The 286,180-nt window shown below is 49.6% G+C and overlaps 4 protein-coding genes and 1 non-coding gene across 9 annotated transcripts; 3 read left to right on the top strand and 2 right to left on the bottom strand.

The window, feature by feature from the left end:
- The first annotated feature begins 41,225 nt into the window (after positions 1–41,225).
- SCNN1G (sodium channel epithelial 1 subunit gamma) lies at positions 41,226–61,716 on the top strand. Its single transcript, XM_036279908.1, has 12 exons — positions 41,226–41,551; positions 43,205–43,514; positions 44,931–45,121; positions 45,892–45,995; positions 48,370–48,533; positions 56,383–56,481; positions 57,837–57,954; positions 58,472–58,550; positions 58,630–58,687; positions 58,862–58,923; positions 60,833–60,908; positions 61,193–61,716. Exons 1-12 carry the CDS (start codon positions 41,235–41,237, stop codon positions 61,571–61,573), a joined length of 1,959 nt encoding a protein of 652 aa, XP_036135801.1. The 5' UTR covers positions 41,226–41,234; the 3' UTR covers positions 61,574–61,716.
- Positions 61,717–120,875: 59,159 nt separating this feature from the next.
- On the top strand, positions 120,876–174,602 carry SCNN1B (sodium channel epithelial 1 subunit beta). Its single transcript, XM_036279332.1, has 15 exons — positions 120,876–121,032; positions 137,505–137,643; positions 152,117–152,323; positions 154,592–154,910; positions 157,120–157,396; positions 160,277–160,467; positions 166,716–166,819; positions 168,331–168,494; positions 168,761–168,868; positions 169,689–169,806; positions 170,788–170,863; positions 170,969–171,026; positions 171,672–171,733; positions 173,492–173,567; positions 173,800–174,602. The coding sequence occupies exons 4-15, from the start codon at positions 154,600–154,602 to the stop codon at positions 174,178–174,180; spliced, it is 1,926 nt and encodes a 641-aa protein (XP_036135225.1). The 5' UTR covers positions 120,876–121,032; positions 137,505–137,643; positions 152,117–152,323; positions 154,592–154,599; the 3' UTR covers positions 174,181–174,602.
- Positions 174,603–178,875: 4,273 nt separating this feature from the next.
- COG7 (component of oligomeric golgi complex 7) lies at positions 178,876–239,981 on the bottom strand. Of its 4 annotated transcripts, none has more exons than XM_036279522.1 (17): positions 239,776–239,981; positions 236,169–236,317; positions 235,751–235,867; positions 233,679–233,847; positions 228,501–228,583; positions 227,636–227,758; positions 217,368–217,566; positions 214,430–214,557; positions 213,186–213,340; positions 207,858–207,974; positions 204,869–204,934; positions 197,423–197,609; positions 195,915–196,055; positions 189,481–189,564; positions 186,013–186,127; positions 181,729–181,872; positions 178,876–179,306 (listed from the first exon to the last, which is right to left on the bottom strand). In XM_036279522.1, the coding sequence occupies exons 1-17, from the start codon at positions 239,942–239,944 to the stop codon at positions 179,140–179,142; spliced, it is 2,313 nt and encodes a 770-aa protein (XP_036135415.1). In that variant the 5' UTR covers positions 239,945–239,981; the 3' UTR covers positions 178,876–179,139. The 4 variants fall into 4 exon arrangements, with proteins under 4 accessions (XP_036135415.1, XP_036135417.1, XP_036135416.1 ...); XM_036279524.1 differs by lacking the exon at positions 239,776–239,981 and adding an exon at positions 237,350–237,462; XM_036279523.1 differs by lacking the exons at positions 204,869–204,934; positions 207,858–207,974.
- Positions 229,570–229,688, top strand: LOC118643036. Its single transcript, XR_004961924.1, has one exon. It is a non-coding gene; the product is annotated as a small nucleolar RNA SNORA76 (small nucleolar RNA).
- Positions 239,982–247,609: 7,628 nt separating the features above from the next.
- GGA2 (golgi associated, gamma adaptin ear containing, ARF binding protein 2) lies at positions 247,610–284,826 on the bottom strand. Of its 2 annotated transcripts, XR_004961653.1 has the most exons (18): positions 284,706–284,826; positions 276,020–276,104; positions 275,246–275,321; positions 274,302–274,400; positions 272,341–272,464; positions 271,272–271,375; positions 269,495–269,575; positions 268,813–268,950; positions 265,761–265,842; positions 262,352–262,477; positions 261,330–261,449; positions 261,032–261,057; positions 260,555–260,685; positions 258,829–258,986; positions 254,305–254,474; positions 252,141–252,251; positions 250,353–251,612; positions 247,610–247,734 (listed from the first exon to the last, which is right to left on the bottom strand). XR_004961653.1 is itself a non-coding variant. In XM_036279169.1 (17 exons), exons 1-17 carry the CDS (start codon positions 284,797–284,799, stop codon positions 251,502–251,504), a joined length of 1,836 nt encoding a protein of 611 aa, XP_036135062.1. In that variant the 5' UTR covers positions 284,800–284,826; the 3' UTR covers positions 249,986–251,501. The 2 variants fall into 2 exon arrangements, 1 of the variants encoding a protein (XP_036135062.1); XM_036279169.1 differs by lacking the exon at positions 247,610–247,734 and having other exon boundaries at positions 249,986–251,612.
- Positions 284,827–286,180: the final 1,354 nt, after the last annotated feature.

Below are 286,180 nucleotides of genomic sequence, written 5' to 3'. Positions count from 1 at the left end.
CCACACCAGCTGGGCTTTTTGTTGTTGCTGTTGTTGTTAGTGCGTCTCCATTTTAGACTCAGATTGTTACTGGAAGGGGACCTGGCCCCGGGCAGTCTGCCTAGGCCAGCCAGCAGTGTGTGGGTTCTTGACTTTGTGCAGGGAAGTTGCACAGCACGAGTCCAGGTGAACTTTAGAGGATGTGTATTAAAGCAGTGAAATGAGGAAGGGCTGGGACATGAGCCTAGGCTGGTCCGCTTTGGCTCACTAAGTCAGAGAAAAGGGGGCCTTGCGGACAGGTTCAGGGGTTTGCATCGATGAACTGTCACTGCCCATTGCTACCCTGGTTGCAAGCCTCAGGGGTCCCTTAGAGTCTAGGAGATGCTGCCTGTGGGGGAAGAAGGGGGACACATGCTCCTGGGAAGGAGAGAGAGCGCTGGGTCCTTTGTCTTGAGGCTTTTATTTCTCTCCTGCAGGCGGGAATCTTAGGGGGGGCCTCAGGGGAGGGTTTCAGCAGAATAGTCATCAGTTTTCTGGGTGTGCTCCCTCAGGGTCGGGGTCCTCACTGATTGGTCAGATCAGAGCAGGGGATCATTAGTCACTGCAGCTGGTCCTGGTGTCGCCCCCCTGGTTTTGCTCCTTTTCTGGGCCTGGAGCTGAAACACAACTGAGGCCTGGATGTTATCTCCAGGGAGGGACCTTCTGTGTCTGCTGCAAATTGCTCTGCCAGTTTGTTTAGCTCTGTCTCAGTTTCCCTGTTCCACCTTTCCTGGCTCACTCGCCTGTCTCAAGATGTTGATTGATAGCACACCCATCACGTTTGCTGAAAATCTGCAAAAAAGCGGAAACTAGATCTGTTTTGCTGACCATAGATGCCTAGTACCGACCATGGTTCTAATGAATGTTCGGTTGAATAAATAAACTGCTTTAGAAAGAAAATGAGCGTAGCCAAAAGCTTTCATTCACCATGTCTCATGCCAGGAGCCCATCCCTAATTTCAGCCACAACTATAAACTGTGAAAGCCATTGCATTGTGACAGCCCCCACCCCCACCCCAACACCTGCTGTTTATATTTGTCTCAGGCTCTGATTTAAGGAGAACCCAAACTCAGATGCTGAGCTACTTTAATTAGGGCTGGTAATTCAGGCCCCAGACAGATCTGGAGTTGGTGGAGATGGGATTTTCTCCTGGCTGCTTTGAGCAATCCTCCGCCTCCTCCAACAGGCTTTGTCCATGTGACTGTCCTGCAGGCTGCTTTTCAGAACACTTTTTCGGTACTGGCATACATGCCTGGTATGCATATGCTAACAGTAGGTGCTAACAAATGTTCTTTTTTAAGTTTGTTAAACTGGGAGTCAAAGACCGGGGAAGGTTAGCACCCTGCTTCTCCTCTTTATGTGGGAGCCACAGCCTGTTTATGATCCTGTTGCTGGGCCCTACTCTCCAGTCCAAGCTAGCCACTTGGAATCCCACTGTTGGCATGTGCTTCAAAGAAATTAGAGCCCTGGCCGGTTTGGCTCAGCGGTGAGAGCGTCAGCCTGCGGTCCAGAGAGACCCGGGTTCAGTTCCCACTAAGGGCATGTACCTCGGTTGCAGTTTGTCCCCGGCCCTGGTTGGTCGTGCCGGTGGCAGCCACTCGATGTGTCCCTTTCACATCGATGTTTCTCTCTGTTCCTCTCTCTCCCTCCCATTCTATCTGAACAAAAAAAAGTGAAAAAATGTCCTCAGTTGAGGATAAAAAAAAAAAAAAAAAGAAAAGAAATTAGAGCTGAGCCCATCCGATCTGATTCCCTTGATTTACAATGAGCAGACAGGGAAGCTAGAGTTCACCACACCCCTTAGAGCCCTTCCCCCGCCCCTAGCCCAGTACTGTCTAGTGGCCACATCACCTTTTCCCACCAGCATGTAGCAGAAACCAAAATGTAATTGGTTTAGTTCAGCAGTAATCTGGAGGGTGGTTTCCTCTGTCACTGGAGTCCAGTAAAATATGATTCTCTCTGATCTCCCCATGTCAAACTCGTCCAGATCCCACCTAAACCCGGCACGAGGAACGTCTGTTCTTCCCTCCGCACCTCAGGCAGTTCGGTCCAGACAAAAGGGCCTGTGCTCAAGCTGCCCCCTCTGTCCCCAAAACATTTCCTTGAGGCGCTTCACTTAGCTAACCTTTCCTCGACCTCAAGGTCTCACCTTAGGCATCACCTGCTCCAGGAATGTCCCTTCTGCCAGCTCTCCTGGCACCTCTTAGTCATAACACTGACATTACCATATTGGAATCAGTTTACATTATGTCACCTGCCCTCAAGTATAGGCTTCAACACAGCAGCAGATTGCTCGTGATTGCGTACCTAGTAAGGTAACCTTCATAGAGCATATTGATTATTTGGCAACAATGTATCTAAACAACTCCTTCGTGGGACACGTGAACCCCCTTCCCAATCTGCCACCTCAGGCTTATTGGCCCCCATGGGGCCCCAAAGTTGTCCTATCCCAGCTGGCCCAGAACAGGCTTGGAAAAGAATTCTTAGTAGGAGTCCTCAGATGGCCATTCTTTAAGACCCGCCCAAACAACAGTCTGTGGGGAATCTCCCACCATCCCTGTCTGTACCCACCCCTACCCCTGAGCTAGGGAAACACAAGTTAGGAACAACAGTGCAGTTAGTGTCATGATCTAAACCTGGTCCATCCCTGCAACTGTGTCCCGGAGCGGACACCTCGGATGGAAGGGGGTACACGTTTCCCACTTTGACACCTATGTTCAGAATGACCTCCAGAAAGATTTGATCCTGCCAGCAATGAATAATGGGAAGCACGTTTCCCCAAACCCAGACGGTGTTGAGTTTTTCATTTTTCACGCTGGCAAATTTGATGAACACAACATGGCGTATCGATGTGTTTATATTTGCAGGAGTGAAGTCAAACTTCATGGGCAAGGCTTTGGCTATTCAACATCTAAACAGACGTCCTATTTGGAGGGGACACCAAATTAGGTAAAACAACTCAAGCTCCCATTGAGAAGACTGGGAAGAGGTGGGGAGCAGGTGTTCCCCTTCCCTCCCCTGAGAGCTGGGAACCTGGGAAAGACCAGTCAGATGTTCCCACCTGGACCCTGGCTCTGGAGGTATTGATACCAGGTTAGCTGGGGACAGTGCGATGAATTAGTGAATCTAGTGGCTCTGTATTCAGCAGTGTGGCAGTGAAGGGACAGTGGTGGCAGAGCCAGGAATGGTGGTAGCCAGTGTCCAGCTGGCTGCTCCATGGCAGGTTCTCACTGGTGTCTCCCTGGGTTACAGTCCAGCCCTGCTTCTCCGGCTCTGTTTATTCTGTGAGCTAACCGGTCAGGCTTCCTATAAACCCCTTTATTGCTGAAACTCATGAGTGTCCGTTTCTGTTGTATGCAATCAAGAAAATTACTAGTAATCCCTTTTTATTAGCAACTTGTATTTTTCACTGGTGTGACATACCTGCACACATTCTTGGCCTGGTTTTGTTTTGGCACGTTCTTTTACAAATGTTGGCTAATGAGAGTTCTTGGTATATAAATTATGTTATTCTTTAGTCTATACCATTCCGTTTGATTATTTACCTTATCTCATTTTTACAGTGTTTTCATATCAAATAGAGAATGTAATTATTTTATATACTCAGATGGATCAGCTTTTCCATAAAGGTTTCTGATTTTTTAAATATGATTTTATTGATTTTTTTAGAGAGAGAGAGAGAGAGAGAATCATCAATGTGAGAGAGAAACATCGATCAGCTGCCTCCTGCACGTCCCCCACTGGGGACTGAGCCCAAAACCCGGGCATGTGCCCTCACTGGGAATTGAACCAGGACCCCTCAGTCCATGGGACGACAACGCTCAATCCACTGAGCCACACCGGCTGGGCAGGATTCTGACTTTTTTAATGAGTAGGCAAATAACTTTCCCCTCACTCCAAAATAAGGGTAGTCATGTGTTTTCATTTAATGTTTTTATGGTTGTTTTTTTCTTACTTTTAATGTTAGCTCCATCTGGACATGGCTAACTAGTTGTCTCAGCACCACTTTTTAAAAAATAATCTAACCTTTTCCCTCTACTTAATATGTCACTTTTTAATCACATATAAAACTCCACATATATTTAGCATTTTTAAAAATTCTGTTGTGTGTCATTGCTGGGTGTCTATATTCCATGATAACACAGATTTCGAATATATTGAAATGTTTGGTAGGGCAACACCACCTAGTATTTTACTCACTTTGGTTATTGTCTAGGAAGACTTTAATCCTTTGGGGGATTAATTTATATAGATTAATTTAGGGGAAATTGACATCATTATAATATCTATCTTCCCTGAAAATAAAGTCTGTCTTTTAAAAATTGTACACATTTTTCATGTCCCTCCGAGCACTATAGTGGCCTTGCATAGGTCTGTGTCACATTAATAAACTGATTCCTGCCCTGGCCAGTTTGGCCTGCGGACCAGAGAGTCCCGGGTTCGGTTCCCACTAGGGGCATGTACCAAAAAAAAAAAAATTTGATTTCTATTTGTTGCTGTGATGAATAGGATATTTTTATGCCATTATATTTTCTGTTGTTTGTCTCTAGGACAAAATTAGTTTTTAAGCAGCCGCCTGGTGTACTGTAGTTCTTTCTCCTAATTTCCGGTTGGTTCTTGGGTTTTTTCCAGAATTCATGTCAGTGCCTGAGATAATAACCTGGCCTCTTCCTTCATAATATTTGCACCTCATCTGTTTCTCTCTCTCTTGTCTAATTGCCCTTCCAGAATTCGGTTAAGTAGTGGTGATGAGAGTGAGACGCTCGCATTGTCCCTGACATAATAGCGGTGCTTCCAGCCCCTCACTGAAGCCTGATGCCTGCTCAGGCTGGAGATATATATTATTTATTGCGCTGAAGTGGCATCCACTTATTCCTACTTCAAAGAGCTATTATCAGAAATGGATCTTGAATTTTATCGTACGGGCATCAACAGAGATGAGCATCTGCTTCTTTCTTTCCTATGACTTGCATGCCCCTCGTAGGTTCTTGGTAGCCAGAAACATGGACTCCTTCTAACTGCCTGAAGCAGAAAGTGAGTTTATCGCAAGTATGGATATCGAGCCGCTCACAGAACTGCTTCAGGATCAGACTTAGAAAACCAGGGAAGGCAGTACCTTGTCAGGCCCCTGCTCTAGAAGATGATGCTTAAGGTGTCATCGTTGGCACCACCTGTGAAGCTGGACACTTGCTGCTGCCACCAATGCTGGCACTACCACTGGACAGGGGCAGCCACACTGCTGGAACCTCGGTTCTGCTATAGTTGCGGTGAATAATCTCCAATGCTCCTGACTGTCCTGAATGCCTGCTACCATACCTTCCAAAGTCTACGCCTGAGCCCTGGCCAGTTTGGCTCAGCGGTTAGAGCATCGGCCTTTAGTCCCGAGAGACCCGGGTTCGGTTCTCGCTAAGGGCATGTACTTCGGTTGCAGTTTGTCCCCGGCCCTTGTTGGGTTGTGCAGGTGGCAGCCACTCGATGTGTCCCTTTCATGTCGATGTTTCTCTCTCTCTTCCTCTCTTTCCCTCCCACTCTATCTGAACAAAAAAATGGAAAAATGTCCTCAGGTGAAGATAAAAAAAGAAAACAAAAAACAAAGTCTACGCCTGAAGTGGAAGTGTGTATTTGGTTGGGCTAGATCCTTGGTCTAGTTCCTGGCTGCTGGAAGGAAGAGAAGGGACCATGTCTCCTACAGTTTCCTTAGTGAGGACAGAGTGCCTCCCATCTATCTTGAGATTCCCTAAAAAAAAAAAAAAAAAAGACTATATTTCATACTGGGCAGCCAAAAATGACAAATATCCACTGCAAACTATTCATGTGGTGTATGTCATGTTGAAAGCATTATATATTGCTTTATCTACTTGCTAACTATCATGCAGAGATTTATATGTATTTTTATAAGAAAGTCAGGTTGCATGCTTACAGTCCTGGTGAGGTTTCAGTTCACCAGCTTTTTTTTTAACCTATCTTTATTGTTGAATGTATTATAGATATCCCCCCCTTTTTTTCTCCATTGACCCCCTCCTCCCCAATCCCGCCCCCCTCCTGCCTTCTCCACTCTATTGTTGGTGTCCATTGGTTATGCATAGATACATAAAAGTTCTTTAGTTTATCTCATCCCTCCCGCCCTCCCCCTTCCCTTTGAGGTTCATCAATCTATCAACCAATTTGTACTTCTTAATTCCTTCATCTTTCCCCCCACACACCCCCAACCCCCTCCCATCTAGCAAGCAACAAAAAGTTCTCTGTATCTATGAGTCTGTTTCTGTTCTGCTTGCTCATTTTGTTTGTAGGTTCGATTGTTGATAAATATGTATGTATTGCCATTTTATTGTTCATATTTTTGTACTTCTCCATCAAGAAGACCCTTCAACATTTCAGATAATACTGGTTTGATGGGGATGAACTCCTTTAGCTTTATCTTGTCTGGGAAGCTCTTTATATGTCCATTGATTCTAAATGATAGCTTTGCAAGAGAGTAATCTTGGTTGTAGGTTGCTGCTTTTCATCACTTTAAATATCTCTTGCCACTCCTTTCCGGCTTGCAAAGTTTCTTTTGAGAAATCAGCTCACAGTCTTATGGGAACTCCTTTGTAGGTAACAAACTGCTTTTCTCTTGCTGTTTTTAAGATTCTCTCTTTGTCTTAACCATTTGCATTTTGATGACGTGTCTTGGTGTGGGCCTTTTCAGGTTCATCTTATTTGGGACTTTTGGTGCTTCCTGGACTTGTATGTCTGTTTCCTTCACCAAGTTAGGAAAATTTTCTGTCATTATTTTTTCAAATAGGTTTTCTATTTCTTGCTTTCTCTCTTCTCCTTCTAGTACCCCCATGATGCAAATGTTGGCACACTTTAAGTTGTCCAGAGGCTCCTTACCCTATCCTCATTTTTTTGGATTCTTTTTTCTTTTTGCTGTTCTGATTGGGTGGTTTTTGCTTCCTTATAATCCAAATCGATGGTTTGCTTCTTGGCTTCACCTACTCTACTAATGATTCCCTGTAAATTATTCTTTATTTCAATTAGTGCATCCTTCATATCTGACTGGTCCTTTTTCATGTTGTTGATGTTCTCACTAAGTTCCTTGGAGTTCTCCTTAAGTTCCTCGAAGTTCTCACTAAGGTCCTTGAGCATCCTTATAACCAGTGTTTTGAACTCTGCATCTGATTAATTGCTTATTTCCATTTTGTTTAGTTCTTTTCCTGGAGTTTTGTTATCTTCTTTCATTTGGGACATGCTTCTTTGTCTCCTCATTTTTGGCTGCTTCCTTGTGTTTGTTTTTATGTATTAGGTAGAGTTGCTATGTCTCCTAGGCTTCCTAGGGTGGCCTATTGTTGTCGGTGTCCTGTAGGACCCAGTGGCACAGCCTCCCTGATCACCCCAGCTGGGCCCTCCAGGTGCACCCCGAGTGTGGACTTTATATCCTTCTGTTGTAATTGAATCTTGATTGCTGTTGACACATCACTGGGAGGGATTTACTCTGGCTGATCAGATGCAAGGACTGGCTGTGCCCACTGACCACTGGCCTCTGACTCCCTTGGAGGATCAGCTGTGTAAGGACCCACCACACAGAGAAAGACTTACTTCAGCAGGGTTCTAGTACCCACTGAATCCACTCATTGAGTGTGTCACTTGTGGAGGTAGTTGGGTGGTGGTGCTTCAATGTGGTCTGAAGCTGTTCACTGGGTGTGCTGGCTCTGGGGCAAGGTCAGCCACTACCTGTGTTCTATCCAGGGCCACCCAGCAAAGTGATCTGCCGATGGCTGCTTCTTGTGCCAGGCCTGGGGCCTCTTAACGAGAGGTATGGGGCTCACTGAGACCAGATGCTGCTTGTTTGAGAGATTTTTGGAAACTCTGAAGCAGGAGCTAAGACAGGCCAATCCTATGGTAAAACCACTGGAAACTGCTTGTGTGGGCCTGAAAGTTGGGTGGGGCGGGGCCTCAGGGAATCACCAGGGCGGGGCAAACAGTGTGAGCCAGTTTGCTGGAGTCCCAGATATGGTTTCCATCTGCTGGCCCCTTGGGAGAAGGGCTCACCAAAGGAACAAAGACCTCCACCAGCACGTCTGTCTGAGAGAAAGCTGCCTCTCCAGCCCTCGTCCTGATTCCAAATAACTCAGTTCTTCCCCGTATGTTCTGATGCCTTTCAAGCTGCCTCCCCAACGCTGGAATCTGGAGGGTGCAAGTCCGAGTAAGTTCATGCTCGGGCCCTTTAAGAGGAGCTGCCTGGGGCTCCAGAAGCCTCAGCCTCCCTCAGCCTCAGTTCCTGCTGGTTTTTGTTTTTTAATCCTCACCGAAAACATTTTTTTTTTTAATCTTCAGCGAGAGCAAGAGGGAGAGAGGGGTGAAGAGAGAGAGAGAGACATCTATGTGAGAAAGATACATCGACTGGTTGCCACCCACACGACCCCAACGGGGGCCAAGGCCAAACTGCAACCAAGGTATGTGCCCTTAGAGGGAACCAAACCCTGGTCTCTCTGGTCTGCGGGCTGATGCTCTAACCACTGAGCAACACCAGCTATGGCTCCCACTGGTTTTCCAGCCAGAAATGATGGGGATTCTCTTCCTGGCACTGGAATCCTGAGCTGGGTGCCTGGTGTGGGACGGGGACCCCTCAGTCCTCAGGGAGGACCTTCCCAGCTGAGGTGTCCTCCTGATTTTTATCTGCCACACATGGGTGTGGGACCAGCCCATCCCCTCTGCCCTCCTACTAGTCTCCATGTGGTGGCTGCTTTAATTCTGTAGTTGTAGGACTTCCCTTCAGCTCGGTGTCAGGTGGTTCTGAAGGATGATTGTGCTGTAGTTTAGTTGTACTTTTGATGTGGTTGTGGGAGCAGGTGAGATCGTGTTTACCTGTGTGGCCATCTTGACTGGAAGTCCAGTTTGTCTGCTTTTTAAATACAACTGTGACCCTGGCCGGCTTGGCTCAGCGGTTAGAGCGTTGGCCAGCAGACCAATGAGTCATGGGTTCAATTCTGGTCAAGGGCATGTACCTTGGTTGCAGTTTGTCCCCAGCCCTGGTTGGGGTCCTGCAGGAGGCAACCAGTTGATGTGTCTCTCTCACATCGATGTTTCTCTCTCTCTCCCTCCTTCCCACTCTATCTCAAGATAAATAGAAAAATGTCCTATGGTGAGGATTAAAAAATATATACAACTGTGAAGAGTCCCTATTGTCTTTAGGCTCTGCAACAACTTAAGTGTGTTTTCAGCCCTAGCCAGGTGGCTCAGTTGTCATAGCATCGTCCCATACACCAAGGTTGCAGGTTCAATCCCTATTCAGGGCCCATACGGGAGGCAATTGATCGATGTTTCTCTCACATAAATCTCTCTCTCTCTCTCTCTCTCTCTCTCTCTCTCTCTCTCTTCCCCTCTTTCCCTCCCTCTCTCGCTTCCTCTCTCTGTAAAATCAATAAAAGCATATCCTTAGGTAAGGATAAATAATGTGTTTTCAAAGGCTCTAAGAATTCACGCAGTGTCCTCTCTGGACCGAGTAGAGCAGGCCATTCTTTGAAATTTTGCTAACTTTCACACATTAACACTGGTCTGTCTAAATTTTCCTCCTCTTCTGAAATTAATTTTAGTCATCTTATTTTGCTAGAAGATCATTTATGTTTTTCAGTTTACTAGCAAAATCTTACAACGAATGATCTTAAGATTCCATTTCCTTTCCAGTTCAGGGCCACAGAAATGCATGAAATATATTTCTTAATTTGTGACTCTATTATCCCTGGTGATGTCCACCAGTCATTTCTTCTTTTCTCGGACATTCACTGAAGTCCAGAATACTGCTGGTGCCCCGCCCAGATCCTGTGTGCTTCGCTCTGAATGGCTTTACCTGTGATGTCCTCTGGTGGCTGCTTTGGGCCACGGCACTGCCTCACCTGCACACACAGAGCTGGGCGCGCCTGGCGTTTATGTCCCTGAGCAGTGACTGTTGGGTGCAGGAGTGTGAAACCCAGCTTCTCTGCCTCCAGTCATGACAGCTTCTGAGGCATCACTTACATCCCAGAGCTCCCTGCAGCAGGAGGCCAAAGGCACTTTCCAGGACTTCACTCCGAGTGCCATCCTTTCTTCCTTTCCTGTGGTCTGCTCTCCTCATCCCTTAAGGGTTTCTTCTAAGAGTTATTCCTTAATAAATCACTTACACATGAATTCTCAACTCAGGGTCTGGTTCCGGGGAACTGGTCTCAGCCAAAGATGATTTATCTCAATCCCTGCCCTTAAAGCTGGCATAACATCTAATGAATTACACCCTAACACCGGGCATTGTCACATCCTAGGAGAATCTGAAGTTAATAACTCAGTTGGGAAGAGATAGCAAACACTCACTTAGAAAGTGTTAGCCAATCTGGGTTTTTAAGGATGAATAGGAGTTGGCCAGAAATATAGTGGAGGTGGGTGTCACAAGCAGAAATAAAATGGGGGGGGTGGTATAATTATAAATAACATGTGGTTCTTATGTTTTAAGAATTCTAACTGTGATGAGTAAACTTGGAAAGCCAACGGGTCTCAGAGAAACTACAACACAGGGATAAATAAGGGCTAGAATTAACAAGATGCTGTTCTTGCCTTGGAGTGCAGAGCTGGGTCTGGAGGAGTGAAAATGAAAATGAGTTTTCTTATGAGGGCACCTTAAGAATAGAAAATAATGTGTAATGACACAGGGACATGAAAAGGCTTCATATGTTCAGGAAACTCAATTTCAAGGTCGCTCTGCAAACTCAGAAATACATGGTGATGAGAGGTCATCCTTTCTGTTCATTTCCTGTTAAGAAGTCTGATGCGTGTTGTACACCTTTCCTCTGCCTGCTCGTGTCTCTCTCTGGAACCACGGTGGAGCTGCTCCAGCCCAGAGCCTTCAGCAGGCACACTGCTGGGGCAGCTCGTGGTTCCCACTCCACGTGCTCTTGGAGAAACTTGCCACTCACTCCCCATCAAGAGGTCAAATCTGGCCCCTTCCCTTTTGAAACGTGGCGAGTCTTAGGACTGCCTTGACGGATAGAATCAGCAGAAGTGACACCATGTGCCTGCTGAAGCCAGATCATAAGAGGCAATATACCTACTTCCATTTGGCTCTCTCTCAGGATGTTCACCCTGGGAACCCAGCCACACTCTGTGACAAAGCCCAGGCCACACTGAGAGTCCCTTGGAAAGGAACCAAGCTGGAGGGCCTGAGCCCTAGATCCTGGCTGAGCTCCGGTGACAACCAGCACCAACTTGCCAGCCACGTGAGTGGGCAATCCTGGAAGTGGGTCCCCAGCCCTCTTCCACCCTGGTGGTGCCCCATAGAGCAGGGACAAGCCTTCCTTACCAAGCTCCATCCAGATCGAAAAATAAATTATTGTGTTGTCTCAAATCATGTTGTGGGGTAATGCGTTACTTACCATTAGATAACCAAACAAGTATCTAGATAGATCGCAAATGTTTTTGTTTTCCTCTATTCATTTTTACATTTGCCCTCTATAGCTACACTGATTTTCTGCTCATAGTAGTGATATGAAGTTGTCTTTTAAAATACATTTACCCCTTGAGTATGGGCAGATTTAGTGACTCATTTCCAAAGAACAAAGTGTGGAAAGAGACAAATAATAACATTTCAGTGAAAAGACTTTACAGACATCACCTCCACCAAGTGATCAAGGTCAACATTACCCAATGACAGGGCGTGTTGACGTTGTGAGCCCTGCGTTAGCCAGGGTCCTCCAGGAAAACAGAACGAACAGTGTGTGTGTGTGCACGCGCGCACAAAAAGAGATTTATTATAAGGAATTGACTCACATGATGTTTATGGAGACTGACAAGTCCCAAGACCTACAGTCAGCAAGCTGGAGAACCCAGGAGAGCCAAAGGTGTACTTCTAGTCCGAAGGCTGGCAGACTTGAGACCCAGGAAAGCTGATGTTTCCGTTTGAGTCCACAGGCAGGAGAAGACTAATGGCCCAGCTCCTGAGGTCAGGCAGGAGGAAGTCAGAAGAGGGTCAACTTTTTTGCTCTATTTGGGCCTTCAACTAACTGGATGAGACCCACCCAAATTGAGGAGAGCAGTCAATCAGTTCACTCAGTCTATCATTTAAATGATAATCTCATCCAGAACCAACCAGGGGCTTCCGGTCAAGATGGTGGCAGAGGTAAACGCGGTCTCGCCTCCTCCCACATCACAATTACAACTAAACTACAGAATCACCACCATTCAGAGCCACCAGAAATCTAGCCGAACAGAAGTCCTACAGCTATGAAATTTAGCAAGAAGCCACATTGAGACTGGCAGGAGAGGCAGAAGCTGAAATGGGCTAGTCCCAGTGCCTGGACAGGGGCCTGGCCCGGAGCGGGTCTGCCCCGGGCCCGCCGTGTGTGTGGGCGCGGACTTCGTGCAGGACAGAGCTGACCAGCAAGGCCAGGTGACTGCAGGGAACGTTCACCAAGGCGGAGTGCAGTGAGACAAGGTAGGGCTCAGCACAGCAGTAACCCGAGAGCCCAGCTGGGCTGCCTTCGCTCTGGAAAGGCAGAGAAAAGGAGGTCTTGAGGGACAGGTTCAGGGCAGGAGCTTAGGCAAGTTGCTGCTGCCCGCTGCTCCCCTGGCGGCAAGTCTCCTGGGGACTCTCGGAGTCCAGGGGATGCTGCCTGTGGGGGAGGGGAGGGGACTGGGAATGGCACCAACTGCTCCCCGAGGCACGAGGCACGCTGGGTCCTTTGTCTTGAGGCTTTTATTTCTCTCCTGCAGGCGGGAATCTTAGGGGAGGTCTCAGGGGAGGGTTTCAGCAGAACAGGCCTCAGTTCTCTGGGTGTGCTCCTTCGGGGTCAGGGTCCTCACTGATTGGTCAGTGTCAGGGCAGGGGGTCATTAGTCATTGCAGCTGGTCCTGGTGTCGCCCGCCTGGTTTGGCTGCTTTTCTGGGCCTGGAGCTGAAATACATCTGAGACCTAGATGTTGTCTCTAGGGAGGGACCTTCTGTGTCTGCTGCAAATTGCTCTGCCAGTCCGTTCGGCTCTGTCTCAGCTTTCTTGTTCCGCCTGTCCTGGCTCACGGACCTGTCTCACCACAGGCACATGTGGCAGATAAAACTGGGAGGGAAGTCTTGACTGCAGAGGTCCCCCCAAGGAACAAGGGGGTGCCGGCCCCACACCAGGTGTCCCAGCCTAGGGTTCCAGCGCTAGGAGGAGAAGGCCCCGTACCCTCTGGCTGCAAAAAGAAGCAGGGAGTGTGCCTGAGTGAGACAGAGGGCTTCTGAGTCCCAAGCAGTCCCTCTAAGGGCCCACGCGCAGGCTTACTGGGGCTCACGCCCTCGGAGCGCCGGTGCTGGGCAGCGGCTCCAAGGGCACCAGAGGCACGTGGAGAGGAGCGGAACTGTCTGGCGGCAGAGTGGGAACGGAGGGGCCGCTTCCGCCCAGACAGAAGTGCTGGCAGAGGCCACTGTTGCTTTTCTGGGTCCTGCTCCCACAGAGCCAGCAGGCGGGCACCATATCTGAGACTCCATCATCCTCGTTCACACTGTGCTTTGCCTGAGACCCTGCCCCACCCAACGTGGGCCCACCCGAGCTGCTTCCAGGGGCTTGTCTTGGCTCCTGCTGCAGACCTCCCTAAAATCTCTCAAGCAAGCGGCACCAGGCCTCGGCCTGCCCCAGGCCTCTCATTAAGTGGCCCCAGGCCCAACACAAATGGCAGCCAGCCTTGGTTTGCAGCTTGGTCTATCCTGGGCACCTCCAAGCCCAGCACAAGCAGTAACATCTGCAGATCACTTTGTAGTTTATGCTGGGTGGCCCTGCACCGGGCACAGGCAGTGACTGACCTTGACCTGCATCTCCCCGGAGGCCCCAGAGCCAGTGCACCCAGTGGACAACTTCAGACCATGTCAGAGCACCACCACCCACCACCTCCACAAGCGACACACAGGGCAGACTCAGCAGACACCAGAGCCCCACTGAAGTAAGTTCTGCTCCATGGGGTGGGCACCTACACAGCTGATCCTCCATGGTGGTCCCAGCCAGTCCTTGCAACCAATTAGCATGGGGGAAAACCCCTCCCAAAGATGTGCCAACAGCAATTAAGACTCAACTACAACAGGAGGGTACACGCGGCCCACACAGGGGGTGGGGTGCAACTAGAGTGCCCAGCAGGTGACTGGGGAGGCTGAGCCACTGCACCCTACAGAACACCCACTACACAAGGCCACTCTACGAAGCCCAGGGGACATAGCAGCTCTACCTAATACATGGACACAAACACAGGGAGGCAGCCAAAATGAGGAGACAAAGAAACATGTCCCAAATGAAAGAAAAGACCCAAACAAAATGGAGACAAGCAATCTACTAGGGGCAGAGTTCAAACGGTGGTTATAAGGAAGCTCAATGAACTTAGGGGAAGAGTAGATGAACTTAGTGAGAACTTTAACAGCATAAAAAAGGACATAAAAGCCCTAAAAATGAGTCAGTCAAAAATGAAGGTACACTAACTGAAATGAAGAGTAAATTACATAAAATTAACAGTAGAGTGGATGAAGCAGAAGCAGAGAATCAAATCGATGATTTGGACTATAAGGAAGCAGAACACAATCAAAACAGCAAAGAGAAAAAAATAATCCAAAAATATAAGGATAGTGAAAGGAGCTTCTGGGACAACAACATTCTAATAACCATTTATGGTGTCCGATGGGTACGAGATTTATCAGAATGATTACTTAGTAAGTTATACAATATCTATTCACTGGGGTTTATACCTGTCAACCGGAATTGAAAAGTTAAAAAATGATTTAAAGTAAAAAAGAAGGCCAAGGCAAAGACTCAAAGACAGAAACAGAGAAGGAAAACACAGTTCCACAGCGCAGTTCTTCCTGCAATCAGACAAGGTACACAAAGACATCTTGCCGTCCGATTTCTAGCCACCTCCTCTGAAAAGTAGAAAACCCGCTCTAGTTTTATGAGACTATTTTACCACTATCATTCAAGCATTAGAACCACAAAAATATTTTTGTGCTTTTCCCGGAGGATTAATTTGCTATTAGAATAAAAAATATAAAGTTCTTCAGAGCTCCTTTCTATCTGCTAGATAGGATGCTGCCTGATTCATGAATCATTAAATTAAGCCAATTAGATCTTCAAAAACACCCAGAATAATGTTTGACCAAATATCTAGGCTCCCTGTCAAGTAGATACTTAAAATTTGACATTAAACCCTAATACAACGTGATGAAGAAGTCACTTTATCTCTATGGTATTCTTTGCAAAACCATAACCCCTGTCTAATCATGAAGAAAAACATCATATAACCAATTCTACAAAGTGAGCGGCCAGTACTCTTCAAACCTGCCATGGTCAGGAAAAGCAAAGAAACACGGGGAACTGAAAGCGTTAATAATGCTGTGAAGGGTAAAGGCAGAAGCTTGCAAAAGGCGGCAACTGTAAAAAATACATTGCTTGCATGACCTTGGCTCAGCCTTCTGTTGAGTACAGACTATCTGGATCATCCGCAAGAGAATGAATCACCCAGCAGATGCAGGACGAGATACCAGACCAGTCCAACTGCAAAGTGGACAGTGGGCCGGGCAGAGTGTCAGCAGGAACTGCCGGAAGCTGGAAGTAGAGTATGCAACCTACACCCCAACTGTTATTCGAGGCTGCCCCCTTTTCGGCTCAGCCCACCTGCACCCAGGCACATGCAATAAAGCCGTTTTGCTCTACACTGGCCGTGTGTTGTGGGCGTGATCTCCCGCCGCTCAGACCTTTAAAGAACTGTCAGAGACCAGAGATGACTGAGAAGACACGACGACTAAACGCAGGGTGGCACTCGGGGTTGGGTTCTGGCACAGAAAAGGATGTTAGTAGAAAATCTGATAAAATACAGATAAAACCAAGACAGTGGTAGTGTTACAATAACGTTCGTTTCTTGGCTGTGACAAGCGTACCGCAGCCGTGCGAGACGTTAACCTTGGGGAAGCAGTGAGGGTCACGGAGGAACTCTGCGCTATCTTTACAGGGTCTGCGAACCTGAAACTCCACCACTGCAACGTCGATTTTAAATGTACTTCAGTTAAAAGGAGGGGTGGATTTTTAAAATAATATTGAGTAATTATTAAGTCCAATTTTGTACAAATGACTGCAGAATGACTGAGGAAATAATGATTTCTTACAGAAAGCGTTCACAGTGGGCACCTTCAGCAGAAACTGATACACTTGTCTGATTCAAGGGGCACATGCCGGGGGCCTCAGCTTCTGGGTGTCTGAGGTCAGGCAAGCCAAAAGGGAGGCGGGTTCTGGTGGCCCTCACTCACATGACAAAGGGCAGAGGGCAGTGTGCTCCTGGGTATCCTGAGAGGTCTCAGACGGGAGTTAGGAACCATGGAACAGAGAAACCTGGGTCCTGCCCAAGAAGTCTTCCAAAGACCCAGGGGAAGTGCGGACACCCGAGTGATATCAGAACTCAATAGAAAGAGAAAAATAAAACCTCTAACTTTTTTGCCAAAATAAAAGAATTTTGAGATTCATTCCAGTGTAAACATTCAAAAAACACTAGAGTGCTCACTACCCGCCTGGCGCCTGCTCCCGTGTCCGGGGATGAGAATTCTCAGCAGTGAGAATGCAGAGTGTTCACCCTCCTAGAGGAAGGTGACAGAAAATAAGCAAATGAACAGGTGTACAGTATCATTTCAGCAACTAACAATTGCTCTGAAGAAAGCAATTTGGCCCAGCTGGTGTGGCTCAGTGGTTGAGCATCAACCCATGCACAAGAGGCCACTGGTTCCATTCCCGGTCAGGGCACATGCCCAGGTTGTGGCCCAAATCCCCAGTGGGGGGCATGCAGGAGGCGGCCAATCGATGTTCTCTCTCATCAATGTTTCTGTCTCTCTCTCCCTCTCCCTCCCTCCCTGTCTAGAGTCAATAAAGAAAAAGGAAGCATTTTGAAGAGAGAACTGAATGAAACAAGGGAATGAGCAGCTATGGAAATCTGGAAAAGACCTTCCAGGCGGAGGGAGAGGCAGTGCCAAAGCCAGAGCTGGCAACGGGCTTGGTGCGTCCACGGAAGCACACACAGGCCAGGTGGCTGCAGTCAAGCAAGCAAAGCGGAAATTGGCCGGAGCTGAGGTTGAGGAGAGGGACCAGAGGGCAGATGATGTGGGACCTTGTGGCTGTGCTGAGGAGCACTGAAGATTAAAATCTGCACAAAAATGCAGAAGATGCCGCCAGTCACCACGTGGGTGCGATGCAATGGGTGGTGTGTAACTGTCCCAACGAGTCGAGACTGGAAATGTGAGGGTGCGGGACTTCCAGAAAAAGGTGCAGATTAAACAGGTCAATGTTCCTCTGCTCCATACCAAGCCATTACTAAGATGAGAGTAAAAGAATAAAATGACATAAATCCATCGAAAAGAGCATAAAAAGGGAATGCCGTTGGTGAGAGATTGTACAAGTGAAGGTTCCGCTGGGAAAACAGAAACCACTCTGTCAAGTAGGAAGGGTTTTATCGCGGGAAGTTGGGGTCTTCCCACCATTGGAAGGCTGGGGACGGAGGGGCAGGCACGCCACCGTCACCAAGCTCCACCTGTAGCACCAAAGTGAAGCCATCCAGGAGCAACCCAGAAGTTCGGCTACAACCCAAGGGCAGGGCCAGGTATAAGGTGAGGCTAGTGAGGCAGTCGCCTTGGATACCAGTTTTAAGTGGGCACCATAAGAGTCATGCATGAGGTCCTCCAGAGAAATAGAGCCCATAGGAGACACGTGTATGTATGGAGGCTCATCACAGGAATCGGCTCACACAGTTATGGAGACCCACTGTCCACTGCATGAGAGTTGAAGAGCCAGCAAAGCTGGTGGTACAAGTCTTAGTCTCCGAGTCCAAAGGCCGGACAACCAGAGACACCCATGTCTAAGGGCAGGAGATGGTGGATGTCTCTGCTCCAGCACACAAAAATTAAATTTGCCCTTCCTCCACCTGTTTGCTCTATCCAGGCCTTCAGTGGATTGGCTGACGCCCACCCACATTGGTGAGGGGATCTTCTCTGCTCAGCCTACTGATTCAGATGCTCTTCCAGAAATAGTCCCAAAGACACACCCAGCAACAGTGTTCGACCAGCTTTCTGTGCATCCCTTTGCCCAACCAAGTTGACACGTAAAATAAAGCATCACAATTCACTTATCAAAATAAAGAATATTTGAATGCAATATTTTTTAAAAATAAACTTAATGTAAAAAAAAATCCATGATGAACAAAATGTCAAAGTTTTCAGTGAAAACAGAATCGGACTCTGCACTTGCAATCACCTCGCCCCAGCCGCAGCCCTGCTCCCGGGCTCGAGGACTCACGGCCAGTCTGCTGCCCCAGCACGAAGGGGCTGATCCGTCAGAGCCCGCACGCTGAGGGGACCTTCAGGTGGGATCTTCAGGTCTACTGTCTTCTGCAGAAGAAACTCCTCTTTTATCTTCCAAATTCATGAGAGAGAGCCAATCCTTACCTAAGGACAATTTTCCATTGATTTTTAGATAGAGTGGAAGGGAGGGAAGGGGGGAGAGAGAGAGAAACATTGATGTAAGAGAGACACATTGATTAGTTGCCTCCCGCATGCACTGCGACCAGGGCCAGAGATCGAATCTGCAACGCAGGTACATGCCCTTGACCAGGAATAGAACTTGTGAAACTTCCATCCACAAGCCAACTCTCTAACTGCTGAGCCAAACCCACCAGGGCTATCTTCCAAATTCTTTGTGAGTACCTCTCATTAGCACACTCCAAGAAGTGATTCCTGGAAACGTAATTCTAGGCTGCTTCCCCGAAGCCGAGGACACTGTGGAAGGGGGAGGCGGCACTGTCAAGTGAACAACAAATAAGCCTGCACAGATGTCAAGAAGGTTCAAAAGCTGGAAACCAGGTAAAGGTACTAGCAGAACTGAGAAGTGCGCATATCAGATACTTGCAGAGGAAGAAAATAACAAGCAAGCCTAGCTGTAGAATGTCTAAATGGTCGGTGTGGGCTGAATTGTGTCCTTCCCAAATTCATAGGTTGAATCCCTAATACTTAACCTCAGAATGTGAATCTATTTTCATTTTTATTTTATTAAATATGTATTTATTGATTTTTTAGAGAGAGAGGAAGGGAGAGAAAGATAGAAACATCGATGTGAGAGAGAAACATCCTTTGGCTGCCTCCTGCACGCCCCACACTGGGGATCGAGCCCACAACCCAGGCATGTGCCCTGACCGGGAATCGAACTGGCACCTCTCACTCTATGGGACGACTCTCAATCCACTGAGCCACACTGGGCAGACCTGAACCTATTTTTAGAGACAGTCTTTTCAAAGGTAATTAAGTTAAAACGAGGTCATCAGAGTGGGCCCGTACAGTAAGGCCGACGACTTTGTACGAAGGGGCGATCGGGACAGCAGCGTGCTGAGCGAAGACCTGTGAAGACGCAGGCCACGAAGGAGAGGCCTCCAAAGAAAACCTCCCTGCTGACACCCGATCTCAGCCTTCTGCCTCCAGAACTGTGAGGAAACGAACTTCTGTGGTTTAACCCCGGCTGTGGCGGTTCCTCTGGCAGCCCCAGAGGGCTCGCAGTCGGGGGCAGGGCAGCAGGCGCAGCAGAAGACGGTGAGTCGTAGCACTTAGAACAGGTGGCCTCCTTGAAGTCTACATACTTAGACCCTTAGGGACCTCCACCCGCCACACACATGCAAGAATACTTCTAGCCCTCACTTCTAGCATGAAGTACAGTCTGCAAAAACACGGAATTCAGAGGAACAAGACCTGGGAAGGCCAGGGAAGAGGAACCACTCTGAAAACCTGGGCACCAAGGAAAGACACCGACTAGAGACTGCGGCACCGTCCCTGACCCAACCCACTTGGTAATGTGGCCCCAGATTGATGTAGCTGACAGCGGAAAAGTGGCCTTCTTTTTCTGGAGAAGGAGACAGGGCTGTCATAAAGGTCTGCGCACAGTGGCATCGGGGTCTGACACGAATGGCTGGACTCCCCTGGACACCTTCCAGGAAAGCCCGTGGGATGGAAAGCCTGCCACACGGCTCCTTGGTCCCTCACGTGAGACAGGACCGTCAGCTCCGGGCCAGCACACACGAGAAAGCCTCACCTGGACGCCCTCACCTGGACGCCCTCACCTGGACGCCCTCACCTGGACGCCCTCACCTGGACGCCCTCACCTGGACAGCCAGGCAAAGCAGCAGCAGAGAAACCTGGGAGGAAATTGAGACAATGCAGAGAAAATATTAAAAACCATACTTACACTCAAAGAGATGAGAAAAGATATTGCATCTATAAAACAATAACATGATTTTAAAAAATAAGAATATAAATGGCTTTGGAAAATAACATTTCGATAGAAGAAATTTAAAATTGAACAAAAGCGTTGAAAGATACAGTTTCAGAAATCTCCTAGAAGGTAGAATTTAAAAGCAGACAGATGGGAAAGAGAAAAGAAAAGATAATGAAATTAGAGAATTCACGTATTGAAGTTCAGTGATCGACTTGCAGGAGTTCTGCAGAAAGAGCAGTGATTTCCACCAGGGAAACAATAGAAGAAAACGTCTGAGACTGGAGAACGTGAGCATCTAGATTAAAAGTACCCACCACAGTGTATTTGAAAGAGGTCCCCATTAACACATGTAACTGGGAAAATTTTATAACAGCAAGAACCTGTGTTTAAATGTTTGCTTACTTTTGTTATATTTTAATGAACACTTACTGGCTGAGTGAGGGAAGGAGAAATAGCTATAGACCAAGAGGTGCAGGAAATACTATGCAGCTATTATAAAGCATTACATACCCGTTTATGGATTCACCTGGAAAGATGATCATAATTTGTATTTAAGTGAAAAAAATATTGCAGAAAAAATGTAAATCTACATAGGTAATATAGTTTTCTATATTTGTATAACAGCTTTTGAGTCTGAAAGAATACATGAAATTGTTAATAATGAGGTAGGATTTGTGCCTGAGGTAAGTGGTTATTAAGCAAGATTTTCATTTTTTTCTGTAACACAAGATTTTTACAATGATTAATCTTATCAAACAAAATTTAAGTACATTTTATTTTTTTAAAGGGATAACTGAGAAAATATTAATAGCTATTGAAATAGCAAACTCCCTCTTAATCATCTAAATTAATGATTTGCTAAGAGATGCTTAAAAACATTGTGGAGCCTGGCTGGTGTGGCTCTGTGGTTGAGCGTCAACCCTGCACCAAGAGGTCACAGGTTCCATTCCTGGTCAGGGCACATGCCCAGGTTGTGGGCCAAATCCCCTATGGGGGGACATGCAGGAGGCGGCCAATCGATGTTCTCACTCATCAATGTTACTGTGTCTTTCTCCCTCTCTCTCCCTCTCTCTCTAAAATCAATACAAAAGAAAAAAATTAAAAAAAAAAAAAAACATTGTGGAGATCAATTGTTGAGTAAGCTATCAATCAAATTATAAAGCAAGAGATCATTAACTTTATCAGTAATGAATAAAAAAAACTAGAAATGCACATTATCTCAATGAACCCATATTGCTAATGATTTGCTTCTTATTTTCTAAATTTTTTATTATGAAATTTAAAAAATTTATTTTAGCCCTGGCCGGTTTGGCTCAGCGGTTAGAGCGTCGGCCTGCGGTCCAGAGAGACCCAGGTTCGGTTCCCACTAAGGGCACGTACTTTGGTTGCAGTTTGTCCCCGGCCCTGGTTGGGTTGTACAGATGGTAACCACTCGATGTGTCCCTTTCACTTCGATGTTTCTCTCTCTCTCTTCCTCCCACTCTATCTGAACAAAAATGGAAAAATGTCCTTGGGTGATGATTAAAAAAAATTGATTTTAAAGAGAAAGGAAGAGATGGAGGGAGAGTTGGGAGGGAGGGAGGGAAGGAGAGAGAGAGAGAGACAGAAACGCTAATTTGTTGTTCCATTTATTTATGTATTTACTGGTTGATTCTTGTATATGCCCTGATCAGGGATTGAACATGCAACCTGGGCATATCAAGACCATGCTCTAACCAACTGAGCTACCCAGCCAGGGCATGAAATTTTTCAAACAGAGAAAAGCTGAAAGACTAGTACATTAAACATCCACTCCTTTTTTCTCCAATACAGACCAAATTCCTGCCCTCGTAGAGCTTAATATTACATGAATACTAGCTTACCTTCATTTCCCTTCCAGAACCTGAAGGTTCTGGTCCCCAGCCTCAGGCAGCCTGCCTCCTGTCCTGTTCGCAAAGCTCCAAGTCCAGCTGCGTCCTGTCCTGTTCGTATCAGCTACAGCAGTTCCCCCTTCGTCACTCACAATGTTCCTAAATCCGAGACTATGTAACTTGTTCTGCATATCTAGAGCTGGTTACTTAAATTGTGGGACCCGGTGACAATGAAAATGAGAACTCCTTGTTCATAAATCCTTATAAATTTCAAGATAATGACAGCAGAGCATAAACATAGCACAAGGCCCTTCCAAGTGTAGGGCCTATTGCAACCACACCAGTCGTGCTCCCATGAAACTGGCCCTCTGCGCAGCATCGGTAAGGAGCTCAAGCCCTTTTGGAATACAACATTGTAGCATGACTGTCTCTTCACAGCCCCTTCGACCCTCCAGCCTGCAGTCAGCTGGGCATTTCCCTTGTGTGAGGTAACCTGTTTCTTCCCAGGTATGACCTGTAGGAGCTAGAGAAGCCAACCATAACCTCAACTGGAACTGGCTCTGTTATTGTACTCACTCATTTATTCATAAAACATACATCGAGCCCCTTTGTGTGCCAGGCACTGTTCTATCTGCCCTGGGGATAAAGCAATGAACTAAATATGCAAAAATGCCTGCTCTCAAGAGCATACATCCTAATGGGGAAAGACAGATGAGAAGCCAGTATATACACAATGTTAAAAATTGGTGCTATAAAAAAATAAAGCAGGAAAGGGTAACAGAAAATTTCTCTTGAGGTTGCAACTTTAAATAGAGTGGTCATGAAAGGCCGTGGTGTGCCTTCCAGAAAAGGTATGTGTTAGACAAGCTTTGTCTAGGTACGAGTTACAGTGCCGTTGGATGTGAGCTCATTGTTAATGAGTCAATAATATTTATTAAATAAGGTGTCTTTAAACAGAAGCACATCTTTAAAAGTTATGCATTGAGACTTCCAGTCAAGGTGGCGGGTAGGTAACCGCAGTATTGTGTCCTCCCACAACCATGTCAAAGTTACAACTAAATTCTAGAAAAACCATTATTCAAATCTGCCTGGAATCGGGCTGAATTGAAGTCCTACAACTACGGAATTAAAGCAGCAGCCACACCGAGACTGGTAGGAGGCCGAAGGCAGATGGGCTGGTCCCACACCCACGTGTGGCAGATAAAAACCAGGAGAAACACCTCAGCTGGAAAGGTCCTCCCTGAGGAATGAGGGGGTCCCCATCCTACAGGAGGTGCCCAGCTCAAGGTTCCAGGGCCAGGAAGAGAATCCCCATCACATCCGGCTGGAAAAACCAGTGGGAACTGAGGCTCAGGGAGGCTGAGGCAGCTGGAGCCCCAGGCAGCTCCTCTTAAAGGGCTGGCACACGGACTTACTCAGACTCGCACCCTCCAGCGTGGGGAAGGCAGCTTGAAAGGCATACAGGGAATACAGAGACATACAGGGAAGAACTGAGCTGAGCGGGGCTGGAGAGGGGGGCTTTCTCCGGGACAGACGTGCTGTCAGAGCCCTTTGTTCCTTTGGTGAGCCCTTCCCTGGGGCGGCAGACTGTTGCCATATCTGGGACTCCAGCAACCTGGCTCACACCGGTTGCCCCACCCTGGTGATTCCCTGAGGCCCCGCCCCACCCAACTTTCAGGCCCACCCAAGCTGTTGCCAGTTGCTTTACCATAGAATTGGCCTGTCTTGGATGCTGCTTCAGGTTTTTCCTAAATTCTTTCAAACAAGCAGCATCTGGTCTCAGCTAGCCCCATACCTCTCATTAAGTAATACACAGAAGCAAACACAGGGATGCAGCCAAAACAAGGAGACAAAGAAACAGGTGCCAAATGAAAGAACAGAACAAAACTCCAGGAAAACAACTAAGCGAAATGGAGATAAGCAACCTGAGTTCAAAACACTGCTTATAAGGATGCTCAATGAACTTAGTGAGTAATCTTGGTTGTAGGTTCTTGCTTTTCATCACTCTGAATATTTCTTGCCACTCCCTTCTGGCCTGCAAAGTTTCTTTTGAGAAATCAGCTGACAGCCTTATGGGAACTCCCTTGTAGGTAACTGACTGCTTTTCTCTTGCTGCTTTTAAGATTCTCTCTTTGTCTTGAACCTTTGCATTTTGATGATGATGTATCTTGGTGTGGGCCTCTTGGGGTTCATCTTGTTTGGGACTCTCTGTGCTTCCTGGACTTGTATGTCTGTTTCCTTCACCAAGTTAGGAAAGTTTTCTGCCATTATTGTTTCAAACAGGTTTTCAATTTCTTGTTCTCTCTCTTCTCCTTCTGGCACCCCCAAGATGCGAATGTTGGCACGCTTGAAGTTGTCCCAGAGGTTCCTTACGCTATCCTCATTTTTGTGGATTCTTTTTTCTTTTTCCTGTTCTGATTGGATGTTTTTTGCTTCCTTATATTCCAAATTAATGGTTTGCCTTTTGGCTTTACCTACTCTACTACTAAATCTGTGTAATTTATTCTTTTTTTCAGTTAATGCCTCCTTCATTTCTGACTGTGTATCCATCATTTCTGACTGGTCCTTTTTTATGCTCTTGAGGCCCTCACTAAGTTCACTGAGGTTCTCACTAAGTTCATTGAGCATCCTTATAAGCAGTATTTTGAACTCAACATCTGTTAGGTTGTTTATCTCCATTTCGCTTAGTTCTTTTCTTGGGGATTTGTTCTGTTCTTTCATTTGGCACCTGTTTCTTTGTCTCCTTGTTTTGGCTGCATCCCTGTGTTTGCTTCTGTGTATTACTTAATGAGAGGTATGGGGCTAGCTGAGACCAGATGCTGCTTGTTTGAAAGAATTTAGGAAAAACCTGAAGCAGCATCCAAGACAGGCCAATCCTATGGTTAAGCAACTGGCAACAGCTTGGGTGGGCCTGAAAGTTGGGTGGGGCGGGGCCTCAGGGAATCACCAGGGTGGGGCAACCAGTGTGAGCCAGGTTGCTGGAGTCCCAGATATGGCAACAGTCTGCCGCCCCAGGGAAGGGCTCACCAAAGGAACAAAGGGCTCTGACAGCACGTTTGTCCTGGAGAAAGCCCCCTCTCCAGCCCTCACTTCAATGCCAAACAGCTCAGTTCTTCCCTGTGTGTCTCTGGCACCCCTCGAGCTGCCTCCCCTCCGAGCTTAGAGGGAGAGAGTCCGATAAGTCCGTGCGCGGGCCCTTTAAGGAGCTGCCTGGGGCTCCAGCTGCCTCAGCCTCCCTGAGCCTCAGTTCCCGCTGGTTTTCCAGCCAGAAGTGATGGGGACTCTCTTCCTGGCACTGGAACCCTGAGTGGGGCACCTGGTGTGGGACAGGGACCCCTCAGTCCTCAGGAAGGACCTTCCCAGCCGAGGTGTCCTCCTGATTTTTATCCGCCACACGTGGGTGTGGGACCAGCCCGTCCCCTCCGCCCCTCCTACCAGTCTGGATGTGGCTGCTGCTTTAATTCTGTAGTTGTAGGATTCCATTCAGCTTGATTTCAGATGGTTTTGAATGATGGTTGTTTTGTAGTTTAGTTGTAACTTTGATGTGGTTGTGGGAGGACAGATACTGCGTTTACCTACCCACCATCTTGACTGGCAGCCTTGCAAAGCTGTCATTTAGAATCGATGGCCATATAAAGACTTTCCAGACAAGGAAAAGTTAAAGGAGTTCATAACCACCAAAAAATTATTATATGAAATGTTCAAGGGTCTTCTTGAAGAAAAAGATAAAGATAAAAAACAAACAAAATGGCAATGAATACATATCTATCGACAATTGAATCTACAAACAAAATGAAGAAGCAGAACAGAAACATTCTCATAGGTACAGAGAACATTTTGTTGGTTGCCAGATGGGAGGGGGGGGTGGGGGGATGGGTGAAAAAGGTGAAGGGATTAAGAAGTACAAATTGGTTGTTAGACTGACAAACCTCAAAGGGAAGGGGAGTTGGGGGATGGGAAGAAATAAAACAAAGAACTTATATGTATATATGCATAACCAATGGACACAGACAACAGTGTGGGGAAAGACAGGAGGGGGGTGTAGGGAAGAGGGGGGAAAATGAGAAACATCTGTAATACATTCAACAATAAAGATAAGTTTTTTAAAAAGGTGATGAGATAACTACCAAAAAAAAAGTTATACATTGAGCCCTACTTAGGGCTCCATTAGTTGGGCATTGTCCTGTGCTCCGAAAGGTTGCCAGTTCGATTCCTAGTCACGGCACATGTCCAGGTTGCGGGCTCAGTCCCCATAGGGGGTGTGCAGGAGGCAGCTGATCAATGTTTCACTCTCACATCAATGTTTCTCTCTCCCTCTCTCTCGAAAAAAGTCAATAAAAAATAAAATAAATAAATAGAAGTTACACATTGATCAGTTAATGAATGTTGTGACCAGATGCTCACAGGAACCTAAGTCTATATTTCACCTTGGAGCAATGATTCAGTATTCACAAACTCAATGTTTATGGTGACTTTATAGAACGTAACCACTGCAAACACAAATATCAAGCATCAACTGTACATTTCTAGTTCTAAAGGCAATCTGATGGTCACATCTCTCTTCTGTGCCAACTGAATAACCTGGCTGTTGGAGGTCACTTTCACTACCTCATCCTTCTTTCTGTATCCATCTCCAAGCTGCAAGTGGCATTTTGTGGGAGACGAGCATCCCATTAGAAACCTCCTGCAGAAAGGGAGAACCCATAAACACATCCATGGCTGCTGTCCGCGGTGCTGACCACCAAAAGCCAGCTTCCTGCAACAGAAGAAGCATTGGGAAAATGGTAAGTGAATCTAAGGATCTTGCTCTCTATTCCCTAGTAGGAGAGTAGGGTTTTAAAAAGACTGGATTAATGAGCATGCATGAAAAGAGAGCCTTGATCTCATGCTCATGGGGTAAGGTAACATCCACAAGAAAGGAAGGACATCATTCTAAAGCCAAAGGAATCCTGGACAGAGCCAAATTTGGGAGAAGCTTACTCACTGGGTTCCCACACTTGGTCAATCCCATGCTACAGAGGCCTAAGCCCTCATGTCAGTTTAATCAAGTCTTTTAAGCCACTCGAGATCTCCTTTGACTCTCCAGAAAATTTAAGATCTTTTGCTACATCTCATGACTGGGTTCCTGAGACCATGATCCCTGACACTGATCTCTAAAACACAGAAATTCTACCAAGGTATTACACAAAGTTCCAAGGAGTAAAAATAAATTTTAGAAAAGTGATACATCAAAGAAACCAAAACAAGAGAACAACTATCAACTGCAAGTGCCAAAGAAGGCAACAAGAGGGAAATTGTAGAAGACTAGATGTTTTGAAAACCAAAACTGATTCTGATTTAGCTTTGGGAGAACCACTCCTTCTTCACTTTTGGCACCTGTGTTTTGGGTGAAGCTGATTTGACTCAAAGGTGGAGCGTGTAATCCAAACCTGAGCCACTCAGTGCATTCCATTATTCTAATAATGGCATTCAATTAGGGGTGGAAACATACTTCAGGCAAAGTAATTAGGCCCCATCAGATCATTCATAACTAATCCTACAATCTATGCTTAACTTCCAGTCCTGCTGGACTTAGTTATAGACATGTGAGGGCTGGAGCTAATGCAGTCGTCTGGTGACTGCACTGGACAGAGAATGGCATGAACTGAAAAAGCAGACCCAAGACTTAAAAGCAGAGAAACCAGGTCCTGGTGAAACCTTTTGAATCCAGGTTTAAGCTGTGCCTAAAGCCAGACTCCTCAGTACATTAAATAATGTCTCCCATTCTTTTTTTAGCCTTACCCAGGAACATTTTTCCATTTTTTGTTCAGATAGAGTGGAAAGAAGAGAGAGGAAGAGAGAGAGAGAGAGAGAGAGAGACATCGACATGAAAGGGACACATCGAGTGGCTGCCACCCTCACGACCCAACTCGAGCTGGGGACAAACCGCAACCGAGGTATGAGCCCTTAGTGGGAACCGAACCTGGGTCTCTCTGGACCACAGGCCAATGTTCTAACTGCTGAGCCAAACTGGCCAGAGCAGTGTCTTCCATTCTTAAACCTAAGCTAGATCAGAGTTGTTTGTTTCGGATACTTGCAGTATACATAGTCCTGCCTGAGTTACAAATAAGTACTCGAAGTGGAGTGTTTCAGAGGATGCAGGCTAAAACGTAGAATTGGCAAGGGCCAAGTAGGTGGCATAGAAGGCAGTGAAAACCCTTCAGAAATAACTGGAGTGTTGGCAAGAATTTTTATCATTAGAAAAAATACTGGTTAAACTCTCTCCAAGGGAAGGTTTTCATTGGCTGACTTCAGAAACATGCCCTTTCTGGAGTCAACTATGGCCATAAAGAGAAATGTTATGATTGGTGCTAAGAATGGGGTCCTACAAGAATCCCATGGACAAAGGGTAGGGGAAGATGATTCCTCAAAGGAAAAAGGAGGCTCTGTTTCCAGAGAAAGTAGAATGGATTTCATGCAGGCAAGGAAAACAGATTCCATCAAGAACTTCCGTGATAGTCATCTTGTATGTACTTTCAATAAGCCCCCATCATCATTGGGGCTTTGCATGTCTCTTGATCGTTAAAGAATCTGATTGATTTTTTAAATGTTTCTTACATCAGGAAAATGATGCTACTTTTGTCAGAAGCACGTATGCCCATTTGGAGAAAGAAAGTGTCCTAGAAAATAGATATAACCAATAACCAAAGACTTATAGAGGAGGCCCCACTGAGGCTGGTAGGAGGTGCAGAGGCTCGAGAGGGCTGGCCGGGCACTCATGGGCAGCAGCTGAAGTTGTGGAGAGTTATATCAGCTGTGGGGGGGGTTCCCCCTGAGAAATGTGGATTCTACACCCCAAGCCAGGCTCCCCTGCCCAGAGCACCAGAACTGGAAAAGGCACCCACATAACACCAGCTGTGAAAAGCTGTGGGGTTTCTGTCCACCAGAGAGAGAAGACTAGAAATGCAAATAACCTCTTACAGGGCCAAAGCACAAAATTTCATTCACATCCACTCACCCTGGGCTCCAGTGAAAGATGGCAGAGTGGACTAGAGCTGCGTGAGGAGTCTGGGGTTGGTGCTCTGGGAGACAGCGGAGAGGCCAGCTGCCAGGACCCCTGTGCTGAGTCATCCCCCACACTGCAGAAGCCATCTTGCTCAGGCAGAACACCCCCTCCATGCAGCATCAGCCTAGGGGTAGGCAGCAGTCACACCCGCTGGAATCCCTCTTGCCCCAACCTGTGGCACTTACACCCTGCTGAGGACTATAGCTGAGGCTCATTAAGTGACTGAGACTAGCAGACAGCCTGCAGGCAGAGGCGGATATCTGGGTACTTTGAGACTTTTGCTGACCTGTCCCTGGGCCCTGTGCTAGTAAAAGCAGACCTTGGTATGCAGCTTGGTCCTTTCCACAGGCACCCAGGCCCAGCAGAGGGAGCCACAGGCTGTGGATCACTAATAACTCCAAACGGGTTGCCCAGGGCCAGTGACAGACAGTGGCCTGCTCCAGAGTCCTGATGAGGCCCAGAACCAATATATCCAGTGGCCAGCTTCAGACAGCAACAGAGCAGATCCAATAAGCTTCATAAGCAGCATATCCACAGGGAGATACTGCCAGGCGCCAAACCCTGCTGAGGCGAACCCTGCTCTGTGTGGTCAGCATCTGCGCAGCAGATTGCACGCTGTGTCGGGGGCCGAGCCTCACTGCCAGCCAGCCTGAGGGTGCATCCCATGCACAAACAAGCCAATGGCAATCAAGACTCAGTTACAACAGGGGGGTTCACGTAACACACACAAATGTCATTCATGGAAAATAGATGTAACCAAATTTGCATTTCTCTAATACTACAACAATTGATGTTATTACTCCAAGGGAAGATTATACATAGAAATAGTATTCAGGTCATTGGAACTGATTAATAAATAATAAAGAGCCCTGGCCTGGTGGCTCAGTTGATTGGAGTGCCAGCCCATACTCCAAAAGGTTACAGGTTCAATTCCCAGTCAGGGCACATACCTAGGTTGCTGGTTTGATCTCTAGTCAAGGTACACACAGGAGGCAACCTATTGATGTTTCTCTCTCACATCGATGTTTCTGTTTATCTCTCCCTCTCTCTAATATCAATAAAAACATATCCTCAGGTGAGGATTAAAATTAATAAATAGAGCCCTGGCCAGTTTGGCTCAGCGGTTGGAGTGTCAGCCTGTGGACCAGAGTCCCAGCTTCGGTTCCCGCTAAGGGCACGTACCAAAATAAATAAATAAATAAATAAAATAAAATAAATAGAGGGAATACAGACTGGTGCAGCCACTATGGAAAACAATATGGAGTTACCTCAAAAAATTAAAAATTGAATTGCCATTTGACCCAGTGATCCCACTTCTAGGAATATACCCTAAGAAGCCTGAAACACCAATCAGAAAGAATATATGTACCCCCATGTTCATAGCAGCACTATTTACAATAGCTAAGATCTGGAAACAGCCCAAGTGTCCATCAGTAGACGAATGGATAAAAACGCTGTGGTAGCCCTGGCCAGTTTGGCTCAGCGGTTAGAGCGTCGGCCTGCGGTCCGGAGAGACGCGGGTTCGGTTCCCGCTGAGGACACGTACCTTGGTTGCAGTTTGTCCCCGGCCCTGGTTGGGTCGTGTGGGTGGCAACCACTCGATGTGTCGCTTTCACGTCGATGTTTCTCTCTCTCTCTCTCCCACTCACTCTATCTGAACAAAATATCGAAAAATGTCCTCGGGTGAGGAAAAAAAAAAAAAAGCTGTGGTATATATACACAATGGAATACTATGCAGCTGTAAGAAAGAAAGATCTCTTATCCTTTGAGATGATATGGCAGGACCTGGAAAATATTATCCTAAGTGAAACAAGCCAAACAGAGAAAGACAGACATCTTATGATCTCACTTATTTGTTGAATATAATGAACATAACAGTCTGAAGAACAGGGTAGTCCCACAGACGTGGAAGTAGGGTACAGACTGACAATCCCAAGAAGAGGGTGTGAGGGGGAGAGATAAACCACAGAACTTATATGCATGTGTGCATGAACAGTGGACATGGACAACAAAGCTGGGGACAGGGCAGGGAGGGAGGGGGAGGAGGGTGTCAATGGGTGAAAATGGAGAAACATCTGTAACAAAAATAAATAAATAAGACCTTTTATCATGCCATCACCCCTCATGAGGCCAGCAAGTCATAGAAGACCTTGTTGATAACTTTTGGAATCTCACTACCAACATTAACATGGGCCTGAAAATTTGATTCTCATTGAGCCTACACCAAGATTTACAACAACCTGTGGAGATAATTTGGTAAACTTCAGGTCTTACTGAGATAGCTAAAGTGGTCCAGGATCAAAGACAGTCACAGTTCAAATTCCTCTCTTCCCTTTTAGTAGTTCAGGGTCCTCACTGGAGTCATCTGACATAGAAAAAACATTTACAGAAAATGTATCAATCCTTCATCTGGGACTAGATATGGGATACACTCACTTCAAGGAACAGAAGGTAGCATCACCCCACTTTTGTGGGAAGATAGGATTTTTATCCTCCGTCTCTATTCATTGGAACTCTTGGTTTCTAACGAGAAAGACTGAATTCAACATGTCTTAAGCACTACAGCAAATTTTTGGCTCATGTGACTAAAACATTCAGGAAGTAGGCTCAGCTCTAGGTAGCACTGGGTGCAAAGACATGCATTTCATCACCAGAGCTGGACCCTCTTCATCTCAGCTCTGTTTTTCTTGGTGTTGGCTTCACTCCCTAAGCCCATGTGATAACCCCCCACCCCCCATCCAGCTCTTGAATAAAACAGTTCTTTCTGCTTGCAGCCCAAACAGAAAGAAAAGTTCTCCTTCGTAATCTTCCAGAAAAAGTTCTGAAAGCACACGACTCTCATTGGATTGGATTGGGGCCCATGCCCACTCCTGAACAAAGCCTCGTCACTTGAATGATAAGATACAGTAAGCTGATTGGCTCGACCTAGAGCTGGAGGTGGAATCAACCCAACTTGGGCCATAGTTCGAGGGCCGAGGAAGGGGAATGAATGGTACTTGAAAAGAAATCCACAGATGCCTCTGGAATAAGAGGAAATAGATGTTAGTAGGGCGAGAAAAAAAAGGTATATGACCACTACACTATTGCTTTTGGCAAGCAAATTTATGAAGGCTGTGCATTTAGGGGACAGTGTAAGTCTCATTCAATATTGACTTTTCCTAAGTGTCCTAGAAGCAATAGTATTGACAACAAAGGAGCTGTTGGTTCACTTCCTTTAAGGTTCCTTCCTTGCTTACAGCCATGTTCACCGAGAATTGCCCATCCACCCATAGTGGTGGACCCCTACTGCCATCTTCATACTGTGTGTTCTCATCCTCATGGCACCAGCTGATTAGACCAGGGATGAGGACACCTGACCCATACAACCTAGCTCATTGGCAGGGCATTGGCCACTCAAATTCTTCCAAGGGACCTCTGAGATCGAGAGGTGGATTGGGAACTCAAGAAAGCCCACAAAATCCTCCTCCTGAGAGATCAAGAACTTTCCCAAGGCCTTGTTTGTGTTTCTCTGGATTCTGTAAAAGACGTCTACTTGCATCCACTTAATCATTTCTTGGTTTTGCTTACACTGACTTGAGTCTGTCTCTGTTACTTGAAATCAAATGACTTTACAAAGACTAATTCCAGTCCAAGGGTTCCAGTAGCATTCAGAAAGGAGCTGATGTTGAATGTAAATGATTTTAGTGTTCTCAGAATGTGGGCCCTGCTGGGTGTACTTCATAGGCTGTGAGCCCTTCTATCCACGGCTTACTGAGCTTGTCACGGGTCCCAATAGTCCTGAAATGCTTGGGTCTTTCCAGGCTTCTGTCTGAGTGAAGTTGCATCAGTCACCAATTGGTACAGCAATGTTGCATGGCTGGTGCCACTGGGAGGTGGGTTAAGCAATTCTGCTTATCTTGATTGGACTTGATTTACAGAAAAACAACATAGGAGGAATTGTAGAGTTAGGAAGTATTGGAAAAATGGTAAACACTACAATTTTAAATAGGGTAGACTTGAAGGAGGCAAGTGGATGATCCATGTAATTATCTGAGTTTGTGTGTGTGTGTGTGTGAGAGAGAGAGAAGAGAGAGAGAGAGAGAGAGAGAGAGAGAGAGAACAAACTTCAAAGAGACTGAGCACCAGTAAAAAGCCCTCAGGCAAGAATATGTCAGACATAGTCAAGGAACAACATGAGGCCAATGAGAAAGAAGCAGAATGAGTCAAAATAAGAGTAGTAGGAAATAGTAGGGGTCAGGTCACAGAGGGCCATGTCAATAACCATAAGGACTTTGGCTTTTACTCTGAATGAAAGAATCATTAAACAGGTTTAAACAGAGTGACGTGATCTGACTCTAATTTGATCCCTTTGGCTGGTATAATTGACAATAGGGTGTAGAGGGAAACTAGTTAGGAAGCTACGGCAATTATCTGGGTAAGAGATGGTGATGGATCGATAGTGGCACTGGAGGTGATGAGAAGTAGAGTGTAGATATATTTTATAAATATGGGCACTGATGCTTCTAGAGGGATGGAGCTGCCTATGGTCTAATGATGACAGAAGTGATTCATTCTTGTGAATGGTGTAAGTTGGTGGTCTAGCTTCATTTTTTACAAGTAGCTGTCCAATTTTCCCAACACCATTTATTAAAGAGACTGTCTTAGACAGCCTCTCTGGTGTTGGGAAAATTGGACAGCTACCTGCAAAAAAATGAAACTAGACCATCAACTTACACCATACACAAGAATAATCTCAAAATGAATAAAAGACTTAAATGTGACTCATGAATCCATAAAAATCCTAGAAGAAAACGTAGGCAACAAAATTTCAGACATCATACACAGCAGAATTGTCACTGATACATCACCTAACGCAACAGAAACAAAGGAGAAAATGAACACATGGGACTACATCAAACTCAAAAGCTTCTGCACAGCAAAAGAAACAACCATCAAAATGGAAAGGCGACCCACTCTATGGGAGAGCATAATTGCCAATGATACATCAGATAAGGGGTCAATTTCCAATATATATATAGAGTACTCATACAACTCTACTAAAGGAAGACAAAGAACCCAATTAAAAAATGGGCAGAGGAACTAAATAGACACCTCTCCAAACAGGACATACAAATGGCCAAGAGACATATGAAGAAATGCTCAACATCACTAATCATCAGAGAGATGCAAATTAAAACAACAATGAGGTATCACCTCACACCTGTCAGAATGGCTGCCATCAACAAATCATCAAACAACAAGTGCTGGTGAGGGTGTGTAGAAAAGGGGACTCTAGTACACTGCTGGTGGGAATGCAGACTGGTGCAGCCACTATGGAAAACACTATGTTGTTACCTCAAAAAGTTAAAAATTGGACTGCCATTTGACCCAGGGATTCCACTTCTAGGAATATACCCTAAGAAGCCTGAAACACTAATCAAAAAAAAATATATGTACCCCTATGTTTATAGCAGCACTATTTACAATAGCTAAGATCTGGAAACAACCCAAGTGTCCATTAGTAAATGAGTTGAATACACAATGGAACACTATGCAGCTGTAAGAAAGAAAGATCTCTTATCCTTTGAGATGACATGGAAGGACCTGGAGAGTATTATGCTAAGTGAAACAAGCCAAGCAGAGAAAGACAAATATCACATGATCTCACTTATTTGTGGAATATAATGAACTAAACAAACTGATGAACAAAATTGACCCAGAGACATAGAGGTAGGGTACAGACTGACAAACCTCAGAAGAGGGGGTATTGTAGAGGGAGAGATAAACCACAGAACTTATATGCATGTATGCATGACCAATGGACATAGACAACAAAGCTGGGGGTGGGGCGGAGGGGATTGGGAGGAGGGTATCAATGGGGAAAAAAGGAGAAACATCTGTAACAAAAACAAATTAATGAAAACAATTTATAAATAAATAAATACAACTGCAAAAAAGAGAGAAGTGGTTCACAGACAACACCACTCTGCATCCAAGATAGTTTTGTTCAATTTAACTGACCATGCCTTGTGCAGACACTTTGATAGAAGGCTTGCTGCCTTGTGGCCCAGGAAGTGAGGGGTGTCTCTCCATCTCAGCCATTCCAAGGACATGTTGTCATCCCTTGTGTGGGACCTGGGAGGATGAGGGTTGGTCCCACTCACGCAAGGTCCTCACCCAGCTTTGTGGATAAGTGTGCAGGCTTTGTAGAACGTCAGACTGGGATGTAAATCTTGGCCCTCCCACTTACTGGTAAACAAATGGTAAACTTAACCTCTGACATCCAGTCCCTCATCTGTGAAAGTGGGCAACTCAGTAACCAGAGACACTGATAGCATAGTGGAAAAACAGAAGTCAGAACTGAATTCATGAAAGAAACCAGACAGAAAAGAGTATACACTGCGTGAGCCATTCATATGAAATGTAAGACCAAGAAAGCCAGTCTATTGTGATGTAAATTTGAACCATGGTGGCCTATGTGGGAATGAGCAGAAGGGGCCTAGGGACCTTTCTGGGGCAATGTGCTATGTGTTGATTAGGGTGATGGTTACATGAGTGTATATGTTTACCGAAGTTTATTGAATTGTACCCTTAAGATCTGTGCATTTCATGGTATATAAATTTTAACTTGATTTTAAAAAAGAAAACAATCCAACCTAAATCCACTCTATCCAATAGTGACTGGATCTGAAGTCACATCTTATGCCTGACTTCAGCTAGCCTGCCACCTTCTAAAAGCATTCTTACTTTTATGGCACAGGTAATTTTATATATATACTTATCTCCACTAGAGAGAGAAAACACATATAAGTAAAAATCACTTGTAAGCCTACCCCAAGAGATAACCTCTTTTTAAAAACATTTTGATATATAGTCTATATGCTGTTCTTGTAGCCTTCTCGTTTAACTGTTTAATTTGTTGTGTCAATTAAACTGGGTAAGTAAACTGATAGTTTAAAAAAAATCCCACTAGTAGGAATTTATCTCAAGGAAATAATCAGAGACATATTTGAAGATATTATATAGAGAATAATTTATATTGATGCAAAATGGGAGGCAACCTAAAATATATCAATAGATTGATTAAGTAAGTTATGTGAGTAGAATGCTTAGGTAAATATATATATATATATATATATATATATATATGTATGTATACACAAGAACAGTTACACATAATATATCACAGAGTGAAAAAGATGGCTTTATTTATTTACAATAATAATATAACTGTGGCCCTTGCCAGTTTGGCTCAGCGGTTGGAGCGTCGGCCTGTGGATCAGAGAGTTCCGGGTTCGGTTTCCACTAGGGGCACATACCAAAAAAAAAAAAAAGAAAAAGAATATAACTGCATTGTCATTAAAACAAACTTAAATGAAAGAACAGTGTGTATTTCACAATCCCATTACAATATGAATATATAAATAATAACCATGCTTGGGGGTTGAAAATTACAAAAACTTCCATTTTCTCTTTATTAATTTATTTATTAATTAAATTCTTTACAATGTGCATGTATTGTTAGAATAAACCATTGAGATTTTTATGGGCTTTTCTTTAAATTGTCCCCCAAATTCTGAACCAGTTTCCACTCACCCGGGCAAGTAGCCTTGCTACTCAAAGTGGGGTCCTCGGACCAGCAACAGACCCATCACCTGGGAAGTCAGAATTGCAGGCTTCCAAGCCCCAAGCCCACTGAATTAGAATCTGCATTTTAACACGATGTAGGTGATAGTGTGCACAGGTAAGTCTGAGAAAACAGTCACCTTCCCTTCTCCGCACCTATTTGTTCTCTGCTCAAAGGGTCTGAGCCCAAGGTGTCTCTATGGTCGTTCCCAGTAGCAATTTCTGAGCTTCTTTCTTTCTTTCTTTCTTTCTTTCTTTCTTTCTTTCTTTCTTTCTTTCTTTCTTTCTTTCTTTCTTATCTTTATTGCTTTTTAGAGAGAGGAAGGGAGAGGGAGAGAGAGATAGAAACATCAACGAGAGAGAACATCGATTGGCCGCCTCCTGCATGCCCCCCACTGGGGATCAGGCCCACAACCTGGGCATGTGCCCTGACGGGGAATCGAACCAGCGACCTCTTGGTGCATGGGTGGATGCTCAACCACTGACCACACCGGCCGGGCTAAGCTTGTTTCTTGTAAGTATCTGCCCAGTCCCTATAAATAGGCAGCTGATGAGATCAAAGGATGAGCCTGACTGAACACGCAGCTGGACTGGGGCAGCCTCATGCTCCAAGTCAGGAGGAAGCCGTGGGCAAGACCGTTGGGGTTTCTCCCGGTGCTGGGACGGCCCGGCAGCCAACTGGACCAGTCACTGCGCTGGGACGTAACAGGGCGGCAGGAGGCGCTGCGAGGAGCTGAAGACTGCGGCACAGACCCAGGGGGAGAGCAGGGCGCCGCGCGGCCTCCGGGAGGCAGCAGGCGCCGTGCGGTGCCGCCAGGGGGCGCACGCGGGGTGGCAGGCGGTGCACGGCGTCACGGCGGGCTCCCCACGGCCGGCCGCACGGCCTCTGCAGCCTATGGAATACACCTGGGCAGGGGGGCGGGCCCGGGGCGGGCTGGGGGCGGGGCCCGGGGCGGGCTGGGGGCGGGGCCCGGCGAGGCTCACAAGAGCGCCCCGCCGCCGCGGCCGGAGATGCTCGCGCGGTACCGCGGAGCAGAAGGAGCGTTCCCGATCGCGCACGCGCTAGCCCCGGAGCCTTCGGACCGAGCGAGGTGAGCCCGGCCGGGTCAGGCGGCACCAGCTAGGGGGAGTCGGGCGCCGGGGCGGCCGCGGGGTCCCGTGGCTTCCCGGGCATCAGCTCGGGGCTGCCTGCCGCTGGCGGAGATGCTGAGGCGCCGTCGGTCCGTCGGGGTCCAGCCCCCTGACGTCTGCCCGAGCCGTGGCCAGGACGCACAGCCAGCGAGGGGGCGTCCGGGCCGCTCGGACGCGGGGTCCGGCTCGGGCGCTCCTCGCGTCTCTGCCCAGCCCCGGTGAGACGCGTCTACTTGACCGCGGTTGCTCCGTGCGCCCTCGAGTGTTTTCTCCGGGGTGACTGGCTGCGGAAAGAAGCAAACACTTGACGCCAGTTGTTAAGATTCTCTCCGGGGGCTTCAGCCCGGGCTGTCCACGGGCCGCAGGACAACGCTTGGTGGCTCTGCGCAGGGCGGGCAGGGGCTGCACCCCCCCCCCCCGGAGAGCTGGGGTCCCCTGAGGCTCAGGTCCCTCATTCGTGTAAGGGATAGGCGAGGTCAGGGATGGGCGAGAAGGCTGCAGTAGAGTCACTGTCTTGAGCCAGGACACTGGAATTTTAAAGAATTCCTACCTGTGTGACCTTGGGCAAGTTACCTAACCTCTCTGCACCTCAGTTTCCTCCTCTGTGAAATGGGGATAGTACTAGTACCTTATATAATTATAGTGAGGATTCAACCGTGTAATGTGTAAAAAGAGCTGTGTAGGATGCTTGGGGGAAGACTAAGGGATCGATGAATGATAGCTGTTGTTGTTGTTACTATTTGAAGACTCTTGGGTTCAAATCCCAGCTCAGCCATTTTCTAGGGTGACCTTGGCCACGCTACTTAACCTTTCAGTGTCGGCTTTATTTGTATAACGGGGGAAATCGTGGCACCTGTCTCAAAAGACTGTTGTGGAAATTAAATGTGTTAATACCTGTAAAGTGCTGAGCAGAGTTGATGCTGTGTGTCAGGTACGAACTCTCCCACAAAGGCACCCTATCCAGTTAAGCAGTCCGAGCTAATAGTAGCTACCACCTGGCTTTGCTTTGAAGTTGAGATACTATTTGTGTGAACATCTGTCTGTTTTGTGATGGGCACAGTGGGTATCCTTCTTTCCCCTGCAGTTTCACTGACATTGCAGGTGATCCACTGGGCCCAAGGTCAGTTCTGGGGAGGGGGCTAATGGCGCGGAGGGACCCCAGGAGTGGTCTTCAGTCAGAAGAAGTGTTGGAGACAGAAGCTTTCAGAATCACAGTTTCTGTTGAACATTCGCAGAGCAGAAAACCTTTGATGTGGCGGGAAATTTAACCTGTACCTGAGTTTTTTTCTAGTTTTATACATGAGTTTTTAAAACAAACTCTTACTAACATTTTTGCCTTTGGATTGTAGTGAGAGAAGAGGTGGGATAGGCAATATTTTAAATTACAAAATAGACTGGCCAGTGTGGCTCAGTGGATTGAGTGTCATCCCATGGACTGAGAGGTCCTGGTTCAATTCCTGGTCAGGGCACATGCCCAGGTTGCAGGCTCGATCCCCAGTGAGGGGCGTGCATGAGGCAGCTGATTAATGTATCTCTCTCACATCAATATTTCTCTCTAAAAATCAATAAAAGCCAAATAAATAAATAAATAAATGACAAAATAAATTGTATTCCTCTTGCTAAGGGAGGGTCAGAGACTGTTTTCCTCCTCCCGGAGGATCATGTACCTCTGTGCAGGGTTCAGTGTGGCCTGGCTGCCTCTGAGCCTCCCACCCGCACCTGCAGCACTCCGAGTCCTTTACATCATAACCTGAAGCCCCCTAGCGTCATAAGTGTGAATTCCTGCCAGTTTTGCCCTGGCTCCAAACTTGGGACAATATCCCATGGGTTTAGTGGGGAGAAAAAATATCTCAAGTCCAGAATCCTGCCTGAAGAACTTGATGGGGAAACTAAAGCCCTTGTCCAGGACACAGGCCCTTGGTTGCATGGGACTACCCTGTATGTCCTAAAGTATGTCCCCTACTCTAGAGTATGGCGGGCATGGGGACATAATTCCCATACACCCTCCTCCTCCATGCAGTGGGAAGCGATCACGTTCCCTGTCCAGCATTTGGAAGTCAAATAGCTCAGGATCCCTTCTCCTTCTTTCTCACTTCAGTCCCAGGAGCTGCCAATTCACTGCCTTGGGTGGAGGAAGCACCCAACGCGGTCCTGGCCCTTCACAGGCGTGTACCATGGTTCTAATCCAGCCCCTCCGCTCAGCTAGCTGTGATCTGGTACAAGCTACTCCACCTCTCTGAGCTCATTTTCCTCCTCTGCAACATGGAGATATTAATAGTGTCCATAAACCTACCTTGTGGGAGTGTTAAAACATGAAATGAAATGTGTAGATATTATTTGTGTATATAGAGACTGCATATATGTGTGAGACTAATGACACTATATATATTATATATATTATAGTCATGAGATGACCCTAGAGATACATACACACACATATATTATATGAATTTGTTTCTAAAAGGAATGTTTTTTCACACTGTAAAGTTTATGTAATTGAAACGCATCCTTACACTGATGAATGGGGTAAATTGCTTTCCAAAACTCTCCCCCAAAGCTGTTATTAAATCAAAGTGTATTCTATCTTAGAATCAAGGAAATATGGCACAGCCCTTGGCAAATATTAAGTGTCCAATAGTTGTAGGCTATTGTTATATTAGGTGCCCTAGAAACACTAAGAGCTTGAATGTCACGAGAAGAAATGAAGCAGAAACGAAACAGAAACTCCGCTTTCGGTAAAGCAGCAGGGGGCTGGGGAGATGTAGCGGGAAGGACTGAACTCGATCTGAGAGGGCTGGCAGGAAATTCTCATGGTAGATTTTATCTGCCGGAATCAGTGTGCAGGGTGCCTGCTCTGTGCCAGTCCTGAGCTGGGCACCAGGGGGCAGGGCGAGCTAGGACTGCTGCCCTCCCAGGGGGCAATACTAGAATCAGAGGTGCAGAGGCTGGCCCCGTGGCTCAGCGGGCTCCTGCCGCAAGCACTTCGTGAAAGGTTCTTCAAACCTGTCCTGTGATTCACAGGTTAACCCCCCCAACACACACACACACACACACACACACACACACGCACGCGCGCGCGAGCGCACACACGCTGGGCCTGGAGGCCGCAGGTGGAGGAGGCAACTCTCTGGCAGCTGTGGCCGCCAAAAACCAAATATCCTGGAGAAGGGGCCAAGGCCTCAGAATGCAGACTGTCCAGCCCAGAGGGAAAAAGGAAGGTGGCCTGAGGGCACACGGGCACCTGGCCTCCAGGGACCTGCCAGCAGGCCAGGGTGTGTGAGCTCACCTGCTTTTCTTCTCTGCCCCTCCAGCCTGCCTTCCCAGTGCCATCCTCGTCATGGCTCCTGGAGAGAAGATCAAAGCCAAAATCAAGAAGAATCTGCCTGTGAAGGGACCTCAGGCGCCTACCATTAAGGAGCTGATGAGGTGGTACTGTCTCAACACCAACACGCACGGCTGCCGGCGCATCGTGGTGTCCCGTGGCCGCCTGCGCCGCCTGCTCTGGATCCTGTTCACGCTGACCGCCGTGGCCCTGATCTTCTGGCAGTGTGCCCTCCTCGTGCTCTCCTTCTACACCGTCTCTGTCTCCATCAAAGTCCACTTCCAGAAGCTGGATTTCCCTGCGGTCACCATCTGCAACATCAACCCTTACAAGTAAGAGGCAGGTGCAGGGGCCTGGCGTGGGTCCTGCCCTCTCCAGGTGCCAAATGCCCTCCCGAAGGTGACACACTCCAGTCTGCAGACATGCTTTTTAGAAGTTTGAGTTCATTGCCAACACTGGTATTGTCCTCTACCAGCCTCTAAGCCTGTACCAGGTTTTTGGTCCATCAGCTGCTTCTGAGGGTGGGCTGGCTCAGGGAAGGAGGGGGAGACCGCAGGGAAGGAGGGGGAGACTGCAGGATTAGCTTTGCTTGGAGGCTGGATCTGGGATGAGCTGTCACACCCCACCCCTGGGCGCGCACACGGCCCAGCTTAGCCACTTCCCCTGAGCTCTCCAAGCTCACACCCTCACTCTCCCCAGATGTGAGCTCACGCCTGACTCAAAAGTGGCCCCAAGGTGACTTCCCTCATCTCAGCTGCCCCAAATCCTCACCTGAGTGAACCCAGCCCCACTAATTGAGATCACTGGTCTGTGGGCAGAATCAGCCCTTGGTACTGCTCCGTCGTCTGCCACAGGAGTCACCGCATCCTTCTCAGGATTATTGAACACTGATCTGTGAGGCAGATCGGGACCTGGCAGAATTTGTCAGAGCAGGTGTGGGGCTGGAGAGAAGGGGGAGAAGGAAGGAAGGCTGTCAAAGGGACCAACGACCAGAGTCACCAGTGAGCGATGGCAAAGCTCAAAACCAGAATCTGGTCTAAGACTCCTCCTCCTCCTCAGAGTCTTTCTTTTCTTTCTCCACCCCCTTTCTTTCTTTTGTTCTACCCCCCTCCCTTCCTTCTTTTACTTTCTGTTCATTATTTGTCCCCCAATCATCTACAGATTGTCACACATTGAGCTAGGGCCAGGGCATGGAACGGAACGATGCTAGCGGAGCTGATGTTCGGCTCGGAGAGTGAAATCCTGACCAACACAATCAACACTGATAGAGCCAGTAACAGTGACCTCTTATTGAACAGGTGGCATAATAACCCCAGTTTACAGGTGGGGAAATGAGACACAGAAAGGCTAAATGGCTTGTCCAAGATGACACAGCGGGAACCCGGAGGGGACCTGGCACCCCGGTAGACTGGCTGAATGGCTATGCACAGAGCGAGGAGTAGAGAGAGGGGAGAGCTCAGAAGGAGGCCAGGAGCACTTGGTATCATGAAAGATGGTATCATTATGCTGCAGTCAGTCGACTCCCGTGTCCTCCTTCTCTGTTCTTGGGGTTGTCAAGGTAACGTTGCACTTCTTCCCTCCCAGCACTGACTGAGGAGAATCTGAGGGGCACGAGCAAGCTGGGCGGAGACAGAGCCTGCCCCTGGGTAGACTCCCACTTCCCAGTGGCTGGTTCGTGGGAGGCATCTAGTCGCCACTCCAGAAATGCTGGTTGGGGCAAACTCATCAACACACCCCGAGAGCAAGCAGAGAGTGATGGCAGAGGTGAAGCCACAGGAAGTCACACACGGTACACAGGAGCTGTCCCCATCCACTCGAGCCAACGGTCATGTGGGACAGGGCAAACTGTAAAAGGCCTGGTCTCCTTGGCCAAGGGCACAGGAGCAGCGGGCATAAGGCTGGCACCCGTGCACGGAGAGCAGCATGGAGCAGTGCCGGATGTGCCAGAGGGGCTGTGCTCTCCCTGACCCCCTCCACCTTGGCAGGTACAGCGCCGTGAGACCCCTTCTGGCCGACTTGGAACAGGAGACCAGAGCAGCCTTGAAGACCCTGTACGGCTTCTCAGAGACTGAGTCTCGGAAGCGCCGACAGGCAGAGCCCTGGGGTTCGGCGTCGGGGGGCACCCGGCCCAAATTCCTCAACCTGATCCCACTAATGATCTTCAGCGAGGGTGAGACCAGCAAGGCCACAGACTTTCTCACAGGGCGGAAGCGTAAAGTCAGCGGGAGCATCATTCATAAGACAGCAGACGTCATGCATGTCCAGGAGTCCAAGGAAGTGGTGGGGTTCCAGCTGGTGAGTACACGTGCTCATGGTTTGGAGCGTGGCGTGGGCTGGACATAGTGGGTCCAGGGAGGTTCCCTTTGCCGTTAGCCCCGTGGCCCCACCAGAGGAAACACCCCCAGTCAGGGTGAATGGGTCACAGCAGCTGAAATGGAAGCAGGTCACCTTAAGCAGAAAGCAAATGTCTTAGGTGACCGGTAGCTCATGGAGGCCTCTCCAAGGACAGAAATTAGGGAAGATCCAGGGCTCTTGGTGACAAGAAGTGATGGAACATCATTTTAGATACTGCTGCTGGATTGACTAAGCTTTGAATATGTTTCGTCGTCTTGTTAATTCATTCACAAAGATGGTTTCACATCCCATCTTGGGATGCTTGACTGGCCAAGCTTGGGTCACCTGCTGGCTCACAGAGGATGGGAATCTTGATGGACAGTCTCACCAGACAGCATCCATAGGGGAATGAAATTCCACCAAAGCAAAACGGGCACAGACACCAGAAGGAAGAAAATAAATAATAAACAGTGTTCCCTGCACCTCCTGCCTTCATGAGGGGCTCTCACCTGACTTCCCATCTCTCCTTAGTCCCATTCGAGGGGCTCAGAAGAAGTCCATTCACCAAAAAGGAGTCCCATTACCCACCTTCCGGGCAAACTCAGTCACCGCCGCCCTCGTGCCCCAGCCGCCGCTCAGGGCGCGAGCTGCGTCTGCACTTTCTAGCCTTGAGTGCCGACTGGGAGCCCTCATGACTCCAGTCCCAGATCCTGAAACAACAGCCCTCTCTCCTAATCACAGACCTCAAAGTCTTCTGGGTCCTTTCATAAGATACCCATGAGGTTCTCTTTGATACCAAAATCAGCCCTTTGATGTCTGTCTTTTAAGAGAGATTTTGAGCCCTTCATGATGAGGGCACCTGGGATGTGCCACAATTTCCCTATAAAGCTCTCATTGTATATTTAAATGCTGCTCTTCCAAACTACATACGAGGTGGGGAAGGACGGCATTTCCGCCAACGTTTTGTAGGCGAAGTGATGGATAGATACAGTGCCTCGTCCGAGCTCCCGCAGAGAAGCACTGTCAGAGTCTGGGCTACAGTTCAGAAATGTAAACTGTGGATCCAGGGGGAGCAGGTGAGGGTCACATAGGACAATAGTGATAATCAGCCAAAGCCTGGATGTGTGTGGACCCTGAAGAAGCTGGCTTTGCTCGTGGCCTGGCAGGGAGTCAGTCCTTCCTCACTGACCCCTTTCCTGGTCCTTGAGGCTTGAGGATGATGTCCCTCTCAACCCCCAGATAGGGGAAGAAGCCCATCCTTGCCCAGGGCCCCTCCTGGTCCCCTGAGCATCTGGTCTGCAGCCTCAGCTCCTCCTCCTAACAACCCTGAAGGCCGTGATAGGGCCGACTCAGCCTCCTGTCTCCTCCTGCTCACAGTGCTCCAATGACACGCTCAGCTGTGCCGTCTACACCTTCAGCTCGGGAGTCAATGCCATCCAGGAGTGGTACAAGCTCCACTACATGAACATCATGGCGCAGGTGCCTCTGGAGAAGAAAATCAATATGAGCTACTCTGCCGAGGAGCTGCTCATCACCTGCTTCTTCGACGGGGTGTCCTGCGATGCCAGGTCAGGAGAGGAAGCTGCTCTCTCGAGCTCCGGGGCGGCGGCTCCGAGCGTCGGGCCCTTCGCACGCACCTGCAGCTCAGCTATAGATCTTGGGGGGCAATGCTGACCTTCTCGCTGACCCTGCCTTTGGAAAACAGCTTACACAGGAGCTCTAGAGTCAGTGAGGAAGTTAAAGACGGTCTAGAGTCAAACTATCCTTAGCCTCATTAAACCACTGAGAAACAGAAATAGAGGGTATTTCAACCTTGCCTGTTACCATCATGCATACCAATGATGGGGAACCACTGGCCTAGCATAGGGGAAGGGAGGGGGAGGAGGGGGAGGCCCGCGATGTGACCCCTTCTCTGAGGATCGTGTCCTCGGACTGGGGATCGGAATGGGAGAATGTCAAGCGTTGGCTGAGCACTTTGAGAATAGAGGAATGGCCCTGGCCAGTTTGGCTCAGCGGTTAGAGCGTCGGCCTGCGGTCTGGAGAATAGAGGAATGTGGGGCGGACATATGGTACAAGAAACAGCAAGTCAGGATGCGAAGGAGGCGGAGGATGGAGGAGAACAGAAAGCGAGAGCAGTTCTACATCAGCAGGTGTCAGCCTGGGCCAGGGGCCTTGACTGTCATTCGTGAGAGGAAACTTGGGGAAAGAGAGTCCTGTCCGTCATCCATTGTTCACAAAAGAGAGCTGGTGACGTCAGCGCTGCCCATTCAGACGTCAGCTCTGAAGCATGAGGGGGTCCCCAGCACAGCCCCCTCTGAGTCATGTTCTTCCTCCATAGGAACTTCACACTTTTCCACCACCCAATGTATGGGAATTGCTACACGTTCAACAATAAAGAAAATGAGACTATCCACAGCACCTCCATGGGGGGCAGTGAATACGGTAAGGAGACCCGCTGCGGGGAGTCCTGGGCAGCTGGGGGCCAGCCCAGGGACAGCACGCGCCCTGTTGCAGTGTTTCCATCGGCATCTGTGCTGGTTCCTTCTTTATTGGTGTCCTTTCCCATTTTGACGTCTCCTCTTACTTCTGAGAGAGCAGTAGCGACATGGCTGGGATCCTCTCTCGGGGTCCACTCCGGGTTAGGCTTGTAGCTGGCGTGCGCGGTGCTCGGCAGGCTGCTTCCGGATGGACCAAGCCCCGCCGTGGGAGCAGGGATTAGGCCGGCAAACACTGGCCCTGATCTTGGCAAGGACGACAGATTCCGGAGCCAAGACCCAGCCCTGCCGCTCGCCATGTGCTCCTGCACAAGTCACCGTGCTCGGCTACAAGTGGGGACAAAATAGCAGCTCTGCTAGAGGGTCACGGGGAGATTGAAACTGTGTAAAGCACTTAGGAGACCTGACGCAGGTGTTGTCAGCTGCCATGACGGAATCTCACAGATCGGGGTTTGAACAACAGACATTTGTGTCCTTGCGGTTCTGGGTTGGAAGTCCGTGGTTAAGGTGCTGACATATTTGGTTTTTGGTGAGGCCTCTCTTCCTGGCTTGTGTCCTCAATGGCCTGTCCTTTGTGGCATGAAGAGAGAGCTTGCTGGTGTCTCTTGCTCTTTTTTTTAAACAGGAGAAAATACAAATGTTAATACATGCACACAGGGAATTCACATCATCGTGAAAATCCCAGACAGTGAAGCGGCACTGGGTATTCTTCCTCTTCTGCAAGGACACCAGTCCTGTGGGATTAGGGCCCCACCCTTACGGCTTCATTGAACCTTAAGTACCTTCCTGAAGGCCCTACCTCCGCGTACAGTCATACTGGGGGCGAAGGGGACACAGTTCAGTTCATAGTACACATGAAGCACCCAATAACTGCTCGTTGAGGCTGTCACTGCTAACTGCTGGCCAGTGGTGTCACGACCCCCAGGGCACCGCGTCCACTGCTCTGTGCCGAGAGCTGCAGGGACGGCAGGGGCTCAGCCCGTGGCTGGGCTCAGCCGCAGCAGGAGCTCTCCGCAGGCCCTCAGCCAGGTGAGCACGACCAGTACACGGCGGTACACAGTGGTACACAGCGTGCTTTCACAGGGAGGAGAGGTCGTGGTGGAGGAAGACCTCCTGGGCTCCTCGCCTTTATTCCTCTGGGTCCTCACCACGCCTGCAGGAGTCTGCAGGAAGCTGTGCCTCGGCACGACCTCATGGGAACCGAGCAAAGACTGGCGGGTCCTGGCTCTGCCCCATGTGGGCTGTGACGCGAGCAGATCATGTCCCCACTCTGGGCTTTGCGTCCTTTATCTCGAGTGGAAACGTTAGAGTAACTCTGAAAGTTCTCCTCTTCCAACCCTTGCAGGCCCTGCTCATTCGCCCATTCATTTACCAAACACTTACTGAGTACCGACTGCTTGGGCGAGGCCCTCTTCCCGGTGTCAGGGAGGCAGCGGGAACGAGACAGACACCGTGTCTGCTTCCGGGGAATTTGCATTTTCGTAGAGAGACAGCGAGTGAGCGGACGGGCACAGACATTTAGACATTTTCCGGCTGCAGACCCTGATGATGGAACCAAAGCAGCCTAGGGGAAGAGAGCGCGGGGCTCAGGATGGGAATGTGTCTCATGAGCACGCCCAGGAAGGTGGGCTGTTCAAGGACGAGGAGACCACCTGGAGGTCCACAGAAGCGCGTTCCGGGCACTAGCAAGTGCACGGCCCTGGGAAGGAAGTGAATTAGATGTCTCTAGAAACAGGAAGGCGATGGGCTTGGAGCTTCCCGAGGGAGAGGACTGGCTGCGGGGAGGGAGGGAGGGCTGTGACCACGAAGCCCTGACAGGGGCAGCCAGGCTGGTGCAGCTGATTCTATGGCCTTCCTTCTGGTGAGGGGCCACTGAGGGGCCCTGACAAGGAAGGGGCCTGACCTGATCTCCCATGGAAAAGGGAGGGCCCGGCGCTGCTGGGCGCAGAGCAGGCGGGGAGGAGCTAGGCCAGCCACCAGATCCCACCCAGGCCCACCTCCCCCGAGGCTTTCCCGCTACAGCGTGCTTGGGTCTTCGGCTGCTCCGCAGACTCCCATCCAAAGGGCCACGTGGAGATGCATGTCTCGGGCAGGGTGGCAGTTCCCCTACACTCAGCAGAACTGCGGAGAGACACTGATTTGGGGCCCCTGTTTTGAGGGAGTCATGCACAGCGCCTCCCTGTGGACATAGCCGCGCCCACCTTCCCCTGCGTGGACATGCCTGGGCCTCGGTGTTGAGGCTCCCCAAGCAGTGACAGCGTGGGCTACCCAGGGCATGTTCTCCCAGCCTTTGACCACAGTGAGCTGCCTTGTCCTCCCAGGGCTGCAGGTCATCTTGTACATCAACGAAGAGGAATATAACCCCTTTCTGGTGTCCTCCACCGGGGCTAAGGTGATTGTCCACCGGCAGGACGAATACCCCTTCATCGAGGACGTGGGCACAGAGATTGAGACGGCAGTGGCCACCTCTATCGGGATGCATCTGGTAAGAGCACATTCTGATTCCGTAGACTTGGCGAGCAGCACCGTTCCCCGAGGACAGCCAGCGCAGTGCAGCTCCGGGAGGGTTGGTTTCAAAAGGCAGCGCAGCCCTGTACCTTCCAGGGGTCACCCCGCCGGTTGTCAAAGGCTGACCGCATCTCTGCGTGGGTGAACGAGGACAGGGTGCCAGGGGGGAAAGAGCTGTAGGAACCTTCCTCGTCCCAAAGACAGACCCCAGCATTTGTGGAACCCATGCTGGAAGCAAGGTGTCAACAGTACCTGTCATACTAGACAGGTCACACACCTGTCATAATAGACGTAGAGCTGGTTAACACCTCTTCCTGGGCCACCTAGAGGCCTATGAGGCACGTAAACCACTATGTCGGGGCTAAGTCTTTGACCTTCTCTGACTTCTTTGGGTGCTACGAACACTCCTACCTGTGAACAGGAGCACACCTGGGCCGCAGACGCCCATGCCTAGCCGGCGTGCCCAGTGGGAGCAGAGGGGCAGAGGGAGAAGTGCGCCTCCTGTCTGCAGGCCTGGCCTTCAGTGCCAGCGCCCCTCCCCCCGCCTCACGCGCGCTCCGTCACTTCCCAGTACAATGCCTCTTTTTCAAGAAATATTTTTTAGCCCTGGCCGGTTTATCTCAGTGGTTAGAGCATCGGCCTGCGGTCCAGAGAGACCCAGGTTCGGTTCCCGCTAAGGACATGTACCTCGGTTGCAGTTTGTCCCCGGCCCTGGTTGGTCATGTGGGTGGCAGCCACTCGATGTTTCTCTCTCTCTCTCTCTCTTCCTGTCTCTCCTTCCCACTCTATCTGAATAAAAAATGGAAAAATGTCCTCGGGTGAGGATTAAAAATATATATATATATATTTTATTACTGTTTACATTCAATATTATTTTATATTAGTTTCAGGTGGTCAGGCCATCTAGAAGGACTCTTAAGAACTTATTTAAAGGGAGTAGATACACAAAGTTAGAACCAAACCACAGCCGGGAACACACCGTGTAGCTGCCTCCCCTCCGTCCCTGCCCCGCAGTCCCGCTTCCTCCCCTGCGGCGGGGGCGCACGGTCTTCACGTGTGTGCACACAGGCACACGCATTTCTCCCTCTATGGGACACAGAACATTGTGAGGCCCCATTTTTCACTTGGCCCTATAGCTTGGCAATGGTTCCTTATCAATACACAGACCTGCCACATTCTTCCTAAAGACCCAAATGATCCATTGAGCACTTTTTAGTAGACATTAGGTCCTTTCCAGGCAAGACTAGAAGTAATGGTGTGATGTGATGGGATGTGATGTGTATTTGTCTGATCATTTCCCAGAAGTGTGTCAAAGACGCTGTCTCCCACCCTCTCACCAACACAGGTATTAATCAACTTTGTATTTCTGCTAATCTGTCCAGACAAAAACGGTATCTGTTATCTTTGAATTAACAGTCCTGAGTGGCATTGTTTTACCCTGTTTGTGGGGGTGAATCTCCTTGTGGCCTATGAGGCACATTCTCCTTGTGAGCTGTCTGTTTATACTTTTGTTTGTATCCAACCTTAATGTCCCAATTAAACTTCTTAGCTTTCACCCCTCATTCGCATCCTCCAGAGCAGTGGTTCCCAGACCTGGCTCATCATCAGCCTCAGATCTACTGAGTCGGAGTCTCTGAGAGACAGGCCCAAGGACCGTATGTTTACAAACCCCGGTGTTTATTCCAAGAGGCAGCCAACCCAGGAACCTCAGTTAGGAACCTGGGTAGCTGTGCATGAGAGGAGAAGCCAAGTGTGTTTCCCCAAACAAAAGTAAAGCTGGGGTGACACAAACAGCTTCGCACAGCCACGCCGGTGGCTTCATGCTGGGTTGGGAAGGGGTGTGTGGGCGCCGAGGCTGGTCTATGGTCCACGATCCACCCAGCAGGCGTCCTGAGCCCTCCGTGTGCTAGACATTGGGACCACACCAGGGCGGAAGACACTGTCCTGTTGGTGCTTAGGGTCCAGGGGAGAGGACCAGTAACAAAGAAACACGACACAGATGGTTCATTATCATCGTCACAAGTGCTAAGAAGGAGAAAGGCAGGCGCACAGGATCATATCACAGGGCTGCCTGACCAAGGGCTTTTTCTTTTTTAATTTTTATTTACTTATTTTTCTTATTGACTTTAGAGAGAGAGAAAGGGAGAGGGAAAGAGAGAGAGAAACGTCCATGAGAGAGAACATCAGTTGGCCGCCTCCTGCTTGCTCCCACTGGGGATCAGGCCCACAACCTGGGCCTGTGTCCTGACTAGGAATTGAACCGGCGACCTCTTGGTGCAGGGTCGATGCTCAACCAGTGAGCCACACAGGCCGGGCCCAAGTGCTTTTCTAATGGGGGATTTGAATGCTTTGCTGAGGAGGCACCGTTGAAGTAGAGGCAGCAGAGATGATGAGCCGGAGGTGACGTCCCAGAGGAAGCAGATGGCGTCTGTGCCCCCTGCTGTTTCTTCCAGGGCAGCCCCGGACAGGAGCCGCCATCGGCGTGGCGGCCTGGGAGCCCTGCCGCTCTGAGCACACGTGTTGTTCAGGGGCTGCGTCCAGTGTGGAGATACGTTCTGACAAGAGGAGTGTGGTACACCAATTTGGCTGTGCGAATGCTGGTTGCCCGAGAAGAGTCTCGAGCCCGACCTGCTCAGACTATAGCCTGAAAGACTGACACCACTCGGGGAGCTGAGTCATTGACTCCCGCTCACCCGCCAGGCGCGAGCTCCCAGATCAGCACAGTGAACGTGCGGCCGATCTGCCCCGTGCAGCTGTATGTGAACGCTGAAGGGGGCCTTGCAGCGCGTCCTCACCGCACCCCTCGCCTTCTGCCTCTCACAGGATCTGCAGACTTGGGGGCAGTTACAGGAGCTTGGAAAAGTTTAAGAACCAAGGGGTTCTGCCCTCTGGTTGTCTGCTCTGAGCTTAGAAATACCCACCACATTGTTAAGCAAATATTCTCTTTGCCAACGATGGGTAAACAAAGACATGGGTGGGTTTCCTGCTACGCCTAATTTAAGACCCATAAAAAGCAAAGCCACAGAGCAGGGTCAGTCAGCTCTAGTTCTGATTTATGAGCATTCACAACAACAAAAAAACAGGGATTACGAAGAGGTCAGTAGGGGGTCACTAAGAATAAGTCCAAACAAACTAGACTTCCTTTCTCATTTATGTTTTATTTGTTTGTTTGTTTGACAGGCATGTTAAGCTCATAGACTCAGTAGTTGGTTAGACAGTGAGTTAATGAAATGTCCTTCATTCACCGAGGGACCGTGTGTCCAAGCACAGGGTATTCAGAGATGAATAATCAGAACACCTACCTCAAAGATCTTACCTTACGAGGCAAAGACAACACACCATTGCAATGCAGCCCTCCGCTCTGTGGGAACAGGGGCCTTCTCTGTCTTGTTCCCAGTTCAGTTCTTGGAAGACAGCAGATCCTTAGTAAATATTGATGGATGGATGGATGGAAGGATGGATGGAAGGAAGGAAGGATGGATGGAAGGAAGAAAGCCCAGACAGAAGCTGTTGGTAAAGGCCTTCTAGACGATGGGTTTTTGAAGGACAAGTGTCCGTCAGACACTGTCAGGAAAGGGTAGTCCAGGCAGAGGGATTAGCAGTTACAAAGTGGTCACAGGAAGGATTTCAAACCGTGTGGTGAAACTTTTGAAAAACCACCTTGGCTGAGTGTAACCAGGAAACGAGGCAGCACATTTACAGTGATTCTAGGAAGAAATGATAAGCATCTTGGCTGAGGCAGTGGCTGGGGACAAGCACATGTGAGTGGACTTGAGAACGAGTATGGCCATTATCGTGGCAGCAACAGAGCTTGATGGCGAAGGTGAGCGGGAAGGGCCAGGGGAAGCTGGACTGATATTCAGGTTCTGACTTGGGCAGTGGGGTGGGTGGAGGTACCAGGCTCAGAGTTAGGGACTAGAAGAGGAGGGGTAGGTTTGGGGGGAGGTGACCAGTTCCTCTTGGGAAATACCCAAGTTCTTGTGCCTTTGGGAAATCAGGGGGAAATGTCCCCTAAGCAGATGCTGGGAACCTGGAGCTCAGGATAAAGTCCGCGGGGGAAGTGGTGTAGTGCCCTTGTAGACCTGGAAGTGAATGTCATCACCAGGGCCTGAGGCAGAATGCAACTGTGTAAGGTCTGAGCAGAAAGAAAATGGGGAAATAGAGGCACAGGAGCAGAAGCCAGAAAGAGTTGGTATCAGATAAATCAAGGAACAGAGTTTTAAGGAAGGCGTGAGCCGAGAGGTCAATGCAGCGGAGAGGTCAAGCAGGATAAAGGGCAAACGGTGTTGTTCTGTGGGTTTGGCAGCCAACAGGTCACCAGTGTTCTTCGCCAGTTTTTAGTGGAAGGAGCGGAACAGAAACCTGAATACAATGGGTTGAATCATGAATGGGAGACGAGGAAGCAGGCAAGGGTGGACTACACCCCCGGGGATGTGGGGCCAGCCCTGGAGGGAGGACATTTCACTGGCACTGTAAACCCTATACTTTTTTTCTTTGTTGATTTTAGAGAAAGAGGAAGGGAGAGGGGGAGAGAGAGAAACATGGATGAGAGAGAACACTGATTGGCCACCTCCCACATGCCCCCCACTGGGGATCGGGCCCACAACCTGGGCATGCGCCCTGACCAGAAATCAAACTGGAGACTTCTTGGCGCAGGGTTGATGCTCAACCACTGAGCCACACCGGCCGGACTACATTTTTACCTTAAAGCGCATACACACTTCTTTTCACAACCATGTGTACAATAGGGATTAAGTGCTCTGGAGCCAGACAAGGGTTCAGACCCCAGCCTTGCACTCTGGTTGTGCAATCTCAGTTTCTTTATCTGTGAAATGGGGATGAAATAATGTTACTTCAGAGGCTGGTGAGAATTCGTTGAGTTGATTCATGTGAAGCCCTCAAAACAGTGCTTGGCCAGTAGTAAGTGCTCCTTAAATATTGACTCACTGCGTTTCTTACAGAGAAGAGAGGTGAGGAGAGACGTAAAGGAGAGCGGGGCTAGGGAAGTTTGCTCCCGCCCTTGGTGGTACCCCGGCCGCTGAGGCGGACATCGCTCTCTCGGGCGAAGAGCTCTAAGGGCCCTCCCTGCGGGCTGCAGGCACCTGCCCCGTCTGCTTTCCTTCCTTTCTCCAGCGCTTTCCACACACAAACACCAGTGTTTACACACGCAAGTCTTGGTTTTCGTCATGTTCACTGAAGATTTTCCCTCCTCGAGATCAGATACTGAGCTGAGTTTCCTTCCAGTTATTTTATTATTTCTTTCGTACTTTAACCCACTAGAATTTTTCTGCAGGAGGTAGAGTGGAGATAGAATTTACTTCCTCCAAATAGTTACTAGTCCTCACTTCAGGTATTGAGTAATTCTTTTGTTCTCCATTGATTAGAAGCGTAAACTTGATCATATGCAAATAGCTTTATGATGTATTGCAATATAAGAGAAGGACACGAGAAAGGAGAGTTAAGGCACCGTGATTCCATCCCAGGCCTCCTGCTGCCGCCGGGTTCCCCCCACACAGCTCGTACCTTCAAAGCTGTGCGCCAAGGGCGCCCCCCTCCCCTGGGACGCCCAGAAGGAAGCAGATAGGGCCTGGTTTCCTGTTACTCACATACACTTAACCACACCTGCACACACTTGTGCATGCACATAACGTGCTCACACACATACACATGCATGCACAGACGTGTGCATACACACACATATATGCACATAGCTTGCACACATCCACACACACACATACCCAGTCTATTGTTGTGTCTCTCCCTAGGACACAAGCCACAGTGTTTGCCCACCCCACGCAGATCAGCAGTTCTGTAAAGTGTGGGAAAGGGGGAACGTGGGGGGGATGAAGGGGGTGGAGAGCCGGAGCCCCATGTCCAAGTGCACCCATCTGAGGCTTTGAGAAGCTAAATACCTCTATGCCCCTCTAATAAGTCCACCTGCCCTGGTTGCTGCGGATCAACCAGAATCACCCAGGCACTCTGAGTTTAATAAGCATCATTACAGAGTAAAGGACCATCGCGCACTCAAAAAGCATAAAGATCTGAAGATGGTATCTCACAGTCAGTTTCCTGGAGTGGCGCGTGGGCTGGTTCTCCAAGGAGAAGGAGCCACAGCCACCTTTGCTGGTTCCACATGGCTTACCTGAGTGGACACACCCTGTCGCCTCGATGCCAGGGCGGTATACTTGCCCCCAGCCTGGCAGAGCTCGTAGCTGTCACTCTGAGCTCTCAGGACAGCTAACACAGCTCCTCAGGACTTGGAGGACCCAAGGACGTCTGCTCAAGGGGCCTGCTGCTGGGAAAAGCTTAGAGGGGGCATGGAATTGAGGCACCCTCGAAGGAAGGCATTGCTCGGCATCTCTGTCCCAGTGCCCAGCCCGGCCCTGGCATGTACTATTAGAGGCCCAGCTATTAGAGGAATGAAGTAAGTCTGTTTGCTGTGTACTGACCCGGAGAGACGCTCACCTTTTATTGTCAGTGAGAAGGGGAGACTGCAGGGCAAAGGGAATGGGTGAGAACACGTCGGCCCGCCCGCCCGCCCGCCCGAAATCGGATCTGACCTGTCGGAGTAGACTCCCGTAGGGAGACCGACGGCCACTTCGCCCTGTTTGCTTCTGCTGTTGAAATGTTTTAAAATGGATACTGTAGGTTGTCCCTGAGGTACTTGCCATTGACTGAGGGAGACCACCAGGCTAGCCGATGGACTGCAACACAAATGCAGAGCGTCCAGCTCGAACTTCTTGATTCCCTTGCCCCCGCCCCAATCATCTTTTTCTCTATCCAGCACTCTTCAAAGAAAAAAGACTTTTCTTCCCTCCCACAAATCTGTCATCCACTTTCCCTTTATCCCCACTCTCAGGGAAAAAACAACTTTGCACATGCGCGCGCACTCCCTGACCGAGCAGTGAGGACGTTACCATTTATGCTCCACTGTTGTCCCCTTGGGGGGCCGTACCCTCTTTTTCCCTTGGTTGGCTTGTCTGGATTGTGTGTTTGCAGTGACAAGTATTAAGCTGGAGATGGATTTAGTAAACCACAGCACACTGACGTGATAAGTCTTTGGAACTGTGAGCGACAACGTCCTTACCTCCTCTGATCAGGGTACCTTCCTGCTCTCGGGCATCCCTTGGCTCTAAGTAAGGCCGGTTCTGGGGCCAGAAGACCAGAGGGTGGGAAACGGGTCCCTCACAGAGACGGATCCCGTGCAGCGGACAGTGGCTGTTCGTTCTTCTCACCCCCCCCCCCCGGGACTCCCAGGGACTGACTACTTTCTGAAAGGCAGCCCGGCCCCTCAGTGCGGCGCAGGAGGCAGCATGATTCAGCCTTGGCCTCCCTCTCTAACTTCATCTCCAGGGACTTCGCTGCCTTTGGCCACGCTCCAGCCACCCCGACCCTCTCTCGTCCTTGCTGCGTCCTCTGCCTAACCCTCCTCCTCCATTTCTTGGCTCGTCCAACTCTTTCTTCCATTCCATGTGAAGCCAACAGGTCCCTTTCTCAGAGACCTCTTCCCTGAGCCCTCCAACCTCTGCAGTCTCTCCACCCACCCTCACTGATCACTACCCCAAATTATCTTGTTTATCGATTTGCTTTTTTGCCCATCTGTCCATCCCATTGAATGTAAGCGCCATGAGAACAGGGAACTCCTCTGCTTTGATCATTGTTGCTTCCACAGTGCCTAGAATAGCGGGTGCTCGATAAGTAGTTGTTGAGTGAATGACTAAATGCCTTTTCAGCTCCAGCGGCTGTTAGCAATGCCCACCCCCCGCACCCCTACCCTGCTCTGGTCCTGAGGGAGCAGGGCTGACCGTGTGCTGCTGTATTTGTAGACGGAGTCCTTCAAGCTGGGCGACCCCTACAGCCAGTGCACGGAGGACGGCAGTGACGTGCCCATCAAGAACATCTACAATGCTGCCTACTCGCTCCAGGTACAAACTGGAGGGGACACTCAGCCCTGGGTTGTGGCCTGGACCCAGAAGGCAAAGTTATATATAGGCTGGGGTGTGTCTGGGACCAGGAACTCTGGTGAGAATCCTTGGGGTTCATCCAAACACCTCAAGAACAAACGATGCTGGCTGGTTCCAGTCCCCTCAGTCTGTCTGTAACCAGAGCTCCACTGATTGTCTGAGGTTTGCATGGAACACGATGTACAGCCAAGACGGCCCGCTTCCTAAAGGGCCCTGGCGAGTGCGGACAGCGGCGGGGCAGCCTGGGGGCACTGGCCGAGGGGTCCTGAGCTTGGCTTCCTGGCCCACTTGTGCCCCTCACTGGTTGGTGGCCTTGGGCAAGTTGTGTCAACCCCAGAGGAGGTTGGATGGATCCCTGCTGCTAATCGGCAGCCCCAGACCCCTTTCAGGCTGTACCCCTGGTTTTTCTAGCCTGGATGGTGTTTAAAAGTCAGGGAATTTCACAAGAAAAGTGCAACCATCTCTTATGCCTTGTCTCACACTCTCGGAGTCTGCAGTTTACTGCTCACGGGGTTCCTGAGAGTCGATGGGACTCATGCCAGCAGAATAAAAGGACCAGGCGCCCCGCTGCTTACCAGGCGCCCTCCTGCCTACACTGGAGCTGAGCTGAGAGGTGGTGGGGACACGAGATGAAAGAGACTGTTAGTCAGGAGTGTCTGCTTGTAAGAAATAGAAATGCAATCAAACTGACTTCAAGACCAAAGAAAATAAAAGATCAGCTCATTGGAAAGACACTCCTGGATAGTATCTAGTGAGAGGCTACCATATACAAACAGTTTACATGTATCGATTCATTCCATGCTCAAAGGTGGAGAAAACAAAGCACCAGAGAGGGTAGGTGACTTGCCTGAGGTCACACAGCTGGGAGGTGGCAAGCTGGGATTTGAACTCCTGCCTTCAGAGCCCCTGCCATTAGCTTCTGTGCTGTAAGCTTGGTGGACATTGTGGTAGCTTACGATCCCCAAGGACCCAGCATGGAGGGCTTGGACCTGCGATGGGAAAGTTGGGGACTGTGCTCCTCTCTGTGTCTGGGCATCTGATCCGATGTTCCCACGTATCCCTGGGTCAGCGCTCACGTGAGGGAAAGTGGCCACCCCAGCCCCAGCTCCAGCCCAACCTGATCGCCACCCCTGTTAGTCTAAATTCTCAATAAATGTTCTAGCTGGGTCTCTTTGGAGTCAGGGACCACCCCTGGCCCAGCAGCTGTGACCTGGGGGGCACCTTGATGCCGCTGGCCCTCTGGGCGGGGCCCTGGGGCCCGGATCCGCCTCCGCCTCCGTGCAGGGAGGCTAAGGGCTCCTCGGCTCCTCTTTCAGATCTGCCTCCACTCGTGCTTCCAGATGAAGATGGTGGAGAGGTGTGGGTGTGCCCAGTACAGCCAGCCTCTGCCTCCAGCTGCCAGCTACTGCAACTACCAGCAGCACCCCAACTGGAGTGAGTGAGCCCCCAGCCTTGCACACCCCAAAAGCTGGGCCAGCCTGGTCCCAGCACCAGCGGTGCTCAGGCGCCCCTGGCCCTACCTCCATGGCCTTTCCCGAGGGAGGTGTTGGTAGAGAGATGTTAACTAGAGTGTTACTCCTGCCGGCCTGGCTTGAATGATACTTTCCAATTAAGGACCAAATGCTACAGTCTGGCCGGTGCTAAGAGCTTGAGCACCTCCGTCAACTCCAAGAGGCAAGAACTATTGATAATACCCTTTCATAGAACAGGTAACTGAGGCTCAGAAAGGTTAAGCAACTTGCCCAAGGTCACACAGCCAGGGAGTAACAGAGCCCAGACCAAGGGCTGCTGAGCCTGTGCTAACCCCCGCAACATCACAGAGCAGTTTGTGTCCAGGGAAGCAGGGTGTTGAGAGTAGCAGGAGAAATTACGAGAAGACCATGGGGGTGCCCGGGAGACCCCCAGGAAGGGCCTGGCCCCAGCGCTCACACTGCCCTCTGCTGTCCCTCAGTGTACTGCTACTACGAACTGCACCAGGCCTTTGTCCGGGAACAGCTGGGCTGCCAGTCCGTGTGCCGGGAAGCCTGCAGGTGAGTGGCCCTGGGAGGATGGGGCAGCAGGGCCGGGCCAGCCAGGCCAGCCCCACTCACCCTGTGCCCTCCCCCCCAGCTTCAAGGAGTGGACGCTGACCACCAGCCTGGCGCAGTGGCCGTCTGTGGTTTCTGAGGTGAGTTCTCTCCCTCCCTGCCTCCCTGAGCTCCTCAGCCTGAAGCTGATGGGCTGTGCCCTCTGGCCTCAGGGTGAGACCAGGGGAGGCAGGGTGGGCGGGGGCGGGGCCTGCAGAGGGCTGGCCCCACCTCTCTGGACTTTCCCCCAGCCACACCTTCTTTCTCCGTCACAGAAATGGCTGCTGCGTGTTCTCACTTGGGACCAAGGCCAGCAAATAAAGAAAAAGCTCAACAAGTAAGTTGACCTCCACCCTGTTTCCTTTGCCCCCACCGGGCCTCCTCACTTGCTTCCTCATCACCAGACCTTCTCCTTTCATTCACTCGTTTCTTTATTCAACAAGTATTTACTGAGCCTGTCTCATGAGCCAGGCCCTGCCCTCGGCCTGGGGCTCTCGAATGCTCTGATCACAATGCACAGTATGGAAACGCTTCTCCACAGTGGCCCGTTGACTAATAACTGAAATATAAGTCTCATGAAACAGCACCTCTTCTTTTTTTTAAATTGTTTTTCTTTATTGAGTTTAGAGAGAGAGGAAGGAAGAGGGAGAGAGAGAGAGAGAAACATTGATGAGAGAGAACATCAATTGGCCACCTCCTGCATGCCCCACACTGGGGATCAGGCCCACAGCCTGGGCAGGTGCCCTGACCCGGAATCGAACCAGCGACCTCTTGGTGCAGGGTCGACGCCGACCCCTGAGCCATGCCAGTCGGGCCAGTACCTCCTCTGTACATGCCTTCAGGCAGCTTCCCGATGGCGCATGCTAGCAGAGCCAAACCATCGCTTGTGCCCAGTCCAACTCCCAGAGCACAGTTCTGAACAATTAGTGCTCATAGCAGTCCATACAAATCGTGACTCTGTCTGTGATGCAGTCCGATACTTCCTCGTTTCAGTTGGTGAAGGGCCTGGGCCTGGCCCAGTACATTTATTTCATGGCTCCCTGATATATCTTCACCTAGTTGGAAAAATACTCCACTGAGCCTCGCACGTCTAATCCCACTTGAATTTTCCACATTGAAATTCACTTCCAAGGTACCTTTAGCAAAAATCAGCCCTGCCACTATTCAGGGAGCTCAGCAGTTGGAGACGAAGGTGGGAGGCAGGTGCGGGGCTCGTGTGAACGCTCACCTCGGGGGGCAGTGCTGTCTCCGCAGTGCCCAGCACCAGGCCTGCCCAGCGGGAACCAGTGCGGCCTCCAACATGTGCTAAATGCTCTGTGCCAGCTGCTTTGTGCGTGCTGGGGTACCATGACGACCGAGCAGACATAAGCCCTGCCCCCAGGGTGCTTACAGTCTAGTGACAGAGATAGGCTTGACCAAGCGAGTGCACACTATTAAACCAGCACTGCCAATCAGTGACTCCCGAGGCTAAATTAGTTCCACCAAAGTAACCCACTATCTCCGGCTTTTCCTGAAAAGTCAAAAGTTCTGGCAACAGCAAAGAGTTTAGGAATAACTGCCTTTTGGAAATACGTGTGAACCTTCCAGCCATGGTCCTATCAGGAGGCAACTCAGGACAGCAGTTAAGAGCAAGACTTCGAAGTCAGATCGCTCTAGGTTTGAACATCGGCTCTGCCGATTATGAGCTGTGTCGTCAAGGGCAAGTTGCTTACTGATTCGTGTCTTGGTTTCCACATCTGCAAAATGGGGATGATTAAAGCGTCCTACTTCATAGGGTTGTGGAAATTAAATGAATTAATTCACACTAGGTTCTTGGAACAGTGCTTGACAACACAGGAAGTGTCCAATAAATATTAGCTGCTACAATGGTTATTATCATGATCACCTTATACCCAGCCTGCCGCACTCATTTCCATTACCTGCCTGTCTCCTGAGATTGCAATCAAACCATCACAAATGTCAGGGCTAATGGAGAACAGCTGTGGGAGTACAGCTGGGCAGACTGACTGAGTCAGGAGGTGGAAAGTGGTTTCTGAGAGATGAATGGCCTGAGCAACCAGGCCCAGGCTGGAGGTCGCTCTGGGTACTGGAGCACTGTGGGTCGGCTCTGCGGCCCTTGTGGAGCTCAGGGCCTGGACCACGCTGGGGTCGGGGCAGGAGGGAGGCAGCCATGCTGAAGAGCTAGTCACCTGGTAGAATGCAAAGCACCCGACTCACCATGGCCCTGCCTGTTGGAATTTCTGCAGGACAGACTTGGCCAAACTCTTGATATTTTACAAAGACCTGAACCAGAGATCCATCATGGAAAGCCCTGCCAACAGCGTGAGTAGCTCCCTTCCAGGACCTGTCCTGGTCTGCACACGTGCCCATCTGCCTGGCCTCGGGGAGCAGAGTCCGGTCTCGGGAGTCTGGTACCGACAATGTCGGCCAGTCAGGCCTCGGATCAGGGCGGACAGAGGAAGGGGGGACAGGAAGCCTGCCTACTTCTTCCTTCAAATCTGTCCAGGGCCAGGGCAAGCCAGTGGCTCTCCTGGGAATCAGGGTCCCTGCATGAGGACAGTCTGTGTGGGCTCTATCTTGATGGTGTGGCTTGGCCTCTCCTGCAGGTCGAGATGCTTCTGTCCAACTTTGGTGGCCAGTTGGGCCTGTGGATGAGCTGCTCCATAGTCTGCGTCATCGAGATCATCGAGGTCTTCTTCATTGACTCCCTCTCCATCATTGCCCGCCGACAGTGGCAGAAAACCAAGAGGTGGTGGGCCCAGAGGCAGGCGCCCTCCTGCCCTGAGGCTCACCCCAGCCATCGGGGCCAGGACAATCCGGTTCTGGATATAGATGATGACCTGCCCACTTTCACCTCTGCTTTGCGCTTGCCTCCAGCCCCAGGGGCTCAGGTGCCTGGCACACCGCCCCCCAGATACAATACCCTGCGCTTGGAAAGGGCCTTCTCCAACCAGCTCACAGACACCCAGGTGCCAGCTGAGTCCTGAGGAGGGTGAGGAAGAGAGATGGAGCCCGGACCACCAGCCATGGTCTGGGAACTCAGACCCTGTCTCCTGCACACAGAGGGGCCCGCTGCACCCGCTCTGGGCTTTGCAGAGACACTGACTGCAGGTCTGCTTTGAACAACAAGATGGGGTCTGGGCGTGTGCAGGGGGCCTGGCAGGCCCTGCCCGGCTGCGCTCCGCCAGGGACCCCCTGCAGCACGACCCGCAGCGCGTTGCTCCCGAGAGAGCTGGGCGCGGAAGGCGTGCCTGACCCAGCCCCGTGCCAGACCCTGGGAAAGACTGCAAAGCCACCAGCCCGCGGGGTCCCCACCGTGTCACCTTGGGTCTGAGGCCTGACAACGCTGGCTGGTGCCGGGTGGGAGGGAGCTCCTGCCCCGGGCGGGGCTGTTTGTGCATGAACTGCTCTTGGTCACTGACGGGGGCATGCCTCCCCTGGGCCCTCAGGCCGGAGCGGGCCCAAGGCCCTCAGAGTGTGTAGGAGGGAACCGTGGGCAGGAGGCCCTCGCTCTGGGGCAGCGGTGGGGCCACGCTCTGGGCAGCGAAGCCAGTGCCTGGGGCCCCTTCGCCAAGCACAGGAGCCAGTTAAAGGACATTGCTGGCCACGCCGTCCAATGCAGCCCAAGGCATAAAGGGTTATATCTTGATAAGCTGCTCTCCCCAGGGCAGACCCCTCCACGCCCTCCAACGTGACAGTAGCTGATGGACGAAGCGCAGAGTAGGTGTTCAAGGTCAGCACCAGAACAGTGCTGCAAACTGGGGCCCAAGGCCGAATCCTGGTTTTGCCTGTGACCTAAGAATGGGTTTTTTATCCTCCACTTCTCAGTGGTTAAAAAATATCCAAAGAAGACTATTTTGTGACTCGTGAATTCTATGAGATTCAAATGTCAGCGCCGTGAATAAATGTCGGAACAGAGCCTCGCCTGCCATGTGCGTGTCTACCGCCCTCCTGCTGCAGAGTGCGGGCTGAGTCCTGGGGTCTCTCCAGCCTAAGGCATCGACTCTCTGGCCCTTGGCAGAAAAATCCTCCAGCCCCGGGATTAGCACATTATGGAAGTATGATGATCCCATTTTATAGATGAAGAAACAGAGGCACAGCAAGGTGAAGTTACTCAGGGTGACACAGCTAGGAAGTTGCAGAGCCTGGGCGCCTGGTCACTGCATCATTGTGCATGCAATCCGTGTCTGTGCCTTTTAAGGGTGAGGCTCGAGTTACATGTGGTGGGTGGAGGGGAAGGCTGGACACCTGGTGAGGGGCAGAAGGAACTCCAGCACCCATGGCCTGCATTTCAGGTCTGCCTCCCAAACAAGGTTGCCTGCTAATGGAGGCAGGCGTGTCAGTGAGCGAGCAGGGGCTGTGGGACCCTGCCTGACCCAGGCCTGCGGCGGCCACAACCATCCGCGTGGATGCAGTGGTCCCACAGGACCTCCGGGGTGGGCACTGCAAGGAGGCATGGCAGCCGGCAGGGAAGAGGTCGCTGTGACCCCAGGCGGTCTGGAGCTCCGTGAGGAGTGGGCTCAGAAGCCAGGGCTGATGCAGACAAGCATCGGGTTACAGAGGGCACCAGCCTGGCTGCCGTCCATGCCAGGCCGGGGTGGCTGCAGCCAGTGCAGACCGGGCACTTGCCGTGGATGCTTGCCTGGACATTGCCCAGAGGACCTTCCTCCTCCTCCCCCACGGCAGATTCCTGGAACCAGCATGATGTCACCAGGAGGAATGTTCTCTGCAAGGACGGGTCGCTTGGCTTTGTCCAAGGTGAGGTCAGGAGCATCTGGAGCCTACAGCTGCCCATTTGCCCCCGACAGCGCGTGCAGACCCCATGGCCCCAGCCACCTTCCCGCCTGGCGCCCACTCGGGGCTCATGCTCCTGTACAGCCGAGCGCCGCGCTCTGTCCTTCCACACTCACTCTTCCTGGCCGGGTACCGTCCCCCGTCTGGAAGTCCACCCATCCCTCCCTTCCCCAAGCAGCTGGAGCTCCCTCCATTGTGGAGTTTTCCCCTGATGGAAATTTGTTGTCCGTTCAGCTGTCTTGCACTAAATGGTGAACTCTCAGAGCAGGGAGTGTGTCTCATCGCGTTGTCCTCAGACTGGGGCAGGACTCAGTACAGTGACGGCATTTAGGAAAAGCTTATGGAGCCAATCAAAACAACAGCAATCCTAACAGTAGCTAATATCTACTGAGCACTCGCTGCTGGCCAGGGCCTCTGCTAGGCACTCCGCACTCATCGGCTCGGGACTGTCACGGTGCAGGTGTCCTTGCAAATAAGGAAACTGAGGCCCAGAGAGTTCTCACGACCCCATCACCTGTGTGCTTACCCACCGTGCGGAACGGATGGCAGTGTCCGGCTTCAGGTCCAGCCTGCCCAGCCCAAGGCCCTCTTGTGCCAAGACAGAGGCGGGGCAGGGAGAAGCTCTTCATTCCCAGACCCCTTGGCCAGGAGCTACTGTCTCCAAGGGACAATGACTCCACTGTAGGTCGAGGTTGTGTTTGTTCTTGAAGCATCTTTGTTCTCAAACTCTCCAAGCTCCGTGCTCACTACTCCTCTGACTCCCTTTCCGGGCTGAGTCCCGGACCCAAGTGTCCCCACATTCTACACGTCCCTGATGACAGAGACACCTCAAACTCGACATGTCCGCTGTGAGCCTGATAAAGACACTGACCCCTCCTGGGGTGAAACTCGGGAGGGAGCCTGGGCTGGACGGAGCCAGGTGAGTGGTCGAGGGTGCAGGTGAGTCACCACAGAGGACACGCAGGCCAGAGAAGAGGAGCGAGCAGGAGGCCCTGAGACCTTGCTCAGCTGGAGCCTGAGGAAGAGCCTGGACAAGAGATGGAGCAGCACCTGCGAGGCTCCCTCCTCCTCGTGGGTCTCCCTGTCCCCAGCTCTGACCCTCCCATCACCACTCAGCCATGATGCTGTGTGGCAGAGGCTGCACACTGATTCTGCCGATATGAACGCTCCCAATAAGCAAAGCCATGAGCACAGGAAGTAGACCAGTAGTGCCCGGGGCTGGGGAGAGGGCAGGATGGGGAGTGGCTGCTTACTGAGCATGGGGTCTCCTCCGGGGATGATGACCCTGTTCCGGAACTAGACAGAGGTGAACGCGCTAAATGCCACTGAACTGGACACTTTATAATGGCCAATTTTATGGTACATGCATTTTACCTCAATAAAAAAAGTAAAAAATAAATAAATTTGTTTAAATAAAAAGGGTGAGTTGACCAAGAAAAACGAGAGCTGAAACTAAAACACGAGCAAGATGCATGATGGTGGGAGTGAGGAGACCTCCGGGCGGGAGTGACAGCTCGCAGCGCACCCCGCGGCCACGGGCGCGTCTAGGTGGGCACTCACCTGGGCTTCGCTCTCCTGGGTGTGTAAACCACACACGCGTTTTATGCGCTCCTCTAAAGAGCACGGTTTTGCACAATTTAAAAAATCTCAGGAAAGAACATGCTGAGTCATCGGTAACATGAGGATCTAATTCCAGTGGATGTTACCAGTATCCTGAAAGCAACGTGGTGTTTCAGAAAGTGCACCCAAGGGGCACATCTCTCTCTGGCTCTGTCCCCTCCCCCATTCACTGAGGCGGCCCTGGAGATGGTGCCCTGGGAAGGGCCTGGCCAGGCTCAGCTCTGGCCCACGCAGCCGGCACCAGCCGAGGAACAGGTCCAGCTCCTCTCCCGAGGCAGGACCAGCCCAAGGTGGAGAAGGGCCTGGATCAGCAGGATTCCTGAGACACGTGCTTTAATTGCAGGCTGCAGACTGAAGGCGCCTCATTGTGCCCAGCTGGAAGCTGGAAGGGCAGGAGAAGGTGAACAGAGCTGATTGTTAAAACCCTCCCCCCCCCTCCCCAGGAACCCTCCGGAGCAACCCTCCCAGCCCTGCGCCCACGCCTGCCCCACCTGCAGGTGTCCCTGTGACAGCTGTTTGTTCACTAGCCGCATGGACTCGGGACTCTGACAGTTGCCTTTTGTTCTTTTTTAATAACAGTTTTAAAAATACACATTTGTTTTTATACAAAAGTAATAAAGATTGTGTTAGGAATCTTGTCTGCAAATGCCAAAAACCTAACTCACATGGACAGCCCTAGACATGTGTGCCATCTCTTCGCACCCAAAGAAAGCAAGCTTCTCTCACAACTATTCTCAAACCAAAATGGCCTGATGGGCTTGCGCGGACATGCTGGGGCCATGGGTCTCTTCTTGAACTGACCACACTGTCCGCGGGATGAGCACTGTGGCGGCCGGGCCTGCTCGTGTGCTGGTCCCTGCACGGGGAGGGGTCCTGCCTGCAGAAAGTCCGCGTGGAAAGAGAGGGCCCTGAGGAGCCATTGCCACGGGCCACTATCTTGCTACGGTCATAAGGAGGAAGAAGGTAGGCTGGTTCCGCACAAACCATAGAAACCTGCTACAGAAAATTGCAGAAAGCAAGAGAGAAAAATAGAGACCAGCCACTACTCCATCATGACAGGCTTCCTCGCTAGAGCCCCTGGGCTAGCTTTGCATACATGCGGGAACTCCCTCAGCACAGAGGACGCCCCAACCAGCACCACAACAGTGACTCAAGTAAGAACACGAGAAAGAGAAGAAAGCAGAGGGAATTTTGACGTGACAGGGAGGCTGGCTGTCCATGGTTCCCTGCCCACCATCGCCAGGTCCCTACCAACCCCAGGACAAATTTCTGCCTCCTTCAATACCACCAGTCACCCATCCATCCATCATCAATGTGTCTACCCGTCCATGTGGCCATTCACATATTCATCCATCCACCCTTGCACCCTTGTATCCAATAATTATCTCTTAAACTCTGAAGTCAGACTACCTGGTCCTGGGACCTCGTTTAAAACCAGATTCCAACACTTTTCAGCTGTGTGACTTTGGTCAAGTTACTTAACCAATCTGTACCTCAGTTTTCTCATCTGGAAAAAGGGGCTAATAACAATTTCTACTGCATAAGATTGGTTTTGAGGATAAAATGAGATCAGGCAAACACTAAAGGTTTTGTGAAGGGTCTGACTCACAAAAGATCCTTAGTAAAGTTTTTGGGTTTTTCCCATCATTTTGTTAAACTGCATTTATTTGCATTTGAGGGTGTGTACAATTCTATGAAGCTGTATCCCATGTACAGCTTCATGTAACCACATCTCAATCAAGGTACCAACTGTCCCATCACCATGAAAACCTCTTTGTATTTACGTCCCCCTGCTCCCCACGCTGTCTCTGACTCTGGCAGCCACTCATCAGTTCTCTGTCTCTACAGTTCTGTCATTCTGAGAATGTTGTATAAACAGGGTCATACAGTATACAAACTTTGAGATTTTCCTTAATTGTGGTAAAATACACATAAAATGTATCATCTTAACAATTTTTAACTGTACAATTTTAAGTCTATTCACAATGTTGTGCATCCAATCTCCAGGACTTTTTCTTGTAAACTGAAACTCTATATCTATTAAACAACAACTTCCCATTTCCCCCTCCTTCCAGCCCCTGGCAACCGCCATTTCACTTTCTCTGCATGTGACAAGAAATATTGCATATAAATGGAATCAGACAGTATTTGTCTTTTCATAACTGGCTTATTTCACTTAGCATAATGTCCTCAAGATTCATGCATGTTGTAACATATGCCAGAATTTCCTTCCTCTTTAAGGCTGAATACTATTCCATTACATGTATATTCCACATTTTGTCTATCATTGATCTGCTGATGGACATCTGGGTTGCTTCCACCTCTTGACTATTGTGAATAATGTTGCTATGAATATGGGTGAACAAATATCTCTTCGAGACCCTGTTTTCAATTCTTTTGTATGTATATCCAGAAGTGCAACTGTTGGATCATATGGTAATTCTATTTTTAATTTTTTGAGGAATGAAACTGTTTTCCATCAGAGCAATTCTTTTGAGATTTATCCAAGTTGTTGTAAGGATGGTCCATTTCTTTTCATTGTTGAGCAGTATTTCATTGTATGAATTTGTTGAAAAGACTCTTCTTGCTCCATTGAATTGCTTTTGCTCCCTTGTTAAAAGTCAGTTGGGTATATTGTGAAGATCAGTTTCTGGATTCTCTATTCCATTCCATCAATCTGTCTTTTCTGTCCCTCCGCTAATACCACACTGCGTTGATCAAGGAAGTTCCGTTGAAGACTTAATAGTAGGTAGAATGATTCTTCCCACTTTCTTCTTTTGTTAGCGTTGTTTTCGCTACTCCAGCTCCATCCATTCTGCTCATTTTGCTTTATTCACTGCTTGTCCTAGCTCGTGAGGTCCCCCCTGCACCCTGGGGAGGTGCACTGGCCTGGCTGCGGTGGCAGAGAGTGCTGGGTCCCCGCCCGCTCCCCCACCTGCACGGCACGTTGCTGAGCCCGCCGCTCCGTGGGCAGGGGAGGCTTGGCAAGGACATGGGACAGCCCACGATCTCTGCCTCTGACACCACTTGGTTCGAGTAGGCTGGGGACTTGGAAGACTGACCCCGCCAGGAGCCCACCAAGATGGTGCGGAGGGACGGAGACCACCCCGGCGGCCAGGGGTCCCGAGGCCCAGAGATAAGGGAGAAGCTGCGGCAGGCTCCTAGTTGACTGGGGGTGTCAGGGACTGGGGGTGTGAGGAACTTGCAGGGGCTCCAAGCGGCCCCTCCTGGCCCTCAGAGGCGCGTGGGTCCTTGGAACTGTGACCAGAAACGCACGTGAACGCAGCTCCGTCCAGGTGGACAACTGCCCAGCTCGGCACTGCCCACGGCCGCCGGGGTAGGAGCCACCCGAAAGCTAAGTGGGGGCGGGGCGCCAACTCAGAGCAGGTTGGGGCCTCCCGTGGTCGTTTGGTAGCATTTAGGTTTTTGTTGTTTTTATAACATTGGGTATTTTTTTATTATCAGACATCAACCAGCTAACCGAATGGCCAAGATTGAGCCGGCACCGCCGACTACACTTCCCTTCTTTGCTGCCCTTGAGGCAAATTCTGGCTGCGAAGAACTGTGAGGACCACAGGGAGATGTCCTCCAGGACCTACTCATAAAACAAATGAACCAACAAAAATCTGCTGTATCTGCATTTTTTTGGTACACGCCCCTAGCGGGAACCAAACCCAGGTCTCTCCGGTCCGCAGGCCGACACTCCAACCGCTGAGCCAAACCGGCCAGGGCTGTAGCTGCATTTTTCAAAAAGGCAGCTGAGGCTTTGCAACTCCTGAAGGTTTTCAAGGCCTGGCCCCGAGCTCTGCTTGGCTGTCAACTTCCTGGCTGAGGGCTGGTGGGTGCGAAGTAGCTGAACTGGACCCCTGGGAGGTCTGGGGAGTAGACAGAGAAGTACCAGCCTGCCCTCGTGTCCTTGACAGATTATCCATGGAAACTGGAAGCTTACAGCAAACTTCGGGCCCTGAAGGGTGTCCTCACCCCTTCTCCCCGCTGGGCAGAGATGTCAGAGAAGAGGACCTGGGAGCTCAGTAACTGGCTCTCCAGGTGGAAAATTGGATTAGAGTTTCTGAAGCAAGGCTCAAGATCTTGAACAATGTTCTAGGCCCTCACCAGTGATGACACATGAAATAAGGGGGGACCATTGTGGGCAAAAAGGGGTTCTACAGAAAGTCACCTCACAGGGTGATCTGATCATAAATTCCTATGGTCATGGTGGGTAGTCACGCCCGACATATACTTTCTTTAGTGAAAGGTTTGTCTTTGCCTTAAGCAAACCCTGTTCGTTGCTCTTGTGCGACCAGGTGAACACACCTTTGCAATACCGGAGTGATCCCCTTTTTCAGACCCGCAGAGACAAACCACCCTCAGGGGAGCGCAGCAGCCTGTAACCCGACCCCACCTCGCTTTCTCCCCTCCGTACACTCTCCCCAGCTCCCTCCATCCCAAATGCACAAAGGCAGCTGCACACTGACTTCCGGGAAGCATTTCTCCGTTGTCGGGATGGCGCTCCCAGGCAGAGCCTCTGCTTGGCTCCAGTGAATTCTCATGAAACCTCTCTGCGGGTTTGGACATTCTTGTTGACACTGTCGTTGCCCTGAGCAGGCCAGCTTGCTCCGAGTCTGAGAAGAGAAAAAGAACAGGATCAGGGCTTGGCATGGGGCCTAAATCAAGGGTCACTCTATGGCCAGAGGAGGGCCCAGCCCATAGTCAGGTCAGGGGTCAGTGTGTGGTCAGGATCAGGGTTCAACCCAGATTAGGGCCGGGCCCAGTCCATGAGCAAGTCCCTGGTCCTGATAACCTTCCTTGTCATTGGTGGAGGCTGTGTCCTCACCCACAGGTGTTTTTCAAGGTGCACTTAACTTTCTCCTGCTGCTCGATCTTTTCTATCACTTCCACGTCATTTCTCACAGTCCCCTCCCTCTGCCGGCCCGACGTGCCATCCCCGTTAACTCTCGCCCACCTCACACACGATCATCCCATCACCCAGGGCCCTTGTTCACGTCCCCTGAGGACTTCAGCCCGACGCTCTGTTTTCCTCCTGTATTTGTGCTTTTCCCTGCGGCAGACACCCAGTCCCTCTGGCTCTGGCAAAGGAGAGGAAGGGAGAATCCTTTGACTCACGTAAACGAAGCATGCAGATGCATCTAGCTTTAGGCAGCCTGCACCCAGGTGTGCCGTCAGGTGTCGGGGCTCCACCCGTCCTCGCCTCGTTTCCCTGACAGCCTTGCCTTTGTGCTTAGACCACTTCTCTCCCGCAGTGGGAGATGGTCTTCCCCCGAGACGCCCCCTTCCCCCCAGCTTCCATAAATCAAACTCGCCAGGGGAGTCGACTGGACCTGCTTGGGTCACATGCCCAACCCTGAACCAATCCCAGTGGCTGGAGGATGAAGTATTCCAGATGGACATGTCCGGCACATACTCATCCCTGTTGAGGGTGAGTTCTGCCCAAATCACACAAATCCCCGAAGAATGGTGGCTGAGCAAATAAGCATAGGTCCTCACCTTGAGCCGACTGAACTTGAACAGTCAGGAGACGTCACAATTGCTCGAGTTCCTTCATTCCAGTAGCCTTCCTCTCCATTCCTCTGTCGCCGCCCACTCCCAAGGCTACCTTTGGACGTAGACATACCTGCCCACCTCCACCTTTCCTACTCTGTCCTCCCTCCACCCTGCTTCTTGACCCAACCCACACCTCGGGACCATCGCAGTCTTCCCTAGATTCCCGACTAGCCAGCCCTCGTCCTTATTTTCTTCCCACCCTAGTCCTCATGGTCAAGCATTTGACCCCCCTCCCGCCACCGACATCCTTCCACCTTCACAACCCTGGCCAGTCCAAACGGGGGTTCCTCTCTTCCTGCCAGTGCCATGAACCCCGTTCACCAGCGCGACGACCGTGGCTTTGTGCCCTGCACACATTTATGGTAATGGAGGTGACTTCACATAACATTCCTCAAACTTTTTTGTTGTTGTTAATCCTCACCCAAGGATATTTTTCTGTCGAATTTTAGATAGAGTGGAAGGGATGGAGGGGGAGAGAGAGAGCGAACATCGATGTGAGAGAGACATAGATTGTTGCCTCCCACACCGGGGACCAAACCTGCAACCCAGGCACGTGCCCTTGTTCGGGAATCAAACCCGAGACCCTGTGGTCTGTGGGCCAATGCTCCAACTGCTGAGCCAACCGGCCGGGGCACGCGTCTCAAACTTGAATGTGCACCTAATCCCCTTGGGGATCCCATTTAAGTGGCAGATGCTGATGTCCTAGGTCTGGAGTGAAGTGTGTGGTTCTAGAGCTCCCGGTGAGGCAAGAGCCGCTGAACAGCCAAGTCTGAGTAACCCTCCACTCCCGGGTTGCTGAACCATCGGCCGCACAGAAAGACGATCAAGTCTCTTCCTGGAACTTCTCATTAGGCAGGTATGAGCCAGAGGCCTGGGCGCTCTACGACTCTAACACATTCCGAGTGACTCTTCCTCCTGGGGTCATTGGAAACACTTCTGTCTCGCGGGGGTTGGTTGTGTGACTCATCTGGGCTTCCAGGGCCTCTGTCATCCAGGAGCTCCCCATGCGCTCCGCCTTCAGCAGGTGCAGTGGTCTCCCGGAGAAACCCAGGCAGGGTGGTGTCAACTCTCCTGTCGAGAAACTTTCCTTCGTTTGCTCTCCTCTGGGTTCTTTTCCATCCAGTCTGAGCCAGTGGTACCTCCTCACCTTGGCCCGCAGCTCGCCTTCCTCAGCCACCTGTTCAAAGCCAGCTCCTCCGTGCCTGCCGTGGCCTCTGCCACCCCAGCCCCTGTCTGCCTCCAACCCCTCCAACCCCTCCACTCACCCCCACGCTCCTCCTCTCTTCACCACCACGCTGTTTCGGTTTTTTCGTCACCTCTATCTACAGTCTACAACCCTATCATTTAAAAAGTGATATTTTAACCCGGCTGGTGCGGCTCAGTGGATCGAATGTCGTCCTATGGACTGAGAGGTCCTGGTTCGATTCCCGGTCAGGGCACAGGCCCAGGTTGCAGGCTCGATCCCCAGTAGGGGGCGTGCAGGAGGCAGCCGATCGATGCTTCTCTCTCACACGGATGTTTCTATCTTCGTCTCCCTTCCTCTCTCTATAAAATAAAATCAATAAAAACGGTTTTTAAAGTGATATTTTAAAAACAAGTGAACTTATTTTTTAAACTTTTAAAAATTCCTTTTTATTTTGAAATAATTTTAGATTTACAAATGAGTTGCAAAAACAGTGCAGAGTTCTCATGCCCCCTTCATGCAGCTTCCCCGAGGTTAACATGTTCCAGGACCGCGCACGTGGGTCCAGTGGAGAAGCTGGCACCTCTGTGCCATGAACCAAACTGCAGGCCGTATTCCGTTTCACCGGTTTCCACTCTGTCCTAAGAGTGTACATTTTTAATTATACAAGGCCTATCGACCATTCCTTTAAAAGTACAAAGCATATCAATCGTTCCTTTAAAAATTAGAAAGTATTAATATAAAAAGAGAAAAAAATCTTGGTCACCGAAACCTCCACCCAGACACAACCACAGCTAACATTTTGTTGTTTCTCTTGTAATGCCTTACCCATAAAAATCTAGAGTTTACGAAAATATGCTCACCCTGCCCTGCAATTTGCCTTCCCCACTAAATACTATATTATATATGGCATTCCATTTTTAGTAATTATAACTCTAGATCATAATTTTTATTTTCTTGGAATTTTTATTTTAATCTTTTTATTGAAATGGTTTATTGTTGATAGTGTTTCAGATGTCCCCCATTTACCTCTCTTTCCCCACTTCCACCCAGCCCCCAGCCCCCACCCTTGTCCCTCACCACACTACTGTCTGTTAGGGAGAGGGAGAGAGAGATAGAAACATTGGTGAGAAAGAACATCGATTGATGGCCGCCTCCTGCATGCCCCCCATTGGGGATTGGGCCCACAACCTGGGCATGTGCCCTGACTAGGAATCGAACCAGTGACCTCTTGGTGCAGGGGTCGATGCTCAACCACTGAGCCACACCAGCCAGGCGATGTTTGAAATTTTGCTGCCTACATTTTCTTCTAGGATTTTTATGGTTTCACAACTTACAATGAAGTTTTTATCCATTTTTAGTCTATTCTTGTGTATGGTGTAAGTTAGTGGGCTAGTTGCATTTTTTGCATGTACTTCCCCAATTTGCCCAACACCATTTTTTAAATTTATTTTAGTTACAGATGTTTCTCCTTTTCCCCCCATTAACACTCTCCTTCCTCTCCCTCTGTGCCCTGTCCCCAGCTTTGTTGACAATGTCCATCGGTTATGCATACATGCATATAAGTTCTGTGGTTTATCTCTCCGCCCCCCCCCCCACCTCCTCTTCTAGGAACTGTCAGTCTGTACCTACTTCCACATCTCTGGGTTTACCCTGTTCCTCAGACTGTTATGTTCATTATATTCTACAAATAAGTGAAATCATATGACATTTGTCTTTTTCTGCTTGGCTTGTTTTGCTTAGGATAATACTTTCCAGGTCCTTCCATGTCGTCTCAAAGGATAAGAAATCTTTCTTTCTTACAGCTGCATAGTACTCCATTGTGTATATGTACCACTGCTTGTTTATCCATTCGTCTACTGATTGACATTTGGGCTGTTCACAGTTCTTAGCTAATGTAAATAGTGCTGCTATGAACATGGGGATACATATATTCTTTCTAATTGGTGTTTCAGGCTTCTTAGGGTATATTCCTAGAAGTGGGATCACTGGGTCAAATGGCAGTCCAATTTTTAACTTTCTGAGGTAACACCGATGCGAGTGGCTGCACCAGTCTGCATTCCCACCAGCAGTGTACTAGCAGTGTACTTTTCTCCACATCCTCACCAGCACTTATTGTCTGATGAGTTGTTGATGACGGCCATTCTGACAGGTGTGAGGTGATACCTCATTGTTGTTTTAATTTGCATCTCTCTGATGATTAGTGATGTTGAGCATTTCTTCATATGTCTCTTAGCCGTTTGTATGTCCTGTTTGGAGAGGTGTCTATTTAACTCCTCTGCCCATTTTTATTTATTTTTTTTATCCTCACCCGAGGACATTTTTTTCATTTTTTGATCAGCTAGAGCAGGAGGGAGAGAGAGGAAGAGAGAGAAACATCGACATGAAAGGTACACATCGAGTGGCTGCCACCCATACGACCCAACCAGGGCCAGGGACAAACTGCAACCAAGGTACACGCTCTTAGCGGGAACTGAACCTGGGTCTCTCTGGACCACAGACCGCTCTAACCGCTGAGCCAAACCGGCCAGGGCCCTCTGCCCATTTTTTAATTGGGTTCTTTGTCTTCCTTTTGTTGAGTTGTATGAGCACTCTATATATTTTGGAAATTAATCCCTTATCTGATGTATCATTGGCAATGATGTTCTCCCATCCAGTGGGTTGCCTTTCCATTTTGATGGTTGTTTCTTTTGCTGTGTAGAAGCTTTTAAGTTTGATGTAGTCCCATGTGTTCATTTTTTCCTCTGTTTCTGTTGCCTTAGGTGTTGTATCAGTGAAAATTCTGCTGCGTATGATGTCTGAAATTTTGTTGCCTACATTTTCTTCTAGAATGTTTATGGATTCATGAATCACATTTAAGTCTTTTATCCATTTTGAGTTTATTCTTGTGTATGGTGTAAGTTGATGATCTGGTTTCATTTTTTTGCATGTAGCTGTCCAAGTTTCCCAACACCATTTATTAAAGAAGCTGTCTTTACTCCACTGTATGCTCTTGCCACCTTTGTCGAATATTAATTGAGCACGTTTTGGGTCAATTTCTGGGTTCTCTGTTCTGTTCCATTGATCTGTCTGCCTGTTCTTGTGCCAGTACCAGGCTGTTTTGATTACAATGGCTTTGTAGTATAACCTGATATCCAGTATTGTGATCCCACCTACTTTGTTCTTCTTTCTCAAGATTGTTGTGGCTATTTGGGATCTTTTATGGTTCTATTTTATTTTATTTTATTATTATTATTATTTTTATCCTTACCTGAGGACATTTTTGCATATATCTTCAGATAGAGCAGGAGGGAGAGAGGGTGGAAAAGAGAGAGAGAAACATCAATGTGAGAGAGATGCACCAATTGGTTGGCCCCTCACAACCCCATTTGGGGCCGGGGACAAACTGCAATGGAGGCACATGCCCTTAGTGGGACCCGGCCTGCGGGCCGATGCTCCAACTGCTGAGCCAAACTGGCCAGGGCTAAATCATTATTTTATTCAGTCAATTCCTTGTTACTGGATACTTATGATGTTTTCACTGGTTTACATTATAAATGAAACTTTGATTTACTAACCCATGCCTTTGCCCAGCTGTTTCCTCAGGATGAATTCCTAGTGGAGTGGCCAGGTCAACAAATTGGTAATTTGTGTGGGAGAGGGATCTTTTGACTTCAAATTCCTTTCTGCAAAGATTATACACCACTTCCTTACACTCAGGCCCAGCCAGGCTAACAGACTGTACCAATGAGATGGACCACAGTGGTGATGTTTTAGTTTGCATTTCTTTTGTAACCAGAAATGTTGGGTCAAGTTTATTCAATATCTGTGTTCAGATGAATTTCTTGGAAGATGACCTCAGGTCACTGCCTCCACTTCTTCACTCCCCATCCACCCTTCAGCTCCTTACAGTGTGGGACTCCACCCCTCCCCCACCAAGGTGCTGCGGCAAAGTCCACCACACAAGAACCCAACCACATGGTCCCTTCCCTTCCTCATCTGTTTAATTCCTCTTTGTCACTGAACATCATAGATAAGGCCATCGTTTTTAAAAATTCTGTGGTTGTTAAACTAAGCCTGTTTTTTAAATCCAGCTTTGTTTATAGAATTCACAGTTTTCGGTATCTAATTCAAGTTTGGGCAAACATATTTATTCCTGTAACCATCAGTGCCGTGATCAGAATCTAGAATATTTCCATCACTCCAAAAAAGTCCCCTGTGCCTCTCGGCAGGTAATCCCATTCCATCCCACTCCCTGGCAACCAGTAATCTGCCTTTTATCACTACAGTTTTGCCTTTTCTCCAGTTTTATGTAAGTGGAATCACACGGCACCTGGGTTTTGCCTCTGGCGTCTTTCTCCTCACGTATGCTTGTAAGCGTCATCACTGTTGCTGTGAGTATCCCTGGTTCCTCTGTACTCCAGTCCTTTACTCCACTGGACGTTTCAGTGTGTTTACTGACCCCAGGTCGATGGACTTTTGGGTTGTTTCCAGTTTGGGGCTATTTTGAAACAGCTGTTAAGAACATTTAAGTACAAGCCTTCCTGTGAACATAACTTTCTAAATTTCTCTTGGATACATTTTTGGGAGTGGAATTGCTGGGGCACTGTGGAGGTGTGTGTTTAACTTTACAAGAAACTGCCAACCTGTTTCCCACAATGGCTCTACCACTTTATGTTCCCACCAGCGATGAATGGGAGTTCCAGCTGCCCCGCATCTTCTCCAGCATCGCAGCGATTGGCTCAGAGCTGGACATGTGACCCATGCAGGGCCCATTAGAATCCCCTGGTGTTTGATCTCTGAATGCTGGGGGAAGAAGGATCTCATTTTCTCTGATATGAATGAGCTGTCAAAGCAATATAGGCTTGGTGCACTTGGTACTATTAGTCCTTCTCATTCCGGCCATACTAATAGATCAGAGGTGGTATCACAGCTTTGTGATTTTAGAATGCATTCCCTAATGACAAATGAACTGGAACAACTTTCCGTGTGTTTATTTGCTACTCATAGATCTTATTTGGATAAACTTTTAATTTAAAAAATTAGGCTAACACACACTCATGGTTTTAAACTAATTCAAAAAGTACAAAAGGGAGTTTGGGCCAGGTGCTCAGTTGGTTGGAGCATTGTCTGGTACATCAAAAGGGGGCAGTTTGTTCCTGATCAAGGCACATGTGTAGGTTTTGGTTCAATTGCTGGTGGGGGCACATGGGGGAGGCAACTGATCAATGTTTCTCTCTCACATCGATGTTCTCTCTCTCATCGATGTTCTCTCTCTCTCTCTCTCTCTCTCTCTCTCTCTCCTGGCCCCTGGTTTTGCCCTCATTTCTCTAATTTTTTCCTTCTCCATCTTCGCTGGTTTTCCTTCACCAGTGGCAAGTGTCCATGGTTTCTCCACTGCCCTCTGCTCACCCTACTTCACACTCTGGGCTATCCTGTTGTTGCTTTCAGCTGCTCTTGTCCCCTCTTTCTATATAATCCCAATCTCTGGGAACTCCAAATCCACAATGTCAAAAGCCTTCTAGACATTTCTACCTCAACACCCTTCAAACAACTAAGTCTCTACGTTCAAACTGGACTTGGTCTCTTCCCCCTTTGAACCTGCTCATTTTCCCAAAATGTCAACTGGTGGCACCTCCATCTACCCAGGTAGTCAGGCAAAAACCTGGAGGGCATGCCACCCTCGCCCCCAGTCCAGTGGTGGTGGGGCCAGGTGTGGAGGGTTACCACGACGGAGCCCCAAGTGCCTAGCCACAGGCAAACTGCAAGGCCCTGCAGTCCACGCCATTAACGCTCAACTCCTGGAGATGAGTTGTAGGCCTCAGCTGTGTTTCAGCTCCGGCCCAGAGAAACAGGAACACCAGGTGAGGGACACCATGGTTGATATCAGGACCAGCTGTGATGAATGAGACCCTCCCCTGGCGCTGACCAATCAGTGGAGACCACAGCCCTAAGTAGGCATATTGGGAAAGCTGATGAATATTCTATTGAGACTCTCCCCTGGGACTGCCCCTAAAATTCCCACCCTTAAAAGCCCCTAGGCAGAGGACCCGGGGGCTCTCCCCCGTGGAGGTGCCTGAGCCTTTCCCCACCCTTCCCCAGGGCATTTTCCTTGCCTCTCTCTCCCTCTCCCTCTCCCTCTTTCTTTCTCCCCTTAGCTCCAAGGGCTCTTCTTTTGCTATAACTTGTTTCCTGAGCCCATTTCTTCTATGGCTCACTTCTCCGTCTGTGACTTTCTAAATAAACTTTCTCTCCTATTTTGAGTCTTGGCTCTGAGTTCTTTCTTAGCCAGAACCCAAGGACTGAGGTTGCTGAACTGAGGTTGACACCTGGTGCCTTTTTCCTGCCATGAACGCCATCGGTCACCAAGCCCTTCACTGTCGGGCAGCCTTCAAGAGAGAGCGCTCCAGTGCCTCGGACCAGAGCCATGCAGCTCAATTTGGGCGGAGTCTCCATCGGGGCCCCTTCAGACCTCTGCCCGCACTCCTCCCTGTGGTCCCACAGGAGCTCTTCCACCAGCTGTTCCCATGACACTCAGTCCGTCCTCTGACCTCAGGACGTTTTCCTGTGATTGGGAAGGTTATTAAACGCTGTGTGTTCTTTCTGGGCAATGGCGGCCGCAGGGCTCCATCTGCAGGCGCAGCCATGGGGAGTTTGGGCCTTTCCGCTGCCGTTGGCTCTAAGGGATGCTGATGGTAAACCTCCAAACTGGGGCAAAGGCTTGCTCCTCTCTCCCCCAGGGGCACAGCAAGTGGTGATCACAATTCACACTGACCACACTCTTACCAAATACAGGACACTGCACTGACGGCTGCCCACGTGACCTCATCTCGTCCACACGGTGGCCTCCTCGTCTGCGATGCCGTAGTTTTAGTTATCCTTGGTCAACCGTGGTCTGAAATATTAAATGGAAAACTCTAGAAGTAAACAATTTGTAAGTTTTAAATTGTGTGCTGAGTAAAGGGATAAAATCCCCTGCCGTCCCATGCCTGGGATGCGTGTCCTCTCTGCCCAGTGTATTGGTCAGTAGTTATCAGTTACCAGACCAGTTATCGGAGACAGAGCCCACCTTCCCATAACCGTTGGTACGGTAGACTGTTACAGCTATTCTATTTTGTTATTCGTTCTTGCTCACCCCTTACTGTGCCCAATCTATAAACTAAGTTTCATCGCAGGTGTGTGTGTTTGGGAAAAAACACAATACACAGTGCAGTGCTCTCTGGGGCTTTCGGCATTTACTGGGGCTCCTGGAACACAACCCTCTGTTGATGAGGGGGACGAGAGGACTAGTCTTACCCTATTTCATAGGAAAGAAAATAAGGTTCTGAGAATTTAAGTAACTTTTTCTTACTGCAAAGTCCACAGGCTTGAACACTCCAGCAGAGGCTCACCGGGGCGTGGAGAAATCGGCCACAGACACGCCGGTTTGCTTAGCACAGCGTCAGAGGGCCCGCGGGGCCCAGCCCGGTCGCTCCCTGCCCGCGCCCTGCAGACAAGTTCCTGATGACCGCCGTTACTGTCCCACTGCAGGCGACTCAGGACGCCCGCCCGGGCCAGGAGGGCTCGGTCCCCGCTGCCCGGACTTCTCCTGTCCCCTGGAGCTGCGGCAGAGCCCAGCCGCTGGCCTCCATCACAGGCCTGGTCCCCTGGAGCTGGCCAGTAATTCTTTCAGTGAATATTCCCTGAACAATCTGTGAGAGGCCCGGGCAGGAGGCAAAACCGGTGCCTAGCTCTGTGCTTCATATATACTTGGCTCTCCATAACTTTTCTTTTCTTAATCCTCACCCGAGAACATTTTTGCATCTATCTTCAGATAGAGCGGGAGGGAGAAAGGGGGGAAGAGAGAGAGAGAGACATCGACTGGTTGCCCCCCACACGACAAACTGCAACCGAGGTACATGCCCTTAGCGGGAACCGAACCCAGGGACAAGAGTCCATGGGCCGACGCTCTCACTGCTGAGCCAAACTGGCCAGGGCTCCATAACTATTTTTTGAACAACTGAAGAGGCCCTGCCTGTGCTCTGTAGACCACAGGGAAGACAGCTCCTCAAACAGAGTTAGAAGCCCAGGTGATGGGCACAAGGCAAGAGTTTCTAGGAGCACAGCGTGGGTGTCCGCTGAGGGGCCTTCCCGGAACCCTTCCCGGGAGAGGCCTGAGGCATGGCTCGGTTGGCCAGGTGAAGGAGGAGGAGGCAGAGGGAGAAGGAGGGTTATCAGGAGAGGAAATCCTCACCCCACCGGTGGGAAACGGAGAGGCTGCCACTGCGGGAGGCCGAATGCAGCAAGGAATTCCTGCAGCGCACGGCTGCACCCAGGCTGAGGGAGGTGTGCCGAGCCATGATTCATTCCAGGTTCCGGAGAGAAGCCCACTCGAGGAGGAGAGGGAAGGGACGAACAGATCCCCGTGACTCCTGCCGACCCCAAGGACACCAGCTGGGACAGTATGATACAGAGTTTGGGGATGAGAACAAAACTCAATTCTGCTAAAGCCTCCACCAGGGTCTGCCCAACCCGAGAGATGTGCTAGTTCAGCAGGTCGCCCAAGCGTGGCCCCCAGTGAACCCGATGGGCTTGTTAAATCTAACTACAGCCACAAACTTGACTTAAATGGAGGCCTCTGGCACAAAGGTGAAATCCGCTAGAACATCTGCCGACAGCTGATGCCCCTCCCTGTCGCCACAGGTTGCTGACTCTTTAACAGGACAAAGTAAAAGTACAGTAAATATACACTCTTCCCTCCTCTCTTTGTCTGGGCCCAAAATGTTTAACCAGACTGTTTAACCCATCTTAACACTCAGGGTTGAACAAACACGGCCTCCTTCTATAAGAATGAGCAAACAGAGTGACGCGGGCACAGGCGGGCAGCTCAGAGCGGTGATGTGAGCAGAGGGAACAAGTGTCCAAGCATAAGTCACACCTACAGCCCAGAGGACAAAGTTAAGTGGAAAGGTTTCTGATTTATAGCTTTGAGATTTAGAGGCTACTGACTCTCTCAAATAAATTCTTTTTCTTTATTGATTATAGAGAGACAGCGATAGAAACATTGATGAGAGAATACACTGATTGGCCGCCTCCTGCACGCCCCCCACTGGGGATCGGGCCCACAACCTGGGCATGTGTCCTGACCAGGAATCGAACTGGCGACCTCTGTGCATGGGTCGATGCTCAACCACTGAGCCACACCAGCTGGGCATCAAACAATTCTTAATAAGAAATTATTCCCAGAACACACAGGCTTCAAGCATGTCTTGATCCAGAGGCTGATAATCTCACCGGGCTGTCTCTCTCCCCTTCAGTCCTTCAGAAAGGCCCTCTCGATTCTAGTGGACACAGTGAGCTCAAGCGGTCCAAGAGTCGGATCCTAACAGCTTAGCAACCTCAGAACAAAGAGGGGACCTCTGCTACCCCGGTGCTGGGGAACTTCTGATTGGCCTACGTCGTGCACATGGGTCCCTGAAGCAATCACCACAGCCGAGGTAGGAAGCTCTGATTGGCCGAGCCTATGTGTGTGATGTATCATTTTAAACTACATGAGTGGTATCAAACCATACAGATGCCAGTGTTAAAATATGACCGCAAATTGGTTGACACTTCTTCCTCTGAAGCATGGAGCCTAATTTGTATCCCTTTAAATGTAGCCAAACTTGATGAATAGGCCGTTCTAAGGAGCAGAATACGGCAGAATTGATGGTGTGTGTCTGCCAAAGCTGACACAAGACGTGGCAGCTTCCTCCTCCCCCCTCTTGTATTGCTCCCTCTGGGGGCAGTCAGCTGCCGCGTTGCCAGGATACTCAAGCAGCCCCCCCCCCCCCAGAGGGAGAGGCCCACACCGGGAGGGACTCCTGCCTCTGGTGAGCGGCACCAACCCGATAGCCGTATGAGCGAGGCGCCTTAGAAACGTCCTCCAGCCTCAGGCAAGGCTTTGGATGACCACAGCCCCAGCTGATGTCTGATCGTGACTTTACTACGAGAGACCCCGAAGCAGACCTCCTTGCTAAGCTACACTTAAATTCATGACTCCCAGGGTCAGGAGGCATACTTGGGCCGAAGTCCTCAGCAACACTGGGCATGAACCTCATCAGATGACTCCCAGGGACTTTCATCCCACGGGACCTCCCATGATCTGCCGTTCCCTGTGCAAATCCTGCGCAGGTGACTGGCCTGACGGGATACCTAGAAGCTCCTCAACCCACCAGCCCTTCCAGGAAGGATGTCGGCTTCCGGCTGAGGTCTGGACTCGCTCAGTTCCGGTGCCGGTGCCGGGGGCCGGCCCGCTCCTTTCCCCTACGGCGAGGGGCCGCAGCCAGCCAGGCGCTGAGCCAGGGTACAGAGTCTTCCCAAAAAAGGGCCCAACAACTCTGTCCTCTGGAGGGTGGCCCAATGGGGCAAAGGGGAGGGGGGAGCAGGAGACATCAGCAAGCTTCCCAGGGTGAGCTTAAGGCACCTGGCCAGTCTCACATGTGCCTCTTATGCCCTGAGGCCCTGCCTCCAGCAGGGCTGGTCTGTCTGACCACACAGCACGAGCTGCCAGCGTGCCAGCGTGCCAACGTGCCAGCCACCACGCTGGGCCTCTTCCTCCAGCTCAGAAACACTGCCTCCGGTCTTCAGGATGGCATGTGTTAGAGGTCCCTTGTTTGCAAAGCACATTCACCATTTCTGTCACATCCACAATTAGTTAACAGTTTAAAACATCTGCCAGCTGTTTCCAATATAAACACACTAATTTATAGTTCTACCCAACAGCAGTTGCCAAAAGAGAAGGCAACTGTAGAATGTCATCAAAATAAACACGGTTAGTAAGTTCTGTGAACACTGTCGTCTGCTCTTTGGAGAGAGAGAGAGACCAGCAAAATCAAAGGGTCAGGCCGTCACCAAGCTGATTTTCTCTGTGATAGTATACCTTTGATGTCTGTAAGCCGCTTTGTGAGAGAGACCAGGAGCTTGGTCTCCAGCTCATTTCCGCCTTGCGCAGTGAGAGGGTAGTGGCTGCCCTGCATGGTTCAGTGTGTCTGCGCTCTTCTGAGTAGAACGTGAGTGGATGCCACTCTCCAGGCCCTCTGAGGTGGCAGGGGCCTCTGTCATGCTCTTGCCAATGACATCTTAGAAGCCACATGTTGAAGGTGACAGACTCGCCACTCAGGACTGCATGGGAGAGGTGCTCCCACCCCCGACAGCCACCAGACTATTAAATGATCAAGAGATGCATTTTTATTTTGTTTGTGCCATTACACGCTCGGTCTATTTGTTACGGCTGCTGAGCCTACTATAACATCATACCTGCAAGCTTTGCTCTCAGCGATGTTCCTTCCACAACGGGGAGCAAGGCACTGCACGGAGCACGAGCGTGGCGCTGGGTGCGGGCAGGCTGCTGGAGCCCCTGTCCTGTCGCTCGTTAGATCTATGAACCTGGGAGGGCTGATCAACCTCCCCGAGCCTCACACAGAAGGCGGCCTTGACAACCATACCTACCGCACAATGATTTAGTGAGACTTGGATGAGAAAATGTCCTGTATTACTTCATTGCTCAGGCATTCCTTTGTTTTGTCTCTGTTTGCTTACATTTTAATGTTTCTGAACTCGAGGTGTCTTTTGATAAACGCATTTCATATGGTAGTGTTTTTCTTTTCCTTCTTTTTTCCCTCTTTTCCTGGAAGGCTCTTGTTAAATAACTGGTGTGGCTGACAACTCAGAACCCAGAAAATAGGGTAGGTCAGTGTCCCCGCAGGTCAGGGTCCCCGTAGGCCAGTGTCCCCACAGGTCAGGGTGCCCGCAGGTCAGGGTCCCCTCAGATCAGGGTGCCCACAGGTCAGGGTGCCCGCAGATCAGGGTCCCCTCAGATCAGGGTGCCCGCAGGCCAGTGTCCCCACAGGTCAGGGTGCCCGCAGGTCAGGGTGCCCGCAGGTCAAGGTGCCCTCAGGCCAGGGTGCCCGCAGGCCAGGGTGCCCGCAGGTCAGGGTGCTCACAGGTCAGGGTCCTCACAGGTCAGGGTGCCCTCAGGTCAGGGTCCCCGCAGGTCAGGGTCCCCCGCAGGCCAGTGTCCCTGCAGGTCAGGGTGCTCACAGGTCAGGGTCCCCACAGGTCAGGGTGCCCTCAGGTCAGGGTCCCCGCAGGCCAGGGTGCTCGCAGGTCAGGGTCCCCGCAGGCCAGGGTGCCCACAGGTCAGGGTGCCCTCAGGTCAGGGTCCCCGCAGGCCAGGGTGCCCTCAGGTCAGGGTCCCCGCAGGCCAGTGTCCCCGCAGGCCAGGGTGCCCGCAGGTCAGGGTCCCCGCAGGTCAGGGTCCCCGCAGGCCAGGGTGCCCGCAGGTGCTTGGCAAAGCGTGACCACTCCTGTTTGCAGGCCGCTGAGCAGGCTCTCGCAGTCATCCAGGCACCCAGCAGCCCGGGTGGCAAAGGGAGGCCGAGGGGCTCCATCTGGCCCACAGGCATGTTCTGATTGGCCCGTTTCATCGGAAAGAATTGCCAAAATGTAAACACTGAGAGTCTTCCTAGAGCACTCTGGATTTCTGAATGGGTTTTGTTTTGTTCTTTTTAAAGATGTTTTTACTGATTTTTACACAGAGAGGAAGGGAGAGAGAAACATCAAGGGAGGGAAACACCGACCAGCTGCCTCCTGCACTCCCCCACCTTCCCCACAGTCCCTGGCGTGTGCCCCCGGAATCCAAGCAGCAACCCTCAGTGCAGGGGCGACTCCAACCAGCTGAGCCGCACTGGCCAGGGCAGGAGTGCTGGCTTTTCAAAAGCACTTTGGAAAACCTGACTTCCCTGGCCTGCATCTCTGCACGGCATTCGTCTGCCGGAGCTACAGGTGCTGACATCCTTTGGAGGCCGGTTTACCACAGTCCCTGTCCTTGAGAACCGGCCATCTCACTCACTCATGTCCCCCGGCCCCTGTGGGCACTGGATGGGGGGTGGGGTGCGGCAGGAACTAGACTTGTAGGTCTGCCCCTGTGAGCTAGCAGGCTGCCCGGTGAGAGGGGGCAGGGCGGGTGGCTGCTGGACCTGCCCCGGGATGACACACCCAAGACCAGGTCGGGGGCAGAGATGAGCAAGAGGCCTCTTTTCCCAATCTCATCCCTGGTGTAGCAGTGACTTTTTTTAAATCTTCATTTTCTTCATGAAGTGTAACCTACACCCAGAAGAGCGTTCATAGCATAAATCTGCAGTGTGATGAGTTGTCGCGGACAGAGCACAAAGGTGTGCCCAACACCCGGATCAAGACAGAGAACATCACCAGCACGCCCAGAGTCTGCCTCACGCCCTTCCGTCTCTGCGCCTTCCCTGCCACCCCGTCCCGCCAGGGCAGCCCACCCTGGCTGTTGACAGCCCGCGCTGCCTTCTCCTTCTGTGTCTGACATAAACGAAAAAATACACCACATACCGCGTGGATTCTTTCGCTCATCGGTAGGTTTACAATTCACATATGTTGTTGCTTGTACTATAGGGATTCATTCTCCTTGTTGACAGTGTCACATGTGAGAATAGACCACACTTGACTCGTCTGTTCTGCCACAATGGGCTGTTGGTAGCCTGTAGTTTGGGGTTGTCACAAATACCATTACTGTGAATATTCTACCCCAAGACTCCTGTTAAATACAGACATAAACACACACGTGTATTTCATATGTACATTCTCTCCTTTACTGGCTGCTTGTGCGGAAAACAAATTGCTGGGTCAGAGTCTGCCCTTGTCCAGCCTCGGGAGGTGAAGTGATTTGCAGAGTGTTCGCCAAGCTTCCGTCTGGCCAGCAGAGTGTGGGCTCCAGGCGCCCAGGTCCTCACCGGCCCTTCGTGTCCACCTTCCACCAGCGGCGTGTATCCGGTGCTGACTGTTGGTTTTAATGGCGATGTCTCTAAAAACCAATGAGTGAGTACATTTCCAGAGGTTTACCATCTGGATGCTGTCTTTTGTGAAGGGATAGAAGATAGATAGGTAGATTGACAGACAAATAATTTTTTTTAACTGGGTTGTTTGTCTTCTTCTTACTGATTTATAGAACGTTGTATAGTCTGCACACAATTCCTTTGTCAGCATCTTTTCCCCCCAGTGCTATTTGCCTTTTCACTCTTTTTATGAAGTTATTTTATGGACAAACAATTCTTACTTTTCATATAGTCTTCTGATTTATTTATCTATTTATTTGTGTGGCGGTGGTGGCACTTTCTGGGTTCTGGCTGACACTTCCCGTCTTCCCCCTGAAATGTGCCCAGAGAAACGACTCGCCTTCCCAGCCTCCGTCGCGGACAGACTGGCCACGGACAAGCTGGCCACGCACAGCTCTGGCTGCCGCCAAGGCCGCGGGTCGGGCCGAGCTCTGGGAGCGTCCCTGGTAGGAGGCGCCATCCTCGTCCTCCCTGCACCCTGTGCCTCCCGAATAAAGCTGCAATTTTAAAATGTTCTTAATATGCTGACTACAATCCCCAGCTTTTCTGGATAGCAGAACGTGTAGTTTCCACCCCTGCTGGCTCTCCAAGGAATGCGCAGAAGTCTCATTCGTGCCCCTCCCCCAGCCCCAGCCCGCCTCGCTCCAACTTGCAGAAGCGGAGGCCTTGGCAGCTCCTCTGGGCCCTTCTCACCTCGGGGCTCCCCAGCCGTCCTCCACCTCCAAGCCTCTCCCTTGAGCATTTCGTTCCCTACAGAGCAGGTCTCCAAATGTTTGCATTTTTACACCAATAATGTTTTGCTTTATAATCAGAAAACTATACACACACAGATATAACTATGTGAGGAGAAAAGCTTTCCAGGAATTCGATGTGGATCCAGCTAATAAATATAGTCATGGTTCTGGCGGCCAGAACAGGCGGTTCCGTGCAGGACCAGCCCTCCGGGAGAACACCGTGTTACTGTCTGGGCGTGCCACGTTACAAGGCACAAAATCAATGTTTGTTGAATGAATAAATTAATGTTCACTGCCCCCATCACCTGATCAGATAAAGTCCAAACTCATTTGAACGGATCCACGTCTTCAAGTCCTGGCCTTAAATCTCGTCATTCGCCCTTGTCACGTGGCCGGGCCCTTGGGAGACCTCACAGGGGAGGACCGAGCCTGCCAAGCCTGACCAGCCTCTGACATCTCCCGTGTCCCGCTGACCCCTCCTTCCTTGAGCCGTGTGCCTTATTCTGCATCGCATTTCCCTATACTTTAGCTCTCCTGCTATGTGTAAATCTTGCCTCCTTAGGAAGATACATCCCAGAAGGGGTCCATTCCCGTGCCTGTCTCTCCCACGCAGCTGTGGTCAATGAGCTGTTACTGGTTTCAGAATTCATTATCCTTCTTCTGCCCACTGAGTGGTCGCTGTCTTAGGCTGGGTCTCCCAGAAGCAGGGCTGAGTGCTGAGACCAGGATTTGTGTGAAAGTGATTGAGAGGAGCGGGCGTGAGGGGGAGGGGAAGGGGCCAAATCAGGGTGTGTGACCAGGTTAAGTCACACAGAGGGTAACGGCGCAGCCCTCCAGGGAGCTCTGAGGACTGTCACACTTAGCGGTGTCCCATTCAGACAAAGGAGCGAGAGTCCCCACCCCACCTGTGAGTCATTGATCAGAGGATGGAGACTGGGCATTTCTGGCTCCTGAGCAGGGGGCGCAGGTCCTGGCGGCCTGGAGATGACCCTTACCACACAGATGGAGGCACTGGCTGTGGGGACTGAAAATGTATAGGAGCCTAGAGGGAAAGAGGGCGAAGTGGTCACAGGGGTATGGGAACGGCCTCACGTGCTCTCTGCCGACACTGCCTGAAGCCTGTGGGGCCCGGCCGTGGCTCTCGGGGCCCTGAGGTCCCCATGTCACACGTGGCAGTCCTGCCCAGGAGAGGTGGGGAGAGGTGGGCACAGGGCAGGGGTGACAAACTGTCTGGTGATCCCCACGTGACTAAGGAGCGTAAAGAATGAGTAAGGGGCCCTAGCTGGTGTGGCTCAGTGGTGAGAGGGTCGTGGGTTCGATTACCGGTCAAGGGCACATACCTGGGTGGCAGGTTCGATCCCAGCCCGTGTGCAGTGTGTGCAGGAAGCAACCAATCGATGTGTCTCTTTCCCATCGATGTTTCTCTCTCTCTCCCCCTCCCTCCCTCCCTTCCACTCTATCTAAAAATCAATAGAAAAAATACCCTCCATGAGGATTAACAGAAAACAAGCATGAGTAAGGGGAAGAGGGTATTCCTAACCAATGGAACAGCATGTACAGAGGCAGCAAAACAAAGTACATGTTTGTTTGGAAATGGGGAGCAGTTTGCTGTGCTGGAACACAGGGTGTGGGAGAAAGGACGCAAGCTGGGAGCTGACGCTGCAAGAGCCGAGGTGAGTGGGGAGAGCTTCTCTGTCCTGCTAAGGAGACAGTAAAATTTCCAGATGAGTCCAGCCATGACTCGAGAGGTGTTTTAGGAAGAGGGCAGCCATATAAACCATATACTGGACACCAGGTGTTCCATCCATGACCCCGCCCACAGCACTCGGTCAGGGAGAGGCCCTGGCCAAGCAGATGGAGTCAGGTCTGGGGCCGCAGAGAGAGGAGGGAGGCCTGGGCAGCCGGCGGCCGGCCCGCGGAAGAGTCAGGAGATGCAGGCAGAGCCGGTTTCTGAGGACATCGGCACCTGAGTATCAATATTCTCCACGAGCATGAATATTGATTAGTTCCAGGAAATTCCCTTTCGTGGCTTAGGCCAGTTTGAGTTGAATCGAGAGTCTCCACTAACACAGAATGTACGCTTCAAGACCGAAATACAAACAAAAACTCTTCCCAGTACACCACAAAAAGAACTTTGCAATAGAGAAAAACACTACCGTCTGTGTTGAACTTGAAAAAGGCCTCAACATCATAGCACAAGACTCTAGAAAAGATTGAACAGTTTGGACCAAGTTAAAAGGCACGCCAAGCACTACCCCTACGCCCCACTCCAGAGCGTCACGTAACCTGGGAGAGTCCCCAGAGGGCCCAGTCGCTTCCGTGTGCTTCTTGGGGACAAGGTGGACACAGCTGGTCTTTGGGAAGGACGGGGAACATACCATTTGGTCCTGTTCCATGTGACACCCATCAGAGGGGTGTGGCTCAGAGGAGGACGTTGCAGAGAAGCTGCTCCACGTCCCCTCCCCTCCCTCCTGGAGGAGGGCAGACCCGCACACTAGAGACTTCAGGGGCATGGCTCAGCCTGCAGGGCACAGAGAGAGAGTGGACAGTTGTCCCTGGATTCGAGTGAGTGGCACTGCTGACTTTGTCCATGAAGCCATCCACAGCTTTGGAGGACGCTGCCAAGCTGGTGCTCAGAGAAAAACGCCCAGCCTTCGATGCCTTTATTAATAAATAAGCAAGTCTAAATGAGTGACCTGTGCCTTTGACTCAAGAAATTAGGAAAAGTAAAACAAATAAATCTAAAGAAAGCAGAAGGAGAAAATGGATGCAACGACAAACATATTGGGGAAGGAATAAAGGGTGGAGTTGGTAAAACCAAGAGATGTTCATTGGAAAAGACTAGTCAATAAACTGTCTGTGTGTGTGTGTGTGTGTGTGTGTGTGTGTGTGTGTGTGATTATGTTCACAAACTCCCTCTTTCTTTTTCATTTTTTTCAAAGCCTGTATTTGTTTCCCATTTAACTTCTTCTCCCCAATATAAACATTATACTAATATGATAGTTAATATAATGATTAAAACTGATCCAATAATGAGATGCCAAGAGAAAAGAAAGGGGTGAGGATGGGGTGACAAGTGGATAGGAGTGGGTCGAGGCCAGAAGGGCCTTGGGAGCCCCTCGAGGTAGTGATGGACCCTAGGACCTCGCAGACAGTTCCTGCCTCCTCAGGGTGCCTCTCGGGGCTGGGGAAGAAAGAGGCGTAGTCTTTATGCGAGGGCCCTGCATACCCCAGACAGCCACGGGCCCCCCGAAGGAAGGCAGGCCGGGAGTCCGGGCAGTGACAGGGAGGTTGACAAAAACTATTGTGATCACTTGTTTTATGACATCACTTTGAAGATATCGATGAAAGAGATTAGAATCAATTAAATCTACAAAATATCTCAATGAAGTTGGAAGGAACAGACAGCTTGTGCCTGAGCCTGAGCCTCCAGGAACACGCCTTACGCACCCAAGTCTTTCTGCGGGTCCTTCCGTGCAGGTCTGCATTTTCTTCGAGCCTCGACACAGTGTTTCTAGGTTTGTTCTTGGGACAACTTTGAATTTGTCGCTCGGATCACTGAATGTTGGAGGAGTTACTCGAGAGAGCAGCCCACACCGACACACCTCGTGCCGTGGGACAGCCGAGATGTGGAGGAGAAGGGAGCGTGCTGGTGGGCAGCACTGAACTTACCGCCGTGGATCAACCCTGCAGCTGTGCGTGGCAGCTGTGTGGGCACGGCCATCCGAAGCCACAGACGCAGAAACAGTGGGAAGCACACGGTGGACACCGGCAGCTGAGCTGCGTCTCCGAGACACTGCTGAGCGGTGAGCAGTCTCGCAAGGTCACGAACCAAGTGACTCCACCTGTGACATTCTGGAAAAGACAGAACTATGTTGATGGAGAACAGTGATGGTCACTTGACAGGTGGGGGGGCGATGACAGGGCATGCAGAAGTGAGTTTCTCAGGTGACGGAAATGTTTCCTGTCCCAGTGGTGGTGACAGTTACACGTGTACATACAGATGATAGAACTCATAGAACTGCAGACCCAAAAACAGGGCAATTTTACTGTATAATAGTCTAAAATAAGCAAAGCAGTGTGGTGGGTAGGGTGGCTCTAAACAGAAAGTTCAGTGACAGTGTAGATATTTAAGGCTATTAGGATATAAAACTAGCTTTTCAGGAGATCGGCAGCACAACAGTGTGAACGTTCTTAACACTACTGCCCTGTTCACTTAAAATGGTCAAGATGGTGGCCCAGTCGGTGTGGCTCAGTGGTTGGGTGTCGACCCCTGCACCAAGAGGTCACAGGTCCGATTCCCGGTCAGGGCACATGACCAGGTTGTGGGCCCGATCCCCAGTGGGGGGCATGTGGGAAGCGGCCAATCGATGTTCTCTCTCATCGATGTTTCTGTCTCTCTCTCCCTTTCCCTTCCTCTCTCTCTAAAATCAATAAAGAAAAATTTTAAATAGTTAAAATGGTCAATTTTATGGTATGTGTATTTTACAACAATTTTTTAATTAGTCAGTGTTTTTGTACATTGTACTTCTTTTTTTACATTGATTAGTGTTTCAGTTGAGAGACAGGTATTTGGGGGAATCATAATACCACTATACTATTTTTGTATAATTTGACATTTTCCATAATAAAAATGTTTGCTTTTTTAAGCTTTTAATTTGAGGGGAAAATTCAGGGTAAGTAGAGATGAAAGACCCAGATGTAACATACAGACAGGGACACACTCCGCTGCCTATTCACGACAGTGGACATGGACCCAGAAGGGCTAAATGTGTAAACTGGGCTCTCCACTCAACCTCCCTGAGCTTCGATTTCTCCATCTATCAGAGGGGTTTGTGATGGAAACTCCATCTTTGAGAGCTTGGCTGGGTGCCTGGCAACCTGGCAAGAACAAAAGAGTCATTAATTATGATGGGTGACAGGTTTACTCCTGCTGCTGGTGGTCTGGGTGGGAGTGTGTCTTCTGTGGAGATTTCTGTGTCCCCCATGTACTAGACAATGATTAGGCATTACTATTATAATCACAAAAAGGTTGTTTACATTTTGTCTTTTTTTTTTTTTTTTTTAATCCTCACCCGAGGACATTTTTTTGATATTTTGTTCAGACAGAGTGGGAGGGAGAGAGAGAGAGAAAGAAACATCGACGTGAAAGGGACACATTGAGTAGTTGCCACTCGCACAACCCAACCAGGGCCGGGGACAAACTGCAACTGAGGTACGTGCCCTTAGCGGGAACCGAACCAGGGTCTTTGGGGACCGCAGGCTGATGCTCTAACCGCTGAGCCAAACCGGCCAGGGCCATTTTGTCTTTTTTTTTAAAGAGGTGACTCAGTGGTTTAACTAATTCTCTAGAGGAGAGATCAAAGAGGGAAAAACTCAAATGCTTGGGGCTAGTCCTTCATCTTTGGGAGTGATGTCTCCTCCCCAAATTTGTTATCCCAAGGGTACGCAAGGTTGGATCCGGTGAGTGGATCCACGTGGTCCTAGAGATGGGCAGGTGATCAATGTCGGGGTGCAGGTGAGCACACCTACCGTGGGTGCTAGTTATGATCTGAGTCTTACTAAGGTTCTCAACCTTCCTAATGCCACGACCCTTTAGTACAGTTCCTCATGTTGTGGTGACCTCCCAATCATAAAATTATTTTCGTTGCCACTTCATAACTGTAATTTTGCTACTGTTGTGTCTTAGGCAACCACTGTGAAAGGGTCATTCGACCCCCAAAGGGGTCGCGACCCATAGGTTGAGAACCACTGGTCTAGAGAAAGTCTTCCCGAGGTGATGTGTGAGCTGAGTCTCAGGTGGGAAGCTGTTCGCCAAGTGTGGAAGGTGGGTCCCGGAAGAGAGGAGCACAGGGAATTGCACGCAGCACAGACGCATGGCCAGGTCGCGGTGAGGCAAGATGTCCAAGTGGGTTCTCCATTAGCGGGGGAGCCGATGAGGCTAGAATGGTGGCCTGAGGGTGGTGAGAGTCTTGAAGGAGCCTGGACTCACCCTTAGCCACAGGGAGACATTTAAAGGCACATGAGCATGAGATCATTATGTCAGAAATTAGGTCCACCAGCCCTGGCTGGTTTGGCTCAGCGGCTAGGGCGTCAGCTCACAGTCCGAAGAGTCACAGGTTCAATTCCCGTCAAGGACACATACCTCGGTCCCAGCGAGGCAACCAATCAATGTGTCTCTCTCACATCGATTTCTTACTCTCTCTCTCTCTCCCTTCCTCCCACCCTATCTGAAGATAAAATGGAAAAAAATATATCCTCGGATGAGATTTATTTTTTATTTTTTTAAATCCTCACCTGAGGATATTTTTTCCATTTATCTTCAGACGGGGGGGGGGGGGGGGGCATTGACACAAGAGAGACACATCGATTGGTTGCCTCCCACACAACCCCAACTAGGGCCAGAGACTGAACCACAACGGAGGTATGTGCCCTTGACCGGAATTGAATCTGCGACTCTTTGGTCTGCAGCCTGACATTCTAACCACTGAGCCAAACCGGCCAGGGCTCCTGGGATGAGGATTTAAAAAAAAAAAGAAAGAAATTAGGTCTACCAAATAATCCGGAATAATGTCTCCACCTCAAGGTCTATGATTAGAAAACTTAGTATCATCCCCTTTGCCACGTAAGGTCCCATACTCACTGGTCCTGGGGGTTGGGACATGGACATCATCAGGGGGCCTTTCTCCTACCTACCACACCCTGTATATTCCAAACACGGTGGTAGGGTGCGGGGGACCCAGGCAAGGAAGGTCCCTGAGCTCATGGAGCTTGTTCTACTGAAGACAACTTACAAATAAACAAGTAAGTGGGGTTTTTTTGTTTTGTTTTTTATGCTCACCTGAGGACATTTTTACATTTATCTTCAGATAGAGTGAGAGGGAGAGAGGGAGGAAGAGAGAGAGAGAGAAACATCAATGTGAGAGAGACACCGACTGGTTGCCACCCACACGACCCCAACCGGGGCTTGGGACAAACTGCAACCGAGGTACATGCCCTTAGTGGGAACCGAACCCGGGACTCTCTGGTCCACGGGCCGATGCTCTAACCACGGAGCAAAACCAGCCAGGGCAACAAGTGTTTCTTAAGGCAATTTCAGAATGCGTTGTATGCTCCATGTGAAATAAAACAGAAAAATGAAACAGGATGCTCAGAGAAAGCTTCTGCAAGTGACATTTCATGTAAGACCTGATGAGAAGGTGCCAGCTATGGCAAGATCCAACTGACTGTCCCTAGCAGTGGGGACAGCAGGTGTAGAGGTCTCGAGGCACTGGGGACATCGCAGTAGTGCCACAGAGCAAGGGGACAGCTGCAGGGATCCTCAGAACAGAGACACTAGGACGTGGCACATGATGACACGTTACATGAAGGTCAGGGGGAAGGTTGGAATCGTCCTGTGTTGGTTATCTAGTGTGCATAACAAATGACCCCACCCACAGAGGCCTAGAGCCACAGGCAATCATTATCTCAACGTTTCTGAGCATCAAGAATCCGGGAGCAGCTCGGCTGGGAGGTCCAGGTGGGCCCACAGAGGCTGCAGTGCGTGGCCGGGCCACGGTCCCAGGCCTGATGGGGTTGGAGGACTCGCTTCGGCTCCTCTCCACGCGGCCTCTCCTGAGGGCCGCTCACAGCGTGGCTCTCCCCAGCCCCGAGGTGGGAGCAGGTGAGGGAGGAGAGCTCAGAGGCCCCCATCCTTCAGGCCGTCTCCGAGGTGACCTGCTAGCACATGATGTCCATGCTGTTCGCCACACCACCGCCAGCTTCCTGTCGCTGCCGTAACAAACGACCACAAACTTAGTGGCTTTAAATGTGTTCTCTTCAAGTTCTGAAGGCCGAGTCGGAAAGGGTCTCACTGGGCTGTACCAGGCACGCAGGCTGCATCCCCTCTGGAAACCCGGGGAAATCCCTTTCCTCGCCTTTCCAGTTTGCAGGCTGCTGTGCTCCTGGGCCATGCCCCCTTCCGCCCTCACCGCCAGCAATGCCCCATTTCGGTGCAGCCATTCCTCAGCTCTGACCCTGTGCCTCCCTCTGCCCGCTTCAGGGTGCCCACCTGGACCTTCCAGGCTGACCCTCCCACGCCCATCTCCAGGTCAGGTCATCAACCTTTATTCCGCTGGCAACCGCAATTCCCTTCTGCCTTGTAACATAGCACATCCCCAGGTCCCAGGCATTAGCACCTGGATATCTCTGAAGTCACGATTCTGCCGACCACCCACATCAATCACGGTACAATGTGGGAGGCGACTTTCCAGCAACGTGATGACCAGGTGGTGGGTCACTGGGAGCCTTTCACAGTCCCCTTAGAGTTCCAGCTTGAGCAGCTCGGTTGCACAAGAGACGAGAAACACTACAATCAACTTGGTTTTCTAGTCATTTCTATGATCAGGTCACAATAATCTGTCCCCGTCCTCTTGCTCACCAGCTGGGTCAAGATCCCCCCCAGAAGAAGGTCCTCACGGTCCTGAGGGCAGGGGTGGGGAGCTGGGTGTCATCAAGCTACACCACCACCACCTGGTGCTTTCTCATTACACCTGGCTTCTGAAAACCAAGGACAACGGGGAAAGTCCTAAAATGACATTGCTGTTCCCATCCTACTCCCTCCCCACAGAGCGGGTAAATCCATCCTTTGTTCCGAACAGTGGACAAAACAGAATATGACACAGAAACAGGTGCGAATTTAAGGAACATCCAATGTTTGGGGCAAATAAGCTGTGAGGGTTAAGGGGCCTCTTTCAGGGTGACAGGTGTAAGTATCTGATTTTCAGCCTCAGTGTGACATGTGCCCTCACGCTGAGAGACAAAAGAGGTGTTTCCCACAAGTCCCCTCCATACAACTGTGTCACTCAGCTGTATTTTCAACAGGAGGTTGTTGGTTATGCAATAAGCATCTAGGATGTGGAAACAGGTCAGGCAGCAGGCAGGGTCATCTCAAGGTCATTTTCAGGATCAAACTGGTACAGGCAACTTCTAGCTGTGTGATCCACATGGGCCCCAGCTATCCATAAATAGTCTGATTATAAATCCAAGGCGTGGGGCTGGCTTCAGTACCCTCCTCTACCCCACTGCCAATGTCCCGATGGGTAACAGACCTGCCAGTTTCCTGAACGGCCCTGGAGTCTGTCTTCTCTCGTCCTCACTGTTACCACTCTGCTCCCGGAGGCTGCCCGCTGGGCTCCAGCAAGATCTTCCCAGTTGGTGCCCTTTCCAATATATGTTCTTCATTGCAGCCTAAAGATCTGTTGAAAACACCAATCTATCTTTATACCCCGCCCAATAATACCTTTCCACTGTCCTCAATGTGGAGACTTAATCCTTATGGCGGACAAGACGCTCTGCCCAGGCCTTTCCGCTTCGCCCTCTGCACTGCACCCACGGAGGCCTCTGCGGCCGCTGGGCCCCCCTCACCCTAACCCTTCCCAGAGGCCTCTGCAGCCGCTGTGACCCCCCTCAGCCTAACCCTTCCCAGAGGCCTCTGCAGCCGCTGTGCCCCCCTCACCCTAACCCTTGCCAGAGGCCTCTGCAGCCGCTGTGCCCCCCTCACCCTAACCTTTCCCAGAGGCCTCTGCAGCCGCTGTGACCCCCCTCACCCTAACCCTTCCCAGAGGCCTCTGCAGCCGCTGTGACCCCCCTCACCCTAACCCTTCCCAGAGGCCTCTGCAGCCGCTGTGACCCCCCTCAGCCTAACCCTTCCCAGAGGCCTCTGCAGCCGCTGTGCCCCCCCCCCTAACCCTTCCCAGAGGCCTCTGCAGCCGCTGTGCCCCCCCACCCTAACCCTTCCCAGAGGCCTCTGCAGCCGCTGTGCCCCCCCACCCTAACCCTTGCCAGAGGCCTCTGCAGCCGCTGTGCCCCCCAACCCTTCCTAGAGGTCTCTGCAGCCGCTGGCCTCGCCCCCAACCCCTTCGCCCGATCTCTGCCCTCCCCACCAGCTGTTTGGCCGAGAGCTTCCTGCAGTCTCTGCAGCTGCCTACCTACCCGCCTCCTGAAGAAAGTGGCTGGTGAGCGTGGGGTGCAGATACCCAAGGCCCCCACCTGGGTGGTCATTCTGGGGTGTGTTCCGCACCGTCTCCCAGTGTGCCCCAGCAGGGTCCAGCCCCGGGACCACAGTGGGCACTCGCGTGAGCGCTGTGACGGTTGATTTCGCGTGTCACTTGGTGAAGCCATAGTGGCCAGTTAGTTGCCGATCAGCACGAAGGAAACGGCTGTGCGGTACGAGGTCAACATCCAATCAGCGGACTCTGAGGAAAGGCGATTACTCTCCATACTAAGAAGGGGCTTCAATCAGGTCAAAGCCGCAAACAAAAACCGAGGTTTCCCAAAGAAGAAAGTCTGCCTCAAGACTGCACCAACTTGGCCTGGCGGGCGACACACCGGTTCCGCCGCCAGGGCTCTGCGCGCATGCTGCTCCTCCCGGGAACTCCCCTCCTCCGGCTGATTTCCAGCACCGTCCTTGCAGAACTCACGCAGGGGGCATGATCCCCGTGCCTCAAACTTCCCTAAGTCAGACTTGAGCTTCGTGAACTTCTCCATGGAATTTCTGCAGTTATAATAGACATGTATGGGTCTATCTGATCAATGTTCTAGGTTCCAATATGTGATGGTCAGTCGGGTGCGGCCACAACAGGTGCTCAGGAAACCCGGGTTTATTCTGTCCTGGGTCCTAGGAGCAGGAGTACTCCATGCAGAGCCCCATGGGGAAGCCTGGGCATGGTCGAGAGGCAGGATGCAGGAGCCAGAGGGGAGCTTGGCTAGGGCTGGCTAATGTGAAGGGTTTCAGCAGGCTGCAGCTGTAGGGGTGGTCTCCAGTGGCCAGCTGTCTGGCCCTGGGATGATGGAGGCTTCCTGGGGCGCAGGGGCCAGACAGCAGACGCCTCTGGACTGGTCAGAGGTGTGCGCAGAGCCCTTGCTCTCTAAGAATGGGTTAGCTCTGCGAGGCCGTCTCTCCCCAGCCAGAAGTTTTTAAAGATGTCACAGCATCATAATATACAGAATATAAACAATACAAAGCTGCTTTGGGGTTTATTCTCCATGATTCCTGGCCCATAATAGGCATGTCAAAACTATTTCTGGAATGAGTGAATTTTCAGGCCAGTTAAGGTCTGTCCTGTGGAAGAGGTTTATGGTCTGGGCGGGGAGAGAGCCAGAAGTGAAAACAGGAAAGTCCTCAGGAGTCGAAAAGGAATGACTTCAGACAACATTAAAGGAGAAGGTGATTTTTTTTCCAAAACTTTTTATTGTGCCCTGGCCGGTTTGGCTCAGCGGTTAGAGCGTCGGCCAGCGGTCCAGAGAGACCAGGGTTCGGTTCCCGCTAAGGGCACGTACGTCGGTTGCAGTTTGTCCCCAGCCCCCTGGTTGGTCGTGCAGGTGGTAGCCACTCGATGTGTCCCTTTCACGTCGATGTTTCTCTCTCTCTCTCGCTCTCTCGCTCTCTCTCTCTCTTTTCTCTCTCTCTCTCCCTCTCTCTCCCTCCCACTTTATCTGAACAAAAAAATGTTCTCGGGTGAGGATAAAAAAAAAAAAGATACTGGTGCCCTCCTGGTTTTCTCAGTGGTTAGAGCCTCGACCCTTGGACAAAAGGGTCGTGGGTTTAATTCCCAGTCAAGGGCATGTACCTGGTTGCAGTTTTGATTCCCCGCCCTGGTTGGGGTCACATGGGAGGCAAAAAATCGATGGGTCTCTCTCACATCGATGTTTCTCTCTCTCTCTCTCTCTCTCTCCCTCCCTCCCTCCCTCCCTTCCACTCCATCTAAAATAAAATCAATGAGAAAATATCCTCCAATGAGGATCAACCAAAAACAAAACCAACAAAACAAAGCAAACAAACAAAAAGATACCGGGGCTTTACTTCCAGAAAGACAGAGTGGAAGTCCTTTTCTCCGCTCCTCCCACAGAGCACATTCTACGTAACACCAGCGTCAGAAGCCTGCCAGGGGAGAGAAGAAAGCAGATGGGCTGAGGACATAAGGACCAGTGGACACGGAGTTGAGTCCCTTGGGTTTTCTGTTTGCTTCGTGTGTCCCAGACTTGGAGCTGAGGAACCTGGGCTCTGAAAATGTGGACAAAGAGCAGAGAAGCATCTGAAGTCAGTCTCTCTCCACTCCCTTCTCCGCCCTCCTTCCCACAGCACATCCACTCCGGTTCTCACCCTCCTGCCTCCCTCTTACAAGGAAGGACCCTGTGATTACACTGGGCCACCCAGATAATCCAGGTAATCCACCCATCTCACGGTCTTTAACCTAATCTCATTGTCAAGATCTCCTTTGCCGTGCCAGGCAACATATTGGCAGGTCCCAGGAGTTCAGATGCTGATGTCTCTGCAGGCAGGGAGGTGGGGAGCCTTTATTCCACCTACCACAAGTACAAAGGAGTAAAGGGTAGATCCCTCCCTACAACTCCAGGACTCTACTGTCCCCACACACGGTTCCAGTTTCTGATGTGTTCTTCTAAGGTGTTTTATGCAAACTCTAATGTATTTTTATCTTTTTATTTTTTCACAAATGATTGCACACTGTATACCCTATTTCCTGATTTTGTTTTTGCTAATTACATATCCTGGTGGCGGCCCAGTCTACCAGGAGGTGGGGCCACTTTGGAGCTGTGTCATCAGGGAGCCCCAGCCATTGAACCGGTTCAAAGGCCGGTCCTGGGTGTTAGGAGAGGGCTGGGGGAGGCAGGAGGAATCCTAGACCTGGGCAAGTTACCAAAATCGGCACTCAGGAACAGAAAATCAACAACCACAAAACAATTGCACAAATATTTGTCTAGTGGCTGTGACAAGCCAGGTGCCAAGCTGTGCCGTTTACACCTAGGATGAGACAGGCATGACCCATCTGTCCTCCTCCCACGGCGCATGGTCAGGTGAAGACAGTCGGGTGAGAGGCTGTTGCTATTTATATGTAAGTGCTGTGGTAAGAATTTAAGTGGGAGGTAAAGAATTCTTGGGCGAAGGGGGAGGGGAAGGGGGTGCGGTTATCAGGGTAGATTCACTGCTGTAACAAGCAGTCCAGGTCTCAGTGATTTCATGCAATAAAGCATTTCTCACATTAAATCTGATGCCGGCCGGGGAACGGCAGGTGGGGCTCTGCTGCCAGTCACTCAGGGACCCAGGCTCCTTCTATCTAATGGCTCCACTGCTCTCTCCCAGGGAGTCAGAACCCCAGTGGGCCCCTGAATCCCCCTGGCAGAGGAAGGAGAGAGAAGCTGGAGAATGGCAGGGGAGGTCTTCACTGGTTGGGCCTGGCGTAGGAGTCCATCACTCTGCCCACTCTCCACTGGCCAGAACTCAGCCACATGCCCCACCCATCTGCATGGGAGCCTGGGAAATGTAGTCCAGTTCTGAGCCCAAAGAGAAAAAGAGCCAGAGTTTGGACTAGATAGCAGTCTGTGCTGCACCACACTGGGAAAGTGGGGGAAACTCCTGGAGGGGCGGTTTCTAGGCTGAGACCTAAGAGCTGCCTGGTGAAGGGAGGCGGGGGGGGGGGGACGAAGGGGCGTGCTGCAGGCCGAGTGTGAGCCAGAGCGCAGAGCTGGACGCCGCGGTGTGCTGCTTGTCTGCAGGGGTGAGGAACTGATCCCAAGAGTGACCAAAGCCATGGAAGGTTTACCAATGGAGGATCAAGTTTGTGCTTTAGATAATTTTCTCTGGCTTCTGTGTGGAGAATTAAATTGGAAGGGGACCAGAGAAGGTGCCGGAAGACAGCTGTCTGAGAAAAGATGACAGCCTGAACTAGAGGTGTGGCCCAGGGATCAGGATGTGGGCTTCATAAATTTGTGGTGGGTCAGGTGCAACTAAGCAAGAGATGAGTCAAGGATCAGGGCTGGGTTTCCATGTTGGACAGCTGAATGGCGGGTGATTCCCTAGCCAAGGACAACCCTGATGCTTTGCCAAGGACAACCCTGATGCTTTGCCGTGATTGATTTCGCTGAGGACTTGCTGAGTCTGCAGTGCCCACGGCGTGCGAAGATGGCATGCAGTCTAAAGATTAAGGAAAGGGTGTAGGCTGAGGACGTAGCCATGAGAGTTGATGAGCCCACACCAGTGAGAGAAGAAGAGAGCTGGGGAGGAAGCCCTGTGAAATGTGACATGAAAGGTGCGGAGGAAGGGAGCTCACAGGCATTCGATATGAGACAGCCAGGTACACAGCAAAAAGAAAATGAGCTAAGGCATCAGAGAAGCACTTTCATGGAAGCATGAGTAAATGGCAGAGTAAAACTTGCACAGAGGTAAAGTAAATTAAAGTCTGAAAACCATCAGTTGATGTTCCAGAAACAGCACTCGTACGGAGGCCCTGAGGTGGGAGACAGAGGGTCGTGTGTGCTGGGAGCACAGAGCCAGCCCAAGTGGACCGAGCACATGGAGTAAGGGGATGACAGCAGAGGTGGTGTCGGGGCTGACAGGAGCCCAGGAGATGCAGGCCCTCACGGGACACTGAGCACTTCATCTCTGACTATGAATGAGATGGGGACATGGCACTGGAGGGTTTTAATCAGAGAAGGGACATGATGTAACCTAGGCTTTAACAGACCACCCGGGACAAGGTGTGGAGAAAAGATTGGAGCAGAAAACGAGAGTGGGGGTCTGAAGGACAAAAGAAAGAAAAGGCAAGAATCCAGGTGACAGGTGGTGGCGGATGGGACTGCAGGTGGTGGCAGTGGAGATGGTGGGGAGTGAAGGCAGAACCCTGGATGAGCCGGCCGGTTGGTGGTGGAGTGTAAGCAAGAGGCACCAACAATGTCTCCAGAATATTATTTGGTAATAAAACGGAAGGAAGAACCGACACGTGCTGCAACCTGCGTGGACCTGGAAAACACGTGCTAAGTGAAAGAACCCAGGCTCAAAGGCCACGTACTGTGGTCCCACATGTGTGAACTGCTCGGAACAGGTGAAGCCATGGAGACAGAAAGTGGATTAGTGGTCGCCGGGGCTTGGGGGAGGGGAGAAAGTGGAGTGGCTGCTAGTTTTTGTTTTCTTCATTGATTTTTTTAGAGAAGGGGAGGAAGAGGGAGAGAGCGACAGAAACATCAATGAAAGAGAACATCGACTGGCTGCATCCTTTAGCAGATCACGTTTAGACTGGGACTTGGCTGGTGTTAAATGTCAGTTTTCTGGAAGAAGAGATCAGAAGTAGAAATCACGTTGCTACAGAAAAATGAGCAATTTTATGCGTCACACATCCAAGTTTGTGGAATGAAATTTATACCTTCTCCACTGGAACCATGTTACAGCTCTTGAAAGGCACCCAGGCATGACTGACCTGGAGCCAGGCGGCCGGGTTTGCCAGGAGGGCGGGGTACGCCCCAGCGCTCCGGGCTCCTCAGTGCACCCATGCAGGATTGTCAAACAACTGCCAACTTGTGTCTTCCGTAGACACCTGTCTACTGTGCCGGCTAGCACAGTTTCTGTCCTGCTGAGACTTGTCCATTGAAGAGCCAGAGGAACACACCTCAGCTGTTAGGTCAGCAAAACTTTGTCAGACTAAGGGATGAAGTATGTAGAGGAATTGTTGGTGATCATAGGCAATTAACCATCACCATCAAATAGTAACAACTAGTAATTAAGCCATTCTTGTGTGCCCAGAACTTAGCTCAAAGCTTTGCATTCATCATCTCATTCTGTTCTAACATTAAGCCTATGAGGTAGGTATTATTATTAACCCCAGTTTTACATGTGCAAATAAGCACAGAGAGGTTAAGTGATTTGCCTAAGGTCACACAGCAAGTAAACAAATGAAGAAGCAGGAGGCAAACTCAAGTATGTCAGACTGTAAAGCCCTGTGCTTGGGAGAAATAAAAACAGAAAATGCCAGAGGCCTGCCACTGCACCACTCAGCACTCAGTAGCTAGAGAAGGCGGGCAGGTCTGGGTCCCCCAAACCATTATAAGCCTCCTCACCAGCCCCGAGCAGAGATTGGCACATAATTGCTGTCCAGAGTTTGCTGAATGAATGAATGAATGAATGAATGAACGAACGAACGAACAAGCACACAAAAGAATGATTAACCTGCATGGCACTGCATTGTGCTTAGTAATTACTGAGCCTGTCTCTCCTGCCAGACTGAGAGCTACTTAGGGAGAGACCCTTCCTGATGTACTGTGACAATGAAACCCAAGCTTGAGGAAGTTTATGTACATATTAAAAGGCTTGGGCTGGAGGAGCTCTCTCAGGTTCAAACCCAGCCCCTACTTCTGTACTAGCTGTGAAACCTTGAGCAAATTATTCGACCTCTCTGTGCTTGGAGTTCTTCGTCTGGAAAATGGGGAGAATATTATCTACATCTTAAAGATCTTTGTCAAGATTAGTAAGTTAAGATGTTGGTAATAGTAGGTGTTCAATAAACACTAGCTGTGTGTCTATGGAGCCACAGAAAAAGAGTCCCTGGCTGTCCCTCGGTGGGGTCAGGTACAGTTTGTACCCTGTAGCCTAGAATAAGAATAGGTAGCGTTTTTGAACATTTATTAGGTTCCAGAGACTGAGCTAAGCACCTTATATGCATACTGCATTTTAATCCTCCAACAATAATATGAGTACCATTATCATCCTATTTTCGTAGACTGAGGCTAAGGGGGGTTAAGTAGTTTGCCAAGAGTCACAAAGCAAACAAAGGCATATAAAGAAAAGAATCAGTATATGCTCCATGAGGTCAGGAGCTGGTCTATTGTATCAGCAAAACAGAAACCATTCTAGGTCTTTCAAACAGAGGGAACTTCATACAAGGAATTGATTACATAAATGAGCCAGCAGCTGAGAACCCAGAGGCACGGTGAGGCAACCCTAGGCTTAGAACAGTAGGAAGCTGCTACTACTACGGGGGCGCAGGGAGGAGGTGGGGGATCAGGGAGGGGCTAGAACCGCAGCAGGGGCTGCCCAATGAGGAGCCAGCCTCTGAACCTGGGAGGGGCACCGCCCTGGCTCCTCCCCTTATCCCACCATCCAATCTCCTGCCAGTGCCTCTTTCGGCTCAGCTTGTCCAGAAGCCAATTGGCCAGGTGGCGATGTAGTTTGCAGAAGGAGGAGGAGGGAGATGAATCAACTGAAAACAAACAGGGTGGTGACCCGCACCTTCGTCTCACCTGCCCTTGGAGCCCCAGCACCTTCCATGGTGCTTGGTAGTATAAATAGGAAGGCAAGGTGGGAGGGAGACGGGCAGGCAAACCCCGAGGGAGCAGCCTCGGTGCCTGCAGAAACCAGGCAGCTGAAGGTAAAGGCATGGCGCTAGGGTTGTATGAGGATCAAAGTAGAGTGCACGCCCTGTCTAAATGCGCAGCCATACTGAGCTGCGGCCGGCTTCTGCCAACAGAACGGCGGGTGCCGGGTTACCTGATTTGCTGACTTTTAAGGAGAAAGTGACAATCCCAACTTATGAATTAAATCTACTGCTTCTTACACGTTGGCAAAGAAGTCAAATCCAGACAAGTTTGGGACATCTTGTTGGGCCTGAAAGAGACTACTTGGGGTCATGGTCATGTCAAGAGAACACAGTAGCAGCCTCATGGGGCTCCCCCTTGCTTGGTTCCCTCGCTTGTTTCCCCACTGGCCCCTGGGTTAGGCTGGGTCCTTTTTAAGCATCGGAAAGAAAAAGTGGATGAGTGATCCTAGAATGAATCCTGGGACAGAAAAAGGACATTAGTGAACAACTAGTAAAAGCTAAGTAACGTCTGTAGTTTAGTTAATAACAATGTATTGACGTTGGTTCCTCAGTTTTGTCAAAGGAATCATGGTAATGTAAGATGTTATCATTAGGGTAACCGGATAAGGGCGTGTGGAAACTCTCTGTACTGTCTTACAACTTTTCTATAAATCTAAAATTATTCCTAAATAAAAGTTTACTTTTAAAAATAATGAATGCACCCTGGCTGGTTTGGCTCAGCAGTTAGCGCAGTGGTCCTCAGTCCAAAGGGTCACAGGTTCAATTCCCAGTTAAGAGCAATGTACCTGGGTTGCAGGTTCAATCCCCGGCCATGGTCAGGAACATGTGGGAGGCAACCAATCAATGTTTCTCTTCCACTGATGGTCCACTGATGTTTCTCTCTCTCCCTCCCTCCCTTCCACTGTATCTAAAAATCAATGGAAACATATCCTCGGTGAGGATTAACAACAAAATGAATGCAATTGAATGAAACTCTATAACTCTATTTTTAAAGATTAATGAGTTCAGCCCAGCCGGTGTGGCTCAGTGGACTGAGCATTGTCCTATGGTCTGAGAGGTCCCTGTTCCATTCCTGGTTAAGGCACATGCCTGGGGTTCGAGCTCCATCCCCAGTAGGGGGCGTGCAGGAGGCAAACTGATCGATGTTTTTCTTTCACATTGATGTTTGTATCTCTCTCTCTTTCTCTCTCTTTAAAAATCAATAAAAACATATTAAATACTAAAAGTCATCAATCTCTTCATATTTTAAAAAATAAAATAAAGTTATAATGATAAAAAAAAGAAAACAAAAGAAGAACTAGTTTGCCACCATTGGAAGAAGCTATTACATGGAAGTTTTACTCTAAAAATGTAGTAATTAAAGGAAAATAATTTACTCTGATCTAGTCAAGGAGGGAAAGAAATTCTTCTGTACAGAAGAATGCCAGCTCATAAATGTTGAAGGAAGGATAATATTAGAATTTTGCAACCCTGAATGAAATAGTTGACTCAAGCAACGATCACCAGTGCATGCTGAAACCACAGGGTGAGAGGTTCAAGGAAGACTGGGTATTCACAGGTGCCAAATCACCAGCCTGTAGAGAACTCCCTACTTATGAAAAGATATGACTTTACAGTGGACAGGTCAGGTTGTCACCACTGATGAATTGTCACCACTGTTGAACCCAATGATCAGTCTTAGCTGCAGTAATGAGACAAGCAGTCATTACGAGCCTCCGATTTGATGCAATAGAATACTCACAGCACCACCTGGGAGGAATTCTTGCCAAAAATGTTTTTTCAAAATTATGTCAAACCTTTAAAATCTAGCTTCAAGTTTACAGGAAATACGGGCAATAGAAGAATATGTCATATACACCACCAAGAAGCTGTCAAACAAAGGCAAGAAGATGGGGCATTCTACTAGTCAGACAATGACCTTGGTTTCTTTGACAAGTCAATTATCTGGAAAAAAGGGAGGCAGTTCTGGACTTAAAGAGAAGTAAGAGATATGATCAAATACAATTTGTGGACTTGATTGGGTCCTGGTTTGAATCAAATGTAAAAGACATTTTGGGAGCAATTCAGGACATGTGGTTATGGAGGAATTCAATGATATTAGGAGTTAGGGTTCATTTTGTTAGATGTTTTAATGGCATTATGGGTAAGCAAAGAAGTGTCTCTTTTTTAATTTTATTTTTTCTTTATTGATGTTAGAGAGAGAGAAGGGAGAGGGAGAGAGATAGACACATTGATGAGAGAGAACATCGATCAGCCATCTCTTGCATGCCTCCTACTGGGTATCAGGTCCACAACCTGGGCATGTGCCCTGACCAGGAATTGAACCGGTGACCTCTTGGTACATGGGTTGACGCTCAACCACTAAGCCACACCGGTTGGGCATGTCTCTTTTTTCTAAGGATGCATACTGAAGTATTCAGGAATAAAATGTCATGTTGACTATAAATAATTTAGAATATTTCAACCAGTTATGGCAAAATGTTCACAATTGTGATATCTAAGTGGTGTGTTATGGATGTTCATTATGTAATTTTCCCTGATTTCCTGTATGTTTGATATTATTCATAATAAAAAACAAAAGCCCTGGCCCATGTGGCTCCGTTGGTTGGGCATCGTCCTGCACCCAAGGTTGCCAGTTCCATTCCCCACCAGGGCCCGTGCCCAGGTCTCAGGCTCACTCCCTGACTCCGGAGGCAGCCGATCAATGTTCCACTCTCACATCAATGTTTATTTTTCTCTCTCCTTCTTCCTTCTTTTCTCTCTGAAAATCAATTTTAAAAAACTTAAAATAATTTTAAAAAGAGGGCAGTTGTGCACTAGGATTGCTACTGTGCAGCGGGATGAATTCAGCATAGAATAAAATGACAACCTCCTGGAGGGATCAGTTGCAGAATGCAGCAGATCTGCCTGCTAACATGGGTACACATGCCCTGAAAAAGTATCGTCGAGAAGCCTATCATTGGGTGTACGTAGAAAACCCCAAAGACTCCATCAAAACTTTACTAGACTTAATAAATGAATTTGGTAAAGTAGCGGGACACAAAATTAATGTCAAGAAATCAATGACATTCTTATACACCAATGATGAACTCACAGAAAGTGAAAAAAAAAAAAATCCCATTTACCATCACAGCTATCATACCATCTTAAAAAATTAAGATACCGCCCTGGCCAGTTTGGCTCAGCAGTTAGAGCGTCGGCCTGCGGTCCAGAGAGACCTGGGTTCGGTTCCCGCTAAGGGCATGTACCTCGGTTGCAGTTTGTCCCCGGCCCTGGTTGGTTGTGCGGGTGGCAGCCACTCGATGTGTCCCTTCCACGTCGATGTTTCCCTCTCTCTCTCTTCCTCTCTCTCCCTCCCACTCTATCTGTACAAAAAATGGAAAAATGTCCTCGGGTGAGGATAAAAAAAAAAATTAAGATACCTAAGAATAAACTTAACCAAAGAAATAAAAGACCTATTTTCAGAAAACTACAGGACATTGGAAAAAGAAATAGAGGAAGATATAAAAAAAGTAGAAGCACATACCTCGTTCATGGATTGGAAGACTTAACATCATTAAAATGTCCATATTACCCAAAGCAATCTATAGATTCAATGCAATCCCCATCAAAATACCAATGACATACTTCACAGAACTAGAACAAATACTTCAAAAGTTCATATAGAACCAAAAAAGACCTTGAATAGCCACAGCAATCTTGAAAAAGAAGAACAAAGTTGGAGAGATCACATTACCATATTTCAGCTTATACTACAAAGCCACTGTAATCAAAACAGCCTGGTACTGGCACAAGAACAGGCAGATAGATCAATGGAGAACCCAGAAATGGACCCAAGACAATATGCTCAATTAATATTTGACAAAGGTGGCAAGAGCATACAGTGGAGTAAAGACAGCCTCTTTAATAAATGGTGTTGGGAAAATTGGACAGCTACATGCAAAAAAAATGAAACTAGACCATCAACTTACACCATACACAAGAATAAACTCAAAATGGATAAAATACTTAAATGTGACTCATGAATCCATAAAAATCCTAGAAGAAAATGTAGGCAACAAAATTTCAGACATCATATGCAGCAGAATTTTCACTGATACATCACCTAAGGCAACAGAAACAAAGGAGAAAATGAACACATGGGACTACATCAAACTCAAAAGCTTCTGCAAAGCAAAAAAAACAACCACCAAAATGGAAAGGCAACCCACTGTATGGGAGAGCATAATTGCCAATGATATATCAGATAAGGGGTTAATTTCCAATATATATAGAGTGCTCATACAGCTCAACAAAAGGAAGACAAAGAACCCAATTAAAAAATGGGCAGAGGAACTAAATAGACACCTCTCCAAACAGGAAATAAAAATGGCTAAGAGACACATGAAGAAATGCTCAACATCACTAATCATCAGAGAGATGCAAATTAAAACAACAATGATGTATCACCTCACACCTGTCAGAATGGCTGCCATCAACAAATCATCAAACAAGTGTTGATGAGGTTGTGGAGAAAGGGGACTCTAGTACACTGCTGGTGGGAATGCAGACTGGTGCAGCCACTATGGTGTTACCTCAAAAAATTAAAATTGAACTTCCATTTGACCCAGTGATCCCACTTCTAGGAATATACCCTAGGAAGCCTGAAACACCAATCAGAAAGAATATATGTACCCCCATGTTCATAGCAGCACTATTTACAATAGCTAAGATCTGGAAACAGCCCAAATGTCCATCAGTAGACAAATGGATAAAAAAGCTGTGGTATATATACACAATGGAGTACTATGCAGCTGTCAGAAATAAATATCTCTTACCTTTGAGATGACATGGAGGAACCTGGAGAGTATTATCCTAAGCGAAACAAACCAAGCAGAGAAAGACAAATATCACATGATCTCACTTATTTGTGGAATATAATGAACATAACAGTCTGAGGAACAGGGTAGTTCCAGAGACGTGGAAGTGGGGTACAGACTGACAATCCCCAGAAGAGGGGGTGGGGGAGGAGAGATAAACCACAGAACTTATATGCATGTGTGCATGAACAATGGACATGGACAACAAAGCTGGGAACAGGGCGAGGAGGGGGGAGGGGAATCAGTGGGGGGGGAAAGGAGTAACATCTGTAACAAAAATTAATTAATTAATTAATTAATTAAAAAGAATAAAAGACATGTGCAGGCTAAGCAAGCATTCGTTTATCCCACAAATATTTATTGAGCACCCACCATGTGCCAGGCACTGATCTAGGCATTGGGTTAATAGTAATTCATTTTTTTTTCTTTTCTTTTTTTTTTTAGAGAGAAAGAAACATTGATGTGAGAGACCAGGGGTCGAATCTGAAACCTGGATATGCGCCCTGACCCGAAATTGAACCAGTGACCTTTCAGTGCACAGGATGATGCTCAACCAACTGAGACACACCAGCCAGGGCAGTAATTGACTTTTTTTAAAAGTCCTTGCCCTCCTGGAATTACATCCAATGGAAGAAGGAAGACAAGCAGGTAAAGTGACAAGTTTTGTGGAGAAAATAGGGCAAGAAAATCAGGACAAGAAGAATATCTATATGGGGTAGATATTGTTATTTTATGTGGGATGATCAAGGAAGACCTCTCTGAAGGGTTGACATTTAAGCAGAGACCTGAAGTGAGAAAAACAACCACTGGAATTCTTGGTGAGGAGCAAGAGTTTAAGGCAGAGGAAACAGCAAGTGCAGAGGCAGAAGCACGCCTGGGCTATTTAAGAAGCCACCAGGAGGCCAATGACACTCTCGTCGAATGAACCAGGGAGAGAAGCTCAGAGAAGGAGTGAAGGGGATGGAGCATTGCAGATGATGGGGAAACTTACAGGTCGTCAGTTCTTGCTGAGAGATGGAGAACACTGGAGGAAGGACATGATTTAACTCATTTATTTTCAATTACTTTTATGAAAATTTACAGATACATAAAAGTAGAAAGAATAGTACAATGAACACTCAAGTACTCATCATGCAGCTTCAACACTGATTCATGGCCAATCTTATCCGTGTCTATCTTCCACACCACCCAATCAGGGGCTCTTCCGATGCAAATCCCAGACACTTTATCATTTCACCTCTAAATATTTTTGTATCTATCTTTAAAATATAAGATATCGCCCGGCCGGTGTGGCTCAGTGGATTGAACATTGCTCCTGGCCTGAGAGGTCCTGGTTCGATTCCCAGTCAGGGTATATGCCCAGATTGTGGGCTTGATCCCCAATAGGGGGCATGCAGGAGACAGCCCATTGGTGTTTCTCTCTCATCGATGTTTCTATCTCTCTCCTCCCCTTCCCTCCTCTCTATCTAAAAAAGCAATGAAAAAATATATACATATATAAGATATCTTTTAGAAAACTCACAACTAAACCATTGTTATACCTAGAAAATTAATAATTACTCCTAAATATCATAAACTAAATGTATAAGTGCCCCAATTGTCTTATAACTATTTTTATAGAGTTTATACAAATCAGTATTCAAAAAAGATTCATGAATTGCTATTGTTGAAATAGCTGAAACTCTTTTAAAATCTCTAGGATTATCTTCAATTTTTATTTATTTATTTCAATTTTTCTGTTGAAGAGATTGGGTAATTTGTCCTACAGAATTTTCCACCATGAATTTTGCTGGTTACATCCCCGTAGTGTCATTTAACATGTTCTTTCATTCCCTAGATTTATTATAAATTGGCAATTATATCTAGAAACCTGATCAGACTCATTCTCTTTTTTTTTTGGGGGGGGGGGTAGGGCAAGACTCCTTCATAGATCATGTTGGGTTCAGTCAAACCTCAGTTCTCGAACATCTCCCATCTCAAACAATTCAGTTCTCCACCAAGTTGTTCATGGAAAAAATGTCTCGGTTGTGAAACAAAACTTCAGTTCTCAACCTGACAACCCTTTTATGTTGACATATCAGCATGACAAAAACGGCTCTCAGGCCACGAACAAAGGAGAGAATGTAAGTCGGTTTACCACTAAACTTTGTGTTGTTAACATCTCAGGGAATTGTGCTGTGACTTTTTTTTTTGCTTTTGTTGCTGGCAAAATGGACATTTAGCACAATTTTAAAATATAAAGAGGCCATCAAGAGTGCTAATGTTGCTAAAGGTGTGGAAAAATGATGATCACAGACAACTGAAGAGGTAGAAGAACTGTTGCTGATTCAGACGGGATAAACAAAAGCAGTCAACCACTTAGCCAGTGTGTGTAAAAGCAAAGATGCCTCATCCTGACCTCCTGAAAGACACCCTGGAATGCATGCTGAAAGTGATTTGTTTCAGGCTGGTAGAGGGGTTCAATAAATTTAAGAAAAGAAGTGTTTGTTATAGATTAAATAGTAGATTAGATGTGCTGTCTATAAGTAAGGTTAAAACAGGAAATCATTCAGGTCTGGAATAAATTAATGCAATTTACATTATTTCTAATAAAAAAAAAAATGATGCGGTTTCCAAATGAATTGCTTCTCTCTCCCTTTTTTTTTTTTTATCCTCACCCGAGGACATTTTTCCATTTTTTGTTCAGATAGAGTGGGAGGGAGAGAGAGAGAGAGAGAAACATTGATGTGAAAGGGACACATTGAGTGGTTGCCACCCATACGACCCAACCAGGGCCGGGGACAAACTGCAACCGAGGCACGTGCCCTTAGTGGGAACCGAACCCGGGTCTCTCTGTACCGCAGGTCGACGCTCCAACCACTGAGCCAAACCGGTCAGGGTTCAAATGAATTGCTTCTCAAACAGCCTTCTAAACAAATTAAGTTCAAGAACCGAGGTTCCACTGTATTTTCAGAAGGAGATACAGAATGTTTGCTTGTTCCCAGTCTCAGGATATAAACACCCAAAGAGCCATTTTGATATTTAAAACATCATCCTTGGGCCATACAAAATTATCAACTTAAAAATAGCCTGCTAGCCCAGCCGGTCTGGCTCGGAGGTTAAGCATCAACCCAAGGACCAGAAAGTCATGGGTTCGATTGCTGGCCAAGGCACATGCCCAGGTTGCAGGCTCAGTCCCCAGCAGGGGGTGTGCAGGAGGCAGCCAATAGATGTTACTTTTTCATTGATGTTTCTATCTCTCTGTCACTGCCCCTCTCTCTCTAAAAGTCAATAAAAACATATTTTAAAAAATAGCCTCCTATATTTAGTCAGGCTAATTTGGTGAGGTGTGTGATATTAGCTGGTACTGATTTTGAGGGCTTTATATGGCCCATGGGCCAGACATTCCCCATCCCTGGCTAGATCTATGACTGCTTTAGAAGTTTCAAAGTGTCGACATTTTATTTTTTTTCCTTCTTTTATTGGCTGTAATATATAAAGGAAAACTTCCCCCCATCATGTAGGGATAGGACAGGCAGATTATATGCTTGACTCTTTATTTATGTTTTCAAAATAATGAATTCGTTTCCCAGTCTGTTAGTTGTCTACTGGCACATAACAAATTGCCACACTTAGCAACTTAAAATAATGCACACTTGTTATCTCCCAGTTTCTGTGGGTCAGGAATCCCAGCACGGCTTAGCTGGTCCTCTGCTTCAGGGTCTCACAGGCTGCAGTCAAGGTACGGGTCAGGGCTGCAGTCTCATCAGAAAGCGCGACTGGGTGAAGGTTTGCTCTGAGGTCATTTACGCGGTTGGGGAGGGGATCACAGAAGGGTGTTAACACCAGGAGGCAGAATCTTTGGGGACCATCTTAGAGTTGGCCTGCCACACCTAGTATCTTCCAAAAGGGACTGCCGAGTTTCATTTTTTTGTTTCTTCAGGTTAATTAGGATTATTAACGAATAAAAGGATTATGCTAGCTGATGTGTGGAGACTCTACTCCCAGGAAGCAAGCATGAGAGCAAATTGACCTGCTGTAAGCACACCCATGGCCTCCTTGTTTGCGGTTCAGTACCAAAGATTTCTACATGCTCCAGACAGCCAGAAGGATAAAAACCACGTTATCATGTCAATAGATGCAGAAAAAGCACTTGACAAAATCCAGCACCCATTTTGATAAAAACTCTCAGCAAAGTGGGAATAGAGGGATCACACCTCAGCATAATAAAGGCCATATATGACATAATAAAGGCCATATATGACAAAGCTACAGCCAACATCATACTCAATGGGCAAAACGAAAAGCGTTTCCCCTAAGAACAGGAACAAGACAGGGACGCCCACTTTCACTACTCTTATTCAGCATAGTACTGGAAGTCTTAGCCACAGCAATCAGAGAGGAAAAATAAAAGGCATCAAATTGGAAAGGAGGAAGTGAAAATGTCATTATTCACAGATGACTTAATATTATACATAAAAAATTCTTAAGACTCACCAAAAAACTACTAGATTTAATAAATGAATTCGGCAAAGTAACAGGATACAAAATAAACATCCAGAAATCAATGGCATTTTTACACACCAATAATGAACTATGAGAAAGAGAAACATAAAAAACAATTCCATTTACCATTACAACAAAAAAATAAGACACCTAGGAATAAACTTAACCAAGGAGGTAAAAGATCTGTATTTGGGCCCTGGTCAGTTTGTTCAGTGGTTAGAACATTGGCCCACAGACTGAAGGGCTACAGGTTCAATTTCTGGTCAAGGGCACATACCTGGGTTGCGGGTTCAGTCCCTGGCCCCAGGTCGGGGTCCTGCAGGAGGTGACCAATCGATGTGTTTCTCTTATATCGATGTTTTTCTCACTCTCTCTCTCCCCCTCCCTCTAAAAATCAATGGAAAACTATTGTCAGGTGAGGATTAACAACAACAAAAAAGATCTGTACTCAGAAAACTATAGGACAGTGAAAAAAAAAAATAGAGGAAGATACAAACAAGTGGAAGCACATACCATGTTCATGGATTGGAAGAATTAACATTAGTAAAATGTTAATTACTCAAAGCAATCTATAGATTCAACACAATCCCTATTAAAATACCAATAGCACATTTTAAAGATCTAGAACAAATATTCCAAAAATTTATATGGAACAAAAAAAGACCCTGAATAGCCACAGCAATCTTGAGAAAGAAGAACAAAGTTGGAGGGATCACATTATCAGATATTGAACTATACTACAAAGCCATTGTGATCAAAACAACCTGGTACAAGAACAGGCATATAGATCAATGGAACAGAACAAAGACCCTAGAAATAGACCATCATGCTCAATTAATATTTGGCAAGCATATACAATGAAGTAAAGATAGTTTCTTTAATAAATGGTGCTGGGAAAATTGGACAAGTACATGCAAAAAAAAAAAAAATGAAACTAGACTACCAACTTACACCATATACAAGAATAAACTTAAAATGGATAAAAGGCTTTAATGTAAGTTGCAAAACCATGAAAATACTAGGAGAAAACATAGGCAGTAAAATCTCAGACATCTCACATAGCAGAATTTTCACCAATACATCTCCAAGGGCAAGAAAAACAAAGGAAAAAATAAACAAGTGGGACTACATCAAACTAAAAAGCTTCTGCACAGCAAAACAAACCATCTTCAAAATGCAAAGGGAACCACTGTATGGGAGAACATATTTGCCATAATGGATTCATGTCCAAAATATATAAAGTACTCATACAACTCAACAAAAGGAAGACAAACAATCCAATTTAAACATGGGCAAGAGACCTGAATAGACACTTCTCCAGAGAAAACATACAGATGGCCAAGAAAAAATATTCAGCATCACTAATCATCAAAGAGATTCAAATTAAAACTACAGTGAGGTATCACCTCACACCTGCCAAAATGGCTATCATCAATAAATCAACAAGTGCTGGCGAGGGTGTGGAGAAAAGGGGACTCTAGTACACTGCTGGTGGGAATGCAGACTGGTGCAGCCACTATGGAAAACAATATGGTGTTTCCTTAAAAAATTAAAAATGGAACTGCCGTTTGACCCAGCAATCCCACTTCTGGGAACATATCTTAAGAATCCCAAAATACCGATCAGAGAGAATACATACACCCCTATGTTCATAGCAGCACTATTTGCAATAGCTAAGATCTGGAAACAGCCCAAATGTCCATCAGTAGATAAATGGATATAAAAGCTGTGGTACATGTACACAATGAAATGCCATGCAGCTGTAAGAAAGAAAGATCTCTTACCTTTTGTGACAGCATGGATGGACCTGGAGATGGTTATGGTAAGTCAAATAAGCCAGTTAGAGAAGACAAATGTCACATGATTTCACTTATATGTAGAATCTAATGAACAAAATAAACTGACAAACAAACAGGTCCAGAGGCATGGTGGCATGGAACAGACAGACGGATCTCAGAGGGAAGAGGGGTGGAGGGTGACCGGAGGATAAACCAGAGAACTTGTATGCATATATGCATAGCCCATGGACAAGACTACAGGGTAGTGAAGGGGTGGGGCAGGGCTCGGTGGAAGGGGCAAGGGGTGGGGAATAGAGGACATCTGTAATACTGTCAACAATAAAAATATTTTTTTTAATTTAAAATTAATAATTAGAAAAAAATTTAAAGAACAAAAGCATCGATGGTGGGGGCTCAGATATTTGCACACCCTTGTCCATCACAGCATTATTCACAAGAGCCAGAAGGGAAACACCCCAGTGTCCATCAGTGGATGAGTGAAGAAACAAAATGTGTCACATACACATGCAATGGAATATTATTCAGCCTTAAAAAGGAAGAAAATTCTGTCACATGCTACAGCATGGATGAACCTTGAGGACATTATGCCACATGAAATAAGCCAGACACGAAAAGGCAATTATTTTATGATTCCACTGATATGTTACCCAGAGTAGTCAAATTCATAGAGACAGAAAGTAGACTATTGATTACCAGAGGCTAGAGGGAGAGAGGACTAGTTCATCTTTGTTTAATGGGTACAGAGTTTCAGTTTGCAGAGATGTAAAAGTTCTGGAGATGGATGGTGGCCATGGTTGAATAACAACGTGAATGTACTTAACGCCACTGAACCATACACTTAGAAATGGTTAAAATGGTAAATTTTATGTTGTGTGTATTTTATCACAATTAAAATACGTTTCAGTCACGTGCATTCCCCAAACCCTCCCAAGGCCCTCACCTGACTCTAACTCAAGACCAAAGTCCCTACAAGACCCTGCCCCATGTTTTTCTCCAACTCCCCACCCCCATTACCTTTCTGAGCCCTCCTCTTATTCTCTTTTCCTTGTTCACTTTGCTCCTTACTGCTCCTCAAACATGCCAGCTATTCTCCTTGCCTCAGGGCCTTTGCACTTGCTATTTCCAGATATCTCCACCACTGCCTTCCTCACTCCCTTTAGGCTGACTTTCCTATTAAAAATTCAACCTTTACTCCATCTCCCTTGGCTGGAATTATTTTTCCTCCACAGCAGTTATTACCACCTAAAATATTCCTTATTTTATTTGTTTAGTGTCTGTCTTATCTCACTAGAATGTAAGAATGTTCAAGTGTTTTAAAGTCTCCAAGCCATAACCTGACCTTTCTCAGGGTGCCCGGATGCAACTGAAAACCTCAATAGCAAAGTTGCAAAGATCGTCTTCCCCTGGTGAAGGTCCTGGGAGCTGATTAATTTCCCACCTGGACCAGTAGGGAGATATGATTGGAAAGGTATGTGCCCTGAGTGACCAGGTGAGCCCTGAGCGCCAGCCTGGCTACGCCCTGTGTGATCTGGGCTCTGTGGTTGGATTTCTGGGAACAAAAGAAAAACTACCAGGCTTGGCAGTGGCCAGAGGGTTTTGTGGCAGACTGGCCGGGCGGGGGAAAGCTCAGCTGAGGTGGCCTGGTGCACTGGCAGCAGAGGCCCACATGCCCATGCCCATGGGGCAGCCTGGGTGTGCCCACACTGGGTACCGAGGAGCAGGGGGCACAGGGAATCAGGGGATCCAGGCCAAGCAGGAATGGACGACCTGTGTCACCAAACCTCATGACTACTTATTTTTCAGAGAATAAGGAAGTTGGTTTTTAGGCCTATTTCCTCATTTTGAAACACTGGTTCAAAATTGTTAAAAACACCACATGATCTGACAAAACACCTTTGAAAACTAGGTCTCCCCCTCTCCTCACCCCGACTCCAGGATGACTAGTTCACAGCTCTGCCAGTTAGCAAAAACCTTAAGAACATGGACTCTGGTTCCAGAAAGATCTGGCTTTGCCACAGGTTGGGCAAGTTCCTTGACATCTGCAAGTCTGTTTCTTTATCTGTAAAATAGGAACAAAAATAGATCGTACCTCATAAGATCATTTGGGAGGAGAGTTAGCAGGTGCCTGATAAATAGTATTCCTTGTAGTAATGAGGGGAGGGAGGGAGAAGAAAGGGCCTGGGGAATATTGGGGAGAGAGAAATAGCAAGGACACTGTGGTGTCAGCTGATATGTTGTGACAGGAGCACCCTGCTATGCCTGGGGGGCTGAGACTGAGGATCCAGGGAACAACTTTTGATCAATGGGCCCAGATAAGGATTCTGCCAACAAGCCAGAGACCCAGCACCCTGGGCCTCCAGACCCACAGGTGGCGCTGCATTCCTATGAGGTTCTCTATCTCAGGGGTTGGCACAGGTCACAAGCCAGAGCTTCCCATTCTGTACTTAAGCACAACAGTTGTCAGCTGAGCCAAACTGGAGGACTTCATATCTGTGCTTGTTGTACTTTGTCTTATTAATTTGGCGCCTGGCATTTCAGACTGTCAAGATTCTATAAATCAATGTATTAACTGTCCCTCTGAGTTCCTCCAAAGAAGGCTGTGGCAGTTTGTATAAAATTTTCACCAGAACCAGGTAGGAGTCTTTCGGTTGCAAGCAACAGAAACTCCCACCCGAGATGGCTTAGCAAAAAGGAAACTTATAGTCTCATGCACCTGAAATGTCCAGGGGTAGAGCTGGTTTGAGGTGTGGCTTGATGTGGGTCAAATGATGAAACCAGGCGCTGGATTCTCTCTGTCATCTTTCTGGGTATGGTCCATCCTCATACAGCCTCTTCCAGCTGCAGCTCCACACCCAAACAACTCATAGGTGGGACTCCCTGTGAGCTCAAACAAGGCATCCCAAGAAAACTTTCCTGTGCAGAGTTTCACTGGTTATGGTTAACCTGACTTGGGTCACGTTCCCTCCCTGGAACCAGTATCCTAAGAGGAATATAATGTGCTGATTTCTAGGCCAGGGTGGTATCAACCCTGAACAGGGTGGTGATAAATGAAATCAACATCCTAAAATCAAAATGTGGACCAGGTGTAAGGAAGGGGTGGAGACTCCAGAGCTAAATTAGGTGCAGTGACCTGAAGTAGAATGAATGGGTGTTCAGTGCCCCCCTGCTTATGAATAGAAAGAAAAGAAAAGAAAATTGACCTTACCTTTAATCAAAGTAGTATTGAAATAGTGGCTATAAAGTGCAGCTCCTAACACCCCACTGATTACGGGGCTGGCGTGGCTCCCTTTTGGCTGTTGGATGCCCTTCCATATGTCATCATCTCCTAGAACTGCACTAACTGGATTAAAGAAAGCAGGGGACTCTTCTTCTACAGTGGTATAGAAATACCCAATAGAGCCCTGGCTGATTTGGCTCAGCTGTTGGAGCGTCGGCCTGTGGACCAGAGTCCCAGGTTCGGTTCCCGCTAGAGGCACGTACCCCAAAAAAAGAAATACCCAATAGAACTTTTTTTTGGCACTTAGAGACCCCCAAACCAGCCATGAATCTACCCAGGCACTAATTTGTCCGACTGTGCATGATTCAGCCGGTGTGTCTTCATCTAGAAAAAGTGTTGTTTTTTTAAATTTGACCAAATGATCCATAGTTCCAAACACCTAGCCAAAGTCCACCTCTTCTTGTCCACAATTACTTAAAATGTGTACATTAAAATGTGTCCACCCTGCACCAATCAGTCCGTAGTTCCTCTACAGCCCCAGAACTCCAGCTCCTCCACCTCAGAATCACAGCACAAAGAGCATGTCATTTGTACAAAGCTGCTCACACCAACACAGTCCCAGACGTGATGCACCCCAACAATGCCCACAACAGGGCCTGGCCAGGAAACCAGTGCCTGAACCGAAAGGAAAATCCTCCAAAAGAACATGCACCAGGTGGAACCATGAAATTGCCATTTGTGCGGGTCAGTGCCAGTGTAATGTCAAAAATTTTATATGGTCACAACTGGATATACCAGGACAGTGGTTTTCAGAGTACGGCCCACAGACTCCGGGGCGGGGGGGGGGGGGCCGGGAGTGTGTCCCAAAGACCCTTTCAAGAAGAGCTCAAGGTCAAAATTACTTTCCTAATGATACTAAGGTGTTTTTTGCCTTCTTCCCGTGTTGACCAAAGCAACGCGGGGTAGAGTTCCAAAGGCTGGATTCCCCTTGTTCATTCCAAGGAAATAACGTAGCAGGCGGAGGGGAGAAGCAGATGCGAGAACCGTCTACCTTTTATTAAGCCAGACATTAAAGGGGTCTGCAGAAATGTTAAACAGTGCCATTCTTCCCACTAATTGTTTTTGATTTGGAAAATATTTCCCATAAAGGCATTTTGTTTATGTTACCATGGAAAGTATCTAATATTTACATTTCTAATGTAAGAATCAATAGATGTAACCCACATAAACAAAAACTCTCTGGGTCTTCAACAATGTTTAACAGTGTCAAGGATTCCTATGACCTAAAACTTTGAAAACTCCTGTATTAGGACAATCTACAGAGAAACATAGATGAAATGCGAAAACAATCAGAAAGCATATAAAAATATGGCAACAACACTGAGTTCAGAGACCACAATATTTTTTAGAGAGATCAATTTTTAAATATACAAAAATAATGAAACAATAATCACTCAGGGCCTCACAACCCATAACTACATGATAACACTTTATAATATTTGCTTTCAGTCTTTTTTACAAATTAATTAATTAATTAATTAATTAAACCTTCCAGCTAAAGTTAAAATCCTTTTGGTCCCCATTCCATTTCCCAACTCTCAGGTCACTACTATTGTGAATTTCAGTGGTTTCCTTCCTGTATATTTAGTTATAATTTTTACAGTAAATGTAATTGTTTTATGTGCTTCAAATTTTTACCTGAAATAATTCACACCGTACAGGTTCATCTGCTGCATTTAAGTGCACAGGCTCTGGCGTAAGACTGCCTGGGTCAATCCTGACTCTGATGCTTCCTAGTTTTGTGACCTTGGGCAAGTTACTCAACTTCTCTGTGCCCCAGTTTCCTCATCGATAAAACAGAGATAAGACTGATACCTACCCCATAGGCTGCTCTGAGCTTTAATGTAAGTGCCTAGAACAGCAGCACACAGTAAGCATTATGAAAGTATTTCCGCTCATTAGTATCCCAATAGCTTGCTTTATTCACTCACAATTTTGAAGTCTATGAGCATCCACATACATAAATGGAATATGTTTCTTCAGTGCTGTATAGTATTTCATCTAATAACCATTTCATATTTTATTATTTCTCTACTAAAAATAATGACAATAATAAACTTCTTTCTACTTATAGAGCTTCGTACCTTTATAGTGTCAAAATCTTGGTCAACTGATTTTCTGCAGCAGGGCTCAGCTTCCCACAGGCTCAGTGTCTGTGGCAGGCAGAAAAATGACACCCCTCCCCCGAACATCAAGGCCCTCACTTCCCAGACCTGTCACATGTTAGGTTATGTGGCAAAGGGGAAATAAGATTGCAGGTAGAATTAAGGTTGGTCATCAGTTTACCTAGAAATGGAGAGATGACCTGGGTTATCTGGGTCAGCCAAATGCAATCACAGGGTCTTTATCAGTGGAAGAGGGAGGCTGAAGAGAGAGAAGCAGAGAGATGGCATGTGGGAAAGACTTGGCCCGATACTGCTCGCTCTTAAGATAGAGCAAGGGCCACAGGCCAAAGAATGCAGGCAGGGTCTAACAGCGAGGCGGAGGTAGGTTCTCCCCTGGAGCCCCCAGAAGGAGCAGTGCTTCCTACCACTTCTTGGTGTTAGTGGTGTCAGACTTCTGGCCTCCAGAACCGTAGGTGGTAAATGTGTGGGTATTAAGCCGGTGCGTTTGGGGTCAGTGTTACAGCAGCAAGTGAAATGAGCCGTCTCTCCGGGGCAGGACCGGGAAGCTGCCGTTTGGGGTTTGCCGGGCACGTGGGACATGAAAATCCGTGTGTTACAGATACTGGCAAGAAAGAGGCTGAAATGACGGTCGGAACCTTGACCTAGTGAAGAGAAGAGAGGGGAGGACGTGAACTGGAGGAACGCGGGGGCTGAGGCGGGAGCGTGGGAGTCACTGGGAGGAAGCGGAGCCCAACCCCTGGGCAGGCGGTGCGACTTCCTAAAGCAGAGGTGGGGCTTTCCCGGGATGACAGGGATCTGGGCGTGACCTCGGAGGGGTTGCTGAGGCAGAGGCAAAGAGAAGGTCATGGGAAAGCAGAGGTGAGCCAACTCGGGGGCGGGGTGAGACACAGGACCTTTCTGGGGAAATCAGCCGCAGGAGCCTGGTCCCCTGAAACCCGCGCCTGTCCCAGAGCACAGCCCGGGCGCGCAGTCGCACAGGTGTGTGTGTTCAGGTGCACTGCCAGGTAGGTTGGAGTGTTGTAGGTGGCGTGTGATGCGCCTCGGGGGACTGTGGGGGACAGTGGTCTCTCTGGGGGATACGCAGCTGAGGTGTGTCTGTGTGCATAGTTGTGGCACGTGTGGGTGTCCGGCTGTGGGGAGGGAGAATGGGGACGCGTGCGTTAGGGGTGCGGGCGGGACGCTGGGGATACGCGGCGGGGTGTTGGGTTGCGTGGTGTGGCATGCGGGCAAGTGAGCGTGCGGGACGGAGCGGGGTGGGGTGGGGGGAAGAAAGGGGTGCCGAGGGAGGCGGCCGGGGAGCCGGGCGGTGCGTGGCCCGGCCTTGGGCGCCACCGAGCTCCGCCCGCGGGCACTCCGGGCTTCCCCGCCCGAGCGCCTGTCCCTCCCGCCCCCGTCGCGGCGGCTCCCAGCCCTAACTCCACAGCCACTGTGCCACCGTCGCCAGCGTGCGCATCCCGGCCGCCGCGAGCCGCCGCGAGCCCCGAGAGAAGCAGGTATGACAGCGACCTGGCGCGCGCAGGAGTGGCCCTGGCCGGTGCCCTCCACTGTCCCGGCCTCGGTTTCTCAGCCAGGGGCGCTTAGGCACTGGGGACACCCAGCCTCGAGGCCCGGTTGGGGGGCTGTGGGAAGGCACGAGCCCCGGCCGTGTGGGCCGAGGGACGCGGCGAGTCCCAGGAGCATCTGAGGCCGCAGAAAGGGCGGAGGGGCGCGGTGACGCGTCGTTCAGAAGGGTGACAACAGCGACACCTGAGCGCGGACTTCGCGCTGACTTCGCGCTGGGCCCGGCGAAGCACAGGCCTTGCTGGAATTCGCAGACTTCGCCCACAGGCAGCCCCGTGGGTGGCCTTCTGGCCGCTGCGCCCGGGGAAGGGGCCTGAGGGTCAGAGGCTGGAGAAGCCGCCGGGACCCCAGCTCCAGATATGAACCAGGGAGTGGGCCCCAGAGCCCACCTGTGAGCCCGCCTCTGGGAAGGTGGGTGCCCTCTGTGAGTGCCCCCTCCGGAGTGCTGGGAAGGAGGCCAGATCCAACTCCTTCCTGCCCACCCGGAGGGACACGGCCAGGGAATGTCATATGGCTTTGCCTGCTGGGGCAGGGGAGAAGTTGGGAACAGGAGGAAGCGCGGAGCGGACCTCCCCCTGTAGCAGTGGGTGAACCGAGGCGTGGAGAAGCCTAGGGAGGAGGTAGCCAGCTTCTCCCATCTGTACAAAACACAGCCGCACCCACCCAGCTCTACCAGGGGACCTGGGGGGCTGGGAACTGTGTGAAGACTCCCACAGACCTAGGCCCTGAGGAGGTGACATCCAAGAGTGACCCAACCTTCCTACCCACTGACAGTAATTCCATGAGGGACACACGGATCCATCCACCTCCTTTATCCATAACCTTCCAACCCCTGCCCTCCCTGTCCCCAAAGGGAGTGTTCCTTCTAGACCTTTCCCACATCCACAGAAGATGTGTGAACCGCATAGTGATGTGTGGGCAGCCGTGTGATAGTGATGGCACATCCACCCGTATCATTGGCAACCTGGCCTCCCCTCCCCCACCGGTCATTTCCGAGAGCTATCCATGTTGCTGCGTGTCGATCAAGCTCATTTACTTCAACGGCTGCGCAGTTTCCACCGTTGTGCCTCCTGACGGGCGTTTAGGGCATAAATGGAGGGACTGGCCTCTGTGTAAGTTGGTGTCTCTGGGTTGAGTAAGAGTCCTTTGCCCTAAACTAACTTCACAAGATGTGAATTTGGGGGACACAGTCTCCTCATCTCAATCGCACACACACATGTATGCACACATGCATGCTCACATGTGCACCTGGCCTATACACATACATGTGCACGTGTTCGTACATGTGTGCACTATACACACACACATGCACAGGTGCACGTATGCACACCTGTCTGGCTGTGGACAAGGACAAACACAAGAGCCCCTCTAGCCGTTGTCCCTGCGGAGCCCAAAGGCCGGAGACAGCCAGGCCACAGGCCCCAGTGGGCAGAGTTCCATAGGGTTGTTGCTAGGGCTTTTCTCTAGATGTTCCCCATGTTACCCCCACCCTCCAAGGGGAGACAGGAGTTAGGAACCATGGCCAACAGGCCAGCGTGCCCAGGTCCTATGGGTGTACCACAGACATACCAGGTCTCGACTGTGCCAGGGAGCCTGTTGCCCTGGAACATGTGCCAGGACCATCAAACATTTGCCGGTTGCCCGATAGCAGGCAGTTGGAGAAAAGCTGGAATCAGAGATGTTTGGATCACAGTCCCAGCTCTGCGAAATTCCCTTCCCCCACCTAGGCCACAGTTTTCTCGGTAACACGGGGGTGATGACAATGGCAACCTCCAAAACTGCTGAGTGGGTCCGAGGGACGAGGGATAATGAACAGCACGCCCGCACTCCGTGAGCAGAGAATCTTGTCCTGGACAGGACAGACCCAGGCCCCGGGGTCGGGCTGATGCTCAGAGCCACCATTTGGGACCTCGTCCCGACCCCAAGTGCGGGCAGACAAGCCGGAGCTCAGTGGGACTGAGGGTGAGGTTTTGCTTGCTGAGAGCCAGGCTCAGCTCTCCATGTCGTCCAAGCACCAGGGCGCCCACAGAGGGCCAGCTATCTGTCCAGCCCCGAGCGAGGCTGCAGAAACCATCAGCGAGGTCCCACCTTTGAGGTGCAGGAAATAGCACAAGTCGCAAAGGAGACCTGGGGGCATCTTTTATGAGGCCTATGCTCCTTTTAAAAACTTCAGCTTACTCCCAAGATTTGAAAAAGTGGGAGATGTCACATAAAACTGTATGTCTGAATCTTCCTGAGAAAAGAGGATCGGAGAAGTTGACAACTCTGGGCCCAATAGGTGGATCCCCCCTTGGATGGGACAGTCACCCTCCAGGGTGCCCCCAGCCCCACCTGGCCCATCCCTCATTCTTAAAGAACAGTGCAAAGTACAAGTGAACACAGAGACACCACTGCCAGGTTCTCCATCCCAGCTCTGATACAGGTGAGCTGTAAGGTCTAAGGTAAATTACTTAGCATTTTCGTGACATGAGTTCCTTGTATGTAAAACATGGGTAATGAGGAGCATATCTCAAAGGCGTTAAATGAGTTAACAACCTAAACCTCTCAGAGCAGTCCTGGTGCATGGTCAACACTATCTAAGTGTGGACGCTGATGCTGATGATGGTAGTGTTAGCTGCCTGGTAATTTGTACTCCATATAAAATGCTGTGGAAACACAAGTAAAGGAAGAAAGGAGGGAGAGAGGGAAAGTAACACTTGGAGCTCCTTCAAACCAGAGGCTGCAATCCTAGATATTTTTTCTGCCCCAGGAAAGAAAGAGGACAACATTTTAAGGAAAGATACAGCCCTGGCCAGTTTGGCTCAGCAGTTGGAGCGTCGGCCCATGGACCAGAGAGTGGTGGGTTCGATTCCGGTCAAGGGCACGTACCTCAGTTGAGGTTCAGTCCCCGGCCCTGGTCGGGGTTGTGTGGGAGGCAATCAGTTGGTGTATCTCTCTCACGTCGATGTTTATCTCTCTCTCTCTCTCTCCCTCCCACTCTGTCTTAAAATAAATGGAAAAATATCCTCAGGTGAGGATTTAAAAAAAGCAAGATACAAAGAGGGGGGAACTTCTAAAGTGGGGTTTGAAGGATGAATAGGAGTTTCTCGGAGTAGCAGAGTGAAAACGGCATTTCCACACAGAGATAACCTTTACAAAGGCCTGGGGGTGTGACCAAGTGAAGCATGTCTCGGAAGTGACAAGTAGTCCAATGTACTTTGCAGTAAGGCAGGCACCTCTACAAAGGGAGCGGCAGGAAGGTGGGACTGTGCAGACAGAAGGGAACCCTGAGATCATGGTGGGTTTGTGGCAGGAAAAGGGACGCGCATTTCTTGGGCACCTACTGTGTGCAGGTACTCTGATGATCACCACCCTGTGTGTGTGCCCCTCAGAGTGAGCTCTGCGACCCGCTACGAGTTAGAGGAAGGCTCAGGGAGGGTGAGTCCCGGCTGAGAGCTCACACAGTGGGTCCGAGGCAGAGCTGGGGTCCGGGCCGGATCTGTGTGATTCTACAGCCCGGGCCCCTCTCAGACCTCAGTTCTCTCAGTGTACATGGAGACAGGACCAGGGAAACCTGGTGCAGAGGTTGGTTGTGAGGAGTAGATGAGAGAATGAGACCCACAGCCGCACAGGCTACTGTGATTTTTATTGGAATGAGGCCTCTGGGCCTAACGCACACCACTGCCAGCCTCGGGCGGGGGAGGAGGGTGACCTGGGTCAGAGGGTCTCAACGTGTGGCCCCTGGATCAGTAGCCTCAGCGTCTCCCGGAGCTTGTTAGAAATGCAGATTCCCAGGCTCACCCTAGATCTCCTGAATCAGAGACTTGGGGGTGCCCAGCAACCTGTCCTCTGACCAGCCCTCCAGGTGGTTCTCGTGCTCACTAAAACTTTAGAGTCACTGGCCTGGAGGAAGGCGTCCTACGACAAGGCACGTGGCCTCTGCTCCAGGGGCTGGTCAGACCTTCCTTCACAGGTAGGAGAAGCACCGAGCGCCGCCGAGTCCCAGGGTTCTCGTCCTTTAGAAGCTGCTCCCCTTCCCGCTCCTGCAGCCTCTCTTCTGCCCCCTTTGTGGGCCTGTGGTGAGGCTTCATTTCAGAGGAGCTGTGTCTGGATAAAGGAGGCCCCGGCCCCCAGGACTCATCACCGCCACAAAAAGCTTGTTACCAGAGGCTCTTCGTGCCTGGGGGCCTTTGTGGGTGGTCTCTTCTCCCTCAACTCCCCCGAGGCTGTGTCCTTGCTAGTCCTGGGCAGTGGGGAAGACCCCGTGACTCAGGTCCCAGGTCAGGTGATAAGGAGAGGAGGTAAGTCCAGGTGGGGGACAGTCACATCCTGCCAGGGGACCTCCAATCGAGAAGCAGCCCCTTCCCTTCAAAGCACTGATCAGGAATGAGGAGGCAGTGCAGCCTAGTGGGTAGATGCAGGGGCCTTGCCTCAAAGATCAAAGTTGTTAGGGTGCCTACATAAAATTTAATATTTTCTGCACAAACAAAAACTCCCATAAACCCAGGCATATCAAATGAGTAAAAATATTTGCCACATTTTTTTAATCCTCACCTGAGGATATTTTTTCTATTGGTATTTAGAGAGTGGAAGGGAAGAGACAGAAACATCTATGTGAGAGAAACACATCTATTGGCACACGCCCCGCCCCCAGCCATGCCCAGACCGTGCCCCAGTGGGAGGGGGGATCAAACCTGCAACCCAGATATGTGCCCTTGACTGGGAATTGACCCAGTGACCCTCCAGTGCATGAGCTGGAACACTAACCACTGAGCAACACCAGCCAAGGCAATATTTGCCATTTTTATGACAAAGAGTTCATTTCATAGGTAAAGAGCTCTTGCAAATCAGTGACCAACCCACCTCATCCAAAAAAGAAATAAAAAAGAGTAAAGGCTGTTTTGGCTGTCACACAGGAAGAAGTACAAACTGAATACAAATAGATGAAAAGACGCTCAGTCACATTCCAAACAAAGAAATGCTCGAGCACATGGATCTGGTCCCCCAGTGCCAGGCGGCTGGGCAGTGCTGCCGGGGAGACGGCCCTCTCCTGACCGCGCACGTCCCTGCGTCCGGCACAGCGTGCTAGAGCAGAGATGGCAGAGTGTGCACGCACACCGGGAGAACCATCTGCACGCCCAGCCGAAAGGGGCTAGCTCCATATGTGTCGGAACGGCCAGGCCAGGCTAGGATGCAGCCATTTCAAGGAACGCAGCCGTTCTTTATGAATGGACGTGAAATCATCTCCCAGATGTACTGCGCGTCATCTGTGCGTGTTTTGAAAAGGGCCTAGATAGGCATATATAATGTATATATTTGTATTTACACATAGAATCTGGAGGACACCCTGGAAGCTGGTGATAGTGGTTGACTTTAGGGAGGGAAGTTAATGATCTTAAGTGAGAAGGAGGGTTACTTTTCATTGCATACAGTTGGGTACTCCTTAGATGTGTTTCATCCATATGTTCATTATATTATTTCTATCTAGCCACACACACTTTCTTTTGCCTTATTCCAAACAAGCACAGCCCTGGCTGGTGTGGCTCAGTTGGTTGGGCATCATCCTGTGCACCAAAAGGTCACTGGTTCTATTCCCGGTCAGGGCACATGCCCAGGTTTCAGGCTCGATCCCCGGGGGGGGGCGTGCAGGAGGCAGCGGATCAATGTTTCACTCTCCCATTAATGTTTCTCCCTCTCCTTTCCTCTCTCTCTAAAAATCAAGAAAAATGTATATATTTTTAAAACAAGCATAGCCCTGACCGGTTGCTCAGCGGTTAGAGCATCAGCCCATGGACTAGAGTCGCAGGTTCAATTCTGGTCAGGGGCACGTGCCTTGGTTGTGGTTTGGTCCCCAGCCCTGGTCGGGGCCATGTAAGAGGCAGCCAGTCGATGTGTCTCTCTCATGTAGATGGTTCTCTTCCTCTCTCCCCCCTCCTTCCTACTCTGTCTGAGGATAAATGGAAAAATATCCTCGGGTGAGGATTTAAAAAATAAATAAATAACAAGCATAAATTTAGAGAAAAGGCTAATTCCCCCTTTGACCACTACCCAAATTATATATTAAGTTTTCAAATTTAAAAATGAATTAAATTTTTGCCCTGGTCGATTTGGCTTAGCAATAGAGCATCGACCTGTGGTCCAGAGAGACTCGGGTTCGGTTCCCACTAAGAGCACATACCTTGGTTGCAGTTTGTCCCCGGCCCTGGTCGGGGTCAGGTGGAGGCAACTGATTGATGTGTCTCTCTCACATCGATGTTTCTCTCTCTCTTCTTTACTCTCCCTCCCACTCTATCCGAACAGAAAATGGAAAAGTGTCCTCAAGTGAGGATAAAAAAATAAATAATAAGTAAATAAAAATGAATTAATTTTTTAAAAGGCTAGCCTTTGATCACAAGAGACAAATATCGTGTGATTCCAGTTCCATTAGGGACCTAGACTAGGCAAATTCAGGAGACAGAAAGTCGAACAGAGGTCACCAGGGGCTGGGGTGGGAGACTTGGGAGTTAGTGTGTAATGGGTGTAGCGTTTCATTCTGCTCGGGTGATGAAAAAGTTCTGGAGATGGATGGTGGTGATGGTTACACAACAGTGTAAATATACTTAATACCACTGAAAAGTACACTTAAAATGGTTTGAACCCTGGCCAGTTTGGTTCAGCGGTTAGAGCGTCAGCCCTCAGTCTGAAGTGTTGTGGGTTTGATTCCGGTCAAGGGTGCGGACCTCGGTTGTGGTTTGTCCCCAGCCCTGTTCGGGGTCAGGTGGAGGCAACTGATCGATGTGTCTCTCTCACATCGATGTTTCTCTCTCTCTCCCCCTCCTCCCTCCCTCCCTTCCACTCTACCTGAAGATAAATAGAAAAATATCCTCGGGTGAGGATTTTTTAAAAAAATGGTTTGAGTGGTAAATTTTATGTTGTATATTTTACCACAAGGAAAACATTTAGGAACGACCAAGAGAAAAAGGAGGAGCGTTGACATCAGATTGATTATTCGGGTTCCGTCCTTGGTTCCGCCACTTGCCCGCTGTGTGTGCTTTGGATGAAGTGCATGTACTTCTCTAGGCCTCAGCCCCTGCAGATGGAGCTGCGCGTGCCTGGCTCCCAGGCATCCTGCAAGGCTTCGTAACTTTGTCCACGCAAAGCCCACGCTCTGCATCTGCGACTCGTCGGGGAGGTCCGGGTGCGGACAGCAGGGAGGCGAGAATAGCCACTGGACCAGATATTAAGACCAGCAGACTTAGGAGGGGCAGATGTCTAGGGAGTTTGTAAAAGCATCACCTATTTTTTATATCACTTTGTATTTGCAAAATTAAAAATTATGTTTCCATAATGTAAATTACAAAATGTAGTGTCAGACAAAATTTTCTTGGCTATTGGGAATACACAAAAGGTGCAACAATTCCTCACCTGGGGCCTGCTAACCTACAGAGTGATTGAATCCTGGCTCTGTCACTTATTAGCTGTGCGACCTCAGGCAATTACTTAACGTCTCTGTGCTGCTGTTTTTTTCATCTGCAAACTCAAGGTGATACAAATTCTAACCTCATTAGGGGTGTCATAAAACGTGTCAAGTGCCTAGAACAGTGCCTGGCCCACAGTAAGTCCTAAATAAATGTTTGTTAACTGAACTTGAAGTGAGCCAGAAAGTCTTAGTAATTTTGTTTTTTAAAAAGGGATTTCTTTTTTACAATAAGAAAACAGTGTTCTAACCAAAACATAGTCATGGGGCCCAGATGAACCTAAGTAGGTTTGGTGGAGGGTAGTTTGGGGAGGCTGAAGCAAGGTAAGGGGTGCCCAGTTGATGGGGGGCAGTAAGAAACTGACACTCTGCGTGGTTCATGGACTTGCCCAAGGGGCCACACAGAACAGTAGAACATGATTTCAGCCCCCTCTTTCTCCCCCTCCCCTGTGCCTCTCTGAGGATTTGGAGGCTGGAGCATCAGGGGCCACTGGCTTGCAGACCTCCGGGAGGCTTGCAGACCTCTGGGACATTCAGGCAGCCTTGCTTGCTCCTGACGTTCAGGGAGCTCACTCCAGAGCCAAGGTCTAGAAAAAGGGCTAAGATCCAGAAAGTCAGATGCACCCCCTTTAGGAGCATCTGGTCTGGTGAGTGCCTTAAGCAGGGGCTGGGCTGCAACGTCCCAAAACAAGCTCCTCCCACCCCAAGTTGATTCCTGAAATTCCAATGTGGATCTCCCCCCTGTGTATGTTTGGGAAGTTTGTTGATTTTCATGGTTGAAAGGCACCACCCCCAACGTAGGAGGGATCACCTTTCTCAGCCGTTTGCACAGGAGTGGAAAGAATTTGGATGGAGGCTTTAGGGAGTCTGGTCAGTGAGAAAGGCCACAGAGAACCTTCGGGGTCTTTGGCTGTGGAGCTGAAGGTGCCTTTGAAGGACTGTTCTAGACATGGGGGGAGGTAAGAAATACAGAAGTGTGCCTGGCACAGGGCCGGTGCTCCCTAAATGAAGGAGGGGTCATTTACTGGGCCAGGAGGCCCCTGGGGAGACAGTTCTGGTCCTCAAAGCATTACTGCCAAGGTTTAGGGGTTTTAATCCCCCAGATTTCATAGTTTTGTTGGACAGGCTGTTTGTGGTAACAGTTAAGAGTCTGGAAGTCTGACAGGTGGAGTTGGAGCTCAGCTCCGTGTGAATGTGCAAGACGCCGGAGCTCTGAGCCCCAACCGCGCCTGTGCGCTGGGGACAATGAGAGCATTCCCCTGAGGCGCCTGGCGAGGTGTCAGCAACTCGGTGCACAGCCCCTGAGCTCAGGGGCTGGCAGGTCACCGACCGGTCCCTGCCCCATCCTCCTCGGGCTCTGGTCAACTCCAGAAATGCTGCACGTTTTCTTGCCGGGCTTGGAGAAAGGACAGGGTGGGGTCGCGGGAAGAGAGGCCTGGAGCTGGAGAGACAAAAACACCCCTGTCTGTAGAATTCAGGGAAAGTTGAAAGATCACAATCAGGGCCTGGGTGTGTGTGTCTGGGGAGGGGTGATGGTCAGTCAAGTGGACCGCGGACTGGTCTGCACCTTGCTGGCTGTTGGGGCAGGAACCTTTCCGACCCCGACAGCAGGGGACAGGTGACACCCTGGCCAGGGGAGGACGTGCGCTAAGCGTGGAAGCACAACCTGGGGGCTGGTAAGGAGCCACTTCCCAGAACGAGGGATTGTTCAGGGGCGTTTCCCGAACGCTGCCACGTCGGTTCCCGGGAACTTGAACTCCTCGAGTTCACCGCTTCGCTCAGCAGCCCAGCTCCCGGTAACGCCGAATGAGTGTTGAATGAATGAGTGATGAGTGGATGGGTGAGAGCCAGCCACCGGCTGGGTGCTGGAGACACAGTGGTGAGCAAGCCACACTCTCAGCCCCCGGGGGGCTGCTCGGCACCCTGACACCCACACTCCATCCCCGTTCCGACTCCTGAACTCCCACAGGGGCCCACCCATGGCGCCGGCCTACGATGGGCAAGCTGTGTCCCTGTTGAATCTTAGGGTCTGGGTGGCTAGCCCCCGACCTGGAGACCCCTCCCTGCCACATCTCGTCTCTTCAAGGAGGTGTGGCCACTGCGCACTGTTCTGTTTGTGCACACACAGCGATGGGCGCCTGGGTTTCTCTTTCAGCTCCTGATACAGTTCATCCAGTAGTGCTGATGGGGCCCATGTGACTTTCTCCTCTACCGTAATAATAATAATAAAGGTTGGGTACAAATATTCTCCCCAGTTGACACAGAGAAACAGCTCTCTCACTGTGTGATCTCGTGTCCCTCCAACAGTCCAGTGGGACAGCTGGTACAGTCGTCTCTACTTCGCAGATGAGAAAACGGGCTCAGAGAGGTTAAGTCACTTGCCAAGGTCACACAGAGCTAGGATTTCTGTGGGGCTGGGATTCCGACCAAGCGGTCTGGCCAGAGCCCACCTGCTCCCCACCTCGTTGCCAGGCGTCGTCTGAAGAGACCGTGAGGAGTGAAGGTTTCACTCCAGACCGGGCTCTCGCTTCACTTGCGGCCACGCGCGAGGCCTCAGAGGCTCACCCCCTCGGGCTTGCCCTCCGTCACTGTGTGGGTGACAGTCCTACTTGCCCCAGTGCGAGGCCAGGCCAGAGCCCCCTTGCATGTGGCTGTGGGCAGCAGCCCCTCACCTCCCTAGACCCCAGATTCTCCAAATCAGTCTCCAGATCTCTCTGGCGGCTGGGGCGACGGCCATCCACAGAGCCTGGGCCCGAGGCCCAGACAGCGAGCTGGTTTCGGAGGCTGGCAGGAAATGGAGACTCAGAAAGCAGGAGGGTAGAGGGAGAAATCATCACCCCTTCCCTGTCTCTGGTTCACACCCTTCACCTCGTGTTTGAAGAGAAGGTTTATTTAAAAACTCCACCGCAGTGAAACCCACTCTGGAGGTCTAGGCGCAGGGAGCCCAGCTGAGCCAACAGGAAAAGAGCACGGCCTATAGAACAGGCACGGAGAGCAATGAGTTATCTCATTTAATCTGCACAACACCCCTATCAAGTACGGGCGTGATCGGCACCATTGTTATCACCACCACCATCATCACTGCCATCCCCACCATCACCACCATCATCACTGCATCTCCATCATCACCAGCAGCAATATCATGGACACCCACCTGACTTCCCAGACTCAAGATCCAACCTGAAGATGGGAAAACAGACCTGGAAGACATGACACATCCATCCTCTAGAAAAATTAAGAGTTTGGGCTCCAAAATCTGAAAGACCCAAATTTGATCCTTAGTTCTGACACTTTCTAGCTGTGTGACCTCAGGCAGGTGACCTAACCTCTCTGAACCTCAGTCTTTGTCTATAAAGGAGCTGATCACCGTTCCTGCCTCATAGGGTTCTGACGAGGGTCCCATGAGCTGGTGCATGTCAAGCTCTGGGCCTGGCTTAAATCATAAAAGCAAAACAAACACAGAGAACACCGGCAAGGGAAGCGCAGTAAGGGGAGAGCTGGGGCATTTGGGTGGGAGCTCCCAGCAGCTCTGAGTGTTGAGGAGCAGGTGCTGCCCAGCCAGAGTGAGAACAGCCCTGAGAGCCAGCACAGAGCATCTTGGCACCGACTACAGAGACTGCTCAAGGGCCCTTCTTTCTTCCTAAGAAGCAGGCTGTGGAGGGTTGAGGAGGGCAGCTCTCGCCCAGAACAGGGCTGAGAATGCAGAGCTGGAGCTGTGACCTGTGCAGTCTGGGAGAGAGCAGAGACCAGTGTCCTTGTCCACGCTGGAGGAGGTTCAGCAAGAGCCAGCCACTCCCTGCTCCAGACCCAAAGTTCTCCACAGCTGCCGGCCCAGACCCCACCATCCATGGTGCCATTTCCTTCTGAGCTCTTCCCCATTTTGCTGATATGTTTCTGAACAGCAGTAATGGTGGGCACTCAAAGGCAATCCTACCAGGCAGCCCTGAGCATCTCACCTCCGGTCCCCAGGGTTGCCGGGAACAGCGGTGTGAGTCGTGTGCTCCACAGACCCAGGCCGTCGTTCACGCAGACTCCCCGGTGAGTGGTCCCGGGGGGTGCAGTGCACTCTGCACAGCCGCGCGGGCAGCCCAGCGAGCCTCCTCCCCCTGGTGCCCAGGTCTGGCCACAGTTCAAGGCAGAGAGAGCAGTGTCTGGATGCCGGTCAAGACACAGAGAACCTTGTGGCCCAAGGCTTGTCCTTGAGAAGGTTGTGCCGTTGCAGTGGCCAGTGATAGGGATGGATGCCGGATTGTCCTTGACATAGATTGAGAGACAGTATGCAAAGTGGTTATAAGAGCCGGCCCTGGAGCACAGACGTGGGTTCAAGTCTGCTCGACTGCTCTCACCGTGTGACTTTGGGCACATAGCTGACCTCCCTGTGCCTCAGCTTCCTCATCTAAGAAGTGGGTGCATGATAATGCACAAGGTGCATCCCAGTCCTCTGGTGGAGTCACCGTGAGGAGGAAACAATGTTGCAGGGAAAGCACAGTGTCTGCCAAGTAGTTCCACGGTCACTGCACGTGCAGTGTCAACGACATCACCGGCTGTGGAGGGGCTCAGAGTGGCCCTTAGGAAGGCAGCTCCCTGAAATCTCACCAAGGCGACGAAGGATTGGGGCCACACCTGAAGCCTGGCCCAGAGCCAGATCAAGCCAGTACTTGATCGGGACTTGTCAACATCACTTTTTTACAGTCAGGCGCTGCTCAGGTTCCGGGGGTTGTGTGGGGAGACTGCGTACAAATGCCGGAAGGAAAAGACTGGAGTCCAGCCGCCATGCCCTCAATTCGCTCGTCTAGGCCCAAGGTCAGCAGCCTACAGCCCAAGGCCAGGTTCAGCCCACCACCCATCTCTGTGCAGCCTGTGAGCTGAGAATGGTTTTCCGTGCTTGGTAAAGTACAAGGGAAGAATAATATTCTATGCCACATGTAAATGACATGAAGTTCAAAATCCAGTGTTCCTACACAAAGTGCCCCGGAAACGCAACCCCGCTCCGCCAGTTCCTACCCCGGTGGCAGCTCGTGGACTCCGGTGGCGACGCGTGGTCCACAATGTCGACACTCTTACCCTCGGGCCGTCACCAAAAAGTCAGCTGACCTGCTGAGCACGTGGTTCCCGAACTCTGCTGCGTGTTCGAATGACCAGCAACTTAGTTAAAGCTTGATGCTCAGCCCTGGCCGGTGTGGCTCAGTGGTTGGGCATCGGCACCAAGAGGCACAGGTTCAATTCCTAGGCAGGGCACAGGCCCAGGGTGCGGGTTGGCCCCCCGTGAGGCCGTGCCCAAGGCGGCCGATCGGTGTTGCGCCCTCACATCGATGTTTCTCCCTCCCTCTCACTCTAACAATCAATAAAAATATATATTTTTTAAAAGGTTGATGCTCAGATGCTGCCCCAGACCAAGTAAGTCAGACTGCCTGGGGGCTGGGCCAGGCTCAGAGGCACTGTTCTGCTGAGTTGGGGGACCTCTGTCCCAGGCCCCAGGTGTGCCTCTTGTCGCAAGCTCAGAAAGGTTGCTGAGTTTAGGCACCTTTTCCACCCCAAAGCCTGTGGGCAGGGTGCCGGCTGGCCCCCTTGGGCCTTGTTTTGCGTGACCCACACAGTTGTTTTTAAGTTGGGAAACTTCACTTTGGCATCTGAGTTCAGATTCTCTTGAAAACCTGGACAATCTGGCCATCCTGAGCCCGCTTTCCCAGATGGCAGCCATCTGCTGGCCCTGGCTGGGCTTCATTATCTAACATCACCTCCGTGGCCCCGGAGCACCGGAGCCCGAGAGCCCTGGCGCGATGGTAAGGTCTAGCCCAGCACACCCCAAACTCGAACGCACGTGCTTCGGGTCCGGGTTCCGACTCAGGTGTCCAGGTGGCCTGGATGTCCTCCGTGTCTCCAGCCAGCTGCGGGGCGATGCTGGTCTGGGCCTCGTAGTGGAGTGGTGAGGCTGTCGGCCTGGTTCCTGACCTTCAGGCGGCCCAGGGTCTCCGAGGATGCAGGTGGCTGTTCAAACCCGGAGTTTCTGACTCAGGAGGCCTGGGGCTGGACCTGAGGATGCGCCTCTCCCACCAGCCCCCGGGGACCCTGCTGCCGCGGGCCCAGGCTTTGAGAACCACGGCTCCAGCTACACGGTGTGCGCTTGACCACTGGCTACACCGGGCAGGGGCTCGGAGGCCCTGAGACAGCCAGGTCTCTTTTTTATAATCCTCACCGAGGATATTTTTCCATTTATCTTCAGATAGAGTGGCGGGGGTTGGGGGGGAACATCGATGTGAGAAAGACAAATTGATTGGCTGCCTCCTGCACAACCTGACCAGGGCCGGGGACCAAATTGCAACTGAGGTACATGCCCTTGACCGGAACTGAACCCAGGACTCTTTGGTCCACAGGCCAACACCCCAACCACTGAGCCAGACCGGCCAGGGTGACAGCCAGATCTTTATTCCACCTGACCTCAGACACCAAGCGTTGCCGGGGGAATCAGGTCCTCTGGGCTTCTTCAGCTAACTGTCTCTTTGACCAGAACCAAGCAGTTTCCTCAAGCTCAAAGCCGCAGGTCACAGACAACGGGCAGAATGTTCTGTCCATGTGCTACAAACTTCCTCCCCATCCCAACAGGTTCTGGTCCGTGGCTCTTACAACAGAGGCCCTACCTTAGATACCACAGGGGGCCCTGCTCCAGCAGATCCGAGCCCCAGACTGGGGGTCCTGGGTGGGCCCAGGCCTGCAGCCACTGAGGAGGGCAAGGCCACACCCAAAGACAGCTGGAGCCGCTGCAGCTTCAGGAACCCTGGCAGGCCCTCTCGAGGGTCGGGCTGGGCCCAGCGCCATCCGCCACAACTGCTTTGAACAAGAATGACCACCCAGGCCCGGGCTGGTTTCCCGGAGTCCTTGAACCTGAGAGGCTGCCAGCCGGATCTGGACGGGTGAGCTTGAGTTGATCAGAGATTATGAATTATTTTATTCTCTTCCTGGACCCTTCCCGGCAAGGACTGGCTTCCTCACAGGGGCTCCTCGTGGGCTCAAGAAGCCCCTGCCCCCTGTCCGTCCCAGGCAGTCCCGTGTGGCAAGACAGCACCTGGGGCCTGGTCCCTGGGGTGGCAGGTGCACCCGGGAGGCGTGGGCAGCCCCTGTGCAAGCTACCTCTCCTCTCGCCAGCGGGGGGCGGGGCAGCGGCAGTGGTGGTGGTGCCCCGCGGCCCGCTGAGGGTTAGTGAGCCCGCGTGGGCAAAGTGCAGAGGCAGCTCCTGGCACACGGTAGGTGCTCAGCCAACGGCTGCTACTGTCAGCGCATAGTAGATACTAATTATGATCATGTAGCTGTGTGAACGGCCCCGCCGCAGCCTCCCTCCCCTGCTCTGTGGCCGGCAGACAACAGCACCTGCTCGGCCGCAGCTGTATTCTTTCTGATGTTCAACTCCTATTTAAGTGCCTACTGTGTGCGGGTCGTGGTTCCAGGACAGCGCCATTCACTGGAAATATAACACAAGCCCCGAGTCTGACCCACATAAGCAATTTTGAACTTTCTAAAAGCCACATTGTTTTAAAAAGGCAAAAAGAAAAAAGAAACAGGTGACATTAATTTTAATAATATATTTTATGTAACCCCTGTATTCAAAACATCATCACTTGAACATGTCATCAATATTAAGTTATTAATGAGATTTTAATATGTTTTTATTGATTTTTTAGAGAGAGAGAAAGATTTCCAGCCATAATCAACCTTCGAAAGCACAAGGACCCCAGCTGAATGTTAACTCTGTCTCAGCCCCGAAGGCCAGACATACTTACAGCGCACCTACTGTGTGCAAATTCCAAGCTCAAACATCAGGGAATCTGTCCAGGGACCTCACCACCCGCTAGAACAGATTGGAGAGGGATATAAATAGCCATGATCTGAGACAGACAGGAGCAAATAAAACAGGAGTTGGTTCACCCTGGCCGGTTTGCCTCAGCGGTTAGCGCGTCAGCCTGTAGACCAAAGAGTCGCGGGTTCGATTCCCATCAAGTGCATGTACCTCGGTTGTGATTCATCCCCAGCCCTGGTCGGGTCGTGCGGGAGGCAACCAGTCAATGTGTCTCTCTCACATCGATGTCTCTCTCTCTCTATCTGAAGATAAATGGAAAAATATCCTCGAGTAAAGATTTAAAAAAAATAGGCGTTGGTCCACAGAAAGTGCTGTGGGACTGGGGGGGGGGGGTGGGAGGAGAGGGGAAGAGAGGAAGCAGGGAGGCGCCTCCCATTCGGCGGGGCCTGGAAAATGAAGTAGGTACTGTTTGCCCCTCATTTTACAAATGGGAGAACCAGGGCACTAAGAGGGTGAGTCAGGTCCACCAAGTCACCCTGTGAGTAAGTGACAGCTGGGATTTGAACTCATGTTCTTAAGCACTCCCCTATTTTAAAGGGGAATGAGGGAAATAAAAGAAGACATGTAGATTGGGGCCTCCCAGAAAGGCATCTTGAAAGCCAGCTAAGGGTTTGGCCTTTATTCCACAGGCACGGGAGCCAGTGACAGTTCCTGACAAAGAGTGACAGGAGACGGAGCCTCCGAGGTGCAGTGCGGAGCCCCTCCCCAAAGCATTCACTCTCGGGGAACCCCCCTTCCAGCACCGTCCTTTCTGAAGCAGCCCTGCTGGTAAGTAAGTAAACCTAGCAGCCACCTGACATTTTCTGTCCCCAACAATGGTAATAAGAGCCGACATTTATCACCGCTCTGCTAAGAGCTCTTTCTGCATTACCTCATCTTAATCCTCCGACCTGAAGGCCAGGGAAGGGAGTGCCATCAGGGAGGGGGTGCAATCAGGGAGGGGGTGCCATGGGGACAGTGCTATTAGGGAGGGGGTGCCATCAGGGAGGGGGTGCCGTCAGGGAGGGGGTGCCGTCGGGGAGGGGGTGCCATCAGGGAGGGGGTGCCGTCAGGGAGGGGGTGCCATTGGGGACGGGGTGCCATCAGGGAGGGGGTGCCGTCAGGGAGGGGGTGCCATTGGGGAGGGGGTGCCATCAGGAGGGGGTGCCATCAGGAGGGGGTGCTGTCAGGGAGGGGCTGCCTCGGGGAGGGGGTGCCATCAGGCGTTCGCAGATGCACAGCTGAGGCTGGGGAGCTGCTGTGTTGGGGCCAAGCCCCCGCCCAACTCCGTCTGACCAAGAGCTCACGTTCTGAAGAATTACAGAATAATTCATGTTTCCGAGTGCAAACTGGGACGCTATGGAGTTGGACCTACTGCGTGAGCCTCAGAAGTTTCCCAGTTGATCTAATTTGTTCCTCTAGTCGGGGACGTGGCATTTCTGTCTCAGTGGGGTAACCACCTCCATCCTCCACCCCTGCTCCCCACACTGCCGGCACCTTCCAAGGCTTGGCAGATGCTCCCCTTCAAGTTGCCTCCAGCCTTGGCGGGAAGGGGGGGGGATGGAACTGGCCACATTCTTCCCTGCCAGCTGTCAACACCCACCACCCACCCTGGGCCAGTGGCCACTCGCATGGCTGGATAGGGGAGGGCCGTGGCTTGTGTGCTCACCATTGGTACCCCCAGGTTGTCTGCCCATCGGGGTGCAATGACTGACTCCTGGCACCAGGCCTGGTGGGTGAGCCGCTTTCCCATGCGAGTGTGACTGCGCAGGACAAAGCCCGGCGCAGCCAAGTCCCGGCAATAAGGAAGCAAACAAGCTTCAAGACTCTGTCAACAGGGGTAGGAGCCACCCAGGAAATACAAGTTCTGAAGCTGCCACCCGGGCTGCAATCCATCTGGGGCTCACCCTGTCCCCGGGAGGAGGGGTCCACCCCCCTAAATCATGGAAAAAATGATTGAGCTGCTAGAGACTTCAGACAGCTTTTACTAGCTGATGTGAACCCTCTCTTCCGGGCTTTTTTTTTTTATTTTTTTTATCCTCACCTGAGGACATTTTTTCTATTTTTTGTACAGATAGAGCGGGAGGGAGAGAGAGGAAGGGAGAGAGAGAGAGAAACATCGATGTGAAGGGACACATCGAGTGGCTGCCACCCGCACGACCAACCAGAGCCGGGGACAAACTGCAACCGAAGTACGTGCCCTTAGCGGGAACAGAACCCGGGTCTCTGCGGACCGCAGGCCAACGCTCTAACCGCTGAGCCAAACTGGCCAGGGCCGGGCTTTTTAAAAATGTACAAAAGTAACATATTTTTGGAAAACAGTTGCAAGTATTAGAACACAGGCCGAGGTGTACATCTGATCTGAACTTCTCCTGTAAAACATGTCATTCCAACCAACCCAGCATCCCTTGCTCTTCCTTAAAGTTGCATCTAAATTCTAAGAAGCCTACATATATTTATTTTTTAATTGAATTCATTGGGGTGACATCGGTTAATAAAATTATATAGGTTTCAGGTACCTAACAACCATTTTTCCTAACAATCTATTTTGCTATTAGAGCTACAATCTCACTTTTATTTTTTATTTTTTATTTTTTTATTGTGCTTCGTGCCCCTAGCAAGAACCGAACCCGGGACTCTCTGGTCCGCAGGCTGACGCTCCAACCGCTGAGCCAAACTGGCCAGGGCTGTACAATCTCACTTTTATTAAGTAACATTTTATTGTAAACATTTTTCCATATTGATATAAAAATAATTTTCTCAACTATTATATTTTAATTATACAAGCAATATCTCATCTGTCCATTGTAGAAAATTACAAACCACAGGTAAACTAAAAACATTTTGTTTTAAATAACCATAGATCCTTCCACACTGAAGACAATCGGTATGAACATACGGGTTAATCCCACGCAAATTGTGTTCTTCTATGCACATAAATACTATAGGCCCACGGGTTTTCCAAGAACAAGGATGGCCGGCGTCCCCCGGCTCCCGGCACCCCTGCTCTGCGCACACTGGGACTCTCATGAGCATCTGCGTTCACGCAGAGAAGACGGGCAGTGAGGGTTTCCGTGTGACAAGGTGTGGTCCCTTTTCAAACCTATGGAACTTGGCCGCCAGGTGAACAAGGAAATGACAGAGCAGGAGCGCTCTGGCCTCCGAAGCCAGGTCCTCCGAGGCTCAGCGTGCTGGCCAGAGGCCAGCGGTGCTGTTTCCCCTTTGAAGGCCATTCAGAGAGAAGGTGCTTCCCGGCCGCTCCGGCCACGTCTGGTGTCTTGGCGGTGAGGGGGTCTGGGCCGGGGTGGCAGCACCTGTGGCAGGACACGGGGACTGGTGGGAGAAAAACAGCAGAGCGGTTTGTGAGAACACAGCCCTGCACAGCAGCGGGAGGCCCAGGGGCCCACGCGCGCGCGGCGAGGTACTTCCTCCGATCGGGTGAGTCTGTGAGCGGGCAGGAGGCGCTGGCCGAACCTGTCTCCCCGCGCAGTGGCGTGTGGAGGTGGTTTCAGATGGTGCGCTGACGGACGGCTTTCATCTCTCTGGTAATTGTGTTGTATTAGAAAACGTATATAATTAGTCGCCGCGAACCTGTGATTTTGAGGCACTGCTGCTTAGGACAACGCTCCAGTCGGTCTTTAAGTAAAAACAAGAGTGAGTCAACAAACAGAAAGACATTGAGTCGGTGAGAGTGTAATTGGTACCCAGTTGCAGCCCAGACCAAGAAGGCAGAACTCGAGGTCTGTCCTTGGGCGTCAGCAGTTCGTCCCCAAGAGCCAGAGCCGGCCATCCATGGTCAGCTGCATCTTCCCCCCCGCCTTCGAGGCGGGGGCCTCGTCCCACCTTGCAGTGTGAGTGGGTCAGGGATCAGAAGGTTCTGGAAACAGCAGTCAGCACAGGTGCGTGACCTGTGTTCCTCATACCGGGTCCTGGGTGGGCTGTCACCCTTGGACACCAAAGTCCTGTGCAACAGCGTCGTGGGAAATGCCCCTGAGCTATGGGCCTTGGGTTCCCACCTGCACCACAACTTGAGCATTAATTTTTGAAGTGAGACTTTTTGTTAAGATTCTTTTTTAATTGACTTTTTTTATTCCTCACCCAAGGATATTTTTCTATTGCTTTTTCAGACAGAGTGAAAGAGAGAGAGAGAGAAACATCGATGTGAGAGACACATCAATTGGTTGCCTCCCGCATGACCCCTACTGGGGCCAGAAATCAAACCTTGAACCCAGGTATGTGCCCTTGACAGGAATCGAACCCGAGACCCTTCAGTCTTCAGGCCGATATTCCAACCGCTGAGCCAAATCAGCCAGGGCTAATTGATTTTTTTTTTTTTTTAGAAAGAGGAAGGGAGAAGGAGAGAGAAACATCAAAGAGAGAGAAATCAATAGGCTGCCTCTTGCACAGAGATTGAACCCGAAACCTAGGCCGTGCGTCCTGAGCAGGAATTGAATTGGCAACCTCCTGGCGCAGAGCACCACGCCCAACCCACTGAGCTACACCGGCCAGGGCTGAAGTGAGCTTTTTAAATGGGTCTGTGGCCCTGGCCGGTTTGGCTCAGCGGTTAGAGCGTCGGCCTGCGGTCCGGAAAGACCCGGGTTCAGTTCCCGCTAAGGGCACGTACTTCGGTTGCAGTTTGTCCCGGGCCCTGGTTGGTCGTGCGGGTGGCAGCCACTCGATGTGTCCCTTTCACATCGATGTTTCTCTCTCTCTTCCTCTCTCTCCCACCCACTCTATCTGTACAAAAAATGGAAAAATGTCCTCGGGTGAGGATTAAAAAAATAAAATAAATAAATAAATGGGTCTGTGTATTTGGGATTTTCTTTAGACTCTGGATGACTACGTCGGCGTAGGGAGAGGTCCCAAGGGCTTCCCACCATTGTGGATAATCCTATTTCGGTATGTCAGTCTTTAAAAAATAAAATGGGCCCTAGCCGGTTTGGCTCAGCGGTTAGAGCCTGTGGTCCAGAGAGACCCGGGTTCGGTTCCCGCTAGGGGCATGTGCCTCAGTTGCAGTTTGTCCCCGGCCCTGGTTGGTTGTGCCGGTGGTAGCCACTCGATGTGTCCCTTTCACATCGATGTTTCGCTCTCTCTCTCTCTCCCTCCTCCTCTATCTGAACAAAAAATGGAAAAATGTCCTCGGGTGAGGATAAAATAAAATAAAATGGGCCTTCGCCAGCTTGGCTCAGCGGTTAGAGCATTGGTCTGTGGACCAAGGAATCTCGGGTTCAATTCTGGTCAAGAGCATGTACCTCAATTTCACTTCCATCCTTGGCCCTGGTTGGGCTCATTCAGGAGACAACCAGACCATGTGTCTCTCTCACATCGATGTTTCTCTCTCTCTCCCTCCCTCCCACTCTATCTGAAAATCAATAGAAAAATATCCTCAGGTGAGGATTAAAAATAAATAAATAAATAAATAATAGAAACTTAAAAAATAAAATGGTTCTAAGCCTTTGACTCTCAGCTCTTAGTGGAAACTAGTGAAAGTGAGTCTTAGGAAGTGGGTGTGGGTCATCACCGGGAAGGGGATCTCGGGTCTGTGCCCCGAGGGTACTGAGTTTCGCAGGCAGTGCAGATGGAGGTTCTGTTGTGACTTTCACAGTGTTTACTGTCTAACGAACAAGTTCCCACACCCTTTTCGTATTAGCACCTAAAAGCTGAGTGGCATCTGTCTGGTTGGCACCAAGTTGCAGACACTTATTTAACTGTTCATTTTAAATGCTGCAGTGTTCTATTTACATTTGGAAAATAATCAGTTTTTTCACTAGCTTAGGCCTTTGAAACAATAAAAGGTGGTAAGGGCCAGTACACACACATTGCTGTGGCCCAGGCATTGTAGAGCAATGCTTTAGAAAGCACCAGCAGAGGTAGGTGTTGCGTGGTCCCCAGGATTCGGAGGAGAAAATGGAGGCACAGAGACACTGTGCAGCTTGCCCCAGGTCACACAGCACACCTGGAGTCAAAGCTTGGCTCCAGCACTGAAGCCCCGAGCCTCTCCCTATCCAGGGAGTCGTGGGTAAGCCTTTCTTGCCCGCTCTACCTTTGTTGGATTTCTCCCCGTGCCTGGAGGAACTCACTCCCACGTTCTAGCCAGGACTCTTTGTTTGGAAATGCGGCCCACCTCAGCCAGACGTTGGGGCTCCAGCCAGATGGTGCCTGGAGCAAACTGGAAGCCGCCCCTCTGTGTGGGGCAGACCCTGCAAGACTGGACGCCTAGGGGATGGGCTGGACTTCAGCTCCCACCCCCCAGCTTCCGACCTGAACAGGCACACCCTGTCCGACCTTTCCTGGTGCCCTAAGGTTAGGAGGGAAAACGGGGAAGCAGCGGGTCTTGGGACCCAGGGGGGTTCTTGCTTCCAGCAGAGCGTCTGGTCAGGCCACTGGGAAGTGTTGACGGAGCATTCCCTCCCAAATGCCTGTCTCTGGTGGATCCCACGGCCTGCTTCCGTGTGGTGCCCAAGGGGCAAGGGTGTGTGGTGTGCTGGGCTCTGAGCAGTGGCATCTCCTGTGCTCCAGGCCTCCCCGAGCCGACTGTGGGGCGGGGTGCACCGTGGGGCTGGATGGCAGCTTCACGTGTCCAGGCCCGGCCAGGCTCTCCAGGGCCCGGTCCAGGTTCCCTGCAAGGTGTGGCCAGTGTTTTCCACCAACAGCAACTCCGAGCATTTGCCTGAAATCATCACTCATCTTTCATCCAGGACCAGCCAGACTGGCAGAGCAGGGCCGCTCACTTTGCCCATGCTGGGTCCTGTCGCCCTCCACTCCCAGCTCCCCTGGCCGTACCCAGTGCCTGTAAGGTGGGCCTAACAGTCTCCCTTCCTTTCCCAACGCCCCAGGCTGCAAAGCGGTGCCGGTGCCGTAATTAGGTTCTTCAGGAAAGAGGGTTTCATTCTGCCTGGGGACAGAGGGAGAGAGCTGGCACCTGGGTGGTGACCAGATAGTCCTCGTTTTAGAGAAGGTACCAGGAGGAAAGAGCACGAGGTGCCCCCCCCCCTTAGCTTGATGCAGCTGGCCTTCAACAGGGAGCCCCTACTGTCCGAGGAGAGCTGAGAGTCAGCCCAGCCGGAAGGGGGTCTTGCACCGCAGGCCTGGGCTCTGCCCACTTGTCCTGCAGGCTGGCAGCAGTGGGGTGGTGAAGGGGCCGGAGGCGTGGGCTACAGAAGGCTTTACAGGGAAACCACCGGGCCAGAGTCAGCAGCACAGAGCATCTGTCTCCCAGGCTCCCGTTGTCTGGCAGGGAAACCTGGGGACCAGGACACCTGCTGGGGTAGAAGGCTCAGGTCCAGGGCAGGGAGCCCTAGCCCCCGGGGGTCAAGCGTAGGAAGTGGTCCTGTCAGTGGCCAGCATACCTGGGCTGTGTGCATGGCTTCTGGCGCCCGGCAGGGGCAGGAATAGCTGTTCACAGCAGTTGTGTGGCAAAGCCAGTTGCCAACCACTGGGGACTTTGGGGACCACTGGAGAGCTTGGGAATCATGGAATTTTCTTGCCAGGGAAGGACTCAGCCCACAGCCTGGGTGCCCCTTCTCCAGCTGGCCCCTTCCCTGTGAATGACCGTCCTGACAACCCAGGGAGACTCAGGGTCATTTTGAATGATTCTGCTTTTTGCATAAAATAGTAATGATGACAATACTGTAATGACAGCAGCTACTGTTACCCAGACTAGCCATGTGCCGGCACTGTGCAAAGTGCTTCCCGGCTGTCTCATCAGATCCTGGTGACAAGCAGGCACAGGTGCTGTCACCCTCATTTCACAGACGAGACTCCGAAAGGCCAACCTGTGTCGTCATGCAGGGAGCCCCTCCCTTCGTGGAACAGCAGAGCCTGACCCTAGCTCTCCGACTCGCAAGCCCCATCCGCCCCCAGTGGGAATGTGAGTCATTTCTGGGTCCTGCACGTTGGGCGTTTGGTGGCCCAGAGGTCGCACCTATCTGTGCTTCAGACGGGACTTCCTCACTGCCCTTTGAGGGCCCCTCTCCCCCACTGGATGAGAGGGCAACTCCACCCTCACCCCAACCCTGAGTGAAACAGTGGGACACCTGCCTGTGTGCCCCACATCACCCCAGACACCACCCCAAAATGTGAGGAAGTGACCCCAAAGCGCCTTCACAGGGTGCAGGAGTGTGACCCTTCATGAGCCCGGCACAGACTCGGCGGTCCCGTCAGCGTGACTGGGCCGTGAATTCTTGGCGTTTCGGGGCCGGAGTGGGCGTGAGAGCACTTCGAAGCCGGTGCCTTCTGACCACTCACCTGAGGGAGCGAGACGGGGCACATTTGTGTCATAGGGCGGGGGGGAGGGGCTGGCGCGATGGCAGTGGGGGACAGGCACTCCAGCTGCCCACACCCACCACCTACCACCCAGCTGGGTCACCCAGAGGCCAAGAGTATTAACACCTCTGCTCACCTAAAGCACCTAACGAACTGCTCCCCAAGCCCCCAGCAACCCCGAAACGCAGCTGCTCTTCCTTGCTTTGCTCCCACAACTCTTGCGATGGTGGTTTGCACCCCACCTGCCCCACAGCAGCCTTTCCGCTCCGCCGCGAGGCTGTTCCCAGTCTGAGGGCGTTACCGTGTTGCGGCCACGCACTCACGCACACAAGCTCGGTGCACAGCACGCGCAGGGAGTGGAAGCGCTGGGTCCTGGTCACCAAGGGCAGTAGAGAGGACCAGTTACTCCCCAGATGACGGCAGCAACTCACACCCATCGGTGTGCAAATCTGTGCTCTTCCTCAAAGCTCGGCCAGGGCCTGGGGTGGTAAGACATTTTAATCTTTGTGAATCTGATAGCTGCCATACAGAATTTTTTTTTTTTAATCCTCACTCAAGGACATTTTTCCATTTTTTGTTCAGATAGAGTGGGAGGGAGAGAGAGGAAGAGAGCGAGAGAGAAACATCGATGTGAAAGGGACACATCGAATGGCTGCCACCCACACGACCAACCAGGGCCGGGGACAAACTGCAACCGAGGTACGTGCCCTTAGCGGGAACCGAACCCGGGTCTCTCCGGACCGCAGGCCAACACTCTAGCCACTGAGCCAAACTGGCCAGGGCGCCATACAGAATTTTTAAATCATAACTCCAATCAGCATCAATTAAAAATTGATTTTTAATTTTTTTTCTCCCATGGGCATGTAGGCTACACAAAGCCAGGGCCACATCTTCACTGTTCGTTTGTCGATGGCTGCTCGGCACCTGGAACAGTGCTGAGCAAAAGTCGGTGCTTAATAGTCACTGATCAAATAAAGGAATAGATTGAACCTTGATATGTAGCAACCAATGTTATGCCAATAGATTTCATTTAAAAAACAAAAAACAAAAAAATCACTGATATGGTCCAAAATACAAAAGGTACGGAAGGAGGAAGTCAGCCACTCCTATGACCACGGTCTGGTGTAGCCCCCGGGAGGTAGATAGCTCTACACCTTCTTTACACAGCGCATGCGGCTTTAGATACTGATCTGCCCTTTTCCTTCCCTTAACTATCTACCCTGGCAGAATCCTCCTTCTCTGATCAGCTCAAGAGACCTTGCGTCCCTCCCAGAGGACGTGGAGGGAACCACCTCCCTTACCCCCTCCCTTGGTCACACTGAGTTCGACTTTATGGGAGGACGACCAGCTGATGGTGAGCACAGCTCTGGGCGAATGAGGTGCATCTGTGCACAGAGGAGGCGGGGTGCAGTCTCTCACTGCGGACTTCCCAGACACCCACCAGAGCGGGTGCAAGAGGTCAGGTGCCTCTGGCTTCGATTTCCAGGCCTGTCTCTGACTCACTGGGAGCCTGGGTAAGTCCTCTGTGCCCTAGTCACCTCTCTGTGAAATGGGCGTGATTATGCCTACCCCAATGGACTTAAAGGACGGCAGGATGACAGGGGAAAGGCTGGAGACGCACATCGTTGGGCCAGCGCCCGCGTCAGCCAGGCGGGAAGCAACCCTGCAGGGTGGTAAGCAAGATTTTAAGTGGTTCACGGAGGAATCTCTTTTCAAGTGGTGAAATTATTTTCATGTGTTTTAGGGGAAAATTTCTTAGCATATCAAATGTATTTCACGGGCATAGTTTTGCTTAGTATTCATAGTATTACTTAAGACAAGGCTGAATTTTTTTAAGCAAAAAAGTGAGTTGAGGTGATGTTTTCTATTCCGTAAATAATGATACAAGTGCTATAGGGATTTAGCGAAAATGGTGAAGGTGGTATGCAAATTGCTTGGGAAGCTTTGCATTTGTAGGTATTTCGGGGGAAATAACAAAATCAAACTCACAGATATGATATGAACAACCATGTAACAGGTTTCATTCTATTAAATGCAAGTACTCAGGGCACAGTAGACCAGGTCTCAGCAGGGCTTTTCTGTCAAGGATCAGATAGGTCACAGTCCGGGCTTTGCAGGCCACGTGTCTCTGTCATGTCATGGTCTTTTTACAACCCTTTAAAACATAAAAACCATTCTCAGCTCAAGGGCTGTACAAAAACCGGCCTGGGACTAGATGTCGAGTTGCAATTTGCAGGGTCTTGCAGTAAGTTAAGCAGTTTACTGAACATAATAGCTGCTAGTGCCTCAGATACAGGTGAAAAACTCAGTGGGACCCATCTATTCATGACACTTATTATCAGTAACTTTAATGTTTTCCTTACTCCGCTTCTCAGTATTATTTTGACCTCACGAATTTTTTTATGCATTTAATGTTTCAATTCATTGCAGTTTTTTTTAAAGATGCTCAAATCGTCCCACCTTTGCCAGTAAGAACCGCTTCAAGGAGTCCTTTTGAGTGACCCCAGCTGTCTTTGGCACCTTCCTTGGCTTGCTGGTATATCCGAGGGCCCAGGCTCTTCTTGTACGTTTCCTGCACCGGAAGTGGCATGAGCCACTTTTTCTAAGAAGCCCTGGTTTCTTCTGGTCAGGATGGTACAGAGACCCAGATCTGGTGCCTGCAGCGCACATTTTACATTTATAAATAAATGATGCCAGTGGGTGCCTTGGCCCCTGAGAGGTTCCGCCCTCTCTCCTCAAGCTTTCCTGCGCCATCTCCAGCCTGGCGCCCGAGCCCGCCTGTGGCTCCCACCCCGGCTGGCTGCTCCAGGACAGGGGTCCTGTTCGGGGGCTGCCCGAGCAGAGGCAGAAACAAGAAAGATTTTTCAATAACCAGAGTCAAATCCATTTTTAGGTGAACCTTTAATTAACTATAAAAATCCAGCTACCCAGAACACATACTCCCTGATAACCTTGGGTAATTGAGGTTTTGGTGAAAAATAAGTGCAGGGGATTTTAATGAAAGTATCCACCCTACAATTTACAGGGGCCACAAAGTCAAATGCCACAGACGCCAACGCAGGGAACGAGGGTGAGGGGAGCACGGGCATCCCCGATGCCACGTGGGGACGGTGGTCAGGTCGTTCTGATTTCTCAAAGGATGAAGAAAATCTAGATTTTTTTTTAATGTGAAATTTTGAAATGGCAGTGGATTGAAGTGATTGGTTAAAACTTTATTTAGGTATAATTGATATACAATACAATACCTCCATTCTAAGTGTCATGCTTGATGAGTGTTTAAAAATGGATGCACCCAATTAAACATTCTACAATTGGCTTGTTTTCAGTTTAGGGTTATTAATGAATAAAGCTGCTATCAATATATATGGAAATGTCTTCATTTGAGCATATGTTTAGTTCTCTTGGATAAATAAAAGTGGACTTGCTAGGTCATGTGATACGTGTGCTTTTAACTTCATGAGAAAATGCGGAACTGCTTTCCAAAGTGCCTGCACCATTGTGCATTCCAACCAGTCACGTGGGAGCGTGCGGGTGCTCCACACCCTCGCTGACTGGTGCTGTCCGACTGGTGGGCGGAGGCAGCGCCTCCTGCGGTTCTGATTTGCATTTCCCCAGTGACGAGGTTAAGCATCTTTTTGTGTGCCTATGGGTCATTCAGATATCATCTTTTATGAAGTGTCTTTTCAAACCTTTTGACCCTTTTTGTTGGGCCTTTTGTCTTCCTATTGAGTTCTCAGAACTATTTATATATTCTGCATGCAAATTCTTTGTCAGACATAGTATTACAAGTGTTTTCTCCCAGCGGTTTTCGCTTTCATTTTCTTAACAGTGTCTTTTGAAGATAAGATTTTATTTTTATTAAGTACACTTATAGTTTTTTTCTTTTCTGATTCATGGTTTGGTCGCCTGTCTTAAACAGCCTTGCCTACTCCAACATTTTCCCTACACTCCTCAGGATGCTATAGTTCTAGCTCTTGTGTTGATCTCTGACCCACTTTACATTAAGTTTTGTATAGTATGGGGTAGGGGGTTAAAATTCACTTCTTCTATGGACATCCATTTGTTTCAGCATCTTTTGTTTGAAAGACTGTCCTTTCTACATTGAATTACCTTGGCACCTTTGTAGGTCTATTTCTGGACTCTGTTTCTAGTCCATCGATCAATATAGGTCGTCATTACACCAATATCACTCTGATTTGATGGTATATGTCTTTCAATTTGTTCTTCTTTTTCAAAGTGGTTGTTTTTCTATTTTAATTCTTTTGCATTTCCATATAAATTTTAGAATCAGCTTGTTGATTTCTGCAAAAAGTCTGCTAGGATTTTTATTAAGATTGAATTAGCTCTACAGATCAATTTGGAGTTCATTGACATCTTAACAATATTGAATCTGCTGACCCACGAACGTGGTGTGTCTCTCCATTTACTTAGGTTTTCTTTCATGTAAGTAATATACCTTTGAGAAAACACTAAGGCTCACAAAATAGTTAAATGGGGAAAGAATCGTCTTGGTATCAGACAAGTGGATATCCACAGGCAAAAGAATGACATCGAACCCCTACCTCACACCACATGCAACAATTAATTCAGACTGGATAAAAGCCCTAAATATAAGAACTAAAATTATAAAACTCTTATAATAAATAAAAGGGATAAGTTTTTATGACCTTTGATTAAGCAATGGATTCTTAGATATGATACCAAAGCATGAGCAACAAAAGAAATGTAGACAACTTAGGTTTCATTAATTTTTTAAAAGTTGTGTGCTTCAAAGGACACCATTAAGAAAGTGAAAAGATAACCCACAAAATAGAACATTTTTGCAAATTCCACATCTGATAAGGAACTTATATGGAATATATAAATAACTCTTAGAACTTAGTAATAAAAAGACAAATAGACCAATTAAAATACATGAGCAAAGGATCTGAATACATATTTCTCCAAAGATTTATTGGCCATATAATGACTGTTTTGGCCAATCTCACATGAAAAGATGGTCAACAATATTAGTCATCAGGGAAATGCAAATCAAAACCAGAATACGGCACCGCATCACACCCACTGGGATGGTTATGATAATTTTTAATGACTGGTAGAAGGTTAGAAGAAGATATGGAGAAATTGGAACCTTCATACACTGCTGGTGGGAATTTAAAATAGTAGAGCCACCATGGAGTACAGTCTGGGAGTTCTTCAAAAGGTTAAACATAGAATTACCCTATTATCCAGTGAGTATATCCACACCTAGGTATACACCCAAGAGAAATGAAAACATGTGCACACCAAAACTTGCACACACATGTTTATGGTAGCATTATTCATAATAGCCAAATGACCATTAATTGATGAATGGATAAATAAAATGTGACATATCCATCATATAGAATATTATTTGACAATTAAAAAAACACACAAAATCCTGACACCTGCTACAACATGGATGGGCCTTGAAAACATTATTCTAAATGAAAGAAGCCAGTCACAAAGGCCCACATAATATATGGTTGCACCAGTATGAAATATCTAGAATAGTAAATCTACAGAGGCAGAAAACAGAGTAGCGCTTGCCTGAGGTAGGGGAGGGTGGAGTTTCTTTTGGGGGAAGACAAAAGTGTTTTAAAACTTATCATGGTGATGGTTAAACAACTCTGGATATATTAAAATCCACTGAATTCTACACTTTAAATGGATGAGTTCTAGGATATGTGAATTATATCTCAATAAAGCTGTTATTTTAAAAAGGAAATTTTTTTTAAACCTCGCCCAACAATATGTTTTATTGATTTTCAGAGAGGGAGAGAGAGAAACATCAGTCAGTTGTCCCCCACACGCACCCTGACCAGGGATTAAACCTGCAACATATTTTGGTACACAGGACCACCCTCCAACCAAGGGAACCACCCGGCTTGGACAAAAAGAGAATTTTTTTTTTTAATACTGGGCTAAGGGGGAAAAATACTTCTGCAAATCCAATGCAGCTCCTGGGTCATCCATATGCAACCTCTCATTCAGGAGGCTCGGAGGAAGTGACCTTATGATTAGCACTTACGTGTCTTTGGTCAAAGTAAGTAGTGACACACGCTGGGTTCCCAGCCACCCTTCCTCCAGGACAGCCCAGCCTCAGGGAGCATTTGTCTCTGAGATGAGCATATGTTTTCTCTTAGAAGAGAACAAGAATGGGCGCACACAACATTTATCATTTTTTGAACTTGCTGTAGAAGTTTGCCAGCATGACAGCCACCCGTGCCCGTCTGAGACACGGCGGCCACCCGTGCCCGTCTGAGGCACGGCGGCCACCCGTGCCCGTCTGAGGCACGGCGGCCTCCCGTGCCCGTCTGAGGCACGGCGGCCTCCCGTGCCCGTCTGAGGCACGGCGGCCACCCGTGCCCGTCTGAGACACGGCGGCCTCCCGTGCCGTCTGAGACATGGCAGCGTCCACTCCTCCTGCGTCCAGGTTACGAGCTCCACCTCCAATGAGTTTGTTTCGGTTGGTTTAAGCTGTAAACAGAATTATTAATTTTTTTAAAAATCCTCACCCAAGGATATTTTTCCATTTATCTTCAGATAGAGTGGGAGAGAGGGAGGGAGGGAGAGAAACATCGACGTGAGAGAGATACATCGATTGGTTGCATCCCGCATGACCCAACCAGGGCCGGGGATGAACTGCAACCGAGGTCCATGCCCTTGGCCGGAACCAAACCCGTGCCTCTTCGGGCTGTGGCCGACACTCTAACCAGGAGCCAAATCGGCCAGGGCTAAGCTGTAAACAGATTTAAAACTTTCTACACAAGCTCTTTCTGCATCCCAAACACAGACCATCTACCACCTGGAGATGAAATCTGACGTAAAAGCGGCTGTAGCTTCACTTGGCTCATCTCCGCGGGGCAGATGAGGGCTGGGAGCTCAGCCAGCCCAGCAAACCTCACTGTCACCGCGGCAGCGTTTGCTCCCTGCTACGCTACTGGCCACTGAATATGTTCCTTTTTTGACCTAGGTGTATTTAAGAACCTAAAGTAAAAGCCAGTATCTCGACACAAATAGAAGATCCCACTTAACAATAATCCCAGGGGAAAAGGTGTTCATTCTGACTAGACACCTGAGGCCTCGCTGTTAAGGGAGACGAGCAAGGTCACCGGCGCCGGGGACCTGCCGGACCCAGCTGAGCTTCTCGACTGAGAGTGATCACACGGACACGCAGAAGGTAGGCGTCAGGGGAGCCTCAAAATGGTGAGAAACGGTCACGGGGTAGAACGAGGCGAATTTCTTTTTCATTAAGATTCTAATAGTTGTGCCTTGGCCGGTTTGGCTCAGAGGTTACAGCATTGGCCTGCGGACCAGAGGGTCCCAGGTTCAGTTCCTACTAAGGGCACGTACCTCGTTTGCGGTTTGTCCCCGGCCCTAGCTGGGGTCCTAGTCAATGTGTCTCTCTCACATCAATGTTTCTCTCTCTTCCTCCCTCTCTCTCTCCCACCCTATCTGAAGATAAATGCAAAAAATGTCCTTGGGTGAGGATTAAAAAAAAAAAGATTCTAATAGTTGTAAATATCTGACAGACACCCAGTTTGTTTGTTTGTTTCTTTGTTTAATCATCACCGGAGGACATTTTTTCATATTTTGTTCAGATAGAGTGGGAGGAAGAGAGAGAGAGAAACATTGTCATAAAAAGGACACATCGAGTGGCTGCCACCCGCACGACCAACCAGGGCCAAGGACAAACTGCAACCTAGGTATGTGCCCTTAGCGGGACCCGAACCCGGGTCTCTGGACCACAGGCCAATGCTCTAACCACTGAGCCAAACCGGCCAGGGCCAGACACCCAGTGTGGATCAGCAAAAGCAAGAAAGAAAATGTATTGGTTCCCATATCTGATGAGTTCAGGAATAAATGGCTTCAGAAACTGCGGATCCAGGCAGGTGTTTAAATGGTGTCAGAAATCTCTCCATCCTCAGGCTACTCTGCGTTGGCTTTCTTCTCGGTGGTCTTCCCACTCGTGGTGACAAATGCCACCAACTTAGTCATCTTGGCTGAAAGGGGGTTTCTTCCACAGTTATCCCAGCATGAAGCAACGGACCTGAGTCCCAGTGGTCCGACTGGCAACTCACAGCACTGTGACTGGGGAGGGCAGGTCACTGCAGCGAACATCAGGGCGAGGGGCGGGGGTGCTGGGAAGCAAGCACCTCACTGACAGCGGCTCTCAGAGGAGGGCGAGGGTCCGTTCTGCAGGGAGTCAGGACAGCTTCATGAAGGAGGTGGCGGTACCCAACTGAGGCTCTAAGGATGGGGCTGGGGCCCTGCGCAGGCCCCGCTCTGTCTTGGAAAGGAGGAAACACATTCCTGAGAAGCCAGCCGTGCCCTGCGCTCGTATCTTGGTTCATCTCATAAGAACCCGTCTTCTCGCACAGATGGGAAACAGAAGCAGGGAGGTTAGACATTGCCTGCCCACCCTGCCCTTGCTCCTGGACCCGCCCACCCCTCGGCCTGCTCCTGGACCCGCCCCACTGTGTCCAGAGCAGCCTCAGCGCCCTTTTCAGAGGTGGATTCAACGGCGTCACACCTGCAAAGATTCAATTTTCTCAGGATTGAAACCCAAATGCTTAGCATGGCCCACAAGGCTCCTGCTGCCCCCTCCACCCACTCTACTCCCCCACTGAACCCTGCTGTGAACTCCCAGCTCCCCCAGGGACTCAGACTGGGGTATGTGAGGTGGTTGTAATCACAGCAGCGGACACTTAGGAGCCAGACATTAATCCGTTCTCCATACTTTCATCGCCTTCCAACCACCTTAGGAGGTATTCTACAGATGAGGAGGCTGGGGCACTCAACAAGCACTTTGCGCAAAGTCACAGCTAGAAAGTGGCAGAGCTGAATTCACAGCCAGACATTTCAGCTCCAGAGTCCGCGTTCTTAATGGTCACCCACTGCCTCTGGGAGCTCAGAGCACAGGGCCCCTATCCTGGTCACGGTTTGTAACCATGCATTTTGGGTGGATTATTTGATTAAGATCTGTCCCCCTGGCTAACAGCTTGTAAAGGTGGCAGCTAACAAACTGAGCAGGTGTCTGTGCTGGGCACTGCACTGAGCGCTGCCTATGCAGCACCGAATCTCACCCTCTCAGCAGCCTTCTACATGGGGGACCACTGGCCCTGTTCTACAGACAGGGAACCCGAGGACCTGGGAGTTTAACTGACTTGTCCACCAGGCTGGAAATTCCCAGAGGGCAGAAATGTGTTTGTTTTGCTCATTGTTGAGTCCAGAGTGACTAATCCAGTGCCTGGCATGCAGTAGGCACTCGAGAAATGCTTGTGGTTGGATAGGTGCTGAGAGAGGGCAGAAAGGAAGGAAGGGGGAAGGAAAGAGACTGCCGTGAGCAGCCTGGGCTCCCGGGCTCCCGTGGACACTCTGGCCCAACAGGGACATCCTCGGACACATGGCTGGTGTCCTAGCTGACAGCATCCCCGTGTCTCTGCAGGTGCCACAATGCAGGTGAAGAAGTATCTGCTCAAGTGCCTGCACCGGCTGCAGAAGGGCCCCGGCTACACCTATAAGGAGCTACTGGTGTGGTACTGTGACAACACCAATACCCATGGCCCCAAGCGCATCATCTGCGAGGGGCCCAAGAAGAAGGCCATGTGGTTCGTGCTCACCCTGCTCTTTGCCTCCATTGTCTTCTGGCAGTGGGGCGTCTTCATCAGGACCTACCTGAGCTGGGAGGTCAGCGTCTCCCTGTCCGTGGGCTTCAAGACCATGGACTTCCCCGCCGTCACCATCTGCAATGCCAGCCCCTTCCAGTAGGTGGTTCCTGGAGCGCAAGGCTGGCCTCAGCCCAGCTGTCTGCTTTCCTTCCCCTGGCTCCCAGCTCCCCTTTGCTCCCTTCCTTTCCTTTCCCTTCTCTCTTCTTCCTACCCCCTTTCTCCCGTCCTTTCTTTCTCTATTCCTTTTCTTTCCTTCCCTTCTTTTTCTTTCTCTCTTTGCTTTCCTCTCTTTGCAGCAAATAAGATTCAAAATTCATAGATGTCCTAGGCTTAAAGAAAGCCTCAGAAATACCCGGTAGCCCTGCCTCAGTGACTGACTCAGTGTGTGTTTTGAGCACCTACTGTGTGCCAGGCACTGTTTTGGGCACCAGGAGTACATCAGCGAATAGAAGTGCCTGCCCTCTTCACAGCCTATCAAAGAAAAGACATTAATCTTTTTCTGTTAAATATTAAATTAATTATAATAGTTCAATAATTATAAAGTGGTGGTGAAATATATTTATACGTATTTATACAGCAGCCATGTATTGAGGGCTTATGAAGTGCCAGGCAGTGTGTTGGGAGTTCCTGGGTAATTAATGTAATTCTAACCCACACAACTACCCCAGAGGAGGGCTCTCCTGCAGTAGCCCCCATTTACAGGTCAGGAAGTGGAGATTCAGAGAGTTCAAGAACCTTGCCCAGAGACACACAGTGGACAATGATGGCATTTGAACTCAGGCCTGATCTGAGACCTACCACCATTTAACCACTTGATAGCAAGGCCTATGAAGGGGACACACAAGGAGACCCAACCTAGTCAGGATTAAGGACAGGCAGTGGGTCAGTCATGGAAAAATGCCCCAGAGAATGAGTACAAGTTAGCTAGCCAGTCAGGGATGAAGAGAGTACTCTAAGCGGAGGGCACAGCATGTGCAAAGGTCCTGGGGTGAGGCAGAGCTTGGTGCATTCAAAGAATTGAAAGAAGGATCAGCGTGGCTGAGTCAGAAAACATTCTTGTCCACAAGAAGGGCCTAGAAGGGAATTCATACTTCCAGTTTACATTTTCAGTTATCAGAAAATTCCTTTTTTTTAGTAATAGGTCTTCTGCCTGATTGGGTGGGCCCTTGCAGCTACGCAAGAGAACCCTTAATAATGATAGTAAAACAGCACTCTGTCCAGGCACTGTTCCAAGTGCTTTATAAGCATCACCTCACTGAAGCCTCCCAACAGCCTCCTATGGTAAATATTTGAACCCCCTGATTTTGTAGATAAGAGGACAGAGCCTCAGAGAGGCTTACTTGCCCAAGGCCACACAGATATTAAGTGCAATGTTAGGATTTGAACCCAGAGCCCATTCAGTGACCCACCAAGCTCGACAGCAGCTGTGCACATCTGGGCAATAATAGCCTCCCTCGTCGCAATAGCTCGCCACCTTCCCGGTCCTCCTCTTCCTGTGTACACACAGGTGGCTGGTTTGATGGTCAGGGGCAGGCTGATGTCAGTGTCCGAGGATGATGTCAGCACTGGCTTCTGTACACTTCTGTACCAGAACTTGGGCCTGTGTCCAGGGTTTAATCGTGTCTCCTGCAGGAAGCCCTCCAGCCAGCGCTCACATATACCGGTGACCATAGTCTGGTGTAGGGTATGGAGTGTCTGGGGTAGAGGGCCTGGGCCCCCACACAGGGCCTGGTGGGGACACCTCCTGGTATGGACATGTTGCTGCCAGACTAACTGATCACCATCTCCAGTATAGAACCTCCAAGGGCTGAGATGCTCAGCCCACAGTCTGCCTTCTCCCTCCTGAAACGAGCTCCTGTTCCCAGAATCACTGCTGGAAAACTAGGACCTCAGGGTCACAGGCCTCCTCGCCTCCCTGTGCTTCCTCTCCCCTCCCGGGAGGAAGGCAGCAGACACCCTGCCTCCCGTGCACAGACAGCACGCCCCCTGAAGCCACCAATCCAGACTCAGGCTCAGCTCTGCCCTCATCAGTGGGTGAGCTCGGGACCTCACAGCAGCTCCCACAGCCTCCGTTCTCACTGCAGTGCCTGGCACATCGTAGGTGCTCATTAAATCTCGGTGAATGAATGAGTGAGTGGGTAGGTGGACACGTGGACACATGGGTGGGTGGGTAGGGAGGTGGTGCTTGGGCAGGGCCTTCTTCTCACACATGGTGGCAGCTGTGCTGGGGTCCGAGGGGTCCCGGGCTGCAGTGGCTCTGTTTCTCAGCTGGCCTTACCCCCTGACCAGTCCTCTCCCCACCCAGGTATTCTAAAGTCAGGCATTTGCTAAAGGACCTGGATCAACTGATGGAAGCCGTCCTGGAGAGGATCGTGGCTTCAGAGCCAACTCGTGCTAATGCCACCGAGGCCCTGAACTTCACCCTCTGGAACCATACACCCCTGGTCCTTATAGATGAGCGGAACCCCCACCACCCGGTGGTCCTCGACCTCTTTGCAGACCATCACAATGACTCGGCAAGCAGCAGCCCAGCACCAGGAAGGACCTGCAACGCCCTGGAGTGCAAAGTAGCCATGAGGCTGGTAAGTGGGCCCCAGGCACAGGTCCGCTAGTCAGCCCTCCCCGTGAGGCCGAGGGAGTGGCTTTTCTTTAACGACCTGGTCTTGCTAGGGGAAAGGCAGGCAGGAGCCAGGGCCGGTTTTACATGTTTGTTGAGCTACTTTAAACATAGAAATAGCTGGGCCCAGCTGGTGTGGCTCAGTGGTTGAGCGTCAACCCCTGCACCAAGAGGTCGTTGGTTCGATTCCTGGTCAGGGCTCATGCCCAGGTGTGGACCTGATCCCCACTGGGGGGCATGCAGGAGGTGGCCAATCGATGTTCTCTCTCATCAATGTTTCTGTCTCTCTCTCCCTCTTCCTTCCTCTCTCTATGAAATCAATCAAAAGAAAAAAAAAAAGACAGACACTCCCACTTGCTTTTTAAAAAAGAGAAAGAAATAGTGTGTTAGTCAAGACATTTTTGGATACTAGTGACCCAGCTCAAAGTAGCTTAAGCAAAAGAGGGAATTCATTGGCTCACATACTAAAAGTCTGCGAGTACATTGAGTTTAGGTGTGGTTGGATGCAGGCGTTCAGATGCTGTCATAGGGGTTATTTCTCTCTATCTAGGTTCACCACTTTTTGTTGTTGAATTTATTGGGGTTACATTGGTTAATAAAATCATATAGGTTTTGTCCTGACCAGTTTGGCTCAGCAGTTAGAGCATCGGCCCATGGACCAAGGGCACATACCTCACTTGCAGTTTGGTCCCCGGCTCTGGTCGGGGTCATTTGGGAGGCAACCAATCAATGTGTCTCTCTCACATTGATGTTTCTCTCTCTCTCTCCTCCTCCTCCTCCCTCCCACTCTATCTGAAGATAAATGGGAAAATATCCTCAGGTGAGGATTTAAAAAAACAATTATATCAGTTTCAAGTGTACAATTCTATAATTCATCATCTGTACTTTCTCAGGTGACACTCTCTGGTTGGCTCGCTCCACACAGAGGGCCTTGCAGTGCAGACACACACCCCCGGCCCCGCACCCCCCGAGAAAGCTCCTCTTTCCCAGTGACCACAGCAAAAGTCCTGGGCCTGATCATCAGGTCACATGCTCACCCCTAACCCAATCACTGTGGCTGAAGGATGGGCTCTCATGGTTGGCCCGTCCTGGGGTCATGTGCCCTGAAACTAGGGGTCCTGTCAGCCTCTGTCGGACCACATGCATTGAGCGAGGGGGGAGGGGAGTCCCTGAAGGACGGATTAAGTCTTTTCATCAGAAGACGGGGACAGAAACATGGGGCCGGTGAGAAACCACAGCGCACCGCAGTCAGTGCCGGAGCTCAGCTGCACAGACTGGGTGCGCCTGTCGGTGCCCAGGGTGCAGGCTCTGTGCCTGTACAGATTCCGGGGCCCTGCGCCTGCAGAACCTGAGGGCAGTCCTGTGCCAGAGCCCAGGGGTCTGTAACGTTAACCAGCTCCCTGGTGATGCTGACAATCAGCCTGGCTGGGGACCCGGGCAGGGGCCATACTCTCCCCAGAGAGAGGCCACTGCCTCCCGGGCACCACATGGTCAGCACCGCCCACATCTCCACGCTCACCTGCACAGAGCTTGAGGCTTTCAGGGTCCCGCTGCCAGCTCGAACCCAGGGCCCAACTACTTTCTGGCTGCCTGTACCCGTGTCCCCATCAGTAAAGCAAGTGAGGCGTGTCCCTGGTGGCTGCACCACTCTCAGGGCAGGCCCTGTGTGTGTGCACGCATGCATGTGTGTGCTATATGTGTGCACATGTGCGTACATGTGTGTGCATGTGTGTACTGCACTGTGTGTACATGATGTATGTGTGTGCATGCATATATGCATACATGTGTGTGCTGTGTGTGCGCATGCACGTGTGTGTGCTGTGCGTGCTTGTGTGTGTCATACATGTGTGTGAGTGTGTGTGCGTGTGCATGTACAGTGGGGAGAGGGTCTGCTGTTGCCGCACCTTATTAGCCTCTCGGGGCCTCTGGTCCCCCAGGACGGTGGGGTGGGTGCTGTGAGATTGAGTGAGCCCACACATTGAAGTGAAAACAGAGTCTGGGGACGAGTGCTGGGTTATCACCATCTGCCTACGGGGAGACAGGGAGGCCTCCCGCACCCCCAGGACAGTGCCTCCCCACCTGCCGGCCCGGCCAGGCCGTCTCAGAGGAGGAGCCGCTCCGGCCTCCTGGCTGCAGAAGGACGGCGCACTGTGAGAGGAGGGCGAGTGGAGGACCGAGGCCCCGACCAGCGGCCCAGGGCCGCGAGGGTTCTGGTGGTGAGCTGGACTTGGTGGTGGGCCAGCCGCGGCCAGCGGACGGCCCTGCACCCCTGGCAGGCTCCGCTGACAGGGCCCAAGGCCCAGAGGAGGGGAGGCGGGTCTGGAGTCCGCGGTTCACAAGGCTTCCGGGCAGCTGCCTCTGACCATCGGGAGGGCACTGGAAAAGGGTCAGGGAGTCGGAGCTGTGAGTGTGTCCATCTGCACGTGTGCTCACGTGAGCTGAGTGCGGAGCCACAGGTGCGCGTGCAGGTCATGGGCTGGGGGGAGCCTGGTATGTATACGCATAGCTGTGACCATGGCATCATGTGGCTGGGATGTCCGAAAACAGGCATGTGTCTCTGTATGTGTTTGTGCATGTGTGCATATGTATGTGCACATAAGGGTATTCGTGTGTGTGTGCGCTCATGCTTAAGGCTACCTGTGGGGTTGGAGCTATGTGAGTCCTGTGACCACGCAGCCCCTGAGCACGTGTGAGCGTGGGCGTAAACATGGCTCACTGCCCAGCCGGCAGCCCGGCCAGGGTGCAGCCAGGGCCGGGGCAGCTGGCCGAGCTCTCAGCCTGTGCCTGGGCAGTCTGGGCCCTGCCAGCCGCCGGCACTCACAGGAATCCCTCCTGGTCTCCGCAGTGCTGCCTCAACGGGACCGTGTGCACCTTCCGAAACTTCACCAGCGCCACTCAGGCCGTGACGGAGTGGTACACGCTGCAGGCCACCAACATCTTCTCACAGGTGCCGGCCCAGGAGCTGGTGAAGATGGGCTACCCAGGCGAGCAGCTGGTCCTGGCCTGCCTGTTCGGGGCCGAGCCCTGCAGCTACAGGTGAGGGTGCCGGGGCGCCCGCCCTCCCCGCGGGCCTGCCCCGCTCCTGCTCCAGCTCCCTGTGCCCTGGAGGCGCATGGTGAGAATCATAGGAGCATTGTTAAAGCCCCCTTTCCCCTGTGGGATCAGTTGAGATTTATTTATTTCTTTATTTCACTCTTGGACATTTTTCCATTTTTTGTTCAGATAGAGTGGGAGGGAGAGAGAGAGAGAGAAACATCGATGTGAAAGGGACACATCGAGTGGCTGCCACCCACACAACCAACCAGGGCCGGGGACAAACTGCAACCGAGGTACATGTCCTTAGCGGGACCGAACCCCGGTCTCTCTGGACTGCAGGCCGACGCTCTAACCTCTGAGCCAAACCGGCCAGGGCTCAGTTGAGATTTATAGGAGAGCTGCAAACATGGTAGACGGTCTCCTCATCCTCCTCGCCCAGTCTCCTCTGTTACCACACGTCACCATGGCGACAGTCACAGCTAAGAAACCAGCACTGACCATGGCCATTAACTAAATGCAACACTGTGCTCGGATTCCATCGATTTTCCGGGTGCCCCTTTGCTGTCCCCGAATCCCAGCCGAGGCCACACTGCGTGCAGCCCGCGTCTCCTCAGTCTGTCCGGGCTGCAGCGGGCTCCCCACCCCTTGCTGGGGACTGAGCCCATTCAGAGGCCGCCAGGCGTTCACCGAAGGCCTCCAGGGGTCTGCTCAGATAAGACGGCCTGGAGAAGAAGACCCAGAGGCGAGGGCCCTCCCCCCCACATCAGTCAGGGGACCTGTGGGGCTGGCCTTCCGCCCTGGGCCAAGGTGCCAGTGGTGTGCCCGTGTGGGGGGGCAGCACAGTCCAGCTGCTCCGGGGGCCTCGTGCGGGGCAGGTTTGCCTGCTCTCCGCTGGGCACCTGCTCCTCACGGGTCTCCGCCCAGACCACTTCATCCTCCAATCAGATCCTCCCCCTCCGCCCTGGGCGTGTCACTGTAAGTACGTCCAAACCTGAAGCGAATTTTTATGAGTTTATTTGAGCTAAACTGACCACAATGCCGGGACGATCCCAAATGATCTTGCAGTTTACTGTGCACATTTGGAATTAAGGCGGGAAGGTGACGTAATGAGACTGCGTGAGGACGGAGGGGTCAGGTGCAGGTACTGGCGATGCTGTGCTCCCTCCCGTGGCCTCCCAGGGTCTGGAAGAGGGTCGCGCTGGCATTTCACAGGTGTGCTCACCTGGGCACACAGGAGCAATGGGCAGGACTTGTCAAGGCAAAGATCAACCTTTCACTAAGGAAGTTACAGGCCTAGTCCTGGCCGGCTTGGCTCAGCGGTTAGAGCGTCGGCCTGCGGTCCAGAGAGACCCGGGTTCAGTTCCCACTAAGGGCACGTACCTCGGTTGCAGTTTGTCCCCAGCTCTGGTTGGGTCGTGCGGACCACTCGATGTGTCCCTTTCACGTCAAGGTTTCTCTCTCCCTCCCTCCCTCCCTCCCACTCCATCTGAACAAACAATGGGAAAATGCCCTTGGGTGAGGATAAAAACAACAAGAAGTGACAGGCCTGGGGCAGGACCGCCCACTGTGACCCGCCCGGCTAGGAATGTCTGCTCAGATCCCCTGTGAGGTGACTGCATCACGGGACTTGTCCGATTTATTACAGAAACCCTTTTCATCCACAGAACCTTGTCCAGTCCCTCTGACATGTCCTCGTGCATGTGTGCACGTAGTTATTTATTTTTTAGTGCTCCTTACTTCCTGGCACGCCAAGGTGTCCTGGGCCTAGAATCAGCCTCTGCTCCTAGGACCCCTGGTTCCTTTCAGTGGAGAGTGGTATTTAGAAACCAAGACCTACGCATAGGTAATCATTATCAGTATTTTTATTACTGTTATTGTTACTACTGCTGCCGCTACGACATGATTGGCTAGCCCGTTTCTGCCCTGGGAAGCCTGCCCTGACCCCACCACACAGCACCGCTGTTCTTATACTGCTTCGTGCTAGGGTTCTCTCTGTCCTGGCCTGCCCTGGAGGCCTGTGGGTCTCTGTATGCCTGGCCCCTGGCCCAGGAAAGGTTTGGGAGGGCAACACCTGCTTTTGCAGCTGGAGGCGGCCAGTACTAGGAGCAGTTCCCTGGGTAAAGAGCATTATCAACAAGCAAATAGTTGGCAAGTGGGTACAGGGAGACCCAGAGGGTAGCCCTAGGCAGGAGAGGATCTGGCCACACCCTGGTCAGCCTCCTGGGCTGACATTGGAGACAGTGAGTTGGGAACACTGTGTCCCCGCGCCCCTGGGGCGGGTCTGTCCCTCCAGAGCAGTGCCCGGCTGTAGCTGGCTGGCTCCGCTCCGTTCCTTTCCTGTGGCCACAGCCCTGAACCCACACAAGAGGCAGACGCCACAGTGCCCGCCCAAAGCGATCCCTTCCCTCCAAGCCTTTGCCTAGGCTGCTCCCTGCTCGGGGTACCCTCTCCACTCCCAGGTCAGCGACCTCCCTCACCCTTCAAGTCTCAGCTCAGGCCTCACCTCCGAGAAGCCCCCCTGGCCCACCCCGCCCACTCCCAGGGGAATGAGGTGTCGACACTTCAAGCTCATCTCTGTGGACACCTCACCACATATTGCAATTTATAACATTAAATATTTGCTGAGTGCCTGCCGCCTGTGTCGGGCTCCGAGGAGAGCACTGAGCGGGCGTCCCACCTCCCCGCAGTCCTGTGGGTGGGTGCGGTCACACCCCTGGGCTGTAGGTGACTCCCCTGGCTCTCCAGCTGGTTCGTGACAGCCAGAACTTGAGTTCAGGCTGGCTTGCTCCCAGGCCTGGGCTTTCAGACTCTAAGTTCTGCCTCTGCTGAGAAGACGCAACCCCGTCGTCCTCACTGGGCTTCCGTCGGAAGGAGGCAGCTGTGAGCAAGCCATTCCGCGTGGGAGCTGGGCAGGCTCCGTGCACGCTCTCGGGCGGGCAGTGGGAATGTGTGTGGGGTGCGAGGCTTAGAGGACAACCCTGTGCTTTGGGCCATGTGTGTGTGCATGGGGTGCACCCAACCCAGCCCTTCCTGTTTTTAACAGAATAAGAGAGACAATAGGAAAGCATCCAGAGACATTTTTTTTTTTATCTTCACCTGAGGACATTTTTGCATTCATCTTCAGATAGAGCAAGAGGGAGAGAGGGAGAGAAAGAAACATCCATGTGAGAGAAACACATCGACTGGCTTCGACCCCACACAACCCCAACTGAGGCCGGGGACAAACTCCAACCAGGGTACGTGCCCTTAGTGGGAACCAAACCCCGGTCTCCCTGGACCACGGGCTAACGCTCTAGCCGCTGAGCCAAACCAGCCAGGGCCAGAGACATTTTTAAAGCTGGCTGTACATTCTAGGGAGGACGTGGCGTAGACAGAACAGAATGGGGTGAGCTCAGGTGAGAGTTCAGGATGGATCTGTAACAAAGACTTATTTTCTAAATATGTTTTTATTGATTTTTTTTTAGAGAGAGAAAAAGGGAGAGATAGAAACATCGATGTGAGAGAGAAACAACTGGTTGCCTCCTGCACGCCCCCTACTGGGGATCGAGCCTGCAACCTGGGCCTGTGCCCTGACCGGGAATCGAACCCGGACCTCTCAGTCCATGGAACGGCGCTCCATCCACTGAGCCACATTGGCCGAGCTTGCCCTTTTTGTTTTTTAAACAGAACCACAATACTATTATCCCATCTGAAAAAAGCAAATCATCAATAATTCCTCAATAGCATCAAGTGTTTCGGCGTGTTCACCCTCATAAATGTCCTACTCTGTTTGCTTGCTGCTTTGAGTCAGGGTCCAGTTCCAGTCCACACGCCGATGGTACCCAAGTCTTCCCAGTCACTTCGTCTGGAGGGCACCTCCCTCTCCTTCTGGCACAGGCGTTTATCTCCGGGGTCCCCACGGTCCGGGGCTTGCAGACGGACTTCCCGGGGAGACTGAGCCTGTTCCATCTGTGGTCAGTGGTGGCGGCAGACGCTGCCCTGCTCTGGCTGCAGGTCTCGGCAAGGCCGCTTGCTCGGCCGCCTGCGCTCCTCCAGCCAGACACCTGCACGCTGCCAGCGCCACTCACCCCTCAGGGGCGGACCGCGGTCCCCGCCTGTTTCACTCCCTCTTCATTGTTGGCTGGGTCTCACCGGAGCTACTTTTATAGCTACACTGCAAGAAAAGATTGGAAGATTTAAAAGCCCTGGCTGTGTGGCTCAGTGGTTGAGCGTCATCCCATGGACTGAGAGGTCCCAGTTCAATTCCCGGTCAGGGCACTTGCCTGGGTTGTGGGCTCGATCCCCAGTGTGGGGCATGCAGGAGGCAACCGATCGATGTTTCTCTCTGTCATCAATGTTCTAGCTCTCTCTACCTCTCCCTTCATCCCTCTCTAAAATCAATAAAGACTTTTTTTTTTAAAGAGAAAGGGACACTTAAAAGACATATCAGCCAATCACATGTTAACATCATTTGGATCTCAATTTAAATAAATAAACTGTAAAAACAAAATTGATATGTCTGAGACAACTGGATCTTTGACCTGGGTAATAATATGAAGGCGTCCAGCCATGTGGCGCAGTGGTTGAGCATCAACCCATGTACCAAGAGGTCGCTGGTTCGATTCCTGGTCAGGACACATGACCCAGTCCCTAGTGGGGGGCATGCAGGAGGCGGTCAGTCGATGTTCTCTCTCATCAGTGTTTCTATCTCTCTCCTTCTCCCTTCCTCTCTCTCTAAAATCAACAAAGGAAAAAAATAATAATAATATGATGGCATTTTTGTTAGTTATTTGTAACATGGTAGCAGCATTGTTTTTAAGTGCTTTCATTTAGAGATCCATATGAGATGTTTACAAACAAAATTATGATGTCTGAGATTCATTCCAGAATACCATGAAAGGTTCAGTGGGGGTAGGTAGAGATGAAACATGCCTGGCGAGGGGCGATGGCTGTTGAAGCTGGTGATAAGCTTTGTCTCTGTGCTTTTATATGTTTGAAATGTTCCATGTCAAAAAATTTTTTGTAGCAAAATTCTTTGGAACTACATTATCCTGTCTGCTTCTACACGCATCTGGGTGGAAACAGGTCTCGTCGAACTCTTTCCTTAGGAAGCACTTTGATGACATGGCACAGACCTGTGAGGGTCATTTTCATGCCTCATTTCGCTGTGGTCTGTCCTCAGCCCTTGCTTGAACCCTCTCCTGATTCTCAACACCCCCCACCCCACCCCCGCCCTCTGTCTCAGGCCACCTCCCTCTTCATCTGAATTTCCAAGGTTGGCCAGTCCACCTCTGTAGATTGTGCCAGAGACAGTGGCTTCAACAACAGAAACTTACTTCTATGGAGGAGGCCAGGGTCCGAAATCAAGGTGTCACAGGGCGGCGCTCCCTCCAGGGGCTCTGGGGAGGCCCCTTCCTGCCTCTCCCGGCTTCTTGGGCCCCAGCGTTGCTGGGCTTGTGGCCGCAGCCTCTGCCTCCCCTTCACGGGCCTGTCTCCTCTGCAGCTCCTGGCCGGCTCCTGTCGGGACAGTGGGGTTGGACAGAGTCCACCGGTCCTCCAGGCTGACCTCACCTCAGGGTCCTTAGTCACATCTGCAAAGAGTCCCTCCAAATAGGGTCCCGTCACAGGTCCCTGGCCTTAGGACGCAAACATACCTTCAGAGGCCACAGTTTAACCTACTACATGGCTTGCAGGACCCTGTGGATGAAACAGATGACAACATAGAAGAAACCTCTTTTCTGTGATCCCTGGCTAAGCTGGAGAGCCTGGGCCGACCCCAGAGTCTCCCTTCTGCCCCTTGGCCAGGGGGTCTGGGGGTCTCCAGCGTGTGCTCAGGCACCCGGATGGACAGCGCCTGGTGCCCCTCGCCCTCTCCGGCCCCGGGCAGCCGGTCGGGAGGTTCGGCCTCTGGCCCTCTCGGGACACGGGGCAGCCCGTCGGGAGGTTCGGCCCCTCACCCTCTCCGGCCCCGGACAGCCGGTCGGGAGGTTCGGCCTCTGACCCTCTCCGGGCCCCGGGCAGCCGGTCGGGAGGTTCGGCCCCTCACCCTCTCCAGCCCCGGACAGCCGGTCGGGAGGTTCGGCCTCTGACCGTCTCCGGGTCCCGGGCAGCCGGTTGGGAGGTTCGGCCCCTCACCCTCTCCGGGACACGGGGCAGCCGGTCGGGAGGTTCGGCCTCTGGCCCTCCCCGGGCCCGGGCAGCCCGTCGGTTGGTCGGTCGGTCGGGAGGCAGCCGGCCCGGCCCTGCCCCCAGCTGTGCGTTCCCTCCAGGAACTTCACGCCCCTCTTCCACCCTGATTGCGGCAACTGCTACACCTTCAACTGGGGCATGACGGAGAAAGCGCTCCCTTCGGCCAACCCCGGCGTCGAGTTCGGTGAGTCTTGGTTCCTCCTGGGCCAGGACCGCGAGGCTCTGCCCCAGCTCGAGGGGCCGGGAGCGGCGCCGGCGCCCTGAAGGGCAGGGTGTGGGGCGGGCGCGTGCGGGCCGCGGGCTCAGCCGTCCCTCGAGGCCGCCGCGGTTCCCTCCCGCGGGCTCAGCCGTCCCTAGTGGCCGCCGCGGTTCCGTCCGCTAGTGAGCGAAGCGGGGACTCAGAGCGGCTGAGCCTCGGTCCGACGGAACCAGCCTCGGAGCTCCCCTGCGGTGACCCGGGCCAGGGCTGACCCGGCGCCTGCCTGCCCTCGAAGGCGGTCGCACAGCCCAGGCGCACACCTCGCTGGGTGGCGGACGGCGGGGCGGCACGGGGCCTGCAGGCGGCGTCGCTCTGCGGCCGGATCTTGAGAAGTTTGGGGAACTCATCCAACACCACCCAGCTGACACGTGGCAGCGCCCGACTCGGTTCACCAGAGAGGACCAGAGCAGACAGGACAGGGAGCAGGTGGACAGGAGGACGCGCGGGGCGGTGACAGGCTGCCGGAGGCCTGTGTCTGGGAAGGCCCTGCGCCCAGGCCTGGGAGTGGCACACCGGGCAGAGCCCTCCTCCCCTCGCAGGCTCTCACCTCCCAGCCAGCTTCCAAGAGGCGGGTTGTCGTTCAGACCTCAGGACCGTGGTCGGGGCCTCGGGGGGGGGGGGGGGGGCTGACCGCCCTTCACCAGCTCTGTACCCGGCCGCGCCGTGTCCCAGAGAGGTGCGCATCAACTCCCTCACGTGGGCAGAGGGTTAGGATGGAGGCGCCGGCTGCCTGGGTTAGAATCTCAGCAACCCGTTTCCTCCCTGGGTGACCTTGGGCAAGTCCCTTCGCTCTCTGCGCCTCGGTCTCCGCATCTGTGAGATGGCGCTGATAGCAGTGTCTACCTCACGTGCGTCTTCTGAGCAGCAGGGGGGCTGCATGTGCGACCACTTAGCCCAGCACTCAGCGTGCAGCCCCACAAACGCAGCCTTGCGTCTCCGCCCTCAAGGAGGGACCGGTTGAGGGGGGAATGAAGACAGTCCATAAAAAAAGATTCACAAGAGGAGGCAGGTTCTTGGAAGGAAATTCCGGAGCTGGTAGAGGACATGGCAGAGCCCTGAGACCCAGCTGGGTGGGCAGGGGCTCCTGGAGGAAGCGCTGGCTGAGACCTGCAGGAACAGCTGGGCCCCCTGGGTGGGGGTGAGCAGTGTTCCCCAGGCCTCGCCTCAGGAGGAGCCCAGGCGCTGAGAGGGGTTGGATGTAAGGCGAGGTAGGGTCCCACTGCACCCCTAGATCAACCTGCCATATGGGTGGGGGAGCATAAGGAGCCAGGGAAGAGAGGACGGTGGTTGGGATGAGGACAGGGGCCTGGGAGAAGACAAGGAGCTTGGATTTTCCCGAGGTGGAGCCAGCTTGCAGCCAGGCCCTGGAGGTCCCCTGGATGGAGGGGCGTGGACTAATGGGAGCAAGTTCAGGCAGCCTCGGTGCCCCTCCGCAGGCCTGAAGCTGATCCTGGACCTGGGCCAGGAGGACTACGTGCCCTTCCTCACGTCCACGGCGGGCGCCCGGCTGCTGCTTCACGAGCAGAGGTCGTACCCCTTCGTCAAAGATGAGGGCATCTATGCCCTGCCGGGGACAGAGACATCCATCGGCGTGCTGGTGGTAGGGCCGCAACCCCGGGGAAGCCCAGCTCCTAGCTCCGACCCGTGGCCTGAGAGGGGGACCTGGCCCCTCCAGCCCTGGCCGTCCCTGCGGTGCGCTCCGCCGGGCCTCTGGCCGGACCCCCAGGGCAGCCAGCTCTGGGAAAGATGAGCACCGCTGGGCCCTGCTCTCGTCCCCTCGCAGAACCCTAGAGCCACCTGCTGAGTGGGAGGCACGTGCGGGGGCTTCCTAAGGCTGAGCAGGGCCCCGCCAACCCTCTGCCACAGGACAAGCTGCAGCGGAAGGGCAAGCCTTACAGCCAGTGCACGCTCAACGGCTCCGACGTCCCCGTCCACAACCTCTACAGGGACCCCAACACGACCTACTCCATCCAGGTAGCGTGCCTGCGGCCTCGGGCCCCTGGGCCCTCCATGGCACCTGGCCTGAGCTGACATCCCTGGGACAGCTGTCCCACAAGGCTGGCTGTGTGGACTTCTGTGACCACTTGGGGCCGTGGAGCCAGCCAGTCCCTGGGTTCTCACAGGGCCCAACGCGCCCACCTGTCATCCCCCTTGGCAGGTGTGCCCTTGGGGATGCCCAGGGTTCTAAGGCTTTCACTCTGGGGTCCCCTAAGAGGAACCTTTGTGCGTATGAGCCGCTAAGTGTTTGCATGTGTTACATCATCATTTATTTGATCCTTTCAGTACCCCCGCAGAGTTATAATGTACTAACAGTAATTATTCATTATTATATATGCTCTTTATTGTAAGTGTGAATTAACGTGCTAGGAGTGGCAGGTTTATCTGTGCTAGGGAGACCCTACCAAGTACTTTACATACGTGACATCATCTGATCCGCACAACAACCCTAGAACGTAGCTGTTGCGATTGAGGACAGGACTGGGTGTGTCAGCGCCTCATCAATGTCCCAGGAAAGTCCCTCTTTGTCTCTGGCCTCAAACCCCTTGCTGCAGCCAGGGCCTCACTGTGAGAGGTGGCAGGGGCCATCCGCAGGGAGCGGCCTGAGTCCTCTGGGAAGGACAGGGAGAGGGAAGGACAGGAGGCACAGCTCGGCCACCTCACCGCTTCTCAGCTGCAGGGACACCTCCCCAGACGCCCCAGCTCACTGGGCCTGAGCATTAGGTTCCCCAGGCCCCTTCCCCTGGGGCTCGGTGGACATCGCTGGTCATGTCTGTGGCCTCCTGTCCCACCCCAGGCCTGTATTCGCTCATGCTTCCAAGACCACATGATCCGTAACTGCAGCTGTGGCCACTATCTGTACCCGCTGCCCCACGGGGAGAAATACTGCAACAGCCACGACTTCCCAGACTGGGGTGAGTGGGGCCCCAGCCGCCGGCACCCTAGTCCACAAGGGCCCTGACCGCCAGGGAGGCGTGCAGCTCGTGCCCTCAGCAAGGCCCAGGGGTGTGCCCAGGCTTGCTCAGCCCCCTGCACAGCTCACTGCCCCTCCCCGCCCAGCACCCCTCCCAGGGGGAGCCAGCTCCCCTCCACACCGTGACTCCATGACTTGTACGCTTAACATGTGGCTGCGTCTGTGGGCTGTCTGTGTGCCACAAAAACACCCCAAACGCATGAGCCAGGTGTGGTGCATGCGTGTTTCCCACCTGTGTGAAAGTCCTTGTGTGTTCTGATGTGCAACTGAGCCGACACCGTGGTGCCCGGCTGGGCATGTGCTCATGCACCGACCTGTGCTTCCAGGGCCTGTGTGTGCACACTGGTATGTGTGCGCGTGTGCACGGGGCCACGTGGGTCAGCCTCCCTGGCCTCTCTGTGGTGTGCTGGGCAAGGGGAGAGGGAGGTGACCTCCAAGGCCTTGAACCAGAGCCACGGGAGGAAGAGGAGCCCTGCAGGGCTCACACTGAGCTGTGTCCTGTGGCCGGTCCCAACGCCAGGATGCTGTCAGCGGCAGAGTCCCACCACCTCTTACAACCAACACGTGGGAATGGGAGGGAAATTGTATCCCTTCCAAATGCCCAGCCCTTCAGCACAACCCTGTCACCCCGGCCCCTTCCGGACTGAGGATGACAAGCAGAGCTGCCCTGGTCTCACTGAGCTGAGCGGAGGTTTGGGGGGAGGCTCCCCAGGCCAGGCTGGGGCAGAGTGGCTGGAGATGGGGGCCAGGGACGAATGGTTCTCCATGGCAGGGGAGTTCGGATTGAGACAACTGCCCCCAGTCACAGACCCTAAGTGGCCCAGGGCCGGGAGGGCAGATGGCAGCCAGAGGCTCAAAGGGGCAGAGAAAAGCACCTAGACAGCCTGCTCAGTCTGCCCACCTCTCTCCTGCTCCTGCCCAGTCTACTGCTACTCAGAGCTGCGCAGGAGCCTGGGCCAGAGGGAGACCTGCATCCGAATGTGCAAGGAGTCCTGCAAGTGAGTGCGCTGGGCGGGGCCGGGCGGGGCTGGGCGGGGCCGGGCGGGGCCGGCGGCCGCGAGGGCGCCTGGGCCGCACAGCAAGGGCTGCCTTCTCTCTTCCAGCGACACCCAGTACAAGATGACCATCTCCATGGCCGACTGGCCTTCGGAGGCCTCTGAGGTGAGCCAGTGCTCCTGGAGTGGCCGAGCTCCTGGCCCCATCTCTGTCTGGGGCCTGTCTGGGTCTGCAGGCTGCTTGGAGCTTTGGAGAGGGTGCCCTTCCTCCTACTCCATCCCCCTTCCCTGACCTTTCCCCCCACCCCAGCACTGTGCTGGGGACACAACAGTGAACCAGACAGACACAGTCTTTTGTCCTTATGGTGCTTACCTTATAGTTGGAGAGACAGTCTTTGAAATAAGATCATTTCAAAGTAGGGTAGTGATGGGTAGCAAGTAAACCAGACAATAAGGGAGTAACTGAGGGAAGCCTCTTTAGATAGGGTGGTCAGGAAAGGACCCTACAGAGGTGATGGAGCTGAGCCAGCACAGGCAGGGCTGGGGAGGAGGACAGGCAGAGGAGAGCAGGTGCAGGGGCCGGAGGCCGGAGACGATGGCTGAGCCTCGGGGAAGAGTCTGGAGACTGGGTGCCTTCTCCCCTAACAGCAGCCTCACCTTCCTTTTCCTCCCCGTCCCAACACGTGGTCCCCAGGTGGGGGGGCGTCAGGAAGATGCAGGGCTGTGGTCTGCCTCACACAGGGAGCAGGGCCCATGGCTGGGAGGGATGGGATAGGTGCCATTTTTTTTCAGCTGTCTTCTTGGGTTGTAGGACTGGATTTTCCATGTCTTGTCTCAGGAGCGGGACCAAAGCACCAATATCACCTTGAGCAGGTGAGCCTGGATTCTGGGCAGGGCTGGGGAAGGGCAGGAACCAGCGCCTCTGGAGAGAAGTTTGGACATTGGGCAGCTCCTCAGACACCTTGGTCAGCTCCAGGGTCAGGCCTTGAGGAGGGAGAGAAAGGCCAGCCAAGGGGACTCAGTCTACCACTCCCTAAAGAAGAGTCTGTTCCTTCGTCTGTCACCTGTTCATATACCCAATTACACATCCATCCATCATTCATCCTTCCATCCATTCATTATCCATCCGTCCAGTCTTCTACCCATCCATCTATCCAGTCTTCCATCCATCCATCCATCCATCCATCCATCCATCCATCCTTCCATCCTTCCAGTCTTCCTTCCTTCCTTCCATCTTTCCTTCCTTCCTTCCTTCCTTCCATCCTCCCAGTCTTCTATCCATCCATCCATCCATCCATCCACCCACCCATCTATCCATTTATCCAGTCTTCCATCCATCCATCCATCCATCCATCCATCCATCCATCCATCCTTCCATCCTTCCAATCTTCCTTCCTTCCAGTCTTCTATCCATCCATCCATCCATCCATCCATCCACCCACCCATCTATCCATTTATCCAGTCTTCTATCCATCCATCCATCCATCCTTCCAGTCTTCCATCCATCCATCCATCCATCCATCCTTCCAGTCTTCTACCCATCCATCCATCTATCCATCCATCCTTCCAGTCTTCCATCCATCCATCCATCCATCCATCCATCCACCCACCCATCTATCCATTTATCCAGTCTTCTATCCATCCATCCATCCATCCTTCCAGTCTTCCATCCATCCATCCATCCATCCATCCATCCATCCATCCAGTCTTCTACCCATCCATCCATCTATCCATCCATCCTTCCAGTCTTCCATCCATCCATCCATCCATCCATCCATCCAGTCTTCCATCCATCCATCCATCCATCCATCCATCCATCCATCCAGTCTTCTACCCATCCTTCCTTCTATCCATCCATCCTTCCAGTCTTCTACCCATCCATCCATCCATCCATCCATCCATCCTTCCAATCTTCTACCCATCTATCCATTCATCCTTTCATTCTTCCACTCATCCACCCCCTCACCCATCCTCCATCCATTCATCCATCCATCCAAACATACACTGAACACAAAAAAGACACAAGGCCCATATATCAGGAAACCTGAGTCAAGAGGAGAGAGATGTGACGAGAGATCATGGTGATGAGCTGTCCCAGCCGCCTCCATGTGCCTGAGAGATAGAGAGGTCTGTATAGGGAGGTGGCACTTGAGCTAACCCTCCAAGGAGGAGTAAGAATTATTCAGAAAACTAAGAAGCAAAAATGTCCAGGCAGAAGCCTGGACATGAGAGAGCTTAGCCTTTCTCAAGACCATGAGGCTTGAGGGGGCAGCCCACTTGCCACCCTCCTCTGCCCCAGGCTTCCTGATGGCACAGGGCTTAGGACTCTGTGGAGTCTACTGCCTATGGGCTGGGCCATCCTGGGGGTTGGAGAGAGGAGCACTCAGGGGCTGTCTTGGGCCAAGGTATCCCTTAGGAAGCTGGTTCAGAAGCAGGCCCACAGGATGTGTGCTGGGCAGAGATGCCCTTTGTGGCCCGAGGCACAAAGGAGCCAGGAAGGGACTTCACACTCATGGGAGTGGGCCTGTGGGAAGCTAGAGCAGAGGAGGGCTGGGGCAGCCCGTTGGCCGCCACGCGCGCACACGCGTGTGTGTCTCGGGCAAAGGCTGCAGTCCCTGCTGCCTCCTGCAGGAAGGGAATTGTGAAGCTCAACATCTACTTCCAAGAATTCAACTACCGTACCATTGAGGAGTCAGCAGCTAATAACGTGAGTATGGGGGCTCCTGACACCTCCACCCTGCACCCCGAGGGTCAGGAGGGCCCCGGCCCCACAGAGGCATTAAAAGGTCTCTAAAGCACATGGTTTCTCTGGGCTGAGATGGTCACCCTTCCCCCTGCCCAGTCAACAACCCAGCTCCCCGGAGCCAGGAGGTGGGCTCCAGGCAGGTCCTTGAGGCCTGCCCCACCCCTGCCCGCTCTCAGCTCACTACTCCCCACAGATCGTCTGGCTGCTCTCCAATCTGGGTGGCCAATTTGGCTTCTGGATGGGGGGCTCGGTACTGTGCCTCATCGAGTTTGCGGAGATCGCCATCGACTTCCTGTGGATCACTGTCATCAGGCTGGTGGCCTTCTTCAAGGGCCTGCGGCAGAGGCGGGCCCAGGCCCGCTACGCAGGCCCACCACCCACCGTGGCCGAGCTGGTGGAGGCTCACACCAACTTTGCCTTCCAGCCTGACACAGCCAACCATGGCCCCAAACCCGGGGCCTACCCCGATGAGCAGACCCTGCCCATCCCGGGCACCCCGCCCCCCAACTATGACTCCCTGCGTCTGCAGCCGCTGGATGTCATCGAGTCTGACAGTGAGGGCGATCCCATCTAGACCCTGCCCTGCCCACCCTGGGCAGCCCAAGGACTGTGCCCAAGGCCTCACTGCATCAGGCCCTCTCCACGAGGCTGGGACAACAGGTGTCCAGTCCAGTCTCTCTCTGCAGAGGCCAGCAGCTCCTAGCCAGTCCCAGGCCAGGGGCCCCACAGGGTCACAGTGTTGGTACGAATGTAGGGGCCGTGTACTCAGTTGGTTTCTGCCCACCCCCAACCGGCCAGGCTTAAGCCAGGCTGCAGACCTGAGAACACCCTCCCCTGGGGGCAGGCCACTTCCCTCCTGGCCAGTCACCATCTCTCCAGGGGTGAGCAGTCGCACACCACTGCAGGTCCCCAGCATCCGGGCCTTCTCCCCGCCTTGGCTAGCTTCCGTGGATGGGACTGATGAGGGCAGTGGTCATGCAGAGCAGGAAGAGCCGGGTGGGGGGAGGGGGTTGCCAGGTAGCACATGTTTTATTCCAGAAAATAAAAGTAGAAACCGCTGAGTGTAGCTTTGTTCTTCATCTGATGGAGCCAAAGCGCCTGGACGTACCTTGGGGGGCGGAAGGACATCCAGGCTGGCTTGAGAGCCTGGCCTGGCCAAGGAGAGGCCCAAGCAGGTGACTTTAAAGTCCCTTTCCAGTTGTCCCTGAAGCAGCAGCCTCAGGACGTTTTTCTTACCACCCAACTTACTTGTTTGGGTTGTAAGACGGAGAGCCAGGGTCCAGCTGGCGTAAGCCCGAGCAGCTCAAAGCCTCCTGCTGTGTGCTTCCCGGAGCAGTGCTAGTGCAGCCCAGCTCCGAGCGCAGAGCTGAGGGCCCACCTCTTCCGCCGCCACCCCCGTCCCCAGGCCAGCTCTCACTGGTCTCTGACTGGGTCACAGGCCAGCCCCTGAACCCATCGGCGTGGCCAGCTGGATAGGCTGCTTGAATTGGTCAGACTGATGCACTGAGGCCAGCTGGCTCCCAGAGAAACCACACGGCCCCAGGGTGGTGGGGACAGGCTCCCTGGTGCCAGGTAAGACACAGGCTGCCAAATTAAACACGAATTGTAGATAAACAACAAATTCACTTTTTAGTAGAAATACGTCAATGTAACATTTGGGGTATGATATACTAATAAATCACTGTTTTTTTTGTTTTGTTTTTATCTTCACTCGAGGACATTTTTGCATTTATCTTGAGATAGAGCAGGAGGGAGAGAGTAAAGGAAAAAAGAGAGAGAAATATCGATCTGAGAGACACACTGAGTGGTTGCCACCCACAGGACCCCAACTGGGGCCGGGGACAAACTGCAACCAAGGTACATGCCCTTAGTGAGACTCGAACCCGGGACTCTCTGGTCCGCAGGCTGACACTCTAACTGTTGAGCCAAACCGGCCAGGGCTCACTGGTTTTTCTGAAATTCAAATTTAACTGGCATCCTGTCTTTTTTTGTTGTTGTTAATCCTTACCCAAGGATATTTTTTTCCATTGGTTTTGAAGAGAGAAAGAGGGAGAGAAACACTGATGTAAGGGACACACTGGGTGCATCCCACACGTGCCCTGATCGGGGCAAGGATTGACCCCACAACCCAGGTACATGCCCCTGACTGGGCATCAAACCCACGACACTGGTGTGGGCCAATGCTCTAACCACTGAGCACCCTGCCAGGGCAGCGTCCTGTATTTTTGATGCTACCATGGCAACCTTTGTGGCTCCCGAGACAGAGGTCTGGCAGGAGCAGACGGCTGCCCGCTGCAGGGCCCATCACCTGGGGGTGCCCGTGCTGAGGGAGCAGGCTCAGAGCCCGGTGTGGCGCCCAGGCCTGCTGCAGTCCACCACACTGGGTCCTTGGCCTGGAGGGCGGACAAGCTGGCCTCCAGTTAGGTGTGGAAGGTGGCACCTGTGGAGAAAGGAGGTGCCACAGACTTGGTGCCACTCTGGCAACGGCAGCATCACCAGAGACCGAGCAGGGGGTCTGGGGAAAGCGAGTGTTCCCAGCTCAGGGCCTGGCGAGTCTGCAGGCTGGAGTCACAGCTTGGTAATGACCATGTTTACCACTGTGACTGCTCCTTTTATTATTAGCACTCGTGGTTGCTGTCACCACACTCACTGTTATCGTTTGTTATTAAACAATGGCTATATTGTATCAAGCTCTTCCCACATGCCAGGCACCAGGCCAAGCACTTTATGAGTCTTATTTCACTGAATTCTCATCTCCACTGAGAAATATTATCACCCCATTTTACAGGTAAATAAATTGAGACCCAGAGGTAAAGGTGCCCGAGATCGCTATTATTCTAGTGAGTGATGGAGTGAGACTGCAGCCCCGTGCTTGCTGCCCGTGGTCAGAGGAATCCCAGTGCCAGGGCCTCAGGGTGACAAGATTTGCCGTCCCATCTGCCGCTGTGGGGCAGGCAGAGCCAGAAGTGTCCAGCCCCTTCACCAGCTCTTTGGTCGCAAGTTAACTTGACTAATCTAAGTTAAAACGGGAACCGTGTCCAAGGAGGTCGGCATGGCTGTATCCCAGTCCACCTGGCTCTGGTGGTTTCTCCAGCTACTGGCTTTGTTGCCTTCGGTGTCCCTCTCAGAGGTTCTCGCTGTGTACATTCCTCCCCCAGCCCAGGCGCATTCCCTCCGCTCAGCAGCCACACTGGGAAGAAAGCTCCCCCACAGCGCCCCTGCAAAAGCCCAAGAACGAGGCTCACTCTGAACCGACCACTGTGCCTGGGGGTGGGCAACGCGGCAGGCCAGCCTCGGTGAACCCTCGGGGGGCAGGCCCTTGCAAACAGCCACGAGAGGCTGTTCAGACACACCTGGAAGCAGGAGCGGGAAGGTGCGTCCTGCCCCAGCTGCCTGCAGATGCGAGGCCAGCCCGGTGAGGGGGCACCCGTGCCCCTCCTCTCGTCTGCAGGCAGCTCCGGGCAGGCAGGCGGGCGTTCCTCTCTCCTGCAGAGGGGAGGTCACTGTGCCGCCCTACCCTGGGCCCCCTGAGCCTTCCAGGGCTGAGAAATCAGGTGGGCAGGCCTGTGCTGCCCAGGAAGCAGCATTCTGTAACCCACACGAGGACAGGCAGCCTGCCCCCGCCGCACCTCCCTGGCTCTTTAGTGACCCTGTGCCTTGGGAAATGAGGGGGTGAAGTGCCTTTCCCCAGGTCACAGAACCAGAAGCTGGGCCTGAAGCCAGTGGCCCCCGGGGACACTGGTGCCGAGACGAGACGGCCGCCGCACGCCACACCTTCCGGGTTTCTGGCCTCCCTTCTCCAAGGCAGCAGCCAGCTCGACCCCTGCCGGGTGCCTGTGGGATCTACCGCAGGGGAACCAAGACCTCTTCCTGGTGTGGGTGCAGCGATGCTGTTCTGGAACCAAGGCCGGTGCCAAGGCCGAGGACGGCTGTGCCCGAGCCCCTGGGCGACCCGGCAGAGCTGTCCTGGCCGCCTGGTGGGGCCGGTCCCGGAGGCCTGGGCTCGGCAGTGCCACCCCAGAGGCACAAGGAAGTCCCGCTGGGATCAGGTCACACTGCAGGCCTTGGGCCTGGCGCTCAGGAGAGCAGGGGCCAGTCGTAGGCCCACTCTGACCCCGGCCCTGCCACGTGGCAGCTGAGTGACTCCAGACCACCCCCACACTTCTCCAAACCTGTTCCTGTGTGCAGAATGGGGACCGTACTTCCTGCCTCGGAGGCTGCTGGGAGGCGCAGGTGAGAGAAGGAACACAGCACCCAGGGGGCCCGTGAGACACTTCCTCTCCCTGCTAAGGAACCGTCACAGCCCCGCCCAGGCAACGCATCCTGAGTGGGCTCAGCCAGGGTCTCTCTGCTGCAGGCGACGCTGCCTAGGGCGGTCTGCGGACGTTTTCGGCTCACACGAGGGGAGCACCGCCAGCACCAAGTGGGGAGGGGCCAGGGATGCTCCACGCATCCTGCAGGGCGAGGGGCAGACCCAACATCGCCGGTGCCGAGGCTGGGAAACCTTGGCGGAACCAGTCCTGTCCCTGCCTTCCCAGCCTCCCTTGCAGTTGGGGAGGGACCTGGTAACCAAGAAAATGACCAAAGAGGCCTGGGAGAAAGTTGGCAGGGGCTTTGCCTCCCTAGGGGGCGGGACAGAAGTGCTCAGCCATGCCCTCTGCCCCCCAATTGTGGCTGCAGGAGCCGCTGTGAGGATGAGGACGAGGATCCGCACCTGGGAAAGGTCATGATCAGACAGACTGGTCTTGTTCGTCCAGACACTGAATCAGTGCCGAGGCCACACCATTCAACATCTTATTACTGAGAAAAACCAACTCCTATTTAACTCAAGTTGCATTATTCTGTTACTCGTAGCCAAGTACACTCTTAACAGACACAGAAGCTACTGGCAAAAAGCAGACAGAATCCACACCATCCCTGAGCTTTAAACATGGGAAGGAAAAGCCAGTCCTCACACTCACAAAGGCCCACAGGACCCCGTGACCCAGCCCCTTGCCCCTGACCACGCCCCACCTGCTTCCACCTGTGACTGGAGGACAGGGTCTCCCATCTGCCATCTCCCATCCTCAGGTCCCAGGCTGCCCCCATCCCCCCGCGGCTGCCTGCCACCCGATGCCCTCTTATTCCCTGATACCTGACATTTCCTCTGTGCTGGGCACCTACCGATCCTCCCTCCCTCCCTCCCTCCCTGCAGGTACCCCAGTGTTAGAGCGGACACATGGCAAGAACCCAAACATTCACTGAGTAACAAGGAAAGAAAAGAACGTCCTTGCATTTCACTGTATTTATTAATTCCATTTTCAAGATCGGATCATTAAAAAACCCATCTGAAAATTCCTCTAATAAATAATATACATACCTCTAATTTACAATGTTTTTTTTGTTGTTGTTTTTTTGGGGTTTTTTAAATCACAAATGAAAATCTATTTAAAACCAATTCTACCCAATCCCGGCAGTTTTAGAGCCAATCCACTCTGGAGAGGTGCCATGACCCCGGGGCACAGCCCTGGCCCTCCCTGGGCCGGTGCACGGGTCAGTAGTCCACACTCCGCATGGTGGCCACCGTGGTGGCCAGGCGCCGGGGCAGGCCTTTGCTGACCTGCCTGTAGTCCTCGGGCTTGGTCTTCAGAAGCGTGCCGACGTGCTGGAGGGTGCGGGAGGGCTGCAGGCCCAGGGCGTCCATCACGTTGACCAGGTAGTCTGTGGGCGGGGGGGCAGACAGTTCGCACCAGGCAGGACAGGCCCTACAAGGCCTCCCTCGAGGAAGAAATGGGGACACTCCCCCAAGCTCCAAAGGCCAGGTGCTCGCTTTGACCTCAACAAGAGGCCTTTACTCTGAGGGTTTTTCCAAGGGGATCACACCCGACTGGGCTAGGCCCAAGTCCAGGAATTCTAATTCAGTACCATCACCGCCATCCCCAACCCTCCTGCTGACTTCAGCAGAAGCTCCACACTGGGGACTCCTGGGTTCCCAGCCCTGCTCCCCAATGGTCCCCACTCACCCCTTGGGTTCTCGAGACACATGAGCTCATTAGAGCAGTTACCGAAGACTTCCCAGGAGAATCCCAGCATGAAGACAGCGATGGTGCTGGGGAAGGCAGCCTGCCGTAGCAGGACCCCCACTTCCCAGGGATACCAGTTCGCTGGGGTACCAGATTGCTGGGCCCACCCCAGCCCACATCGGTGGGGCTCTCCAAGAAAGGGTCCAAGAGCTCTAAGTACCAGGCATGCTTGGGCAACACTGACTGGAGCCCCTGATGAAGTCCCTCTGCCTGGCCGAGTCTCCGCTCCCATCTGCCAACCAGCTAACGCCCACCAGGAAATGGGGACAAAGGCCACGGAGACGATCTGATGTGCTGTGGTGACGGGTACATGGGTGCTGCCTTTCCTTCCTCCTTCCTGGGTGGGGACAAACCTGAGGAGCAGTCTGCCGCGTACTCGGGTCCATCCCTGTTCCTGCTTGAAAGGACGAGGGACAGCACCACCCAGGAGGCCCCTCCTGGCTCTTAGTCTCCGCTCCCTGGTGCTGGAGCTCAGGCAGGTCCTGCATCTTCCCTGTGGCTCTTCTGAGGCCCAGCTCAGGGCAGGACCCACAGGAGGGGCATGCTCAGCTCTGGCTGGCTGGCTGAGAGCCAACTGGGGGGCAGCTGCTTCCCAGGAAGGGCGCCGCCTCAGTCCAGCCCCCGTCTCCTGCACAAGCTTATCCATAAAACTGAGCTCCACTCGCCTGCAAACCAGGACCTGCAAAGAGGAAGCGCAGGGCCCACGACGACCCTTTCTGTTGGGCCAGCAGACTGGTTCGAGGCCTGTTTTTGTTAACACTGAATCCGAACGTCTTTCAGGGGCCATGCGCTGCCACACACCTCACCCACCTCTGCCGAGCCCGAGAGCCTCGCGCCTCGGCCACCTCTTCCAGCCCGAGCGCACTCCCCACAGCGTGGGGGTAGCAGCACAGGAACTGTCCGCAGCCCTGTCCTAGCATGGGGCTGGCATGTGACAGACACGCAGCCAACACAAAATGAGGGTCGTCAGAGGGGCCTTAGCAGGGAGGCAGATGTAATGTGAACCGAAGCCCAGGGCACCCCATCGCCTTGCTCACTAGTTCCGCTGGCTCTCTGCTCAGTGCTTCTGCTGTCCTGACAGGGACCCCAAGGAGGGCGGAGTCTCCGCATCGCTCTCCCGAACGCGCCCAGCGAGATGGCAAAGCGCTGCCACCTCTGCAGCTGTGAGCCCACTGCCGAATGCACAGCCGGGACGGGGCGGCCAGGTTCCAGGCCTGGCTCCACCACTACCTGCTCTGGGACCTGGAGGAAAAGGCCTCATCTCTAGTTCTTCTTCAGCAAAATAAGAGGCTGGCTTGGCCGTGTGGTCACCCAGGTCAGAGCTCTGCTGGGTCCCCAGGGAGCTCATCTTTAAGGCCTCTTTTACCCTCTACCCTGCATACCCCAAGAGCTGCCACAGGCGAGTCGGTGGAATGATACCAAGAGACTGGAACTCTTCCCGGCCACCTGCCCACAGCACCCAACCTCAGAGCACCACCTCCACTGGTGAGTGCCAGCAGGACGGGTGGGCACACGCCTCTGCCCTGGGGGGCAGGCAGGCATTCTAGGATTCCAGGCGGCCTCATTACACAACTGCTCCGTGCCTCTGCTCCCTTATCAGCATGGGGGAGGCGAGAGCAGCGCCCTCACAGGGGAGTTTGGAGATTGCACAAGACAGGGGATGTGGGCACCTGGCTCGGCACCTGGCACGCCTGGTGTGCGGCCAGAGTTTTAGTTCGAGTGCCTGTTACATAAGTGGAAGAGACGGCCAGGCAGGCAAGGCAACACGATGCCAACCTGCATCGGTCATTCCGCTCCCCTCACGGAGACTTCCCTCAACATGCTCGGCCTCAGCAGCCTATTAGAATCCCCTGCGACACTTTCCAAAACACAGATATCTAAGCCTCCACCCAGACTTACTAAGTCAGAACCTCTGGGGGCAGGGCCTGGAGAATCGTGTGCATTTAACAAGCTTAAGAGCCAAGTACGGAGCTGACATCCAGAGGAGACCTGGGAGGAGACTCCTAGAGGTGGGAGACGGTCCCCAGAGCTGTACCCTACCACCTGTCCCGGGCACCCACCAATGTCAGTGGCCAGCTGCTTGGTGGAGTGAGGGGTGAGCTCAGGGATCTGCAGGATCACATCACAGTAGGTCTGCATCGTGGCTCTGGCGATCGAGCCCAGCCAGCTGTCAGCCATGTTGTCCAGCTCGGGCAGTTCATCCCCTGGAAAAGGAGGGACAGTCACTGAAAACACAGAGCCTGATCAGGAAACCCTCAGAGGAGCTGTCACGGAGCCCTTCTGGGTGAGCTGGCCTACAGCAGGGGCTATACACACAGATGTGCCAGGGCGCCGGGGTGTGACGGGAGACACGGACAGAACAATGACACTCCAGATCAACTGGGCTAGACCGACAACGAGGACTCAGAGGAGGAGGCCATGAGCCGAGGCCCCGCTGGGCTCAGCACTGCCCTGGGTGCGGGTGCTGGGGAGCCTGCCCTGACGCCCTCTCCGCCCAAGGGCGAAAGGCCCTCGGCATAGCCACGGCAGCCACAGCAAGGCACCCAGAGCCTGACGGAGCCTGTCAGGAGCAAGGGCTGGTGCTCCGCTCAGCCATGTGCACAGGGGAGAACGTCCGAGCAGAGCACGAGTGTGTGCCGGGGCCCACAGCACAGAGCGCACACGAGGGGCCCACAGCACAGAGCGCACACGGGGGGCCCACAGCACAGAGCGCACACGAGGGGCCCACAGCACAGAGCGCACACGGGGGGCCCACAGCACAGAGCGCACACGAGGGGCCCACAGCACAGAGCGCACACGAGGGGCCCACAGCACAGAGCGCACACGGGGGGCCCACAGCACAGAGCGCACACGGGGGGCCCACAGCAGAGCGCACACAAGGGGCCCACAGCACAAAGCGCACACGGGGGGCCCACAGCACAGAGCGCACACGGGGGGCCCACAGCAAGAGCGCACACGGGGGGCCCACAGCACAGAGCGCACACAGGGGGCCCACAGCACAGAGCGCACACAAGGGGCCCACAGCACAGAGCGCACACGGGGGGCCCACAGCACAGAGCACACACGAGGGGCCCACAGCACAGAGCGCACACGGGGGGCCCACAGCACAGAGCGCACACGGGGGGCCCACAGCACAGAGCGCACACGGGGGGCCCACAGCACAGAGCGCACACAAGGGGCCCACAGCACAGAGCGCACACAAGGGGCCCACAGCACAGAGCGCACACAAGAGGCCCACAGCACAGAGCGCACACAAGGGGCCTGCTTACAGAGCACGTGTGCACATGGGCACAGAGAAGGGCACGCGGGAGAGCAGTCCCTCATACGCCACCATCACCAGCTCAGGGCAGCAGACTATTAACCAGAAGAAGTATTTTTATTTTAAAAATTTAAGAAGAAATCCTGAGTGGCTGAACAGGAGCATATAAGGGCCAGGAGACACAAGGGCAGAATTGGGGCTGCGAGCACTTGCAGGGCGGACTGAGAAGGGTCCCCAACACCAGGCTGAGAGGGGCTTGGATCTGTCCCCTAGATTCTAGGGGCTCCCAAGGTTTTCAACTAGGCAAGATTCATGAGTCAGAGGGTGAGTACAAGAACCAGGAAATGGAAGGAAAACAGAAAAATACAGGAGAGAAAAGAAATGTCAAGGAAAGTGTTATAAGGCCAGGCAGATGGAGTTCGGGCTCGGCGACACTCGAGCCTTTGCCCTGGACTTGGGGAACGGTCGGCCACCTTGCTCCCAGGGCACCTCTCCTGAGCAGCTCTCCCCACGGGCTGGCTCTTGCCGAGGGCCCCATGTACAGCAGCAGCTCCGAGAGGCTGCACCTGCCCGGGAGACGACCCACCTGAGCCTGACCACCCGGCCCACAACCCAGGCCCCAGAGAGTGGAGGACCTCCACAGGGCCCAGCCCCACGCCAGGCAGCACATCGCCCTCAACCCAGAACCACAGCTCCAGGGCGGCCGCACCCAAGGGACGCCAGCCCCACGGCGGCCCAAGCGCGGCACCTGCACAAGGGAAGGGGCGCACAGAGCAGAGCGGGGGACGGCCTGCATGGCCCTCCAGAACCCACAGTGCACGTGTGGCCCTTCCGCATGTCACCCCAGGAACCCCAAAGTTCAAGTTCCTCCCAGGAAAAACACTCACCAAAAATGTTTCAATTCCCTACTACTGATCACGTAGTGTAGAAAATGCCATTTATCTAAGCCAAAAAGTTCTCACTGCTGTTCATTATCTGGCCCCTGAGAGCTGCGCTGTGACAATGCTGGAAGCCCTCGGGGCGCACGCGCACGTTCAGGGCAGGAGCCTCTTCTATGTGACTGCCAGCCTTCCCAATACAGTGTTGAGAGAGGAAAAACACAAGGATATAGATACACAGATTGGCTTCTTGTGGTTGCGATGTTTTCAATTGTTGTAACAGTTTTACTTTATGGCTGGGGTTTCTTCTTAACAGCGCGCAACCCAGTACCTAGCACACAGTAAATGATCGATAAACGCTTCCTAAGTCAATGATGAGTGAATGAAAACAATTACGTGCTCACTAACCCACGCATACTTGTTTGTAGGAACAGGGAGACAGGCGTGCTGCTGGCAACACACCGTAAGCACAGCTCGTCATCTTGCCGAAAACTTGAACCTGAACTTAATCCTCACCAAGAAGAGACACGTAAATATTTATGGGTGGGCCCAGGCCAGTATGGCTTAGTGGTCAGAGCATCGGCCTGCAGACCAAAGGGCCCCAGGTTCAATTCTCGGTCAAAGGCCTGTACCTGGTTTGCAGGTTCAATCCCCAGGCCCCATTGGGGCACGGACAGGAAGCAACCAATCGATGTTTCTCTCTCTTTCTCTGTCTCTCCCTCTCCCTCTTTCCCCCTCCCTTTCTTACGTGCTCTCTAAAAATTAATTTAAAAAGTATCCTTGGGTGAGGATTAACAAAAAATACATATTACTTATGGGTGAAATACGGTGATACCTGGAATTTGATTTAAATACTCTTAAGCAAAAAATGTGATGGGGCCCTGGCCGGTTTGGCTCAGCGATGAGAGCATCAGCCCGCGGACCAGAGAGTCCCGGGTTCGGTTTCCGCTAAGGGCACGTACCTCGGTTGCACTTTGTCCCGGCCCCACTTGGGGTCGTGTGGGTGGCAGCCACTCGATGTGTCCCTTTCACATCGATGTTTCTCTCTCTCTTCCACCCTTCTCTCCTGCTCTATCTGAAGATAAATGCAAAAATGTCCTCTGGTGAGAAAAAAAAAATGAGATGGGAATATATAAAAATAGGCATTCTTGAAGCCAGATGAGTGTCCGGGGTTTCATCATACTATTCCCACTGAGTGTATATGTGTGTGCGTGTGTGAAAATTTCTATGAAAAAGATATTCTCTAAATTAAAAAAAAATTTTTTTTATCCTCACCTGAGGACATTTTTGCATTTCTCTTCAGATAGAGCGGGAGGGAGATAAAAATAACTCGCTTACATAACCTCACCGCCCTTCAATGACTATTACTGACATTTTTGTGTACGTATATTTTTTACATACAACAGAGAAATATATCCTTATAAAACATTTCAGACAACACAGAAATACAGAGAAAAAGAGCACCCTTGCCTAGCTGGTGTGGCTCAGTGGATGGAGCCACATGGACTGGGGGGTCCTGGTTCGATTCCCAGTCAGGGCACATGCCCAGGTTGTGCAGGAGGCAGCCAATCGATGTCTCCCTCACATAAATGTTTCTATCTCTCTTTCTCCCTTCCTCTCTCTAAAAAATCAATAAAAAGATTTTTTTTTTTTAAAAAGCAAGCTTCCTTCGGCCCTGGCCAGTTTGGTTCAGCGGTTAAAGCGTTGGCCTGCGGTCAGGAGAGACCCGGGTTCGGTTCCCGCTAAGGGCGTGTACTTCGGTTGCAGTTTGTCCCCGGCCCTGGTTGGTCGTGCGGGTGGCAGCCACTCGATGTGTCCCTTCACGTCGATGTTTCTCTCTCTCTCCCTTCCTCTCTCTCCCTCCCACTCTAGCTGTACAGAAAGTGGAAAAATATCCTCGGGTGAGGATAAAAAAAAAAAAGTAAGCTTCCTTCACACCTGTGCTCCACTCCCCCCATGACACCGGCAGGCATTCTTGGAGACCTGTTCTCAAGGCTTTACATGGCTGTGTACATGTAGAAATAGAGTTGGGTTTTTCAAAACAAGTCATGTTAAATGAATTATCTTGCATACCCCACCCTTGCTCACCACTGTGCCACACTTGGAACCCTTCCCAGCGGGACTTTTGGAGAGCTGTGTGCGCTGGGGTCAGGGCGCCGAGGGGAGCGTGCCTGCACCCGCGGCCGCTGCTCCTGCTGCAGTCTCACCTTGCTCAGGAGGAAACGGCAGCTTTCCCGCGTGCAGCGCCAGCTCTAAGGCAGAGTCCTCCTGAGTCACGAAGGGCTCCAGGTGCAGGGGAAGGGACATGATATGCTGCCCAATCTGAAACAGAAGAAAGCACTTCAGCCCAACGCTGACGCACACAGGTGACTTCATGAAGTGTACTTGGGTGAAGGCGAGTGACAGGCAGACACACTGCCACACCTGGGGCAGCCCAAGCCTGTCTTCCGTTGTGTGCTGATACTGTATGGCAATACCTTAGAAAGGCAGCAGAGGTCTGCATGAGAGCAGCCCGTCCTTCTCACGATGGCCTCAGTCTCTGGGGCGCATTCAACACACGCTCTGCCCGAAGCACTTGTGGGAATACCAGCTGTTACTGCTCACAGAGGGGACCAGGAGGACGCTCCTGTCACGAGCACACGAATCCTGGCCAGCAAGTCCTGCCTCCTGGGTCTGGGCCTGGGTCTCTGCCTTCCAGACTATTTAACCAGGCGAAGAAAGAATTTTGTTGGGGAAAATGCCATTTATGATTATAAATTAATTTGGAGGGAAAACAATATTGTTTTCATAATACAAGCTCCAGGAAATAAAGACGAAACCTTGGCTGGCGGGAATCACAAAGGTTACGAGACCTCTGGGACAAGCCATAGGTAAAACAGTGCTTGTTGCGTGTCCGTCAGGTCCACGCAGCCGTCATCACGAGTCTATTCTAGACATCTACTTCCATCACAACTCGGAACTACTTTGTTTTAAGTAAGTATAACATAAGGTTGATTTCCAGGTTATGACAACATAATATATATATTGTTAAAAGGTCTGTGAACCTGTTGCTATTTTTGGCTCCAATTCATTACAGACATTCGTCTCAACTTAGAGTTGACAGGAGCTCTGAAAGCTGAGGGCCTCACGGTAGCATCCGGTGGCAGGTCCCCGGAGAGCACCGCACCCGGAAGTTAGCACGAACCCCAAACTCTGCCCAGCCCAGAGAGCTGCACGATTCCACCCTCACTGCCCACAACTCGTGTGTCTGGCTGTAGCAAATCTAAACGTCCTATACGCTAACAGAATATTGACAGTCTGGCTTCCCTTTGGAGAGGTACACAGATTTCCCCCTTTCACTTAGTAGTCTAGTTTTCCACTCAAACCATACAAAGTGGCCCTTACCTCACTAATAACCACCACTGTACATTTCTGCTTGAAAATGGTAGCAGATTCCTCATCTTTCCACAAGGTCAGAGGAAGAGAAGGGTGCTGATTTCTGGGCTGGTGTTTCTCCCTTCAGCAAGCACTTCCTAAACACCTACTGTGTGCACAGACCCCAAGCACATTCCTGTACTTGGTGTACCTTTCATTAGTAACCACACCTTTTGGCTAAATTCACAGCTCCAGTTTTACTCAAAATAAAAGATCCCCATTCTACCTAGTATCTTGGTCATTAAGCTGTCACAGCGTGTCCTATTGTACCCTTCACAATGCTCACGTGGCTCTGCGTGCTAAGAGCACTCACCAACGACCAGTGTCCTTCAGGTACGACAGTTCAATAATTTGACATCTCAAACTTCTATTCCTTGGCCTTAGATTGTGGGGTTTGCTATGGGTCCCAGAGATTCCACAAGTCCAGATTTCACACAGGAGCTCTGTCCATATTTAATTTTTTGGAAATGAATGTGGACAGCGATGCTTACCATCTCACACGCTCCATGAACACCCCAGCTCTCCTGTGTGGAGAGGCTCAGTGACTCTGGAAGAATGGAAAGCTCTGTGGTCAGAGCTCCTGGCTCCACCCCTGCATGACCGGGGCCTTGCTGCTATCCCCTCTGAGATGAGGACACGCGCACACTCACTTCAGTGGGCCATGCAGGGATGGAACGAACACGGTGGGACACAGAGCGCCTGCCTCCTAGCCAAGCTGCGCTGGATGAATAGTCTCTGGCCCCGCCCATCCCCAGAGCCTTGCTCTTGCCTGCGACACGACCTCCAGCCAGCTCACAGAGCTGTTGTCGACATGACACTGTCTAGAGTGTGCACTCTCTCACCCCCCAGTCCACACCTAGCGCTGTCCTCACACAGGTGTGTGTTTGTAACTGTCCCTTTCCCAGGCCCAACATCCACAATGCCAGAGGGCCACAGCAGGGGGAGGGTCCCCCAGACACTCATCCTGGCCGCCCAACCCCTCTACACCTTTGAAATCAATTCAATAACCTCACGAGCTGCCTCCAGTAACTTCGTTTTCTGAATAAATTTTGACTGTAATATATACGACTTGATTCTAAAAATAAGATCATTCCCATTGGTTGTACAGACCAAACCACAACTTAAGCTTCATAGTGCAGAAAATCAGGTGACGCCCTGGAAACAGGACAATGACTGCTGCGAGGGACTTCAGACTGCCCCCAGGGCACAGACACTGGGATGGCACCCTCCCCGACAGTGGGGTCACCACAAACGTCTTTATTTTTAAAATGCCTTTGTTGCTATTACAACAGAGTCATAACTCACGGGCGGGCTCTGAAGTGAGAGCATGAGGCAGAATCAGCTACCTCAGTCACCCTTGAGAAACCAGACGTCACCCCTCGCGCGAGGCCCACAGGCCGGGCCCACCCCTGTGGAGACTTCTTACAGACACTGCCATTTCAGAGCCACTGGAGGAAGCTGACTGCAGGAAGGAAAGGACAGCTGTGAGCAGAGGTCTGGGTGACTGGGACTCGCAGGGTGAGTGAGGAGAAGGAAGAACTGAGTGCCCTGCTCCCCTACAGGGTCTATTCTGCTCTTGTAATAGATTCAGCCTCTACAGCTACAATTCTTGTGAAGAGTTATCTGCTGCTGTGAATTGAACCAGAGAGCAAGCACTTAGCACAGGGCCTGGCACTAGCAGGTGCTCATTAAAAGTTTGCTGACTTTGCCCGGCTGGTGTGGCTCAGTGGTTGAGCATCCACCCCTGCACCAAGAGGTTGCTGGTTCAATTCCCAGTCAGGGCACACGCCCAGGTTATGGGCCCAATCCCCAGTGGGGAGCATGCAAAGGGCAGTCAATCGATGTTCTCTCTCATCAATGTTTCTATCTCTCTCCCTCTCCCTTCCTCTTTCTCTAAAATCAATAAAGAAAAACAATTAAAAAAATGTTTTTAAAGTTTGCTGACTTTGAATTCAGACCTACATACATACTGTTCTAAAAACCCAGAGAGAAGAATCTGACCATCTGCATCTGATCTTCCCAAATCAGAATTTCCTACAGAATTTCCTCCGAACTCTGATGCCCTCAGGTACAAAAAGCACCTCAGATTGGGGGGTGGGGGAGGGTAGCAGCGAGTTAGGTTCTGAAACCGGCATGTTTCACCTGCACGTTAAGGAAATCACTGCATTTCCTCAGAATCCTGGACAGGAATGGCCCAGAATCAAAACCCACGGCAAGGCCTGAAAAGCTGCCACCAGCAGAGAAGCGCAGGCAGTGCTTACGTTGCTGATGTACTCCAGAGGGGTGAGGCTGAAGGTGGGCAGGGCGTCCGTCAGGGTTTCTCCAATGCCAGCGGTGCTCCAGCTCTGGGGGAGGAAGGAGAGGGGTCAGTGTCCCAGCACCAGGCAGCCCGGGAGCGAGGAAGAGGGCCGCATGAAGGAGTGTTCCCGCAGGTGTCATGTACTCAGAGCGGGCAGACCGGGGCCTTCTCGTCTTTAAACATCACCTTGAAGCTCGCCAGAGGAGCTCACCCTCTCTCTAGGCATTCATGCAGAGCCACGAGAGAGGCTCCCCTCCTTCTGCACTGAGTTATTCTGTGGGAACCAAACCCTTGCATTTCTCCCTCAGAACATGAAACGAAGAGTTGGATTCCTCTGTTCTGAGTTTATCTTTTTTTTCCACTTATCTTCAGATAGAGTGGGGGAGAGGGGGGGAGAGAAAAAGAGAGAAGGAGAGAGAGAGAGACGTCGATTGGTTGCCTTCTCCACGACCCCGTCAAAGGCCAAGGACCAAACTGCAACCGAGGTACGTGCCCTTAACCAGAATTGAACCTGCGACTCTTTGGTCCAAGGACTGACACTCCAACCACTGAGCCAAACCAGCCAGGGCTACTCTGAGTTTTTTACTGGATGGGAGCAACAGGCAAAAAGTGCCAGTAGCCTAACTCCTGGGTCTTCAGCACTCTGAAAAGGATAGGTCACCCCAAAATCTGCTGCAGTGACCACATGTAAATCCTTCATCTTAGGGGGGAGCCTGGAAAGCCCTTTCTGGCTACAGGAACACCCGAAGGACACTCGCCAATACTACTCTACCAAGTTGAAGCTACTGCTTCATTTCTACCTGCCTTCTGAATCCATTTCTCAACCGATTCAGACTCAGAGGGGAAGGTAAGTAGTCTCCAATCCCCCCACCAGCTCCCCTTTGTCCTCTTTTTAAGCCCTCTGTCTGGGGAGACCCTCAGTACCAACATGTCTTCTTTCATCATCAGAGTGGGCACGTCTACACTGTCACTGTGTGAGCCTTCTCATGTTCTCTACAGAGCCAGGCAAACCGCCGGCACACACATGGTCACAGAGCTCGGCTTGGCACACCCCACGGGTAAGTCTAGTTTCTTCATTCCAGCCTGAGTCACTCTGAAGCCAGCCTGGAGAACAAGCCCTTTCTGGCTGGACTCCTGGAGCAGCTCCCAAGGTCGCGCTGCAGCTGCTCTCTCAGCCACCTGATGCCTGATTGGTTGCCTGATCCTTTAAGTAGGCTCCTGGGAAGGTCATGACCACATCTACCCCTAAATCCGGCCCAAGCAAAGCCCAGCCATCTTCCCGTGCTCTCTAGCACAACATGATTCTGCCAAATTTTCTTTCCTCTAGACAAGTTCTTTTCTTTTCCACCCCCGCCCTACAATTCTCTAAACTCCTTGTTCTTGCTTGAGAATCCTATTTCATTTCAGAATGTCCTACTTTTTTTCAGTTACCTCCCACCCCGCACTGAGAAGGAACAGCCGATCACCCACATGTACCGAGTAGCGGTGATGTGCTAGGCTTTGTGGAGAGGAGACACAGAAGTCGCCCGCACACAGACCTCCGCGTCAGGAGGTCTCGGTGGCAGGTGCAATGGCGTTCAGAGAAGCAAGAGCTCGGGTGGCTGGAGAAGGGCCGGCCACAGGATGCATGAGGGTTAGAGAGAAGGCTAGAGAGAGAACACACAGCTTCAAACACCAGGCTCAGAGAAGGTTTTACTTTCAAGAAATAAATTGTAAGGGGCAGGGAAAGAGAAAAAAAACACATAGGTAGAGTTGGTAGATATAGAAGGGAACCTATACAGCAAGAGACATAAAAGACTTATCAACCAATTCCAACGTGCAGAACTAACCTGGATCTCGATTCAAACAGTTAAATTATGACATGTATAAGCCAGTGGGGAATTTGAGCACTGGCTGCGGACATTAGGAAACTAGAGCTCTTCTATTTTACATAGGGGTATAGGAATCAGAATGGCTGGGAGTTGGTCGATGCTGAAGCAGGGTGTTCACTGGAGCTCACTGCCCTCTTCTCTATTCTTGCACATATGTGAGAATCACCATAATAAAAACACTTTACATAGACTATCATACTGGCCTGGGGAGCTCAGTAAGAGTTTGAGTGGGGAGGGACAAAGTTAGAGCAATGCTTTATGAAGATGAATGCAGCAACTCTGAGGACTGAGGGTGGGGCGATGGGCAGAAAGCTCAAGGAACAATTCAGAGCCCTGGCCGGTTTGGCTCAGCGGTTACAGCATCACCCACGGACCAAAGAGTCACGGGTTCAATTCCAGTCAAGGGCACATACCTTGGTTGTGGTTTGTTCCTGGCCCTGGTTGGGGTCGTGCAGGAGGCAACCAATTGATATGTCTCTCTCACGTAGATGTTTCTCTCTCTTTCCCTTTCTCTCTCCCACTCTATCTGAAGATAAATAGAAAAATATCCTTGGGTGAGGATTAAAAAAAAAGAAAGAAAAAAATAGTTCAGAGACAATGAGAACCTGGACCAGGGCAGTGGCCACAGGAACAGATGGGAACCATATTTAGAAACAAGGAACAATGACAGCTTGGTGGTAAAGTCAATGGCAGAGAGGGACACAGAGGGGTAGAAGGAGCAGCACCATGGGGCAGGATGGAACCAAGGGCTGGTTGTGGGGAATGACCACTGTCATATGCGTGCATTCAAAGGACCAGCGCTGTGGATGAGAAAGGCTTCAGAGAGGAGGCAGGAGGAGCAGCGTCAGAAAGTGATCTGTGGGGAGAGGGAAAGAGGCACCAGAGAGGAAGAGCAGTTTGGAATGAGGGCCCGACAGAGCCCATTGAATTAGGAGGGGCTTAAAAATAAAGCAGACAGCCTGGCCAGTGTGTCTCAGTGGTTGACCGTCAACCCACGCACTAAGAGGTCACCGGTTCAATTCCCGGGTCAAGGGTACATGCCCTGGTTGTGGGCCAAATCCCTAGTGGGGTGCAGCCAATTGATGTTCTTTCTCATCGATGTTTCTATCTCTCGCTCCCTCTCCCTTCCTTTCTCTCTAAAATCAATAAAGGAAAAAAATTTTTTTTAAAAAAAGGATTTGATCGCCCGGCCAGTTTGGCTCAGCGGTTAGAGCGTCGGCCTGCGGTCCGGAGAGACCCGGGTTCGGTTCCCGCTAAGGGCACGTACTTCGGTTGCAGTTTGTCCCTGGCCCTGGTTGGTCGTGCGGGTGGCAGCTACTCGATGTGTCCCTTCACGTCGATGTTTCTCTCTCTCTCTCCTTCCTCTCTCTCCCTCCCACTCTATCTGTACAAAAAATGGAAAAATATCCTCGGGTGAGGATTAAAAAAAAAAAGGGATTTGATCCAATGATCATAACAGCACTATTTACAATAGCTAAGATCTAGAAACAGCCCAAGTGTTCATCAGTAGACGAATGGATAAAAAAGCTGTGGTACATTTACACAATGGAGTACTATGCAGTTGTAAGAAAGAAAGATCTCTTATCCTTTGAGACAACATGGAGGAACCTGGACAGTATTATCCTAAGCAAAACAAGACAAACAGAGAAAGACAAATATCACCTGATCTCACTTATTTATGGAATATAATGAACAAAACAAGCTGAGAAACAAAACAGACCCAGAGACATGGAAGTGGGGTGCAGACTGACAAACCTCAGGATGTGGGGAGAGGGAAGAGATAGACCACAGAATTTATACCCATGTGTGCATAAACAAGGACACTGACAATAATGCTGGGGTGGGGGGGGATGGGGAGAAGGGTGCCAATGGGGGGAAAAAGGAGAAACATCTGTAACAAAAATAAATAAATAAGTAAAAAAAAAAAAAAAAAAGGCAGAGAATGTAGGCTTGAAGAGGGCAACTGGGAAATGCTGTAGATTGTTTTTCTGTTCAAAATTTACTTAAAATTACCCTCAAATGGGCTTTTCTATCCATTTGTCACCAGGTAACATAGATAAATATCAATAATCTATTTTGAAATGAAATAGAGTGGCTTTATATTCCTATCATGTACAAGGGTGGTACAATTGACCAGTAAACATTAAAAACAAACATTTAATGATCAGGGTTTAGTTTTCAAATCCTCGAGACCACAGTGCTTGCCTGTGCTGTGCTTCCGTGCTGACACTGCGGAGCCGCCTGCCTCCACCTCCACGCCCACGCCCACGCCCACGGCGCTGTGCTGGGGCCCAGCCAGAAGGCCTGAGCTAAGCAGCCAGAACCAAATCATAACCAGCAGCTCAGGATGCAGAAGGGAGGTGATAACAGGTATGAGCTCCATGGAAAACTAAGACTGGGAGAATTAAGGTTTCAGAGCACAAGGTCAAGATTTTCAGCTTTGACCCAATAAAAATAATAAAAAGAACCAAGTCTGTAAGTAGGGGAGGAGACAAGAGCTGTGAGGATGCCGATCCCCTCACCTCTCAGGGCAGATGGACCAGTGTCGATATCTATCTGAAATGGAAGCGTGAGCCCTGATGAGTGTGGCTCAGTGGTTGAGCATCAACCCATGCCCCAGAGGTCAGGACACAGCCCAGGTTATGGGCTCAATCCCCAGTAGGGGGCGTGCAGGAGGCGGCCAATCGATGTTTCATCAATATTTCTATCTCTATCTCCCTCTCCCTTCCTCTCTCTCTAGAAACAGATAAAAATAAATAAGTAAAAGAAAATGGAAGAGTGATCAGCAAAGACAATGACTCTGATCTCTAATGGTTTCCATAATCTTTTTTTCCTTAACCTTGGAGCAATCTGGGAACTAATTTCTTTTGCAATGAAGAAACTAATATCTCAAGTTCAACCATTCCTTTGGTTTCCTTTATTTTCTTTTTATAGTTAAATCCAAATAAAATGTATATGGCATATGTTTTATTTATTTTTTAAACAGCATGTGCTATACAACTGCACCTTCTTCCTGTGGTCCTGGCCAGCCTTCGACACGTGAGCAGGACGAAGGGAAGTCTGGGTGGACGAACAAATGTTCGCCCTGCTTATTGTTGGGATTCTGAAGAAGTTTGTTGCTTTTTCCTTCACACCTTCAAATATTGCTTGATTTCAGAAAATAAATATATATACTTTTCATTCTTTTAAATTCTCATTCCTCTTAAAAAATGAGAACCACAAAAAGAAAGAAAACCACCCCTTATGAAGCATCTTCTCATTGAGCAGCCATTGTGCTAAATTCTATCCTATACAAAATCTTACTTAATCCTCACATATGTATATGGTGAGAATTACTGTGTCCCCACTTTAGAGATGAGATGAGCTCACAGAGGAAGCAGCAGCGTCAGCCCTGTGGTCCAAAGCCATGTGCAGGCAGTGCCCGGGACAGCGCGGGTCATCATCACTGCCACTGAACTGCAACAGCTGTGGCTCTCTTCCAATCTCACCCCTGCCCCAACCACACCCAAAATGTACAATCTGGCTGGAGTAGATCTCACTGCATTTTGCATGGAAAAATAATTAAAAAATGAAAACCACAGAATTCCAGGGGTAGAAAGAACCTTAAAATCGTGTGGGTCAGCCGGGTCATTTTCTAGATGGAGACCGTGAGATGCCAAGAGGGGCTGAGACTTACAAGCCTACACAGTAAACCCGGCGCCCAGCCTGGCATGCTTGCAGGGAGGCAGCAGAAAGCCAAGAACTTGTACTTAGGCCAAATTCATTCTTGTTGCTTCCCAAAAGGAGCTCCTGGTTATGAAAGCCACATAATTGGATCTTTCCCAAAAAACTGTCTTCAAAAAACAAGCCAAATCCCAATAGACTTGAGGAGACAGTGAGAGATTAACAAGGGGACCATCCCAGGAATCCTAAGAGAAAATGAGGAGATCAGGACCAGGGGAGACTGATCCAGTAGAGAAAATACGCACGGGGGCAATTCCTTGTAAAGAAGTCGGAACAAGAGGGAAAAAGAAGAGAGGCGAGGGAAGCGAGGCCCTCCGGACAAGCCGGCAGAACAGGATCAAGGAAGAACAGAGCAGAGCCCTTCCAGCCTTGCTCTCAAACCCCAGATCAGATCTGGGCAGGCAGTCTCCAGAGTTAAGTTCCAGAACAAACTCTCTAGAAATGTTTGTGGCATGATGAAAACAATCTCACAAGACAAATTAGCTCCTCTGACCTGCCCCAACCCACCTTGTGGCACGAAATCTCCTTACTTCCCCCTTGGAGGGCACAGCTATACTGCTCCTGATGGCTGGAGTTAATCAAGCAATAGTAATAACCCCAAGAAACAGCCTGAAAATACAGCATCACAGTAAATGCAATTAAGATAAGGAATTCTTGCCAAGCAATGAACTGCAAGGGACAGTGCCTCTGTGCAGTGGGACTGCTCGCCTTGGAGTCAAAGTGGCCCTCCGGAAGCTGTGGGGGGCTGGGAGAGGGCAGAGAGAATATCCCTGGGAAGGAAGCAGGGCAGAAGGCAACTCACTTCCATTTTGGGAATGAGTAGCAGCTGCTGTTTGATGCGCAGGAAAACTGAGTCGAAAGCCAGCTGGTGGGCCTGCTGGTTAAGGCGAGTCAGGGCTGCTCGGGAAGCAGACAGCAGGTTGTGGTTACTGGACCCTTTTTCCTAAGACAAGAAAATCAAAAGGCAGTTTGTTAGGCCCTGAATCCAAACCCAGTTTATTGGCTAGTTACACATTTTGAAAAGTCACTGACTGGAAAACCGTGGGGGGTTCTAGACAACAGTGGTTCCCAAAACAGGACCCTTGGGGAACCTGCCCAATTAGAGACTCACAGGCTCCACCCTAGAACTATGAATTGGAATCAGCAGGGTGCTGGAGCCCAGGAATCTGTATTTTTAATCCACTTTCCCAAGTGATTCTGATGTATTTCAGCTAACACAAATTCGTGGGTTGGCAATTTAGGGAAAACCAATCAGAAGTGTTGCGTACAGACAAGAGTGACAGATAAAGCCCCGACCCCCGTGAGGCCAGGTCGATCACACAGGCTGCACACCAGAGTGCACAACCTGTGCAAGTCCCAGGGATTCTAAACAGCCCGAGAAAATGCCGAGATGGGAAATGGAACCTTAGCTTTGCTATTATAAATGAACCGATTACCAACAACAGAAATAAGTCAGATTAGCAATAAAGATAAACAGAGCTGCTTTGCCTCATCACAGAAGCACGGATGAGTGAACTTGCAGAACTGCTTTAACAAGAGTTTGTCGAGCTCAATGAAGTCAGCTGGTGGGCCAGGGCACAGAGTGACGGGAGGCCATGAGGGCAATGCTGATCGCGCAGACAGGGCCAGGAGCCTGAGGCCCGTCAGGATAGCTCCAGGTTGCATTCGGTGCTATGGGAACAATGTCTCCTCTGCCATCACTGAGATGAGGTTCATACCAGACCAGGGGGTGTGGGGATGATGCTGGGAAGGATGCCTGTGGCCCTCTTGGAACCTGGGGGCCATTCCCAGGGAGCTGTGTGACTCCTTCCATTTGTTCAGAGGTCCTTCTATCCCTGAACCCCAAGGGTTTAAGCTCAAAGTCAAGGGCAGTTTTATGGTAGACAAACTAAGACTCTAAAGGAACAGCTAGCAGAGCACGCTTATCCCCAAGTTCTCCTATTGCCTCCCATAGCAACTTGCACTAAAGGGTCCTCTCGACCCTTGCTCCTCCCTGGAAAAGAGGCCCAACTTCTCTGACTGCCGTGCTGGGGTCCCCTTTCCGGGTCCTTCCCATGGGCAAGCAGCCCACCTTTCGTCAGTAATGATGCTCCACTCACCTGACCCTGACTGCTACATCTGTACTGCAATGGGTTCCAACCCAGTCTAGCGCTTAGCCCCTCAAAACCACGACATTAATGAGACAGAGAAGTGGCAGCAGGACATGCCATGGCCCAAGGCCCACACAGGGCCAGAAAGCCAGGATCGGGGAAGGGTGAGTGACAATGGACAGTTTTCAATGGCAAGAATGCCACCAGTCTGGGCTCATACCTTGAGGGTATAAAGTATCTCCATTAAGCTGGCATATTCAGCAGGGCTATCCTTCTGGAGGTAATTATACTCCTGCCACGGGTTCTTGGCAGAGCTCTTCCTGTCCGTCAGGATGCTGTCCTGAACCCCGCTCAGGCTCCGGGGGCTGTAGGCGTCAGACAGGAACTTCCCGGCTGTGGACAAAATCCTGCAAGGACAAAGGGGAGCATGACACCCCAAGCGTTTTGTATTGAACTTCCTTCTTGAAGTATTCAGATTGCTCCTTACTAAGTCCCAGGATATCCTCATGAGGCAGGTGGATTTAGGGTCCATTTGCTAAGGAAATGAGGGCGTCCTTCACCAGTTAGGAGCGAGCTGGATGACAGGTGCACAGCAAACACCAGGTGCTATTTCCCATCGAACACTCCCTCCTCAGAATATGCCGTCTCCCTGGCAGGACAGACGGCCTGCAGGGCAGCTGCTGCCTTCCTGCAGTCGGGAACACGGGCACTTTCCCTGCTGCATGCGCATCGCTGTCTGCACTAGTCAGAGCTGTGTGGGGAGCAGCACCGGTCACAGGGACACTAGACAGGGCAGAGGACAGCTATCCCTGGAGAGCCGACAGCAGCTGAGTGCACACCTCCACCACAGGACTCACTGCCACACACAGCTCACAGGCACTGTGACGTCTGCCTTAGTGGTTTAGGGCTACAGCAAAATCTACTTAGAGAAGCTGGCCCTCTCCAATGTCTCTGAGAAAGAAATGTGCTTCCAGAAAGTTCTATGTGATGACCAAACCCTAGTGCTGCTGGAGAAGATGGAGCTCTGTCTCCAACAAGGGTGACCACTCCCATGGACGCTGAAAATCCTCCACTTGATTTTTCCTTAACCCAACCTTGCTCTCCAGCTACACACGTCAATGGGTACAGAATGATACGAACATACGTACCAAGAGCAGACATCACAATACATCCCAAATGTGGCTAATTCCCTGACCGCTCCTTTACCATCATTTCTTACAAAAAACACTGCTTTGGACATGCCACTTTTAGGGTGCACTCACCACTTTTTTCCCCAAAAACAAATCCTGTGAGTTGTCGGGAATGAATGACTGCCTGTACTAGACACACCCTGGGGACAAGCCCTTCTTGAGCAGCCACCTGCCTCTGCCACTGAGGTCGAGTCAGATTTCCCTGTCCTCAGGCCTAGTGATCCTTTGGCTGGGTCGTTTGTCCGCCAAACCATGGCCGTCCCTGCCACTGCCTCACTCCCAAGGCGTCACTGCTCCTTGTCGGGGCCTCCGCAGCTTTCTCTTCCTCTAGTCTGTCCACACTCCACTTACTCTGTCCTCCTACGCGTTCACAGAATGAACTTTCCAAATGTCAATCTGATTTTGTCTTTTCCCAAAGCTCTCTCTCAGTGCCCCAGGATGAATCTAAACATGCCAAGGAGGGGCACCCAGGGCCTTCCCTTGGGGGAACCCTGGTATCCTTACAAACATTCCCTCGTCATGCCAAATGCCCAGCCCTCAACCCCACACGCTGGCTTCCCATGCTCACATCCCTCAACCGGAAATGCTCTCCCTCCTCTGTGCACCTAGGGGAAAACCCCACCTCAAGAGCTGGTCCCAGGGGCTTCTCTTCAGCCAAATCTTTCCTGACACCCCCCACCCCAAGGCACTCAGTCTTCTGCTCCCCTCAACCTCTCACTTCTCTCATGGCATTTATCATCTTGTCTCATTTCTCTCACACTAGAAGGTGAGGATAAACAGTGTTCTTCATCTCTGAGTTCCTAGCACCTAGCACAGTGCCTGCCTGGCACATGGCAGGTGCTCAGCAACTGTCTTCTGGAAGACAGGTGAGCCTGGGTTTGGTGGGCCGGAGGTGGAGAGCCCGCTCCTGCCTCTCTCTCTAGGAAGTCAGCTCTCCTTTGCAGGGACACTTCACATGCACATAAGCCTCAGTCAGCTGGGGGAACTGCCTTCACCTGGCATCCGAGTTGACGAACAGACACGGTGGGAATGTTCAAGTATCAGAGATTACAGTTTAAAATGTCAGCATAGCCCTGGCTGGTTTGGCTTAGTGGTTATAGCATTGGTGCACAGACCGAGGGGTCACAGGTTCAATTCTTGGTCAAGGGTACCTACCTAGGTCATAGGTTCAATCCCTGGCCCCAGTCGGGGTCATGTGGAAGGTAGCCAATGAATGTATGTCTCTCTCGTCGATGTTTTTCTCTCTCTCCCTCCCTCTCTTGCACTGTATCTAAAAATCAATGGAAAAATATCCTTGGGTGAGGATCAACAACAAACATAAATATATAGCTCCAAGCCCAAGGAACTAATGGCATCTTTCCCCTCGTCTCTTCCTCCAGACACCACTAGGTGATCTACTCATTAGAACCTGATCTCCTGTCCTATTGTGGACTAAACCATATGAAATAAATACTGAATTTACTCATACATCAAGGAAATTTTCTCGTAACTGCAGTGAACTCTGAGCCAGGTACTGAGGATACCGGAAGATTGAACAGTCACTGCCCTCAAGCTCAGAGATTCATAGGGAGTCTAACATGGGCCCACGTGGAACTAACATTACAATTCCATATACTTCCTCAGTTCACTTCCTTTTCATGAAAAGTTGTTACCCACTCCTCAGTCATGGAAACTTGGAAGTTTAGATTCCCAAACCTAATTATTTCATTGAACTATCCCACTAAAACCTGACCCTGGTGAAAACACCCTGCCCAGTAAGAAAAATCTTCAGAAGATATGGAAGCAACCCAAGTGCCACCAATAGATGAGTAGATTAAAAAACGGTGCTATAGCCCAGCCAGTGTGGGTCAGTGGTTGAGCACCGACCCATGCACCAGGAGGTCACTGGTTCGCTTCCCAGTGAGGGCACATGCCCAGGTTGTGGGCCAAATCCACAGTGGGGGGCATGCAGGAGGCAGCCAATCGATGTTCTCTCTCATCGATGTTTCTATCTCTTTCCCTCTCCCTTCCTCTCTTTAAAATCAATTTAAAAAATTTCTTAAAAACTGTGCTACACATATACAATAAAATACTAGTTGGCCATTAAAAAAAAAATGAAATCTTGCCATGGCTGGTTTGGCTCAGCGGTTACAGCGTCGGCCTGCAGTCTGTGTTCAGTTCCCACTAAGGGCATGTACCTTGGTTGTAGTTTGTCCCTGGCCCTGGTTGGTCATGCGGGTGGCAGACACTCGATGTGTCCCTTTCATGTCAATGTTTCTCTCTCTTTCTCTGTTCCTCTCTCTCCCTCCCACTCTACCTGAACAAAAAATGGAAAAATGTCCTCAGGTGAGGGGGAAAAAAAAGTGAAATCTTACCATCTGCAACGACATAGATGGTCCTAGAGGGTATTATGCTAAGTGACGTAAGTCAGACAGAGAAAGACAAATACCATATGATTTAACTCACATATGGATTCTAAAGAACGAAATAAATGAACAAACAGAACAAAAACAGGCTCAAACACACAGTGAACAAATTTTCAGAGGCAGAGGGGTTGGGGGCTAAATGATAAAGGTGAAGGGATCAAGTGCAAATTGGTGGTTACAGAATAGCCACAAGGATGTAAAGCACAGCACAGGGAATATAATCAACAATATTGTAATAACTATGTATGGTACCAGATGAGCACTGGAAATATCACGAGGAACACTTTATAAAGTATATGATCACTAATACAAAATAATGTTGAATGTAAACTGTAATTGAAAAATCAAATTTAAAAAATAACAGAGAAATCCCTCAGGTGACACCCAACTTGGCCCTGCTTTACTCATAAATCACAAAATGACCCCTTCTGCAGGGAGGTGATCTCTAGAGCCGGAGAGCCAATGCCTCTTGTCCCTGAAGTAACCGGAGCGTTCCCAGCTGCTGCCGCTGCCACCCAGAGAGAGGGACCCTTGCTAAGTGTCTGAGTCCCCGGTGAGACTGACAGGGGGAGAGATAAGCTTCACAGGCACTGCCAAGCCTGGCCTCCCTGACGGGAGCCTGGGTGATGGCTGTTCTTTTCCCTTTCCAGCTTCAGTGCCTCCAAAATGATGTCTCCTCCTGAAGAGGGTCCCCTGAATACATGCAGCCCGTTCTCATCTCACACCAAAGCCAGGTTTTCAACCTCTGGGGATTCATCCTATCTATCACGGCCCCATTCATCTTCCCAACCAGATCCTTCCCCACCCTTTAGAATGTACTATTCACCTTCATTAAAAGATTAAGGAGCCCTGGCCAGGTGGCTCAGTCGGTTGAGTATCGTCCTGCACACCAAAAGGTAGCAGGTTCAATTCCCCAACAGAGCACACACCCAGGTTGCAGCTTCGACCCCCAGTCAGGGCACACACAGGAGGCAACTGATCAATGTTTTTCTTTCTCTCTCTCTCCCTCTTCCTCTCTCTCTAAAAAAAAATCAATAAAAAACATCCTTGCCCTGGCCAGTGTGGCTCAGTTGGTTGAGCACCATTCTGTGTACTGAAGGGTCACCAGTTCAATTCCTGGTCAGGGCACATGCCAGAGTTGCAGGCTCAATTCCAGGTTGGAGTTCAAGCGGGAGGCAGCCGACTGATGTTTCTCTCTCTCTCCCTCTCTCCTTCTCTCTAAAAGATCAATACAAACATATTTAAAATCGGGTAAGGATCAAAAAAAAAAAAAAGATCTGCCCTGGCCAATTTGGCTCAGCAATTAGAGCATCGGCCTGAGGACCAAAGGGTCACAGGTTGGATTCCCGGTCAAGGGCACGTACCTAGGTTGCAGGTTCAATCCCCAGCCCCAGTCGGGGTTGTGCAGGAAGCAACCAATCAATGTGTCTCTCTCACATTGATGTTTCTCTCTCTCTCTCTCCCTCCCTCCCTCCCTCCCTCCCTCCCTTCTACTCGATCTAAAGATCAATGGAAAAATATCCTTGGGCCCTGGCCAGTTTTGCTCAGCGGTTAGAGCATCATCAGCCCACGGACCAGAGTCCCAGGTTGGGTTCCCGCTAAGGGCACGTACCTTGGTTGTAGTTCATACCCGGTCCCTGTTGGGGTCGTGTGGGTGGCAACCAGTTGATGTGTCTCTCTCACATTGACATTTCTCTCTCTCTCTCTTCCTCCCTCTCTCCCTCCCGCCCTATCTGAAGATAAATGTAAAAATGTCCTCAAATGAGGATAACAAAAAGAAAAAAGAAAAATATTCTTGGGTGAGGATTAACAAAAAAAAAGATTAAGAAAAGTTTGTATGTTCTGACATGGAAAGATGTCTGAGACATATACATACACCTATGGAGAAACTGAAGTCTAAGGGCAGAAACTCATCTGTGAGAATGAACAGCACGGGAGACATTCACACATTCTTGATAACTCAGCTAATGTCCAGGTTCAGATCACTGCCTCAGAGCTGTATCACCTCAGACACAGTTATTTCTGCAAATAATTTCTTTTACTTAAAAAGTTATTACCACCCTGGCCGGTTTGGCTCAGCAGTTAGAGCAATGGCCTGTGTTCCAGCGAGCCCTGGGTTCAGTTCCCGCTAAGGGCACGTACCTCGGTTGCGGTTTGTCCCCGGCCCTGGTTGGTCGTGCGGGTGGCAGCCACTCTATGTGACCCTTTCACGTCGATGTTTCTCTCTCTCTCTCCCTCCTGCTCTGAACAAAAAATGGAGAAATGTCCTCAGGTGAAGATTAAAAAAAAAGCTATTACCTGTGCCAAATTCTATGCCTCGATGTCTCTGCATCTATAAAAATGAGGGTAAAAACAATACCTACCTCTTTGGCCCCTGAGAATATTAACAAGTTAATTCATATAAAGTCCTTAAGGTGAAAGCTTAATAAATGTAATGGAGGGGGGCGGGGCATGTTAACAATGTTTCTTCTGGAGAGAATTTTAGGGTGAGCATATTTTTGGTTTTTATTCTGCACACTCGCAAACTGTTTTAATTTTTGCAATGAGCTGGGGCCAGGCTGTAATTACTACTGTATTTAGGAAAATAACAAGCTACATGTCTTTCTTTTAAATGTATGTTAGATTTTCACCTCTTTTTAGGGTCCTCTGTGAACACAGACCTACTCACCTTCCACCCATGCTCCCGTGTGTTCACGTGCGCATGTGAGCACAGGTGTGTGTGCATGGGGGCTTACAGCATCATTTACGGTATTCACACACGTCCACCCTGTCTGTGGTGCCGGGTCCCTGCACTCAGGAAGCGGCCTCCCTGCGCTGGGCGCTGCAGGAGTTATGGAAAGCGGTAGCTGTCCCTGCCCTGCTACACGACTGGCCCCACACTGAGAACCGCCAGGAAAAACTTCGGACATGAAGACAATCCAGAGGCTCAGAAACAAAAAACACAAAGTGGTGAGAAGAAGAAACAACCGACTCAGAGCTGCCTCCGTGGCCAGTCTGCCCTCCTTCCTCAGCAAACCCTCCCTTGTGGCCTGACCTTCCACTTCTCCTGGGACCACTGCCAGAACCCCCTCCGCCAAGACTCCGGAGGACAGTGATTTTCAACTGTGCGCTGCAAGAACTTTTAAGACAGGTGATACCTGACTATTTAGTCAGGGGCACTGACCTCTTTCCCCTTAGATTGTCAAATTAAAAAAACAACAGTCAACACAACAGTAGCCATCAAAATTATACCTGTTTTTTTTTTTTGGTCAGATCAGCAAAAAATATATTTTTGGTGTTGCCCAGAATTTTAGTAATTAGTTTATGTTGCCATGAGATGAAAAAGGTTGAAAATCACTGCTTTAGGATAATGAATTACCCCAGAGAGAGGAGAGGGGACTGCTGCTCGGCCTCACACAACTGTATGGAACAGACTTCTTCCCCAAACTCCTGAAGAACAGAGAGACCAGCCATGACAAGGCAAATGAAAGAGGGAAATTCGAGGGCTGGAGCACTTTGAGGGGAAAACCAGCCTGACCAGTACACTGGGGCAATATAAACCCTAGCAAGTATCAGAATAAAGAAAGGGGAGGGAAGGGACTTTTCCTAGGCCAACCCCAGAAACTCTACATTGACAAGCACCCCCTTGGGCAGCACAGAATTTGGCTGCAGGACCCAGAAAGCAGGCTAGTTGGGTGAATCCTGATTCACCTGGGTGGCCCAGGGGACTCACCACCATTTTTAAATACTATTTCTATGGATAAATTTATTTTCAGTCACAATAACTAACTTACAAACAAGCAGTGGAATCCAGCCCATTCATAATTTGGAGACAACAGGCACGGTCTCCTCATTTAGGCTGGGACTTTAAAATCTAATCAAAATTATGTGATCACTGCCAAGTAGGTCAGAGATTTGCCCATTTTAGGTGTTCAATAAATGTTCTGTGATGACAATGACACCGTGTGTCTAGGTGCACAGTCCTTGAACCCTGTGGCTTCAGATCTGACCATGAGCTGTCATCACTGTGCTGTACGCTGTGTCGAGTTCTTCCCCAGTAAGAAGCAGGGCCTCCCCCCAGCTCTCTCCTACCTGTTTGCCAGCTGCTGCTCGAAGTCCCCACATTGCCTCAAGAGCTCTCCACAGGTGGCTATTATCCTAAACAAAACAAAAAGCACTTCAAGTATCTGGAATGCCAACATTTACAGCACAAACACTGTCTCATTCATAAAAATTCTAACTATTCACTCCTTTGGTGGTATGCTGGGTTCTGGGAAAGCAGTTAACCATTTCACAGCCTACCTGAAAAGTTGCATTAATTATAATTAATGTAAAAGTAAATGATAGTCCCTTCTTTTTTTTTATCCTTACCCGAGGACATTTTCCCATTTTTTGTTCAGATAGAGGGGGAGGGAGAGAGAGAGAGAGAAAGAGAGAGAAACATCAATGTGAAAGGGACACATCGAGTGGCTGCCTCCCGCACGACCCAAACAGGAGGGACAAACTGCAACCGAGGCACGTGCCCTAAGCGGGAACCGAACCCGGGTCTCTCTGGACCACAGGCCGACGCTCTAACCGCTGAGCCAAACCGGCCAGGGCTGATAGTCCCTTCTAATATCCTCATGTCCCAGGCCTCTCTGCTATGAATCACAGTTCTATCAATATGATCTCAAATAATTTTACATTTTCAAACTACTCAGGTGCTTTTAGGCTTTGTTATTGAGAAAATGGGCTGAAAATACTTTGTATCTAAAATTTAAAAGCCAAAATTCATTATTTAATGTTTGTTAGATGCCTGCCATTTGTCAGGCATAAAAAACTGTCTTGATACTAAAATTCCTCTCTCTGATCACATGACAGGCAGATGGAGACTAATCTACTTGTTTCTCAGAGATAAGCCTGAATGATCATCAGATCTGAATTTAACAATCTTAATTTGCAAGTAATTTTATGCTAGACTCCTGAGTCCTTCAACACTAAACCATAATATCAGGACAAATCCAAGGATTAAAAACATCTTAAGTCTAGTTAACTTTTAACTTCCTCTAAAAGTACCTATCATCACCAGGGTATCTAGACATTCCATCATAAGAAAAGTTTATGAGAAAGTGAACTATTCCACTCCCCTCAGGTACAATGGAACAACCTGTACATAACATTTTCTGGTATTCCAAGCCACCACAGATGACGAGGGTACAGTAGCAACTAGAGCATTAAATTTCTTTTAAAATTTCAAGTCTAGTCCTGGCAGGTTTGGCTCAGTGGTTAAAGCGTCGGCCCGTGAACCAGAGAATCCCAGGTTCGGTTCTTGCTAGGGGCACGTACCTCGGTTGCAGTTTGTCCCCGGCCCCATGGGGTTGTATGGGTGGAGGCCAGTTGATGTGTCTCTCTCTCATTGATGTTTCTCGCTCTTCCTCCCTCTCTCCTTCCCGCTCTATCTGAAGATAAATGCAAAAATGTCCTCAGGTGAGGATTTAAAAAAAAATTTCAAGTCTAGATCGGAGCCCATGAGGGGATAAATCAAATGGTGCTGGGAGGTCCTGGATCTACCGCAATTAAAGAGCCCTCGGCCCTGGCCAGTTTGCTCAGAGGTTAGAATGTCAGCCTGAGGACGGAAGGGTCACAAGTTCTATTCCTAGTCAATGGCACATACCTGGGCTGCAGGTTCAATCCCCGGCCCTGGTCTGGGTCATGCGAGAGGCAACCAATCAATGTGTCTCTCTCACATTGATGTTTCTCCTTCCCTCCCTCCCTTCCACTCCATCTAAAATAAATGGAAAAATATCTTCTGGTAAGGATTAACAAACAAAAAAGAAAAAAAAAAGAGGCCTCAGAGGGCCTGGAGCTGCACTGAGACCCGTGTCACAGGCACCCTGCACACACCACCTTGGCCACAGATCAGGCAAGAAATGCAAGCGGGCGAAGAACAGCTTCTTTCTTCAGAATGTATATCCACGAAGAATGATTTTAAGGAAAATAAATGTCTAGATTACCTTTTATCTCAGCCTAATGGCACAGCTATTAAGCCACCTGGGAGTGGCAGAACCACAGCACAGCAGAGAGCGTGCCCAGTGGGGACGCCAGCTACCAACCCAGCGGGCCATGTCCTCAGGAGAATGTGGGCCTGGTGCTTCCAGAGATTCCAATGTTAAGTGATGAGAAACCTGCATTACGTTAAATCAGGTTTTTCAATGTTAGCAACTAATCCAAAAATTCCTTCTAAATGCTGTGAGCAAACCAAACATGTCTATAGGTAAGATCTGGCCACAAGCCAGCAATCTGCTCTCTGGCTGGACATGTCAAGGGCAAAACTTCTCAGGCTGCTGGGGCAACAGGTTCACTGGTCACACAGGCTACTCCAGGATCTGACTGTCAACCCCACCTCGGAGGTCAACTCAGTGCCTTTCACAGCCCTCGTACATGGCCCTTTGCAGGCCAAAAAGCACTGCCTTAGCATCGAGCCCTGTGGTGCTCACGTCCAGGAACAGGGCCTGTCATCTGTGCATTTTCCACAATATAAGCTCTAAGTTCTTTTAGGTCTGTAAAAACTATAGACTGGGGAGGATAAAATCTTAAACCAAATATAAAAAAATTTAAGTCATTACAAAACATGAGGAATTCAAAATAACTGTAAAAGTATTTTAAAAGCAAGAGGAATCTTTCTGGTGTTTGGTTAATTGGGTTGGGTTTTTACTCATGGGCTTCTTTTTAGAGTCTAGAGTATTTACTTTAAAAAAAAAGGCAGCCCTGGCTGGTTTGGCTCAGCGGTTAGAGCGACGGCCCGTGGACCAGAGAGACCCGGGTTCAGTTCCTGCTAAGGGCACGTACCTTGGTTGCAGTTTGTCCCCAGCCCCCATTAGGGTTGTGTGGGTGGCAGCCACTTGATGTGTCTCTCTCACATCGATGTTTCTCTCTCTCTTTCTCCTTCTTTCCCTCCCACTCTGAGGATGAATGCAAAAAACAAAAGGCAATAAAAGGGAAAAAATGACCCCTTATGAACACATGTCATTTTACATACTACACTGTGCATGTCGATGCCACCTGCATGAGGCATGTGCTTAAACTGCCACCCCCACTTCACCTAATGGAGTTCTGGAAGGCAGTCCAATCTTCTTGAAAAAGGGAGTTGGGAGGAATGTCATCCAGCTTGCACTTCTTCCGTATCGAGTAGAGCATGCTGGTGAAATCAGACACATACCTATGGGAAAAGGAAAAAAGGTGACAGAGCTGTGGTCATAAACTCCGCAGTCCTAAAGACTCCCGGGACCTTACAGTCTGGACAAAATGCTACAGACCCTGAAATGTCTTTATTTATTTATTTATTTGTTTGTTTTTTGAATCCTCACCCGAGGATATTTTTTTCCATTTACCTTCAGATAGAGTGGGAGGGAGGGAGAGAGAGAGAGAGACAGACAGAGAGAAACATCGATGTGAGAGAGACACAATGACTGGTTGCCTCCTGCACAACCCCAACCAGGGCCAAGGGCGAACCACAACCTAGGTACGTACCCTTCACCAGAATCGAACCCATGGGCTGATGCTCTAACTGCTGAACCAAACTGGCCAGGGCTGAGTGTCTTTAGAAGCTGCCAGCCGAGGATGAGACTACTCATAAACCTGACGATGAAGCGGTCTTCTCACCTGGCAGAGCAGCTTTAACAGCTGCTCAAGATGAGGGAAGGGGACAGCCACAAAGACTGTGACCAGCCAGGTGAGAAATGATGCAGGTAAATTACTCCTTTGTCCTAACAGATGTATTTCTTTGGAAGCTGGCTCCAAGAACTATTTTAAACATCACAGTCCCACATTAATAGCCGACTGTCAGCCAGGATGCTATAAGGCAGTCCCCTGATGACCAGCGTCCTTTCACTGCATTCTTATTCCCTGAATTTGGATTAAATGGCCAATCTCCATGACAAGCAAGAGCCTGACTTCAATGGCACAATGAAGCCAGATTCAGAGTTGAAAATCCTTTCCTTACAGACTGTGCTATTCACTCCTGCTGCACACCACATACTTCCTTCCCAGCACCTAGTACAATCAGCTTATTTAAACTGTTTTTCATGTTTACTGCTGTTGTTAGACTAGAAGCTCTAGAAGAACAGGGACTGTCCCACTGTAACCCATAACTGTATCCCCAGGAACAGCATAAAGGAGACACAGAAATAGGTCCTGAATGAATGAAGACTTGACTACAGGCTTGAGTGAGTACCTAGGTGTCTCTCAACCTCAGTTTCCTCATCTTCAAAATGGACTTCATCATCACCCCGCCGAGATCTCTGGGACTTCGATCGATCGGCCTGTCTGCTCTTGCTCTCGCATCTGTGGGTCACAGCAGCTTCATATAATGGTCAGACCGTTGGCCTTCCCAAACCCTGGTCCTCATGTTACAGTATCTTAATACAGACTTAGAGAACTTTTATTCTAAACAATAATGAAGATAAAAGAGCTAAAAGTAAACTGGCAGTATGAAGGTCATAAAGTATTTCAAAGAGGTATCATGATAGCCCAGCCTGTGTGGCTCAGTGGCTGAGCACTGACCCATGCACCAAGAGGTCGCCGGTTCGATTCCCCATCAGGGCATATGCCCAGGTTGTGAGCTCAATCCCCAGTAGGAGGCATGCAGGAGGCTACAATCAATATTCTTTCTCATTGATGTTTCTATCTCTTTCCCTCTCCCTTCCTCGCTCTCTAAAAAATCAATAAAGAAAAAAAAATTGTTTTTAAAGAAATATTATGATACCATAATTTCCTCATGCTTTTATAGTTTCAAAATACACCTGAGAAAGCAAACTACTAAAACTTAATTACTGACTTAAATTACTTAAATGGTAAATATATGGTGACAGAATGAGACTTGACTTGGGGTGATGAATATACCATGCAGCATACAGATATGTATTATAGAACTGTACACATGAAACACATATAATCTTATTAACCAATATACCCCAATAAATTTTTTTAAAAATGAAAAAATTTATGACAAAGTTTTGTTGGAAGTTTTAAAAATTGACTTAGTGATGTCTTCTGTGTTGCCTCATGGAGTTTTCATTCTGTTAAAATACATGAAACAATATGCACTGAGTTCTCCGAAAAGTATGAAATAAAAGCTGATGTGGGGTAGTTTTTAAGAAGGTCCAGTTCTTGCAACATGCACAGTGAGTGCATGACCAGGGGAGGGTGTGCTGAGGAGGACAAGCTGGGGGCATGCTCTCGGGGAGCCAGGAGGCTCCCTGAAAACCTGTGGCACTCATGGCGTCACAGGAAGTCATGCCTCTCTTGCTTCCCAAACCACAGGCTATAAGTGAGGAGAGTGGAGTGCAGTGACCCGGGCACAGCCCTGAAGAGTATGTCTGTGCTGGGAAGAAAGGCCATTCCGGGGCCCAAGTGGCAGAAACCACTTCAGACCAGCCCACCAACCACAGCTGCCACTGCTGCTCCCTCTACACCGGCCTCCAGTTTTAACATGGAAAGCTACAGAACCAAGACTCGCTCACAGCACCCTCCCTTGGCACCAAGACAGTGACAACTTTCCTGGAGGATCAGTCCTTGGAGAGAGGGAAGGCTTCCAGGACAAAGTGACAAAGAAATGCTGAGAAACACAACACTGTGCTTTAGCTGTAGGAGGTAGAACAACTGTGTCACCACCTTGCAACTCTGACAAACACATATAAGAATATGCCATCTGCCTGGCCAGGGTGGCTCAGTGGGCTGAGCATCGGCCCATGGACTGAGAGGTCAGTTTGATTCCCGGTCAAGGCACATACCTGGGGTGTGGGCTTGATCCCCAGTAGGGGCATGCAGGAGGCAGCTGATCAATGTGTCTCCCTCACATCAATGTTTCTATCTGTCTCTCCCTCTCTAAAAAAAATCAATAAAAACATAAAAAAATATTAAAAATAAATACCAAAATTTTAAAAAAGAATATGCCATCCAATAACACACGTGCTCTGCAGATGCTCACATGACAGTCCTGGGGGTGGTGAGCAGGCCACAGAGCATGGGGTTCGGGGGATGGCCACAATGTGCATCACCTCTGTGCCCAAACCTCCCCATTCTCTCACAAGCAACATTTCCACGTCTCTACCATGTGAAAACCACTGCCTTAGAGGCTCTAATTACATCCTTTCCCTTAATAGCCACAACCACCAGGTAAGGGAACGTTACCATCATCAGTTCACTAAGAGAAGACATCTAGACTCCCAGAGGTGTGCTAACCCACCCAGGGTCCTGACCAGTAAGTCAGAGCCAGGATCTGAGCCCAGGTGACCCCAATGCCAGAGCCCATGTTTCCATCACAGCTGTAAACCCAAATTCTCTAACACCTTGTCAGCTTCTCTGTTCTGAAGCATCACCCTGGTTCAAGTCAGACCAGTCTTCTCCTGCGCCCGTGCGTGCCCAACCTCCATACTCCACCCACTAGTGAACAATTCCCACCTGAACCCCGCACAAGTTAGCTTCACCCGGATCCTCTGATTTTACCAATATCAGCTGTCCCGGTGTCTTCAAGCTCTCCCCTTCTAAGAGCCAGTGACAAGTTTCAGTTTGAATTTCTAATACAGATTTGTATTACTTTTTAAAACAAAGCAGACAAAATAACCAACAGTAGAACTAAAAGTGAAAATGTCACTAACAAGAGCTGGGAGAAGTAGGGCACGAGAGAGACTAGCCTTAGGTCAACTCAGTTCCTTGTCTTTCAACATTTAAAGTCTGGAGGGAAGAGAAGGTTAAGAGCAAAATATTCAAAGCTTGTCACTCCTAAAGAGAAGGACTGAGAGCAGAAAGACAGGCTTTCTGTTTTTATGCCTTTTTGTATTTTTTACAATTATTTTAAAGCCATTGTTTTAGTTTTACAATAAAATTTTGAGGTCTCAAAAAAATTTTCCGTCCACAAAATCCCAGTTGATGAGGTCAAATTCTACTTGATTAAACTTGTCACCAATGTTTCTCTTTCTACAGGAGCACCTCTGGGCCCATATGGTCACATCCATCTGTGAGGATACATGTCCCAGGCAGGACGAAGCCTGCGCTATGAGCCGCCCTCAGAAGGTGCTGACTGCCCCGTGACCGAGAGCACTGGGTCCAAGGGCACACAGAGCTCGCAGGGGCATGCTCAGTATTTATGGAATGACAAGAACTCCCTAAACTTTCGACAGCAAACATTCAGTCCAATAAAAGGAATTTCTTGAGACTCAGGGCAACTTCATTCTAGAACGAGCTACCAAGGGAAGTCTCCTGGAGAGTCTAAGAATGTACTTGTCTCCAAGCCAGAGACCGGAGCTTCTAACCTCCAGAGGGCCCTTCCACCTCACTTCACAGCTCAGAGAAGCCAACAATGTATGTTGCTTTCTTCCTCTTTCTTTTACCTAACTAAACTTGATTTTAGTTTCCCCTTCTTCCTTTCTTTCACTTAGCTTATTTACATATTTTTAATTTTTAGTTACATAAGAAATATGTGAATGCTCCTTCTTAAAAAACCAGAAACTAAGAAAGAAAACTAAACCCCCTATGACCACCACCCTAGTCCTTCTCCATCTCTCCAAAGATAACTAGTGTTTTGAGTTTGTTGTCTAACCAACCTTCCACATCAGGGCTCAGCCAACTTTCTGTTAAGGTCCAGATATTTTAGGTTTTGAGAGTCACAGGTCTCTGTCCTAATTACTCAACTCCAGCTTCACAGTGTGAAGGAGCCACCGGCCATAAGTAAGTGAAAGAGATGCCTGCATCCCAACAAAACTTTATTTACAAAAACAGACGGCAGGCCAGATTTGGTTCATTTGCCAACCCCTACTTTATAGGAACATATAATGCATTCTAAAGTATTAAAAACAAGATCCAGAACGGGACAGCACTGTGGTTTTTGTACAGGAAGCTGTCCTAGAACAGAGCCCGTGTGTGTCGTCTACTTCATCTCTGACAGCAAGGCAAAGGCCACAAAGGTCTCTACAGACGGTAAGGCCCGAAAGCCAAAACTTACCATCTGGCCCTTTGCAGAAAAGATTTTCCAAACCCTGCTACAGGAAATATAGATCGTGTATGTTCTTTTCACATAAAGTATGACTTTATATATTACTCTGCAGCTGGTTTTTTATTAACCCAACAATGTGTCTGAGCTCTGTCCATGTTGGCACATGTTGAAAGAATTCATACCTTAAGTGCCGCACAGATTTCCCTTGTGAATACACCATATCTCACGTAGCCCAACACCAAACTGACAGACATTTAGGCTGCTCAAGCTCCAGCACTGTACACAGTGTCACAACAAACATCCTTTGGAACGTCCTCTTGGGCTCTGGGGTGAGTGCTTCTCCAGGGTTCAAAGCAGGCATATGGGACACATGCATTTTTACAGAGACAGATGTTGCCCTCCCATGTGGCTGGCCTTGTCCCCTCTGCCCAGCCTTACTTGGCAAAGAGGGATTTAAGGGCTGACAGCAGGCCGCAGGTCCCTAGGCCATTGGTGAGTTGGACACATCTGTCCACAGCTGCAGACGCCAGGCCAAAGAGCTTGCTCACAGAGTGGCTCAGCTCCTGCACGCAGTCGATGACTTCCCCGTGCTCCTGGTCGGCAAACACAGAGAGAAAGCCTTGAGAACAGTGTACAGGCCACACTGAGACAGAAAAGACTTCTAAGCCTCCTCATCCATGGTAACATCACTTAGCAGGGACATCAGAAATGCAGTCCCCAACTGTGACAGCTCTTCACCAGCATAAGTGGCCAGTGAGATAACAAAAATTAACTACTGGCAGAAAGACATGATCAAATCCTAATATTCATCCTTATATTTTTCATCTCTTACTCCTTCATTCGGTGACTAAGATGGCATCTATTGCCTAGCCGGTGTGGTTCAGTGGTTGAATGTCGACCCATGTACCAAGAGGTCGCCGGTTTGATTCCTGGTCAGGGCACATGCCCAGGTTGTGGGCCAAACCCCCAGTGCGGGACATGCAGGAGGCAGCCAATCAATGTTCTCGCTCATCGATGTTTCTAGTTCTCCCTCCCTCTCCCTTCCTCTCTCTCTAAAATCAATAAAGAACAACAACAAAAAAAAAGATGGCATCTTTCCCTCTGGTTCTCAAGCTAGGACTCAAATTCTCTTATCAGACATTTCAAAAGAATGCCAGAAAAAGAAAATGCCTCCTTTGGGGCCAGCATGTCGCTGAAGTGGAACAGACTTTCTAGGTGCACTCCTAGAAAATAGAACAGGGGTGCACGTGGCAGGTTTAACTACCATGAGATATGTTCCTAAATGTCAACTCACACCAGACAACCTTAACACCTGCCCTGGACATGACCTCTCTTCCCCTCTGGTGCTCCTAGAGCCCTGTCTGTAAGTGCCTGGCACCCCTTTGCTTATCTGCCTCAAAGAGAGGTCTGTTCCCCACAAAATTATTAAATCAGGGAGACAATCAACTTATCCCCATCAGATGAAAGCTTCTCATTTGGAAATTTTAAGTAGAAAACTGGGGGCACATCTGTGGTCTCAGATTACATTTGGTCCTTAAGAGCCCACAAGGCCCACGTTCTGCACACCTGTTCCAACTCTGTGCACCCTAGGCCGCCTCACAACTTCTCCAGTGCATGCCAGCCCCAGCCCCTACCTGGCAAACACAATGATCAAGTGACTAGCAGCAGTGTCATGACCTTACCAACAGCACCGCACTGATCTGGATGAGGAGGTTCTGGGTTTCCATCTCGCCGTATTTGAGCTGGTAGGGTTTGTATGGACCATAAACAGCACCCACCAGCTCCACAACTTTCACCGGGTTGTGCTCGTCTGTAGAGAATCAGAAATGAGAGGCAATAATGAACACAGAATCAGAAATCAGTTCTGGAAAATGACAGATACTTGGACTTTCCCCGTTTCATCTCAAGGTAACTACATTCGCTAGCCTGCTTTTACTATCTGTGAGCAACAATCACTCACATCAATATCTTGATATATTTGAACTTTGTGTATCATTTGTGTAAAGCACTATTAAAGACATCCATCCCCTAAGTTCAACAACCCATTGTAGATAAGAACCCCTTCATACTGTAACTGAAAAATAAAAAAATAGCCCTGGCCAGTTTGACTCAGTGGTTAGAGCATTGGCCTGCAGTCCAGAGAGACCCAGTTCGGTTCCCGCTAAGGGCACGTACCTCAGTTGCAGTTTGTCCCCAGCCCTGGTTGGGTCGTGCAGGTGGCAACCGCTCGATGTGTCCTTTTCACGTCGATGTTTCTCTCTCTCTCTCCCTCCCACTCTATCTGAACAAAAAATGGAAAAAATGTCCTTGAGTGAGGATAAAAAAAATAAAATAAAAAACAAGAAAAATAAAAAAATTATTTAAAGTAAAAGAAAAAAGAACCTCTTCAAATGACTCTCATCAGTCAAGTTCAAGCACTGCAACACAGAAAAGGCTCTGCAGGAGAATACTTTCCCGGACTTGACAGAAACAGGGTACCCTCACACTAGGCATTCCTAAAATTCCTATATTCAACAGCGTAAAAATGTAACACTTTTGTATCAAAAATTTAAATGACACAGCACAGCAATTCAACTTCTAAGTTGAACATTAACCCAGTGACTTTGGCATCCATTGATAATCTTTGCCTGAATAGACTATCGTTACTGACTATAAATGGTGATTTCCTAATTCTTTCATTCCTTCTACACCTATGTTCTGGCATTCTTTTGTAAAGAAGGATTTTTCCTTTCTTTCTCACTCTTCCTTTTCTCTTTAAATCCTCACCTGGGGATATATGTTCTTACTGATTTTCAGGAGAGGGAGAGATGAGGGGGAGAGATGTGAAACACTGACGTGAAAGAAAAACATCCATCAGTTGCCTCCCTTATGCTTCCTAACTGGGGATCGAACCCACAATCTAGGAATGTGCCCTGACTGGGACTTGAACCTGCAACTTTCTGGTGTATAGGACAATGCTTGAACCAACAGAGCCACCTGGCCAGGGCTCTTTCTCTCTTTAATATCACTGTGAATTATTTTTTATTCGTTGTGTTTTCATCCATTATTGTCATTATTCATTTTAAGGTTCAAATTATTTCAAATTTGGTCAGTGGTTGCTCCTTCAGGTTGGCACCTGTATCTTTTTGATATGTCCTTATCAGGCTTTGAGGGCTTTCTTGCTTTTTGACACAAACTATTCCAAAAGTAAATAAAAAGATTAGTAACTCAGAGTTATAAGGTGGTCATTAAACATTTAATAACATAAGTTTCCCTGTATTGTTTTAAGCTAAAAAAAAGCGAATATAAGATTGTATACAACCAGTATTTTAAAATATGTATATACATGTGTGTAAAGTATTTTACATGTATTTATAAAAAATGTGCATTTATATTTGAATTACTGGAAAGAAATATAGAATGTTGTAGTGACTCCAAATGATGAGGTTATGGCTCATTTTTGTTTCCAAAATATTTTTAAATTAAAAAAAAAAAAAAACCTTGAAAATTGCTTTAGGTACCATTAAAACCATTCCCATTAAGGCTGACTAACAAAGCGCTTCCATCCTGACTCTCAACACTATGCTCCTGGTGCACGTGCGTCCTACTCGGCTCCAGAGGATACACAGCCTCAACACCTTCTCTGGCCACTTGAAAGGGCACCCCTGGTCCCCAAGAAGCTGCCACAGCCATGGTGCCTCTCCCACAGCCAAGGCCTGACCAATGAGTGTGCTAAGAACACCTATGAATCACCAGGAGCCCGAACAGTAAATAATACTCCCTGGAATGTCCAAGGTTAATTATATGTGAGTGTAATTAAAGAGAATAACTATTAAATAAGCCAAACGGGTGACACAGCAGCCACACAGCCGAACAAGACCTTCCTGGAGCTATTTCCTGATCTGACAGCAGCATGCGTCACGATGTCTGTGGTACTTAAGTTTACGACACTTTGAGCACCGATGGAAACAGCTGGTGATGCACAGCACCCCTTCACCTTGTGCCTCAATGGGGACAGGAAGTGCTCTGCTTTCAGACGGCAGCAGGGGATGTCTGTTCTCCCTGTGGTCACCTACAGTCCTGACACAGCACCCCTGCACCAAGGGGTTATAGGTTTGATAGCTGGTCAGGGCAAATGCCTGAGATGCAGGTTCAATCCCAGATCAGGGCACGTGCGGGAGGCAACTGGTCAGTGTTTCTCTCACGTCAACGTTTCTCTCTCTCCCTACCCCTCTTCTTCTCTCTCTAAAAATCGATGAACATGTCCCTGGGTGAGAACTGAGGAAAAAAAAAACTGAAAAAAAAAGTTAAAGGATGCTACCTTCCCAAAGGAACTTCTGCCAACTGGTGGCCACTAATGTCTACCTGCCTCTTTCACCTTCTAAGACCCTGCAGAAAGGTCCATCACCTCCCCAGAGTGTGCAGAGCACCGAGGCAGCACTGCCGCTAGGTAAATATATTAAGCAGCAACTATTTCAATAATCAACGTTCTCATGGAAAACGTTTTCACGTCTGTTGAGAAGGAAAACAGCAACTCCTCCCATTTTCGTAAAATCAGTTGCCTAAAAAGGCAAACCAATCCAGGCCCCAGAAGCATCAACAGAGTACAGACAAGCCAGAGGCTGGAAGAGGGCTGTTTACTTGAGTGGGGCAGCAGTGCCATCTCCAGCCCCTTGGCAAAGTGGGCAGTGGCGGCGTACAGCTCCAGCAGCTTGGGCAGCTCCAGCTCAGGTCCCGCCCGCTCCATGCTAGAGCTGAGGCACATGGGCAGAGAGGGTGCCAAGTCCCCCAAGGTCTGAATCAGTAGCACAGTCACCACCTCATAGGGGTTCTTGAAAACCTGCAATGGGAGAGGGGTATGTGTTAGCACACGTGATCAAATGGGTACATCCTTTCTAAAGAAGCAGTCTCCTACATCAATCCGAGGGGTCTAATCAAGAGCTATGAGCCATAAGCTTTTTTTCACGGCAAACGTGAACATGCTCAGAAAGCCAAGTGAACTCGTAGGATTTGCAACTTCTCCAGAACAATTGGCTACTTCATGCCTATCACGGGCCCCAAGTACTGAACTATTTTCAAATCTACAAAATGTATTATTTTTTAGATGGTCACCAAAAATAGGCTAGAAAGAGGACTGTGAAGATGACAATGCAGAAATAGGGAAGGAGGAACAAAATGGAATAAAAGTAGAGCAATGTACTGAATCAGAGCTGGAGGACCTTTAAATAGATTTGCAGACCAGCTCATAGCCACCTCTCCTCTTGACATAGATCTTCAGTAAAGGTAAGGACCACCAGGAATAGTGTGTCCAGAGCCTTTTAAAGTATAGATTCACCTCTTCATTGAGGCTTTTTTTTTCTTTACTGACTTTTAGAGAGAGGAAGGGAGGGAGAGAGAGAGAAACCTCGATGAAAGAGGTCATGGATCGGCCAGCTTCTGCATGACCTCAATTGGGGATCTGGCCCACAACCTGGGCATGTGCCCTGACCAGGAATCAAACTGGCGACCTCTTGGTGCATGGGTCAATACTCAACAACTGAGCCACACCAGCGGGGCTTCGCTGAGGCTTTTTACCATTCTGTAGATGACAAAACTTGAATTATATACACAGTGAATTTAGAAGAGGATTCTTACAGAACCCCATTGTTGATTAAATTTTATTATTACATTATTTAAATATGCACAGACATGATGCAAGATATAAGGCTGTTCTTATGCAACTCTAAAGCCAAAAAAAAAGTATAAGTTTCAAAACTATAAAATCAAACCCTGGCTGGTTTGGCTCAGCGGCTGGAGCGTCAGCTCTCAGACCGAAGGGTCCCGGGTTCAATTCCCAGTCAAGGGCATGCACATGGGTTGCACGTTCTATCCCCAACCCCACTTGGGGTCATGAGGGAGGCAACCCAATCAATGTGTCTCTCTCACATTGATGATTTTTGTCTCTCTCTCCCCCTCCCTCCCACTGTCTAAAAAAAAGCAATGAAAAAATACTCTAGAGCAATGGTTCTCAACCTTCCTAATGCCGCGACCCTTTAATACAGGTCCTCATGTTGTGGTGACCCCCAACCATAAAATTATTTTCATTGCTACTTCATAACTGTAATTTTGCTACTGTTATATATCGCCATTGGAAATATGTGTTTTCCGATGGTCCCATAGGGGTCGCGACCCACAGGTTGAGAACCAGTGTTCTAGAGGATGACAATTAACAACAACCAAAAAACTATAAAATCAGTATATTAAAAATTTTATTAGAAAATACCTTGAGATAGCCCTGGCCGGTTTGGCTCAGCAGTTAGAGCATCAGCCTGCGGTCCCGAGAGACCCGGGTTCGGTTCCCGCTAAGGGCATATACCTCGGTTGCAGTTTGTCCCAGGCCCTGGTTGGTCGTGTGGGTGGCAGCCACTCGATGTGTCCCTTTCACGTCAATGTTTCTCTCTCTCTCTCTCTCTTCCTCTCTCTCCCTCCCACTCTACTTGAACAAAAAAATGGAAAAATTGTCCTCAGGTGAGGATAAAAAAAAAACAATTAAAAAAAAAAGTCTTTAAAAAAAAAAAGAAAATACCTTGAGATAAATGGAAATGAAAACATTACATAGCAAAACTTAGGGGATACAGGACAGGCATTGCTAAGAGGGAAATTTATAATATAGATGCAGACATTAAAAAAGAAGTATCTCAAATCAGTAGCCTAAGAAACTAGTCTGTGCCCTAGCTGGTTTGGCTCAGCGGTTAGAGCATCGAACTACGGTCCAGAGAGACCCGGGTTCAGTTCCCTCTCAGGGCAAGTGCCTTGGTTGCAGTTTGTCCCCGGTCCTGGTTGGGTTGTGTGGGTGGCGGCCACTCAATGTGTCCCTTTCACGTTGATGTTTCTCTCTCTCTCTCTCTCTTTTCCTCTCTCTCCCTCCTACTCTATCTGAACAAAAAATGGAAAAATGTCCTCGGGTGAGGATAAAAAAAAGAAAGAAACTAGCCCACGCCCGGCCAGTGTGGCTCAGTGGTTGAGCATTGACCCATGCACCAAGAGGTCGCCGGTTCAATTCCCAGTCAGGGCACATGCCCAGCTTATGGGTCCGATCCCCAGTGGGGCATGCAGGAGGTGGCCAATTGATATTCTCTCTCATTGATGTTTCTATCTCTCTTCCTTCCCCTCTCCCTTTCTCTCTCTCCAAAATCAATAAAGAATAAAAGTTTTTTTAAAATGGTACAGCTGTTGTGGCAAACAGTTGGAAGCTCCCCCAAATGTCAAAAAATTACAGTATAACCCAATAATTCTATTCCTAGGTATATACACAAAAGAACTGAAAACAGGGACACAAATATATATTTGTACACCAATGTTTATAGCAGCATTATTTAAAATAGCCAACAGGTAGAAGCAACTCAAGTGTCTATCATCAGATGAATAAACAAAATGTGGTATATACAATGGAATATTATTCAGCCATAAAAAGGTGAAATTCTGATACATATTACAACATGGATGATGCCTGAAAACATGCCAAGTGAAATAAGGCAGACACAAAGGGACAATATTGTATGATTCCACTTATATGAGGTATCTCCAATAAGAAAATTTATGGGAACAGCAGACTAGTAGTTACCAACTTATTGCTTAATGGGTACACTGTTCCTATTTGAGATAATAAAAAATTTCTGGAAATAGTGATGATAGTTAACATTTTGAATATATTTAATGCCACTTAAGGATACTTAGAAATGGTTAAAGTGGTAAATTTTATGTTACGTAAATTTTACCACAATAAAAAAAATTAACTATAAAACCAATAAAATTCAAAATAATAGGACAAATAAAGATGTTCTCCTGCCCTTCCTATCACGAATGGGCTCTGACTGCTATGACACAAGGCTTCCTAAGTCCAGCACACCTGTCCCATGTGGTGATGTCTGACAGAATTTGCACACTGCTCCTACTCCTATCAAACTACAAACTACTGTGAAAACATCCAGTTGGTTACGGCACTGAACAGCACTCAGCTGGCACCACTGCTTCCATCACAGAAGTACTGATGGGACTGAGTTTGTCTCTATTCTTTCCTGTTGGCCCCCAACAGAAGGGGGCACCAATGTGACTATCCACACAAATGCACCCACTGAAATCACAGGGAAGCAACTGGTTGTAAGGTGGTTAAATATGTGACCCAAATATGCTTATTTTATTAGATTATTACCAAAATGGAAAACAAAGTGTTTTTTTTAAATATTTTTTCTTTATTGATTTTAGAGAGAGAGGGAGAGGGGTAGATAGATAGAAACATCGATGAGAGAGAACATCGACTGGCCACCTCCTGCATGCTCCCCACGGGGGACAGGCCTACAACCCGGGCATGTGCCCCGACTGGGAACTGAACCGGCGACCTCCTGGTGCATGGGTAGACGCTCAACCAGTGAACCACACTGGCCAGGCGAAAACAAAGTTTTTAAATTCTCATGGAGAATTCACAAAACTTCAATCAACACCTGTTTATTTGATAAACTTTCCTTTTGGAGTCTGAGAGAAAGAGAGGAAAGAACCAAACAAGCCCAACAAACAACGAAATGACCAGCTCATATTTCCTAAGCAACGGTCTTCCCAATGGAACAACCTACTGGATGTTCCATTAGGCTGAGCCACGCTCACTTGAAATTTAAGTATCCAAATTGTAGTTATTTTTCCACCAACATCCCCAGACCCATTTCCTCTTCAACTTCCCTATTTTCATCCATAGTATCTCTATTAAATCAGAATAAAAATCTCCCTGACTTTGCTTTTGTCCAGGCCCTTTACCAGCCACCAGGTCCTAACCATTGTTTGTTCTGAAACTGGACACCCTTACTGGGCCACCATCACCATCCAGACCAGACAAGCTTCCTACCGAGTCTCCAGTCTTTCTTCACCCTACATACCACCACAAAATTTATTATTTTTAAATGTTATTTTAAATTTTTACTTATATTTTAAGTGTTTAAATATTGCAAGAGTCATAAATTATGAACAGTTTGCCATATTTGTTTTATTTCTATCACAGATAACACAACACATCACTTCCACATGTACCTATTTTTTGTTTTTTTAATCCTCACCTAACGATATTGTTCCATTGATTTTTAGATAAGAGTGGAAGGGAAGGAGGGAGAGAGAGAGAAACATTGATGTGAGACACATCAATTGGTTGCCTCTCGAATACACCCCAACCAGGGGTGGGCATCGAACCTGCAACCCAGGTGCATGCCCTTGACCGGGAATCGAGCCTGTGCCCCTTTGGTCCATAGGCTGACGCCCTAACCACTGAGCGCACAGGCCAGGGCCAGCATGTACCTCTTAGAAAGGAGGGCTTCCTCTTACAACATTACAGCTAATTACACCTGACCCTACTGTCACACCTGTACCTACTTCAGGCCATGTTCACATTCCCCCAGCTGTCCCTTTAATGTCTTTGATAGCTGAATCCAATCAAGGACCATGCAATTACATTTAGTTGTCACTTTCTTGCTCTCCTTCCATCTAAAAACAATTCCCAAATGTTTTCCCTGTTGGGACAATGACACTGTTGAAAAGCCTCAGTCAGCTGTTTCACTAAACAGTCTTGAATATGAATTTGTCTGCAAGTTCCCTCAGGGTAGCATGAGGGTTAAGCCTTTTGGCAGAGCAACAATATAGATGATGTTCTGACATCAAAACCATTCTTTTTTTTTTTAATCCATCCTCACCTGAGGACAATTATCTTCAGATAGAGAGGGAGGGAGAAGGGGGGGAAGAGAGAGAAACATCTCTCATGTCAGAGAGACACATTGAGTGGCTGCCACCCACATGACCCAAATGGGGCCAGGGACAAACTGCAACCGAGGTACGTACCCTTAGTGGGAACCAAACCCAGGACCCTCCAGTCCGCGGGCCGACACTCCCAACCACTGAGCCAAACCGGCCAGGGCTCAAAATCATTCTTAAAACAGTAATGTCGCCCTGGCCAGTTTGGCTCAGCGGTTAGAGCGTCGGCCTGCGGTACAGAGAGACCCGGGTTCGGTTCCCGCTACGGGCACGTACCTCGGTTGCAGTTTGTCCCCGGCCCTGGTTGGTCGTGCGGGTGGCAACCACTCGATGTGTCCCTTCACATCGATGTTTCTCTCTCTCTCTCTTCCTCTCTCTCCCTCCCGCTCTGTCTGAACAAAAAAATGGAAAAATGTCCTCGGGTGAGGATAAAAAAAAAAAAAAAACAGTAATGTCATTCACTCTACCCCTCCTACAAACTCCTGTGTCTTGAATTCAAAGCTGTTCCACTGTGTGTCCCCACGCCCCATACAGCTGCCGCTGTACAAACCCTTCTCTCCAGGCGACGCGCTCCCCTCACTATTCCCCAAACGTGATCGTGGAGGAGAATCTCAGAAACCGTCAGAGATCACCCGGTTCAACTGACTTCCTCACTGGGCAGAAGAAACATGTTACTACAAGGAAGGAAGAGACCCAAGGAGGAGAGAGAAACTATTCTTGTCTGGAAAAAGAAATCCTGACTCCTCCCTACATGTTGTGAGAAAGGACTGAGCAGTGAGTACCCACTTCGTTCTCATCTCCTACTTAAATAGCCAGGAGTGGGGGGCAGAATTAGACTAAATGACTCTGTATTAAAGAGTTCTAACTGGTTGGTCAGGTGAAACTCTAAAATTACATCCTACAGCCCTGGCCGGTTCTGTTCAGTGGTGAGAGCGTCAGCCTGTGGACCAGAGTCCCGGGTTCGGTTCCCGCTAAGGGCACGTACCTTCATTACAGTTTGTACCCAGCCCCGGTTGGGATCGCGTGGGTGGCAACCACTCGATGTGTCTCTTTCACGTCAATGTTTCTCTCTCTCTTCCTCCTTCTCTCCCTCCTGCTCTATCTGAAGATAAATGCAAAAAAATGTCCTCGAGTGAGGATAAAAAAAAATTATATCCTAGACCTTCAACAGCATATTTTATGCATGTTTCAATTAAAACTCTTATGCTCAGAGGTGTTCCCTTTCCTTTAAAGTGATTTGGCAAAAGGGACTCTCTGACCATTGGCCAAAAAGCAACCAAAAAGTTCACAGACCACAAAACCAAACTTATCACCTGGGGCTACTGAATTACCCTAAATGGTTGAGGCAAAAACAATCTGACCCTATCTGACACTAGACACAATAATTAATTCAAGATGGACCATAGACCAAACAGCAAAAGCAAAACAAGCTTCTAGAAAAAAAATACAGATGAATATCTTTGCAACTTGGGGCTGGTGATGGTTTCTTTCTTTCTTTTTTTTAATCCTCACTCGAGGACATTTTTGCATTTATATTCAGATAGGGTTGGAGGGAGAGAGGAAGGAAGGGAGAGAGAGAGAGAAACATCATGTGAGAAAGACACATTGAGTGGTTGCCACCCACATAACCCCAACCGGGGCCGGGGACAAACTGCAACCAAGGTACGTGCCCTTAGCGGGAACCAAACCTGGGTCTCTCCAGACCGCAGGCTGACTCTCTAATCGCTGAGCCAAACTGGCCAGGGCGGTGATGGTTTCTTAGGACACAGAAAGCAATAACCATGAAAGAAATAACTGATAGCCCTGGCCGGTTTGGCTCAGCGGTTAGAGCGTCCACCTGCGGTCCGGAGAGACCGGGGTTCGGTTCCCGCTAAGGGCATGTACCTCGGTTGCAGTTTGTCCCCGGCCCTGGTTGGTTGTGCGGGTGGCAGCCACTCGATGTGTCCCTTTCACATCGATGTTTCCCTCTCTCTCTCTTCCTCTCTCTCCCTCCGACTCTGTCTGTATACAAAAAAATGGAAAAATGTCCTCGGATGAGGATTAAAAAATAATAATAATAAATAAAATAAAATAAAATAAAATAAAATATAAATTTAAAATAAAAAAAAAAAGAAATAACTGATAAATTAGGCTTCATCAAAATCAATACCTTCTGCCCATGCTAGACTGGAAAAAAATACCTACAAAACATATCTGACAAAGGACATACCTAGAATATATAAAGTACTCTTACAACCAAGTAATAGAAGGCAGTAACTCGACTTTTCAAATGAACAAAAAAACCTCACTGGACACTTCACATGAAGACATAAGCACATGAAAAGGTGCTCAACATCCTTAGTCATGCCTGCTCCTCAAGCCACAATGAGATACCACTACTCACCCACCAGAATAGCTAGAATTAAAAAGATTGACAACACCTAATGTTAGCAAGAATATAGAACAATCAGAACCCTGACACACTTCTTGTGGGAGTGTAAAAAGTACAACCACTCTGAAAAAAATGTCTGCTAGTTTCTCATAAATCTAAAAATACAACTACCCTATAACCCAGCAATTCCACTCCTAGGTATTTATCCAAGAGATATGAACATGTGTGTCCCCAAAAGACCGATAGATTCATGTTCAGAGCAGCTTTGTTCCTATTAGCTCAAAACTGGAAAGAGCTCAAGTGTCCATCAATAAAAGAATGAATAAACAAACTGTGGTGTCTTCATGCCATGTAATAACACTCAACAATAAAAAGGAACAAACTACTAATACACACGACAACATGAACAATTCTCAGAAACCACACAGAATGAAAGAAGCCTTACCAAAAGATACATACATACTATAAAGTTCCATTCGTATCAAATTCTAAGGCAGGCTAAATTAATTTGTGGTAGAAATAAATCAGAACAGCAGTTGCCTTCAGGGATGTTAGTGCAAAGACTGACTAGGAAGGACCATGAAGGAACTTTCTAGGTAATGGTATTGTTCTGTATCCTTTTTTTTTTTTTTTATTTGCTTCTTTATTGGTCTTAGGGAGAGAGCGATAGAAACATTGATGAGAGAGAACATTGACTGGCCGCTTCCTGCATGCCCCCCACTGGGGATCGCGCCCACAACCAGGGCAAGTGCCCTGACTAGGAATCGAACTGACGACCTCTGTAGTGTTATGTATCTTAAAAGGGGATAAGGTTGCACAAAAGCTACATTTGTCAAAACTAAACAAATGGTATATTTAAGATCATTGCATTTCCCAATTTTATTAAAAACCATAAACAAATACTAAACTCTAATTAAAAAGATGTATGTTCTAAAGTGAATGTCTGTAACTTACTTTGAAATAAAACTTAAAAACTAAGATGAGCCCTGAACAGTGTTAGAGTGTCAGTGGTTAGAGTGTCGGCCCACGCACTGAAGGGTCGCGGGCTCAGTTCTGGTCAAGGGCACGTACGTACCTAGGTTGCAGGTTCCATCCCCAGCCCCATCTCTCTCTCACATCAATGTTTCTCTCTACCCCCCAACCCTTCCACTCTCTACAAAAGCAATGGAAAAAATATCCTCGGGTGAGAATTAACAAAAAATAAATAAGACTAAATAAAATAAAAATAAGAGGGGTCAATGACCGGACAGGCACAAGGACAGATGACTAGATCTGTGATAAAGCTAATACAGCAAGATGTTCACTGTGGGACCTAGGAGGTGGGTACATGGGTGTTCACTGTACAATTTTTTCAAGTTTTTATATGTTGGAAAATTTTCATATTAGGGGAAACAGCTGAAGGAGACACATTTACCATGGCACCTTTGGTTTCTTTCACAATAGACTGAGCTTTGGGAGATGACAGCTACATTCCATGCTTACTTACATCCTGAAAAGAAAATGGGTCACAGGCCCAAAGTATGAACTAGCATAAACACATGCCTTACAAAACTGGGGATGAGGCCTGAACAGAAGTCTGGGGAGTCTAAACCCTTTCTCATAGACGGTGAAGAGCATTTGTACACTTGAACATGGACTGTTTCCGTCCTCGTGATACCAGAAGAGGAGGCAAGAACATGTAAATGAGCAAGGATGGACAGGGCCAGTGCAAACGAAGGCTTACACAAACACTGACACTTCGGCAGGATGCCATTTCCCGGTTTTCTTTTTTTTTAGTCTGGATTGGTCTGATTAAAGGAGAAAGATGAAAAGATGGAGAAGAGTGATTTAACCATCTTGCATGGTTCATTCCAGCAAATGACTGACAAGCATTTGAAGAGTAATTCACAACTAAGTTTGAAAAAATATATAAGTCACACCATAAAGAGACCCAGTTAGTCATCACTCAAAAGTCAGGTAGCCTCTTCCCTTCTAAAGGAGGACCTAGTGCACCTCCTGGCATCAAGACAAGGGGACAATAGCCTGGCTGGGTAGCTTGGCTGGTTAGAGCGTCGTCCCAATGCACCAAGGTTGCAGGCTTGAACCCCGGTCAGGGTTCACACAAGAATCAACCAATGAATGCATACATAAGTGGAACAACAAATCAATGTTTCTCTCTCTCTCTTCCCCCTCCTCTCTCTAAAATTAATAAATAAAATTCAATCAATCAATAAATAAAAAGACAAGTAATTCACACTCTTTACAGCTGAAAAATGCATAGAAATTTTGAAAGAGTAGTGATGAAAAGATTCTACTTCAAATAAAGTTCCTCAGTCTTACCTCTGACCCAAGTCAGAGGGTGCCTTTAAAACCCCATTCTTCTACCAACTCTCAAGGTACTGTGAGAACAAGAGAAACTAACTTTATACCAGGAAAATTTTATCCAAAGTTAAGATAAAAATTATCTTGTTCACTCAAATGGCACCTAAGAGCCTCCTGCTTTCAGATCAGAAGATAGTGGCCTTCAGGAATTCCACAGCTCCCTTGCTGAGCAACAAGCAACACTGTCACATTAGATTCTACTTAAGATAGAGATAAGAATGGCGATAAGAGTTTTAACTGAGATCTAAAAACTTTATTGCCTTGGGTTTGGAAGCTGATCTTTTAACCCCTTCCATTAAGGCAGCAAGCAGGGACATTATTCACTCTGCAGTTGAGAGACAACTCCCAGAGTAGTCACCTGTTTCCTGTCACCAAGCCTTTGTTCTTCCCAGAACAAGTGAACTGTTACCTGTGTAGCCCACTGGATTTGCGTGTGCCAAGCTCCAAGTAAGGCGTCGTAGAGTCCAGTGAGCTGCCGGTCCAGGGGGAGGTCGCTCTGGCACAGCTCCTGCCAAACTGCTACAAGCTGCGCCTGTACAAGCAGACAAAGGGGCCACACTGGGTACAACACATGCTGCCCGCTAAAACCACCCTGCCCTCCTGCCATGGCAAGCAACGTACTGCAGCCCATTATCCTGAGCCACCATGTACCCACTGAGGGTCATGCACTCCAAAAAAGGCAAAAAAAAAAACCCACTTACAGTAACCTGCTCTAATCATCAATCAAAACTGAATCTGTTGCCCTCTAAGTGATCCTTTCTCCTTTTATCTCGCTCCAAAAGCAGGCCGACGTCCTTCCACTCAGTAGGCCTCCACTCCACCCTTTTGAAGAGGCCTCAGAAGGGAGTGTGAATGTGTGTTTTAGCTTCAAGTCCTAACACTACTGCTTACATGACACATGAGCATCGGGCTCGAAAGAAATTAGGTTAGCCCAGGACGCTGTCAAGTTTTGTAGGATCCTAACTTCAACAACCCTAGGAAACAAAATTCTCTTTGCTTGCTGAGGGTATAATAAAGCTTAAGACATGAACTTCCCTTAGAGGACAAAAATGGAAAACTGAAAACAAATTTTCATTCTATAAATGAAATCCGGCTGTAAATAAATACAAGAGAGACCAATTCATTTCCCAACTGGCAATTAAATAAATCCCCAGGCTGGACCGAGAGCACCCCCTGCTGGCTAATGGGAAGAAAAAGGTAAGAGGGCGGAGGCAATTTTTACCTGTGGGTATTAATCTAGGATTCCACAAGCATAGCCACGCACAGCTTCTCACCTTGTGACACTTGTAGTAGTATGCGAGAAGTTGGGGCATCCGGTCTATTTCAGTAAACACCTTCACAAACATTTTGGATTGTTCTAGAGGAGAACAACATAAAACACGTACATGCTGTTACCAAGTTTTCTGCAGCAACCAGAGAAAAGAACTTACTGAATTCGATTTGGATGGACAATGAGCTAGCATTCAGAAGTTCCTACCTAGACAATGATGTAACTCATGCGTGGAAATCATAAATATGAAAAATAAGTTAAGGGTAAAGTAGGTCTCAATTGGACACTGCTTGTTTAGAATAACGTATCAATAAGCATCATTAGAACAGCTAAGATTATACACCAGCTAGGTAATCGTTACATGGGACTAGAAAAGGGTTCAAGTCAGGGCGGGGGGCGGGGGGGGGGGGGCAAGAGTGAGGCGTATGCTGTAAAACTGAAGGAAACTGCTGCTCAGAGTTGTACAAGGGGAGGATGAGGGCCTCCAACAATTTTGTGCTTTACGCAACTCGCCTGACTCTGAGATAGAATCATAAAGTGTCGGCCTCAGAAAGGTTCTAAAACAACCATTAACCAACCCCATTCTACAGAGAAAACTGTAGCCCAAAGAGCCACTAGCAAGTCAACTTCTGAACCACCTGAGCTGCCACCACTCACCTGTCTCTGAGCTACATGGCTCAATGTCATAGTTAAACGAACTAAAAACACTGACACAGGCAGCCTCAGGGCCCTTCCCAATCAGCCGACCTACAGAGTTATCCCTGCTACTCCCTATCACTTCTTCCCCTTCACAGAACTAATCACAATCCACAGTATTCTGTTAAATTATTTGTGTAATAGCTTATGGTCTTTCATGGAAAGGGTACCCCCAAAAAATGTACATAGGGTATCTGTAGATTTTGAAAATGAAATGTATGTTAATAAACACTGGCTTTATAATTATTCAAAGTTGCATATTTCTTGGGACCCCCTATATAAGCTCCACAAGGGCTATTACCTCTCCTGTCTTGTTTCACTGTTTCTAGGAATTATCACAGCATCTGATAGGCACTCAAAAAAAATGCCATAAACTTGATTCCTCTTGAGCCCTGTGCATGGCACCACCCAGGGTCAGGCAGCACCAAAACACGCGCTTGCGCATAACTGGGGTCAACTGCTCCCGCCCAGGCCCTCTTAACTGCAAGTGACAGGGCAGCACTGTGCTGCCGGGGTGGGCTTACCACACAGTTAAGCTAAGGCTGAAATGCCCCAAGGAGAAGTTGGGAATCCTACAGGCTCTGCGACCTAGTGCCCTGCACATTTCCTGTGCCTGCCCTGTAAATCCCAGCGCCCCTCTTCCCTTGATCACCAGTGAGACATGCAGATCGTTAACCACTGTGTAGATGGCGGTAGAGAGGGAGAGAGAAACGGCAGTGGCATACAGGCTTCTGTCTTGAGGTGCAGGAACTTAACTCATCTGGCTAAGGTGTATATGCAACCTTTTTACAAAAACCATCATTCAGGGCCAAGTGTTTATTTGCATACATGCCAAGTGTAGGGTAAACCCTTGGGGCAAATGAATGTGTTCCAGTTAGCCTAGAGCTTACAACAGAGTAGTTGTGAAGGTTAAACTTTATGCATCACTGGGCACAACATTGGCACCTAAATAATAGTACAATCACTATTGGTAATCCAGATTCTAGGTGACGAACACTCTCACCTGGGCTTAGATTCAATGTGCACCACTTCTGAGTACAGGGAAGCACAAGTGCAGTGCAAAGTGTTTTGGCAACTGGAGGGGCCCCAAGGAACAGGACCACTAGGCAAGAGTTCAGGACTGGATGGAGGATAATAGCACCTAGCTCATGTCAGGTGTGGTGAGTGACTGCCTGGGATCCTTAAGAATGCTGGTCTTGCACTGGCTGGTTTGGCTCAGCGGTTAGAGCGTTGGCCCGTGGACCAGAGAGACCCAGGTTTGGTTCCGCTAAGGGCACATACCTTGGTTGCAGTTTGTTCCCCAGCCCCTGTTGGAGTCATGTGGGTGGCAACCAGTCGATGTGTCTCTCTCACATCGATGTTTTCTCTCTCCCTCCCGTTCTGTCTGAAGATAAATGCAAAAATGTCCTCGGGTGAGGATTAAAAAAAAAAAAGAATGCTGGTCCTGTGATCACCCAGGAAATGAAAACTGCTACTGGCAGCTGAGGATCCAGATGCCCTGTACCCACTGTTTATACTGTCCCTGTCCCCGACCCTGGTCAGGGTCATGCAGGAGGCAGCCAGTTGATATGTCTCTCTCCCATCAATGTTTCCGTCTCTCTCTCTCCTGCCCACTCTGTCTGAAGATAAATGGAAAAATATCCTCAGGTGAGGATTAAAAAAATAATAATGATAAAATTAAAATTGTAAAAAAATAAGTCCAGCCAGTGTGGCTCAGTGGTCGAGTATCAATCCATGCTCCAAGAGGTCTCCAATTCTATTCCCAGTCAGGGCACGTGCCCAGGTTGGGGCCAAATCCCCAGTGGGGGGCAGGCAGGAAGCAGTCAATCAATGTTCTCACTCATCGATGTTTCTCTCTCTCCCTCTCACTTCCTCCCTCTCTCTAAAATCAATAAAGGAAAAAAAAATGTAAAAAAAGGCACTCAAATACTTCAGGATAAACATGAAGCTGAATATAAAAGAAATTAAAAGATAAAGGAACTAATTATAAAGTTATGATAATATAAATACTATTTAATTCAATTTAAAATAACGGTGCCCAGCCCTGGCCGGTTTGGCTCAGCGGTTAGAGCGTTGGCCTGCGGTCTGGAGAGACCCGGGTTCGGTTCCCGCTAAGGGCACGTACTTCGGTTGCAGTTTGTCCCCGGCCCTGGTCGGTCATGTGGGTGGCAGCCACTCGATGTGTCCCTTTCACGTCGATGTTTCTCTCTCTCTCTCTCTCTCCCTCCCACTCTATCTGTACAAAAATTGCAAAAATGTCCTCGGGTGAGGATAAAAAAAAAAGAATGCTATTAATACGATTTGCCACATTAGTAGGTCAGAGAAAATAAACATAATACATTCAATCTTGATAGATGCTGAAAAGGCATTAATAAAATTTGACAATAATTTTTTTTTAATTAGCTAATTGGTGTGGCTTCCCCACCAGGGCATGGAGGCCAGGCCTTCACAGGCCCTGACTACCAGGAGGACTGGAGTGCAAAGCAAACATCTTCAGAGGAAGAACAGTGTTGCAGTTTGGCACAAAGAGGTTAGTAAGCTGCTCTCAACCACACTAAAAACTCAACTAGCCAGAGGACATTCTCAAGGGTTCTATAGGGGAACGGGGGTGACTGTATGTCCCAAATGGCCCAGAACAGTCTGGTTTACATCTGTTGTCTCAGTTTCATTATTAAAGCATTCCCTTTTCCTCTCAAAAGTGTCCTAGTTTTTTTTTTTTTATATCCTCACCCGAGGACATTTTTTTCCATTTTTTGTTCAGATAGAGTGGGAGGGAGAGAGGGAGAGAGGGAGAGAGGGAGAGAGGGAGGGGGGGGAGGGGAGAGAGAGAGAGAGAGAGAGAGAGAGAGAGAGAGAGAGAGAGAGAGGGAGAAACATAGATGCGAAAGGGACACATTGAATGGCTGCCACCCGCACGACCAACCAGGGCCGGGGACAAACTGCAACCGAGATACATGCCCTTAGCGGGAACCAAACCTGGGTCTCGCTGGACTGCAGGCCGATGCTCTAACCGCTGAGCCAAACTGGCCAGGGCTGTCCTAGTTTAATAATAAGTTATATATGGTCAAACTCAGTATAATGAAGTTTGATAATGTTTGTGTGTATAAGAGGTTATATATACACAAGTCTGCATATTCCTATAACCATTTAGCTATAAATTTCCAAAAAATAATGAATGAGTCCTGGCCAGTCTTGCTTAGTGGTTAGAGCGTCAACCCTTGGACCAAAGTATCTTGGGTTCAATTCCCGGTTAAGGGCACGAACCTGGGTTGCAGGTTTGATCCCCAGCCCTGATTGGTCGTGCGAGAGACAACCAATTGATGTGTCTCTCTCACATCAATGTTTCTTTCTCTCCCTCTCTCTCCCTCCTCCCCTCCCTTCCACTCTATGTAAAAATCAATGGAGCCCTGGTCAGTTTGGCTCAGCGATTGAGCATCGGCCTGCGGACCAGAGAGTCCCAGGTTCGGTTCCCACTAGGGGCACGCACGTATCACCAAAAAAAAAAAAAAAAATCAATGGAAAAATATCCTTAGGTGAGGATTAACAACAACAAATAATTAATGAGCCTGGTCTCAGCACATGCAACCATCCTAAAACAAATTTAAGACATCATACAGAACTCTTACGATAGAGTCTTCTCATGACTTAATTTCATCATCAGAAATGTACCATCATATAAAGAAAATTGGTACTACTTCTCAGGAGCCAAGGGAGGAAAGCATTTCAGAAAGGAGGGAGCAAAAAACATTAACCATTGTTGACAATGAGAAACAGCGAAGTATAAATAGATGAGGCCTCCAAGTTTGCTGATGACAACTATTGGAGATCTTCAGTGAAACGAGTTCAGAAGAGCATTAAACCCACAGCAGAAGGGCTTGAGAATCAAGGAAGCAAGAGCAGTGGATACAGATTATGTTCTGTCCAATACAAACAGCTGTGAAGGTAAGAAAACAGCTTTACTGCTGCTTCCTCCTGGTTAACCAATCATTTTGTGGATGAAAGGGAAAGGGAGAGTTCAACATATGTGTTGAAATAACACTGGGAAATAACATACTAATATAATGTTCTTGATGATAAGGGTTACAACTCATCAAGTGGTACACTTAAGATTTGTTCATTTCTCTACATGCAAATTTTACCTCAAAAAAAAGAAAAAAAATCACAAACCAATACTGAACTCAACTTACTTTGAAATGCATCAAAAAATAAGATGATGAGTAGAGAGGTGGCCAGCTGGGTAGACAAGTGACAAAGCAAATGTGGCAGAATGCTATCTAGATGGTGTGTTTACTATAAATTTATTTCAACTTTTCTGTATTTTGAAATTTTTCATATAAAATGTTGAAAAAAAGGCAACCATCAATTACACCTTACTTCCAATCTACATAATGTAATCAACATTGAGATACTATGAAGATTGAATACTCAGAAAGCCTTATCTTTGCAAAGAGGGGTACACACAGGTTAAGAAATGGCCAGCACTCACCTACAGACTGCGAAGTGAACGCTGCCACGATCTGGGGGCTGGCCAAGGCCTCCAGCCTGTTCTTCAAGGCCTCCAAGTGCACACATTTTTCTGAGTAGTCTGGTGTGTCAACGAGCATCATCAAGCTATTCTGCATGCCTGTTAGCTTGGCAGAAATCACAGCTATGTCCTATAAAAAGACCGGCACAAAGGATACTTATTTTAAAACACCCCTGCTACTTCAGTTAATAACAGATAAAATGTATGAAAAAGCATAAAATAAGAAAATGGCTGTTGACTGGTTGCCTTCCATATGTGCCCCAACCGGGACCAAACCCAGAAACTAGGTACATACCCTGACCAGGAATCGAACCTGTAGCCTTTCTGGTGCATGGGACAACGCTCCAACCAACTGGCCAGGGATATATGCTTTTTTAAACTGTTTATTCCAAATTAATAGTCAGTAGTAAGTGTTTTGCTACGTAATTAATAGTTTTCAAAAACATTTTTTTGTTACAATATTCCACCTGCCATTATGAGTGACCCATAACGTACATTTTATTTATTATGGAAGATTTAGGTTGCTTCCAGGTTTTTGCTATTACAACATTAAAATCACACTAATTATAGCACATTAGTATCTTTGTGTCCTCTGATTATTTCCTTAGACAAATTTCTAGGAGAGGGAATACCAGGTCAAAGGATGTTAATTTTTTTTTTTTTTAATCCTCACCTGAGGATATTTTTCCATTGATTTTTAGACAGAGTGGAAGGGACGGAGGGTGAGAGAGAGAGAAACACTGATGTGAGAGAGACACTGATTGCCTCCCTCATGACCCCAACCAGGGCTGGGGATCAAGGCACATACCAACCAGGTATGTGCCTTTGGCTGGGAATCGAACCCATGACCCTTCAGTTTGAGGATCTGAGGGCCTACTAAGCCAAACCGACCAGGGCAGGATATAAATGTTTTTAAGATTCTTGATGCATGGTACTAAACTGCCTTCCAAAAAGACAATATGAATTTATGGTGCCAGACAGACTTCTTTTTTACACCCTCATCAATACTTATTATGATTTAAAAATTTTTTCCAGCTGGTTAGAAAAATGGCACTTTCTCATTTTAATTTGTATTTATTTGAGTGCTAATAATAGCAAATCTATGTTTATTGGTCATTTCTTTTTTTTAATATACTTTTTCTTCTATTAATTTGAGAGAGAGAGGAAAGGAGAGAGAAATAATGATGAGAGAGAACACTGATTGGCTGCCTCTTGCATGCCCCCACTGGGGATCTGGCCCACAACCTAGGCATGTTCCCTGACTGGGAATCAAACCAGCGATCTCTTGGTGCATGGGTTGGCGCTCAACCACTGAGCCACACTGGCCAGGCAAAAAAATTTTTTTTAAATAGCAAAAGGAGCCCAGTCGATGTGGCTCAGTGTTTGAGCATCAACCCATCGACCAAGAGGTCACCAGTTCAATTCCTGGTCAGGGCACGTGCCCAAGTTGTGGGTTCTATCCCCAGTAGGGGGTATGCGGGGGGGGCAGCCAATCAATGTGTCTCTCTCATCAATGTTTCTATCTCTCTCTCCCTCTCCCTTCCTCTCTAAAAAAAAACAAAATCAATAAAAACATATTTAAAAAAAAATAGCAAAAGGATAATTCATTTTGTTTTACAGTAAAAAAACAGTTTTTCATAAGACATCATCTCACTTCATCCTGGTAAGCAAGTTTCAGAGTATCACTACTTTCCACATTTGGCAGCCCAGGAGAAGCTAACTCAGCATGATCCTGTGGTATATAAGCCCTTCTGCCCATATTCCACACACTCATTTACTCTGCTTTTTTATTGGCACATCTACTGAATTCATCTCTGGGACTGAGAAGCTTCAGACAAGCAGAAGGTACAAAGTAAAAGGGGTGGAAATGCTCAGCGCACTCTCAGATTCTCCCTACCCCGTGTCTGAATGTTTCTGTCCGCAGCCATTTCCTACCCCTATGGTTGCGAGTGAATGGCCATCTCATTAGTTTCCACAAACCTCAAGTTCATGCCTAAACAGATTTCACAACATCCCCTAAACAAGAAACCTACTTGAGTCTTGAACGTCTCCTCAATGTCAGCACTCAAGGTGCTCCACTTGTCTGCTTCTTGAAGGGACTCAGCGGCAAGCTGCATCCTGGACTTCACCTGATCGATTTCTACCAACACCTAAAAGGGAAAGGGGTCAAAAACCAAGAAAGTGACTGTCCCATTTTCTCTACCTCCCATCAGTGACTTGAAACCTAAGTATTGTGGCATGCTCCCATCTATAGGGAACACCTGTGCCTGTAACACCAGTCACATGGCTAAAGGTCCAGTGGGTGCTGAACAGAGATGAGTAAGTTGAAAGAATCCAGCAAAAGAGTAGTCTGAGTGCCTGGTAGAATTCTGAGTTAAGGGAGGCAACTCACTCTGACAGCAAACATCTTCCAAATCCACGAGTCAACATTCAGGACAGGAGCCAAAATACCTGCATTGACTGAGATGTGTCCTGTTCAAATTTTTTAATATCCTCCTTGACAAGAATCATTTGCTCTTTCAGAAAAGATGCCTCCTGTTTAAGGGCTTCAACATCACGGAGCACTTTGGGCATGTTCTGAAGGGCCTGGTGACTCGTTTCTGTAGCAAGAACCCAAGAACAGAAATAGATATCAAAGGTGAAAATAGGACCAGTGAACAATATAAGTCAGACAGGAAGGAAGCTGTCTATCAACCATACCATTTCTCCAGCTTGTGGAAAATGGTGGGGGCACGCAGTGAAAGGGGAGCTGTCCTCTGGCAGGACCACATCCTCCCCAGACTGATGGGTGAGGGTCATGTGATTTAACACAACACTCACCATTGATCTAACCCACTATGAATTGTTTTGCACCAATGAGTTCAATGTTAACATCCCTTTGAAGGAAGGAGAACGGAGGACTCTGACCTTAGGTGAATGCCAGTTATGGAGCAGCTGCTTTATACACAGTATATCACTTACCAATCGTTAGCAGCCACGTGTTACGGATACAACTGATGCTCAGAGAGGCCAAGGTTTCACAGAACTGAAACCAAGCTTTACACACTCTTTGCAAAATATAGTCTGCAGACCATGAGAACTAGCTACAGTGAAGTTAAAATGCAGGTCACTAGGTCACCATCCAGAGATTCCTATTTAGTAGATCTGGTAGAAGACCAAGTGAGACCAAGGAATCTACATTTTTTTAAATGCCTCAAGTGCAAAATAAAGTTTAAACACCTCTGCAGCCCTGGCCGGTTTGGCTCAGCGGTTAGAGCGTCCGCCTGCGGTCCGGAGAGACCCGGGTTCGGTTCCCGCTAAGGGCACGTACCTTGGTTGCAGTTTGTCCCCGGCCCTGGTTGGTCGTGCGGGTGGCAGCCACTCGATGTGTCCCTTTCACATCGATGTTTCCCTCTCTCTCTCTTCCTCTCTCTCCCTCCTACTCTGTCTGTACAAAAAATGAAAAAATGTCCTCGGATGAGGATTAAAAAAATAAAAAAATAAAAAAATAAACACCTCTGCAGACTGGGATGTGTTATCTGGAAGGGGAGGGAGAGTTAACAGCATAGCTCTTTAACCCTTTAATGAGCAGTTCACTGGGAATCAACCAAAAAAGCCCAGGGTCTTCTGCTCCACCAATGTGCTGAATTGACCTTCATATCTTGAAGATGTACTTCAGGAACGTATCCATCCAGCTCTGCCTTGAAAAAATTCCCAGCACTGACCCCAGGTAAACAGTTCTAAGGCTAAGAAAACAAAGACAAATCACACAAAGATTTCTTCAACACACAGAGAATTCACTGACTTTTAAGTGCTGGTATGGCCCCAGCCTGGTTTCTAAATGCTAAGCCTCATAGTCACTCTTTAGACCTGGCTGGTTCCCCAGGCACCTTTTTTCCTCTCAGCCCCCCAAAATGTAGTCCACTCCTTACCCATTTTAAAACTATCACTTGCAGGAGTTGCCTCTGGGAGGGTAAGGGTCAGACCATACTGCAAATAGGTATGGGGGTACTTTTTTGTGTTGGTAATATCTTATGGCCTGGCTGGCATGGGTCAGATGTTGAGCATCGACCCATGAACCAAAAGGTTGTCAGTTTGATTCCCGGTCAGGGCACATGCCCAGGTTGTGGGCCCAATCCTCAGTAAGGGGTATGCAGGGGGCAGCCAATCAATGTTCTCTCTCATCCATGTTTCTAGCTCTCCCTCTCCCTTCTTCTCTCTAAAAGCAATAAAGAAAAAAAAATTTTTTTTCTTTTTTTTTAAATCTTATGGCCCTGGCTGGTTTTGCTCAGTGGTTAGAGCATCTAGAAAGGTCCGGGTTCGGTTCCCGCTAAGGGCACGTACCTCGGCTGCAGTTTGTCCCCGGCCCCAGTTGGGGGTCGTGTGGGTGGCAGCCAAGCTCACATCAATGTTTCTCTCTCTCCCTCTCTCCTTCCCTCCCACTCTATCTAAAAATCGATGGAAAAATATCCTCAGATGAGGATTAACAACAACAAAGAAAAAAACTGTGCCCAACATACTAATGACTCAAATATTTGCTATTATTAATAAACTCCCCCTCTTTGCCCTATGAAGTCTTCCTTGATGGGAGGTAACCACCCTCTTCCAGCTTTCCCAGTTCTGGGTTCAGGTCTCAGTAAAGTCACACCTCATTGTAATCAGACTTTTTACAAATCATCCCCACAAGGCAGGAAACTCCAGAAGGGGACATTTTTCATCCCCAGTGTCCATTTCTTAACACAAGCATAGTGGAAGCTTATTAATTAGTAAAAGATGCAAAGTACAATAAAACATCTAAAATGAGCCCAGCCGGCCCTGGCCAGCGGTTAGAGCGTTGGCCTGCAGTCCTGAGAGACCCGGGTTCGGTTCCCGCTAAGGGCACGTACCTCGGTTGCAGTTTGTCCCCGGCCCTGGTCGGTTGTGCAGGTGGCAGCCACTCGATGTGTCCCTTCACATTGATGTTTCTCTCTCTCTGTTCCTCTCTCTCCCTCCCACTCTACCTGAACAAAAAATGGAAAAATGTCCTCGGGTGAGGATTAAAAAAATAAAAAAATAAAATGAGCCCAGCCGGTGTGGCTCAGTGGTTGAGCATTAACCCCTGCACCAAGAGGTCACCAGTCCCAGTCAGGATACATGCCCAGGTTGTCCCAGTGTGGGGCATGCAGGAGGCGGCCAATGAATGTTGTCTCATCGATTTTTCTCTCTCTCCCTCTCCATTCCTCTCTCTCTAAAAAATCAATAAAGAAAAAAATTTTTTAAAAAAGCATCTGAAGTGAAATAAGCATCCCTTTTCCCTAACTTTTGTTAAAAGGTTAGTGGACCCTATGCTCCAGTGGGTAGCTGCTGACCCCGTCTTTCCCACAGAGCCTAGCAGGGAGACTGGCCTGCAGTAGTAATAAATAAACATACAGTGGATTAAAATCATGTCGAGGAGTTTGTCAAATGGCGGCTGGTGTTATTTTTAAAAACTAACTGCCCTTAACAGACAGTTGCAGTCTCTATTCCAGCCACCCAGCTTCCTCGCTGCACTGAATCTGCACAAACACGATGCTGCCCAGGTGTGTCTTTCCCACACACTTTTGACATGTAAGGATCAATTGACTATTACTTAATAGCCGGCGAGGTTCAGTGGTTCCGTGGATTGAGCCCTGTCTCACGCACCAGGAGGTCGCCTGTTCTATGCCGGGGTTGCAGGGGGGATCCCCAGTAGGGGGCGTGGGGGAAGCAGCGGGTTGATGTTCACTGATGTTTACTGATGTATCTCTCACGGAAGTTTCTCTCTCATTCACGTTTCTCTCTCTCTTTCTCGCTGTCAAAATCAATAAAACCATTTTTTAAAAGTTACTCTTTTAACTTATGTCTTAAAGGAAACTTGACAGCACCGCTCCAGGTGGAATGAGCAAGTGTTACGGACCCGCGGGGGCCAGGGAGAGCCGCCCCGCCCTCCCGCCGCCCCGCGCCCCCGCCCCGCCGCCCCGCGCGCCCCGCCCCCCCGCCGCCCCGCGCCCCCTCGCCCCGCCGCCCGGCGCGCCCCGACCCCCCGCCGCCCCGCGCCCCCTCGCCCCGCCGCCCCGCGCACCCTCCACGGCGTGGTTCACTTCCTGGATGAAGAGCTGCAGCTTCATGACCAGGGTGGCCGCGTGGCCGTCCGCCTTCCCCGCCGCCGCCTCCTTGGGGCCGGCCCTGAAGGCCGCGTTGATCCACTCCTTCACGTCGAAGTCCTCGGCCAGGAACCTGGAGAAGTCCATGGCCGCGCCGCCTGCGCCCCGCGCCGCCGCGTCAACTGTCGGCGCTCTACGGCCGGGGCGGGCCTCGCGCCCTGCTTCTCCGGAAGTAGGCGGCTGTTGCCATGGCGACCGCCGGCGCGCGGGGCATGCCGGGAGCTGGGCGGCGGGGACGCCGCTCGCGGTAGCCGAGCGTGGGTTGAGAGCTGACAGAGGTGCTGGGGCACCAATCCTCTTCGGCCGGGATGGAGAGCGGCGGCGGCGGGGCAGCCGGTTCGGTCCGGTAGCTCGCAAGTGGCACTGCGGGGACTTGAACTCAGGCAGCCTGCACTCCACGACACGTCCAGCGCACAGAGGGACAGACGCGGCCTGCCTCGCCCACCACGCTCCCCCGTCCAGTCGCTCTGGCCGCACTGCCCTGCGGTGTCCTGAGACACCGCGCCGGAACTCCCAGTCCCAAGGCGCGGCTTCGCCAGCAGGAAACCGACAATGGGGCGGAGGGCCCGGAGAATCCTGGTGTGCAGTTGTAAACAGTGTTGCCATGTATCCGTTCTCACCCCAGGCATACTCTGAGAGTGCATGTGGTCATTCTTGAAGAACTACGTCCACAAATTAGGAAAGCTGGTGCACTACCCTAGGAGCAAGCTGATCAAGTCCCATGTCGTGCGCAGAAGCCTTAGATGCCTCTACTACGCCCCTGAGTAATAAATATACAGGACATACAACCCAATGATTTTCAGTGAATTTAGAGAGTTGTGCGATCTCCACAAGAGCATTTCCATTGCCAAAATGTTCCTTGCTGCCCATTTGCACTTAATCTCTGCTCCCATCCCCAGCCCTAGGAAACCAATAATCTGCTGCCTCTGTACATTTACCTTTCTGGACATTTCAGATACACAGAATCATAGTCTTTTGCACTTGGCTTCTTTCACCGAGCATGTTTTTGTGGTCCATGTTATGCACCATGTATCAGCAAGTTGTTCCTTGATGTTGCTGAATAGTATTCCACTGTGTGGCTATGACATATTTTATCTATTCACCAGTTGATGAGCATTAAGGCTCCTATGAATGCTGCTGTAAACGTTCACCAGGTGTCGTTTTGTTTTGTTTTTTTGTTTTGTTTTGTTACAGATGTTTCTCCTTTTTTACCCCATTAACACTCTCCTCCCCATACCCCCCACCCTGTCCCCGGCTTTGTTGTCCGTGTCCATCAGTTACACTTACATGCATATAAGTTCTCTGGTTTATCCCTTCCCTCCTCCCACCACCCTCTCTTCTGAGAGTTGTCAGTCTGTACCCTCCTTCCACGTCTCTGGGTCTACCCTATTCCTCAGACTCCTATGTTCATTATATTCCACATATAAGTGAGATCATGTGGTATTTGTCTTTTTCTGCTTGGCTTGTTTCGCTTAGGATAATACTTTCCAGGTCCCTCCATGTCGTCTCAAAGGATAAGAGATCTTTCTTTTTACAGCTGCATAGTACTCCATTATGTATATGTACCACTGCTTTTTTATCCATTCGTCTACTGATGGACACTTGGGCTGTTTCCAGATCTTAGCTATTGTAAATGGTGCTGCTATGAACATGGGTGTACATATATTCTCTCTGACTGGTGTTTCAGGCTTCCTAGGGTATATTCCTAGAAGTGGGATCACTGGGTCAAATGGCATTTCAATTTTTAATTTTTTGAGGAAACACCATATTGTTTTCCATAGTGGCTGCACCAGTCTGCATTCCCACCAGCAGTGTACTAGAGTCCCCTTTTCTACACACCCTCACCAACATTTGTTGTTTGATGATTTGTTAATGGCGGCCATTCTGACAGGTGTGAGGTGATACCTCATTGTGGTTTTAATTTGCATCTCTCTGATGATTAGTGATGTTAAGCATTTCTTCATATCTTGGCCATCTGCATGTCCTGATTGGAGTGGTGTCTATTTAGCTCCTCTGCCCATTTTTTAATTGGGTTCTTTGTCTTCCTTTTGTTGAGTTGTATGAGTACTATATATTTTGGAAATTAACCCCTTATCTGATGTATCATTGGCAATTATGCTCTCCCATACAGTGGGTTGCCTTTCCATTTTGGTGGTTGTTTCTTTTGCTGTGCAGAAGCTTTTGAGTTTGAAGTAGTCCCACATGTTCATTTTTTCCTTTGTTTCTGTTGCCTTAGGTGATGTATCAGTGAAAATTCTGCTGCATATGATGTCCAAAATTTTGTTGCATACATTTTCTTCTAGGATTTTTATGGATTCACAAGTCACATTTAAGTCTTTTATCCATTTTGAGTTTATTTTTGTGTATGGTGTAAGTTGATGGTCTAGTTTAATTTTTTTGCATGTAGCTGTCCAATTTTCCCAACACCGTTTATTAAAGAGGTTGTCTTTACTCCACTGTATGCTCTTGCCTCCTTCATCAAATATTAATTGAGCATAATGTCTTGGGTCCATTTCTGGGTTCTCTGTTCTGTTCCACTGGTCTATATGCCTGTTCTTGTGCTAGTACCAGGCTGTTTTGATTACAGTAGCTTTGTAGCATAACCTGATATCTGGTATTGTGATCCTACCTACTTTGTCCTTCTTTTTCAAGATTGCTGTGGCTATTCAAGGTTTTTTTTGGTTCCATATGAACTTTTGAAATATTCTAGTTCTGTGAAATATGTCATTGGTATTTTGATGGGGATTGCATTGAATCTATAGATTGCTTTGAGTAATATGGACATTTTAATGATGTTAATTCTTCCAATCCATGAATAAGGTATGTGCTTACACTTTTTTTTATCTTCCTCTATTTCTTTTTTCAATGTCCTATAGTTTTCTGCAAATAGGTTCTTTACTTCCTTGGTTAAGTTTATTCCTAGGTATCTTAATATTTTTGCCGTGATGGTAAATAGGATTGTTTTTTCGGTTTCTCTTTCTGTGAGTTCTTCATTGGTGTATAAGAATGCCGTCGATTTCTTGACATAAATTTTATATCCTGCTACTTTGCCAAATTCATTTATTAAGTCTAATAGATTTTTGATGGACTCTTTAGGGTTTTCTATGTATAACAATATCATGTCATCTGCAAATAATGAGTTTCACTTCCTCCTTTCCAATTTGGATCCCTTTTATTTTTACTTCATGTCTGATTGCTATGGCTAAGACTTCCAGTACTATGTTAAATAAGAGTGGACAAAGTGGGCATCCCTGTCTTGTTCCTCTTCTTAAGGAAAATGCTTTTAGTTTCTGCCCATTGAGTATGATGTTGGCTGTAGGTCTTTCATATATGGCCTTTATTATGTCAAGATATGATCCCTCTATTCCCACATTGCTGAGCGTTTCTATCAGAAATGGATGCTGGATTTTGTCGAGAGCTTTTTCAGCATCTATTGATATGATCATGTGGTTTTTATTCATTTTATTTATGTGGTGTATCACATTTATTGATTGGCAAATATTGTACCAGCCTTGCATCCCTGGGATGAATCCCACTTGGTCATGGTGAATAATTTTTTAGATGTATTGCTGGTTCCGCTTTGCTAGTATTTTGTTCAGGATTTTGGCGTCTATGTTCATCAGGGATATTGGCCTGTAGTTTTCTTTCTTTGTAGTGTCTTTTTTTGGTTTTGGAATTCGAATTATGCTGGCCTTATAAAATGAGTTTGGAAGTCTTCCTTCTTCTTGAATTTCTTGAAATAGTTTGAGGAGAATGGGTGTTAGTTCTTCTTTGAATGTTCGGTAAAATTCCCCCATGAAGCCATCCGGGTCTGCACTGCGTGTCTTTATATGGACACATTTTCATTACTTTTGGATTCCTAGTAGTGTAATTCCTAATTTTTAAGATAAAGTTAAGAAACTGCTGCCCTGGCTGGTGTGGCTCAGTTGGTTGGGTGTCATCTTGCCCATGGAAAGCTTGACCATTTGATTCCCAGTCAGGGTCCATGCCCAGGTTTCAGGCTCCATCTCCATCTCCAGTAGGGGTGGTGTGGGAGGCAGCTGATGGATGTTTCTCTCTCCTTCTCCCTTCTCTAAAAACCAATACAAATATATTTTTTAAAGATATGGTTTGCAAATATTTTTTCCCAATTTGTAGCTTGTCTTTTAACTTTTTTTTGTCTAATCCTCATCTGAGGACATGTTATTTTTAGAGAGAGGGGAAGGGAGAGGGAGAGAGAGAAACATCAATCCATTGCCTCCCATTCTAGGCAGGGATCAAAACCGAAACCTAGTTTTGTGCCCTGACCAGGAATTGAACCCACAACCTTTCTGTGTACAAGACGACACTCAACCAACTGAGCCACACTAGCCAGGGCCACTTTCTTTTTTTAAATCTTTGTATTTATTGATTGATTTGAGAGAGAGAGGAAGGGAGAGAGAAATATCAATTTGTTGTTCCATCTATTTATACATTCATTAGTTGCTTCTTGTGTGTGCCCTGATCGGGGATCAAACCCACAACCTGGGCCAGGGCCTCTTCAATTTTTTAATTGTGTCTTTTGAGATGCAAGGTTTTTTTTATTTTGAAAAGTTCATTATTACTTTTTTCCTTTTATGGATCATACTTTTGCTGTTGTATCTAAGGGGGTGTGAGGAGTGGGTAAAAAAGGTGAAGGGATTAAGAAGTATAAATTGGTAGTTACAAAATAGTCATGGATATGTGAAGTAAAAAATAGGGAATATAGTGAATGATATTGTAATAACTATGTTTGGTGTCAGGTGAGTACTAGATTTATCAGGGTGATCATTTACTTCATAAGTTATATCAATGCCTAATCACTATGTTGTATAGCTGAAAATAATATTGTATGTCAACTGTAATTAAAAAAAAAAAAATAGCCCAGCTGATGTGGCTCAGAGGTTAAGCCTTGACCCATGCACCAAGAGGTCTCTGGTTTGATTCCCAGTCAGGGCATTTGTCCAGGTTGCTGGCTCGATCCCTAGTAGGGGGCATGCAGGAGGCAGCTGATCAATGTTTCTCTCTCATTGATGTTTCTCTCTCTCTCCCTCTCCCTTCCTCTCTCTCTCTCTCAAGAAAAAATAGCCCTCGCCATTTTCGCTCAGCAGTTAGAGCGTCAGCCTGTGGACCAATGAGTTTTGGGTTCGATTCTGGTCAAGGGCACATCCCCGGTCCTGGTCAGGGTGTGTGGGAGGCAACCAGTCAATGTGTCTCTCTCACATTGATGTTTCTCTCTCCCTCTCGCTCTCTCTCTCTCCCTGTCTCCTTCCCTCCCACTCTATCGGATGATAAATGGAAAAATATTTTGGGGTGAAGATTAAAAAAATTTTTTTAATATTTTAAAAAAGATATTCACCCTGGCCAGTTAACTCAGTTGGTTAGGGCATCATCCAGTATGGTTGTGGGTTCAATCACCGATTACAGGCATATAGTTTTTTAAAAGTAAGATATGCAAGAAGCAGGAAAGAAGTCTTTACCTAACTCAAAATCTTGAAGACTTTTAGAAGTCTTAAAGTTTTAGCTCTTACATTTAAGTCTGTGGTCCAGTTTGAGTTCATTTTTGTGTGTATATGGTATGAGGTAACGGTAAATGCATTTGTGTGTGTGTGTGTGTGCACGCGCACAGTTGTCCCAGGACCATTTGTTGAAGACTTTTTCTTTCTCCAATAAATTGCCTTTAGATCTTTGTCAAAAATCAAATGACATAATGTAAGCATTTCTGGACTCTTCATTCTGTTCTGCTATCTGTTTCTTCTTGTACCAATACTAAACTTTTTATTTTTATTTTTTATCCTCACCCAATGACATTTTTTTCATTTATCCTCAGGTAGAGTGGGAGGGAGAGAAGGAGGAAGTGTGAGAGAGAAACATCAATGTGAGAGAGACACATTGACTGGTTGCCATCCACACAACCCTAACTGGGGCCAGGGACAAACTGCAACCGAGGTACGTGCCCTTAGCGGGAAATGAACCCAGGTCTCTCTGGACTGCGGGCTGATGCTTTAACTGCTGAGCCAAACCGGCTAGGGCCAAACTGTTTTGATTACTATAGTTTACAGTACTTTTTGAAATCCAGTAGTGTAAGTCCTTCCACTTTGTTCTTTTAAAAAATTAATTTGCTACTTGAGACCCTTTGTATTTCCACATGCATTGGATGATTAGTTTACCAATTTCTGCAAAAGCTGCTGCTGGAATATGGATTATATTGATTTTTGTTGTTGTTGTTTTAAATCCTCACTCAAAGATATTTTTTCCATTGCTTTTTAGAGCAAGTGGGAGGGGGAGAGAAACATCAATGTGAGACACATCGATTGGTTGCCTCCCACACACAACCGACCGGGGCCTGGGATAGAACCTGCAACCCAGGTATGTGTCCTTGTCTGAGAATCAAGCCTGAAACCCTTCAGTGCACAGGCTGACACTCTAATCATTGGGCCACAATTGATATATAGCTCAATTTGAGAATTGTCATCTTGACGATATTGTCTTCCAATCCATGAACATGAAATGCCTCTCCACTCACTAAGATCAGGATTCTCAACCTTGGTGCTGTTGACATTTGGGGCCAGATTAATTCTTTGTTGTGGGGGCTGCCCTATACATCGTACAATGTTCAGCTGCATCCCTGGCCTCCACCCACTAGGGGGCAGCAGCGACCTTCCCCTATTGTGACCACCAGAAATGTCTCCACACATTGCCAAGTGTCCCTAGTGAGAACAGCCCCCCCGTTAAGGACCTCCAATTTAGATATCTCTCAGCAGTATCTTGTAGTTGTACATTGTAAATGTCTTGTACCTTTGTTAAAATGTATTCCAAAGTGTTGTATTCATTTTAATGCTATTGTGAATAGAAATTTTAACGATTTCAAGTTTCTTGTTATAGAAGTACAATTTTTATATACTTGTCTTGTACCTTTTGGCATTTACGGTTTATCAGTATTAATTTGAACCTCACCAAAATTTTAAATATTTGTTTTATTTTATGAGGTAAACTTTAAACAGTTCTGAGCAAGGCAAGTCTTTTCCTGTACTGGAAGCCAGGTGGACAGGCTAAGAGCAAATGAAATGTCTTAGCTAAGTGCCATGTGGTATTATAGTCACTTTACATATATTAACTTGTTTAATTCTAAAAATATAAACAATCCTACTATCCACTCGACAGGAGAGGACACTGAAGAGGATAAATCACTTGTCCTGTCACATGGCTAAGCAGAGGCAGTGGTGAAGCCGAACAGAATTATAAATAAGGGTTGACTTATTTCACACTGTTGGGGCTTAGAAGACCTCAGACTAAAAGCCTAAGTATCTGGGCCATAACACTAAACAGTGGTCCTCAGCTTTCCTAAAGCCACGACCTTTAATACAGTTCATGTTGTTTGCCCTGGCCGGTTTGGCTCAGCGGTTAGAGTATCGGCCTGCAGTCCAGAGAGACCTGGGTTCAGTTCCTGCTAATTCAGTTCATGTTGTGGTGACCCCCAACCATAAAATTATTTTCGTTGCTACTTCATAACTGTAATTTTGCTACTGTTATATCTTAGGTGACCCCTGTGAAAGGGTTGTTCGACCACCAAAGGGGTCATGACCCACAGGTTGAGAACCGCCACACTAAAGTATGTTTTTCAGCTTCAACTTTAAAATACTTCTAAAAGTGAGATGAAGTATTCAAGAATAAAAATCAAAGGCGCAGAATGTTTACACTTTTTAAAGTGCAAACTATCTCTGAGTGAACATGGTAGAATTGGGATTACATAGGACAAGGGCAGCAAAAGGCCTGTTTTCACTCTGAGCGACATTAAGTGTGCCTTACCTGAGGACTTGCCTGCTTTGTCCTTACTTGGCTCCATCTCTTTCCAGACGAAGTGACACTTTAAGCTGTACCTTAAAAAAGAAAAAAAAGCTAGCCGTGGCCGGTTTGGCCTGCAGTCCAGAGACCCAGGTTCGGTTCCCGCTAAGGGCATGTACCTTGGTTGGTTTTTCCCGGCCATGGTTGGGTCGTGCAGGAGGCAGTCACTCAATGTGTCCCTTTCGTGTCGATGTTTCTCCCTCTCTCTTCTTCTCTCCCTCCCATTCTATCTGAACAAAAAATGGAAAAATGTCCTCAGTGAGGATTAAAAAAAAAAGCTAGTATTGCAGGACACAACCCTACAGTTTTATTTCTTTTCTTTTTTATATGCTCTTATTTTTTTAGAAAGGGAGAGAAACATTGATGTGAAAATCATCATTGGGCTACCTCCTGCACGCCCCCGGCTGGGACTCGAGCCTGAAACCAAGGCATGTGCCCTGCCCAGGAATCAAACTGGGACTTGTCCATGGGTCGATGCTCAATCCACGGAGCCACACCAGCCAGGCTGTTTTCTTAGTTTAAAAAGAAAAAGGCACACCTAGTTGACAGAATTTTATAGTTTTGAGTTGGTGTCTGCTATATAGGAATGTATTTAAAGAATTTGACTTGTAAACACTGTGGCAGTCCAGCACTTTGCATTTTAGAATAGTGCCTCTGCGTTCTACCTTGCGTATCCACTCAACTTACATTATTTTTAATGAGTAGTACTCGTGTTCTTTTGGTTCTTAAGTCATTTATCCTTTTTTTTCTTTTTTTTTATCCCCACTCCAGGACATTTTGGCATTTTTAACTTCAGATAGAGCGGGCAGAGAGGGGGAGGAAGAGAGAAAGAAACATCGATGTGAGAGAGACACATCGACTGGTTGCCACCCACACAACCCCAAACAGGGCCGTGGACAAACTGCAACCAATGTGCCCTTAGCAGGAACCGAACCCGGGTCTCTCTGGTCCGTGGGCCGATGCTCTAACCGCTGAGCCAAACTGGCCAGGGCAAGTCATTTATCCTGTTTTCAACATTTAGTATCTCCATAGTCCATTTATGCTCAGTGACACACAGATAAAGCAGCATTTTACTTTCACTGAAGAAACAACGGGAGGGATTAACGGCAGATGTGGCAAGAAAGACAGGAGAAAACATCAAAACATGGCAAACTCTTGTGGCTGCGGAAAGTGTGCTGTTTCTGTCAGACGATGCCAGTGGGTAGGGTGCAGTGACGGGCACTGAATGCCAGCATAAGCATCTTGGATTTGATTGCACAGGCTTTTCAGGCATTAAGAACTACCCAGAATTTTCCAGCAGGGGATCCAGTACTCAAATTTGTTAGAGAATTCTGGTGGTGGCAAGTATCATGGCTCAGGGAACTGAGAGGCAGGCAACTAATGAGAATGCAGCAGAGAGCAAGCTGTGGTGGTATTTTGAAAGAAAGACTAGAGATAGAGTACCGAGTGGAACGGATGGAGCAGGAAAGAAGGGTCCATGAAGACTCAGATAGATGCTTTCCAATCAAAGAAAATGTAGGTGGAAACAGAGAGGAGGCTGGTTCCATTCCGAACGTTGAATTTGAGGCAACAGTGGAACCTCCAGATTAAGAGGTCCACTGCCGGCCTGAAACATGGATCTGATGTCAGCATGAAGATGGAAGCTGGGAAAGAGGTCTAGGACCCATCTAGAGGTTATCTGCCCCCATACGCTTGCAAAGTCCTAAGGACTAAACCCTGGAGAAACACACTTAAGGGACAAAAGGAGAGGAACAGTCAGAGGTAGGTCAAGAACTAGAGGGGAGCAGGATCCTGGATGAGTTCAGGACAGGGAAAATACTGATCATCTCCACCAGGTCATACGGATTTCTCTCTCCACACTAGCACAGAAAGTGCAGGGCAGGGACTCGCACTGCTGTATCTGCAGGATCTACAAGTGTCGGCCTCATAGCTGGTCAAGCACTTGAGTGAATAAGAGGATAAGGGCTAAGCCTTAAGTGGTCACTGAACTTGATAATAAGAAAGCACTAATAACATAGATCAGGGCTACATTCAGGATCCCCACCCTCAACCCCCTTATCCTGTCCACTCAACCTAAGCAGAGCACCAATGCCAGAAGACAGAGAAGGTTCAGACACAAACATGAGTCCACCTCCAAATGACATGTGTCTCGTTCACACATCTCGATGGAACTTCTTCCTAGGCCGACACTGTCATACAGACCATGAAATAGCTTGAGCCTATAAAAACGATACCTAGCATGTGAACGTAAAAGTAACTTTAGATTAAAATGAATCTTACGTGCATTATGCCAAATGAAGAAATCACCCCATCATTTGTTTTATGAGTTTTCACATTTGCTTAAAAATTACAGCACCCTTCCTTCCCCACCAATTAGTATTGGCAGATTTCTCACTAGATGGAGCTGTTGAAAGATCAGGCTGTGGAGGGCCAGGTTTTGTGATAAAAAGCCCCACAGAGCTGGCAGTTTGAGGCAGAACCCTGCCAGACAGGCGAGCCGCGGAGATTTCAGCCCTTCAGCAGACCATCACAGCAGGGTCAGCTTTCTTCGCCCAAGCAGGCCAAGGGGGCTGTCAAACGAGTACAAAGTGCCCAGCACAGAACTGGAGCAGAGTATTGATTGTACACCTGCATTTTCCTTCGAACCACGAACCTAACGAAAATCCACATCTCTTTTCCAGCGTTGTGCAGATCCTTGGGGCTTCTCTCTTCACCGAAACAGTTCCAGTTCTACATCCTTCATGAAGTCTTCCTTACTTCAAGTGACGACGGTTCCCTTTAGGCCTCTCATCTCTAAATGCAATGGGTTTGCATCTCCTACTTACTCAAAACTCCACGAAGTATATTTGCTACACAGGTATTTATTCAATGACTTTCTCTATTTAGTCACCACTTAAATCACTGCTAAGCTCTTTCCATACCTATTTGCATCACAGTTCTTCATCTTGGGTTGTGAAGGCAACAGACCAGGGGAAGCCTGTTAGCTATGATTTACAGTGACTGGCTCTGGGTCACAGAGGGCTCTAAGTAAATGCCTGTGGAGGAAGAGGATGAGGATAGAGATGAGGGTCCTGAGTATAGGCCCAAACAGGCTGCACAACCCATGGAACCCGAGGCCCGGGATGTGCTTTCCCCTCTGCCCTGGAAGGTCCCTCCATGGGTGACTCTAAGGCACAGTGGTGAAGGACATGACTGGCCCACCGAGTATGGCCCTGTGGTCTAGTGGCAGCCCCTCGCCTGGAAAACAGCACAAGCATTCCATTGAGATCTTCCGGAACATGTGCAAGCAGCATTCTCTAATGGAAATGGAGACAAAGTCTTTCTTGAAAGAGAGTGCCCCAGAAGACACTCTCTGCCCCAAGACCAACTCAGTCCCTTTTAAGGTCCCTGAGATCAGCAGCCTGGGAGCAACCAAGACTTTAAAAGGCTGGCAAGGCACAAAGTGGATGAATGAAAAAGTAATATATGAAAACAACAACAGCTTTGGCTTATAAAACGTCCAACCTGAGGCAGGGAGACCAGTGTCCAAACATACAGAAACAGATATGCTCGTGGCGGGTGGTCATCAGAAAGGCTTTTGCACTTCCCATACTGCCCACACCCCAAGTTCTGTTCCACCCTCCCATGAACCCCCTACAACACACACGCACACGCACACACACTCTACAGAACAAGAGGCTGGCATCTGGAGCCTGAATCAGACAGAACTTGGAACTCTGCACTCGGTCGCCAGGATTAGTCCCATTTGGCAGCACAGGTAACACTGCCCACACTTGAACGGCAGAGTTTGTCTTGTGAAAAGTTAGGTTGCACCCAAGACTGCCAGGTCTGGAAAGTCTTTCACTTCTCCTACTTCGCTGAAAGGCTGTCCGCCCTGGTTGAATGTCAGCTTATACCGTAACCGGATTGGCTCCTGGGCAAAGATATAAGATGGTAAATTAGTGAGGAGCAACAGAGAGACCGACACAAAATAAAAACCTTTCGCCACCCAGGGGTGACCCAGGAACAGCATGTGCATGTTACCTGGACCCGGGCGAGGGCTTCACACAGCTGTGACAGGAACCCCCTGGCCTAGGCCCTGGGACTACAGACACGAGAGAAGCCAGCACACATCCCGGAAGTCCTCCCCACTTGAGGAACCTGAGCTCTCCCTCATGGGAGGAGTCCTCTGAAAGGGTGAGGCCTGCCGGTTGTCCAAGGACTCCTCCCACTGGGGAGAGTCTGTGTCACTTCCTGGGCTCCCAGCCACAATAATCTGGTCACAGGTCTTCTTTCAACAAGCCCCAGAGGAAAACACACACTACTAGGAAACAGTCTACCTCCACTCCCAACCACCCAGAGACTTCAGAGGAAGACCTCAATGTGCTTCTCTCTACCTACCACGCTGCCACCCTCCAGTTCAGGGCCCCACCTCCCTGCTGTGAAAGACACCAGAACATACTTTGTGTGGATTGTCAAGCAGCAGCATCTGAGAGATCACAGCTGGAGGCGTCAAAGGACTGAATGCTGGGAGCTGGGAGCTGGATGCCGGCTGCAGCTTCACTCTCATTGACTACGGGGGACAGGAAATACACCATATTCATTCCTAGTAAACGACAGCTTCAACAAGGAGATCAGGTGAACAGGAGAGCTTGACCTGCACCCCACCAATTGATGTCAGGATCCCAGAGACCGATCCTCCCACACACAGAACGTGTGTGACGCGGTGTCAGTGCTGGGCTCTCAGAGGCACACACGCAGTGAGGGCACACCTTGGGCTGAACTCCAGCTCTGCCTCTGACTAGCTCTGTGACATGGGCACAACGTTTAGCCTCTCTGAGCTTTAGACTAATAATTTACAAAACAGAAGTAACAATAGCACGTGCCCCGCTTCACCAACATAAGGATTAGAAAATGCGTATCTTGGCCCTGGCCAGGAAGTTCAGTTGGTTCGAGTATCATCTCCATAGGCAAAGGTTGTGGATTCAATTCCCGGTCAGGACACATACAAGAGTCAACCAATGAAGCCCTGGTTAGTGTCGGTCAGTGGTTAGAGCATTGTGGGTTTTAGTCCCAGTCAAGGGCATGTACCTGGGTTACAGGTTCAAACCCCAGTCGGGGCACATATGGAAGGCAACCTATCAATGTGTCTCTCTCACATCAATGTTTCTGTTTCTCTCTCTCCCTCCCTTAAAAATCAATGGAAAAATATCTTTGGATGAAGATTTTTTTAAAAAGGAATCCACCAATGAATTCATAAATAAGTGGAACAACAAATAAATGTTTCTCTCTCACTCCCTCTCCCTTCCTGTCTAAAATCCATAAAAATTTTTAAGATTTTTTAAAAATGTGTATCTTTGGCCTGGCCGGTTTGGCTCAGTGGTTAAAGCACGTTGATGTTTCTCTCTCTCTTCCTCTCTCTCCCTCCCAATATATCTGAACAAAAAAAATGGAAAAATGTTCTCGGGTGAGGATAAAAAGAAAAGATAAAAAATGTGTATCTTTGTCTTCCTTTAATCTTCCCTTTCAGGACATGCCCCTTCCCCAGTTCTTGTGATTCTAGTATGGCTGTTAATCTGTGGGGCCCTACTCCCCTTGTAAAGGGGTGGCCCTAATATCCAGATTGGCCAGAGTACCTCATATCCCTGAACATAAGTTACTGCCTAGGTACGCAAGGAACACCACAGCGACAATCGTTTCTTGGGCACTCAATCCACATGCCTCAGATGAGTTTCTTTTTTTTTTTGAGAGAGAGAAACATGGACGCAAAAGGGACACATCAAGTGGCCACCACCCGCACGACCCAACCAGGGCCAGGGACAAATCACAACCGAGGCACGTGCCCTTAGCAGGAACCAAACCCAGGTCTCTCAGAACCGCAGGCCGACGCTCCTACTGCTGAGCCAAACCGGCCAGGGCCTTTTTTTTCTTTTAATACTCACCCAAGGATATGTTTTTATTGATTTTAGAGAGAAAAAAAGGGAGGAACAGAGAGAGAGATTGATGTGAGAGAGAAACATCAATCAGTTGCCTCCCATACATGCCCTGACTGTGGATTGAACCTGCCACCTAGGCATGTGCACTGACAGGGAATCAAACCTATAACCTTTTGGTGTAAAGGACAATGCTCCAACCAACTGAGCCACATGACAAGGACTCTTCCTTCCCTTTTTTCTTTTTTTTCCCCTTCCATATTCATTATTTAATTTAAAATAAATAGTTTTTTGATTTTTCAGGCATAGACTACATTCATTACTATTTGTGACTTTCAGGGGCACAGCACAGGCCAGTGTCTCTGAAACAGAAAGGTTAGGAACATGTGATTCTGGAGCTGCTGGCACCATTCTCCTGCTCTGGGAAGGCCGTCAGAGAACAGAGGAAAGCAGTCAGCAGCAGGTGGGAAGAGGCAGATTCTCCAAGAATCATCTAAAAAACTGCCTGGATACAGACCTCAGGAATCCCCAGTAAAATGAGCCAGTCAAGTTCCCATTTTACCTGCAACTACTTTGAGTGAAGATTCTGTCGTTCCACTTAGCTAATAGACAATGTCCCAGCAAAGGACCTGATGCTCAGAAATGACAGCCTTTTTTGGCAAACCCAAAGGATCTGGCCAGTGGATAGCTCACCTTTGGCACGGCCACCTGAAACATGATGTCCCAGACAGGCTGGGTGGCAGTGCTCATCATGGTCAGCAGCAGGACCTGCACCTCAGGGTGGCCAGGGGCCCCCGTCTGGGAAAAGTGGAGCAGAATTCGGAATCCATTCCGGTCGTACACGATGATCGGAGGCAGGCTGCCTGGTAGAGAAGGGCCCGACCACAGTTAACACTGCCACAGTCTCCAGGCAGCCAGGCCTGAAGGAGACGAGCTCGTTCTCACCAAACGCTGTCGCTCCCCCAGCGCATCCCCTGGTATTAACCCGCTGCACTGCTGTAATCCAAGTCCTCATACTTCTAGCTGGACACCTGTGACCCTCCAAACTGACCTCTCCCACCATCCAACCGTCCTAAACATATTACCAGGTGATTTTCTAAAATTAGAACTTTTTCTTTTCTTTTTTTTGTTAATCTTCACCCTAGGATATATTTTTCTATTGATTTTTAGATAGATTGGAAGAAAGAAAGGGAGGAAAAGAGAGAGAGAGAGAAACATCAATGTGAGAGACACATAAATTGGCTGCCTGCCGCATGACCCCAACTGGGGCTGGGAATTGAACCTGCAACACAGGTACATACCATTGACTAGAAATCAAACCCATGACCCTTTGGTTTGTGGGCTGATGCTCTAACTGCTGAGCCAAACCGACCAGGGCTAACTAAGAACTTCTCAAAAGGGAGATATGATTATGATTAAAATGTATGAACACTATGGAAAATACAGGATATCAAAGAAGAAAATTAGAAAAAAAACACCACACACCCGTAGATGAAAAAATAAATAAACACCCCTAATTCTACCCAGAAATAAGCACTGCTGACATCTGGACCTGTTCTCCTAAGGCCTCCTGTGTATGACTACACACATATCCCTCCTATATTTAACTTCAGAAAACTGTAAAGATAGCAGATTTCTTCAAATTAATAGGTTTAATGGCATTCCAATAGAAATCATAAAGTGATTGTTTTAATGTAGCTATAAAATTATTCTAAAGCTAATTTGGGAGGAGGCCAGGGTACAAAATATGAGCCAAACCGTAAAAAAAAAAAAAAAAAAAAAAGAGAGAGAGAGAGAAGTATAGCTATTTGCATTAACAAGTACTCAGATATGTACAAAATAGCAATTCAAAAAAAAGTGGTATAAACTAAGCATGCTGGACAGACCCAAATGTGAGGATTTCACATATTTCAAAACTGGTGGCTGATTGCTCAGATGGTGTGGCACACATGGGTTGAGCGTCGATCCATGCACCAAGAGGTCGCCAGTTTGATTCCCGGTCAGGGCACATGCCCAGGTTGTGGGCCCAATCCCCAGTGGGGGACATGCCAGAGGCGGCCAATCGATGTTTCTATCTCTCTCTCTCTAAAAATTCAATTAAAAAAAAATTTAAAAATAGCCCTGGCCGGTTTGGCTCAGTGGTTAGAGCGTCGGCCTGCGGTCCTGAGAGACCCGGGTTTGGTTCCCGCTAGGGGCGTGTACCTCGGTTGCAGTTTGTCCCCAGCCCTGGTCGGTTGTGCGGGTGGCAGCCACTCGATGTGTTCCTTTCACGTCGATGTTTCTCTCTCTCTCTCTGTTCCTCTCTCTCCCTCCCACTCTACCTGAACACAAAAAAATGGAAAAATGTCCTCGAATGAGGATAAAAAATAAATAAATAAATAAAAATTAAAAAATAAACAAAACTGGTGGCTGATTAATAAACAGCAGATACCTGGCTAATGATCGAGAAAAGAAAAATTTTTTTAACATTAACAAATTGTATCAGAAACACAATAAACATTTTTATTTTATTTATTCACTTTTTTATCCTCACCCAAGGACATTTTTCCATTTTTTGTTCAGATAGAGTAAGAGGGAGAGAGAGGAAGAGAGAGAGAGAGAAACATCAACGTGAAAGGGACACATAGAGTGGCTGCCTCCCACATGACCCAACCAAGGCCAGGGACAAACTGCAACCGAGGTACACGCCCTTAGCAGGAACTGAACCCGGGTCTCTCTGGACTGCAGGCCAATGCTCTAACCGCTGAGCCAAACCAGCCAGGGCTGGAAAAAATTTTAATGAATCCTTGTTTCATACAACCATCACTTACCAAAATGCAAATATAAAAATGCAATGAAGCCCTCACCAGTTTGGCACAGTGATTAGAACGTCGGTCCACTGACTGAAGGGTCCTGGGTTCAATTCCTGTCAAGGGCACATACCTGGGTGGCAAGTTTGATCCCAGGCCCCAGTCGGGGTCATGCAGGAAGCAACCAAGCAACATGTCTCTGTCTCACATCAATGTTTCTCTCTCTCTCCCCCTCCCCCCCTCCTCTATCTAAAAATCAATGGAAAAATATCCTCGGGTGAGGATTAACACCAAAAAATAAGCCCTGGCCAGTGTGGCTCAGTTGGTTTAGTGTTGTCCCATGGACCTAGTGGTCACCATTTTGATTCTTGATCAGGGCATATGCTCCAGTTTCAAGCTCAATCCCCAGGAGGCAGCCAATCGGTATTTCTCTCTCACTTCAATGTTTCTCTCTCCCTCTCCCTTCCCCTCTCTCTCTAAAAAAAAAAAAAACAATAAAAACACTTAAAAAAATATATAGTTAACAATGAAATTGCCAAGATTCAGCATCGTGCCTTGGACTGAGGAGTCCTGGTTGAATTCCTGGTCAGAGCACATTCCCCAGGTTTCAGTGATCCCCAGTAGGAAGGGTGCAGGAGCCAATCAACGTTCCTCTCTCATAAATGTTTCTGTCTCTCCCTATCTCTTCCTCTCTATAAAAATCAATAAAAACATATTTAAAAAACATGTGCCTAGGCCCTGGCCAGGTAGCTGAGCTAGTTAGAGCATCGCTCAAATACGCCAAGGTCAGGCACACCCAAAAATCAACCAATGAATGCATAAATAAGTGGAACAATGAATCGGTGTTTTTCTCTCTCAAATCAATCAATTTTTAAAACTTAAAAGTAAATCACAAAAAAAATTAAAAAATAGGTTTTGAAAATGTTCATTGTAGCACTGTTATTTGTGTGTGTTTGGTTATTAATCCTCATCCAAAGATATTTTTCCATTGATTTTTAGAGAGAGTGGAAGAGAGGGAGGGAGGAAGAGAGAGAGAAACATGGATCAGTTGCCTTCCACATGGGTCTGGGAATGGAACCTGTTTGGTCCACAGGCTGATGCTCTAACTGCCAAGCCAAACTGACCAGGGCTATAGCACTGTTTTTTTGTTTTGTCTTGTTTTGTTTGAATACTCACCCGAGGATATTTTTCTCTAACTGCTAAGCTAAACCGGCCAGGGAGAACATGGATTATTTTTAAATAAAAAATTAACAAAGTGGCCCTGGCTCAGCAGTTAGAGCGTCGGCCTGAGGTCCAGAGAGACCCGGGTTCGGTTCCCGCTAAGGGCACATAGCTCAGTTGCGGTTTGTGTCCGGCCCTGGTTGGGTTGTTTGCGAGGCAGCCACTCGATGTGTCCCTTTCATGTCGATGTTTCCCTCTCTCTCTTCCTCTCTCTCCCTCCCACTCTATCTGAACAAAAAATGGAAAAATGTCCTTGGGTGAGGATTAAATAAATAAAAATAAAAACATGTGATGTACATATTAAAAAAAAAAAAAATTAACAAAGTACCCTGGCCAGTTTGGCTCAGCAGTTAGAGCGTCAGCCTGTGGACCAGAGAGTCCCGGGTTTAGTTCTCACAAAGGCCACGTACCTCGGTTGCAGTTTGTCCCCGGCCCCAGTCGGGGTCGTGTGGGTGGCAACCAGTTGATGTGTCTCTCACATCCATGTTTCTCTCTCTCTCTCTTCCCCGCCCCCCTCCTACTCTATCTGAAGATAAATGCAAAACAATGTCCTCTAGTGAGGATAAAAAAAAAATTTAATAAAGTTAAGTGTGTAAAGAACTCCTACTAGTTACTAACTGTTTAACTTCCTCTGCCTGGTGCCAGGGCCCTCTGCAGTCTGGCCTCATCTCACCAATCACAGCAGGGCTCTGTGCCAGAGAACAGGGCCAGGCCTCAGATCTAAAGCTCAGCTGTTTCCTGCTCATACACTAGTGCTGGCCATAGGCAGTCACCTTACTTAGCGGGCCTTCAGTTTCCTTTGTGAGAAGGGGTAATATCTACTTTCCTGCCTTGTAGAGGATCCTCAGAGGAAGAGGCTGACCAGTCAGTTCCTCCCTTTCCTTCTAATTCCATCTCTTCTGAGTCATTTCAGGCCAAACCGGACATTCCCTTCTGGAATTCTAAATGAATATCATGTGCCTAAGCAGATTCAACCCCTCTAATTAAATTCTGCCTGCCAATATCTTTCACAGCACCCACCCGAGACAGAGAAAACATTAACGAAAGTATCAGCTAAGGGACATGAAACTGCCTCCTTATCATCTTCCCTGAGGCACAATCTCCACCACTATCTTCTCCAGTTCGAGAGCCATCCCTACAAATCCACACGGGATAAAGCTGAGCATCTAATAGAAAGAAAGAAAAAAAAGGGTGAAACTGCACTTACTGGGCTTAACAGACTCCAAAGGGACAAACACTTGAGCCAGAGGTGTATTCTGGGAAGATGGGGACGAAGCCAATGGACCAGCTTCCCAGGACCAGCCCGGAGATGACTTAGTACCTGGTGGCACTTCCTTGGGGATACTTTTCTGTGGAATATAATTCCTGCAAAGAAATTTTAAAATATCAAGACTAGCAAGAATTCCTAGAATCTATGATTAGGCTTTCTTAAGAACAAGATAAGAAAGGGGAAAAAAGAAAAAAATATATATATTTGTGCATATGTGAGCACGTGTGTGTATTTTAGAGGTATATGTCTCTAGACAAGTAATTTCACCCATGCCTCAGTTTTCTGAGGGTTGTGAGAATTAAACGAGCAAACGTCTGAAAAGCACTCAGTGGGATGTGCGACATACAAAGGACCCGATAAAGGAGCGTTATCAGTCAGGTAACTAACTGTAGCTGTCAGGCAGTCCCTGACAACAGGCAGCTCAGTCAGGCTGTCTCCACATGATCACCAGAGGGATGTGCCAGGAAGACGGCAACACAGATTACAGGCACCACTTCACTCACACTTCGTTATGATTCTGTCCACTTGAAATACAAATTGAAAATATTTTTGGAAAACGAAGTCCAGACAAAGTAACGCACCAAAATCAGAATGATGACAGGCCCCCGTGGAGTGATAAGAGAGTGAACTGGGAAGGAGCCCCTCTGGGGGTGGGAAGCACCACCTCCCAGCACATCCCTGCCACCAGAGCCCCATGGTCTCACTCCACCGGGGTCATGGGCACTCAGCTGTTGAGAGAAGGCAAAGTGCTCCAATATTGCCAGAGGCAAAGGGACAGGATCTCGGGGAATGTGCTTATATTCATGGCTCAGAGGGCCTTCGAGGAAACCTATACCTTTTTTTTTTTTATCCTCATCCAAGGATATTTTTTCCATTTTTTGTTCAGATAGAGTGGGAGGGAGAGAGAGAGAAAAACACTGATGTGAAAGGGCACATTGAGTGGCTGCCACCCACATGACCAACCAGGGCCGGGGACAAACTGCAACTGAGGTACGTGCCCTAAGCGGAAACCGAACCCGGGTCTCTCTGGACCGCAGGCCAACGCTCTAACCGCTGAGCCAAACCGGCCAGGACGAGGAAACCTATACCTTAATCACTCCAAGTGCCCAGCCACAAGAGGGAAATGATTCAGTAAGTGTATATGTGCATATAAGAATCATTATCTAACTACTAGAAAGAATGAGGCAAATTTATATAGTGACATGCAAATTCTCAAAAAGATAATGTGATATGAAAAAAAACACACTGGAGTACAGTTTATAAATTATGACCCCATTTGTGTAAAAATAAGCAACAATAACATTGCTACATGTGTAGAAAAAAAGCAAAGGAACACTCATCATTGTCTTTAGGAGTTGATATTTGGTACTTTCTATATTAACTATTTCTCTAGTAATCAAATTTTGTTTAATTTCCTATTATATCATAATCAGAAAAAAACCCTCAACCTACAAACAACAAAAACATGTTACCTGCTGCTGCTACTGCTTAAACAAACCCTCTCCAGGCCCTGGCCAAGGCATGTCCTTTCCTGACTTATGGTGGGAGTAAAAGGAGAAGAGGGAGAGCAAAGAAGTCCCTGCAGAGAGAGGTCTGACTCTTCAAGGGTCACCCCAGCCCTCGTGCAGTGAGCCCTCACCCCCTCCCCTGCCCGCAGACTCACAGAGGGCCTGAAGGAGGCTGTGGGGAGAGCAGGTCCAGCAAGCTCCTTTCTGCTGATGGGCTCTGAACACCGCCACTGGGCAGCGTGCTGGCAGGATTCCTCTTTTCCTTACAGTAACTCTGCCCGGCAACCTGCCAAACCAGGACGGCTAAACTGAGGCCAGGGTCTGAATGAGCCATGGCGACACCACAGCACAGCTCTCCTGACCCCACCAAAGCTACTGCAGCCCAGGCTGACTACACTGCCTGAAGCAGGAGGGCAAGAAAGGGTTAGGGCACAGGACTCCACATAGACCTTCAGTAAGTCAGAGCCTGGGTACTACTGAAGAGGGTCGAGGCACAGGGAACACAGTAGAGCTGAGGAAGAGGCTTTGGCCTCCAAGTGTACTAGCACCCCCAGGCTATGCTGTAGCGCCCTCTCCCTAAGGCAGCGGTGTCCCCCCCCCTCCTCTGCGGCCCCTGGGAAGAGCCTCCTTACCTTGGTAGCTGGAGCGTCACTGATTCCTACAAGGAAGGAACAGAGGTGCACACCGGTGACTCAGCCTGACGGGAGCTGGAGACTGCCCACCATTTACAGACCACTCAGAAAGCCAAGTACCCAGAGACATTCACCTCATCCGTGGCAAACCAGAGACGATGCGACAAGAGGACCTCTCTGAGCTTCCCAACATACCCAATCCCCTCTAAAATCAGCACATTCTCCCCAAGGGGAGCCAGCTACTCACTGTCCCTGAGCCAGGACCATTCTGTGCCTGTTCCCCAAACTCCACCCTCACCTAGGGCTGCCAGGTCCTGATGGAGGAGAGATGGCGCCACAGTCCCAGCCTGATCAGCTCCACTGTCCAGCTCCAAGTCAATCAGGCAGTTCCTCGTGCAGCCTGTCGGATTCTGAATGACTAGAAAACAGATTTAGGAAGGCAAGTCAGTCAGAAGAGCAAAGTCTCCACTGAAAGCCTGCCAGCTTCTCTGGGGCCTCCTCCCAGTCAAGACATGACATCATCACACCCCGGAACCTTCACCTAGGGGAGAGCTTGGCGCACAACCTGAGCTGGCACCTGCAATGAGGGAACAAGAGCACTGCCTTCCCACCCAGCAGCCAGTCCTCCTCTGACAGCCCCTTCAGCCTGGACAGCAGAGCGGGATCCTCCAATTCAGGCCCTTCTGAGGCTCCTGACCACAGCTAATCAGAACCACCTGCAGGGTCTGATAAATATGCTAACACCCAGCCCAGCCAGTGTGGCTCCGTGGATTGAACATCATCCCATGCACCAAGAGGTCCTGGCTCAATTCTCAGTCAGGGCACATGCCCGAGTTGTGGGCTCGATCCCCAGTAGGGGGTGCACAGGAGTCAGCCAATAAATGTTTCTCTCATCCATGTTTCTATCTCTCTTTCCCTTCCTCTCTCTCTAAAAGCAATAAAAACATGTTTTGTTTTGTTTTTCATGCAAACACCAGGCCTAGTTCTAAGCAATCCTGACTAAGAAGGCCCAAGCCAGGGACCTAAGAGTCTGCATTTTCACCAGCCGTCCAGATGATACTGATGCCACCAGCCTGGCACCAGGAACTACTGAAGATCATTTTCTTGGTCTCTAGCTCCCATAAGTGAGCACCCATGAAAAGAAAAATCTAAACATGGGTGCAGTGCAGCCACCTGTTTCTGTTTACAGCCAAAGCTGGGGTCCAGCCTGCCAGTCAATTCATCATGGTACATGTGGCAGTTAGTTCTCCCAGGAAAGGGGAAGAAGGGATCTGCAGGCTGCCCCCAGGCAGAGGGCAGGGAGAGGCTCTCTGCACATACCTCTGGAGACTGGTATGTCTCCGACCACGCTGGTCACTGTGTTCCCAAAGATGACACGGCCTTCCATCACCTGTTTGTACAGCAGAACTCCCTGGGTGAGGAGGTCATTTGCCTGGAGAATCTCCGCTGAAGAATGAGAGACGAATCAGAATCTCCAGGCTTGGTTGCCAACAACCCGAGTCTTCTGTAAGCCAGTCTACAACACAGCTGTTACAAGGCTCTGCCAGGTTCGGAATATCCATGTCCCCATCACAGGACCAGGCCCCTCTATCAAATCTAGTCACTCAGTCCCTGAACCCAACACTTTCAGGTCTCAGGACAAACAAGGAGCATTTTTTCACCTTCTTCTGTGCCTGTTCTGTCCAACATGATGCCAACAGCTCAAATATGGCTCCGTCAACTAAGGAACTAAAACTCTGTTTTAACTAATCTAAACTTATAACAAAAAGCAGTTTGATCGATGTGGATGTGACTATTAAAATAATTTTTTGGCCTGGCCAGCGTGGCTCACTGGTTGAGTGTTGACCGATGCACCAAGAGGTCATGGGTTCAATTGCCGGTCAGGGCAAATGCCCAGGTTGTGGGCCTGATCCCCAGTAAGGGGCATGCAGGAGGCAGCCAATTGATGTTCTCTCTCATCGATGTTTCTCTCTCTCTCTCCCTCTCCCTTCCTCTCTCTAAAATCAATAAAGAAAAAATATTTTAAAATAATTTTTTGGGTGGTTAAAGTGTCAGCCTGTGGACCAAAGAGTCCAGGTTCCATCCAGTCAAGGGCACATACCTCAGTTGTGGTTTGGTCCCTGGCCCTGGTCAGGGTCCTGCAGGAGGCAGCCAGTCGATGTATCTCTCTCGCATTGATGTTTCTCTCTCTCCCCCGGTCCCTCCCACTTTATCTAAAGATAAATGGAAACATATCCTCAGGTAAGGATTAAAAAATAATAATAATAATAATGAAACAAAAATTTTAAAAAATGAAAGAAGTCCAGCCAGTGTGGCTCAGTGGTTGAGCATCAACCCATGCACCAAGAGGTCGCCAGTTCGATTCCCAATCAGGACACATGCCCAGGTTGTGAGCCCAATCCCCAGTGGAGGGCATGCAGGAGGCAGCCAATCGATGTTCCCTCTCATCAATATTTCTATCTCTCTCTCTCCCTCTCCCTTCCTCTCTCTCTAAAATCAATAATTTTTAAAATGAAAATATAAATAAATAAAATAATTTCTGGGTATTTTATTCAGTTACTGAAAAGCTTTTAAGTATGTAGAGAACAAACTGGTACATGAATCTACCCTTATAAAGTCTAACTATAGATCAAGCCCTGGCCAGTTTGGCTCAGCAGTTAAAGCGTCGGCCTGCAGACCAGAAGGTCCCGGGTTTGGTTCCCGATAAGGGCATGTACCTCGGTCGCAGTTTGTCCCTGGCCCTGACTGGGGTCGTGCGGGTGGCAGCCACTCGATGTGTCTCTCTCACATCGATGTTTCTGTCTTCCTCCCTCTCTCCCTTCAGCTCTACCTGAAGATAAATGCAAAAATGTCCTTGGGTGAGGATTAAATAAATAAATAAATTTAGATCAAGCATTCCTGATGAAAATTTAATGTCCAAATTAAAATGTCCTGAAAGTATAAAATATGACCGGATTTCAGAAATGACACAAGCAGCTCGCGGTCTGGTTTCCCGCAAACACTCTCTCCTAGGGGAAAGACAGAAGAGCGCAGGGCCAGGGGCCATGCCGGCCCAGGTGCCAGACCACTTCTCAGCAGTGACCGGCCATCTCCTTCCTGTCAACAACCAGACCCCGTGGGCCTCTGAACACCACCTAGTAAGTATTCTTGCTCCTCCTGCCCCACCCCAATTGAACCTGAATCTGAGCGAGCCCCCAACAGAAAAAGAGTCTCAGCAACAGAGAACTATGCTAAACACCATGGGGATAACATCCGAGAACTGGGACCAAGAGAAACTCTGTTATCAAAGGACACATTTTTCACACAACAAAGGACAGAATTGAGGCTATCCACTACAAGACTTAAGAAATGTCAGCCAATGTCACAGTATGGTTTTTCTCTGGAGGCTGGTTTAGAACAAACTGTCAAAAAGGAGGGCCAAACAGTAGCAAGAGAGACAGAAATGCCAGGGGCCTCTGAACACTCACTGAATATTTAATTACTCTGAAATGCTTGGAATTTGCTTCAAGGTAGAAAGAGGTGGTGGGACAGAGTGGCACAGCAGAAGCAAGATCGAAAGACTGCTCACCGCTGGTCATTGTCAACGTACGAAGAGTACATATGATTTATTCTACTATTCCTCTTTCTGATGTTTCGAAATTTTCAACAAAAAATGTTTTTTTCACCCTGGCCACTTAGGCTCAGCGGTTAGAGCATCGGCCTATGCGCCAAAAAGTCCCGGGTTCGATTCCGGCCAAGGGCACATACCTCGGCTGCGGTTCCTCCCTGGCCCTGTTGGGGTCAAGCGGGTGACAACCAGTCGAGGTGTCTCTCTCACGTCAATGTTTCTCTCTCTCTCTCTCTCTTTCCTTCCCTCCCTCCCATTCTATCTGAAAATCAATGGAAAATATCCTCAGGTGAGAATTAAGAAATAAGTAAAACAAAATGTTTTAATATCTGCATTCAGGTATTAAAATTCTCCCCTCTCCTGCCCTTGGCTGTGTGGCTCAGTGGTTGAAACACCATCCCATACAACAAAAGTTGTAGTTTTGATCCCGTCACGGTGCATATGGGAAGGCAACAGATTGATGTTTCTCTCTCACATCAATGTTTTCTCTCTCTTTCCCTCTCCCCCTTCTCTCTCTAAAATCAATAAGCATGGTCCAGCTGGTATAGCTCAGTGGCTGAGAGTCGACCCTGCACCAAGAGGTCACTGGTTTGATACCCACTCAGGGCACATGTCCAGGCTGTGGGCCCAATCCTCAGTGGGGGGCATGCAGGAGGCAGCTAATCAATGTTCCCTCTCATCAATGTTTCTATCTCTCTGTCTGTCCCACTCACTTCCTCTCTAAAATCAATAAATGAAAAAAATAAAATTCTCTGCCCAGCCCCTGAAGGCACTCAGGTTGGGGAACCTACAAGATGACCACTCGTGGCCATTGCTGGGCCTCTGTGGGACCTCCAGCCTTTCTTCAGGCCAACAACAATATCTTCTTTCTTCTCTCACTTTCAAACCCAGTCTACATGGTACATTTCCTCCCCCTTCTATGCTTTCAGACCAGTTGCTGATTTCTTGCTCAGGTTAGATTCTTCTAGAAATCAGTTAACAGGCCCTGCCCTTCCTGAGCCCATCACCATAACCCTAAAGTCCGTTCTGCCTTGTCCCTGGCGCCACAGAGGCACAACAGGAAGGTGCATGCCTGCTTTGCACCTGGGCTGCCACCTGTGCCGAGAGAAAGAGAACCATTACCTAGTGCATCGTCGTCGTCAATGGTGTCACTTGCCAGCCGGAACAGGGTGGGCCGCAGCTTCTCACACCTCTCGTACACAACCTGGGACACAGAGCTCAGCTCACCACATACCCAGGACCCGTGGCAAGCGCGGGGAACTGTGAGCACGCAGCAGCGTCTGGGCCTCAGTTCTCCTCAATCAGCCCAAAATTCATGACTGCAGGTTTGAAGTAACATGGTAATTACAATTTCAGAAACAGTTTGGGCTACAATTGTATGGGAATTTTTGAACATACTAGTTATAAAGGTAACAAGACTTGCCCTGGTTAGCGCGTCAGCCCGCACAGCGAATGGTCATGGGTTTGATTCCCAGTCAAGGGCACATATCTGGGTTGCAGGGAGGGCGCATGCGGGAGGCAACCAATCAATGTCATTTCTCTCACTGTTTCGCACGTTGATGTTTCTTTCTCCCTCTTTCTCTCTCCCCCACCCTCCGTCCCTCCCTTCCACTCTCTCAAAAAGGAGGTAAGAATTTAGCTCAACCCTAGCCAGAAAACTCAGCTGGTTCGAAACCCCAGTCAGGGCACAGGACAAGAAGCAACCAGTGAGCACTGACCACTTGGCTCAGTTGGCTGAGCACTGTTCAATGCACTGACAAAATGACCCCAGGTTCCATCATACCCTCATTCTAACACATCAGCATACCAAGCATCACACCTGGAAATGTAATGAACACCCTGGTGAGACCCTCCCTGGGACCTCCCCTCCCATCCCCACCCACAGAAGACAGACAAACCCCCAGGACAAAGAGCGCGGCCGCCGTCTTTGAGCGCGCCCACACCTTTCTCAGGGGTGCACAATGCTTTCTTTATCCGAAGCTCCAAGGGTCCCCATGAGACCTGCAACCAGGGAGCAGTGGGCAGCAGCAGCTCATCCTGCGCTCATCCCCAATCCTGTCTCCAAGGGCCCTTCTTTTGCCTCACTGTCCTAAGCTTTAATAAACTTACACTCTCGCCCTGGCCGGTTCGGCTCAGCGGTTAGAGCGTCGGCCTGCGGACCAGAGAGACCCGGGTTCAGTTCCCACTAAGGGCATGTACCTCAGTTGCAGTTTGTCCCTGGCCGCGGTTGGGGTCGTGTGGGTGGCAACCACTCGATGTGTCTCTCTCACATCAATGTTTCTCTCTCCCTCTTCCTCCCTCTCTCCCTCCCACTCTTTCTAAAGATAAATGCAAAAATGTCCTCAGGTGAGGATAAAAAAATAAATAAACTTACACTTTCACCTAGACTCATGTCTTGGAATTTTTCCTGCACAAGTCAAGAGCCTGGAGGTTGCCTGACGCTCAGAAGGCCCTGGACCTTACAGGGGCAGGACCAGCCCAGTAACACAACCTCACCATGGGAGAGCGGCTTTGGCGTGTCTGCCTGGCCCAAGCCCCCAAGCCTTCTGAGTGTAGTCCCCTCCAGCCACAGAGAAGCCCAGCACATTCTGCTCGGTAACTGCTCAATCCCAGTCACAGCTGTTTGACCCAGATAGATACATAAGCCACACTGGCCAAATAGATTTTTCTCTTAGGAAATTTAGTATTGGAAAAGACTAGTTTGTTTCTGCTAGTTTTGTGAAATATAAGGACAGGTAAACTGTGTGAAGGGTCTCTCCTATGCAGAGAAGCATAAGCCTGAATAGAGAAAAGACAGACGCAGCCTGCAGAGGGAGGCAGAGAGCAGAACTCCAGGGAGACTAGGAATGCCTGACTAGGACATCTCAGCCCCACTATCCCCTGTGGCATGACAGCAGGGGGTGCTGTGTCTTAAATAGAACACCAGACTAGCACCAGCAACAAAAGAAAAAAAGAGACAAATTGAACTTCAAAATTAAAAGCTTTTGCCCCTACCAGGCCGGTGTGGCTAAGTGGCTGAGCATGGAACAGGGCACAGGTTTGATTCCTGGTCAGGGCACATGCCTAGGTTGTGGGCCAAATCCCAGTGGAGGGCATGCAGGAGGTGGCAAATCAATGTTATCGCTCATCGATGTTTCTCTCTCCCCCTCTCCCTTCCTCTCTCTCTAAAATCAATAAAGAAAAAAAATTAAAAACAAAAAGCTTTTGCCCTGGCCAGTGTGGCTCAGTTGGTTGGGTGACATCCCATGCACCAAAAGGTTGCTGCCGGTTGGATTCCGAGTCAGGGCTCATGCCCAGGTTTCAGACTCCATCCCTGGCAGTCGATCTTTGTTTCACTCTCACATCCATGTTTCTCTCTCCTCCCCCTCGCTCTCTAAAAACCTATTTTTAAAAATCTTTAAAATAAAATTAAAACCTTTTTCTTCAAAAGACAGTCAAGATAATTAAAAGACAACCCATAGAGAGGGAGAAAATTATCTAATAAGAGACTTGCATCCAGGACCTATAAAGAATTGCTGATTGTGCCTTGGCTGGGTGGCTCAGTTAGTTGGGGCGTCAACTCTCCCCCACCCTTCTTCTCCCTAAAAAAAAAAAAAATCAATAAAAACACAGCCTCGGGTGAGAATTAAAAAAAAAAGAATCCTTCTTGCCCTGGCCAGTCTGGCTCAGTAGTTAGAGCATCAGCCCGCAGACAAGAGAGTCCCAGGTTCAGTTCCCACTAAGGGCACATACCTCAGTTGCAGTTTGTCCCTGGCCCCAGTTGGGGTCGTGTGGGTGGCAGCTGGTCGATGTGTCTCTCTCACATCGATGTTTCTCTCTCTCCCTCTCTCCTGCTCTATCTGAAGATAGATGCAAAAAATGTCCTCGAGTGAGGAAAAAATAAAATAAAATAAAGAATTCTTGACTGTGGCCCTGACCAGTTTGGCTCAGCGGTTGAGCATCGGCCTACGGACCAGAGAGTCCGGGTTCAGTTCTAGCTAGGGGCACGTACCACAAAGAAATACAAAAAACAAACAAACAAAAAATTCTTGAAGATGACCACTGTGCACAGATGGACACATGCCAACACCAGCAAATACACTAAATATGTGCAATGTCTGGTATGTGGGTAATGCTCACTTACTCCGGAAGTTCTCACTTCTTTATTTTACTTTGTGCGTGTAGAGGAGAGTACCTGCAGGGCCTCCTGGTCTGGCGGGGCCTGCCCCGGCCCGTGGTACCTGCTCAGCATCTCCTGCAGCACCTTCACGTGGCTCCGCACTTCCTCCACAGCGCTGACCCTCTTGGATACCTTCTCTGCTTTCTCCTGCTCCTTTGGGAGAAAGGAGAGGATGGCAGTGAGGGAGCAGAAGCCCTGGATAAAGCCTGCGCAGAGGGTGGGAAGGGGGCACTGCACTGGGGAGAGCTCAGGGAAGTCACTAAACACAGACTGGAGTTCTCCCTCAGTGGGTGAGGAAAGTCCTCAAAGCCCAGGACTCCTGGGGAAGACAATGCAGCTGGGGCCTGGCGATCCACTTTGCACCACCTGCCTTAACTCTGAAAAACAGATTCCCAAACCTGGACTCTGCCCACACATAACCTGTCACTGGGACGGAAGATGGCATCTGTGAAATGCTTGTGGCTCCTGGACTTAGGTACTTGGGAAGCACATAGCATGGTCCCTGCTTCCAGTCACCACGGCTGCCCTCAGGGAGCCATGGCTCTTCCCCAGCTCAGAACAGGGAGCCACGCCTCCCCAGACTCTTGTGCATGCATGTATGCGCACGCGCGCGCGCACACACACACACACACACACACACACACACAGTGCAGCCCCTGTCCAAGGCTGGTTCTGCAGAACACAGGGAAATGCCCACCTCCGTGACCAAACTCTTGATTAGCCGGTTGGCAGCCTGCAGATCCTCAGGGTGGCTGCTCTTCAGAAGCCGTGTCAGAAGCTGCAGGTGAACAAGAGCAGGTGACACTAACCCCTCGGTGTCAGATGGCCAGGGTATGGCATCAGCAGTGGAAGTGCTGACACTAACAGGAGCTCCAACAGTCACATGCATTATCTGAGCACATCTGAGCAATCACACAGGCACGTGAGGACCACCGCCATCTCTAGACCACTGGTGCAACGGGGCAAGGAGGTGGCGGAGGATATCCTCCAGGGGACATTCACAAAGTCCAGAGATACTCCAGTTGTCACAACTGGGGATGCTACTGGATCTAAGGGGTAGAGGCCAGGGATGCTGTCAACATCCTACACTGCACAGGAAAACTATCTTGCCCAAATGTCAACAGTGCCGAGTTGTTCTGGACCATGGACGCTACGATGAGACAGACCTTGGCAATCTTGCTCATGTTATTCCCAATGCCCAGCAGATAGCTTGGCACATAGGAGTCACTCAATCTTTATTGGATGAATGGAGGAAAAGATGAGGATATTGAGCCCTAGAGAGTGTACACAGCTGTCCCAAGGTGACTCACGCGTCTATCTTTTTCAGGAGCCCATGCCCTACCTCCTCCCTTGCTCCTTCCACCCTCTAACACTGTAAGAAACCAGCAGGAGAGGAGCTGAGAAACGCAGCCCCAAACCTAGCACAGCCTTGCTAGTCTGCCCCCAGGAATGCCATGGACAATCAGCATCTGATCCAAGGGAGAAAAGGCACAGATGGAATGAAAGGGGCAGGGAACAATAATAAAAACTAATCATAGTGGGGCACTAGCCATAGTTATAGAAATGTTAATCATCCTTGCTCTGTCCATCGTGATTGCTTTGTTCTGACTGAAGAAAGTCCATTCCAACCTGGCTGAGAGCTGTACACCCTGGGAGTTGACCTCAGGAATGCTGCCCATTCTTATCTGAGAACAAGGGAAAACTGCTCAACACCATGGAAACACTAACAACCTTGGAACCCTGGGGGGTGCACTGGAGACCACCCTTTGCAGCACCCAGTCCCCAGCAATTTTACCCACTGTTATTCCTTTCTGTCTACCTGCCCTTTCCCTCTGAGAGGCTATAGAGGGAGTTCAGAGCAGATTTTTCAGGGATGACCCGCTGCCCTCCCATACTTCGGGCAATACTGGAATAAATGCTCATTTATGATTCAACCTTGTCTCTGCTTAATTGGCTCAAGTAGTGACAGGCAGCCCGGACCCATCTGGTGTCATTTCAGGAAGGCAATGGGTACCACAGAGAGACACATATACAGCCTGGAGCTCTGCTGGCACAGCATGCACCAGGCCTGTGAGTGACCAAGACCAGGAACGACCCAAAGCACTGCCACCACTGAAGCTACAGGGTAGTTCCAGGTCTTGGCCTGGGTTTTGACCAACTTCCTTCTCCTGACCGATGTCCGAGGCTTCTGGGAGGCATTAGCAAAAGGAAAATGGGTGGGACCAGGCTTACTGGTACTAAAAGACCCAAGCCGATACACAAGGAATTACTTCCATATGACCGACCATCCACACCACAGAAAACACCCAGACCTTATGCTACCTCACTGGTAAAATCCAGCTCCAGGGAGAACTCACTAACCCCTTAGCACGTTCTCCCACACTTTGGTTCAGGGACATTTGAAGGGAGTCCCTACAAGAAGAGATCCGATCAGATTCCAGGTAGGCCTCCAAGGTCAGGGAAGAGCTCCTTACCTTTGACTTTTCTTCGTCAGCATCAAAGATGGAGCTCCTGGGCCAGGGAGAAGGTGGGGGCAAGATTTTATCCACAAGCAGTTTAGGGTCTTGCTTTATGATCCCTGAAACATTCAATTCAGGAAATGAAGGTCCCGGTAAGGGTCCCGCCGACTCCATCAGGACTCCACGCAGCCCTGGCTCCTGACGTCCAGAGGAAAGCAGTGCCAACAGCCTAGGGACACCCCAGGCACGACTGGCACCCTCCCTGCAGAGAACCCGGGAGCCAGCAGAGAGACATCAGAGCCCACTGAACAGGGAGAACCAGAGCCTATGGCCAGCAGTCCACATCAGGCTCTCTGCTATAAAGTGCTGATCACTGTATGCAGGTACACACCTGCCAGGGCCCAGAGAGCACAGCGGGACCCCTGACGTCCTGAAAACACTGAGTGTAAGTGCAGGGAAAACAGTCTGCCCTGAATCTAGTTCCTGTCTCTGCAGAGCCCACAGGAAAGGGAGATTCCCAGCCTCCACACAGGACACAGACAGCCACACACATTCACAGCTTTGCAAGAGAACACCGGCTCCCCTCCTCCAGGGGCATCTGTGTCTGTCTGTGTCTCTCCCTGACACCAGGGACACAGTGCCTGCCTAACACTGAGGCCTAGTCAGAGCAGAGACGACGCCTCCACCACTGAGTCAGAAGTAGTAACAGCCTACCTACTATCAGGAAGGCAAGAAGGTAGACCCTCTCTGAGGTACTGAGTAAGGAAGACCTCAAGCTAAGAGCGGAGCAGATACTGAGAAAAACCCCAGCAAATCAGCCCCACCCTAAACACAAGCTAACCATCGGAATCTGAAGTCTGGTGCAGTGAGGGTAACCACAGCAACAATCTCAAACCTAGCTAGCTCCTACCCACGAGGTTTGCCCATTGCCAGATACTGAAAATTACCTGTCTCAGTCGCCACTGTCCAATTTTCACCAAAAAAATCACAAAGCGCATGCGCGCGCACACACACACACACACACACACACACAGGAACAAGGACTATGAAAAAGGGAATGCAGCTCAAGTAAAGGAAGTCAGACCTTGCTTCTTCAGCATCTGGTAAGCATCTCGGATCTTAATGTCTTCTGGAAACCAGACTGTCCAACTAAAGAGTATTTCGATGACTCTTCCTTTAACTTTTTCTGTGGTCCAGGACCCTAGGTACTGAAAATAATCAGCAAAGAGAATTACAGAGCTGGAAGGGACTTCAGAGCACCAGCTGAAAGACGCTGCTGCGGCCCACAGCGAGAGCTGCCCCCTGCTGGCTGAGTGTTGAAGCACAGCAAAGTCAAATCAGTCCAGCAGGTGTGGTCAGTGGTTGAGCACTGACCCCTGCACCAAGAGGTGGCTGGTTGGATTCCCGGTCAGGACACATGCCCAGGTTGTGGGCCTGATCCCCTGCGGGGACATGCTGGAGGCAGCCAATTGATGTCATCTCTCATTGATGTTTCTAGCTCTCCCTCCCTCTCACTTCCTCTCTCTCTCAAATCAAGAAAGAAAAAAAAAGTCAAGTCACCTGGCACAAGAATCAATCTCCAAAACAGCCGAAGTTAAAACCCACCACATACTGGCCTAGGTTAGAACCACAGGGGACACTCACTTTTTTGACTGGGGCAAGTGTGGAGTAATAAAAGAATATGTTTGGTTTTTGTCTCAGTACAGAGTTCCAAAACTCCTTGGAATTTCCTGAGTGATAGGAATCTCGTTATTCGCAACAAGTGCCCTCAGCCCATACCTGAGTTTAGGCTAACCACTCAGGGTGGGCACTTAGTCTCAAGGGAGGGGCTGGCTGTGCCAGAAAGACCAACCATGAGATTAGAGGGTTGGAACTTTCAGCTTACAGGACCCCCGGTGGGGAAGAGGGGCTGGAGAGCGAGTTCAATCCCATGCCCAGTGATGTAATCAATCCTGCCGTATTAGACCTCCAGGGAAACACTCGGAAACAAGGTGCAGAGCTTCCTGAGTGAACCCGTGAATGTGCTGGGAGACTGGCGTGCTCAGACTGTAAGGAAAGGCACGCAAGCTGCGCTTCCCTCCCCCCAAGACCCCGGCCTATGTGTCTCTTGCATTTGTATCCTTTATAGTAAGTACAGTGCTTTCCTGTAGTGAAGTATGGAACCTTGTGGAAGTGGTCACGGGAAACCCCAAATCTGTAGTTGGTCAGGCAGAAGAGCAATGAGACTCACGGCTGATGTCTACACCAGGCGTTATCTAGGTCTGACTGAGTCCTGAACCTGGTCGGGTCTGCACTAACTCCGGGTAGTTAGTGTCAGAACTGAAAGAATTAAACTGCAGGACAGAGTTGGTATCAGAGGACTGTTGTTGGGAAACAGCAAGGAGAGGCTCCATCCATGTCAGTTACCCAAGAATGGCAGAGCCCAGACAGGAGCCAAGAGGACAAGTGCAAAGGACAAGGCAAGAAGTGACACGAAACTAAAAGCCACACTTGGCGTTTCCTGCTGTCTCTGTCAGAAAACCTGTGCTCCAAGCTCCTTTCTCTCCCCCTCTAGGCCACCCATCCATGCGGCCATTTTATTTATTTTTTTAAATATATTTTTATTGATTTTATAGAAGAAGAGAGAGGGAGAGAGAAACACCAACGTGAGAAAGAAACATTGATCAGTTGCCTTCCGGGATGTATCCTGACCTGAACCAAACTCGAAATCCAGGTATGTGCCCTGACCAGGAATCGAACTGGGGACCTCCTGGTGCATAGGTCGATGCTCAACCCGAGCCACACTGGCCAGGCCACAAGGCCACTTTTAAAGGGAGAATAATGTAAAGATACTAACAATGGAGGGTAGGGATCAGCAAGGTCATCCTGGACCCTGGAGAAGAAGGCCTTCCCCGCAGGGCCCCTCTCCCAGCTCCCTCACAGACCCGAGAGAGGCTGCAGGGTCTGTCCAGGAGCAGGCCTGCTTCGGGACACAGGACGGTGGCAGGTGTTCAAAGGCTGGGCCAAGTGCAGTACAGTACACAGGGCCAAGACCAGGGTACTCACCTTTGGGGACAACACTTTGATCAGCTCATTCAGGAAGCGGAATTTGGCCACCTCGCTGTGAAACTTCTCTCCACAGTGGTTCACACACGTCTCCAGCACCTGCACAGACACAGGACCCCCAGGAGAACGGGAAAAACAATGGCTCCAGGCTCTCCTCAAATCTGATGAGCACTTGCTGGAACCAGGGCTAGTGTTTACTTAGGACTACGAGGACACTGAAGTTTGGGAGAAAGGGTAACATTTTCAGATTTTTTTACAAGCGCCTTCTTGATCTTGCTGTATCTGACAGGTCTGTGGCTGGCAAACAATTCAGTGGGGTGTGTCCTCTGAGGTCACCCACCTTTAAAGGAGATCCTTTGAGCAGGTGAATCCCTCCCCCCAGAGGGGACATCTGGTATGGAAGGCCCATGGACTATATGCCACAGGTCCCCTGCTGGCACACAAGTGGGGCCTACACACATTTTCTTTGGTCCACACTACTGTTTAACATTTCACATTAGTCACCAACATCAAAAGATTCAGAGAATTCATATAAAAATCTGGACTTATGGTTTCTCTTAAAAACAGGAGTCCTAGCAACAATAGGCCCAAATGCACGCCTGGCAACACACAGCCAGCGGGTGCCACGCTGCAGCACCTCCACACCCAAGTGAGGGCTCTCCAGGACTGTGGTCCTCGCCCGGCACTCGCTCACTACATCCCCGGTCTGGTCCTGGAGGCACTTAACTTGCCAGCCTGGTCTGTAAAGAGCTAATGAAATAAAATCTTTCTTTCCTTCTCCCAAAGCAGACCTAGGATGGGCAACCAGAGCCCAGCCTCCCTGCGGCCTGCGTTTTCACAGCCAGTGAAGATGAACCCCTCAGGCTCCCCACCACACTGAAATGGGACTGGGGCCCAGCTCTCTGGCTCGGGGCAGGAGAGTTGCGGCTAAGGGCCAAACTCACCGTTAAGGCATGAAGAGCTTCTTTCTCTTGTGGAGACTGGATCTTGTGGGCCAGCAGCCAGGGCGCATGGGTCGGGCTAAGGGAACCAAAGACACCTGGGCTCTGGGCGGACAATCTGGCCACATGCACTCCATAAAGTGACCTCCCTCCCAGAAGCTCGGACCCCAAAGGTGGAATGTGACAGGCACACAGCCCATGCACAAGCCTCTGAAGGAGGCCAATCTCCACCTACCCTTCCTGCAACCACCGCTGTCCAGACACACCGCCCTCCCCCAAGCTCCCAGCCAAGCAGGCAGGCCCCGGCCCACAGGCATCCAGGTCGCGAGCAGCACAGACCCTGTTTGTTGCCTGATAAACACTAGAGTAGACAGTGCAATCACACTTTCTGCCCATTTCCAAATGCTGAATAGTCAGTACGCAGGTTAAACATTTGGATTCTTCAGTTCCTATCCAGACGCTTTAGAAACAGAATTAAACACAATGATCCTTTTCCTGTCTCTTCTAAAGAAACGTTACATTTAAATTACAGACAGCACACGGATCTCTTTCACATTGCTACCTTCTATCCATAACATCCAGGTCTTCTGAGTAAGAGTGTTTCATAATATTATTTAAAATTTTTAAAAATAATTGCCAGTTACAAACCGACTATTTGGGTTTTAAAAACAAAAACATGAATTTGCTATTTCTAAAAAAAAAAAAAACAGTCCCAAGACAGAATGGCACGCACTTAGTCTGAGGGGCCCCCAGGGCCCAGTAAGAAGGTCACCTTACCCACTGGGATCAGTGTTCACCTGGTCACAGAAATTCTGGATAGCTGACCAATCCTGTTCTGACATGCTTGGGTCTGTGGCTTTATCTGTCAAGTAAATAAAAGATGAAATTACAGGAAGTATAATAAAAAGAAACATACACCTATTCCCCCTAAAATAAACATAGCCAAGGGCCATGACATCACACCTTCATGGGATCAGACCCAGTAGGCGACAGGGCCATACCTGAACTGTCATCCCCGTGGGCAGAATGGCTGGCACATGACATGGCCGCAGTGGGTACTGGCTCACTGAATAAACGAGCACATTAGTGGACACGCTACAGCCCCGAAGGGGCTCCCCTTCCAGTGCAAGGGTCTGCCTACGCGGGCCTTCTTCACGCGCCTCATCAGGCAGGGCACCCCCACTGTGGCCCTGCAGTAAGGATGGGCAGCAGCCAGCACCCGGGAGGCTACTGCTAAGTTTCTTAGCTATACTTGGTCACCTCACCATCTCCTCAAAAGCAGCACCCCTAATTCTAAGCCTCGGCTTACTGAAATCTCCCTGACCGTCCTATGTAAGAAGCTCTCCATGTTGGCGGCCTGTTCAATCTGACCAGAGGACATCTCCCGGTCTCTGGCCCTCATACTTCGGTCCCTCTCAGCTACAGCACACATTCCCAGGACTCAGATCCAAGCGTACTAGGGCCCCCCCCAACACTCACCCTTGGATGAAACCTGAGGACATGAGCACCGAAGGGCAGCAGGGCACTGCCAGGGGCAGGAGACACGTGACGCAGGAGGGTAAGGTGTCTGACAGGGGACTACGGTCCACTGAGGGAGGGGGAAGGCCCGACCTCCCTGGAATACGGGCTTGTGTGTATCTTTCCTGGTGCTGGATGGAAGCAACTTCTCCTTCTGTTGCTACTGCCAAGAAAACCTGTCCAGCAGCCCAGGCAAGGATGCCCACCCACCCATCCCCAGACTGGGCCAGTTTACATTCTCTCACAAAGGAGTCGCTGCGACCATCTTCATAACGCTTCCCTCCACCCCACTGACCAGCCTGTCCAGGCCTCCAGCCTCTCCAATAAGTATCTTCCTGGTCCTGACAGAGAAGCGATTTCAAGGTCTGCAAACAGGCTAATTCTCAGGGTCAGGTTTCTGTTGTCTTCAGATGTTCAAGGACCACCTGAATTTCCATCTCCTCCCAAAACCTCCTTCCCTACTGTTCTAGCCCTACTGATTCTCCTCCCTTCTGATTACTCAACACTCAACAGCCAGCTAGAGTCTAACTTCTCCTGACTGCAGTCACATTCATGTCATGTGGAAGTCATGTGTCTCCCAAGCTCAACAGTGAGACTCAAAGTTCATGTAATCACCCGTCTTCCCACCCACAAACTCCACTCAAAGCGGACAAGGTGACAGAGGAAAGTGAAGGAATAGGGTTATCAATTTCCATATACCCCTCACTTTTCCCTCCTTAAAGCACCTCCCCACATTCCACTCTCAAAATCCTATCCAGCCCTGGCCAGTTTGGCTCAGCGGTTAGAGCGTCGGCCCGCAGACCAGAGAGACCTGGGTTCGGTTCCCGCTAAAGGCATGTACCTCGGTTGCAGTTTGTCCCAGGTCCCAATTGGGGTTGTATGGGTGGCAGCCAGTCGATGTGTCTCTTTCACATCAATGTTTCTCTCTCTCTATTCCTTCTTTTCTCCCTCTCCCGCTCTATCTGAAGATAAATGCAAAAATGTTCCTGAGTGAAGATGAGAAAATAAATAAATAAAAATCCCATCCACCCTCTGAGTCCCAATTCAAATGCCCTTCTTCACAGAGATGCCCTTGGTCTGTTTTCTCCCACCACAGAGACAGGCGCTGTCTCTTCCTCCTCCGAAGACCCACATTCTACCTGTCCCTTTTTATGACAGATCGCTAACTCCACCCCTGATCACATACATGTCCTTGGGCTCTCTGAGCCTGTTTCCTCAGCTATAGTCAGGAAAATAGTACCTTCCTCATGGGACAGGAATGAGATTTAAAGAAGCTAGTTTCTAAAGTGAGCAGCACAGTAACAAATATTAAGTAATCAACAAAGGATAGCTAATCTTATCATTTATTGTAATACACAGCCTCAGCCTTTCCCTTTAAAAATATGTACACATGCCTTACTACACCTATAGGTGTAAAATTCTTAAAGCCAGAAGCCATACATTCCCCACAGAGCTTAGCACAATGATTTACCCATAAGTACAAAATAAATTACTCATGAAATAAATATTTAAAGCAGTGATTCTCAGGAAATTCTGATTAAGGGGGTTGGAGGCATCCAAAATAATTCTACACCAGTTAAACTTCATGAGGTTTCAGTTCACTACAAGGTCAAGGTTGGCCAATCCACCTCTAGGGCATTTGGCACTCAGCATGTGATGGCCCTAAAGGCAGAGAACAGCAAGCAGGCCCCAGCTCCCTGGAAGATCCAGCCCTCCCCCGCCTCCCCCGCCTCCCCCACCTCCCCCGAGGCCAGGTACAAAGACTACCAACAGGCACCAGCTCTTTCAAAGAAGAAACTTCTGTGAGGCAAAGTCATGCTACAAAAACCTTTCCCTAGGCCAAGCAGCTGGAAAATCTACAAAGTGTGAGCATGCTTTTGTGTATCATAAGGACTCACTCAAGGCTTGTTACAATCCCAAATAACAGCAACAATAGTCACAGCTGTCTTCTTTTCTTTTTAATTTTTTTTTCCTTTATTGATTTTAGAGAGAGAGGAAGTGAGAGGGAGAGACAGAAACATGGATGAGCGAGAACATCAATTGGTGGCCTCCTGCATGCCCCCCACTGGGGATCGACCCACAACTTGGGGGTGTGTCCTGACCAGGAATCGAACCGGTGACCTTTTGGTGCATGAGTCGACACTCATACCACTGAGACACACCAGCCACACACAGCTGCCTTCTTAAAGAGCTTTCTGTGGACCAGACACCATGTTCAGTGTTTTCCAATCATGCCTTCCCTTAAATCCTCAGAATAGTTGAGGTTGGTCCTTTGGACAAAAAGGGGCTACATGCTACCCTGACAAGCTCAGGCTGGGCTGCATGGCGGTCTTGCAAACTCAGACCTACAGTAACCACAAAGGATGGTCTGAAATGAAAACTTCCTAACTAAAAGCAGTTTACGGCAGGTAGTCATGTACTAAGCAGGCATCTTCCCAGACAAAGGTCAAATTTTACCTTAACTAAGCCAGTCTATCATTTTTTTTGCATCTCTGATAACATATCTTTGGAATGTTAAAGTAATTTTCCTTTTTCCAGACCCCCTCAAAGCACAGGCACCACTCTGCGAACACCACAAATCCCCTCATTGGTACTGGGTTCATTGTTAACTGTTAACTATCCTGTACCTACCTATGTAAAAGATGTTTGTGCCCATCATTTTACTTGTCATCCAATCCCAGAGGTCCCTCCCAACCCCCTACTTTGCTTTCTCCTGAAAGGGTTAGTAATGTTTTAAAGGGTAAAGGTAAAAATTTGCAAAAGGCAGAAACTGTGGAAATTGTGTTGCTTGCATGATCTTGGCTCAGCCTTTTGTTGAATACAAAATAAGGCTTAACTGGATTGTCCGCAAGACCAGCCCTACTGCAAGGTGGACAATTGGCCACATAAAAGTACATCAGCAGAACTGCTGGAACTAAAAGGAGGGTATATAACAGACACCCCAACCCTGATTTGGGGCCGAACCCTTCTCAGCTCAGCCCACCTGCACTCAGGCTCATGCAATAAAGCCATTTTGCTCTACATTGGCCTTACGTTGTGGATGTGATCTCCCGCCACTCAGACCTTTTATCTCCCACCCCCCTAATCTAGCTCATGGATTTTATGTAACTCACTTGTGTCTTCTTTTGATTGTAATGTATAAAATAAAGTGCAAAACTGCTCTTCTCTGGAGCACTGCTGCAATCTGCTGAGAATTTGCTTCCTGGCAACTGTCGACCGTTTTGGATCAAATAAACTCACAAAAATTCTTCACAGGTTTGAATGTTTCTAACGTTGACAGTCCTATTCTCTCACCATTTTACAAGTGAAGAAACCTACCCAGCCACAAAGCTAGAAAACAACAGAAACAATAGTTCAGTTCCAGGTCTGCCTGACTCCAGGGCCCAAATGTTCCTCACAGCATAGTCCTCAGTTCCTTGATAAAAGTAGGACTTCTTTGGGAACTAGTTTCCTTGCCTTTCTTGCCACTAAGTTACAAGCTCCCTAAGGCAAGAAGATCCGTCTCATTCGCCTGCCAGCACCTAAAACAGTCATTGGCCCAGGTATTTACTAAGTGAATGAATGATTCATCTTCTGCTATGCAGTTTGGCCAGCTGGCTGGCCATCTCCTGACTCCGGAAGACAGCCATTCCAGTTCTGAAATAACTGGGTCTCCCACCATGTAATCCCAGCTACTTCTGAAGTCTGGAGCAGCTCCAAAAAACATGACCCCAGAAGAGAGCAGCTAGGTCTGACTGGGACAAAGCAACTGTGCAAATCGGCTGATGCCAATCGCCCCAAGGAATGGCCTGAGTGGGCATGGCCAGGGAGAAACTCACAGAACCCCTTCTCTGCTTCTCAGAACCATCACAGCCCCATCACTGCACTGAGAAGAGCTACCCCTGGCACCAAGGTGGTGTATTTAGCTGGCACTTGGGCAGGACAAATAACACCACTGCCATAGATTTGCTCAATAAAAGCAAGCTGTGTAGGCATTTCAAGTAGGCTACAGGGTGAGAGGTATTAAGAAAACTGCTGAGACCTCCAACTATGAGTGAAATGGCTCATCCTAGAGTGAGAATCAAAAGCAAAACCATCTCTCACCAGCGGTCACACAAATGCCAGGGACATGTCTCTGACCCACTATAGGGGAGTCCTGAAGCTGTGGGATAGCAGTCAACTCAAGAAACTGGGAATTCAATCCATCAACAGCACAGGGGACCCTTCTGCCGGAGGTGTGCACTGACTCCTCCAGTCCAGCAGTCAGTCAATAAGCATGTGCTGAAGGCCCAAGACCCACCACAGGGATATCCTGCACTGGGCTCCATGATAGAGAATGAGCTCAGCCCTGGAGAAGCTCTAGGAATATAAATAGATTGTAATCCAGGCACTCCTGATCCCCGAGGGAGGCACAGAAGTAGGGCTGGAAAAAAGACAGGACACACCACCTGGGAATGTGTCCTGCTGGAAGGGATTCACTGGGTACCCAACTTTAAGCTACTGCCTCCCTAGCCACACTACCAGGGCTAGCTAGAATCCGAGACCCAGAGGGCCCGGTTGCTTTTAATAGCACCAGACTGGCAACAACCTAAGATGCCCACTACCATGGGTTGGTTAGCCAAAGCATAGAGCACCCATACAATGGGGTGTCTGAGGCTTTTCATTACAAGGAATGCGGCAGTTACACATGCAGTCACGTGAAACACTGACCAAAATAATCCACGAAGGGGTAAAGCTCTAGAATGCACACAAGCTGCTGTGTGTATTTTTAACATGTGAGCTTCTGATAACAGCTCCTGTTTTTGGTAATCCTGTGAGTTAGTTTTCTGCCACTCACAACTAAAAAGACTAAGGATACTACATTACTATGTGCTAGGCACTACCCTAAGCGCTTCACATGTATTCATTCCTTTGATCCTTATGACCCTAAGAGGGACATGTTTTACTATATTCCCATCTTGGAAATACAGCTGCCTTGCTTGATGAGGCAAGGTCTGCCAGCAACCTTAGCTCAGCAGTCTTCAGACTCAACCCCAAGTGACCTTCTCCTCCATCCAGCCTAGACTCATAGTGCATTCCTTCAACACTGCTGTCATTGCCTTTTCAACCTCTTTACCCCCTTGTCCTTCCAGTGCTCCACCCCCCCCCCCCCAGCAAATCTGGTTTAACTATAGTTCACCTTCTCTGCTCCTACTGGGTAGGGGGGCAGGAGGGATCAAGTGATCCTGCCTCTCTCCCCCAAGGGACATCTGGGAATGGCTGGTAAGAGAAACAGAAAGGATTCCACTAAACAGCTGTAATGCACAGGACAGACCCCCACAACACAGAATTATAAGGCCCAAAACATCAACAGCACTGTCATTGAGAAACCTTGTTCCCAAGTGTCCAGGTGGGCTCCCCTCAGTTCCTCTTACCAAGCCATTCCCAGATGTCCCCAACATCCTCAAAAGAGCTTAGCCCCCAGCTCAGCCCCTAACACTCAGAGGGTAAGGGATTATAACTGACAAACTTATTTGCATATGCAATCATCTTTATCCCCCTCCCTAGACACTAAGAAAACAAACGGGGCCCTTCTCCTGTCACCCCTTGCTGCTCTAGCTCTGACCTTTAGCACCTTTAAGCCCTTCTCCAATGGTTTAAACATGGCACCTGGAATTCAGAAGGGATAGCTACTTCAAAGGAAAATAAAGTAGACAGAGGCTCAATGGTGCCTCTCTCCTTTTAAGACCTCCTTCACAGCCCAGTCCGTGCAGCTCAGTGATTGAGCATCGACCCATGCACCAAGAGGTCACCAGTTCGATTCCTGGTCAGGGCACATGCCCAGGTTGTGGGCTCAATCCCCAGCTGGGGGGCGTGCAGGAGGCAGCCATCAATCAATGTTCTTTCTCATCGATGTTTCTATATCTCTCTCCCTCTCTCTCTAAAATCAATAAAGAAAAAAAATTTTTTTTTTTTTTAAAAGGGTTGGTGACCAGAGGCTACACCTCCCCACAGGTTAATTCTGCCTGGCTGGCACTAGACAAACTTCATATTTCAGAGTAGTTGTCGGCTCTTATTTTTAAAAATGTTTCAGTTATTGATTTGAGAGAGAGAGGAAGGGACAGGGGACAGAGATAGAAAGAGAAGGAGAGAGGGAAAGAGGGGGGAAGGGAAGGAGTAGGGGAGAGAGAGGGAGACATCAACTTGTTCCACTTACTTATGCATTCAATAGTTGATTCTTGTATGTGCCCTGACCAGGAATCAGACCTGCAACCTTGGACAATGCTCCAACCAACTGAGCTATCCGACCAGAGCATAGTTGTCAGTTTTTAAGAACTAAAAAGAGCCCTGGCCGGTTTGCCTCAGCAGTTAGAGGGTTGGCCCACGGACCAGAGAGTCCTGGGTTCAGTTCGCACTAAGGAAACCGGATGCAGTTTGTCCTCAGCCCTGGTTGGGGACCAGTTAATGTGTCTCTCTCACACAGATATTTCTCTCTCTCTCTCTCTTCGCCCCCCGCCTCCTGCTCTACCTGAAGATGAATGCAAGAGGGTCCTCAGGTGAGGATTAAAAAAAAAAGAACCGAAAAGACCAGGCCAGTTTGGCTCAGCAGTTAGAGGGCCAGCCCACGGACGGTAGAGTCTCGGGTTTGATTTCTGGTCTAGGGCAGTACTTCAGTTGCAGATTCAATCCCAGGCCTCAGTCGGGGTCATGAGGGAGGCAACTAAGCAATGTTGATGTCTGTCTCTGTCTCTCTCAGTCCCTTCCACTCTATCTAAAAAACTCGATGGAGCCTGGCAGACGTGGCTCAGTGGATTGAGCATCCTCCAGTGGACTGAGAGGTCTTGGTTTGATTCCTGGTAAGGGCACATGCCCAGGTTGCAGGCTCAGTCCCTAGTAGGGGGTGTGCAGGAGGCAGGCGATAGATGTTTCGCTTCCTCCCTCTCCCTTTCTCTCTAAAAGATGCTTTCAACAGGTGTCCTTGATCACAGATTCTTTGGCTGAAATTCCAACACCCCTCCCCCCACATCACGGAATAAATTTTGAACTCTTTTGTGCAGCATAGGAGCCCCTTGAAGAACTTGCTCCAACTAGCAGGTGCAGCCTCTTTTCCAGACTCTTAGCTTTGCACCCATAAGTACTGACCTATTCTTTCCCAGAATGTTCCAGCCTCCTGTCCCCCAGCTTTTGCACAGGTAGTTCCCTGGCTGAAAAGTACTTATCTCCACTGTCCAATCAAATGCTATGTACCCTGAGGCAGTCTCCAGAAACACAAACCAACTCCTACTACCGCACGTTAAACAAACGCCTCCCTCTGCCAATTATAAACAAGGTGCTGTTAAAGGGTTGGATCCACCAAAACCCGTCTTTGTGAGCAAGGCATGGTGGACGAGGGCCCTGGGCAGCTGTGCCCAGCACCTAGCAGAGCCCAACACAAGGAGCACATTCCTCACCCTCTCTGACCCAACTTCTCGGTAACCTGGTGGCAGTGACGCCCCTGCCGAAGTCTGGTGTCCAGCCCACCGGAGGCCACACCACACACACGCAGTCCGGCCACTGAACACGCGCACACAGGAAAGAGAACCGCCCTGGCTTGAGAGACGGCGGCAGAGACCCTTCCCCGCTCCCAAGCGCGCAGGAAGCTGCGCATCTTGCACGGCTGAGTCTCCTGGAGCCTAATGGTCCCCATCTCTAAGACGGGGTGAACGATGGAGCCGTCTCTGGGGAGCTTCGTGAGGACTAACAACCGTTAAAATCGGCTCTTGGCACAGTGCTCGGCACGAAAGAAAGGCGCAGACGTCAGGCGGGCCGCGAAGGTCTCGGCGCCGGGGCGCAGGGGCGGAGAGCGCGGCGCAGGCTCCGCCCGCAGCGCCGGCTCCGGCTGCCCAGCCCCCGCCCGGCCGGCCCGGCCTCCGAAGAAAGGCCAGGGAAGCGGGAAGCCAGGCCTCACGTGCGGCGCCGGGCCGCGTCGAGGGGCGGCCCTACTCACTGAGCCACAGCTCCAGCGCCGCCGCCGGCCCCGGGGGCCCCTCGGCCGCGTCGGTGCCCGCGGCCCGCGCCGCCGCCGCCGCCGCCGCCGCCATGGGACGCGCACCGCTGCAGAGGCCGCGGCCGCCCAGCGTCAGGCCGCCCGGCTGGCTCGCGGCAGATGCCGACGCGGCAGGCGCGGGCCGCACGTGACGGGGCGGGTCCTGAGCGGACACACCCACCCGCCCGGCCCCGCGTCGGCGCAGACGCCGGGCTGGGGCGCTGCCGCCCGGCGGCCCCCGGCTCGTAGTCCGCGTCCGGGCCGGTCAGCCGGCTTCGTGCGGCCCGCGCCCTCGGGCCCGTCGGAAGCCTGCCTGCCTGCCAGATAAAACACGGGACGCACGCGGTTGCATTTGAATTTCAGACAACGAATACTTCTTTTAGCACTTTAATTCAGGAGGGTTTTTCCTGAGCACCTGTGAGCGACTCGCCGGGCTCCCTCCTATTCTGCTTTATTTTCTCCATAGTGCATCACACTATCAACGTGCTAGATGTTTACTTATTTCGTTAGAGTATTCCCCCCCGCCCCCCCCAACACAAATAAAGTTATGGTTCTCATACATTATGAAATGTACACATGTTAAATATTTTAATTAAATACGGGAACCAATGTGTTATATGTTCAAAAGAGAAATCAGACAAAGGGGCAGATTTGTACAGAATAAAGGAATGTTGCAACAGATGTGAAAGTGGACACAAGCTTTTCCACCAGCAGTGAGGGTTGTTTATCCAGCGGACAGAATTAATTTGCATGTCACTAGGCAGGAATAAAACAATTCCTGGTTGTCGTTTACCTACAGCTAAGGAGTTGTGAGACAGCTCTGAGAGCCTGAAAGGCTAGAGAGGAATGGCATGCTGTGTAGACCATGAATAATTTTCCTTTAAGCACAAATTCTCTATACTTCATTTCCTGTTTCACCCCACTAATATAAGCAGGAACTTTGCTTTATACACTTCTCATTATCCCCAGTACCTAGAATGTGCCTAGCAAGCTAATGCCAATAAATATTTGCTGAATGGCCAAGTGAACTGTGGAAGGAATAACAGGCAGCTGTGGGCCCTGGCTGGTTTGACCCAGCCATGATCTCATCTAAGGACTGAAGAGTCAAGGGTTCGATTCCCGGTCAAGGTCAAGTACTTGGGTTGCAGGGTCATCCCCACCGGGGTTGGGCTGGTTCCAGAGGCAAACAATGGATGTGTCTCTCTGGCATAGTTGTTTTTCCATCTCTCTTTCTCTAAAAAATCAATGGAATAATATCCTCAAGTGAGGATAAACCAAAAACAAAAGTTAAAAAAAGAAGTAGCTATGGGACTTTAGGTCCCATCCCTCCTCCAGATAAGGACACACATTGGCTGTGCTATCTCAGCTCCAAAATAAGTCTAGCCACATACATCTCCATCTGACAGATTGCTACCCAAAGCACCCTTGTATATACA

This window comes from Molossus molossus, unplaced genomic scaffold, assembly GCF_014108415.1.
Source record: "Molossus molossus isolate mMolMol1 unplaced genomic scaffold, mMolMol1.p scaffold_m16_p_3, whole genome shotgun sequence".
Lineage (NCBI taxonomy): Eukaryota > Metazoa > Chordata > Mammalia > Chiroptera > Molossidae > Molossus > Molossus molossus.
This window is presented reverse-complemented; position numbering and strand designations above follow the sequence as displayed.

Excerpts from the sequence above, each read along its gene's own strand:
- SCNN1G (XM_036279908.1), top strand. The coding sequence starts at position 41,235 with ATGGCTCCTGGAGAGAAGATCAAAGCCAAAATCAAGAAGAATCTGCCT. Across the intron at positions 43,515-44,930 it reads AAGTGGTGGGGTTCCAGCTG|TGCTCCAATGACACGCTCAG; the intron begins GTGAGTACACGT and ends TCCTGCTCACAG. Across the intron at positions 45,996-48,369 it reads CATGGGGGGCAGTGAATACG|GGCTGCAGGTCATCTTGTAC; the intron begins GTAAGGAGACCC and ends TTGTCCTCCCAG.
- SCNN1B (XM_036279332.1), top strand. The coding sequence starts at position 154,600 with ATGCAGGTGAAGAAGTATCTGCTCAAGTGCCTGCACCGGCTGCAGAAG. Across the intron at positions 154,911-157,119 it reads TGCAATGCCAGCCCCTTCCA|GTATTCTAAAGTCAGGCATT; the intron begins GTAGGTGGTTCC and ends CTCCCCACCCAG. Across the intron at positions 171,734-173,491 it reads ACCAATATCACCTTGAGCAG|GAAGGGAATTGTGAAGCTCA; the intron begins GTGAGCCTGGAT and ends TGCCTCCTGCAG.
- COG7 (XM_036279522.1), bottom strand. The coding sequence starts at position 239,944 with ATGGACTTCTCCAGGTTCCTGGCCGAGGACTTCGACGTGAAGGAGTGG. Across the intron at positions 228,584-233,678 it reads GTTCACTTCGCAGTCTGTAG|AACAATCCAAAATGTTTGTG; the intron begins GTGAGTGCTGGC and ends GTTCTCCTCTAG. Across the intron at positions 207,975-213,185 it reads CTTAAATCCCTCTTTGCCAA|GTATGTGTCTGATTTCACCA; the intron begins GTAAGGCTGGGC and ends CTTTTCCCATAG.
- GGA2 (XM_036279169.1), bottom strand. The coding sequence starts at position 284,799 with ATGGCGGCGGCGGCGGCGGCGGCGGCGCGGGCCGCGGGCACCGACGCG. Across the intron at positions 268,951-269,494 it reads TCAAGAGTTTGGTCACGGAG|GAGCAGGAGAAAGCAGAGAA; the intron begins GTGGGCATTTCC and ends TTTCTCCCAAAG. Across the intron at positions 254,475-258,828 it reads TTTGGAGTCTGTTAAGCCCA|GCAGCCTGCCTCCGATCATC; the intron begins GTAAGTGCAGTT and ends CTTCTCTACCAG.